The sequence below is a fragment of the Athene noctua genome, chromosome 2, assembly GCF_965140245.1.
Source record: "Athene noctua chromosome 2, bAthNoc1.hap1.1, whole genome shotgun sequence".
Taxonomy (NCBI): Eukaryota; Metazoa; Chordata; class Aves; order Strigiformes; family Strigidae; genus Athene; species Athene noctua.
The window spans coordinates 135,172,827-135,428,699 of record NC_134038.1 but is presented as its reverse complement, the minus strand read 5'-3'; the positions used below and the strand labels follow the sequence as shown (position 1 = coordinate 135,428,699).

At 38.8% G+C, this 255,873-nt stretch overlaps 1 protein-coding gene across 6 annotated transcripts; it reads left to right on the top strand.

The window, feature by feature from the left end:
* Positions 1-14,000: 14,000 nt before the first annotated feature.
* Positions 14,001-150,421, top strand: CRPPA (CDP-L-ribitol pyrophosphorylase A). 6 transcript variants are annotated; one of them, XR_012633219.1, is made up of 11 exons: positions 14,001-14,496; positions 21,956-22,235; positions 38,299-38,448; positions 58,071-58,175; positions 67,977-68,022; positions 80,379-80,470; positions 85,768-85,860; positions 86,566-86,658; positions 91,059-91,187; positions 113,469-113,618; positions 147,811-147,898. XR_012633219.1 is itself a non-coding variant. In XM_074900356.1 (11 exons), the coding sequence occupies exons 1-11, from the start codon at positions 14,330-14,332 to the stop codon at positions 147,913-147,915; spliced, it is 1,263 nt and encodes a 420-aa protein (XP_074756457.1). In that variant the 5' UTR covers positions 14,001-14,329; the 3' UTR covers positions 147,916-150,421. The 6 variants fall into 6 exon arrangements, 5 of the variants coding, with proteins under 5 accessions (XP_074756457.1, XP_074756456.1, XP_074756455.1 ...); XM_074900356.1 differs by lacking the exon at positions 113,469-113,618 and adding an exon at positions 84,989-84,990 and having other exon boundaries at positions 80,379-80,474; positions 85,771-85,860; positions 147,811-150,421; XM_074900355.1 differs by lacking the exon at positions 113,469-113,618 and adding an exon at positions 95,076-95,176 and having other exon boundaries at positions 147,811-147,918.
* Positions 150,422-255,873: the final 105,452 nt, after the last annotated feature.

The following is a 255,873-nucleotide window of genomic DNA, read 5'->3' as shown; positions in this document are numbered from 1 at the left end:
CTCAGCTCTTTGACCTCCTTATCTCATTCCATTTTGCATTTAATTCCAAAAGATTCATCATTAAGTTCTTGGTACAGATCTTGCCTGGACATCAATGTAGAACTGTTTGAAAATCACTGCTACTGCTTGACTTAACAAATCCTAAATTTTATTGACAAAATTTAATGATTTTTCCTTGAAGCTACTTTCAAGATTTCTCTTTAAAATCTGCTATATGTAAGAAAGAAATATACTTTTTTTTTTTTAAGTGATCTACATGGTGGTACCATTAAAACCATTGCATTAACGACCTAGTTGTTTCAAGTTTAGTTCTGTGATCATGAAAATATCAGAATGATGAAAGCAGAGATCAGTTATACTTAAATTGTCTGATCTTAAAGGTGCTTCTTTTAAGCCTAAGAGGATAGATGAGGAAAAAAGGAGTTAGCAGGGAGACAGGTGACATGACATTGCTCCTAGGCATATCAGTCCAGCAGACCTACAGATATCATAGTTTTATATTTTAACAGACATTATATTCTCATTCAATCCATTTTATGAGGGAAAGATTATTCCCGAATGCCAAATATCTATCCATTTTTAAATTGTTCTCCAGCTACTTCTTCAAGATGATAATGCACAGAAGACGGAGGTAATGGACTAAAAACTAACCAAAATTATTTTCAAAGCCAATAGTCACTACACATCAGTAAAGTTGCCCTGCCTGTTCTGTGTTTGACTCCCAGAAAGAAGAATAGTGAAAAACCCAGCACATCTTGCTCATGACTCTTCTGCAGACAGTGAACTTTGGCTGTAGGAACAATATGCACATTTAATGAGTTTGCATTTAGCAATAGACAGAATAACTCCTAGTCTGTCTTTTCACACAGAACTACCTGAAGGGCAATACTTTGACACACTTTAAGATGACTTCATGAAATTTTGCTGGACATGCAATAGAAGGTCCACGGTGCCCATCTCTAAGGCTGGCGTATTTGAGGGAACATGAAGGAAGCCAGCAGGAGCTTTGTCCACCAGCAGTGACTTCATTTTGAAGTACCACCTGAGTTAGCTATGAGCTTTTCTTTGGCCATGACTTTGGTCTTTTACAAGGGGAGATCTGCAGGAAAGGAGTGCTAGAAATATGTTAATCCTGAATTTTCTTAAGGAATAATGTTACTCTTTGTGACTCATCTCCTAACTCTGCATGCTTCAGTCTGGCCTATACAATCTGCCTTCTGATTCATCCTGTTAGGTGACCCCCTCACAGGGGTCTATCCAAGGATCCAGACAAAAAGCATTATATGAGTACATTCATGGTGGGTTGACCTTGGCTGGATGCCGGGTGCCCACCAAAGCCACTCCATTACTCCCCTACTCAGCTGGACAGGAGAGAGAAAATAATGAAGGGATTGTGGGTGGAGATAAGGACAGGGAGAGATCATTCACTGATTACCGTCACAGGCAAAACAGGCTCAACCCAGGGAAAAGTAGTAATTTATTGCCAGTCAAATCAGAGTAGGGTAATGAGAAATAAAGCAAATCTTAAAACACCTTCCTCCCCACCCCTCCTTTCTTCCTGGGCTTAACAACACTCGTGATTTCTTTACCTCCTTCCTCCCAGCAACACAGGGGGACAGGGAATGAGGGTTGAGGTTAGTTCATCACAAGGTGTTTCTGTCTCTCCTTCCTCCTCAGGGGGAGGACTCTTCACACTCTTCCCCTGCTCCAACATGAGGTCCCTCCCACGGGAGACAGTCCTCCACAAACATCTTCAACATGAGTCCTTCTCACAGGGTGCAGTCCCTCAGGAACAGGCTGCTCCAGCGTGGGTCCCCCGCAGGTCCCAAGTCCTGCCAGCAAACCTGCCCCAGCGTGGGCTCCTCTCTCCACGGGGCCACAGGTGCTGCCAGGAGCCTGCTCCAGCATGGGCTCCCCACGGGGTCCCAGCCCCCTTTGGGCTCACCCCCCTGCTCCAGCGTGGGGCCCTCCCCGGGCTGCAGGTGGAGATCTGCTCCACCGTTACCCTCCATGGGTGCAGGGCACAGCTGCCTCGCCAGGGTCTTCATCATGGGCTGCAGGGGAGTCTCTGCTCCAGCACCCAGAGCACCTCCTCCCCCTCCTTCTTCACTGACCTTGGTGTCTGCAGGGCTGCTGCTCTCACATATTCTCACTCCCCTCTTCAGCTGCTTTTGCACAGCAGGTTTTTTTCCCTTTCTTACATATGTTACCCCAGAGGCACTACCACTGTCACTGATGGGCTCAGCCTTGGCCAGCAGTGGGTCTGTTTTGGAGGTGGCTGCCATTGGCTCTGTCAGGCACAGGGGAAGCTTCTAGCAGCTTCTCACAGAAGCCACCCCTGTAGCTCCCCTGATACCAAAACCTAGACACTTAAACTCAGTACAACATCCAATCAGTTATTTCTATATGGAGAGCCTCCAACATGTAAAGCTACAGTGGGTAGGATATGGGCCATTGCTCTTATATCTACAGTGGAGAATCTAGTTAGAAGTTTCTCAAAGATTCAATGAAGAAAATAGTACTGCTTAAACTGAAATAATTTAAAATATGATACATCTTCTTATGTTTGTTTCAGTTAAAAAGGAAAGGCAGACATGCTAGAATTTTCTTAGTTTTCACCTGAAATATTAAGCCAAATAGATACCAGAATCATGCAAATGTTTTGCAAAAGTACAATGTAGAAGCAGATAAGGTAAGTTTTTACACAAGTCAGACCACCAAATAGCCTAGATTTATTACACTAAGAATACACAGAAGATGACTTTCTTAATAATATCCTATCATATGGGCAGTTCACTACATCCAGGGGCTTCTATAAAAGCATTTCAAACATCTTAAAAAGAACTTCAAAATTTTGTAAGAAGTTCTCATACTATCTAGCTTCTTTAGAATATTAAAAGTGAAAAAATTAGAAATAATCTGTTATCTGCCATCATTATTTCAATACTTTTTAGTTGCTGAAAACTGCCCCCAGCTAAGGGGTAAATTGTTTTATAATGAATGGAAATCAATTTTCCTTAGACATCACTAGAAACAAACTTAATCAGATGCTGATAGTTTTGATAGCATGGTAGCATGCAGAGGCACACTCTGTAAAGACAGTGGTAGATAGTGTGTGTCATTAAGACATTACCAGCTCTGGAAGTCAGAAGGACCTGACACTTGCAGTCTAGCCAAGAAAGGCCCTTGAGAAGTTTATTTATTGTTTTTTAGTAATAGTAACAAATCTGTTGCGCTTTTCTTTCCAGCAGCCTTGGCATCCTAATCACCCAATCCAAGTTCAGTCATTTGTTTGGAAATAGACATTTGATTAACACCCTTCAAAATACCTAACAGATTTCTGCTAATAAATCAGTGTAGTCCTCCTAACCTTGACCTTTATATCCTTCCTGAAGAAGTACAGCATTAATCAAGAAAGGAGTGTTCAATACATTCCACTGTAAGAGTCTTGTTGCTACAGTATTAACCTGGAGGTGTTCACTGGAAAATTATAAGGAATCCTTAGTCTTGGAAGGTATCCTGTTCTCATGATGCATTTCCTTTCCCGTAGGCCAGGCAAGAGGCTTTGATTTTAAGTTCATTGACATATATATAAACATCGCTTCAGGCTAGAACTGAAAATTCTCTAGAGATTTATGAGTTAAGCAGACATTCTGTCACTAGATTTGTTCATTTTGCCTGAACGTCGCCCCCACAACAAAAAGCCTGCCCATGCATCTTTCTGAAAGACACCCAGCCTTTCAGCTCACTCATTGTATGAGCTATGTGGACTGACACCCTAGAAAAGTGTGATTTGCAAGTGATACTGCCTACCACTGATTAATATTCAAACATCTACCTTCCTCAGTACTTCCATGACACGAAAATACTCTTCATTCTTAATTAATGCTCATCAAACTACATGCCATGAAAATAACTAATCTCTACCAATTGCTGAGAAAAACCCTACAAACACTGGACTGTAACTCCATTTTGGGAATTTGTTTTTTCTTAACTCACTTCGGTTTGACAATATATTATAGTGAATGAGGTAGTGTTACATTACCTGGCTGGAGTTCAGGCTGCCTTAATGCCCCTATACAACCACAAAGAAATACAGAGGACATCTTAATATAAACAAAAATCAGGACCACTGACTTTAATAGGGCTGTTTGTGGGATACTTCATGAATGTAAAGGAAAAGAAAAATCAGCTCCCTGGAAAAGAGGCCTAAGTCAGAATACACTGTAACAATAATACAGTTCTGTTTACTAAACCTCAAAGACAACTGCTGTCAAAAAGTGACCTTTGTTACCATCTACTTCAGTAAAAAATATTAAATCATCTAAAAATGTTTTGCTGAACACTTTGTCCCCTGCCCTATTTTAGAAGTTGTACAATATATTACTGTCTCATTGTTTAAACCCTTAGCTCTTCTAACTGCACTTACTACAGCACACTTGCTTTTTGATACAGAAATATTTAAAATCTATTTTTAGAATGACTAGATGCATAATTTTTAAATTTTGTCTCCTGAGATGAAAAGTCATGCTCTGACTTGACCTAGGAGTTCTACATTTGATTTGTTTTGTTAGCCCCAGTGAGAAGTGACTTTGTGAGGAAATTGCAAAGAAACTTAGTAAAAGCATAAAGCAGTCTGTGAAGTCCGATGCTTTGGTGGGCTAAAGAAGAGCTAACCAGGCACATTCATTGAAGTTCTTTATATGAAACAGTGAAGAGTTGAGGGAGAGGGCCTATAAAGAAAAGTACTCATCTAGCCCTACCACAAGAACAGCCACTGAGAAATGGAGGGACTATGCAGAGCTTCAGAACAGACTCTGTGGCACAAAGACTTTGTTTTAATTGCAGCTGAAGCAAGTTTAAACATCTGTTGCTTGTTAGATTATTATTTTATTTATTTACTTATTTATTTATTCATTTGTTTTTGGGACGGGTTGAAGAAAGCTCTTTTAGATTCCCTATGGCCATTAAGCTGGGATGGAGAACAGAGGTCTGAGAGTTTCTAAAATGTAAAGCTGCAAAAGTTTTGGTTTTAGCAAGGATCACTTGGCGGTTTTTTGCCACTGAAAAAGCCTGCTGAAACTTTTGCTTTTGTACATCTTTATTGCAATTTTTAGGATGGTAGCCAGAACAGCTTATAGCAGCAGGTTGTATCACTGCACTGAATCTTTTGTTTTCAGATATGGAAATGTCTGAATGTGAGGGTGTCTAGAGGAGGAGAAAGGAGAAAACAGATCAAAAAAATTCAACAAAATGACACGTGGAGGACAGCATGTGCTGTATGTCCTTCATTTTCTCCTGGTCATCACAACTTTTCATGAGACTTCAAAAGACTTGTTCAGTCTGCAGATTGCCAAGCCAAACATGAGCCAATGCACATGCTACCCTTGGGATTTAATAGACTGTCAAGTCTAAACTCGCATGGTAGATGATAACCATGTCTGACTGTCTCTGTGTCTTCTCTTCCCATGCAAAGGGCAGAACACACAGCACAGTACAGTTCTGTACCATCCACAAGAACCAGGGCAAGTCAGAGAGACTTCAGAATCTGCGACCTTCACAGGAACTCGGGTTTCACAGCATTGCTAATATCTTCTGGTGGGTGACCACAGCCTTCTCTTTCTGAGGAGAAAGAATACTACCTAAGCTGAAGAGGTTCACATACAGGTTTCTTAAAAAGCTATCAGTTTACCACACAACTGGACTTCCTTGTTGAAGAATTTGGCTTAAAATCCTGCTTACAACCTACATAAAATCTATCAGCTGATTCCCTCTCAGTGTTACCCTTATAAAATTACAGTAATCTGATTTTGTGAACAAGACCATTAAGAATACAGGTGGTGAGTTATCCATAAAACCTCTTTTAGGTGTTCTGCAACTATTGACCCTGTATTTTCTTTAGAATTTTTTGTAATCACTTATGAATCTTGACACTTCTGCCAGAAGAAAATGTTTGCAACATCCTTTGCCAAGAATACAATAAATATTAAGATGGATTTCCATTTTTATTTGCTTAATTGAATACTATTTGCATAATTCTTCCATAAAAGCCCTCATTAGACAGACCAATCAAGCCATGCTCTGAGTCTTAAGAATGCAGTACTTTCTGGTACTCTTTATCTACTCAAATACCACAGCCCCTTGTAAATCTGCCTGCTTCTGCCCTCCACTTTGAAACTTCCAGCTCTGGCAAAATCTAAATCCTCTTTCCCATGGTGTCTCAACGACCAAACTTTTCTTTCTGGTAGTTAGGTTACTTGTCCCACAATTCTGTTCCAACACAAAAAAATAAAAGGATGCACTACAAAATCCATTTTCTGAAGTGTTCAGTACTGAAGAAAACAATGAATGTGGAAACACAAGTGTACTGGCAGAGGTGTCAGGAAGAATTTTTAAAGTCAGGTGAATTGCACCACATTACTCAAAAAAACAGTAACAGGATACAGAGCACTTTTCATTAAGTAGTTGGTTTGCATCCAGCCAGATTAGTATGTTGGAAAATGGTTAACCTTTGATGGTTGCTCAGTGGTATATGTTAAACAGGCTGAGTTTCTACATAATTGCTGCATGACAGGTAGCCACATTGCTGCAGTTGGGAAAAATCTGTAACCTTGATCTTTCTGAAAACTGAACAGGATCAAAGGATTGACCCTTTCCAATCTGACATTTTCATGCTAGAACTGGACAAGCCAACAAAGGATGAGGTGAAGGATTAGGACAGGACTACTGCTTTTAGGGACTACCATCCTGCAGGTTTTGCTCACTGTAAAGCAACCTTCAGAAAGAGAAAACATCCACAAACCTTTCCATGAGGCAGGCTGCATTTTAAGGCATTTCCCTTACAAACTGCCAAAAAGGTTAGAACGTAACACTAAAAATTCAAAAGGAGAAAAAGAACTACCTCCACATGATTGTTTTGTCTAATGCATACCATACAAATCCACAATGAAGGCAAAGTCCAATTTTTTGTTGGATAGTACCTTCTCTTACCTGCTGCAATTTCAGCCCCTGATGGTATAGCTAGGACCAGTCTTTATTTGTTAAGTTAAAAATTAACACAGATGGAAGCCCTCCCATACGAACTCTGTGAGTTCATCTGTTTTTCAGACATGGGACTAACAAATAAACATTCTTGGCATTCTAAGGGTAAGGACCATTATTAACATGACAAGAGACACAGAAGCAAACTTCCAGTGTAGTAATAAATAGTAAAGCTTGTACTCTCATTAATACCAAATCTGCAGACTTTCATTTGTGTTATTTGACTTTCTCTATCACTTTGGTAAATTGTTTCACATTCATTCACAAACATTTCATGGAGGTAACATAGAACATGGTAAAGCAATAAAACAGGGCATGATATATTATGCATGCACCAAAATTAAAACAAAGATTCAGAGCAGTGAAAATCGCCACCCTATTCCAGATCTAACTTCAGCTCTTAAGTATTCTCTAATGTTTCACTACATCATTCTGTATCACTGGCATCTGTGGCTTAATACCACATATTTAATCAGTTCATAGACTATCTCTGCTTTGAATCATTTTGGGAAAAGGAAACCACCATTAGTCTTTCCTCAGAGCTAACTGTTTCTCCAGATACCTGTCAAAAAAGAATAAATTGAACACTTATTTTTTACTGAGATTATAGGGCACTCTCCCAATGGCTGGTGCCTGCTGTTAAATCACAGTGACAGTAGAAGACAGTCTCTGGGATTTCTGTCCCTCAACTTCCATGTCTTAATCTTTGTTAGGGACACCATACAATGCACTCTGACAGTTGAACACCCCAAAACACAATTCCTAGAAACCAGCATAATAAATAGTTATGTTAAAGCTTAGCAGAGAGGCCTACCCAACCCTGGCATTACTTAACATCTGACCAACATACCTAGAACCTACGAAAACCCTCCCAGAGCCAAATATTTAAGACTAGTCAACCATTTCTAATGAAAAATTACATAAGGCCTCCACCTTATTCCCTACTTGCCAAAGCACTTCCCAAAGCTGTAGAAGATTTTAACCTTTCTGAGTTTCACAAAAACTCCTGCAGTCAGGGACTCCCACTCTCATGAATTATTGGATTGCATACTATGGGTTAATTCTCTTATCTTGAAATTCTTCTATTTTGTGTACACACAATGCTCATTAGCTCTTGAACTAACCTTCCACACCTCAAGAAATAGCCTAAAGGATTACTGAGCAGAGAACAGATAAATACTCCTGGGTGAATATAACATTTTTGGGTGAAGCTTTAAAATGGGTGCCAAACATCAAATGAAATCTCTGTCAATTTTTTCTCTAGCACTTGCACAGAATATAAGCAAGATGGTTCCTCTATTTATTAAGTATTCGTAGACTCTGGAAGAAATGTATCTATCAGAACTATGTGAAAACGCCAAAGGTGTGACATAGAACACACATGATACAACACGTGAAACTCAACATAAGGTTTTCAGCACTCACCTACAATGACGTGCAAGTATGAAAACACACCACTGTGTTCAGAGACCACATTTCCTTTACACTTGTAACATTCATATTCTCTATTTACACTTCAACTACTAAATGAAAAATCCTGTAACGCTTCTACCTTAGTAACTAAAATTTACAGCCTGTTACATCATTTTGTCAAAAATCAAAACCACACATCAAAAATATTTTGCAGAACTGCATATGAAGGCAATATCACTTAGGGTCTGATCTATAGGCGATTCTATGCACACTGTATATTAGGCATGTAAGCACTCTTTGATATTAGATAGTCAGCTATTTACATCATTTAAGTTATGCATGCATATAACTCCCTTGCTGAATACACACTGTTTTGATCTCAGTTCCACATAGCAATGGGAGCAAATCAATAGCACAACACTTTATGTAAGTATTCCACACATCTATAGCATCTTTCATCAAAGGATATCAGAGCAAGAAATAACTTTGCAATCATATTTGTAAAAATACAAACAAAAATATGCTAATATGAAATAAGATAAAATTTCCCTGAAGGTGTTGATTTGGAGGGAAAATACTTTTGCCTTTTTCAACATTCCATCCTGTATACTGCCTCAAGCTATACTTTCTCTATGACATGATACTGACTTGGGAACCACTGTGACCACAGAGCAAATACTCTGAAGCAGCTGCTGTGCAACAGACACTGACACAACGAAGACGTAGGTCAGCCCAAAAGGACTACGTGGAGGGTTGATTAGGTCTCAGTTGCAGGCAACAAGTAAAAGATTGTGAAGTATGCTCTTCACACAAAGAAAACTGTCACATGATTATTTTTTCTAGTGATCAATCAGGACTAAAAATCTATGCACTATCTGGAAACAAAATGCCTACCCAGACTATGCTTTGTCAGGGTTTTTTTCATATATAGATGTAGAAATGATGATGATGATGAAGACATTGGGATCTTGTGTAAACTGCCACAAATAGCAACAGATAAAACCTGAAATACTATCCTCTTGGGGATGTTCTAATCTCTTTAGATATGCAAAGAACCTGTGTCTGTCTCTGTAAACCGTGACTTTAACAGAGACAGTCACTGATGACTTAAAGAAAGCCAAGACTGCTATCATACTTGAACAGAAAAACTCTCTAAAGGGAACTGATATTCCACGTGCTTACTGGACTTACATCTCTGGATGTTCATTTTATGGCTTGCCACCACCGAGGTAATAACTTACATATCTGGATAAAAGTAGTGAAATACAATCCTGCAAACAAGGTTCTGGCTAAAAGCCTGCATCACTGCTCAGTATGCTGCAGACACTGTGTTAGCTGCAAGAATGGCTCTCAGATTTTGAATATTTTTAGGTTTATGTAGTCTTTTATAGATCTTGCAGTACCATAGTAGGAAGGTTGGTTTGGTTTTGTAATTTTGCTTTTACAGTTCACTTTCATTTACAAAATATTCCTTGATTGCATGCATTTGCCTTTAAAGCACAACATAATGAACCTTGTTGCTGGTCAAGGAAAGGTAAATTAATCTTATTTTGCCTGCATTAAAAAAAATACTTCAAGACCTTAGAAATTATTTTGAAAAAGGGACAGACAACTTCTCAGTTAATTTATATCACATCTGCATAAGACTCAACTGCAACTTTAAATTAAGAATTTTCTCTCTTTTTACTAATTTTTTACAAAAACCTTTCAGTATGATTTTTACCGCTCCAATAACTTAATGTTCTCTGGAAACAGTAATATGAGTTTCAGTCATAGAAACACATGATTTCTTTTTTCTCAGCAGTTGAATTTTCAGATGAATTTCACTTCTGTAATTTGATTCCAATTTGTACATATCTTCTTTCTTCAATAAAAAAGAAAAGAACCCCACTTTTCAAACATATGATTGGCATATTTACTGCATAATTGCAAACTACTACTGTGGTTTCAGATGTTACACCCCTGCACAGAAATGATGGATTAGCCTGCTCTTTACTTGCTTTGAGGCAAAAATGTTGCCTCGGTCCCTCTTTATCCAATTAAAAACTGTATAAAATTGCTCTTCCATTATGTGTGAATTTACTTTTTACCCCACTTCAGAAGTTTACATATGAGCATGCACACATATGAACAATAACCAAATTATTAGATTAATTCAATAAAAAATGCAAAATGGAATGGAACTGAAGCAAATTATTTATTCACAAAATGCTGCTGTGTTTCATAGCATGTTACTATCAAATGAATATTAAAAAGATGTAGAACCGAAAATCCCAATGTTCTTAACTCATGCTAAGACACAGCATAAATTGCTAATGATGTTAAATACGCTCTTCCTTCTGTGTCATTGTCTAAGAAAACAGGAGAAATAGCGGTAACAAGCTCAGTCTAACCAAGACCCCAAGAATCTCTACTGAGGGGCTTCTTGAAGAACTAACAGGTGCTGCCAACGCAAGACAAAAATCTTTTGACTCCATAGGGACTATGGAAAGCATGAAAACTTCTGAAGCATCTGATGTTTGAGTGTAGCCAAAAGCAGCTTCAAAGTGCTGTTTGGCTGGATCACCATAAATACACTGAAGTCTGCATCCATCAAAGTTATTACCAAATACAATTTCTTCTGGACAGGTCAAACTTTGTTCACCTAGCATAATACGGATTATGGGCTTCAGAACAAGAACGGAACCAATTTTGGCATGTGATCCTCTTTCCTCAATCTTTCCTGCCTTTTTATCCTTCACAGAAAAAAAAATAATATGCACAAAACAAATGAAGTGGGGAAATACTGGCTGGGCAAGAGAGAAGGTACTAGGCACAACAGACTGTCGGAGTAGAAGTGCAAAACCATAATGTCAAGACGGAAGGGGAAAATATTTCTGAAGGTTGTGTTTGTGTTTAGGAATGTCCTACTTGCCTGTGTCTCAGAACTAATGTACAGTGGAAGGAACTGTGGGAACTAAAGAGAGCTTATTTTGTTCATAATAATGCAAACCAAAAAAAAGTCTGGAAAATCAGCTACAGTTGACTAATGTCTGTGCTCTTTATGAATGGAAGTATGCAGATCTGAGTTGGGAATTCAGAATGTTTATTACACTGAAAAACATTGAAAAAGTGGGAATATTGCAGAAAAATCTGCCATGAATGTGTTTGTATAGAACTGTTGCCAGAAGAAGTCAGAATAATGTAACCTATACATTCCAAGATGACTGTGGATGCTGGAGGTGCCTACCTTAAGAAGAAAAATTAATTTTGGGCATCTGATAACAAAGAAGTGATGCTGAATGGATGGTAATCTGCACAGAGGGTAAGAGTCAGGGCAAACCTGAAAGTCCTGAAAAGAGGTAACAGACAAATGTATGTCATCAGTCAGGAATTAGGCGTAGAGAAATACTTTCCAAGAAAATGAAAATGTAAGACCCACTGAAAAGGAAAAGAAACAGTTTCTGAGCCAATGGATTTTCTAAAAAAAATCCCATGTGGTAAACAATCCTGAAGACAATAAGACCAACACTTGTCAGAAGGAAGGCAGTTCAACTGCTAGCTAATGCTTTTGGTGGTGAAAAGGGTCTCCATTCCAGAAGTTTTTCAGCAATCTGTATAACTCATATTCTTTCCTCTTTTTTACATGCCTGTTTCCTTTAATGCCCATGATAATACATTTGTTCCTTATGGAAGCTTTTGGAGACATCACTATCTAGAAGACATATCTGCATGTGTTCATTTAAAATGTTTTCCTTTGTTTGCCATCAGCCCCTCTCACACTTCACTGCGTGGTATGAGCTGATGTGATTTCTATTCATTGTCTTAACTGCCAAGACACCTCTGCAAGTGAAGTGCCTATGTTCTCCACTGTACTGTGCAATTTTCCAGGACTTTCCTGTTATCACAGGTATCAAGGACATCTGCGAGCTGTGAATTTGCTAGCAGGGATCACCTCACTTCTATGGCATGACTCCTACTTATGATGCCTCTGTGATCCTCTATGATCATTTTACCTCAGTCCACAGCTGTCACTGGCAAAGCAGCCCAGGTGGGACATAACAAATTTCCTTCCATGCTGCTTTTTTGATCCGACCTACTCCCCAGAAAAGTCTCTGTATGTGTTCCTCTTAACACACCTTAGAAAAACATGAAAATCTGTAAATAAATTAGTTTCTCAAAGACATAAAGATAAAAAAATCCTGCAGGTTCTAAAAGTCTGTGGTCATTTTAGGACAGCCTGCATGTAAGACACTGATTTTTTCTTAAAAATGCTGTCAAAGAGGACAGTGTTAGGGCCCTGAGTACACCTACCTTCAGGAAGTTTAGGTGGCTGAGTTAAGCAGTTTGGCTTGCCAAGTCCAAAGGCAGCTCTTCCACTATTAAGAGCTGTTATGAAGAAAGCTAGAAGCAAGGGTCTGACCCTTCTTTCCTCCTTCTCCCCTGGGAGCTACTTTTAAGCAGTCTTTATTGTTGGCCCCCTATGCCTGCCCCTTGTCTGGAACCTCCCTGACCTTGACCTGCACCCACTGGCTCGGCTTCCTGATTTGCCCTGGGATCTGCTGCCTCACTGAGAGTCCCTGGTGATCCTTGGACTACGCCTGACCCTGAGGGCCCGATCCTGACCTTGGCTCACGCTTAGCATCCTGGCTCCTTGTCGCTGAGGCTATCGTTTACTCCTGCCTTGATAGCGTGCTCCGCTCCAGGCTCCCCATCCCTTTTGGAGTGGCTGGCCCTCGCTGCTCCCTAATAAGCAGCAACAAGCTCACAACAGTTCTTTCAGATTTGCTGGGCTATCTTTACAGAGAGATGTCCACAACTTTCAGATAAGAACAGTGTAGCAATAGTATTTAAATACACCCACGTTACAGCCTAAGATGTACAGTGAAGACAGACATATCAGCCTGAGACCTATTTTGGTTATAAATATGTGACATGATGTCATGCTTAGCATGTCTCCTCCGCCACCCAATGGGTGTCAGCCCTGGGAATTTTCTATCAACCCGTCTCAGCTACCGTCTACAGTAACACCATAAAAAGAACCGGAAAATCCGTTTCTCCCAGTGAATGAACTGCTGCTATTTCAGCCTCTCCCTCCTCGGACTAAGGACAACACGCAGCAGATTTCGGCAGGCGACCTCAGCCAGCCTGTGGAGGAGCAGAGCCCTCATGGCCGGGACTCGCAGGAAGACGCAGGGCCGCCGTTCGGCCCGCCTTCCCCGCGGCTCCGAAAGCGATGGATGTAGTTCCTCACTGAGGCCACCCCGCCCGATCAACGGAGCCCAACACGGGCCACGCAGAGGCAGCGGCTCGCCGCCTTCTCCCAGCGCGGGGGGCACACCGGCCGGGCCGGGCACAGCGGGCCGGGCACAGCCGGCCGGACCCGCCCCGCCCCGCGCCGCGCCGCGCCCAACGGCCCCAGAGCCGCGCGCGCTTCCCGCGGCCGGCACCACCCACCCGAGCCCCGGCCTGGCCGCAGGTGGGAGCAGCCCGGCCTGGCCGCGCATGCGCTGTGGGCAGTCACCCGCGCGCCGGGCATTTAAAGGGCCAAAGGCTGCTCGAGTACCTCCCGCGTGGGCTATTGCATTGCGCGGCGCCTCCCTACCGGGGTGCCCCGGGCGGCTGGGTGCCGACCCCCCCGCCCCGTCCCGCCCCGGGGTCTAGACGCATGCCGCGGGCCTGCCCGGCCGCGCCTGGGCCCGCGGGGCCTCGCGGAGTGGGCGAGGAGTAGGGCCCTGTCCCCGCTGGGGGCAGGCGAGCGGGCGGGCGCTGGATTCTTTGGATTGCGGACGTCGCGGGCAAATAAAACACGCGGGCGGTTGCGCCGTCGCGCCGGCGTTCCTGCTGCTGCGGGGGGCTGGGGCGGGGAGCGGAGCAGGCGCGGCGCCCCGCGCAGATGGAGCCTAGCAGCGGGAGCCGCGACGCCGGGCCCGCCGTTACCCCGGTGGCGGCTGTGCTGCCGGCGGGCGGGAGCGGGGAGCGCCTGGGTGGCGCCACCCCCAAGCAGTTCTGCGCCGTGCAAGGGAGGCCGCTCGTCAGCTACACGGTGCGGGCGATGGAGAGGTAACGAGGCCGGCGCCGCTCGGCTCCCCGTCCGCGCCCTGCGGGCCTTCCCCTCCGCTCCCGGCCCCCCGTCGCTTAGGGCCCGGCCGCCCCGCTCTTGCCGGGCCTCGCCGTGCCCCCCGTCCCCGGAAAGCCGCCGGAAGCCACCCTCGCCTTGGGCCCTGGGCTCCCCCGGCGCGGCCGCCCCCCGGGGGGTTTGGTTTTGCGTTTCGGCGGGGTCTGTCTCGCTCCCCGCCCAGTCAGAAGATGCAAGAAGCGACAGGGTGGCAGGGGACACGTAGGCCGGGGCTGCCCCGAGCAGTGGCCGGGCAGGCTCCCCCGGGGAGAGGTGCCAGGCGGGAGCCGGGCGCTCCCCGCCGTCTCTCCGCAGCGACGCCGCTGCTGTGAGGTGGTGTCGCTTTCCACTGCTGCTGGAGATCTGTTCGAGGCCTTCGGCCTTGAAGCCCGAGGGTTCCTGTAGCTGTAGTGGCTGGTTTGGTGAGCGACAAGCTAGCCGTGGCCGTTGGAGACGGCCACAATGTTACCCAGAGGCCCTGGAAAAAGGTCTGTGCTGCCATCGCCATTCGGGACCTCAAATGTGTCCAGAGACCTCGAAAAGATCTGCTCTTCATAGTAGGATGAACTCGGTGGTCTGCAGCGCTGCATTATGCTCCACGTTTACAGCCCATGGTGGAATGCCCTGCCTGAGCAGGAAGCTTAAATGCCCCCTTAGCTTTGTTTAAGGTACAGTTACTGGGCTAAAAGCTGATAGCTCACCTAGCGTGAGGCCGCATGTGCAATGCATTTGTTTATGTTGGAGCAAATTTAAGTAATGGGATATCTTAGCACTCAGGTTTTGCCTTCTCATAGGACTGTTGAGTTCTAGGCATGTGACTGACAGTTAATATATTATTGTCAAATGTTAACATAATGTAAGTCTTGTATCTAGTGTCACTTGAAACACTGCAGGTAGGAGTGGAGTGTCAGATGTATTCTGGATGTTTTGCAGTAACTTGTAGAAAAACAAATCTTTAGATTTTAGCGAGAATAAATGGGAAGGAGTGGAGGGTGGTGAAAAGAAATGGAATTGCCAACATCTCCCAAAGTCTTAACTCATGGAAACTTGTACAACATCAGAATTGGGACTCTTTTTCCATTCCCACCCAGAGAGGCTTCCCTCAGGTCACTTGTTACTTTATGAAAGAAATATTGCTTGTTTTCTTTATTTAGTTTTCAACAGCAGCCTGTCACAATGCTAAACACATCAGTAAGCAAAACCTCCAATCCAAAGCTTGTCACAGCTGTAATTTCTGCCAAAATGTCATGGGAATCTACAGAAAAGAATAATATCCTTATTCAGTGTATTGGAGACCTGGAAAAGAGAACAGAGTGAGGTTTGGGAAGGAAATGATATTCTTAAGAAAATAAAACATTATTCATTAAATTTTTTTTTGCTGCCAGTAAACTCTGGGAAAAAAAAAGTTCTTTGAGCAACAGTATTATATTTATGTCCTGAAGCTGCAAAAAATTAGAAGGTTGAATTCTAATTGTACAGTCCAACCAGGCGAGTGATCCCAAGTTGATTGTGAGAGTAGCAACCTAGTGCTTTCAGTGCTTTTGCTTAGGTACCAGTGCTCTCACAGATAGAGCTTTCTGCCATCTCTGTACTGAATTGGAGTGTTGGCTGGTATGTATGTGTATGAGGAGTTGGGAACAGATATACTCTAAAGCTTGGAATGGCTTTCATTTTAATCTCAACACTTCTGACTCTGAGACTGCAGAAGAGATACCTTGTTCTTATTCTATGCGAATGCATGTGCAAAAATGTAATATTGAGGAACTACAGTTTGTCATGTAATCTTATCACCCAGAAGTGGCAGATTTTCTGTGTTTATGTCACATCCTGCTCAGACGAGGGGGACAAGTGACTCAGATTCGCAAATCCCCAGTTGGAGTGGACAAGTCTCCAAGTCCAAGCATTTATTAACTACCTACAATGTACTAATTGAACACATGATAATTGGCTAAGTATATAGCAAGTTGTGGCAAGCAATACAATATGCCTTGTATTTCTTAATGGAAAAAGAAAAAGAGGGAGATAGAGGGGATGGGGAAATACAGATCACCAGTCTGGGTTCCTGTGCTGATCCCGCTGGTGAGTGTTCCAGGAGGCGGCCGTCTTTTTTGCTGGCATCAGTCGTCTTCGCTTCACTGCTCTCTCCAGACGGCCGGGGGGCAGAGAGACCAAGTGAAGCTCTTTCTTTCCCCCCTTTGATTTATACCCACTTCCCTTGAGTCCGTCCCCTAGGTCAACCCACATACCTGTGTATCCCATGAATGGGGAGAGGTAAGGTGTTTCATGGGATGATGTAATTAGCATGATCATGTTAGCCCTCGTTAGCATATTGAGAGGTGTTAACTTTAACATACATTTCATGGATAATGAAGCAAAGTTCATTCACCAGACACATGGCCCTTGAAATTTGCTCAGGTGCCCCAGAAGAGACCCATCCTGTCTCCACAGGGCTCTCTCTGCCAGCTACATCGGGCAGTGTTATCAGCTTCAACCTCCACAGAATGCACCCTGTGGCTCATAGTTTTGTCTTGCGAGTGTTTGAGGCATTTCTTCAATCAGCCTCAACTTTTGTTTTGTTTTCCCAGGTTGTTTGTCTTAGTTTCTCACAGGCCTGGTTTCTCGTCTCTCACAGTTTAGCTTGATACTATCTTCTCATGTCTATTGTTTACCTGCTGTAATTGAATGAATCCTTGACTCTTGAATATTGGACTGGTTATCACAGCTATTGTTGAGCTTTTTTTGAGACTGGAAAAAACCGTAACAACATACATTCAGAAATATGTGAGCAAATCGAGAATCTGAAGCTGCTGTCTGTGTGCTTTTTAAAAATCAGGAGAGAAAGATTTTTACTCTGCTCATCTGAAAGTAGTGAGAATCTTAAATGTTGAGGTGGAAAAACTGTCAGACAGGACAAGAGCATACATGAATGAATAGGCAGTGTGTCCTGTTGCATAGGATGACAGCATGTAGAAGGTTGACCTGCCAATAATAATCAAAGATGATGCCCTTAGGAAGAGAGGGTGAGGAGAAATGAGTGGTTTTCATTGTCAGTACAGTGGTGCTAATAGGAAGGTCAGGTCCTACCTTGGGGGTAAAATTAAAGTGTGTTGGAGAACTTAAATGTCCCTCACATTGGGTTTGTTTCTGCTTCTGTTGAACTGAACTGTGTAAGGCTTCTGCATCAAGTTCAACAGGGCTAGAATGGCATTACTCCTTTTTGCTTCTGTACAAACTAGTAGGATTCTTCCTTCTCTTTAATTTATTTGGGTGTATGTTTATTTAGAATCTTTCCAGTATCTTTTCTGAGACAGAATCTTGTCTCTCTGCATGTGTGCACACATACTTTAATAAAGCTATAGACCAGAAAACAGACTAAGGTAAAGGTTGATTTTAGAATCACTGAGGGACAAATAAGCTGCTGATATTCTTGCTGTGCTCTTACTTCACCAGTTATTGAAAGTACTGTGAGAAGTTATGAAAGAGGAAAGCAGTGACTGTGTTTACTGGCAGAATAAAATTTTTCCATAAAGGTTTCAGACAGCTTTATTTACTGTAATATAGTCTCTTAAAACAGGTGCCTTGGTATCAAAAAACATCACCTGGGGAAGCTTCCAAACAATCACCTCTTCGCAAGGGTCTTGGGTGCTTTATTTGCCGACTATTTTCCTCATTGGCTGATGCATGTTCACTGGCCCTACAGGTCACATAATTACAATTCTGTTAAATGTATCTATTGTGATAGTTCTTTTTGTCCAGTTATCATTAGCTTATTCTTAAAATTATGAGCTAAAAATAATCACAGCAAACAATCCAATTATTTTAACTTTATGAAGATATCTTGTCTGACTACTAAGGAATGCTTTCTTTTAGGAAAAAATGGATGGCTTCTGTACCTGAGATACTCAAAACTTCCTTAATGTACCTGTGAAACTTTACAGCCTTAAAAGCTCCCTGCTTCCATTTTTGTACCGTAAAGGATCCATATGTATTCATGTATTTTTTTCATATATCAGTAAAGTCATAACAAAGTTGTTATGGAACAAAAGGGAGTTACACCTGCATTCTGCAAATGCATTTTGTTCTTGACAGTTCATTTTCTCATTTGATTCTTGAATAGTTTTGATGGTCATCAAAACTAATACTATGATTTACCTTGTACCTCTGAAGAGTTTCTGTGGCAGTGAAAGATAATATCTTAAACTGCTAAAGCCATCTCAGCAGTGACTGCTTGGTTCTGGCCTTGTTTTGCAGACACAGCTGCTGATTTCAATAGGTTGTTTGGTAAATAGGTTGTTGATGATTGTGTAAGAGTTGCAAGAAACTGAGAGTGAGTATTTAAGCCTTATGTCAGATTTCCGGATCAGCACTGGTTTGTATGTGAGTGAACTGATAGAGGGTTAAACGTCAGTCAGGTTTGTACTTGAGCGTGCACCTAAATGGTGATACAGTCTCAGCGCATAATTTAGGGGTTGTTCAGTTTCCTCTGCAGTCTGTGTTGTGAAGTCATGTAATAGCTTAATCTGTTGCTGAGTTAATGCGCTCCTTTACTTTGAGTTCTAGCTTAGGTAATATGAATATATGTACTTTTTGAAATTTAATGAAACAATGCTATTTTCTACTAGGCAGCTAGTTGGTCTGTTGATAGGAGATGATGTTGAGGACAGTCACAGGAAACATACAGCCCTTTTCTGCCTCATTGTTTTCCTTCTACTAACATTGAGGTCCTTCCAAGGCAGCTGTAAAGTGATTATAACTGTAGTTGTTAATTTTGTTTCATTTGATCAGACCTGATTTTCCACTTTAGAACTGTGGTTTATGTTGTATAGAAGCACTAGAGTTCTGTACCTAGTGCCCATTAAAGCACACTGGGGTACGGTATTCTGATCTTTTTCGTGCCTTGTGCTGTTTTATTCGGAAGCTTGTATTATCTTGATCTAATATTACAGTTATAAAATTGAAAGGGTGCTTACTGTTTTTAAACTGGTTTTGAGCAGGTCCTGAGCTTTCTATTATTTTAGTATGAAATCTTTCTGAAGAAAAGGGTGTGACAAGTTTGAGGGAGGGAAAAAAACCCAAATCCATTTCCTGCCAGTTTGAGTGTATACTGATTGAGTGTATACTTTCTATTTCATTAAAACATTTTGCAACATTTCCACAAGCAGATCTTTAAGCACCTGTGTGTTGCACAGTTCTTATGAGAATTTGTAGCATACATAACTGATTTTACCTTTCATGAGTTTTGGTGGGACATGTTAGGCTTTGAAGTCTAAGCTGTTCTTGTACCTAACCAGTCTAGAGGATACCTTTATACTCCTACACAAATAGGTTGCATCTCTAAATCCCAGCTCTAATTATAGAACATTAGTCCAGAGTGAGTTGAAGGACATACTCAAGTTTATAAATGTGTTTATCCAGACACAGGGTGGAGCTCTGACCGCATCCTGTCACTTGCTGGTGTATTCTACCACTGGAGGCCTTGAGCCATTCCACCCACCCTGTGCAGAGATTTATCATAGGCTGACCACTGCTTGTGTTCCCTTCTCAGAAGATGCTGTGTGCTACCCAGTTGCCTCATAATCTTTTTCGTTTGACTTCAGAATGGGAAATGTCAGTGCTCTTCTGACACATTCACCAGTGAATGTGCAGACTGTCCACTGTTTCTAGGAACTGTGTAAGGCTATAGTCTTTCTGCAAATAGAAGTGCAGAGTTCTTATTCTTGTTTAGAGTGAAATAGCTCTTCTTGAATTTTGCTTTATTTAATCGACTGACTTTCAATATTCAAAAAAAGAGCTGAGATTAATCCAATTAGTTTGCCCTAGTTCTGAGGTGAAGTCATGCAGAGATGCTGAGTTTTCTGGCTAAATGTAAGACTATGCCAGGACTCATTTGAGAGATTTGAAAACCTTTTGATGAACCTGTGGTGAGTGACAAGTTGAAATGAAACTTGAAACCATATGACTTCAGATTTTACATTTGAACAACTTCAGTACTCATAAAATGTTGAGAGTATGTTGGTTTGACTGTATTTTCTGCCTTTGTTATTAATAAAATGAACAAAAGGACAAATATTTTTCTTTTGAAAAATACTAATAGCACTTCTATTGATTTTATTTTTAATAGTTATTTTAAAATTCATTAAAGTAATTTTCGTGAAATTCCATTAATTGCAAAAAAAATGTACAGAAGGTGGAAGATGCTCTTTTGTTTGACATAGTTCTAGGGGTGTGGTTTGTATCACGATGACTTTGCTTTTGGAGTAAGGATAGTTTGTAAGCAATGCCTTCTCATGTGTTATTGCAGAAACCAGTCCCTTGAGGCTGTATATTTCTGTACTGTAAATTTCTGCCTCTTATTTTTGTAACTGGAAGTACTTAATACCTTAGCCTGTCTTGTGTCTGCAAAATTAGTTTCAATAGCTTTGCTAGTTTCAGTTGAGAGAATATACCATAGTTGTCTCTCTTTTTTCCTAGTTGGATGTGTAGGCTACACATGAGTAATTTTACTATACTAAGTAGTAAATTGTTTTTGTAATCATTGCTTATCTGATGAGTTTCTTGTCAGTCATGCTAAAAAGCCTCCTATCTGTGGAGACACAGAAAGGAAATAAACCAATCCTTTTTTATGTTCTCTATATAGCATTTAGGAAATAAACCACCCAAATAGCTGGATTTGAATTACGATATGTCTGTTATTTTGAAGTACAGTGTGCCACATGTGACTATAATTTGTATTCCTAGGCCCTTTGACAGAAGTATGACTTCAGCCTAACTTCAGTTATGACTGATTTTAATCTTGTGGGATGTGGGCCATTCTCTCCCTATACCACCTCTCAGTTGTAGAGTTAGCCTGGTACCAACAGTAGAAGCTTGAAGTTCTCTAAAAATATGGTTTTCATATTATGGTAATTTTATCTAGCATAGCTATTTTTTTACATTGTGATTTGTGTTTCAGAGGTTTTCTTGATCCTCTTACTTGTAGAGAGTGTACTGCACAGTAGAACAGGTCCAAGGATTTACCGATTTATTGAAGACTGAATTTAGAGAAAGCTAAAATAACAGACTGTAGCTGATAAATTTAGGAGTTACATTTGAAGCTAGGAATGAGGCTAAAGTAAGAAATGTTTTGAAGGCTTTTCAAAGGGTTAGCAGAAGGTGCTTTTTTCTTTTGATTCCAGTTACATTAGTTGACATCCATGTATTGGTAGAGATCCTCTCATGTAGCTCTCCCTTTAGGGGTAGAGTGCTAATACACGCACAAAAACATGGACTTGAATATATTGAGAGATGTTTTATTTAGCCTGCTTGAATTTCTTTCCATATGAATTTCTTTGTATCATGGAGATATTTGTGCTTTAATTTAGTCATTCATGTCTACTTTCTCTGTTTTTGTACTGTTTTTTCTAGGATAAGTTGGATATCCAACATTATTGTGGTGGTCTCTCCTGAAAATATTGAAACAATGAAGTCTATCATTGAAAAATATGGCCACAAAAGAGTTGTGATAGTAAAAGGTGGAATAACTCGTCACCGGTCAATTTTCAATGGACTGAAAGTATTTGTGGAGAATGAATTTTCCAACCATCTACTCCAGAAACCAGAAGTAGTGATTATCCATGATGCTGTGAGGCCATTTGTTGAAGAAGATATTCTTTCAAAAGTGGTTATGGCTGCTAAAGAATATGGGGTATGTACTATACAGAAATGCAACTCTGCTGTGTTCTTTATACTGTACAGTATAAAATGATTGACAAGTAAGGATTTTTCTAGCAATTACTGTATTATGTTGATTTTTAAGTAGAACAGATTCAGAATCCCCATTGTGCAGGTAGGTCAGATGGGGGAGTGAGACATTTTTAAATACCACAGGTGTTACATGCTATGGGGAATAATTATTGTCAGAGAGACTGTCAGCAAGAGATTGAATTAATCAGCAATTTGTTAATTGAAAGGTAGATTACATAATGATAGTTTACCTTTTTTTCCATGCAGAATTTTCACCTAATGCTAGAGTAGTTCAGTTAGTGATTACTAATAATAGCTGAAGAGAGTATTGCACTGGATGACTCCACAGACTTTGTGTTTTTATCTCAAACTTCTATGCAAATCCTGAATAAGTGGCAAGAGAGCTGTCTCTGTATTAATGCTAAATTCTTCTAGAATCTGTAAGAATTGCAAACTACTGGGAAAAAGGGAAGCAGGAAGCCTCCAGCTGTAGGTTGGAGATCCTCCTGGTCATCACTGCATCTGAGGACTGGGAATATTCACAGGAACCGGAAAGATTTCTGAGAAAGTGAGTGATATGTGAAGGTGGTAGAGTTATTAAAGGAGTGCACTAGCAACTAGAGGAAACAGTGCATAAACTGGCTAAGATAGAGGTGTTAGAAATCACAACTTTGCCACAGGCTTGTTTGTAGAATTTGCTACCTTTACCTTGTACTTCAGTTCTCCATTAATAGGACTGTAGAATGCTTCCCTACTTCAAGGAGATGATTTGAGGTAGAAGTCATTAGTGACAGCAGATTGATTGGGTATTAGACAGCTAGGAAAATCTGCCACGACTTGTCTTTTTCAGTAAAAGAGGTAAAAGGTGAGCCAATGGACAGATAATTCACAACTTTGTCAGTGGAATAAAGAGTTCAAAGAATGACTTGTGGTATTTCTTTAGCATTCCTCCACCTTTTTTTGAAAGATCATAGTGTAAAAGGGAAATCTACCACTAATTAAAATATTTACTATGAAAATTAAATTATGTAAGGTCTCTCAAAACTTTGCTAGAAATCTAAATATATTGAGCTTCTTAATAATAGGCCTGTACTTGTGTAGTTTGGCTTAATCAGAAATATAAATAAATACAAACATTGGTCTGTAGTTTTCAGTGATGCAGAACGTAAGTTTTCAGTCATTAAATCTTAAATTCCGTTAGAATTTTAACAAGGCTTTTGACCTTTCTCATACAGCACAGAATAGCTTTCCAGAATTGATTCTCTGCCAAAGACTCTAAAATAAATCTGCTTTGTAAATCTGTTTTAAATGAGATTCTTTGAGAGTAATAGAAGAATGAAGTTAATTGTACTGATGTTGAGTTGAAATGAGAATACCTGTTTTCTGAATGTGTGTGTGTTTAGGTGTGTTTGCATGTTACAATACATCATATCACATCTTTGTGTTTAAGCTTTTTAACTTGTTCACTTTTTCATAAAACTTGTGTGATTTTAATATTTTTTTTCTGGTTTTCTTTTTAATTGGGTGTAAGACATTTTCAAGAAAACGGTAGGAAGCTAAGACAATCTCTATTGACCTTCTCAAGACAGTGTACTTTAGTTCATCTGAACTTCTGACTGGTAAACATTACCTTACCTAGATCACTGAAGTATCATTTGATCTCAAAAAGGTGATCTTATACCTTTGTCATAGTCTTTTCCATTGTATAATGTCTGTCTGAAATGTGCATGGTATTTATTGGCTTTGTGGTGGCTTCCTGTGTTGGCTTAGATCCAGTGAATTCAGTGAGGCTAGGCCATCAGAGAACTGGAATCCAAAAGCTGTTAACTATTGATATTACCTGAGAAAGCAACTGAATTAAGGAACATGAGAAGAACTTAACTTTGTGTAACAAATTGGAAAAGCTTCCTGCCAGAGAGAGGTGGCTATCTTCACTTGACAACTACAGAATGCTGAAGAGCTAAATGAAATTTGATCTGAAGAAGCTATCGTCTTTATTTCTTCCTATAGTCAGAATTCTTTGCATATCTAAAAAGGAGGCAATTTTTCAATCTTTCAGTACAAAAAGTAATTACTTCCTTTTGCATTATGTAGAAAGGTACAAAACCTGGCAGAAACATCATATTAAATCACTAGTGTCATAGGGGTAATGCTGTATTGTTGTTTATCTGCATACCATATAGATAGTGTAATTATGAGGAGCTTTAATGCTCTTTAAAATGGCAATTGATCAAGTAAGTTATTGCATTTCTAGCTGCCAATTGTCAGACAAATAAACTCCTTTATTACACTTACTAATCAGTTTGTTATTTGCCTGTAGGAATCAAAATGTGCACCTTATCCAGAGCTAATAAATTATGCCTTAAACCCCCCAAACAATCGCTTGATTATGTGAAAATATTACTTTGTAACCAATTAAATTCCATTTATATTTTTGGGGTAATTTTGTAATTAAAATTACATGTTTCTAGAAACAAATTCTTTATTGCTAGTAAAAGTTGAGAAAAGTGGAAGCTTCAGAAGGCATCAGTCCAAAGCCTCTAGCAATATTTCATTGCCAACATTGCATTTTAAACAACATAACTAAAAAGAAAAATGCTTACAAGAAAAAAAAATCAGGAAGGCGGGGGAACTTGTCAGTTCTGCTATTGAGAGTTAAAAAAAAAAGAGGCACATACAGTCAAAGACTCTTTCTGTAGTTAACGTAAACTAGATTTGAAAGTATAGTTTATTTCTTTGAAAGGACCAAATCAAAACGGCATTCTTAAAAAGCTGGTTTCTGGAAGCTGTCTAACATCGTTATTTTATTCTCAGCTTTAGCAAGGATCTGAACAAAACGTACATGCCAATCCAGATGTACAGTGCTGCTCAGTCTCATGGACTCTTATTCATGTACAGAATCAGTCAAAATAATACCCCCAGACAGAAAATACCACATTTTGTACTCAGTCTGCTCCCGAGTTTACTCAGATTCAGTGGTGTGGTTATCAGTCTTAGTATTGGAAGGCTGGAGCAGAAAGCATGCACCCATACACATGCTGTTTTTTCACCCAGTTAGATAGCAAAATAAAATGCTTTATGTATGATTGTTTAGTTGCATTAGCAAAATATGCTGGGTGGCAAACCAAAAAACACCTCTCTTTTTCCATTGAAGGTGAAGGAGGACTTGGGTGGATAAATAGGTAGATCTGGTATGGTACACTTGAATGGGGATGGCAATGCTGGAGCAGTTCTATTCCCTCTGTCCTTTCTTTGTTCTTTTTCTCTTGGAAGCCCTTATCTTTTTATATTTTCTTATCTCCTCTGTTTTGCCATATATGGAACATTTTACACATGAATTTTGTCCACTTCGTTATGCTCAAAGACTGATTTTATCCAGCTGTAAAGGCTGCATCAGTAATAGACCATATTTGATTGCTATTTATGCATTGGGTCATCCAAAGTCATCCTGTGCCTGTGTTCTCAGAGGTTCTGCTTTCATTGTATGCTCCATACTTTGCGTGGCTCCTGCTGTTCTGTCAGACACTAGTGCAAAAGCAGACGACAACTGATGCCATATGACCATCTTGACATGATTTTTATTCCGCTGATGGAATGAGTTCTGTAGTTTAAGAGACTCTGACTTATGTAAAGTATGTAAAAATACATATTGATGAATTGTAGGGGTGTTGTTATATGGCAATTTTAGAAGAAAACAACCTTTGAAGAGCTACATTATTGTGAGGATGAGAATCTGTTCAATAGCCCTGCAACTTTTATGAATGTGTGAAGAAATCAAGTGTGGTTTTGTGCTGTACAGAAAATAGTTGCACAGCACATTATTCTTTTTCCAGCTCTGCAGTGATGGATAACTATCGGAAACATGCTGATGTTTCCATAGCTTATGGCATTATTGGTTCCATAGAAAGTTATAACCTTCTCACCCAAGTTGTTAATTATTTTCTGTGTTGAACTGAGAACTAATATATTGTTAGCAAATACTTGAAGTCTTTGTCCTCACAAGATGTAGTTTGGTGGTGGGAAAGTACTGGTAAGGGGAGAAACAAGTCGGTCATTTCCCAGTCTCAATTTAAGTGATTTAGATGATTCACTGCATTCATTAAAAAGGATGCAACTCAACCAACTGAAATAGATAAATCATAGACAGAAATTTAAATCATAATTTCCCTTTCTTCTTTGCAGTATTTCTGTGTTGTACTAACAGAGCCAGCCATGCCTAATACAACTAGTATTTAATCCTTTTAAAAAGGTGACTTAATCCCACATTTTTTGGCTTTTGGAAGTCTACACATACAGTAATTTTTACCTTACATTTTTTAGGTAGGATTAGGTTATCCCGGAAGTAAATTTTGAGCATAACTTCCTGTACTTAAGTGATTGCTGAGGTAATTTTTATGTATTGTCTATGAAATGTATCTCCTTTAAATTTAAAGGAACTATGAATATGATGATGCTGTTGATTTGAGGGTAGTTAAAGTCTGTATGCTTCATCTGAGTAAACAACATGACTTTGGAAAATGAAGCAGCCTTTAGTAAAGATGTGTCTATTTAGTCCCTCGGATTTCTCCTTCCTGCAGCACATCAAAGGAGTAAAGAATAGTTTCTTAAAATAAGAGATATCTCAGCTTGTCCAGCATGTGTGAGGAGCTGAATAGAGGCCTTGGATCATTCTAGCTACTTATACACAGCAAGATCTGGAAGAGATTCTTACCCATATCTCTCTGCACACCTCTCCAAGTTTTTCCCCTTTTCACCAAATACTGCACTGAAAAGAAATCTGAGTTTTCATTCAGAAATGACCCCAGCTGCATTTTGGCTGAGTGTGATGTGGGTGGTTTGTGACAAGGACAATACCAGCCCTGCAGGTTAGGTGAAGCTTCTGAAAGCCAACTTGGCCTGTTTCATATGTTGTAATAGTTTGCTGGACTGGTTCTGTGCTTATCCTTCTGTTTCCGAGAAGGTAAGTGGGTTGTGGTACAGATATCTAGAACTAAAACTGCCTTAGGGAGCCTTGGGGCCTGTAGGAGAGAATTCATGAGGTATCAAATTCATACATATGTGTATTAGAGTCACTATTTGAGCCAAGCTCACGTGGTAAGGTATAACGATCCATTTTACAAGGCCCTTGATAACAGAGAAGTCTTAGATGAAACTCTTATGAAGTGACGTGAAATTTTTGAATCCAGTGGTCTGTAAGAGAAAGCAGCAGTGCCAGGTTTTCTGAGAGGAAGAAGACACAAGCAGTTCTGAGAGAAGCAGCTGTGCAAATTCAGAAGGCAAGACATTTGATAAGCAGGTGCAGAGTTGCTTAGGGAACTGCATGACCACAAGCTATAGTGCCTGTGGCTTTGGTTGCTCAGGACTGTGTGTGGGAAGGAGTTATTAATTAAACATCGCAGTTTTGCATTTGGTTGATTAAATTGTGCAAGAGACCTCCTACAACACCAAGATTATTTTTTATTTTCCTTCTTTCTTCATAATATGTTGCAAATCGTGTTTAATGACATGCGGTGGATCAGTAGCCTTTACATCATGGTATTGTTGATTTTTTTAAATAATGTAGACTTTCTAGAGATAAAATACAACTTCTTAACTGTAATTCTAACTCCTGTGGCAGTACCTTCAAGATTTCTACTCCACTGAATACAAATCTTACCTCCTCTTTATACTGACTTTACTATGCAGAATTCTTTGTGACACAGTGCACTCTCACTGATAGCTTTTTGCAATGTAAATCAGTAATTAGGGTATGAAAGATGGCTTGCTGACTGTAAGATGTGTTTCGTTCCTTGTTGATGCGAGGTAATACTATGCAGTCAAAGTAAAATATATAGTCTTGTTAATTTTAGAGGCAAAAATGTTTGTGATTCATTAATTTCTATAGCAAATATTCTGTTTAATTTTTACCACCTAGATTTGCAGTATAGCACTAGTTACAACAAGAAAGTGCTGGTAGCTCATCATATTATCATCTTAAGTTGAACGAATGCCAGAATTTAAAGCTTTAAGTATACTTCAGAATCTTTCAAAAATTTTGAAAAACTTGGTAGCATACTGGCAATATGATTTGCTTTGGAATTGCTTAGACTGAATTTTTCATGTTACAGAATACATCATAATTGTGTATAATATACAATTATTGCTGACAACTGAAAAGATTAAATACGTCATAAGAAAGTCTTGAAGCACTACACCAGCATGCGCTGCTCTTTAGGCAGGGGATGATGCTATGTGTGGTCTGGATCACATATACTTAGTGTGGACCTTTGGTAGCATTATGCAGACTTTATACAAACTTTGAAGTACTTAAAAACACATCTGCCAAGAAGAAAACAAAACCTTAATAAATGAGAACATGTTGTTTAACATTGCCAATTATTGCACTGTATGTTGACTAAGTTAATAAGACGTTATTTGGCTAAGAATATGATAAAATATATTTTATTGAATATACAGTACTATTGTATTTATGGAAAACATGAACTTCCTTGACCATTCCTTTATTTCTCACAAGGAATGCACAGATAAAGAATGCATTAAGAGAAGTGCTATATAATTTGTATGACACCCATTAAAAAATTATATATTGGTTTAATCCTGATAATTTTTATAATTTTATTCTTTAATGTATTAAAAATACTTAATCTGATTTATGACAGTAATTCGTGATACAAGAGTAGCCTAAATTACATTCTTAAGAGTTATTTTCAGTCTGCATTTTAAAATCCAGTTTTAATATGAAATCAAATGGTCACATAAATTAATTGTATTGTTTGCAGAACCACTCTTTGCTTTTTCTTAGTGCATGCATACATTCTTGGTTTTGCTTCTTTTCCACTTCATTATGTTCTTGAGCTTTTCAGTGCTGTCTGTTGAAAAATTGTAGCCTGTGATGTTTAGTTCTGCTTTCTTCCTCCACCTCATATATATATATTCAGTTGCATATGCCTATTGTCCTGTGTTTTTGAGGGGAATCTTTTTGATTTTTCTTTGGGAATTCTTACTTTTTCCGTAGAATAACATTTAGAATTGAGCATGTTGTCAATTAGGTCAAAATGATATTTACTGATGCTTAGAGGTAAATACTTTAAATATAAAAGAACAGAAATTTATGTAAAGTAAAAACATGTGCAGTCTTAATTTTTGAGCAACAGTTTCTGTTATCGGTAATCTTTAGTTTGCTATAGCTAATTGGGAGTGACATGTCTTGCAGTACATGTACTATCCCCAGTTACTCAGATAGTATGTTCTGATAAAGGTGACCTCATTAGAAGAAATGTTTTATTTTTCTTAAACAGTGTCATAAATATACATTACATTTGTTTAAGGCATCCTGTGTCTTTGAAGTCAATTCAATGTACAACATAGTGTCAGCTCATTAACATTGGATCAAAGTGTATATTAAATTTCTGATTAAACATCCCCTCTTTTGCAGCTAGGAATAAACACAATTATAACTTCTTCCTTCCTGGTATTGGTTTAAGATTAACATGTGCCCAACTTTAGTGAGTTTGACTGTTGCTCCTAGCCAGCTGGGTAAACAGACTCTAAGGAAATTAGGTGAAGTTTAGCATACAAGCCTTTTTTCATGGCATTCATAACTCCTTACATCTGTTCTAATTAACCATCTTTTTGTCTGTCTGATGATTGCATTTAATATCTGTGTTACACTGGACTTGTTTAACTTTTCAACCAGTGCTGTCCTTGGGCAATTAAAAGCTGCCAGTACAAATGTGTCAAGATAGCTGGAATTGGAGTGGTGGGTGATGCCGCCTACACAGAAGAAATTTTAGTGGGTATCTCACTAATGAGAATCAAAAATGGTATGCCCATAATGACTATGAATTTTGATTTTTTTTTTCCAAAATTAAAAATAAGGTAATTTAAGAATTGTTCTTGTTGTTTAAAAAAAGGCAGATACCTGGCAGATAGAAGATAACCTTTTTTATTCAGTCTTAATCTCTAATGGATACATAGCCCAGGTTGTGGATTGTACAAGTTTGCTGCTAGAAGGAATCCGGTCCCCACCACAGCACTGCCACAGAAAGAATATCTGTGCTACATGATAGAGCCTGGGTGTGAGTGTGGGTGAAAGTATGATATGCCCTGGACTCAGATTTCTGTTTCTGCATGATAATGAGAGTACCTCTGCCTTTATTGTGGTCTGCTATTCTTTACTGAGTCATCCTGGTTGTCCTGTAGTCCTGACTGCATGCTGTATCTGGTCCTTCAAGAGAAGTGTGCAGCTGAGGTACTGGTTTGGGGGGTGTCTTTTGGATGTGACGTTAACAGAAGAAGTTATGGGAACAGATGGTGGCAGGTTTGAGTTGAACCTGTGCAGCCAGACTGCTGTTTGGCCTTGCTGTACAGCAAGTAGGTTATGAACTCTGTGGACTATGTTCAGGCTTGAATCAGTTCAGTTTGGCGGTTGGGCTAGTTTGGGCTTGAACATGTGTTCCATCTAAGTTTAGAAAACTTTGCACATATAGCCAAATTGGAGTTATTGACTGTACTTCTTTATAGGACTGGTATCAGTTGGTGTCATTACTTCATCTGTGTCCTAGTCTTTTCCATCCAAACAGAATTGTTTTGCTGGGTTGGAGGAGGAAATACTCTCGTCTTCTATCTATGCAGTGGAATCATAAAACTTCTCATAGATTAAAACTTCTGGTTATAGAGAAGATAAAATGTAGCCCTAGACAACAGCTGGATACAAAATGCAGAAAAGGAAAAGAAAAAAAGAAACATAAGGAAAAAAGATGCAATATTTCAATGCAATTCTTTGAATGTGCCTTGGAAGATATTCTTTATTTTACAAAGATAGTTATATGACTTTGTTTTATTAGATATTCTCCCCTTCAGATTTACAATATAAAAGATTTGAAAAGAACATCCTCTTAAATATGTGAAATATTTTAATCTTATAATTGAGTTATTGAATTTTGCTTTGAAGATACTGTTTGATAAATCTGAAATAAGAAATCTTTCAGTAGAGACAATTCTTCTGACTTAAATGGTAATTACTGAGTGTGGCTGAAGCATGTTGATTACTATAGATACAATTAGTTTGAGTGCAGATGTCGAATAGAAATGCATGTTTCTACCTGTTTCATGCATCATGGATACTGTGTTTATTTCTGTATTTTTTCATACTGTAGTTGGCTGTGAATGTCCTTCATGGCAAGCAGTTTGATCTGTGTAAAAGAATACTTTCCCTGTAGTAACATGTGGAAACAGTTCGATGGAATAAAATGAGAAGAAATTAATCATAGTTGTTCTGAGTTGCTTTTGCTGGTTCGTAGCCAGACCCAATTTAGATTGAAATCCTTAGGAGATGGTAGTGTTTGGTAACATAAATAATCTTTCACCTAATAAAAAACATTCCAGGACATATTTGTAAACTGTTAGATACCTAGCTTGTCTAAATTAACGACTGTTGTTGTGATGTAGTTGAACAGTGTCCTAATGCAATCCTTGTCTTCATGGAAAAGCAAGATGAAATTGTGTATTTACCAAATTCACTTCTACAAAATTGACTTTAATGGAGTTCCAAGATGGATGTGTTTGTCCTGCTAAGTGTGAGTAGCCCCACAAACTTCAGCATACAGTTTCTAAGAAGACAACTGCTTTGAAGTGATGAAAAAATACTTCTAATACACTTCTATTTCCAGTGTATATATGCAAGACAAGTTTATTTTTTCTAGGACAGGGTGACTACATTATTTGTGAGTCTTTGTTCAGTACTATTTTGCTTGTCAGAGCTGAAAACAACTCTGATTAAAGAATTAAAATTAATAAATATGAATAGTGAGAAGACATGTAAAAACATGAAAATAGGGACATTCTTTTAAAGATAGCACTCATAAGCTATGCTTATGTGTATTTGACATCAGGCCTACGCCTAAGTCATTTTAAAACATTGAATCTAATATAGAGTGACTGAAATATAAAATGTACATTTACTTAATGCTACTAAACAGCTGAGAAGATAGAAAGCATAGGGAAAATTAATTTCAGGTGAGATAGAAGCTGTGAAATGAGAAGAAAAGTATTGTTGGTATAATTAAGAAGTAGAAGGGAGTCATGCTAGAGGCATGTAAGAGTCTGCTCATTTAGGACTAGACTGTACAGTTTTACGCTGTGATTCCCACTGACGTGAAGTTTAGGGTTGCAAATTGGCTGTGTAAGTGACCTTTGTGGGTCTGTATTAGTACTGAGGACAGGGGTGTGCCAAAGACATAGGAGACTTTTTTTTTTTTTTTTTTTAGTATGCCAGCCTGCAGGATCTGTGATTGTCTGAACTTGTTACCACGCTGTTGTAAAACAAAAGGAATTGTAGCTGTGGTAATTTTTTTAAGGATTTTGTGCCACTGCAATTTTTTTTCCCTTCCTACTCCATATCATTCAACTTGTTAAACTTTGCAGCTATTTAACGTTGTCCCATTTCAACTCTGGCTACCAAAAATGACCAGATCAATGATGTGGGTGTGTTGGTTTTCATGCTCTTTTGGAGCTCTGGCTCTTGGATAATTTATTCTTGCTAGGTGGTATTCTAGATGTGGAGTGTTGGTCTCAGCTGAATAATGCACTCTGTGTGTGGGATGTTTGTAACCTGAATAATTTCTTGGTTGTGATATAAGCTCCGTCACTGCCCCTAATTATTTTGGAAATGTTAATGGATTCTGGCTCTTTTTTTTTTTTTTTCTAAATAAAAAATATATGAATATTCAGTAAAAATAAGCTGTAATGCATTGTGTTAGCCAGGTTGCTATGTAGTATGTAGGCTTCTGTGTCCTCAACATTCATATTTCATTTTGTAGTAACAGGTGTCATCAATACTGCTTGGACTTGACTCTTCTTGAACTGTGTTGTCTGACTGTGAAACACGCCCTGGTTATGTATTCACTGAATACATACATCTAAAAATTTCTAGTCAGAATAAAAGTATGATAAAATGAGAATGATACAGTGTCACTGTTTAGTGGAAAGGTGGATTAGTATGCCTTGAATCTATTGAAAATACTTGGGATACCTTATTATACTCACCTGCATGGTGTAGTTCATTCTCTACCTTTTTTTTTCAGTCACCATCAAATCTTTAAATCTTGAATGTATGTTGTGCTCTAGGTAGTTATGAAAAAGTCTGAATACAAAAATGAGAACCTGCTTGTAAATGTTTTTGATTTGTGCTGTTTAAAATAGGTTATAAAAGACACTTGTGGTTTCTAAAAGCATCTAAGAGGCTGGTTCAGTTTTCAGCAGATGGATGGATGAGTTTGCTTCTGAGATACCAATCTGTCGCTTCCCCTGAAGTTGATGGAATTCTGTGTTCTCAGGACATTTTAGGATTGTTTTAAGGAAATTACAGATTAAAATTATGGTTTTGTTCTAGTAGTTTGTCTGCAATAGAAAACTAACCAGTTAGCAGTACTTGTTTCAATGTCTGTTATGCTATGAAGGAATATTTTGAGAGCTTGCCCACAAATACTTTGATACTTTCACTGATATATTTATCAAAATGTACAAAAACGGGGGAAATAAATCTATGCATTTCCTGGACATGCCAGGTTCACCAAACCTAGTGCTGGACTGTCTCTAAGGTAGAATAGCTTGAAGGCTGTAAAGTGGACATTTAAAGAAATTCAGTTTAACTATCCATCATCTATCTACTTCACATTCAGGAAAAGTGTGTTATGCTTTTTGTGTGTAATTTTGAAAGCAAATCTACTTGAGATCTGGGTCAAAATGATTAGAAGATGAGTACTCTGGGTAGGGAAATGTTAGTATAAGATCCAGGCACTTGCTTTAGACTCACAGGATTTGTATTTTGTGGTAGGCTAATTCAAAGTGTAAAAAAGATCTGTAAAACTATAGTGACATTAACAAGTACTTATAATTTTAAATGAGGACAGATTTTCTTTGTTTTATTCATTATTTTAAAAAATTCATGTCTGAACCACTTGCCTGGGAGCTGCACCAAATACCTATACATTCCTGACGTAAATAGCAAGGCAAAGCTTCTCAGATTAGAACAAATAAAATTCATATACCTGAGACTCAGTATATCCTCTCTTTACTAATATAGAACTAGATCTTTGTTACTGATTTATAATCTGAAAAACAACATGGAAATTCCTTGCAAAAAATAAAATATTTGATGTAACAATATATGTAGACTAGCTGGAAGATGGTGTTCTTTGCTTTACAGCCTGCAGTCATCAGGGGCTTTAGATACAGTAGTACCTTTATTGTTTTATTGGCCCAACTGTGCCCTAATGTTTTAAGTTTCTGAACTAAAAAAATGTAATCTAAAGCCGTGTCTCAAGTACCTAAATTCCCCATTCAGTTAATTGCGAGACTGATTGGAGTGGAATTTAGAAAAAGGCTTTGTGCTGAATAGGGAGGATGCTTGCACTGACCAAAGGAAATGCCACAAAATGAGCCGTACATCTTAAACTGTGCCCCACTTTGGCCTGTATATGAGAACAAAAATCACAGCTCAATTCTTCTGCTTTTACATGCCAAATGTTATGTTTACACCATGAATGAAGATACCCATGAGCCAGCTTTTGAACCAGAAGCAAGTGTGGTGAGGTCTGTGTAAGCCAGCTTGTGTTTGGCAGCTGTGTTGCCATATGCCAGCTAGAGAATGTTGCCAGAAATACTGCAGATGCAAGGTTTCCTGTGTTAGGGACTCAGCTCCCTTGTCCCATATGAAGGGCATACACAGGCCAATGTTCTCCTTTGCTTGATCCCAGTTTCACCCAGTGTGAAAGTGACCTTAGAAACTAATATAGGTCTTGTGTCACTGGGGTGGTAAACTCAGCCCTGTGTTGGGTCACATCATCTGGTTGAGAGAGCCGGTATGTGTGTGTGCTGAGACAGAGAAAGGTCTTGCAGAAAGGTGAGCCGGTACTGAGGAAAACAACCAACGAGTTGTCTCAGGATTTTAAGTTTTCAACTCAGTGCTGCACTTCAGCAAGTATGCTCTAGTTTATGGATTCACAGCTTTTGTACCCCAGCTGCTCATCATATGAAAGTTTTCTATGCAGTAGAAACTTCCTGGCTTTAGTAAGTACTAGAGCTCTGCATTCTGTTTTTAACGCATAGAGTAGTCAGGGTCAGAGTTGTCCTTTTTTGGAATAAAAGCTGTTATTTTTTTTTAATCAAGTGACTGCTAGTTATCCTGTTACTGCATACGTAGAGTTTCTCTCCCCTGTATGATCAGAAGTCAGCCATAAATCATATTCTTTGTATTAAACTTCATGTTTTCAGTCAGTGTCAGGTATAGTTTGAGTGGGCTTGCTGCGGAAGACATCTTATTGTGCCCAACTGGCGATTTCTCATTGAAATGGAGGGAAGACAGGTGAGAAACTCTCAGCCTGCCACTCTGGACTCAGTTCTGGGGCAATGTAAAGCAAAACTGTCATTTGGAAAATGCCATTTGTTAAATTTTAGGTGCCATGAAGTTTTCAATTATTTAAGAAGTTAATTGGGGGTTTTAAAAATGCCGTGTTTGAATTTATTAGAAATCAGATCTTCCTGAATCTTCTGGAAGACCAAAGCCTCAGCAGAGCACGAGATGTGGTTCAGTATTGTCACAAAGATACAGACATTAATGAATTTTTATTGTGCAATAAACCAGATGTCAAGAAAACAATGTGTTTCAGAGCTCTTTTGAGAATATAATTTTGAATATTTCAATTTTATTTAGAATTGCAGTTTGGTTTTTGGTTCCTCGGTGCGTGTTTCACTTGTGAGATTTGGTTACGCAAGTCACATTGTACTCTCTTGGCCTGTTTTATGCTCAAAATGTAACATGACATGATTGTTAAAAACTAATAAAATATTGGATCAGCCTAAGAAATCCTCTTTTGCTAACTGGCTTTCTGGAATGGTAACTGTTTCAGAAAAAAGCAGTTCAAATAGACTTAACTAATTACAGAAAAGCTGTGGCTAGCATGCTGCTCTGTCTCTTCCCATGACCTTCTAATTTTATAGTTTTTTTGTGTGTGTATGTGACCAATTAAAATATGACGGCAGAACAAAACAGCATAGTCCAAATGCCCAGCAGCCGGGATATAGAAGTAATAATCATGGAATCATAGGAAATAGAGAGGGGACAAGTTGCAGATAATTTAGTCTCTCTACTCCTTATGCGCAGCTTTCCCTCAAAGTATATCTGTTAAATTTACTCCTCGTTTAATACATTGATGTATTACTAAGATTATAGTGTTTTGTTTTGTCAATTTGTCTTTTCTGTTACAGAAGTAAAATTGTTCCTGCCTTGGACAAAAAGATGGACTAGATAGATCATCTCTCAAGATCCTTTACACACTTCTGTAATTTCATAGTTCTCGGTTATCTTTCTGTACCAGGTTTTGCCTTTGGATTATAGAGTTTTGCTCCATGTAGTGTTTTATATAGATATCTCTTCCCATGTATTAGAAAGAAAAAGTGCTTTTCAGATTTTGAAAAAGTAGCTCAGATATTTGTCTTGTCACATGAATCTTTTCTTTCTCCCTGCCCCACTAGCTCATGCATATCAGAACTCTTTGGGCATGAGAAATTGGTTCACATCTCTGTCCTTATTCTGTAAAAGAATGAACTAAGAAGCTGTATTTTAGAGCTCATAAAGTGCTCAACACGCTGACTGCATTCTTTGTTTTATTGTTCAGTAGTGTAAAAGGGGGAGGGAAGACAACTAGTTCTTTCTCTTCTAAGAGGAAAAGAAACCTTGGGCTCACTTTTGGCATCTCATTCTGCCACTGTATGCTTATCTGAGATCAGAAATCTTTTAAGAATGGACAGGACTCGTATGTATGAGGGTGGGATTTGCCAACAGAAGATAAATAAAATAAACAATAACAGTGCTCTCATTTTATGCGATGAGACACCCATTTTTTTTCTGTGTTAAAGCTCACGAGACCTCAGGAGATCTTCTGTGGCTGCAGTGAAAAGGGTCAGAATTCACCACTGGGAGTGGTTTTCTAGGTATACTGATTTAAGATGCTGGATAATTCAAAATGTTTTTAAACAACATCAGTTATTCTTTTTCATTATTCTTTAAAAATAGTTAAACAGTATAGGGTAAGGATGACATTCATAGTTAGCATTGTTGTAGAACATGCTTTTTGCCCTTGACTTGGTAAGCAATGTTCTGCCATTGCAACTTTCACTTCATTTTTGTATGAACAACTCTTGTTCCAGTTGCCTTTGGCTTCATATAAATTTCATGTGAACATTTGATAAGTGACTGATGAAGTGGGGGTAACTTTCTTGTATCAAAATGACTAAAACCAGCTAGGAGAGTTCTGTTTGAGATGCCATATATTATAATACCATATATTGATGGAAAGATAAAAGATACACGTCTAATTGGTTTCAAATCCAAGCAAAACCAAAACTGAAATATAAGCATTTAAGTATCTGTCCTGGGGCACAGTGCTGCTGGATATTAAATACTTTCCGATGTATATACTGTGTTTCTGGTGATTCCACCGGTAAGTGTGGTTGCTCAGTATTTCACAACGTGAATTCAACATGGAGGAACAATCTCACTTTTCTGGAACTTTTCTTGTTGCTTATTTCTGAGCAGTTTAGCCAAATTGAAATCTGTGAAAGCAATAGGTGTTGTGGATTATCAAGACTTCTCAGTTGTGTCTCCTGCTGTTTGATATATGAACAGGCCTAGAACTGTCCTCACAGAACCCACTTACTATGTATGTAGAAGAAAGTCTAAAAAGCAAACATCTTGGATCTGTACGTGTATTTGCAGTAGATGTTTGTAAAGGATTTAAGATTTTTTGGTAAATTGGCCCTCAGTGTGTACTCCTACAAATCTTCTGTTGCTATATTAATGATAAAAGTCTCATACAGATTAAGTAATATGACTTATGCATTATGAGATATATAAAAGATAAGTAGAAAATGCATTTTAACACACTTTTTTTTTTTTTGACTGCAACTATATGATATACATTAATTAGTAACATTTAGGCCTCTCTTTGTGTTTTGTTCCACAGGCTGCAGGAGCAATTCGTCCTCTAGTTTCTACTGTTATTGCCTCTGCTGCAGATGGCTGTTTAGACCACTCATTGGAACGTGCCAGGTACAGAGCGAGTGAAATGCCTCAGGCTTTCTTATTTGATATAATCTATGAAGCATACCAACAGGTAAGACTTTGAGACTTTCCAAGACCTTTTTTCCATTTACTTTAGTTAAAAAAACCCCCAACACCTTTATCTTTTCTTTCAAAAATAGAGATTCAGCATTTATTTCAGATCACGTCAAACTGCGTGTATTACTTCTCTGTGGTCTTTCGATGAAACTGCTTTATCATTCTAATCCATTTAAGTTTTACAATTATCAAACTGCATAATACAAGATGGGGTGAGGGGTCTAAACTATTGGAAAGATAGATGTGCTTTAATTTTATTGCGCATTAAATAGATTACTTAAATGAGTGGGTTAATGTGTTTAAAGTTAGGTATGTATTATGTATTGTTGACTGAGAGTATCAGAGTATTGGGTGTCCAGTGTAATAATGACATATAATAACAGGATGGGACACAGGCTGTTCTGAAACATTCTGATAATACTAACTTGATACATCTAGGTAAAAAGTGTTCAATTTGTTTCCTGTTGCAGGTGTATTATAATGTACTTCGATTACTGGCTGAAAATAATATTAGTCTCTGTTGTAATTTTCCTTTTTTTTCCTAATATATTTCTTAAACATTTTTATTTAAGAAAATAAAAATTGTGGATAGGTATTAAACCTTGACTCTTTTGCCTTTATCCCTCTTGAAGACTGCTTTTCTTTGCCCCACCCTGCATTCACAGTTTACTGGAAACATTCCAAGCTTTCGTCTCAGCATTCTACTTCCTTTTCATTCATCACCTTGTGGAAATTGCCTGTCCTCTAGGTACCTTCCAGACTGACTGGAAGCAGAGCATTTCTTTTGTCATTTGGAAGGAATTATTTTTTCTCTCCAGTAATGCTGACAGTCATGCTTCCCATCAGCCTTTCATTTCTAGAGTAAACAAGCCCAAATTACTGATACTCACCTTCAGAGAGTGCATAGCTTAGAAGTCTCCAACAACAGAACAAATGCATGGACAGGCAATGAAGAAGAAACAGTTGCTTAATTGTTCACTAATCATTTTACTTAAAAATGTTGGCACAAATTCCATGTTATACCCTTTATACATGATACTTGAAGCCATTCTTAGATGCTGAAGATGAAGGTCTGTCCAAGATGAAGAGCTACTCAAGTGATTGGACTAACTCCAACATTTTACTTTTGATGGGAAGCAGGGGGATGTTCTTGGTGAATATAACACACAGCTGATACTTCTAAGTGAGACTCTAACTTGAATGTAGTGGGCATACACATGATAAAGGCAGCATATATGTGCATAGAACACATCTCAAGAGACAACAGCTACTGTTGGTTATACAACTGTTTCTTTCTTGATGTGTATCTCTTTTGGCCAATTGCATGTTTATGTGTTGTTTCTTAAAAAAACCACCCCAAACCACCAAAAAAACCCCAACAAAACCAAACCCTATTTTTTCCTACTGTGTTTGCTCTTAGTTTGCCGATACAGTAGAGCTGGCAAATACATAAAAAGCTTTTGCCCTAAATGTCTTGCTCAGAAGGCAACTATATTTGCAGTCCCTGTGCTCCTCTGAATAGTGTTCTCTTCTCACATATGCATTCCATCAGTCTTTTTTGTATGCCTGCTCTTTCAAGAACAAGCCACCAAAGTTGTTAGCAAGCAACCAAGTCTATGGTTCCTTGTCCCCAGTTCCCTTTGCATTGGCTAAATTCTGGTCATTTAAATGTTCTATGCCTTGGAGCTCTGGGAAGGATAACACTCTGCTAAACCTCTCAACTCATATTGTTTGCTGATTATTTATGTTTCAATGGTGCCTAGCTGTCCAAGTCAAGGATTAAGACCCTATTGTTCTGGGAACTGTACAAACAAATAAAAAAGGATAGATAATCGTTGTCCTGAGAAACTTAGTCAAGCTACTGTAGAACAGATTTTTGTAGGAATGGATGAAGCTTATGATGCCTCCTAAATAGTAACATGCCCATCATTAGTTCCTACAACAACCTGGTGAAGTAGGTAAGTATTGTAGAGATGAACAAGAGAAAAATAATAATTTTGTTACTCACGTTGGAAGTCATTCACAAAGCTGTTAATGGAATTGATTTTGGCTGACTTGGCATGGGATCACGATCCCACTCCTGTGTATTTTATAGTTGTGACCTTTATGCAACAACAGTGTGGGGAAGAACAACAGTCAAACATGCATTCCTTAGAAACTGTCGGTTGTTGCTGCAAATAAGACTTTTCAGTTACATTGTGGGTAATGTGGAATATTGCTCCTAAACTCTGCTTCTATTTAAATACATCATCTGATGTGAGTAGGTAGATTGAGAGAATTTACTTCCAGATGTATTCTTTTTCATGAACGTAAGATCTCTGAATATCTTGACCACCAAGTTTGCTACATTCAATTAGTCAGTTCTCTGATCCTTACAGGTTTGCCATCTAGAGTCTTTCTTGCTCTTCTTGTCTGGTGTCAATCTGGGCAGAGCAGACTAGTGCTACTTCTCCTCTTATTGCTGTTTTGGATTTATTTAGAAAGGAATAAGCTATTAACACTACTAAATATGCAAGAGTACTTTTCTGTGATATTTATCAAATTAAAAGTAATTTCCTTAGAGAACTTTTTCCATTACTTATCATTTACTATCATTTCTTAAGCAATGATTTGGTGAAAAATATGTGCCTTGTACAAAAAATTAATTGAAGTAGATACAACAAATGCTAAAAATCGGTTTACAATATTATCTTAAAATATATGTATACTACAGTGAATTCCCTTTACATTTGGTGGCAAAAATCCAGCACAGATTTTGAGGACATTCAGCCAGGTTGTGTGCATGCAGTTCATTGTGATGCATGTCATTTTTATGTGCTGGATCTCGATTTAGTTTTCACTATTACCTCTTCTCTGTTGCCTGGAACATGCATATTCCAAACTGATCTTCTTTGTTCAGATATATGTTGCTTTCTGATTTAACTGTGACGATGTCAACATTTCTGACATAATAACTATTAACTTCTCAGCTTTGAAACTTTTGAAACTTTTTACGTTTTGTTTCTCAAACATTGCATGCACTCGTCTTTGTAATGACTTTGAGAGCTCATTAAAACAAATATTCTTCATCAATTTCATATATGATATCTAAGCTGCTTTTAAATAGAGCTTTTCAAAGTTTGAAACCTAGTACTTCTTTAAGTGTGATTTTTCTAGCTTTGGTTTTCCTTATTACAACCACTCTGTCAAAAAAAGAAAAAATGTTGGACTGGAAGTGACTTCAAATTAAAGTCTGTTTGGTCAGTTACCCAGAAACAGGGTTAAGTATTCCGTCCATTACCTCTGAAGTATGCTATGCAATAATTTCCAATTTTTGTTTCTAATTTTTGCTCATGTTGTGTGAGAGAATTAGGTTCTGCGAGAAGGTATGCATTATATTGTTTTCAGAAGGGTTTCTTGTAACCACCAGTCATATCTCCTTTTGCTAGGTGTATTAACTTGAAATCTTCTGTTCTTCGGGATGGCCCTCCTCTCACAATTCCCTGTGTTTCTTGATCCTGGTGGAAAAATTATTTCATCTTTCTATTCTGTTATTATAAGGTAGCCAAGGACTTCTACTTGCAAAGTAGGGTGGATTGGTTGGTTTGTTTTGGTTTTAATCCCCAGAGAAGTAAATAAATCTGAAATGGGAAAAGCAGTCCAAAAAATATTGGTGAGGTATTCAATACTGCTAGGTCTTCTGATGGTTAATTTTGTACAGTTTTTTTAACTATACTGAAATAGTGGTATAGATTTATAAAAATATTTCCTTAAAAATAATCTCAGATTTTTCCTTTTAGTGTCAATTTTAGTATCAATTGATGGTGGAAGCAGCTTTTTTTGTATGTCTGTACATCATAGAATTATAGAATGATTTGTGTTGGAAAGGACCTTAAAGACCACCTAGTTCCAACCCCCCTGCCGTGGGCAGGGACACCTTCCACTAGCCCAGGTTGCTCAAAGCCCCGTCCAACCTTGCCTTGAACACTGCCAGGGAGGGGGCAGCCACAGCTTCTCTGGGCAACCTGTGCCAGTGTCTCACCACCCTCACAGTGAAGAATTTCTTCCTTATATCTAATCTAAATCTGCCCTCTCTCAGTTTAAAACTGTTACTCCTCATCCTATTCCTACACTCCCTGATGCAGAGTCCCTCCCCATCTTTCCTGTATCCCCCTTGAAGTACTGGAAGGCCGCTATCAGGTCTCCTTGGAGCCTTCTCTTCTCCAGGCTGAACACCCCCAACTCTCTCAGCCTGTCCTCACAGGGGAGGTGCTCCAGCCCCCTTATCATCTCTGTGGCCTCTGGACTTGCTTGGACAGGTTGTAAGAAACTGAAGGAAGTAATGCCTCAAACATTCATCAACACAGAAAACCTCAAGGACAAGCTGTGGCCTTTGTGATTAGTCTAAGGAATGTCACCTAAGGAAGCACAGAGTGTATCAAAGGATGCATGCCCCCGTTCCTTATGGTGGTATTGACAAACTCCTTAGATAAACGTCAAAGTGGGGAAATGTGGACTGAGAAACCAAATGTCTCTCATCAAGCACAAGGACTGCTAATCACAGGCTCCCTTGTGTAAGCCTGACACCATGCAGGTCTTACTACTGAAGAGGTGATAAGGCCTGATAAGAGGTGAGCATTTCTGCCCCAGAAGCTGGATGCTCAAGAAGTGTGAAGTTAGCAAAAAGTCTGTGGGAACTGAGGAAAGACATAAAGGTGGGCTTGGCGAGCATGACCACTGACTCATTGGACGAGGGGGTTGGTGCGCCCCATTCTTCCTCGGTGCATACTTATGGAAGTGAGTTCGTGGAATACCTGCGTCTTCTCGTCTTGTATGCTAATCAGCTGATAAGATGAACTCAAAAGACGACAGAAAACTTTGTGTGTCCACCTGCCGCCCAAGATAGCAGATCTGAGACAATGCTGGATTCTTGGGTGGTGACCTGTATTTCTTCAACTCTCTTTTTCTCCTTTCTTTTTCTTTTCTTTCCTTCCTTATATGCTTATAAGAGACCACATTGTTTATTATCCTTTTCCAAGTTTAGTTTGTTTCTACCACAAGTGAAACATTTTAACTGGTCATTTTGTGTTGCTTCACCTTAATTTAATCTGAGGGGATCACAGAACATTTACGACTCCCTGTGCTCCCAGTCCAGGCTGTAACACAGGTATCCGTGCCCTTCTAGTGCCCCAGGTGAGGTCTCATGAGAATGGAGTAGAGGGTGAGAGTCACCTCCCTTGACCTGCTGGCCACACTTCTCTTCATGCAGCCCAGGATACAGTTGGGCTTTCTGGGCTGTGAGTGCACATTGCTGGCTCATAGTCAGTTTTCCATCCACTAATACCCCCAAGTCCTTTCTGCAGGGCTGCTCCCAATCCACTCATTGCCCAGCCTGCATTTGTGCTTGGGATTGCCCCGACCCATGTGCAGGACCTTGCACTTGGCCTTGTTGAACTTCATGAGGTTCACACGGTCCCACCTCTCCAGCCTGTCCAGGTCCCTCTGGATGGCACATCCCTTCCCTCCAGCGTGTCGACCGCACCACACAGCTTGGTGTTGTCAGCAAACTTGCTGAGGGTGCACTCAATCCCACTGCCCACGGCACCAACAAAGATGTTAAACAGAGTTTAACATATGTTATAGTCCTTCAGATATCCCATATCTTTACTTTTTATTGGGGGACTGCAAACAGTTTGAGAACTATTGTTTCTTGGTGAAAAAAGAATCAGAAGTCCTTTGTTTCTGCCTTTTTGTGATGCAGCAGGTAAGTGGAGATGCAACAGAGAAGGGAAAACTTTTCAGTATTCTTCTATCTGAAATGATAATTGCTCCAATGTAGCAGGATCAGAAGATGACTTCAGAAAGTAGCTGCTCCTTCCACTCCAGAATAGTGGTACTGATTTTAACATTTTTATGAAGTTTCTGTTACATTCTTACACATTTTACTTTTAACTCAGGATACGTTTTGGCCACTGTATTGGATGTCACATAAGCAGACTAAAAAGATTTAAGGTCAATATTGAAATTAAGCAACTGTTCAGAGTAAGCAACAACCAGTAGAGCTAAAATGATGTCTTGTTCTTAAAAAGCCTTACTACTATGAGTTATGTGTCATTAGGTAGAGCACATAACTGTAATAAATGAATAGGCATAATGGGGTTTTGGACTCTGTTGCAACTCTCTGTGTGCAGTTGGTTATAGGAAAACAGCTGTTTACTCCTATTTCAGTGAAGTATTCTGATGCCTCCACTTTGTAGTAGGATTTTGGAATTTGGTGTTGGGATGGTCCTGAGATGAGAAAAGAAGGAATTGTACAGGCCTCCTTACATATGCCTGTGTTATTGTGTCACTCATCATATATATGCCTCCTCACCTCATACTCTTATGAAGTACAGCACTGCTTTCATGCCCTTCAATTTGTTAAATTTATAAAAGTTATAAATTTATAAAATTTATAATAGTTGTAGCTTTTATTTGTATGATGCATATTTGACACAAAGGTGGACAAGTGACAGATGGAAACAGCTGCAAGGAGAGAAAGAACTGGATTTATGTGTGTGGTATCTAGCAGGCAGGAGGCTTTACCTTAGCCAGGGGTTTTCCTTGGGATGCTGGGTAAAAGGACATATTAAGGGGATAAATGTAATGTTGAATCAGTGCTTTTAGTTCTGGTATGTCCTACTTTGTGAGTAGTTCTTTCCTGCACCGTGTAATGAACTGTGCCCCTAACCTTCAGTAAATATTAGTAAATGGACAAAAACTTTTTAAAATAAAAAATGCAATTGTCTAATAACTAGTAAAACCTGTGGAAAAGTTGTAAAATTGCAGAACCCATGATTTCTTTCAATTCTAACCTACCTGAGACAGAAACAGCTAGTTGGATTTTTTTTTTGAGGTTAAAAGAATTAAATTCCTGATCTTTGGAAATGCATGTTTCTTTTCTATTCTTATCAGGCCTAAGGGAAATCAGAAAAAATTAAATATTAATTGAAAATCCACCCTTTCCGAACATAGCAAGTAAAGGATGACTTCCTTAGACCAGACTTGTTCATTTTTGATTAAGGTAGTTTCATGTTTCTGTTCAGCTTTTTAAATTAAAAAGGAGAAAATGTGAAGTATGATCCTGTAAGCCTGGGAGGAGGGGGGGGGGGGGGGGGGAAGACTTCACTTACTAGAAGTCAAGTGTTCCCCTGGAGCAGTATCTTTTAAGGAATTAGAGTATCAGGAAGACAGGTAGACTACCTTTTTCCTTTAATCAGAGTAAGCTGAGACTGATTTCTGTAATAATTCTGTTTCTGACATATTGAGAAATGCACAGAGATCTCAGATCTTGTGTCTTTAACACAAAGCATCTTGTTGTGTCATGTCATGTTACAGTGTACAAAGTAACACAGACACAATATACAAAGGCTGAAATACCCAAATTTAGCAAAGCATTGTGTATTTGAAAAGTATCTGCAAAGTAAGGAAGGTAGCAGGAACAATTAAAAAGCTTTGTGTTTTCTCATCTGGCAGAGGAACAATCGAAAATAGAAGCAGAAGCGTGGTGTGTAGAAGATCCTGACTAGTTTCTGTGTCAAGAGATGTAAACAAAAAGCCTAGAGAAGGCAATGTCATGCTTAGAGAGTTGCCAGCAGAAATACAATAGAATTGCTCACTAATGTGACCAGTCTGGTGAAGCCCAGGACCTTGTAAGAGGGAAGAGCTACACACAGCTGAAGAAAGGGTGGGACACGTTAAAAGGCTATTCTGCAGGAATCCTTCACATGTGAATGGCATGGGAAAGTCTAATCACTTTTTAAAGATATAGTTAAGGTTTATAACAATTCTAAAAAATAATTTTCATATACAGTGTTTTTTTCTGGTAGTCTTTTATATGTTGTTTTGCACTTTACATTTTTACACTTACCTCAAGTTCTTCTGTGCCTTGGAAAATTTACCACGAAAGCTACGCCATTTGGGGGATTTCTTGTATTGCATATGTAGTTAGTTTAATCATCTGTTGATAGTAGACCTTTTGTAGATTGCGGAAGTTTATATTTAGCTAATCAGAACAATGATGCTGAAATAAAAAAAAAAAAAGGAACAGGAAGCAGGAATATTCATTGAAGGAGGATGAGCTTCAGCATGTTTAGAGATGTGTTTCTGATGCATGTCTATAATCTCCTTACAGATATCCACATGGAACAGACTGTTTTTTATGGATTCTCTCTAATCTGTGTAGAAACTATGTAGAGATTAGTACTTTTGGGGACTACACTGAATTAATGCTTCTGTTCATAGCCAACATTACCCACTCTTTGGATAATTAAGCAATCACATTTACTTATAGGACATTACAGCATCTCCCTGCATAGGAGAACACTGCTATTTCTAAGCGTAGTAATGACAAGATACAAAATAATAGTGTGTCAGGGCGAATCATGCAAATACTTTGATGCTAAATTCTGGGAGGCAGATGTTCTTCCACTCTTCCAAAAAATCACGACAAGATGTCCCCAGATGGTGTTGAGATGGAAAGAAGAGATATTTTGCAAACTGTCCAACCTGGTCCTCTGTAGAAGAAAAGGAAATCCCAAAACTGTTCCTGTCCGACAAATGCCTGAGAATGTTCAGGGAAGATTTTGCCAGAGTAAGAAAGGAAGTTGGCTATTGTTAGGCCCATTGTAGATGTATTTGCTCAAAGTATTGTCTTTTCTGCATGTAAATAATAGGGAGTGTATTCCATGTGGATTTGGTAAACTTCTAAAGTGCTTTTTGAAAGGGCACAACATAACTGGGATTCTTCTTCAAACATGTGTGAAGCATTTTAGTATCTTCTGTAGCGGGAAGTGGAGTCAGCTGTAGCAGCTTAGTAATATTTTGGCATAGGTCAGGCAAGTCCTTCGAGGCAAAATGTCTAGACTGATTTGGGGATTTTCCTGTGGGTTCGTTCTTTGTTAAAGAAATCAATGTCTGTCAAATTAACATTGCCAGGAGCAACAGGCGATTAAATGAACAGTAGCAGACAAATTGTTGAGTAAAACCTTGGTGACTTTGGGAGCAGGGGTCAGATTCAGAAAAAGCACTGAGGGGTCAAGATGTAAATGAGGCAGAATTTGAGCATTTAAGTCTAACGCTAGAATCCTGAAAAAAACCCCAAACAGTTCTTGCATCCCTCCTAAGATTAAAGATACCTAAGTCTTCAAGGTACCTCAACCTTTTTTTTTTTATTTAACATTCACCAGATATGAAACTTTGTGTATGCCAAAGCATCTAAGTTGTGGCAAGGCTGAACAGCTTAATATTTGCCTCCTGTGAACATTCACTTGGAGAAAAAAAAAAATTGCCTGATGCTATTCAGTCATGAATTGGTGATATGGTTTGGAGCTGTTTGTTTTTGTAGTATAAAAACATGGAAAAAGAGATCACCATTGTTTTTAACATATGACAAAAAGTAGGTAAGAGATACAGATTTTATCATAAGCTGTAATGAGTTGTTTTTTGGCCTTCACCTTTTTAAAAAGCAGTCAGACATCTTTTATGAAGTGTATGATGTGTAAGAATGATCAGTTTACCTCATTCTTCTAAAGATGTATTTTGTGGTTTCTATGTACTCTGTGCATGTATAGAGAACTACTTCATTTTCCACCATCTGCAGCTTTGGTCACCCACTATGCTTTTGCATTTTGTAGTTATACATTCAGGTCGTCTAAATGTGTGCCATGTAACATCATTGTTGTGTTTTTTCTAGTTCTATATTACAGTTTGTGTCTATAGGTTTTCTTTCTTTTCTTTCTCATTAACTATATTCTGAAATACTGAATCAAGAAGTGTTTTGAGAATTAGACAAGAGCTAGCTAAAATAATAGTAATCTACTACTTGTGTGATTTGTATGAGGACAGTACTGCAAGCCAATGTTCTTCTTTGTATGGAGTCCCAAAGACAGCATACTTCAATCTGCCTATGAAATATAATAGGTAATTACAGTTTTAGTGTAACTGCCTACTTGGTTGGTCCAAGTCAGCCTTCTTGGCTGAATAGTAAAGTAACACAAATTATTTCAGCTTGTTGAAATTCCTACTCTAGTTCTTTTGATGGTATAATAATACATATTTTAATTAGCTGTATACTAGCATCAAAATGGGGAATATCTGTGAGTTTTTCCATGTGCAGTCTAAGCATGTGAAATAACCTAAAAAATGAAGACTTTCTGCTGAGTTATCCATGGGTCATTAGGATTTTAGATCTGAATGACAATGAAGTCTGTGTAGCTTCTAAATGTTGAAAGAAAACCTGGTATCTCCTTACATGAGAAATTTATACGTTATGAACAGCACCCTTTCATTGTTGTGGTCCGTTTTGGCTTGGATTTTATCTCTGGTTTTAGTTCTATTTAAAAAATTACTTCTTTGGAACTTCAGTAGAATCATTTCATTCCTGCTGAAAACTTGTAATTTATTGGTTTTGATGCAAAATTGCAATTTTCAAATAATGCCGTTTTGCAGAGGATTTTGATCTGCCTTTCTCCATTCATCTTGAGGCTGATGCACACAGACTGTTGCTTAAATACAGGGTTGTCAACCTCACCTAATTTGTATAGTCTTCAGGATGTAATTCTGAGATGTTTTCAAAGAGATTTTACATCTGACATCTTTTTACCCTAGCAGCTTTGTTCTGAGATTAAGAGGAATAAATATTTTTTTTCCCTTTTCCTATCCTTAAAACCTACCCAGTTCTTTTCAGGATAAATATACTAAATAGATTTTGTCAATAATGGTTTAATTTATTCAAAACCTGAAGCTAGATTGGTGGTCTATTGAGAAAACTATGCTAGTTTAGATAGCTCTGTGCTTGATTAGTTCTTTGGCGCAATGGTAGAGCCAGGATATTGTGTGAATCCCCACCTTGCCCTAATTAATTTCTGCCACAAGAATGTTTGGAGAAATTCTAATGCCTTGCATAACAAAAAAATAAAAAGTTTTTTTTTGCTAATGGGATAATTACTTCCATTTTATGGTCCTCCTCATCCTGTAGGATGTCAAAGCACTTAGCAAATTCACATATTAGCTCTTGGAACTGTTTGGTGCAGTGGTGCAAAGCTGCCACCCTGGGTGAAATCGGGCATCTTTGCAGCAGTGGAAAAGCGTTTTGTCTTCAGATACGATTTTGAGGGTGTATGTTAGGGAGACACGCTGCAGTTATTCAAATGGAAAATTAGACTGGATTATGAGTGTATTGTTGTGTTACTGGATTTACCCTGATAAATGTATTGTATCCACAAGAATCACCCATTTGGCACAGACTCAAAAAATGCTGAATACTGAGCAAGAACCACTGTATCCAGCATATGGGAGACCACCCATCTAAACTGTCATCTGCTGCTTGTTTTGAGAGAGCAAAGAAAACAAGGTAGTGATTCTAGAGCTTTTAATCTCTTAGCTATTGACAGTTCAGTGTGTCTAAAGGCAAGGAAAAGGACTATTTATGATCTTGCATATTTTAAAAAATGATTCTTAGGTAAATTGTTCCAAGAGTGAATAATCTTATCTGTTGAAAAAAAATTTAAAATAAACCAGGGATTTTTAACTTGGCCTGAATATTCTTTACCTCTGTTTTGAAGCCTGATTAAATTGTCTGTTGGTTGCTTTATTTTAGAACTTGATATATTTAGGAATCTCTTTATTGGGAGAATGTGGACTTCTTCACATTTTCTTAGAATAACCTAAATAATCTGCAGTTTTCTACATTGGGACAAGATTTTTTTTTGTTTTGTCCATATAACTCTTTTCGAAGTATTTTTCCAGTTTATAAGATTAATTTTCTAAAGTGTGAACAATGAGTCCTAACACAGTATTTTGGCTACTACTGTTGTAAGATAGAATATTAAAAATTTCTTCTTGATGTTGTAATTAAAATATGACTTTTTAAAAAGCTGAAATTGTATACAAGGTCTGAAATTCCATGGTCAGCTGCATGCTCGAAATGACCCTTGTGTCCTTTTCTGATAATCCGAAAAATCAATACTGTCTCATAGTTACTCAGCACCTGTTTTATGAAGTCAGTTTGATTAATAACCAGCTCTTAGTTGCATTGGGTATTTCATTTTCATATCAGTACCATTGTTTGTTGTCACCTAGTTTGTATTCTCACTATGCTAGTTTGAGTGGACTTTGTTGGAGTAACGTTAGGAATATATCTGCTTGTGTGGCACAAGAGAGGAAGACTGAAGGCAGGACTGAGGTTTGATTTTGGTGATCTGTTATTGTTTCAGGATTGTATGTGTAAACTGGGACTTTACCAGCAATGATATTCATCCTAGTTGCCAGTCATAGGCACGCAATGTATTCCGAGTCCTGTCTGCTAGGACACCTTGTGTCCACACTGCAAATGATGTGCTTTAGCCGGTGCCCTTGCATATGACTTCCACCTTGATTCCACCAAAAGGGTAGTGACTTTGAGCTCTTCAGCATGCATTTTGTATGATTCTGAGTAGGGATGCAGGAAGGACTTGCACCAAAAAGAACCCGTTCTGCACACTACATTAGTAATGGAGACCCAACCTTTGACATTTCTTGTTTGTACCTACCAATACCCTTCTTTCCTTGGCAAAGCACTTCCAGTTATTCTTGATTACATTTTTATTCCTTAATATCAAAGCTGCACTTTTTCCCCTCTCTCTACAGGTTGATCATGATTTGTCTAGGAGAACATAGCAGACCTCCTTCTCTGGAAGGACTGAATTATGAATTACTCTGGGTATGTAGGGATTAGGGCTCTCCATGTAATTTTCAAGCAGAACTAGGGTTTTTAAAATGATAATGTTTTTATGATTTTGATGTGAAGTTGAGTATGTGTACTTTTACAGGATGATTGGTTTGAATGGACCTCTCCTTTTGCCGAGAGAGAAGCAGTAGCAGCCAGAATAAGATTAAGACTTGAAGAGTAGTCTTTAATCATAGAATCATTTAGGTTGGAAAAGACCTTAAAGATCACAGAGTCCAACCATTAACCTACCACTGCCAAGTCCACCTCTAAATCATGTTCCTAAGCACCACCTCTACATGTCTTTTAAATACCTTCAGGGATGGTGACTCAACCACTTCTGTGGGCAGCCTGTTTTGGTGCTTGATAACCCTTTCAGTGAAGAAATTTTTCCAAATATCCAATCTAAACCTCCTCTGGTGCAACTTGAGGCAATGATACAAACACTGTCATAATAATCCTGTAGGATATCTGCAGGTATCTTAAGGCATGGATTTAAGAACAGAAAAGATAGCTCTTACACTTTTTCAGAAGAATTTTAAAGCTTGATGTATCTGTTTCTTTTATCCAGTCACACTTAAGGATTCTGGGGCTAGGACCTAGTCCTGTGATTATACATCAGCTTCTTTTTCATTTTGAGGTCAGAGCTAGAAAATGACAGCCAATAAAATAGATATCTTTTCTAATTGTCTCATTACCTTATTTCAGTGCTTTTGTTGTAGTGATTCCTTGATGAATCTAAATCAAAGTAAATGACATATTTTCTTAGAAGTTTTGATACAGTAAAACGCTGAAGACAAAGGATTTCCAATCTAGCTCATTAGTCCTAAATCCTGTCTTTTGGTTAGAGAATCACATGTGACTTGTTGCTTAGAAGAAAATTGAAGGAACCTGTCCAAAATAGACAGAAATTTCCGTGTAAAAATTTTGTTCCTAGATCTTACACAATGATTTGGTTTAATTTATGCTCAGAAGTGCAAACTTTTGATATAAATGTGTGTTCTCTGCATCCATATGCATTTCTGAATTCCACTGAGTTTCTGCTTTTACATTTTGTGACGGTGAGCTTTTCAAGTAAATTTGTGTTTAAAGAAGAAAAAAAAAAAAGCAGAGTTATCCCCAATCCTGGCTACTAGCTAAAACTTTAAACAGTGATAGGGAAAGCAAATTTCATGTTGCCCACACTGTGTGTTTGTGCTCTGCATTCTTGCCTGTAGGACTCCTACTGCCTAGCAGCAAGGTGTGTACAGTGAACTCTGTCAGCCTCAACATATAGAGAGATCATAAACTGCTTTCAGAGAAGTCGTAACAGGAAGAAGTGCATAGCTGACCTGATTTGGGAGCTCATATGCCTGCCTACGACAGGAGTATAGAACATCTTTGCTGGTGATGGCAGTGTGAACTGCAGTCATTAACCCAGGACATTTATTCCAGAAAGGGAAGAAGCGAAATTATTCTTTTGTTTGTAACTTTTAAAAAGATACTTGAAATTCTTACCATTTTTAACACTTGTCTCAATATTTTAAACCTTTAATTGCACATTGTGTTCAATTTCATGGAATCATAGAATCATTTAGGTTGAAAAAGACCTTTAAGATAATTACTTCAATCAAAATTAATGGAGACATAGAGATTTCAATGATGTTAAGTACCTGTATAGTTTTTGAAAAATTAGCAAGTGTAAGAAGTAGGGAAACCCAAATGAATGCCTTCAGGTTGTTAGGCTTTCAGCTCTGTGGTTGAAATGTGAATTCAGCTGTTATCTTCTGTTTTACTTGGTCATACATCTTTTAGTACCTGAGATCTTGGAACCATCCAATACATAAGCTCTTTAATGGGTATTTAGTGAACTTATAAGCAACTTGAGTACCTGGGCAGCCAGGAAATATTCAGAGGATCTGATGGTAGAGTGCAGGGAAAGCATGGCATATATGGAGAGGACATTTGCGGTTACTGCATTGAAAGGCATTGGGATATAGACACAGATCTGTAGAAAAACAGGCTTGCTTAATTCTGTTAAATTGCTGTATCTTTATTTTCACTGTGAAGCACTGCTCTATCTGAATGTATGTCACAGCAATTTTACTAATTAACTGCAGTAGAAATTGTTTCAGAGATGAGCTTATTTGAACTCACATTAATCACACTGTTTTCTTTGTTCATGTGTTTCCTCCTGTTTGCTGCCTCTGTTATTTCTCATTTAACTGTGGCGTATTGCTGTAGGGTGAGTGCTTGCTGCAAATCCACCGTTGGATTCAGCATTTTTTGGTTTCTATGGTAATGAACGTGACAAAAAAAATCTTTATTAAATAACGATAAAAATAGGCCAATTCAGGTTCAGCAAGAGGTTGTGTCTGCTTCTTTTTTAACTTAGTAAAATGTTCCTGATGATGAATGTTCATGATGTACTCTGGCACTTCAGCAGTGGAAACTTGATTTGCAAGGATCTGGAAAAATCGTAAAGCGCTCTATTGTTAATGAGTTATTCATTTTCATTGCAAATGTTCTGATACTGTTATAGAATGGATTTACATGGGAGAGTAAAATGGAGATAGTTGCTGCCAACAATGGAAAAAGTACTAAAGATCACACAGCCAGTGGTTACAAAAGTGTAAGTCTGCCTCTATTCAGGCTTTAAAGGTACCTTTGGTAAAGGAGCAAATCTGAAGATTTTCTTTCAGTTAATTCAGAATACTGATTTTGTTTACTTATTATAAAACTAAGGAATGATGAATAAGAAAATGACAGTGCCGTAATGAAAAATTTTTTGCATCTGTGTATGTTCTGCTGTATGGTTACCAGTTCCCATATATCCATTCAAAATCTTTTATCAGTATAAAGATACAGTAAAATAGTGCATGTTAACAGTAAAAGCAGTTATTAATGTTAAATACTACTTCTTTATAATTTTACTTGTTCAATGTAATTTATTTGAAACAAGTTAGCTTATAGACTATTAATAAATACCAGGGAGATACAGGCTGTGTAGCTGTTCTTTTCTCTAACCCCTTATTCCATGTTTACAGCTAAGCAACAACAGTATAAGTTTCATTTTAGGAAGTAATATTATTTATCAAAATATTTTCAAACTAATCTAGGGGATGGGGGAAGAAGAATTTGTGTAATGTTAAAATCTGGATCTCACTCCACTCATAGCTCTTTACTTAAACACCCACTCTTGGAAAACAAACAAGCCACCCACAAAAAAAGAAAAATCAGTCCCCAATGCTACCTATTAGAATGCCTTTGAATATTCAACAGTTTAAAAGCATTTTTTGATAACGTATTTCCTTCGGTGTCACTTGAAGAGCTAAACTCACCAGATTTCTTTCTTCTGTGGATATTTCCAGCGGTTTTCACCGTTTCACATCTGTGGTCTGAAACTTAAACCGTGTCTGTTGTTTCACGAAGCTATGTGTGCATGTCAAGTTTAGTTAACTCTGTCAAATTTTATGTTAAAAAGCCTTTCAGTCAAAAAGAGACTCTAGAAATAGAGTTTTAAACAGGTGGTTGTAATGTAGATTGCATCTAGGTGTACAATGAAATACATACAGAAGACTTAGGATGAGAATATTTGCATGCCTGGGTCACTAAGAATTTTCATTATAGATATTCTACAATTTTTGTTACAGGTAGTCTCCATAATACTTGATTTGTTAATTGAATTTCTTAGGGCAATATAGAAGCTTTCAAATTCTACGCCTTAAATATGGATTTAAAATTTCACTCATGGAACTGTTTAGCACATGGGTAATATATAAACTAAGCTGATCTTGAGCTGATACTTCCACTTCATTGTTCTCCTCTGACATCATTGTATCAGACTTGCAGAAGAGTACACTGTGACAATATGTCTAGGTTTAAACAATTACAGATAATTAGAGTGGTAAATGTCATGATGTACAAGTGTTAGTGAAATATGTTTTTAATTATTACTTTGCTTTGTGTCATATTTCATCCCTTGAAGCCAACAATACCGTCAAGAAGCTTTAGCCCATTTATGGAATTTCTCCACTCCCTACTAATTATCTGTAATTAATACCTTGCTAAAAAGTTGGAATTGCTTGGTCTTGTCCTAGTATTGTTCATTACCTATATATTTAAAAATGTAACTTAATTTTAATTCAAAGTAAATTCTTCCACAGGTAAATTTTTCTGAAATTTTCTCTTCTGAGGCAAAATAGAAATATTTATTTGTTTTTTAATCTGTATGTTATTCATGCTGGTAGAAAATAGTTTGCATTCTACTAGAAAATTTTCCTTAAAAACAAAACAAAGAAAGGAAATGTTTTGGTAATAAATATTTGAAATTGAAAGTTACTAGGCCATTTCTGGTTTCATTGACAGTTTATCTCTGGCTGTCTTTACTCAAGAGATCACTCCATTTTACATATTTTAGAGCTAGAGTTCCCTATTCCTTTCTATTTTCTGCTGACCTTTTTTGTATCTTGACTATTTAAAGACTATAAATAATTTTTGCTTAGTTTAAAAATATTCAGAAGTATCTTTTTGAAACCTCTGTTTTCTTTAATATTCTGAAGTCTTTCTAAGTTACTCTATCTTCTTGTGTCTTTTGTTACTCAAAGCACTTAAAAACTTCTGTAGAAGAGTATAACACTTTTTAAGTGGACTGTGTAAAAGGATCTTTTTGTTTGCAGTCACGATAAAATATATGAAAAAATTACAAATTTAAGTAATATAAAAGTGATACCTGTAATTTTTCTAAGATGTCTTTGTGTATTAGTAATATAATTCATATGTATAATGCCGATGAATTCCTTGAATTTCCCTGATGCATTATAAAATAAGAATAGAAACTAAAATTTTTCTTCATCTTTTTTATTAAACTTCTTGAGGAAATTATATTAAAAAAGGCAAGTTGTATTGCAGCACTCTCACTGGGATCTTCTTTAACCCACTTAGTTTTTTGCATTCTTGACACTTTTGAATTCTTGAATCCTGGAGAATACTGTAAATTAGTGAGCGCAGTATCTGGACTGTCACGTTTTATTCAAAACATGAATTCATAAACATGATTAAGTCTGATGCAGTGAAAGGGTTATTTCAGCTTTTGTAAAGAAAAGCTTATGCATTGCAGAGCTCATTACCGTTCTTTAAGGAGTTAACCAGCATGTTGTTTGGTAACAGCCTACTTGCATAATAAGATGTTTCACTGAGGCTTTTACTGCAGTCTCTTTAAGGCAACCAAAGAGATCTAGGCTAAGAGTAAGGATTTAACAGAGTACATTGTTTGTTAGAAGATAAGAAACAAGGTAAAGTGTATGGCCAGTTTTCATAGCAGTAAATGACCAGTGGAGTTTTGTGAAGATCTGTGCTGGGACCTGTGCAGTTCTTTCGTTCATAAATAATTTGGAACAGGAAGTAGGGATACCTTTTTTTTTTTTTTTCTAGGTAGTAGAGATGAGGGCTAACTAAGAAGGTTTGTGGAAGGATGTTATGGTAAAATTGATAGGTAAGTGTAGAGAAATGTAAAGGAAAGCAAAAGGGTTGATCAAAGTATTGAAGTAGGTTCCACACATGATATGACTGCATAGATGTTGATCTCTTTATCTGTGGAAAAATGTGAGAAGAGATGTGGTAGAGCATTTTGAAGGGCTGAGAAGGTGGTTTTGCACTCCCTTTTATGTCAGAACATATGTGGTCAAAAGAGTGATGAATCAGATGCTCTGTGATGCTGCTATTCAAAAATTAATTGGGTGAATTCAGGATTCCTATAATGCACTGAGAACTGTTAAGGTAGTTGCTTCTGGTTCAGTGTGTCCCTCAGGGACATCTTAATTTAGGGGTTTTCTAAGCCAGGATAGTAGTTTTATATGAGGTCAAGGGAGTATTCTGGGAAAATAAGAAGATATGATTGCCTTGTTCTTACTTACTTGTCCTTGACTATCCACTGTCAACCTCTACTGGAGACTGGATACTGGGCTAGCCAGCCTGTGGTCTTATCAAATACATCCCTTTTTAATGAAAGATTCTATTTTAAATTATCCTTCCTTGTTACATGTAATTCATGTTTCTGGATTGACTAGTAATTTAGCAATATGAAAATAGACTAGAATGCTATGTTAATCACCTCAATTAATCTTGAGGTAGTCCTGTCTGATAAGCTCCCAATTCCTGCTTTTGTACCTCCCTATGTTTTGGTTTGAGAAACTCAGTTTTCCATTGATAGGATTCTTATAATCACTAACTATAGGAAGGCAAACTGCTTGGGAAGGATGTGTTGAGAGAAGAATGCCTCTTACAGATGACTAAAAAAGTGGACAAACTTGTTTTATTGTTTTATTTTTAGTTTTTATATCTGGAAAGTTTATAAAGCAGCATGAAACTTTGCTATTTTGTGTGCAGATAGCTGGAGAATATTTTAGAGGGAAACATAAGGAATACAGAGGTTCTCAGTTACTACCATCCTTTTTTTGATGCTGCAAAACCAAAACAGACAAGACATTCGAAGAGTTATGCTTTAACAATTTATTAACCCATTCCCATATTCTAAAAGTTTGTCACTAGGTTGGTGATTTCTTTTGGTGAGGCCTCAACTCCATCAAAAATTGTTTTTAGACATGTAACTTCTCATTGGTTTTAGTTAACAACATAAAGGTGTAGCAAGATACTTGCAGCACCTAACTGTGTTTGTGCTTATAAAGTGTTTATTTACTTCTGCAACACTTTGCTGGATAGGTATAATTTGTCATAAGATTCTTGGAAGGGTTTTATTTCTGATTCTGAACCTATCTACCTAATACAGCATGTATTAATCTGGACAGAACTATTAAGATATAAGGTTTAATTAATGAAAGAAAATCTGTTAATATTTGAAAGTATGTTTTCTTTAATACTAATTAAGAATATATATTCTTTTAAAATTTCTACAGTGTACAGACTATGATCTGGATTACGGAACTGAATGTTTGCATCTGGCTCTGAAATACTGTAAAACAAATGCCAAACTTGTTGAAGGAACAGCTGACCTCTGGAAGGTAAAGGCAATAATAGTCTCTGTTTTTTTTTTTTTTTTTAATAAATAAAATTTGCACATTACCATAAACATTCAGTTATGTTTTAAATTGTAAAAGTTAGGCTTTTCTCTTCCAAACTTCAGAATTGTTTTTGGATTATCGTGAACTTTTTTTTGGAGCTCATTGTATACAGACTTTGGCAGACGTTACCAGAGATAATCAGTAAAGACAGTATTTATCTTGAAGTAGGAAAACCAACTAGGTATTTGAATAACCTGAGAATCTATAAAACTATAAATCCCTAATCTCTAAAGATAAGAACATTGTTTTATAAAATGAGCTTTCTCCTGACTTTTCTTTGTCTTTTGTGTATTTTCCTCCACTTTTCCCATGATGACAGTGCTTTTTCTCTGTTGCCAAATAACCTGGCTGACAACAGTTTGATTTTTAGAGCAGTTCTTTACATTCAGTAACACTGTAATGTTTAAGACCTCTTCAAACAATCTTTTAAATATTTTAATCATCATTCACCTCGTCTAATAATCTAGGTTTCTGATGACTGATAAAGCAGGTGTGTATACAGGTGCCAAAGGATACATCTCTGCTGCTTATAAGAATCCATTTTCATTGATTTGGGTGGTGGGACATTATTCTTTTTCAGTAGCTGTTGTGTCATGCAATTTTTAAGTGTTTCCTTTTTTTAAAAAAATTTATTCATTACCACATTGAAGGATCTGGAAGCAGCTCAAATCACTCCATCTGTCTTTGACAGTAAATTTCCTCCAATGGGGCATGATTTCTAATAAGATGACAGTAAATCTTACACAGAAAGGTAATTTCCTGAGTCTGCAGTGCAAATTTCCTGTGCAATTTAGCAGCAAAATTTACTTATGTATTGGTTGCATACAGCAACTTGTTTCAATATCTTTCTGGGGACAAAGACTTTCTGAAATAGTATATTGTCTGTTTTCCTAAACAGTCTTCTAAGGGATAGATTATGTCATGAATATTTGCATTATTTCACTTTTTGGATGGTTTCATTGTTCTCATTGCAAAGTATGGTACTTACATGAAGGGTAAAAAATACATAATGTTAGTTTAGATCTTCATAATGTTTATTTAGTTCTTTACTATTTGTAGATACTACTGATACCCAGCAGATGCAGTGTAGTCTTTTGACCAAGAGTGATAGAATAATTAAGAGCGAAGGAGATATCTAGATGTCATCTGGTCCAACACCTTGTGGAGAGTGGGGCCAGGTTAGTTAGATTACACTGTGCAGAGCCTTGTCCAGTTGAGTTTTGAATATCTCCAAGAATGGAGATTTCACAGACTCTCTGGGGAAAACAATTCCAATGCATATCCCCACATATGGAGGAGACTTTTTTCATAGTATTTAGTCAGCATTTCCATTGCTGCCTTTTATGCTGGGAAAAGATGAAAGGCCAACAGAAAGATCGTCAAGAAAAGTCCAGTTTATTCTTTTCTATGGCCATTAATTATGACATTTCCCCACCCTTCATCTTCTGTTTTTTGGGCTGAACAAGCCAAGTTCTCTTACACCATCTTTGCAGCCCTCTGCTTGGACTTCCTCCTGTTCTTCACTGCATTATATTGGGGAACCCAAAAGTAGAAACAGTACTCTGGTGTGTTCTCAAAAGTGCTGAATACAGGGGAATAATCCCTGTATGGTCTGTCATGAAGTCTACTTCCTTATTAATACAGCCCAGTCAGTTGGACTCCTTTTCTGCACTGCTACACACTGCTGACTCATGCTCAGAAGCTCCTCTTCTGCAAAGCTGTTTTCTATATTTTGGCATCAGTATGGACTGATACACAGGGTTATTCTGTCCCAGTTGCAGAACAAGGTTATATTTCACAAGGTTTCTGTCAGTCTCTTTCTCCAGCCTTTCAGGTTCCTTCTAAATGAGTGTTGTACCCTTGAGCATATTGCATACTTCCCCATTTGTTGTCATTTACTAGTTTGCTAAGGGTATTTCCCCTTTGCCAGGTTATTAACATGTTAGACAACATTGTCCCCAGTATCAGCCCCTGAGAAACAGCACTAGTAACCAGCTCCCAGTTACACTTCAGACTTGAGCTTGTGCAAATCTCTGTTTTAGAAGAGAATTGTTAGTGAACTTAAAGGAGAAGTGTTAGTGCCACTCCAACATTGTCAGTGAAATGAAATCCGGATGCTGTTAATTTTCTAGCATGAGGGACCCATTGCAGTAGCACTGGACTTTATCAATGTATAAACACATGGAAAATGATAACATGTGAAAAGTGAATTCCTTGTAGCTGCTCAGATACTGGACAGAGAACTTTTTTAGCTGGTGGCATACTGGAGAATATAATGGAGAAGGAGATTCAGATAGAAAAGCTGAAAATATTGTGGACTAGGTGAAAGAGTCTGTATTGGATTTAAGGGTCAAGGTTTTGGCAGCCAGGGGGCTACAGGGGTGGCTTCTGTGAGAAGCTGCTAGAAGCTTCCCCTGTGTCTGATAGAGCTGATGCTAGCCGGCTCCAGGATGGACCCACTGCTGGCCAAGGCCGAGCCCATCAGCGATGGTAGTAATGCCTCTGGGATAACATATTTAAAAAGGGGGAAAAAAAAAATCCTTGGACAACAGTAGCCGAGAGAGGAGTGAGAATATGTGAGAGCAGCAGCCCTGCAAACACCAAGGTCGGTGAAGAAGGAGGGGGAGGAGGTGCTCTGGGTGCTGGAGCAGAGACTCCCCTGCAGCCCATGATGAAGACCCTGGCGAGGCAGCTGTGCCCTGCACCCAGGGAGGGTAACGGTGGAGCAGATCTCCACCTGCAGCCCGGGGAGGGCCCCACGCTGGAGCAGGGGGGTGAGCCCAAAGGGGGCTGGGACCCCGTGGGGAGCCCACGCTGGAGCAGGCTCCTGGCAGGACCTGTGGCCCCGTGGAGAGAGGAGCCCACGCTGGGGCAGGTTTGCTGGCAGGACTTGGGACCTGCGGGGGACCCACGCTGGAACAGCCTGTTCCTGAAGGATTGCACCCCGTGGGAGAGACCAACACTGAATCAGTTCATGAAGAACTACAACCTGTGAGAAGGACTCATGTTGGAGAAGTTTGTGGATGACTGCCTCCCATGGGAAAGACCTCATGCTGGAGCAGGGGAAGAGTGTGAGGAGTCCTCCCCCTGAGGTGGAAGGAGCAGCAGAGATGTGTGATGAACTGACTGCAACCACCATTCCCCATCACCCTGAGCCATTTGTGGGGAGGAGGTAGAGAAATTGGGAGCAAACTGAAGCCTGGGAGGAAGGTGTTTTAAGATTTGGTTTTATTTCTCATTATTCTACTCTCGTTCTGATTGGCAATAAATTAAATTAATTTCCCTGTGTTGAGTCTGTTTTGCCCATGACAGTAACTGGTGAGTGATCTCTCCCTGTCCTTATCTCGACCCATGAGCCTTTTATTTCATTTTCTGTCCCCTGTCCAGCTGAGGAGAATAGAGTGGCTTTGGGCACCCAGCATCCACCCAAGGTCAACCCACCACTTGGTCTCAGTGTTGACAGCACTGTGCAGTTTGTGACAGTAGCAACAGCACTCATTTATGTGGAGAGTGCTGCAGGTGGTGCAGAGCAGCAAATATGCTGTATTGTATACACAAAGGTGCTGGTGCCATGTCATTTAAGTACCTATACCTTTTCACATCCTATTCCCTGTCTTACTTTGTAGCTAAAAGTTGTTGGTGTCTTCCGTGGCTTGTGAAGATATTCAAAGGCAAAGGCTTAAAAATGACAAGGTCTGTGAAATAGTAAATTGTTTCTGCAGCAAACACTCCTATCAGATCAGAGGCTACAGAGAAAGATAGCTCCCTCTTGCTTGAATAGCACTGTGGTATTGGTCACTCTGTACCAGGGTGTTTGGCAGGTGACTTGGAGCAGTATCATTAAAGAAGAGAACACTCATGGCCAGCCTGTGCAGTTTGAAGTGCAGAAGACCGACATTTTCTCAAGTAATGCTTGCCTACAAAATGGCTAAGAGCTATTGCTGTTTGTTACTGATCACCTTTCAGAAGCAGAATTGTCTGTCCTTAGATGTCACAATAATGTAATTTATAATATGTTTTTTTTTTTCTGTAGGGCTTTTCAATGCCTTAATAAATTGTATTTCATATGCCAAGAATTGATGTGTTCCCAATGGCCCCACTGTTATTTTTTCAACGAGAGGCAAAAAGATCACCACCTGAAGAGAAGCACAAAGGAATTCCAGCCAGTAAGTCAGCTTCATCAGGGGCCCAACTTAAATGTCTCTATGCAAATACACATAGCATAGAGAATAAACAAGAGGAACTTGAGATGTGCACATGCCTGCAGGGCTGTGATGTTATTAGCATCACAGACACATGGTGGGATGACTTCTATGACTGGGGTGTTGTAATGAAATGTACCAGGCTCTTTGGGAAGGACATGCAGCGGAGATGAGGAGGAGGTGTCACTCTCTATGTCAGTGACCAGCTGGAGTGCATGGAGCTCTTGCCTGGGGATGGATGAGGGTCTGACAGAGTTTATGTGTCAGGATTAAAGGGAAGGCAGGGATAGGAGACATTATAGTGGGGGCCACTGGACCAGGAAGACCAAGTGGATGAGGCCTTCTGTAGACAGATAGGAGCAGCCTCACATTTACAAGCCCTGGCCTTCATGCGGGCCCTTAGGATGGAAGCAAGGACAGAGAGCCTGGGCAAAAAACAAAGAAACTGTCTGAGCATCCAGGGATCAGGTTAGGAAAGCCAAAGCCCTGATAGAATTAAATTTGGCCAGAAACATCGAGGACAACAAGAAAAGCTTCTATAGGTATGTCGGTGATAAAAGGAAGATTAGGGAAGATATGGGCCTCTCCAGAAGGAAATGGGACACTTGGCTACCCAGGATATGGAGAAGGATGAGGTCTTCGGTGACTTTTTTGTCTCAGTCTTCACTGGCCAGGGCTCCAGCCACACTGCCCAAGTCACAGAAGGCAAAGACAGGGACTGGAAGAATGAAGAACCACCCACTTCAGGAGAAGATCAGCTTTGAGACCATCTAAGGAACCTGAAGGTACACAAGTCCATGGGACCTGATGAGATGCATTCACATGTCCTAAGGGAGCTGTTGAGTGAGGTGGCTAAGCCACTGTCCATCATATTTGAGAAGTAATGGCAGTCCAGTGACGTTCTCGCTGACTGGAAAAAGGGAAACATAACCCCTATTCTTAAAATGAGAAAAAAGGAAGACCCAGGGAACTACAGGCCAGTAGGTCTCACCTCTGCCTGGCAAGATCATGGATGAGATCTTCCTGGAAATTATGCTAGGGCACATGGAAAATAAGGATGTTATTGGTGACAGCCCACATGGCTTCACTAAGGGCAAATCATGCCTGACAAATTTGGTGGCCTTCTGCAACAAGGTTACAGTGTTGGTTGATAAGGAAAGGGCAATTGAAATAATCTACTTGGACTTGTGCAAAACTTCTGACACTGTTCCCTACAACATCCTTATCTCTAAATTAGAGAGACACGGATTTGATGGATTGACCACTTGGCAAATAAGGAATTGGCTGGATGGTCACACTCAGAGAGTTGTGGTCAATGGCTCGGTGTCCAGGTGGAGAGCAGTGACGAGTGGCGTTCCTCAGGGGTCAGTACTGGGACCAGCGCTGTTTAACGTCTTTGTTGGTGCCGTGGGCAGTGGGATTGAGTGCACCCTCAGCAAGTTTGCTGACAACACCAAGCTGTGTGGAGTGGTTGACACAGTGGAGGGAAGGGATGTGCCATCCAGAGGGACCTGGACAGGCTGGAGAGGTGGGACCATGTGAACCTCACGAAGTTCAACAAGGCCAAGTCCAAGGTCCTGCACATGGGTCAGGGCAATCCCAAGCACAAATACAGGCTGGGCGGTGAGTGGATTGGGAGCAGCCCTGCGGAGAAGGGCTTGGGGGTATTAGTGGATGGAAAACTGACTATGAGCCAGCAATGTGCGCTTGTAGCCCAGAAAGCCAACTGTATCCTGGGCTGCATCAAGAGAAGTGTGGCCAGCAGGTCAAGGGAAGTGATTCTGCCCCTCTGCTCCCCTCTTGTGAGACCTCACCTGGAGTCCTGTGTCCAGCTCTGGGACTCCCAACAGAAGGAGGACGTGGACATGCTCGAGCAAGTCCACAGTAGGCCATGAAGATGACTGGGGAGCTGGAGCACCTCCTCTGTGAGGACAGGCTGAGAGAGTTGGGGCTCTTCAGCCTGGAGAAGAGAAGGCTCTGGGGAGACCTTATAGCGGCCTTCCAGTACTTCAAGGGGGATACAGGAAAGATGGGGAGGGACTCTGCATCAGGGAGTGTAGGGATAGGACTAGGGGTAACAGTTTTAAACTAAAAGAGGGTAGATTTAGATTAGAGGAAGTAATTCTTCACCGTGAAGGCAGTTAGACACTGAAACAAGTTGCCCAGAGAAGCTGTGGCTGCCCCCTCCCTGGCAGTGTTCAAGGCCAGGTTGGATGGGGATTTGAGCAACCTGGTCTAGTGGAAGGTGTCCCTGCCCATGACAGGGGGGGCTGGAACTAGGTGGTCTTTAAGGTCCCTTCCAACCCAAGCCATTCTGTGATTCTATGAAGATACTCCATTCAGATAAATGAGAACTGAAATAAATAATCATTGTTCAGTTGAGGTTTCAGAGGATGTGTAACAGAAAAACTGTAATGAATTAACAGGTGGAGAACAGTTTCTAAAGTCCAGGTATTACAAATCAGTTTCATCATATATGGACCTTGAATCTTTAAAGGGCAAATCTAATATTTGTAAATGTTCAGTTTATTTATTAGGTGCAGAACCTATATAATATTACATGACTCAAAGCTATGGGAAAAAGTTACTTATGTGTGTGGATATAGTGTTTTCTTGAATTAACTCTAATTATTCTACCTGACTGCTGTCTGCTTATAGTGAATTAGAAAAAAGAACCTTTTAAAGTCACTTACCTTTGGAGATAAAGCAAGAGACAGTTTGTTTACTTTCTGGTAACAAATTACAGAATTAAAATATTCTTTGTAGTGACAACAACCAGGCAGGAACATTTAAATTATTTCAGTGTTATAAATATTTATATGTTCTATTATAAATGTAGTTATATAATTATTTATGAGATATTTAGGATCAAGATGGCAAAAAAGGAAACAGAGTGACACTATTAACAGCACATTTTCAGTTTGTGCTTAACACTTTTGAAACAAATGACCTTTTTTGCCAATATCCTCTTAAATAAAGTATAAAATCATGTAACAGAATATATCAGCAGATATCAAGTTTCCACTCTGGGCAAAATACCTTATGTCAGCCATGGATATAGAAACAAGAATATGAAATTAGGAAAGAGATGTTTTAGTGTTACAAGTGCATCTAGAATTCTATGATCAAATCTGGATTCAGGCTCTGTGCAACTGTTGATAAATAGACAATGTTCAGAGAAGAGCATGAAAAAAGATTAAATGCTAATTTGATAAATCCATAGAGATTTAGCTTAGTAATGTGATATAAAAATCTCAGAAATGGATGAAGTAGATCTCTCTTCTGCAAAGTGAGAGAGAACTTCTGGATGTCATTTTTCTTGCTTATTCTTTTTCCACTGTGATTTTTGCACCTCACCTGGGCTACAGTAGTGGAGAATGCCATCTTACTTTCTGGTATAGAAAGTATCAGTTAAAAGTATTCTTCCTGATTGATTCGGCTAGGTCTGAATTGCTTCCGGCATGGGTGAGCTTAGAATGCAAATCCGCTTTAGTGAAACTGAAGATAAAGCAGTATAGCTGCTGAGAACAATAAACTGTTGTGTTGACTAGCCTTAAAAGTTGTTTAAAACTAATGTTAAAACAATAGTTAGAATTAAACCAAAGGATGTGTCTGTCATGGTTGCCTGCCTTTTGAATAAGTCTCATCTAAATTGCAAAACCAGCTCCTAACCAACACAAGAAATCCGGAGACATTATGAGTATCTGTACTTTAAGAGAAACTTTGGTTGGATTTAGCATCTTATTCAGTATTGAAGGAGGTGTAGAGAATCCGTACCTTTCTGACTGGTAAGTGGTGGTTGTGTGTGGTAGCTGGCAGGTTTGTTTTTTTTTTTTCTGTCAACTTTGCTATTTTTATAGAGCTTGTATCTGAAATTAGCTTATAGGGTCAAAGATTATGAAAGAAATATATATGGATAGTGTGATATGGTCTCAGATGATTTATTTCTCTAAGAAACCACCCTAAAAAGTATTTGCTGATGTCTGGCTCAGAAGTGATTTTAAAGGTTCATTCTTAATTTTTTATTCTTCTGTGCTGTTTTCTTGAAGACTGGACCTACTTTATGAAATAACTTCTTTTAAAAATCAGACTATTTAAAAATACTTTTTCATATCAAAGAGATTGTGAGCCTTAGACTTAGTATGAGACCACTTTTGGCAGAGTTTAGACAGTCTTGTTTCTTGAAAGGTTTTTGGATGGTAATCTGTTACAGGTTTACTAAAAGTTCAGCATAAAAGCCCTCTAGAAACAGAAAGAAACCTTGCAACAAAATTGGTGACTCAATAATTCTTTATTCTTTAATTTAAATTCAAGATATTAATTCTTCCCAACAGTATGTAAACTCAAGGCACCTAACATTTCTCAGGCTAGATTCATCCTCTGGCTGCTTCTCCTGCAGGCAAGATGTAGTGAAGGAAGTTAATTTTTAATTTTAAAATAATATAATTCCTTGGAGAAATTCTGAGTAATGAGAAAAGTAATATTATTCATCTGTTTCTGTCTACAATACACAGCTTAATTTATGAGATGGAAAGGAAAATGTTTACAAGAATCCTTATGTTAAAATCAATAATCATTACTTGGAGACTAAATGCTAATACCTACAATGGTATGTTTCTGCTGTAAGATATACTTATCAGCACTAAAGCTTTTGGAATCCTATTCAGTCCATTTCAAAATGAAAGAAGAAAGTTACTCAGACTCCAGAGCAACAAATGCAGAAAATCCAGTAATATTTTATTTAACATAGAAGGAAGTTACAGTAAAAACAAAGACAAATATTTAGGAGTTACTGTATTGCTTGTCACTGCATGTCATTGTGAAGACATTGCTAGCAGACTGTTAATGTCCTGAGTAGATGCTGTCTTTAGTTTTCTGGTTTTTATTTGCAAAGCCTAATACTTGGACCATCAACCACCATTGGGGTACGAAGGTGGGTATGAAAGGTGTTTGTTGCAAGTATGAAGTAAATATTTAGCATTTTACTGTCCATCTAACTTATCTGATTAATGTCTTCAAGAAGATCTTGATGGTTTTTTAATCCGCTGAAAGCTTGTATGAAACATACTGTATTCTCACTGACTCCCACTGATTAGTTGGACTCTCATTAGCAGTAATAGTCTTGCACTACTGAAAAATTACAACTGTATTAGTAAAAGAAATAAGGATGCTTCTCCCTGGCTGTCATTTTTATGATCACAAGTCCTATAAAAACTGAATCTATTCACAGTAAAATTATAGAGTAGAATGGATGTGTGAAAATATCATGTTTTCACGATTCTTCAAAGGGTTAAAAATACTATTAGGTTTTAAATGAGTAGCTCTAAGTATTTAAAAAAAGGTTTATCTTGAGTCTCCGGTAATTTCTGCAACTTCTGTTCTCATGACTTGCCAGCAATATTTTACCAGAATTAAGAAATTGACAATATCATTTGTTTATGGTATTTCAAATGTAAAGCATTGCCTTCAGGGCATTGTTTTATTGGTTTTACATTCCTTCCTGCTGTGTTAAATCTAATGAGGCTTGTCTGTCCTTTAGGTGACCTACAAGCGGGATCTGTATGCAGCTGAATCGATTATTAAGGGTATGTGTTCGTCCTTGTGGCTTTCAGTTTGCATATTCCTGAGTCTAATTAAGAATCTTGTGTTCTATACTTTTAAATGTCGTTAAGAAAAGTTTTATGATGAAAAAAATGTGCTTAGGCAAGTTGTTTTAGCTTGTTCACTGGAATACTTACATTATGCATTATTTACCTTTATTTACTTCTCTTAGAATAGAGAACCTTATACAAAGCTGTGTATATTAGATTAATTTTGAATGGCTTTATAAACATTTTTTTTTCTTTCATTTGCAGTTCAATTCTGAATGTGTTCCATCTTTCTAATCTAAGCAGTTGACTGAAAATTAAAGATGAATTCTTTAGGGCTTGTCACTTTTACATACAGCAGTTGTCACCTAAATTGATATAGCGATTATATGATATTGAGGTATTCCATTATTTTATAAATACTTTGCTGAACTGGTTTTTAACCTTTTCCTATACTGGTAACAGTGCTTTCTTAGGAGTTTAACGTAAAGACTAGATTTAGTTGTTATCTAGATCGACTCAATCTAAAAAGAAAGTAGAAAAGAAGAACTCCTAAGTGTGGTATGATGAGCATACTGATGGTTATTGTAAACTTATAGGCACTGATACACGGGACTCTTGCTTGACTCCTTGTTGAGAACTGAGGGATAAAAGCCCAGAAACTGATGAAGAGAAAGGGACTTCCCTTTGGATTAAAAATATCTTTCCAGAGAAAAGAGTGTGGTTCCTATTTAAGAAGAACAGAGCAAACTCCATGTCCTGTTCGGGCATGGTGAGTGATTGGCTTGGTTGTTCACTTCAGTGGCTCATGTGTTGTTACAAAATCCAGTATTGACTTAGCTTCTGGTTTGGGTAAGTTACGCCATGCCAAGATCAGCTCTGTCACTGTAGACAAGCTAGAAAACTTAAACAGACCTCAGATATCACTGTGGTATTCTGCATGCTGTTTCTCTAGACCTCCAGGAATGCAACGTTTGAAATTTCTGGTTATTACAGTAGGAAAATATTGCTTATTATATGCATTGCTAGAACTAATTGAATATTTCAAGCGCGTATCAAGCAGGTAGGGCTGAGAAACATTGTAAGTTCTGGTTTTGACAGGGAATGGGCTCTCATCTCCAGAGCTGAGGCCTGAAATTTTTGGAAAACTTTTTTGAGTAGGATTCTTAGAGGTTCCACACTCCTTTAGCTTTCTATGATTTCCAAACATTAAAGAACTTCTTCCAACAAGAAGTTGGCTGGGAATAGTTGGCATGAATTTACAGAGGTGAAATTATGCCTGACCAAACTTACAGTCTTCTATAATGAAATGACTAGCTTGGTGGATGTGAGGAGAGCAGTGGATATGGTTTGTCTGGATTTCAGCAAGGCTTTTAATACTATCTCCCATGACATTCTCATTGACAAACTGGTGAAGTACAGACTAGAAAACTGGCCAGTGAGGTGGATTGAAAATTGACTGAACTGGCAGGCTCAAACAGTAAAGTCCAGCTGGAGCCCAGTCACTAGTGGTCTACCCTAGGGGGTCAGTGCTAGTTAAAGTCTTCGCTAATGATCTGAATGATAGGGCAGAGCAGACCCTCAGCAAATCTGCAGGTGATGTAAAATTGGGAGGAGTAGTTGATAGATCAGGTGGTTGTGCTGCCATTCAGAAGGACCTTGACAGGCTGAAGTAATGGGTGATCAGGAGCCTTGTGAAATTCAGCAAGGGGAAATGCAAACTCTTGCACTTGGGAAGCACCATTACAGGCTGGGGGCCGATCAGCTGGAAAGCAACTCTGCAGAAGAGGCTCTGGGCAGGTCCTGGTGGACAACAAATTGAACTGGAGCTGGCAATGCACCCTTATGGTAAAGAAGGCCAACAGCCTCCTGGGCTATAGTGGGCAGAGCATTGCCAGCAGGTCTTGGGAGGTGATCCTTCCCCTCTGCTCAGCACTGGTGAGGTCACATCTGGAGTGTAGGATCCAGTTCTGGGCTCTCCTGTGCAGGAGAGACATGGGTCATGATGGTGATTAAGGTAATGGAGCATCTGTGGTATGAGGAAATGCTGTGAGAGCTTGGACTGTTATGCCTGGGGAAGAGAAGGCTCATGGAGATCTTAGCAATAAGTGCCAGATGGAGTGGAGTGAAGAAATTGGAGCAGACTTTGGACGCAAACTGAAATACAGAAAATTCCATTTACACATCTGGAAATTCTTAGGATTCTCAGGGATTTTTTTTAATTACAAAGCTGGGAGGTTGGAAGGGAGATTGTCTGTCTTTGATTTCCTAGGAATCATTCATTCAGCTGAGATTGCCAATATGAGCATCTTTTGGCTTATAAATGCCATTTTTCACCAGCTTTTATTGAGTTACTGAAAAGGATATTTCATCTCAGAAATTACTTGGATTAATATTTTCAGAACAGTATTTTTAATTTACTCAAGCTTATGGGAAGCTTTGAAAATAGGATTGTGATCTGATTTAAACTGGAAATATATCTTGAAAATATGCAGTTTCTCAATCTTGGCCACTTATTTTTTGATAGTTGTTGGAAATTTAAAAACTTTATGCAAACAGAACTAATTCTGCCATTAAGAGTTTTTCCCAAATAAAATCTAGATAGGAAGTTCTTTAGCTGTCCCAATGATTATCAAAGTATTTTTTTTTTTTTAGTTTTCTGAAATTCTTGTGCTCTTGAAAAGTATGTAATCGTTATAATTTAATTTTAAGTGATCTTTCCTTGGATAAAAGAATTCCAGTTGAATATAAATTTGAAAAGCTCAAATATTGTTACTGTGGTTGTCATATGAGCAAAATTACTCATAAGACAAAACAGTAGTTCATAGAGTGAATCAGTATGCAAAAGAGGAATTTCATGGTATGGTATGATATAAAATTAAGCAATGATTTTATCTCCTTGGTGAATAGGAGTTGAAACTAATACTTTACCTTGAAAGATCAATGAAAAGAGGGAAGCTTCCAATCTTTGAGAAGTGCAAAAATAATTATATAAAAAAAATTAGGTTCTTTTTTCCAGTCTAAATATAGATCCCATTAAATGGTTCTCACTGCATTCCTAATTCTAATAGAGTGTATGCATGCTTTTCCAGTACAGACTCTTTTAATTTTAAATATTATCTCCAGTTATAAGTATTACCTATACAGCAGAGACTGTCAAAGAAGTATTCCCTTTGATAGTAACGTTAATAAGGAAATGGAGAAAGCTGATTCAGCCACTTGGATGTGCTGTTTTGTTACAATATTTGTAAATATTTGCTGTAATAAGAATTGTTGTATTTCTGTCAGTCAGGCTTGCTGAAACCAGTAATGCCAGCATAAAATGATATAAATGCCATGAGCTCAATGAATGTACTGTGTTGACTGTATCTTGACAAAAGGTTCAATATTCAACTTGGAAAAAATCTCAGCAAACTCGTATTTCTAATATGTTGACTTTGATCTTATTTTCCTTTTTCCTGTGTATTTTTCATATTTATTTACCATATATGTTCTCAATAGTTAATGGTAATTTATCAGTCACTACTGCATCAAGTAGATGAATGTTCATTTCCCTTTTCCTTGAACTTAACTGTAGACTGTACTACTTTCCTAATACAAAAGCCAATTTATTGAACTGCATTACTCAAATATTTAATAGTTAGTTGAGAGGACCTTCAGGAGCTGACAGGATGTGTAAAGGAAAAGAAAAATCAAAACCAGCGCTGATTATATTTTTGAAATGTTCTTTGTTCATTACCTTGTAGTTTATTTGATCCTTTACTAGCTACGTTTTTCTACAGTGGGCAAAGAGAAAGCCAGGGGGACACCTTGTGTAAAATATGTTGCTTTGTGTAGCTAGAGGATAAGACAGCACCCTGCTCCTGTCATGCAGCTGCTTATGCCTCCATCCCAACACATCCGCATTATTACATAGCAGCTTTTGTGAAGGTGGGAACCGAGTCATCACGTTTCTTGTGGGGAAACTAGAAATTAATACAATGGGAAAAAATGGTTTCTGTGCTTTCATTCTGCTGCCCTCTTTCATCCTGATAAGGATGACTCCTTGTATTCTTTTAATCAGTGCTATCCTTTCTTCTTTATAGATTATTTAAAAGAAAAACAATTAGATTGGTAATATTTTTAAATTTTTTGCTTAAAAAATGTTTTTATAGTATTTTGTGCTAATTTTATGTAACACATTCACAGTGTTATTTCATACAAAAAAATTACAAACCTGAAACAATACTGCAACCTTCATGCAAATGAATTTCCATGTTCCTGAGTATATAAGGGCTTCAATCATCTCATAAATCATTAAAGAAGATTAGTTATAATTTATTTTAAAAATAAGATGTGTTCCAAGCAGCTTTCTCTAAAATTGCTTGAGTAGAAAATGAGGATGCAGATTATTCAAATGAAAGGAGCATTCAGTAAGTGTAACTATTTCTATTTACAACTGGAGCAAAAATGCTGAAAATGACCAGTCATTCTCTTCACAGATACATATTTTACATGTGTATTTCATCATGTTATCACATTTTTTGTTTTCACTAAAGCCAATACAATCTTTCCCAGCTGTTGGTAATGATAAAAAGTTTGTGTAGCTTGAAGTAAAAATGAAGACCTTCATGGTGGTAAATCAGGCTAATCCCTTACTTGATCTTTGCTTATCTAATGTTCTGTTACTGTGGCAGCATGCAATATATCTGTTTCAGTAACCAGAGTAGTCTTTATTGTGCCTGGTCTGTATGAAAAACAGTACTTTAAGTTCATTGAAGTTTAGATTTGCTTTTAGCTGCATTGCATGAGTTCAGGGAGGGGAAACCGAACATGCACTTTTACTCCTCATGCAAGCAGTGTAATGAGTCCTCCATAGCTAATTAGGACACTCCGTAGCAGATTTATTTTACATAATTAATGATCTTTAATGGGGCTTTGGATAAACGCTATTAGCACTCAGAGTCTGCAGCTGGAGAGTTGTGCTCTATATATTCTGTGCCCTTCAAAAGGCTTCCAATATCAGGTCTTCACGTTGATATAACGTGACTTATTTTTGTAGCAGACAGTTGAGATATGTAAATTAATATTAGGCAAGCATTTTATTCACAGTTCATGCCACACTTAAAGGAAAGCATGTTTAAGGGGGAGAATATATTTTTGTCCTACTGAGCATCATCCTGTTGTACCCCCATGTTGTTGCATCATTCAGTCTTACAGTTGTTAGTTTTACAGAAGAAATCTTAATAGCTATGTTCTGCTATGTTGTGCTGCAACTATGGGAAGCCTTCAAGGATAGGTCACTTCCCAGAATGGTGACCATCTTACAAGCCAAGGCATGCTCAGTTAGGCCTTTCCTACTAGCTGAGTAATTGACTCTATCACAGCATCTGCTTTTCTCAAGACTTCAGAACCCCTTAAGTGATCCTATATGAAGTGCTTCTTCTTGTCATTACCCTTTTGTGCTTTCTCCCACAATATTGATAGCTGTCTGCTCTGTGGTAGCTACTCACTACTATTTGTGAGCTTTGGTGTTACAGACCTGCTAGTGTCATGGAAGTGTGTCATGGAGACTGACAGAGAAACAACCACAGTGAGACAGTGGCGTGCAGTGTTTCTTCTGATGGTTTCAGTAACAGTCTCTGGAGAGAGGAAGGATCTTCTGCTGATTCTGATCAGTTTAGAGGCACAGACGTGGCTAGCAGAAGTTCCCAGTGTTATTTATGGCTCACACAAGATCCCCAGGGTTGTGGATTTTCAGATACTGTTCCCCCTTAGAGTCATGCTCAGGAACAGGTTTTCTGGTTATCTACCTCCTCTTTTTCCTTTCCTTCCCTTTTCCTTCTTTGCAATGATGATGAGGTGCCAGGAACTCCAAAAAGGCATATTCATGGCAGGAATACCTGCCTTCCCATGTGGAATTCACTATCTTTTGCCTTGTTAAAACCCTTTTCTTTTACTTTTGCATGGCACTGGTGCTAGTGTCTGTAACCTTGCTGAGCCTAGCTGGCAGCAATCTTTCCTACCTATATGGAGAACAGGGTGCCTTTTCCTGATGCTATATTTCACTTTGGGTACATGATGGTTCTTCTTTGTGTTGTTCCTCTGTTGTTGAAGAGGACACAGGACTGAAATGCAGCATTGTGCACTGGATATTAGAGTCCTGTATCACACACTTGGGTGGATTGAGACTCCATGTCCAGGCCACGTAGAGTGTCTGAAGTGGAAGTCCTGTGTGACACTGTAAGGCTGGGTTGCAAGGTACCAGCTCTCAGAATGCCACCTTGCATGCTGGCAAGGTCCCCTGGAGATATCCCAGAAGCTAAATGTATGGTCTGGGAGGGTGTAGGGTACTAAGGGCACTGGCCTCACACCAGCTCTCCACTGCTGTTCCAGTCTTCACAGCTGATTTCTTTATTATCAAGTGATTCAATTTACTTTGCTGGATGCACATTTTATCACTGGATGAATTCAGCAGTGCTGAAGAACTTTTGAGTGTACATATTTAATTTTGTGACTACAGTTCCAAATTTCATGTCATCTAGTTAGATTTATTAGTGACCAAAACTTGGTTTCCTTCAGCTTGAATATGACAGTTATCTTTTCTGTTAATCTGTTAGTTTTATGTAGGAAATCCATTTAAGCTATATTAAAAATACTTGTTTTGATAAGTATTCATCCAACTCTTCCCTTTCTGATTTCAAATAGTATTTTTTTTTGCTTTCAGTTATGAAATTCAACAGATCATTAAATACTTGATTTTTTAATGCTAGAATGTTAAGGTTACACTTGTGTCTCTAGACAATTTTGTTAAGGAACAGGTTCCTTGTGGTTCAGTTTGACATGTTATTTTGCTATCCTGTGTATTTTTGAGGTACTCTTGCATTTCTGTCTATTGGCAATATATTAAATCATAATTCTGTAATTAATCAAATCAAATACAAGAAAAATTGTGATGGTAATATGTGTTTGGCCATTAACTGAAAAAACCACAGTTAATCATGTGATTGTAATTGAGACTGTTCTTTAGTCAGCTATATTACAAATGTATTTCTACCTAAGTAACAAGTCCCAAATGTTTCATAGAAGCATGGCTAGATTTTTAACTGCTGGCCTAATGAGACATAATAACTGACAAATTTCAGCTTGCTAAACTTGGCTCAGGTGGAAGTAAGAAAAACATGCATACATACATTTATTTTTGTAGTTTAGATATCTATATTCATATATATAATTTATGTTCAAGGCAATACAGAGAAACATTTCAATAATGTGAATAGACTAATGAGTTAGTTATCTTTTTGGGACTATTTTCTTAAAACATGTCTTAATAATTTGCTTACTTCCTCAAGTCTCTTTTACAACTGTATTATGGAAGTCTGAGTTCTAACATAATTTGTTTTATAAACAGTAAATTGAATGCTTTTCTTTAGTTAAGCAGGTATGAACTTGTACAGTATGTAGACAAGGTGGCACATGCCTATTTTTAATAATCTTGAAGTAAGAAGACATTATCTTACAGTAAGGGTGACTCAACTAGAAATGTAGTTAAGATCAGGCTAATACAAAACATCCTAAAAAAATTCCATTAGGACTACTGCCCTCGGGGTAGGTGTCTTTGAACTCTTGTTCCAACATGTAAACTTCAAATGGTGTTTCTCAGTAGATGTTTGACTCTCTCTCCTCCTTGTTTTTCTTTTCTTAAGGGCCCTTCTTCTGCAACAACTTTTTCACAAGAATGTTCACTTGCAGATTGGATACTTTGTCCTCACATTTGGCTCAATAAGTATCAGCTGATGTAGATACAAATATGTTTTGCAAGTGCCAAGAAACATCATAGTGCCTTCAAACTGTTTATGACTGTTATATACTGTGTTTTGTGTTATATGAAGAACCTGTGTGACAATTAAAAAAATTAAAAATTGACATAAGCCTTGCTTATCAAAGAACAGATATCTTATTCGAGGTAGTCTGCATTTTCATGGGCACAGTCATTATCCAGTGGCTGTTCTCTGATGTGGGGCAAAGGAAAAGACTGGCAGATGGAGAGGTACTCCTCAGAATGGTTATTCTCAGGTGAGAACAACCCTCTTGTGTATCTTCCACCACAAAATCATCCTCTCTTCCTTGTATACTAATATTGGTATGGGCAGTGTCAAGTTTGCATTTTGCTTTTTGTGGCTATGGAGAAATGTGGAATGGGTAAACAAAAAATTTAGATATTTTTGGTTACCTATGTTATACCAATAACAATTTCAAATCATTCTGTTGAGCATGAATGAACTAAATGCTTGGCAGTACTTACTTCATTTTTCTTGTGTTTACAGTGGTAGAAACATCTCTGTTATGAGATACTAGAAGTGGCAGAGAGAACTGTGCAGAATTTCCAGACCAGTCAAACCATTGCTGTGTAGTGAAAATGGAATTCTGATAAATTAATTTACTCTTTTGAATTCACTGCAAACTTCAAAAGTATTTTGATGAATAAGATGTGCTTCCAAAATAGTAGGAATTGTAATGACAAACCAAGAATGGCATGGTATGAACATATGTTTACAGAAACAAGTGTATGTATACACACAAATATGCAATTAAGAGAAAAAAATCTGTCTGTAGGCTAAAACCTAGTTGCATTTCATATGCATTTTTATTCTTATGTTATTAATTCCGTAGGATATGATATTTATCATCTTTATTCAAACAAAGTATTATTTTAATTGCTGCTTGTTTGTGGCATGCTTTTCAGGGTAAACTTCTAAGTCATTCATTAGAGTACACTTAGTATGTTATCTAAGGTAGTTCCATAAACATGCAGACATTTTAATTTATAATTTTGGGTGAGATCCTAGGATAAAGACTGTAACAGGTGTTACTGAATAATAATGTGATCTAAAGCTTTCAGGATATCGAAGAAGAGCACAGAAAAATTGAAAATTAAGTTTTCTGCTGGAGAGGGAGGGAGGTTTAATGGAACAAATTCTGAAATCCTGTATCAAATTTATCTTTAATGAAGAAAATTCCTACTCCTTTCCCAATGGAGGAATTTAATGTTTAAACCTAACAGAATTTGGCACATAAAGTTTTAACTATTTTTAATTTTATGCAAAAAATATGCTGCGAATGGATGTTAAATGTGGTGCGGTATGGGGAGGGTTACTCCATAGTCAGGTACAGCTGGAAAGAAGCTGAGAAGAAATGGGAGACGTGCATTAGAAGAGGAGGTTTCCAGTGAAATAAGTTTAAAGTAACTAGAGGAGGGCAAAGGAAGAGAGAGGTTTTGATAGGTAATGCAATAGCAAGAGAAAAAAAATGTTGGGCAGATGAAAAAGAAGCTATGACATGGAAGTACAGAAGTAAAGTAGAACAGTGGTGTGCGGTGGGAGGACAAGAGGCAGCAAGGCAAAAAACTGAACCAAGGGAAGTTCCAACTCAATAAAAAGAAAAACTCTTTCACCATAAGGACAGTCAAGCAGTGAACAGGTTGCCTGAAGAGACTGTGCAGTGTTCATCCTCAAAGGCTTTCAAGTGCCAGGGGGTAAAGGGCTGAGCGACCAGGCCTGACCTCATGGGTGATCCTGCTTTGAGCAGGAGTTTGGACTACAGACCTCCTGAGGTCCCTTCCAGCCTGAATTACCCAGCAGTCCGATGAAAAACAAAATTTTGTGAGCTGAGTCTTGAAAGTCTTTGTGATACGGCCATGACATGGCTTTCCAGAATGACCAGAATTCTGAAAATCAGGAATAAAATGCTGCATGTGGTGAGCGGAACTCATGAAATCTGTGGAGTTACAAGCCAGTGCTCCAGCTGCACACACTGGGTTCAAGTGTGATTACACCGAGTGACAGAGAGCTTCATCAGCTTACCAGAGGTGGGACACAGGCAGTCTTGGGGAGGAAGGCTCCACTCAGCCTTCCTTCCCACAGTACAGCAAAGGTGCAGACCATCTAAACTAATGTATAGATCTTTTTGGCCACTTGAAACAGTTGGGATTTAAATGGAAATTGAGTTTTAAACCTAAACTAGACAAGAACTGTTGCTTTGCTATGTTGATTTTGTAAACGATGATTTCCAGACTTTCTATTCATTTTTCTCAATCATTTAAAAGCATGCAGCATCTTTTCAGTGTGTGTATTATCATTACTTTAATTTTTTTCATTTATTTTTAGACTTTCCCCATATAACATTACATTCCTCTTCCAGATTAAAAATACATTTTTTCACATTTCATTCAGCTTTACTTTCTTCTTTATTAAATTCAACCTGCAAATCTCAGTTGCTTTTTTTTGGCAGTTGTCTCTCCTTTCTCCTTTACATTACAGGAAGTTAGAGTTTTCAGGGGGCTGGGGAGAGGAGCAAGATGGGCTTTTATAGTTGCAGTGTTTGAGCAGCCTCTTGTGAGGTTACTTTTGACACTTGCTGTTGATAACTGACTTCTTTTTGAAAAGAACTGTCTGAACGTAAGTTATGGTGCCTTTTCTACAGCCTTGTCCCACATGTGGTTTATTGTAATAGCTCCAATCTGACCTTCTTCATTAAATTACTTAGTTCAATAGAATCTGAGTTCTTGAAATTTGATATGCCAGTCTGCTTTATTATGTACATCTATCTTGTATCTGCATTCTGTGTACAGTACTAAATTCAAGTGGCTCTTGCTCTGATTTCAATCTACCCATGGGTTTCTTTCTGCTGATAAGAAATTAATTCAATATGGTTTCCCACTGACCCATTTTTTTAGACTGTAAAGTTATCTAGTATTAGTAGAAGCCAACTTTGATGCATGTTCAGTATATTTTTTTGCCCAGTGAATCTATGGGAAGATAATTTCTCCCACAGTTGTAGTATCCTGTGATTTCCAGCCCTGTGAGAACTGGCCATGCATTTTTTTAATTCTCGCTTTCATCTGGTTGTGATGGTTAATAAGCATATGTTTATTGTTCTCTCTCTTTATTCCCCCCCTCCCCATTCTTGCTAACTTAATACAAAGCCAGTTGCTACCACTATTTTTGTTGCCACATTATAAATATTGGACATAATAAATGCCTGTGATTCATAAAATCATTGTACTTATCCTTTGGGATCCCCAGTTGTAAGTTCACTTTTCCTGCTTACAAAAATTTGTTTAAAAATCGTAAGCAACTTTCTGATAATGTTAACTCTGCAGAGGCTTTAAAATTAATTTTCAGGTCTGTATGTCTATTTTTGTAAAGAAGTCTTTGAGTTTACAAAAGAAAGTGAGATGTTTACTTAAGTAATGCATCTGATTGAACTTATTGTGTGGTATATAGTTATAAAAATAACTTTCCACATGCAGCAAATATGTATCTTTATATTCAGACTTGTTTGAAGAGCAGTTAGGCCATATTTTTATAGTTCCTTTTATGTCTTTCACTACTAATTTATTTTGTGGTGGTGTTCGGTATATTTCTGTTCCTAAAGTTTCAATGCTTTAAACATAATTAGACTTTACGTTGATGAAATTTCTAGCTGCTTATGGAATGGCTACCCCAAAGACATTGGAAATCTTATGTTTTGTTTTGAATATTAATTCATATCTAAAGGACAAAACTCTAAATTATAAGTGAGAGTTCCAGTCTTGAATTATTTTGAATTGTTTGTTTAAAGAAAGGCAAACGCCCACTGAATCTTGAAATTGTAGTCACTAACAAGAGAAAACACTAATTTTCTTAAATATTTGCTTTGTGGAGAAGATCAGGCAATAATTTGACAAAATATTACATCCCACCACCACCAGTTAAAAGATCTAGGAAGTTCTCCATGCCAAGATCTTGGTCACTGATTCTGCAACTTTTTTGATATTGAGGTGAACAGTTATATCTGCTGTCTCCCTGAATAATATCTTCAATAAATTTATTTGGGGGGAGGGTGTGGTGTGTATTATGTAGTACACATTGTTGAGAAGAGGATTTATGCTATCTTCTGCTTTTTTTTGCTTGTCTCAGTATTGCTGACACTGCATTTAGTGATCTGTTGACGTGGTAGGTAGTATGCAGTTTTCAGAAAGTTATGTTCTTGGTTGCCATCCGATGTCAGTGGTGTGGGCCTGAGAAATACCTTTTCATGGAAGTGCCTTATTTGAATGGCCTTTGGGAACAGATCTTATGTGATTTTTTCACATCGTACAAAATCATATAAAATATAATATGAAATTTATATTTGAAATGTATGTTATATAAATGATGTAGTTATATTAACTGTGCCTTGAAATAAGTAATCTTAAAGTTAAATTTACAACTGTTGAAAAGGTTCTGTCATGAGACAACAGTATGTGGTTTGAAGGTAATGTTTAGCAGATTAGTAATTCCAATTGTGATTTATCTTTGCATGAAATACTAAGGTTTTTTTCTTCATCGCAGACAACCTATCGCAACAAGTTTGTGTCATCGCTGATGTGAAGGAGGCTGTTGCACAAATAGGTTTTCTCCTTCATGAAACTCTGAAAAGCCAAGTAAGTACTGTGGCTGTAAACTATACGATTAATGTAATGTTTCTGGATGTCACAACTCATAAGAAATGGTCTAAATAATATGAATACAGAAACTGAGACATCCTGTGTCACTGTAGTGCTTATTAAAAGGGATTAATACCAGGTGTGGAAGTTACCAAGAAACAAGCATCTTCTGCCCAATTATGCTGTGGAGGGGGATCTTACAGATCCTCTTAAAATGTATATATTAGATTAGAGGAGAAATTGGATCCAGACAACAGAGAGGCCATTTTCTTTAGATTTTATGAATTTAGTAAGCCCAAATAATTACAAATATGTTAAAGGGGAAATACTTTTGTTACTTTGAAGTCTGAATTAAAGTCTGAACCAATTAAACAGTAAGTTGTATTCCTATGGAGCTGCAAATGCAAAGTCCAGTTAGCCTTTTTGCAGAGAGATAGAGGTACATTTCAGTCTTAGTGAATGCTCATTGAAGCTGTTGCTGTAGGATATTGATGGAATTTTCTACTGGCATTTAGCTATCTTTTCCTTTTTCATTATTCCTACTAATAGAATTATCACATATTTTCATTTTCCCAAAGGTGATTAACATTTGGTAATCGCTTAAATCTTGACCGATCTTGGGGTGATTCTTAATTATATCTTATGTGATGATATTGCATCTTTCTGTTACCCAGAGAAACAGATGGGGAATAGCTGTTCAAAAATACAGGTTTCCCGATTTGCATAATGCTACTTCTGTAATGATTTTATTCATGTCTGTTGATCTTCTGCATTTTGTGCTTAGATAATAGTAGGATGTTCTTCTGTACCAAATGGTATTGCTATTTTATATCTAAAAATGTAATTTGACATTGTACATATAGTTTTTGTTTGGAAAAAAAAAATAGTATGGAAAATCATGCTTTATATCTATTAAATGTCCACATATAAAAGTGCAAAACATTAGCAGAGCTGAATAAGATCTTTTCTTGTGTGAGTAGCTGTATAATGGAGAAGTCTGTTTCCATTTCACTGATACCAGATACATTGCTATTTTTCCTTTTTTCTCTCCATTTAGATTATTCTACAATTACTAGGAAGACATCACTTACCCATATTAGAAAAAAAGTACTTCTTTAGTGTTGACATATCTATATATTATGTTTGCTTATAACCACTTTATTCATACCATGAGAAACACTTCCAAGCCAGTAAGAAAAGTCAAAGAATGTGTGATGTTTCACCAACCAACACTGTGACTCCAGACTCAGCAACCTCAAATAAGACTGGCACCAAAACTAGCTAAAATGTACATGTTTCCAAATTTCCATTGCAAAACCAGTTAATCGTTGGGTTGGTCAGGCATCTGAAGCTATGGTGCATTTGAATAAAACACACATAAAATGACCACAAGTAAGGTAATGAGAGCATAAAATGAGGGATTCCTGCTGATATGGGACTGAATTTTTTTGATGGCTCTTTTAAATCAGTTTATTTAGTTGATGATTTATAACACTGTTCTCTCTTTTGATCCATGTTTATATGATATATAATGATTGTTAAATTTCTGTTCAGTGCTTTCAAAACATTACTGCAGAATGACACCTGCCAAAGAACTCCCGTCAAGATCCCTGTCTTCTACTGGTCCTTGAAACATCCTTAGTCATTCATTTTATGAGCCCTCAGATTGAAAATCTATAAAAACTAATATCTATGTACTGAGTGTCTTGTTTTTTAAACAGAAAAATCCCTAAGAATTAATTTTTAAGCTTACCAATATACAGAACTTAAAAATTTGAAGCACCTTAGAAAGAACATGTACACTGGGTTATGATTTCGCAAGGGAAGCACAGTAACCTTGTTCAGTGAGAGAGGTGACTGTACAACATGGTAATTATTTTAAGCAAGTTGAATGTACTATGCTGAAATCTGGGCCTTTTGAAAAGGTTAATTGGAGGATAACTGATCTAAATAAGACACTAATTGGGAAACATCCAGTAGAGTACATATTATCTGAAATTTAAGCTAACTGTGGCCAATATTTTAATGTTTTAGGCAGTCTTGACACTAGTTCTTAGTATCAGGCATATTTGCTTTTAAGATAATTGTTAACTTCTAGATGCAACCTTAAAGAATCTTTAAAGAAGAATTCAAAAGAAATTTTGTTACATTTGTTATTCAGCCCTTTCTTTTGAAGCAAGCAAACCTAAATGGGGGCTAAAGGTGTTTTCTTCTGTGTCTGGAAATTATGTACTCCTGCTTATTCAGTGACAAGGTGCTCCTGTCACATGAAATGTAAGTAGCTGGGTGAAGGTGTGTGTTATTTTTGTGACTGGATAGTTATCCACAAGCAGTGTATCAAAATATTTGGTTGTTTTCAATTAGGAAATGAACTAGTGTTTCATTAGTAGAAATTCACTGATTTCTTAATCATTGTATTGTCTGGCTGCCAGATTAGTATCAACTGTGATTTTAAATTCTGATATAATTTAACTAACTTTTACAGATTCCCGTTGTCCTGGTATTATTTTTTGATTTTATGAAAGCAGATGTTAGGTAAAGTGGAGACTTCAGCACAGGGCATCCAATAAGTAGAAAAAAATGTTAAAGAAAACATATTTATTATTCCTGTCTTCCTGTTTGTAAAAACTTACTATCTCTGATTCATTACAGTAACTGAATATCAATTGCTACAATGACCAGAAGTGATTAAGCAAATCCATATAGTTTTTTTGTATTTAAACACTGAAGCATTATGTGTCAAACACTTTTAATTGAGATGGTATTTAAGGTAATTTTTGCTCTCTAAAGTAGGTGATAACTTTGATTAATATTGTTTAATTTTAAAAGTACTTTTCCATAAGATACTAACATATCAAATAGAATAAGAATTAATTTTAGTTAATTGATGATGTATTAAAACTTCTAGTTAGGCAACTGTGCTTAATTTTCCAAGAGAGAAGACAGATTCAATCTTTGCTGGATAATATGCCTGCAAAACAAAGGCTCAGTGTACTGCTGTATCAAATTCATAGAATCATGGGAGCATAGAATGGTTTGGGTTGGAGGGGACCTCAAAGATCGACTAGTTCCAACCCCTCTGCTATGTCAGGGACACCTTCCACTAGATCAGGTTGCTCAAGGCTCCATCCAACCTGGCTCTTAATGCTTCCAGGGATGGAGCATCCACAACCTCCATGGGCAACCTGTTCCAGTGCCTCATCACCCTCACAGTAAAAAACTTCTTCCTTATATTTAATCTAAACCTCTCCTCCCTCAGCTTCCACCCATTACCCCTTGTCTTATCATTACAGTCCCTTGTAAAAAGTCCCTCCCCAGCCTTCTTGTAGGCACCTGTCAGGTACTGGAAGGCCACTATGAGGTCTCCCCAGAGCCTTCTCTTTTCCAGGCTGAACAAGCCCAACTCTCTCAGCCTGTCCTCATAGGAGAGATGTTCCAGCCCTTTGATCATCTTGGTAGCCCTCCTCTGGACTTGTTCTAACAGTTCTGTATCCTTATTGTGTTGTGGGCTCCAGAGCTGGACACAGGACTCCACATGGGTTCTCATGAGGGTAGAGGGGCAGAATCACCTCCCTTGACCTACTGACCACACTGCTTTTGATGCAGCCCAGAATATGGTTGGCTTTTTGGGCTGCAAATGCACACTGTTGGCTCATGTTGATCTTATCCACCAACACACCCAAGTCCTTCTCCCCAGGACTGTTTTCATCAGTCCACTCATTACACAGCCTGTATCTGTGCTTGGGATTGCCCCGGCCGAAGTGCGGGACCTTACACTTGACATTGTTCAAGGTAAATCAAAATACTGATACACTATATTAATTTTAAATGTTCGGGAATACTTAAGCATCATGTATTGTAATATCTCAAGGAAAAAAAAAGTAGGCCTTCTCCCTTGAGTCATGTTCCATTCTACCTTCTGAAAAGACTGGCATGCAGTATGCTCCTATTCATCTAAGTATGTATAAGATTGTAAAGGTACTGGGGATTTCTGATTTTACTTCTGCGGAAGTTCAAGCCAGGAGAGCACTGGAGTTTAAAATCACATTTTTAAAGTATTTTAAGGAATTCTTGCTTTCTCTGTTTTGTTTTTTTTTTTTTTTCTTTTTTTAAATTTTTTTTTTTGTGTGTGTGTGGTGTGTGTCTCTTTAAAATATTAAATGTCAACACTTTGGGGCTGTGTATCAGATTTTCAGCCCCAAATGTTTCTAAAATATTTAGTGCATAAGTATCAACTTTTGGGTTTCAAACCACCTTCTTTTGCAAACAAGTTAGGTCCCCAAGTGTTATAAAAATAAATATTTAGATACAGCTTTAGATAACAGTGCAAAGCCTTATTAAATGTTGTATTTGGTACTTCTGTTGGATTGTGGATTGAGTGACAATTCGAGGGAACACGGCAGTGTATTGTTTCTGTTGTTTGCAACTATATGTAATATGGGTTCTGGACAGAAATAAAACTCATTTGAACAGTGAAACAGTGAGGTTTGGTAGTTTAATAGAAGCAAAATGAAGGGGTTTTTTGCCTTATTTTCAGCATTTTTTTTTTAATTGGCTTCAAAGTGTTATCTTCTCTTAGGAAACAAATTCCCCTTCTATTACCTGGTTTGCCATTTTACTTAAGACAATACTGAAGCTGATAATGTAGTAGAATCTACTTTTAATTTTAATTAAGGTAAGATAATTTCATAGCTGGTGTTACAGTTAAAGGTTGCAAAATAAGTATATCTGTGATTAAGACAGTATTTTAAAGTATTCACTGAGGAAATTATTTTCAGGAGAAATTCTAAATGAGTCTTGTCATATGCGGAATCCTAGAATGCCTGTGCACCTGATCTTTCATACGTACTTCTTCATTTATAGTATTCTTAGTTGCATGAAGACAAAATATATAACTGTATTTGAATATTATAGAAATTTTCTCGGAATTAGAGGTCTAAAATCATTGGATCATCTTAATACTATGAACAGTATTTTCATCTCTGGGAACAACTGAACATCCATCCTAACCCAGGCAGCAGCGTTAGTGTCAGATTCTTCTAGGGATGTTTCTGGAATGGCTCCCCCTAGCATATGCTTCAACAAAAACTTGCAGAAAACTGCAGGATGTTGGACTCCATGCTTCACTGTTGAGTCACCTAAAAGTTTGAGCTGTTTTTTATTCTTACAGTGGAAATAATAATTGCCAGTTTTGAATCACTTGAATGAACAAACTCTGCCATAATGGTGGAAGCTTTTGAAGATAGTTAAGGCTGAAGTCAAATTTGTGACGTAGTAATATTTTTTTTTCTAAGCAGATTGAAGCTGTATCGATATCTCTGAGCAAAAATGATAGCCGTCTACAAAACATCTTTTCAGGACAGTGCTACAATTTTGTTTGCATAAATGTAAGTAGTAAGGATGCATGCTTTTAGTTTTGAACTTAAACTTATTGATAATGTTAAATAATATATTTCAGCAATAAGTTGTTCGCTTTTTCAGTCGTCTTGGTGTATCCATTCCAATATTTGGTGTTTCTGATGTGCACCAAACTAGATACTGATCTGTTCTTTCTCTCCTGGTTCTGTACTTCCATCAGTTTATTGTTAAACCAGCCATGAATTCTTGAACAAGAAGGATGCAACAGAAAGTAGTTTAAACTTTCCTTTCACAGATATTGTACTGAAGTGACTTGTCTCAAGATGAGTATGTCATATGTGTAGTCACCTACCTGTGTATTGCTCCCATGGTCTAAATTATGTGCTTCCCATTTTGGACACATGCATGCCATGCAGTCTGTATTTGGGTTCCTGTATGGGAACAGGAGGGTTTTAGATGAACTGTATCTGAGACCAGACAAGACCCTTATGCTCATTATATATATATATATATTTCTTAAAAGTAATTTTTTTTTTTTTTTTCCAACAGATATAACTTTAGCAGACAAAAGTGTTACAAATATATTAGAACCGAACAACCAACCAAATAAAACTCCCAAAACCAAAAAAGTGATGTACTTTTTTTTTTGGTAAAAAACAGATCTTTGAATTCAGTTTTTTTATGTAATCACTGTTTGATGTTTTCAGTAACTCTAAACATATATTTTCATACAGGATAAAAAGTATGCCATTCAAGAAACCCAGCAGCTAGTGGATATGTTGGAAAAATCAGATCTTCCTCTCTTATATCCAGTTGTCCTTATTTCGGTAGGTAACTCCTGTAAGTTACTGTAGAAAGCATCTAATGAAATATTTTTAAATGTTAGACTAGGTTTAAACTGCCACTAGCTCTGAATAAAATTGTAAATTTGAACTGTAAATTGGACTGTAAAGAGCATTTGCAGTTCAGCAAATATACTATATGCTGTCAGGAAATCAACACAAGCAAATCACAATTTATTGTATTCCTGTGAAAGACTCATCGTGGCTAGTTATATTGAACCTTTAACTCCTGCTTTGCTGTTGTGCTCCATGTCTGCTGAGAATGCTGTAAATGATGTACTCTGCTTGAATGCTCAGTTGAAACAGAATTAAGTGGCTTTATTTTTTTTCTATGATGTGTGGCTTATTCAAAGTTTTAAAATTAATATTTCTTTTCTGGTCCAAGCATTAAAAATTCATTTTGAATTACTTTGCAATATATCTTCAATACATACTTTATGTACTGAAATGTTGTAAGACTGAAAAATCTGTTCTGGTATGTGGCAAAAGTTTAGAGTGTATTTTTGGCTGAAATTCTCATTATTTGAATATTGCTGGCAGAATAATTTAACAGTTCATGTAGATGAACAGCTGAAGGTGTACATGACTTTTATTTTACTCAGACTATTAAAAAGGAAAAGAATATGAGTAGTTTGAAAGTCTCTGTGCAGTGTAACCAGATCCAATTAAATCCATTGTGTATTCTGACTTAATAGGTAGGGATGAGAAGTATTGGGTGGAATGAGTGTCATTAATGCCATCTGTCACAAGGAGTGTGCCTCTGGACTGCAGTTGTTATACTCTCCAGCAATAGCACAAGATAATGTGTTGTGATTTTAAAATATAATTCCATATATGAAGCCCCTGAAAAAAGAATAAATATTTATTTTACATGGAGTCTGAATAATTTCTGAAGTGCATGGTCTAGTGATCTGGAGGTAAAACTGAGCATTTAATTCTCAATTTTATGCTTAGTCTGAAAGGTAAGTTACGAAATTTCATTACGGACCTAACAAATAAATGAGATCATGAAGATCAATTACTCTTACAAATGAAAAAAATTACAGTCTTACCTGTTATATGCTGTTCTCTTGGAGTGAGCTGCTGTGATTCTGTGAACATCAATATTTAGCACTTTTTCTAGACTGTCTTTTTTTTTCTTGACCTTGTTTCTGAGGAAGTTCAGAGTAGAGCTTTAATTTTACTGAATTTTCGAAGATAAATTGTTTCCACCTTTGATAATCAGACAAATGACATGTCTCCAATTCTGTTGTCCATTTACAAGGCTACTGGATGTGTAGAATGCTCTTTTCTGGACTGAGAATGTTTTCATTAGTCTTTTATAAAGAATATAAAGACCCATTTCTGTCTGTGTTAAATTTTGGGGGTGTGCAGATAAAGTTGGAATTGTTAATCAACTAGGTAATACTATGGTGTTGAAAGCATGCTTATTTTGTACCTGATTCATAGCTAATCTCTACTTTAGACTTTGAATTAAGTGCCTTTTTAGTGTGACATATGGAATGTGAGAGCTTTGTTTTAATAATTGTAGCTATAAATATCTTGGACTTAATATTTCCTGAGATAGAGGTATGAATGTAAATAATGCTTACAGAAGATCATGATGAAGCTCAGGTTTTGCCCCTAAGATCCTAGATCTTGAAGTGATTGTGGAATCCAGCACCATTTTTAATGAGAGTGTATTTGTTTGAGCAGCCTGCAGCATGCACAAATTATTTAGGTGGACAGCTTTTAAAATAGCTTCAAGAGAAAATAATACAGTTAATCTCTTTATTGTACTCCAGATCCATCAGTTTTTCCTGACAGCTCCTTGCAATTTCCCAAAACTAGACAGTGGGAGAAGTCTCATAACTAGGTGGAAACAGTTGCTAACATTTAAAACACAGATACACATACATTTGTTAAAAGTGTCTTTAAAAAATCAAGTACACTAATTATAAAAAGGCATGTTATGCTACAGTCTCAAATTTTATGGAGTTACCACAGTATTTTTTAGAAATACAAGGAGAAAGCAGGACTGGAAAGTAGGTTATAAATGACTAAAGAATTAACTAAACAAATCATTGTCTCATATTAATCACTGGGAACTATTTAAATCCTTTAAACTTCTGATCCCTAAAACTCATTACAGATGGTATGGCTGGGGGATAGAAACTTCCTTCAGCAGTCTTTAATTAAATTCAGTGTTGAGTGTCCTCTTCACTAAGGCTTGTGAGTGGGATTCTCCTCATCTTTATTCTTTGCCGTATGCTTTGTCTAACATAAAACCTGAACACATTGTTAGTGAAAAGTCCTGTAAGACACTTTCTTTTGATGTAAAAGGGCACATTAATATGTCTCAGGGAAATGTGACTCAGAATTTTAAGCACTATGACGACATTTAAATACATAGGTTTTAGGTACTAGATGTACAGGAAACATTATTCTTTCTTACTCTTAGAAGTAAAACTGTTCCTGGTAATGAAGAACTGAAAGGATAAATGAGGAGAGCAGCTAACTGCTTCCATTCTAACCTCATAATCAGGAAAAGCCTAAGGTAGACTTTTGTGTAATTGGAAAGTTCTTGTCTATTCTTTGATTTCAGGACACGTGTAACTTTTTTGTAACAATCTGATAATTAAGAGAATCAGTTCTATTTTTCCTTCCGATACTCAGCTTCTTTGGTTGTAAAAATGACAGGTGCTATTATTGAGCCAAATTGTTTCACCAGCCTGGGAAGAATTATCCTAGTAAAAGGATGAGCTTGCGCTGGACTTGATGACTTCTGTCCACATTCCTGCCAATAAATTGCCACAGATTTCAAAGTCTATCCTTTATCCTGGTGCCTGACTGGAGTTTTTTGTGGCATCTGTAAGCTGAAACAGTAATTGGACCATTGTATCTGGACATAGCAGAAAAGTTGCAGGAGAATTAGGAAGCACAGTTAAACTTCATGCAGTTACTTGTCTGCATCAAACCAGTATCCTTTCCAATTCTGCTATAACCAGAAGAATCATATTCTTAAACGGACATTATTTTTCTTAAGTAATACCTGTTCACATTTGTAGGTGTTACAAATGGATATGATTTTTATTTTGTTGTTATTACTTAGGGTTAGAAAGAAAACTAGTACTTCAGCTCTGTAGTTGCTATTGTTTGCCTTTCAGTACAAAAGTTTGAGGAAAAAATCTCTTTTTAAAGCTGTGGAACAGGTTAGTGGTAAATAGGTGTTAGGTTGTGTTCCCTCAAAATAGTAGGTTTTAAAATTTCTGTAAATGAGTGGTACTTTAGCCTTGTTTGGGATAAAAAATAGCAAAATAAAGAGTGTTTGAAAATTAATCTCTGCCTGTGTAGTACAAGACAGCAACTTTGTTCCTGGTGAATATGCACTTAGCCAGTAAATAGCTTTTAAAGAAATGTTGCAAGGGAAGATGAGTAAAAACCTGTTATCTGTCAGGATAAATTCAACATAAGGTACAAAGGAAAATTGAAATATTTTTTACAAGCACAGATCTCTGGGGCTATGACTATACTACTCTATGTAGTACTTAGATAAGTTTTACATCAATGGAATAATTCAGCCTGAAAAATATTTTCTTTCTCTTAAGGCGAAAGTTATTTCTGCTATTAATAGATGCTGAAAGTTTGTATGTACAAATCATCATCCTAAATTTTGATTTCTACAGTTAATAGAAACTTTGTAAAGTAAACGGATAGAACTGGAACACAAAAGCCTTGGGAAAGGGTTGAGCTGCTTGATACCTCCCTGGAGATACCAGTTCAGGTCCTGTAAGACCCACCATGTTTGTGCAGAATCCCTGATGGATATGAGAGTTGCCTTTCCCTGCCCAAGACTTCAGGATAGTCATATCACCACCTTCTTTTGAAGTAATTTCTGCTTTTTAAAATTGAAGTGTGTCTTGAAATTAATCCAATTTAGGCAACTAATATGCTATACTGAAAAGGTAGTAAATACAAAGTGAGTCTTTAAATAATGCAGTTCCATTTGGAAAACCTCTTAAGATGCTTTAAGAAGAAACCTGTGTTTCTTTAATAACCTGATAGTAAAAAGAAAAATCTGTGAAAGTTAAATTAGAATTTAGAAAAGTATGTTTCTTATTTTCTGACTTAATTAAATATTTTAAATATGCAATTAGAGTATTCTGATGTGTTCTGGCGTATTGGTTTCAGTATGCTTTGAGAAGAAAAAATTTTCATGTCACTGAATATATAAGTAATGCAATTCAATAGTAATAGAAGCTAACTAAGAGAAACCTTTGTTAGCCTGTATTTTTGTGTGCTTAACACATAAAAATGAGATACTAAAAACTGGCAGTCTAAAATAACACACTATGGAAAAAGTGGAATTTTTGTTTTTTCTTTCTTTCTTATTTGTTCCTTTGCAGATGCACTTGGATATTTCAGAAAATATTTCTTTTAGCATCGGGATAGAAGAACTAACTAGGATCAAGAAATTTGCAGGGGAAATGAAAAAGAAAAACATTTTGGTTTATGGTCTCCTTATCCAATATAAGGTATGTAATTATTTTTCTATGTGCAGATTATCTTCTTTTGTGATTTATATGATTAATGATAGAATCTTAATTTTTAAAAAATCAAAGAGAAACAAATAGGACATGATAAAAGATTGGTTTTTTGCAAGATTCTTGCCTGTTCTTGTTCAAAATTCAAGAGTCTGTAGTTACGGGCAAAACTAAGCATTTTGATTAGAGGGGGAGTAAATGATAAAGACGTTTGGAAGCACACAAAACTGTCAGGGCCCTGTTTCTTTTTGCTTTTCTGCTTTGAAACTTGCTTTTTGCAGCATTAAAAAAAATAGTAGAAGTATATTTGATCGGTGGTTTTGCAGAATTTTGCATTCCTTATGAAAACTGGTATTCAGGTGATGGAAAGGTCATGGCATAGAGATGTTGAAACAAACAGTGTCCATGTCTGCAGTAGCAGCAAATTGCCTCAGCTGGAGGCAAAAATGATTAGCACTCCAGCATCCTTTGGACTGACTAAAGTTATTTAAAATAAACCATTTTCCTGGGAAACATTCTACCAACAAAAAAAGTGGGCTGCCTTGTCTCCAGTGCAGATACAGTCTTTGCAGCTTCTTAACTTAGTGGTGAAGGAAGAAATAAGATACTCAATGGAAATTTAAAAAAAAAGAAAAATAAATGTAGTCTTAGCTGATATCTTTAAAGTCGAGTTAGGTGTTCATGTTTATATATAATTGATTAAGCATGGCTATAGTTATCTATCTATCTTTTTCTGCTATACCAAAGACTCAATTTTTCCTCCAAATTATATGGCTTTTATTAAGAGCTATGAGTATCAATACCTATTAGTTTACGCTTTTACAGACTTCGGATGTCAACAGAATATGAAAAATACTATTACATGACCTTAGCTTGTCTCTTGTTTGTACAACATACAAGGGCATACAACTGTTTTCAGTCTTTCTGGTATTGTCAAACCCCATCTTTTCCAGGGTGAGTTCTGACTTCCTTTGGAAAAAATAATTTGAGTAACTGTTGAAATGTAGCTCTGAGAGGAACCTTATCATGGTAAAAAGTAACACTGTGAATATTGCTTGAGTGTAAATACATTTTTTTTCCTTTTAAAGTTCATTGGGTGCATATATAATTTTATATACAAGTGAATCAAATATAGATAGTGGATAATAACAGTTAGTAAAGCTGACTGGAAAAAAAGAAAAACTTTTATAATCTTCAGTGAATTTTTATGACCATGGTACCAAAACATTTTATCAATAACAGGCATGTATAATAACAATATGAGATCTGAATGGAAATTCTTGACCATAGGTGGACAGAGAACTTCAGCAGAATGTTGCCTTCATTTTTTGAAAATAAAAAGATAGAATGATTATGTAAGATCACTGCAGATGGAGTCATCACTTATTAATGTGTAAAAAAGTATTATATAGAGTAAAACACTTTGCAAAGTAAACAAACTACTTCTATCTATCTTGGTTTAAAAAGGCTTTAAAACACGTCCTGCTCACAAAGATGGGGATATAGTCCTGACCTCCTGCTTGTCAGCGTTTTGATAGGTAACTAAAAATTAGGTTTTATAGATCATGTGTGTATATATATACGATATATGTATCAAGTTTTCTTTTGGCTGCAGACCTACAAAGAACATAATTGTTTCTAGGTGAAGACATATGGAAACACTTGACATATGAATCCAGAAATTACATAACCCAAACCTCATTGCTCATCTGGGGACAAGTGAGAATAAAAGCAGTTTAAGTGAAAAGACATCTTTAAAATAGTTTTTGTTTTTGTTTTTTTTGAATTCCAAAGCATGATTTGAGAGTCACCAGGGTATTTTACTTTTAGTACAATCCATTAGCTAATAGGTGAATCCACAGGTGAATTCCATGGAAAGGTGAATTTCATACTGTCATGACGGGAAGTCCAGAGGTACTGGAGGCACAAAAAGCCCTGCTGTTGTAATGCAGGATATTCAGCCTGTTGTCAAATAGCTTCCGTCAGTATCTGCTTTCTAGAAGTCCCTGAAAGTTGTAGTTTATTTTGGGAAAACAGTGATGACAGATTACTTCATGGAGCTTCTCTCTAGCTGACAGGTTTATAACTTCAGTACCAGATGTGCACGGTTGATATACACACATTTACTAATTCAAAACCAGGGATAAAATGTAGGGATGAGGAATTTATTGAGATGCATGACCCTGGTAATACTGAGGTGAAATTATTTTATGTTTAGAAGGGTGATATGATCAAATGGGCGTGATGATGTGTTGAGATGAAAGAATATGGGTGCAGTCTTTAAGATTCTGTATTAGAAAAGTAAATTCGTTGAAATAAATATTTTTTGAGATTTATAATTGTTTTTAATGTTTTGGAAATGGAAATGAAATTCTTTTGGAACCTAGGAGTACATTTTTGACAGTATTGGAGGAGATGCGAAGCCCTAAGAAAAAAAAATGTTTTAACTTCTTAAATGCAGTGTTCATTTGGTATTTAGAAAAAGATATCAAGTAATTCTATGAATATTTGATACTTTGAGAAGCTAATCAGGAAAATTAAAGGAAAAGGCTTTAATGTGCTGTATAAATAACCCGCTTTGTACGTTCCATTTGCTCAAAGTGAGTGCATGTTCATGGCTTGTACACAAATAGTTATTTCTCTCATAAACATTATGCATGGAATACAAAATTACTGATATTGATACAAAGATTGGATCTAGGTAATGTCAAGACATTGCATCCATGCAGGGCTGTAAATACATTAATCTTAAAAGCATTGGTTTATGTCATTCAAACTACAGAATTTGGGAGGGAACCTCAGCTCCATGTGGTACTTATTTGCTGATCTGTGTTCTGAGCTTGGGCCTTGATCTCACAAACACATGCATTATTATCTTTAAACATATCCTAGATAGTAAATGGTTTTATACTTAAATATGACAGTGATGTTTTAGAAAACCCAACTATTTTCTGTTTACTGCTAGCCTCCCTATTAAAATAATAACGTCTTATGACTGAATTGCGAAAAGTAGTCAAGACACATAAAAAGAAAATACCAGCAGCATTTCCTAATATGGAAGCACAAATTCAGAAGCTTTTAAAGGTTGCAGTAATAAAATCTCGGTCTAGAAGTTTCAGTAATAACTCTGTTACTTTTCACACAGAGAATAAAGAGGAATGATTATAATCCAAAATAAAGCATGTATGGATGGACATAGGAAGACAAGAAAGCTTTAAAATATGAGAGTAAAGCTAATATATCTTGGTTATGTGACTATATTAATTTTAAATAATCCTACTTCAGACACTGAGAGAATGCTGGATCAGAAGAGCAAATACGTGCTAAGGCTTTCCTAGGGTAATGTGGCCCCAAATACTTTTGTCTCTGAAACCGCTATTTGGTTAAGATAAAGGAACTGTTCACTGACAGCCAGAATAATCACTGTCCATCACTAAAAAGAGACAAATGAAGCAACAGAGTAATTGTTATGAACATGCTTGAAACTGAATCCAGTGCACACAGCATGGGTAACAAACAGGAGGAGCTTGAAGCCATGATGCAACAGCAAAATCATGATGTAGTGGCTATTACAGAAACATGGTGGGATGTCTCCCATGACTGGAGTGCACCAGTTGATGGCTACAAGCTCTTTAGAAGGGATAGACAAGGAAGGAGAGGCAGTGGAGAGGCCTGTTAGGGACTGTTATGATTGCTTTGAGCACAAGAATAGTGAAGACAGGGTGGAGTGTCTCTGCGTTAGAATCGGGGAAGGCCAACAGGGCAGATGTTGTAGTAGGAGTCTACTATTGGCCACCCAGCCAGGACAGAGAGGTGGATGAAATATTCTATAGGTACTTAGGAGAAATCTTATGATCGCTTCCCTTGTTCTTGTGGGAGACTTTAACTTCACAGACATCTGCTGGAAATACAACACGGCAGAATGGGACCAGTCCCAGAGATTCCTGGAATGTGTGGGAGAGAACTTCCTGACACGGCTGGTGAGTGAACCGACCAGAAAAGTTGCCCTGCTGGATCTCCTCTTTGTGAACAGAGAAGGACTGGTGGATGAGGTGGTGGTTGGAGGCTGACTAGGGCACAGCGATCATGAAATAATAATAGAGTTCTCTATTCTTAGAGGGGCCAGAAGAGGGGGCAGCAGAACTTCCAAAGAGCTCACTTTGTCTTGTTTAGGCACCTGCTTGACAGAATCCCTTGGGAGACAGTCCTGAAGGGTACAGGGGTCCAGGAAGGCTGGACACTCTTTAAGAAGAAAGTCTTAATGGCACAGGAACAGGCAGTCCCCAGGTGCTGTAAGAGAAGCCAGCGACAGAGAAGACCACCCTGGTTGAACAGGGAGCTTTGGCTGCAGCTCAGGGAGAAAAGGAGAGTTTACAGCCTTTGGAAGAAGGGGCTAGTGACTCACAGTGATTGCAAGGAGGCTGTGAGGCTATGCAGGGTGGCAATCAGGAGGTCTAAAGCCCAGTTAGAATTTAATCTGGCTTCAGCAATCAAGGATAACAAGAAATGTTTCTATAAGTATGTCAACAGCAAAAGAAAGACCAGAGAGAGCCTCCATCCCCTGCTAGATGCGGGAGGAAACATGGTAACAAGAGATGAGGAAGAAGCTGAGGTGCTTAATGCCTTCTTTGCCTCAGTCTTTAATAGCAAGACTAGTTGTACTGAGGGAATCCAGCCTTCTCAGTCAGAAGACAGAGACTGGGAGAACGACTCCCCCTGCATTCCAGGAGGAGACAGTCAGTGACCTGCTGCATCACACAGACACACACAAGTCTATGGGAGTGGATGGGATACACCCGAGGGTGCTGAAGGTGCTGGCTGGGGTGCTCGCCAAGCCGCTTTCCATCATTTACCAGCAGTCCTGGCTGACTGGAGAGGTCCCGACAGATTGGAAATTGGCCAGTGTGACGTCCTTATATGAGAAGGGTCAGAAGGATGATCTGGGAAATTACAGGCCTGTCAGCTTGACTTCAGTGCCCAGGAAGCTGATGGAGCAGCTCATCCTGAGTGCCATCACACAACACAGATGCTCAGGCCCAGTCAGCATGGGTTTATGAAAGGCAGGTCCTGATTCACTAACCTGATCTCCTTCTACGACAGGATGACCTGCTTATTGGATGAGGGAAAGGCTGTGGATGTTGTTTACCTTGACTTTAGTAAGGCCTTTGACACCATTTCCCACAGCATTCTCCTGGTGAAACTGGCTGCTCACAGCTTGGATGGGCACATGCTTTGCTGGGTAAAAAACTGTCTGGATGGCCGGGCCCGGAGAGTTGTGGTGAACGGAGTTAAATCCAGTTGGCGGCCGGTCACGAGTGGTGTCCCCCAGGGCTGGGTTTTGGGGCCACTCCTGTTTAACATCTTTATTGATGATCTAGACGAGGGGATCGAGTGCACCCTCAGTCAGTTTGCAGATGACACCCAGTTGGGTGGGAGTGTTGATGTCCTCGAGGGTAGGGAGGCTCTGCAGAGAGACCTGGACAGGCTGGAGCCATGGGCTGAGGCCAACTGGAGGAGTTTCCATAAGGCCAAATGCTGGGGGCTGCCCTTGGGCCACAACAACCCCCAGCAGCGCTACAGGCTTGGGGAGGAGTGGCTGGAGAGCTGCCAGTCAGAGAGGGACCTGGGGGTGTTGATTGACAGCCGGCTGAACAGGAGCCAGCAGTGTGCCCAGGTGGCCAAGAAGGCCAATGACATCCTGGCTTGTGTCAGCAATAGCGTGACCAGCAGGGACAGGGAAGGGATCTGACCCCTGTACTGGGCACTGGTGAGGCCGCACCTCGATTCCTGTGTTCAGTTTTGGGCCCCTCACTACAAAAAGGACATCGAATGACTCGAGCGTGTCCAGAGAAGGGCAACGGAGCTGGTGCAGGGTCTGGAGCACAGGTCGTACGGGGAGCGGCTGAGGGAACTGGGGGTGTTTAGTCTGGAGAAGAGGAGGCTGAGGGGAGACCTCATCGCCCTCTACAGCTCCCTGAAAGGAGGGTGCAGAGAGCTGGGGATGAGTCTCTTTAACCAAGTAACAAGCGATAGGACAAGAGGGAATGGCCTCAAATTGCACCAGGGAAGGTTTAGACTAGATATTGGGAAGCATTTCTTTCCAGAACGTGTTGTTAGGCGTTGGAATGGGCTGCCCAGGGCAGTGGTGGAGTCCTCATCCCTGGAGGTGTTTAAGAGTTGGGTTGACATAGCGCTGAGGGATATGGTGTAGTTGGGAACTGTCAGTGTTATGTTAATGGTTGGACTGGGTGACTTCAAGGTCTTTTCCAACTTAAGACAGTTCTGTGATTATGTGAAAGCAAGCTGAATTGTGGGTAATTTCTTATGCAAACATACTGGTCACTTATTGTAGTCTTTAAGACTTTTTGAAGATGAGAGGCCTATCAGAAGTGTGCTTGATGGCTCAGGAAATACTTAAGAGCGCTAAATGTTCTGTCAGTGTTAGGTTAATGGTTGAACTAGATGGTCTTCAAGGTCTTTTCCGACCTAGATGATTCTGTGTTTTCTGCCTGACTTGGTAGACCAACAGGGTAAATATTTACGGTTTCTTTTTCATCAAAGATCCCTTAAAATAAAACAGCATTATATGCTGTTCACCAATAAAACTAGGGATTGATATGTATGGAGGCTGGATACTATTTCATCCTTAATTACTTACTACTACTGTCTGAGATAGTCATTACTCAATATTTTGCAATAGGTAGAACTGATATGATGAAAAAGATTTACAGACACTGACTTTTAAAATAAAACTACAGGTGACCCAATGGAATTTTCAGTGAATAAAAGATACAGAACTGGAGCTCTATTATCTTGATACTTAAGAAATCAAACATAAAGCTATCCTATTACCCTGGGAATAGTTCACACAAAAATAGTGAGATTGATTATAAAGGAAAATATTCTGAATGGGCCATATCAGCTTTTAATGCCCCCAAAAGATGATAATAGAATTTATGGAATAAAAATTTTATGAATTATATTTTGCATATATCAAATTTCATATCTTCAGTAATTTCAATAATATTTAGCTTATCTTCATATTTGAATTTTGCAGTTGTTTGGAGATTTTTTGAAGCAGATTCATTTGCTTTGCTGAATAAAATTATACTTTCATAGATAAGAATCATTGTGCTCCATCACTATTTTTACACACACAAACATTCACAGACAACTTTCTGACCCACCTTGATAGTTTTGTCTTTGATTTTGCTTTGAAATTTCCAACAGCTCATCATTCATTCATATATTTTTCTGCGTGAATGTGTGGAAATCTTAACAGGCTTTGTTCAAAAAGTGTATGATCAAAAACATTGGTCCATCTGGTTGATTTAATCATCAGACTTGCTCACATGAAAGCACATTTACAGGAACTTCTGAAAATAGCACAGTTTTTAAATATAGATTTAGTCATACTGTTTGTTAACAGCTGTCTGTTTGTTAACAGCTTATGCAAAACATATTTCTATAATTTTCATGTTAGTATCAAAATTGATGGAGAGTTCTCTTAAGATTTCTTGAAATATATGAATATTCAGTGAAATGTAAATAATATTTAACTACAGAAAATCAGTTCTAAATTTAATGTTTGAAAGACAGAAAGCTAAGTAGTTCCAAAGAAACACTTCTGTGTGGGATATTTATTTTCTCTTATGTAATATATGCAGAAGTAATAAACCATGTTAAGTGGTTTTTTTGAAGTGAAACCTGTTTAACAAAACTAACCACCTCCATCTTTTTTTTTGTACCACTTGCAGCAAAGAATTTAAAAAGGTCACATCTCTGGAACATTAGTCAGTTAAGAAATATATTAATTCCAAGATTACCAAAATATTGTTTAAACTTTAGGCTTTGAGTCAGGAAAGTACATAAAAATTTGAGTGTTAAATTATTTAACACAAAGCCTGGAAATCTTTCTTGCTTGAAATGTGTAGTAGCGTTGTGAGAAGTGCAACCACTTGCCTGTACTGCTGCTGATTTTAGTAGATATCCTGAAGCCTGTAACTGGATTACATTGATCAACAAATTGTGATTGTTATTCTTTTTTCAGGATGTTAGTGTGTCTACCTTGAATGCATGCAGAAGTACTCTTACATTTGCTTACTCTCTGTGTCTTTCTCTCTCTGCTGTTCTTTCTCCCTTGCCTTTTCTTGTTTCCTTTCAAGTCTTCCTGCTCCTCGTAGCCAAAACAAGGTGATAAATTAGTGGACTTATTACAACTGTGCAACTTTACTAGACAGACTCAAATGAAGCATTTCTACAAGCTAAATTCACAGTGCAGTACCAAATTCCCAATCTGAGGAAAATGAGCTTTTTAGAAAAATAATTGGTAACCTTTTGCATTTTCATGAAATAACCATATAGGTTTTTATCAGAGAAAGGTCAGAATGTTGCTCAATTTGTCTCTGCTATCACAGCTTCTAGGAGTTTAACAAACGGCACAGAAAACGATGAGATTAATGTTTTGTGCCTTTTACACGACCTTTTTAAACTTTTGAACTTATAATTGGAGAAATCAGAGTTCTTCCATCACTTTGTCAGCGAAAATGATTAAGGGATGTAGACTTATCTTAAAAGTCATGTCTTCATAAAATGGTCTTTAAACTTCCTTGCATTTATAGCCCAGTGCAGCCATTCTGGCGATGTTAGTCAGTAAAGGTTGCCAGTTGTTTCTTTTGTGGATATTTTAATTGTGTAAAATATATTACTCTAAAATAGCTTAATATTATTGAGTTGGATTTTGGGGAACAAGTGGATTCAAAAGGTGAAATGCTAAGCTCTCTAGAGGAAAGGAAAAAATGTAATATACAATATAGCAACTTAGAAAAGCATGCATGTATTCATTATGCTAGATACTTTAATGTGATAGGAAGTAAACTTTGACTTGGAACCATTTGCAAAAACAAATACTGTGAGCATCAAATCTGAGTTTCATCTTCAAATCTGTTAGTATGAGTTATTCTGGCTTTTTTTTTTTTTTTCCATCTTACAAAAGCTGTGATTTTGACCTGCTATCTTTTAGCGGAAACATATAAACATTTAAGATGAAAGGATTTCGACACAAAATTTTGTTTGCAAACAAATTGCTTTTAACTTCTTTTTTCCATTGCCAGCTTGTCTAACAGAAACCTGTGAAACCCATTGTGTCAGTTTATGGGCAGTTGCACTTCCGAATTGTGTTGCAATTCTCAACTTAAAGCAGTGCTTGTACTCTTTTGCTGTCTAAGCTGGGCATCAAAAATTAGTCTTCTCACCTTGCTTCCATGCTATCCCCTAGTAGCATCATTTAGCGTGTAACCAAAATACTCTCCTACAGAGATGAGTACATCTGTTTTTTCTGGCGTAGCTCTGAATACATAAAACAACAAAAAAAGAACCTTATTAAAATTGTTACGTGTGCTTAAGAGGCATTTTTAAAATGTTACCAGGTTGCTGTTGTGTTAATTTCCTAACGATCTTTTGTATTTTGGATGCGTTTTTTTAGCAAAAAATACGGCTGAAATTTTTCAGAAAACTTTTTCCAATTTCAATGTAGTTTAGTTTTGTAGCTGAAGTATTAAACAACTTTATCTTCAAAAATAATAGGATTTTAAAGTCAGTGCTAGTTTCACTAGTAATGTAGATGTTGATTAATATTTTACTGTAGAGTTGTCTTCTCTGACAGAAGTTGTATTCCCTGTTGCCTTATAGGTTTTGTATTTAATCATATGGTAAAATTATGTAACACTTCTGTGGAATTTAGGGTGTCTACAGGCAAAGATCAGTAATTTCTGCTCCATTAATTTACTTATATCCAATGATAAAGATATCAGTTGTGCTTTAATTGTTTTTTACTGTGCCATGTAACTTCCCCCTTCAGCCATATAGCTTCCTCAGTTTGTAGCACATTTTTATCACTGTATTTGACCAGGGATGCATATGAAACTCTACCGCCATTTAAACACAAGAAGAAGTCTCCATCAAGCTGTACATTGCTACTAACAAACAATTCTGTGACTTTTGCTGCAGTCCTCAAGGTATGGTAGGTACTTAAATTTGTGCGGCAGTGGTCAACAAATCTGTATTGAGAGTGTTAATTTTCACTTTCACCTTGTCCTACTATTAAGAAGCATGAATCAAGTAATCCAGACCCAGGCTGACTTTCAAGGGATTTCTTTACAATGGTTGGAAGCAGTGTTTGAGGTTTCTTTATGGATTTGAGATACTAAGCCCCAAATCTTATTTGTTGCTTATATAAGATTGTTCATATGCAAGTCATCCATTATGGAACATACCCAGTGCTGAAGTACATAAAAATAATATGTGATATTACACGTTATGGCGAAAGCCCTATAATGTCAAGAATGAAAAATGTGCTTTACTCCCCAACCTCTGTACAGCCTTCAGATCCCAATAAACTTTTAAAAATTATTTGGGAAGGTAGAAATAAAACTTAACATACATCTTGGGTTTGAAAATATCAGGAAATCAATAACTTTTGTAGATTATTTAAAATATTTTTTTTTTCAGAATAATGGAGAGAACAATGGGAAATCATAGACCTGCTTTTGCTACTCTAGGTCTTTCCCACTGTGTATTTTCTATTGTCTTCAAATGATACTGCTTCTTTTTTTGATTCTGGACTTTAATAAATGTGAAATCATCTATCCCCCACTTACTTTCTTCTGAGAGCTATGTTTCTTGACTGCAGCAGGATTTTTCTTTGAGTGAAAGGTGATGCATCCTTGCATAGAAGGATGAGTGAGAACTTTCCTCTTCATGCATGATTATTTCTGCAGCTAGTTAAGAATGCTTCTTTTAATACATCTAACAACACTAATACAACCTGTTACATTAAAAAATGCAGTTAAAAATTGCTAAAACTGTAGCATTAAGAAAACAAAACTGGAAGAGAGTGTCTTGACAGTCTTGCTTCCTAGTCTTGCATTCATTTCATTAATCAGTCAAGTGCTCTTCCAAAATGAGTTTGTTTTTTCTGCATCCACATTCTTACTGGAAGATCAGTTGTGGTTTATCCCTCTGTGTTCACAGTGCAGACATATCCTTCTTAGACTTATTACTATAGAATAAAGAATTTGAGCTCTTCCATCCTCCCTTTGTGTAATAGCCTGTCTGTCCTTTGTGCGCTTGAACCTGCTTGAAATTTGTACAAGTATGTCACTTACCCGTCTTATCTGGAAGTACCTGTTGTGATACATCCCAAGTTTGGGTTTCTTTCTTGGGTGGGCTTTTATTATGCTACAGTATATTACCATCAAAGATGGCCATCATGGATCCAATCAGAAGTTTGTTTAGGCCATTATCCTGTGTCCAACAGTAGCTGTAAGGAAATGCCTAGGAGATAATCAGATCAGGGCAAGCATATATGACATCCCTAATTCTCTTCCTATACTCAGTAATTGTTAACTTATTTTCTGAGCCAGAGCTGTTTTCTACGGAAGTATTAGCCTTTAATAGATTTCTGTTGCATGCTCTTATCTAGTCTCCTGAGGTCCCTGTTGACTTTTAGTATCCACTGTGACCCCTAACAACAAATGCTAGGCTGGAAAACAAAAAAAGAGAGATGCTTCTTCACTGAATAGTGTCCTAATCACAAGCTCCTGCTTCTAAGTAATAATATTCTGCTGAGATCCCATAATTTAGAATGTGAAATACACATGCATTTTATATTAATCTATATTAAATTTAGCATTTTATTGCCTACTCAATTTATAATAGTCTTTCTGCATTTCATTTCAGTGAGCCCTACCCTAATGAACTTTGTATCATAAGCAAACTCATATTATTGCTTACTTATTTTTCCAGTTCGTTTATGAATGTGTTGAACAATGTAGATCCTATACCAGATCCCACCAGAACTATGCAGGTTCTATTCTGAGACCTGACCATTTACTCCTACCCTCTCCACTCTGTTTTTTGAGCAAGTATGTATCCATGTCAGGACTTCCATCTTACATCATGGCACCTTAGTTTTTTTAAAAAAACTTTGGCAAAGGATTTTGTTGAAAGTCTTGGAAATCCCAGTAAATTCAATCAAATGTCACACACTCCTTTGAAGAAATCCAGGAAGACTGCAAAGTAAAATTTCAAAACAAAGATATGTTGACTCTACTGTCATCTTTAACTTGCTCTCCACTATTACTATCCAGTAGTTAATTTTTTGTTAAATTGCCTGAAACAGGCTTACATCTTTCTATTTTGTAGTTCTTTGTATCTTCCCAGACTTTTCTTGTTTTAAATTGGCAATTACTACCACCAGTCATGCCTACTAAGGCAGTTTCTAAACTAGAGATTATGCACCACTGTTAGGAACTGAGCTTTAGAACTGTTGGGTAAATGCCCTATAGTCCTGAGGATTTGTTACATTTCTTTCTTGAATTTCTTCCATACCTCTTCTACAGTAACTGCAATTTTACAGGTTATTTGGCCGTTAACAAAGAGGGCATCCAGCATGTGAATTTCCCCACACCAACTCAAAGAATTAATTTAGTTTCCCTATTGCAATAGCGGTGTGTTTTCCTGAGTGCTCACTGTACACACTGATCATTAATGGGCCCTACAGACTCTCTGGCACACTTCCTGCTTCTGATGTCTATGAGGAAAGATTTATTATTGGTGTTGAATCTTTTTGCTAGTTGTTCCTCAAAACCTTTTTTTGTTGTTTGTTTTGTTTGCCTTACTGTGTTTTTAGATTTACTATGCCAAAATTTATGATTCTCTCTATTTTTTTTCTATCTGGGCGTGTCTCCATATTTTTGAAGGATGCCTTTTTGTTCTTACAACCTCCCTTATCCTGCTGTTTATCCATACCACCCTCTTTCTGCCCTTCCTTGAGCCTTCCCCCCAGGCAGCATCCATTGGCTTGGTGCTTTCAATATGGTCACCCTTAGGAGCTTCCATATTTTCTGTGAGCATTTAATTCTCTTAGCTGCTCATTTGCTTTCTTTTTAACTACTTTCCTCAATTTTTTATTATGTAGTTTTCATTTCTGTCCCTTTGTCATTTTATATTCAGTATATGTAATCCAGGCTCTTTTCCTTAGCTTTGATCCATTCTGTGACAGATCTGTATCCTAAATTCAAAATATAATACAAACCATTGTTTCTTTTTGTGTTGGTTTGATTTCCTTACTCTCTCTTTCCCACCCCCTCATCTGCAGTTTGTTGTGTCTTCTGTTTTCTGTCTTTCTGTTTTTTCTGTCTGCGATGTTGCACTCTTCTTTCTTGGCTTTTGATCCTGGCTTTTTCAGAAGCCAGGATCTTGACTTTTCCTGTGGGTCTAGCTGCACAACCTGGTTCTTGTTGCAGGATTTCTTATATTTTGACCTGTTTCTTTTCTGTTTACTGGAACAGGAAATCAATCCTTCAGTTCTGTTTCTCTTCTATCACCTTTTTTTCTTTTTCTCCGTTGTCTTTATTGTCCTATGCTTCTGTGGATCTTTCTGCTCCTGTTGTGGCCTGTCACCGTGGATTTGTTATTCATCAGATGTTTGCAAATTTTCTCTCGCCAGGACAGTTTTTTTCTTATTTCTTCAGCCACAACCTCATGCTGTAGCTGAGTCTTCCCTTCTGAGATTTCTAGCACAATGTATTTCATGCATACTGTACTATCTTTCAGCTTCAATGTGTTTTTCTTTTTGCTACATATTGTTTCCATTTCCTGCATATCTCTGTCTTAATAAAGAAATGATGAGAGAACATTCTCATGCAAGCTCCCCTGATGTCTTATCAACAACTCCTAGCATGCTCTCATGCCCTTGTCAGCCATGGTTTCTCATCTAGCCATTTGCGTCATGTTACCTCTTCAGTTACTGCATTCTGATGTGCAAATGCACCCTTGCTTCTTCAGCATTGTTTACTCATAATTGCACAAAGCAGCTCACAGACCTTGCTGCCAGCAGTATCTAATCAGTCAACCACCAAACAAATTCACTTACAGCCAGTAAATATGTTGTTTCTCTTCACCAAGGATAAGGCCAGAACAATCTCTGAGTATGTTCTGCTGCTTGCTTCTGGTTGCTGAGAGCTATTTACTTTTTAACGTTTAAAGAGAACAGAAGCAAATCTTGTGGCAACTTCATCTCACTAATGTTAAGTCTCTAAGCATTTCTTCTGGCATTCACCTAAATATGTTTTGGAACATCTGGGTATGAAGTTATGTTCATATCAAGACTGTGAGATGCGTCGCGTTTGAAGTTAGATTAAACTACTGTGGAAATTCTCTCGATGTGGAAATGCATGAATTTAGGATTAACAGAGGTAGAATGAGGTATGTTTATATTTTATTTAAAAAATACTGTCATTCAGAGAAGGACTTATAGATCATAGGAAACCTCCAGGGTTTGTGAAGAATTTTCTGAAAGGTATTTTCCTATCGTATGCTTGGATTTAAAAAAAGGTAGAAAATGTCACCATTATAAAATTTCCAGCATTCACAGTCTGAACTAATTATATCTGATTTCAAAACATTCTTTGAGCTGTTGCTTTCCTAAGCCATTTTTTATTCATCCTCCTAAATAATATTTTAACTGTATTTCAAGCCTTACAGTGTAACTTCCCACCAGCTCAGAAAAGTAATACTTTCTATTGAAGGCAGAGCCCATTACTTCACAATGTGCTTAAATAAATCTGCTTGATTTAGAACTATTTTGATCTCTGAAATTTCCACCAAGCAGAATCTTTTAAAAAATGGGATTGTTTACATTTGAGTTTGATTCAACCTGTGTGGTACTGGCAGCAGCATGAATGCTCATTTTTGTCAGAGCCTCTGCCTTCAACTTTTTCCCTGACTCAGTTTTTCCATTCTTACACAGATAGGTGTTCAAGTATCTCTCACTTGTGTATTTAATTCCAGGGTTCTGTGCTTAAATTCATCAGACAAATGTTGAATTTTGTAGGCAAAATTTTTAGCAAAACATCTGAGAGACGGAGATAATGTATGATCTCTACTTAAGCGATAGGTTTGAAGTACGGTTTGTAAGGCTAACCACACATAAACTTTTATGTCCACTCACTCCCTGAACTGTTCAATCTTTGAAGCTTTTCACTGTCTTGTGAGATCTTTCATTCAAAATGCTGTAAAATGGCTGCAAAGCTTTCCTTTGACTAGCTCAGATACCAGTTCCATAGTTCAGCTTTTGGTTTTTGTCCTCAAAGCGTGTTCTGTGCTTGCAGTGTTCAAGGAACAATGACTAGTCAGTGGAATTATGACGTAACTATCATTACGAGCTCATGGAGTTTATGAACCAAAATTGTTGGTGTTATCAAAAGGGACAGTATTTGCCTTTTCCTCTGAAGTTGAGAGTAACCTTCCTCCCTCTTGATTCTGCTGTTGGAGGAAGAAGGGGTGTTAGTTTCTTCTGTAAAAGTAAATTACTTCTTTCAAGGACCACCCTGTCTGGGTCAGGGTGAAGCTCCATTTCTTTTGCTGGCTCCTGGTTATGTGCCCTTTTCCTTGTTCTGTAGATAAGAAATTTTAATTAAAACATTTTCTCTCCTTCTTTATTAGATGTATATGTTACATAGTGACAGAGCTTTTGGAGATTTAAATCCTTGTTATGTAAAGTACGGGATAACTGGAAACAATATAATGCAGTTACCCAGAGTAGAGATGGAACATCCTGAATTCTATTTCTAAAAGTAGTGGCAGTGGCTGAGGAGGAGTCTGCCCTGGGTACTTTGTGTTTGGGCAGAAGAAAAACTGAAGCAAATGTGTTGATGTTTCAGAGTTTGCATTTTCTTCCTGGATTTTTAAAACCATCCATAAAATACTCCAGATGCTTGTGTTAGACAGGAATTTAATTGTTATTTTGTTGCCTGACAAATAATTAACACGCTGAAATGATTATGGCCTAAAATAATTACATTCCTGCAAAGAGATTGAAATATTGAGGTTCAAATAAATGCATTCTAGTGCAGATGAAGCTTGCTGATTATGATTTTTTTAGAACCTGTTCAGCAGTGGTTGGTATGAAGGGTCTAGTTACCTGAAATTTTGACTGGAAACGGTTTCCAGTAAAAAGCTTGAATTTAGAGTATTTTCAAATTATGTAAGTGGAGCATACTATGTTTTATGCTGAAAACATTCTTTAAGCATTATGTTATCCATCAGAGAAAAAATAAATATTATTAGTATCTCATTATGGAATGGGGATCTGGGATGGGAGATATTTTAGGATAGGAAATAATTTTTGATGTATATTCTCCCAAACTGCTTGTTCATTTTGTTATGGTGTCCTGCAAATGTATCTTTAGGAGAATTTTAGGGTACCAGTGAATACTTTTATCACATGTACATTTTCAGGAACACAAAGGTAGTTAAGACAGATTATTAATGCTATATGTACAATCTAGTAAATTTGTATATGGTTTGATCCCACAGGAGAGGGTGAAGTAAATGAAACTCTTAACAGAGCATGGTTTTAGGTTGATCATCATGGGAGATCCACGTAAAGCTGTGGGTTATTTCTGAGATTCCACACTTCTTCAGCTCTGGCCAGGCAGGTTTGATGTCTTCTGCATTTCCTGTTTCTGAATCTTTTGGAGAGGAGATGAGTCTGCTTTGTTTATAAAGCTTCAAAATGTTTTGGGGTGATTTACTGCAGTGTTTAGGAGCTTCTGAATTAAACAGGTTTGTATGTCAAAATTCCACTTATTAAAGTTTACTCCAAACCAAATTTTAAGTAGTTACCTGTGTGTACCTAAATAACAGCTAACCATGCATTTATTACATCCAGTTGATAGAAGATTTTGCTGATTAACTTACGGGTAGGTGCACCCTCTTAGCTTTTTAACATTATACTGAAAGTTTAGGTGACGATGTTTAGGTTGTGGGGGTTTTTTCCTCCAATGATTGAGAAGTGCATTTCACTACCTAGAATCATCCAGCAAATTTTAAATATGTTTTTTCTGGAGCTTTTTGAACGTTCAGCCTAGTGAACTCAGATGATTTCCTCATTTTCCTTAATTCCACCTTTCTGTGATTGGTCAAAGTTTTTCTGCAAGATACCTTGCCACCCCACTTTTGCAGGCATGAATTGGAAAAAGATGACTTTCTATCATTTGGAGAAATTAATTTTCCTAAACAATATAATTTGTTTACTGAAATAGTTCATCCCAAGAATGGCAGTGGGGATAAAATTCGGTGGTGTAAGAAAGTAGCTGCTAAAAGTTTCTAAGTATTCTAATGGAGCTTTTCATAGTCAGGTTGTGTGTCAGACAGAGGAACAGCGAAGACATGCAAGTTTGTAGATCTGTCAGCTGTAGTGATGCTTTTTGTTAACAGAGCTTGTATGTCTAGTGAAAGAGCAGGTATGATTTCGTATGCCAACAGCTCTTTGTAACTCTGTAAGAGCTTGAAACTGGTTTATTTCTGAAAAAAATGGATTTGAATGTTCAGTGCTGAACATTTCTTCTTCTTCATACGTAGAAAGTTAGAAATTAGAGACAGAAAAATGGTCATCTAGCCTCCTCTACTCTACATGCAAGATTACTCCTTTAAGCAAATATTGTCTTTGCATTCCTTCTGTGTTGGTTTTAGTACCTTTATCCATCTTGCATAGGTAACTTGATATAGCCCATCTGAAACGCGTATTTGTTTTGTATACCTATTTCAGCTTTTCACTGCTTGGCAAAAATGTTATGTAGTTAGCTCTGGATATTTTTCCTCTTCTAATTAATTCTGGTATGAATTAGGCTGCTGTTCTTTTCTGTTTAGCAAGGACATATTTTATACTAATTAATATTACAGCATTAAGAGAAACTCCTTGGAGGCTCACTGGCTCAGTGCCTAATTACAGCCTACATATTCTTGATTAAGTGGGACATGAGCAATATCTCTTCAGACACACAGACATACAGAAATGTTCAGGGTTATTATTGAAAAGCAACCTTTTTCCCCCTCCAGTTGTCTGCCCAGATGACAGTTCGGGCACATACTAATGTTCAGGTACATCTTATTTCCTAAATCAAGATCTTTCTTTATGTTGCCTTTTGAAAATGATGTTCACTCTTACCTCAGATCAAAGGCCATCACAGACTAAAGTGCTGCAACAGGGCAAACTTAAGACAGATTTGTCTTCACAGAAAAAAACGGAGCAAGAAATTTATTTTAAAATAAGAGTTTTTCCTAAAAAAGTAGTAGTGCTGGTGAAACCATCAAAGTGTTTTTTCAGAGTTTCTCTCTCAATATTCCATATTTGATATAGATACTGGAAGATGTGCAAGGAATTATCCAGAATGTTATATGAGTGTTACTCAAACTGGGAGTTTGGGGTGGTTACCCACATGCTGTAAATATGTAAGAGCTGCAAGTAAGAAGTGTTTTCTAGAAGCAGTATAGCTGTGTTTAAGATAGTACTTGCCAGGAAAATTAGACATGTGAAAGATCAGATTCACTTGGGATGGGAACATTGGGCAAAATAGCTCAGAGAGTGCTTTGGTGTTAATTAGTCTTGGCTAGTACACTCCTATGGTACCGGTCCAATGGGCTGGTTTTGTTACTATGATTTTATCATTGGTAGGAGTATGATTATTATTTCCACAGGCTTTAGTGAGCACCATAAGCAAATTTATAGCCTTACACATAGTGTTTAGTCTAAATTTGTTATCTATAGGATTTGATTTTATTTGGTAAACTAAGGTTAAGTACAAGATTAATGTAAAACTGACCAAAAGCTTTCTCACTTCAACATAGGATGCTTTTGTTGAGTAAGATTAGGAAAAACTCTTAGCTATGCATAAAGATGACTCTCCAGTTAAGAAAGGAATGTTATTTGTGTAGTTCTCTTAGCAGATGAAAGCACATTAACTGTATGCAGTGTGGTTTGAACTGTGTGGTTTGTTCACTTACTTAGCAAATACTTGTAGCCTGTCCTAACATTGTGTTTTGCAAAGAGTGAGCAAAATCCTGGTTTTATGTTCATTAGGCATGCTTTCTTATGTATCAGATTATCACAACCTCCTGTGCATCCACTATGAAGTGTCCTAGCTTCTGTCCCCTCATAGGGACCCTTGATAAGAGTCTGTGCTGGTTGAGATGCGTTCCAGTATGAGCCATGAGCTACACTGGGACTGGAAGATACAGTAAATATACTAGATTTTATTTTAAATTCTTCTTTTCTGCTTTTCTTTAATGAGGAAGATAAGATGCATCCTGGTAGGGAGGATCAACATAATATCAGGAATATCTTTTCCTTTTTTCCTGTAAGCATTAATCCAGATTTAGCCAAGTGATGCAACTATATGAATATTCTCTCTTGTACATACACTGTTGATGCTAGTGAAAGCTACAGCTCTAAAATTTGCAGACATTCACAGAATCACAGAATCAACTGGATTGGAAAGGACATTGAAGATCATCTAGTCCCACTGTTAGCCTAGCACTGACAGTTGCCAACTACACCATATACCTCGGCGCTAAGTTGATCCTGCTCTTAAACCCCTCCAGGGATGGGGACTCCACCACCTCCCTGGGCAGCCCATTCCAACACCTAACAACCCGTTTTGGAAAGAAATGCTTCCTAATATCTAGTCTAAACGTTCCCTAGTGCAACTTGAGGCCGTTCCCTCTTGTCCTATCGCTTGTTACTTGGTTAAAGAGACTCATCCCCAGCTCTCTGCACCCTCCTTTCAGGGAGCTGTAGAGGGCGATGAGGTCTCCCCTGAGCCTCCTCTTCTCCAGACTAAACACCCCCAGTTCCCTCATTCCTCTGTTCTCATCATGATTTATTGTTTCTGGGTTCCAGATTTCTCTATGGCTATCACTTCCACAAAGCCTTTGAATAGACCCCACACTTTGTTTTGGTTTGGTTTGAGTTTTTTTTTTTCCCCATTTTTATCCCAGGGAACACATTGCAGCTCGTTGTACCTATTTGATGCTGTTATACAATATGTAATAGTTGATATGGGGTAGAATGATTTTCACGTGCTCACAATCCCCCTCAACTAGTGTCAAGAAGAGAGGATAAGGGGTAAACAGACATTTTAATTGGAGGGGTAGATAAAAGTCAAGATGGGAGTGAACACTGCAGAGATGGAATGAAAAGAAGGCCGGGGGCAGGGCAGCAGCAATGAGCTTAGCTTTTTATGGCACAGGTGGAGTAGATCATGGGGTCCACGATCATTTTACCAGTCCTGGTAATCTGCATCACTTGTCAGTGCTGTTCCCAGTGGGTCTTGTGGGACGAAAAAGTGAATAATCATATGGTATAAAAATGCTTTATGAAAAAGTATCCTGAAATAGACTGCACAGAGAAACCTTAATTATTGGACTTCTGACATTTGAGTGAATCTTTGTATTTTAAAATAGAAAATGGATACAGTGAACAGTACATTTCCTCTCTATTTTCTCAGAAAGTGATCTAATGTGAAACTGATTATGAGCTGGCTCGATCAAATGTAGACCACTGCCCACAACTCTTCCACTGAGAACAGGAAAGGCATTGCAATATCCACATCATCTCTGAATGAGAGAAGGCTCTTCTACCCCTACTGACAGAATTTGGAAACTCTATCAATAAGTACTTCATAAATATAGATGAAAACACTACTCACGTTTTTAATCTTTCTAGAAGATCTAAAGCATTTAAATTGAAATTTGCAGTTCAGATGATGTATCCCCACTTGGCAACTGTAAAATAGGCCTTCTTTTTAATATTCACTCCAGGGGTATAGTGAGCAAAATAAGATTAAAGATATGATTTTAAAATAAGATAGGAGGTTTCTGAGGGTTGTGCTTTGTAGACATGTTTGGAAATATTTGCTCTAATCTACTGAGACAATGTTTTACTACATATGAAAAATATCTTAAAGATGTGATTTAGGACATGAACGTGCATTTTATGTAAACATGTTTTATCCAGTAAAGACCAAGTGTTATCTTGAATTTGTGAATTTATTATCATGACAATAATATAAATCATAGGAAAGAGATAACACAGGAGGATACAAGACAGAAGGATTAAGCACTGCAGTCCAGGGGTGAATTATTTTATATGCCAGTGAAGTTTTATAATGCAGACTGGATTTTTTTAACTGGCTGAGTATAAAAAAGTGATGATTTGCAATCCCTGCAGCATAAATAGTACACTTCTTCATCAGTCAGCAGTACTTTTATTACTATAATTATACTCAGAGGCAATAGAATTTTAGGCATCTGATTTTATCCAGATGATAATTATATATTTATTACCCAAGATTCTAATGTTTATTTTGAAACAAGACATTCCTACGCATGCACATGCGTGCAGGAACACTCAAGGCCTACCAGGAGTTACAAGTGCACACTATATTGAAGGAACATGGTGTGTTTGTATTATTTTTTGCATCTATTGAACATCTCACTTTCTTAATCTATGCTTATTTATTAGATGGATAAAATATTTTATTATTTTTTACTGCATCTGTTCATCATGACACATTGAAGGGTAAAGTGAGAGCAACTGCAAAACTATTCTTTTTTGCTCCAATTGTAAGATATAAATAATAGTGCCAGCCATGCAGATTATGTTCTAGTTGTTCCATCTTTCTCACTTGCTAGAGATTATCAGCATCTTTCAACAGTGAAAAATCTAGGATGCAATGGTTTTAATATAAGCAAAAAGGAAGAAAAATGTCTAGTAAAAATTCAAGTAGCAGAATGGAGTTTTAAAATTCAGACAGAAAATAGTGTTCTCTTCAAAATTCTTGTGAAATTGGCCTACCATGATCCTTAATTTCTGGTCTTTTCTCCACCCTGGAATCAACATCAGTATCAAGTTAGCAAATACTTAGTGGCTTCAGCTGAAGCATTTTAGCTTCTTTGACTGCCATCATTGAAAATATGATGCAATGACGAATAGCAGTTTTGGAAAATAAGTGAAGTTAATTTGTAAATCTCTACACAGACACTCTCTTTCAGAACTATAGTAGCCCAGGGCGAGTATCCTTGGAGCAGTGGAATGCATCTGGATTCACAGCTTTAGCTCACAAGATTTTAGTGTGATTCTTCATTTTTCTCTAACAGTGTTTTATAGCTTTTAAGTTTCTTGGGCCTCTCAGAGTTTCTGAACTGTTCATTCTTAGTTTTTCCTTCCCATACACTGGGATAGGAAAATAGTCTTCTGCCATATCTCTTCATATATATACTATTGGAATTATTAAAGCTTTCATTGTAAGTGAAGAGTATTTATGAGATACTCGTAGAGTGATTTATCTCTTTTCAAGTATCAACAAGCTATCAGGTTTAGAACAAGCATATTTATATTCCTTTCTCTCCATCTGTGATTGATAACAGGATCGCTGATGCTGTGCTCTGTGTGGGGGAACGCATTCTAGGGAATGCTCTGTCTGGCCAGATCTGGAGATACAAATCTTAGTCTCTGTCGTGTAAGAAGATCTGGAAGGAGTGAACACACAGGATCAGATTTGAAAGAGAGAAAAAGTGGTGAGGAATTCTTCATCTTAAGCTTGAAATAGAGGAAAGGTTCTACCTCATGCTGAGCTTTTAGGCTGAATATGTTTCTTTGCTTTTTTGTTGGTTTTTTTTTGTTTTTTACCTTGTATTATTTTGATATATTCCACAATCATGGTCTTTATAAAATACAGTTATTTTAAAATATATTCTCTGCAAATTAATTCTGCAGTATTTCAGAACTTATTTTGGTACCTTATTCTGGTATGCATGAGTGTATGTAAACAGTGTGGGTTTTGGTTAATTATATTCAAGAAAGCTGAGCTTAAAGTAAGCTGGGTGGGAGCCTGGAACATAGGAGTCCTTCTAGGAGAATGGTGGATTTGTCTACGTGTCTAGCTGTGACAAGCAGGCTTTAGTTAGTGTTATGGTCTGTGTTGCCATAGTAATGGTACTTCGGTTTTTCAGTAATCTTGTTTGTGGGCAGCTCAGGAGCAGGAGTTTGGATTAGAGGACTGTGGAGATTTCCTCCAGTTTTATGCTTCTATTTAAGAAAATGGAATTCCTAACAGCTACTCAATTATGAAAATGACTGTGCCAGACTACTCATCATATTTCACTGCGTATGCATGTTAAAAAGCATTTCTCAGTGGCTGATGAGGCTGTTCAGTGGAGACCCAATTATCTGAGATACTGAGAGAAAAATAATTCCAGTGTCAATTAACCGAGTTCGGCAATGACACTGGTATATCCTGTTCGAAAGAAAAAGCTTGCTGTGCTAGCATACTGGTTGATAATACTGTAAAATATTGAGATGAGCAAAGTAAAATTCTTAATTTGGAAGACAATAGAGAATTCATTATTAATGATAACAACATTTAAATGCAAGATTATAAAGGTGAAATCAAGTAATGGCAAGGCTTTTTATTTCTTCAAAATTGCGAAGTAAAATTTAAAACCCAAGTCCATTAAAATAAATATGCAGGTCTGCTAAAACTTGCAAAAATAAGAAGCTTCTCCCTTAAGAATCACAGCAGAGTATCCTGGGAGTCTGCTTTTGAGGGCTTAGGTGTGCTGGTCAGTTTTTAAGAACCACCTTTTAGAAGCACAGGAGCAGGCAATTCCACTGTGTCATAAGTCAAGCAAGCGGGGCAGAAGACCAGCTTCGCTGAATAGGGAACTCCTTGTGGAGCTCAGGAGGAAAAAGAAATTGTGTGAGCTCTGGAAGCGAGGTCAGGCTTCACAGGAAGAGCACAGAGCTGTGGTTCATATATGCAGGGAGAAGACATGAAAGGCCAAAGCTCAATTAGAGTTGAAACTGGCCAGTGTTATTCCAGATGGTCCCCTGATTTGGAGGACCCATGAATGTGGGAATGGTGATTTTCCATTTGTGGACACTGAAATTGTAAGGGACCAGGTGTATCAGCTGAATGTTCACAAGTCCATAGGGCCTGATCATCTACCAAAAGTCTTGGGAGTCTGGGGAGGTCCCTGATGACTGGAAGCTAGCCAGCGTTATTCCAATCTAGAAAAAGGACATGAGAGAAGACCCAGAGACCCGGAGAACTTACAGACCTGTTAGTGTAACTTGTTTCTGGAAAAATGATGGAGAATGTTATACTGAGTTCTATTGAAAGGCATTTGAAGAATAATGTAATCATCAGGCGGTCAACATGGGTTCAGAAAGGGAAAGTCCTGTTTAACTAATTTGATATCCTTCTGTGATAAGGTCACTCACCTAGTGGATGAAGGGAGGGTGATGTTTGTAGTTTTTGTGGATTTTAGTAAGGCTTTTGATACTTTGTCTCACAGCATCCTTCTGGACAAGTTCTCCAGCTGTGGGATGAACAGGTTCATGGTGTGCTGCGTGAAGAACTGGCTGAACAGCAGAGCTCAAAGGTTGTACTCAAGGTTGTAGCCTAAGGGGCTACATCTGGCTGGCCTGAGATTACCACTGGTGTTCCTCAGGGCTCCATTTTAGGGCCATTCTGTTCAATATATTTATCAACAGTCTGGGTTCAGGAGTTGAATGCACCATTAACAAGTTTGCTGATGATCCCAAACTGGGAGGTGCAGTTGACTTTTGGGGGATGGGATGCCTTGAAGAGGGATCTAGATAGATTGGACCATTGGGCTATGATTAATGGGATGAAATTTAACGAGTCAAAAAAACAGATTCTGCACCTAGGATGGAGTAATGCCAGCCACAAATATAAACTGGGAGAGGAGTGGCTGGAGAGCAGCCCTGCAGAAGGGATCTGGAGTGCTGGCTGACAGCAGGCTCAACATGAGGCAGCAGTGTGCCCTGGCAGCCAGGAGGGCAAATCACATCTTGGGATACATCAAACACAGCATAACCAGGTGGTCAGAATAGGGGATTATCTCACTGTATGCAGCGTTGGTGCGGCCTCACCTTGAGTACTGTGTGCAGTTCTGGGCCTCACAGTTTAAGAAGGATATGAATGTCCTTGAATGCATCCAGAGGAGGGCAACAAAGCTGGTGAAAGGGCTGGAAGGCATGTCATATGAGGAGTGGGCTAGGATTTTGGCCTTGTCTGGTTTGGAGAAGAGGCTCAGGGGAGACCTCATTGCTCTCTACAGCTCCCTGAGGAGGGGAAGTGGAGAGGGAGGTGCTGAGCTCTTCTCCCTGGGATTCAGTGACAGAATGCATGGGTACAGTTCAAAGCAGCATCAGGGGAGGTTTAGACTGGACATTAGGAAGCATTTCTTTACCAAGAGGGTGGTCAAACACTGGAACGGGTTTCCTAGAGAGGTGGTCAAGGCCCCAGGGCTGTCAGTGTTTGAGGCATTTGGACAATGCCCTTAATAACATGCTGTAGCTTGGTCAGCCCTGAATTGGTCAGGCAGTTGGACTAGATGATCTTTGTAGGTCCCTTCAAACTGAAATAGTTCTATTCTATTCCATTCCTACACCAGAAGCTTTTTAATTATTCATTGCTGGTTTAAGCTGGCAAAATGTAAATGGCTTTCAGGCTACTTTGACACTTGAGCATAATAGAGAATGGAGTCCAAGGTGGGTCTAAACAAAATAGTCTACTGGTATTAGCATAGTTGACAAATGTTAAGTATATTAATGGTGTTTTGTCTCCTTTTTTTTTCTTTTGTTAAGTTTTAACATTAGTATAACAAAGGGAACCTCTGTTGCATATAGAATATACTGCCAAGATGTTCTGTTCATACCATCACAGACCAGTAAAACCTCATAGTCTTTGCCATTGACTTCAATGCCAGCGATCACTTCCCTCAAGTACAAATTTCCCTGGAATTTCTATGTGTAGTGTGAACGTCTCTAGTTTCAAGACTTGATCATATCATACTGCTCATATAAGAAAAGGATATTCTCCTTGTAGAGTTATGGTCAAAGAATATGGTTTGCAGAATGCCCCCAGCAATATCAATTATGACTTTGCCCACACTAGGCTAGCCTACTGTAACTGAACACAATTATAGACGTCTGAAATTCATCGTGAATGTGGTGAAATCATGATGTCAGCTCATGGCAGAAAGCTTTGACTGTCTCTGCATGCAAAAGTTCTGCTCATGCTGTATGCTTCATCCTATGTCCCAGGATGATGCAGTCCCATCCAGAGGTTCTGTCAACTCCAGGTGGTGTCAGACTAAAGGCAAAGCAGCAGTGGTGTTAGAGACCCCTAGAAGACATTCCCTCCACAGTCTGAAGTGCCTCCATGAGATGTGAAGTCAGTGCATCTGGGGTATCCTCATAGAGTAATTACCACGGATGGAGGAGCAGGGCCAACATCTCCTTCTATATTGGTTACTGACAAAGTAGTGGTGCAAGGTAAGAATGGATAAGAAACTCCTGATGGCTTTATGGTAGCGTTTTTGTGTAAGCAAGGACAGAAGACACAGAGCATAAACAGGAAGAGAAACAGAAATAAGGCTTGACTCCATATATGAGACTTATAAGGGAGATGCATGTCACTGCCCCTGTCACCTAGCATTATCATGTGATATGCCTCGGCTCCAACTATCTGTTCCTCCTGCACTGGAAAGCAGCAGGCAACTCTCTCCTCGCCCTACAACAGCTCCCCGCCTTTCTTCCCTGTCAGGCAACCTTCCCCTCTCCTTTGTCTTTTCAGTACATGTAATTATCTTTTCCTTACTTTCATCTGCAACAGCAACATCCCTTTTGTAAGCAAATAGTCCCTTTCTCTTACTTCATTCAGCAGTGGAATTACCTGTTAGCTTTATTATTTACTCTAAACTTTCTTCATTTCCCTTATTTTCTTACCCCTGCCCAGAAGTTTCCAGTTATGCCTTTGGCTACTGGTATGGAGCAGAGGCAGTCTGGAATTAGTAGCTTGATCAAGCAAAACCTAAATCACCTGGATGCTGCTAGTCTAGAGGCTGGAGAAGATGTCTTCCTGCCCGGTGAGCCCCCCATCTGGCTCTCTTTTACCCTCCATGCCCCACACAGAAGTAGTCTGTCTCCCTCAACAGCATCTGGTGCTTAAACAGTTGTTCTGTGACTCTTCCAAGAGATCCTGTGCCAAATGGCAGGATCAGCAAAATGGATCCCTGTCACTCTCACTACTTGTTATTGGACTTGAACACAAATATAATCTAAATGAAAACAGCATTAAACACTTTGCATGTACCTTTTAGCTAATTTATTCTTTTGCTAATTGGATGAAGTCTATGGATCAAGATTTTATACTGCGAGTAATAGCTGCCAACTTATTTTTATTGCTTTCTATTGCTTCAGGCGAATATATTATTTTGATATTTAAATAATTGGCAACACAAAGTTGCCAGTTACTAGAAAAATTGCAACAGTGAATCATTAAGTCAGACAATCTTTTTTTTTTTTTTTTTTTTTTTAAAAAAAGGGGGTGGGGGCTGTAAAAGACCTCCAGATGTTATTTTGTTCATGTCCCTCATCAAAAGAAAATATCCTGAGCAGGCTGGCCCAAACAGGTATTATTACTCAAATATTGATAATTAGAAATACTTCCTGACATATCCCAAAGTTCAGTAAGCACTCTCCACTGAATACTTGTGGTAATTTGAACTATTCTGCAGCGTACCCAAGAGCAGCATGATCCAAAGTGGAGCTGGTGGCTCTGTTTCAATGTTGTTCACATACTTTTACAGTGAGACAAGCAGCCTACACAGACTCAAGTTTCCTAGCGGATATCTGGGGTTGTGCTTGCTAGTGTAGCTACAAGGAGGACAGCACTGCAGGTGGTAAAGGTATTGTGTGCCTAAAATTGAGTGCAAAGCAAACTGTGATGGGAAAGGTTTCATGGAGTTCATCATTAAAAAATTTTATGTAGATAAGGATCTTCTCTTGGTAGGAACAAACTTCAATCTGGCTTTTTTTCATGACAATTCATTTTGGTAGAGTGAAGATGAAAAGAATGTGGAAACAATAAGCATTGTTACTACTAAGTAGTATTTTGGTTATTAAACAGATAATGTTTTAAAATTGGAAGTGATCGGAAGGCACTTAGCAAAAAAGGAGTTTATTGCAGTATGCACTGAAAGTTAAAGCCAAACGGTATTAACATAGCAGCTTCGTACAGTTTTATACAGTCCGTTTGCTAATTCTGATGCTCAGACTTCATAATGTGCTTTTCTTTTAAGTTTAAATACCTGTCTCACAGGCAAATGATTGGTGTCTTTCTGATTTGATGAACGATTATAATCCTCATCTGGGAATAATGTGTTATACCAGGCGTTTGTTAAACAAGGGCTCCAAAAATGCCTTTTAAATTTTGTTTCTGTCTATCATGTTGAAGGTTTTGCTGAAGCCTCATGGTGGTGGGGACTGCACTCCACAGGTGAGGCTATAACAGAAGTGTGACAATATGTACATTAACTTTACCATCGAAGTTGAACATGACAGATACTGTTATTTTGAGGGCACTGCTCAGAGTTTTAAAACACATCAAGTTGTAGCACTAAACTTGAGGCTTTGGGCTTGATTCCATTCTTGCAGCAGTATATGATCAACTGAAAACTGTTATAATGATATAATACTGGTTTTAAAGCCAGACCAAGATTTGCTTTTGGAATGTTAAGTTAGTACTGCAATATGCATGTACCTTACAAAATAGTACTGTGCCCATGTTAAGCACACTACCCAACTATTTCAGGAAAGGTCAAACTTCTAACATCTTTTTATGGTAATATAGGATGAAATTACTGAAGACTGATTGTTAAGCAACATACTCCACCAATACTCTTATTTGCACTGCAAATACCACATTTTTGAAACTTCAATTTAAGCAGGAGTGTGTTTGATATGAAATGTCAGAGTTTGCATACAACACCTGTATGCAAAATAGCATACTAAAAATTAGAAAAGAGGTAGGTAATTGCAAGTAACCAGTTAAGAGAACAGTGAGGATATGTGTGGTGATACCCTAGTGCACTGAGGTCTAATTACACAGCTGAAAGTGATGCTGCTTAAAAAGTGTGATAACAAGATATTACATTGTGCTTTTTACTGGCTTTTTGTCCCCTGTTCTGCTTCATATTCTGGTAAATGTTGACAGTCATACCTGCAGGTTGATGCCTGTTATGGCACTGTCAGGAATGATTCTCCTCTAGTTCCAAGTCACAGAATCATAGAATTGGTCACGTTGGAAGGGACCTTGTTGTGGTTTAACCCCAGCTGGCAACTAAGCCCTAAACAGCTGCTTGCTCACACCCCCCTCAGTGTGATGGGGGAGAGGATCAGAAGAGCAAAAGTGAGAAAACTGATGAGTTGAGACAAAGACAGTTTCATAAGTAAAGCAAAAGCTGCACGCACAAGCAAAGTAAAACAAGGAATTGGTTCACCACTCCCCATGGGTAGGCAGGAGCTCAGCCGTCTCCAGGAGAGCAGGGCTCCATCATGGGTAACGGTGACATGGGAAGACAAACACCATCACTCCAAATGTTCCCCCCTGCTTCCTCCTTCTTCCCTCAGCTCTATATGCTGAGCATGATGTCCTATGGTATGGGATGTCCCTTTGCTCAGTTGGGGGCAGCTGTCCTGGCTGTGTCCCCTCCCAACTTCTTGTGCCCCCCCAGCCTACTCATTCGTAGGATGTTGTGAGGAGCAGAAAAGGCCTTGGATGTGTGTAAACACTGCCCAGCAATAACAAAATCAACCCTGAATTGTCAATGCTGTTCCCAGCACAAATCCAAAACATAGCCCCATACTGCCTACTATTAAGAAAATGAACTCTAACCCAGCCAAAACCACCACAGACCTCTTGAGATCTTTTAGTCTAACTGCCCTGCACAAGTGGAGTCAGCTACAGTGGGCTTGTACAGGACCCTGTCCAGTCAGGTTTTGAATATCTCCAAGGATGGAGAGTTCAGACTCCCTGCCCAGACTGTTTCAGTGTTTGACCACCTTCACAGTAAAAAAAAAAAAAAAAGTATTGTGTTCATACTGAGTGTCCTGTTTTTTCTTAAATTTGTGTCCATTGCCTCTTGTTCTTTCAGTGGTCACTGCTGAGAAGAGTTCTTCTTCATTCTCATCCATCAGTTATTTCTATGCTAAGGCCCCCCTGAGCTTTCTTGAGGCTGAAGAGTCCTATCTCTCTCAGCCTCTCCTTATATGAAAGACACTCCACTTCCTTAATTGTCTTTGTATCCCTGAATACTAATATTAGTAAGCCCATATCTCTGTTGTACTGGGGAGCCCAGAACTGAATGCAGCACTCCAGATGTGGCCTCATCAGTGCTGAGTAGCAGGGAAGGATCACCTTCCTTAATCTGCTGGTGAATCTGCTCTGCATAATTCAACTGAGGGGCCTGTTCATCCTGCTTTGCTGTGAGGGCATGTTGCTGACTCCTGTTTAACTTCTTGTCCACAAGGACCTCAAAATCCTCTGCAAAGCTCCTTGCCAGCCAGTTGGTCCCCAACCTGTACTGATCCATGGGGTTGTTCTTCCTATGCTGTAGGACTTATGTTGTGCACTTTGTGAGATTCTTCTTGGGTCAATCCTTCACCCTGTCCGGGTTCTTCTGAATGGCAGCACAAGCAAACCCCACTGTGTTCTATACAAATCATAGGAACAAAGTAGAAATCGGGATAGAGAGTTATTTTTGAAAAGTGCTTTTTCAATAAATTCCACAATCAAAATTAGAGAGTGAAAACCCACGAGAAATTCTTGAGTATGGTAAAATGTGTCAGTTCTCATCCCACCATCTGAACGTGTTACAGCATGCGGGTTTATAATTTGAAAAAGCTTATGAATTCACAGAAAAATCAATAGATGGGTTCTTTCCATAAAGCAAGAGATGGTGAGAAAGCCTGTTCTCTGATGGGTGATGAGCTTTCTCACAAAGTTACTTGTGTCTAAAAATTAATTTGTTGCTATGGTAAATATACTATCATGTTTGAACTGTTCAAAAGCAGAGATGCTATAAAACAAAGAGGAGATTTCTATACAGATTTTAGTCTTACACTAAACAGGCTTTTCAGTGAAAGAGAAAAAAGTGTATTAGTTCAAGAAATTTGCTTAAAGCATCACTTTTTATAAATACGTGTGCATTTACAAAACTATAATCAATATATTTATTAACATCATATGTGGTTTTATATCTAAGAAAACAAAAAGTTGGTACTTGGATTTTACTTCACAATATAGCCAGTACAGATGTGTTTTGTCTTAAATATCTGTACGGTGTATTTTATATACTGGTATTGATCAGTAGTCTCAATAATCTGTGGGTGCGTGAAATCATATGTATACATGTATAAAAATTTAAGCAAGAAGGTATTTATTCAGTAATACTATACTGTAAGGACTGGTAGACTTTGTTGTGCTTGCCTGCGTACAAATTTTTCTAGACCTTTGGGGAAAACAGTCCTTCTAGAAAAAAAAAAACAAAAACAAAACAAAAACCAACAAAACCAGCAGCTACCTCGTATGATTGGTCAAAAAAAAGCACTTTTTAAAACAAAGCAATTTAAGAGCAGAGTATAGAGAGGCGGCAGTACGCAAAAAACCTTCACTGAGAAATGATTCAAACGTCGAAGTGTGGGAAACCAAGGTATAGGACAGGAAGAGTGGAGTTTCTTTCCTCCAGTGTGTATGCATGCAATTTGAAAACTCGACTTTAGGCAACTTGAAAGTGCTCTGTTGAATAAAGATTTGTAGCAGGGGTTGAGTAGATTGAACTAGAAAATATTTCTTCTTTAACAATTGTATTTGCCTGAGTGAGTGAGTGTGATAGATATGACTGGGGAATAGACTCAAACTCACGCAGTTACAGATAATGCAGCTGACATTTTTAGAGCTCTTTTGTTCATTTGTTAAAATGAACTTCTAAGTGAACTAACAGTATCTGTGAAGCACATACAGCATGTGTCATTCATCTGTAGCTTCGCTGTATACCTTCCAATGAATTAAGCAACGGTATCTGGCAGGCACGTTGCATTTTTGGGGTATTCTCTGTCCTCCGCTTATTGAATCTGGGCATTTAACAAATGCAAATGAGATTAATATTATGTTGACTATCACTGAAGTTTATGGAACTTCTCTTTTCATCACAATTTTTTTCATCACAATACTAATTAGTTGTTTGGACTCTTAAATGTTCATGTTTAATTGGTTTACTTTATCTTGGGGAATTGGTGTAGTAAGTACTGCAAACGGAGACTTATAATGTGCAGTGCCACCCCTATTACTGACCACAAGGAAGAATGGAAAGGAAACTTTTTCCAGTTTCAAGATTCTTAATCCTATTATTGGGGTATTTCAAATTCTGGTGAGTTCTTACTAGATATAAATAGTCAGTTCTGTGTTTTCAATTAACAGATTTTCTATGTATTTGTAGTTATGGAAGTTGTAAAAATAATGCAATAGAATATAATTATAAAAATACAAAATTTCCTCTAAGAATTCTCATTTTTTAATAAACTAAACCACCATATATTTGAATTTTTCACTTTGTGTTGCAGAACTTTCTTTGCTACACTGAAGTGTCTTTTCGTGCAATATCTAACCAAGTAACCTGGCATTCTAATTTCCTTATGTTTGCATAGTATACAAAGCTTCTAAACAAAATATAAATTGAATACAAATACTTCATCACAGAACTTTAAGAAAAAATATTTCCTAACCTGTAGCCCTTTTACCCAGACACTAAGTAAATGGGAAATTGATAACAAACATGCAAGACAAAAGTGGATAGAAAACACAAACTTATTTCAGTGAGGAGCTATTACAACTCAGAAGTAAAAATTTAAAAAAATCCCTCTTGTTAGGTATCATTTATAGCAATTTAAATCTATCGAGTTCTATTGTAATTTTCTGTGCATGAGAGACAACTAATGTAGGCACGGAATTACATATAGTTTTCTAATGGAACAATACTGCTTGGAAAATATTATTTTTATTTTCAGTTACTATTCAAGTAATAATTTAATGAGTTTTCTTTTATTACTACAGACAGGTTAAATGCAATTTTTATGAAAAAGAAGAATCTGTGGGACTTGGTTTAGTGTTTTGCTGCTTATATATATTTATATATATATATATATCTCTATATCAGGTTACATCTGCCTTTAGAATAGATGTTTTTAAATGCCCCTCTCCCACACAAGAATTTTTCTCAGCTAAATGAGATTTTGTAACAAATGCAAAGTTCTGTGTGGAATCTGAAAAAATAAATCATTCCTTTCCATATTAGAATCACTTGATTAAGACATCCAGCTACGATATCTAAACTAGCTGTAGGCATTAGGCTCCTGATCTGAATCACTTTATAGGGAAGAAGTTCATTTATATCTGTAAAGGGGGTCTAGAGGAAACAGGCTTCCTGATTCATTTGTCCATTTTTTTGCATTTAATGTTGGAGTAGAGTAAATCAGACAACTTAAAGTATGTAGAGACTTAGCAGATTTTAGGTTTAGTGATTCTGCTTTTTAGCAGTTTGATGCTTTGAAATCTCAGGTGCGTGCTGTCAAAAACATGTGAACTACTTGACTTGTGGGTGTCCTTCTGGACTTGAGCACCCTTTTCCTGTCCAAGATCTACTGAAAGCCATAAAGCCCTTCTGTGAATCTGTGTCTAAATATGATACATTTTTGGATCCTGTCATCTGATGTAGGAGTGAATTTTAGTTAACTATGTTAAGAGCTGTTCTCTCATTGTCTAGTTTTGTAATTCTGACTTTCTTGTGGATTGTGCCAATCTGGTTGTCTGATTTTAAATAAAGCTTTTGTAGCCACATACTTCTTTCACCACGGGAGACACTGAGAGCTCCTTATGTTATACAGAAAGATATTTAAAACCCCTTTATTTTAAAGCATTTTTCTGTATGTGTCAGATCAAATTATTATATAGGGTTTGTTACAGGTTAGCTGTGAGGTTGCATCAACTCAGTGTTAATGCTTTATCTGTAACTGTCAGTTGTTTGCCTTCTCTCCTAAATACTATCACAAACAATTCTGATCTTCAACATGGAATAAAAATTAACAAAAGAATCCTTATGAAATAGTGGTGGTCTTGTATTCAAAAATTGACTTTATTCTTACTATAATTCATCTATTAACCTGTTTTATGCACATACACATGATATCCTTATCAGTAAATTCTGCTGTCATTCAATCATTGTTTATACATGTACCCCAGGAGTCTGTAGTTCACTGTTACTTTCATCTCCTTTCACATTAAATAAAATATGAAAGAGTACCTCTGACTGGTATACAAGCCAGTTTTCTCACTTTTTTATATTGCCTTTAGAATCCAATTCCTCCTTTTATCTAATTGGATTACACCGTAGCTTCACAGTAGTGTTCTACCTCCTGTTTCTATTCTTTACTATTCATGTTATATCTCAAGCCACAGTTGCAAAGCAGGATCTGCAAGAGAGAGAACAGAGTAGACAAGTAGCAGAAATGGTGAACAAAAGGTACTTTGGGTGAACGCATCATTCATGCTGATTTCTCCTTTTGATGACTAGTGTTTGAAGATGCAGTAGAAATTGTTTATAGTAGAAACAAAGGTATGCATTTTATACATTTTATGAAGACAATTTAAAATATTTTTGAGGTACAGATACCTATGAATAATATTTTGTGTCTTAAGGTCAATAAGAGATTTAGAAACCTAGTTTAAGTACAATATGGACATGTTTGTGACAAATGATCAATTCATATCAGAAATATTTACACTTTTCCAAGAAAGCTGATGTTCATGGGATGCTGTCAGAGTCTTGCAACGCACTTATAAAAAGCCATCTTCAGTTATTGCACCTGAAGTACGTGACTGCAGCCTTTGTCATGTCTGACTTCAGAGAGTAGTTATCTACCTACTGTAAGGCTGACTGACTTTGTTACTGCTAACAGTCTTTGCTGGTACTTTGTTTCATCCAGAAGCCTTGATGTGCTCTTGAGGTTGAATCTTGGATGTGTGTCTTTACCTAAAGTGGGACTGACAACCGGGCAGTAACTAAATAATCTGTTTTAGTGACTTGTGATGCTTTTTATGTTTTTACAGTTCTTGCAGAGGAAGGAACCGATTCCAAAATAAACTTTAGAAGATTTCACAAATAACAATTGCAAATTACATAGCAGTTTCAATTACCTTATTTAGATACAAGGATTCATAGACTGTTTTTTTTGATGAAGACGTGTGAATATGCTTCTTGAGTTTTGACCCTTTGGTCATGAATTAGCACTGTTCTATAAATTCTCACTTTTCAAAATGTTATTTTTGGATTCTAAGTTAACAAATCAGACCATATTAAAGCATGATCTGTAAACAGTGGGTGCTGGCAGAATCTCACAATCATGCAGTACTGCTTTGTAATACTGTTTATGAGAATCTTTTCTAGTTCTTTTCACCTGACCTGTGCTTTTCTTTGTCTAACAGGTTAAGAAATTGGTAATTAACTGATAGCAATTGTCATTATAAATAGCTTCAGGGTTCCCGATAAAATGGATGTTCTGGAGCTGATGTGCAATGATATCATTCACAAATCAATATGTAGCCCATTTTCCTTATTTTGAAGTTTATTTTCTATTTTATATCAGTAATATAATCCAGGCATTTCAGTCCAAAACAGTACTTCTTGGGTGGTAAAACTCAATAGGTATTTAGTCTCATGCCTTGTAAAGCTACTGGAGGCAAATTATAATTGTCTTGAAATACAATGCCTGTCATAACTTATTACAGTTTATGTATTATCTATTGTGAAAATACAATATTGGTTCCTTTAAACACATACTAAAGTCACAGCAGAAAGTAACATCACAGTGGCCAACCATTGGACATAGAAAATTGTAGGCTCCATGGCAGCTTTCTCAGGATGTTACCTGTTAAGCGTGTTAAAGGATTGCTTCTACTGACTGGTTTGGCTTTAGAGATCCTGATACGTACTGACTGCAGAATATGAATTTGGTTGCCATGGATATTTACTCAATATGATGATAGCTGCAGAAACAAGGATTCCTATACAAAGCTCTTTAAATTCATTACTTCCCTAAATGCAACCTAATGACATGGAGTGAAACTAAAAATGTTTTGGGGAACAGGACTTTGGCTTAATTACATTTTATTTTATAAATAGTTCTGCATTTTAAAGTACATTATTTTTGATATTTGGTTGAATTTTAGAGAGAAAAAACTTCTTGATTAGTCATTTTAAATGTAATTGAAAAATTATTAATAATGCCCCTATCTGATATGTATTGCCATCTTATACAACAACATTTTTTCTTTTGAGTTTGAACAAATTAATTCTATATATTCATAAGGCTTTGAGATTGGTCATAAACAAATAGACAAAAATTAAAATGGACACTTCAAATTTCCATCCTACTAATAGAATCCTATAAATTATATTAAAACATTTTTTTAAATGAAAAAATAAGTCAAATATTCTTATATCAGTCAGAATATACTCTTGGTCAATACTCTTGGTATGTTATATATTCATTACCACCGTGAAAGATTTCACTAGTGGCTTTGGACCTAATGACTCTCTATATAAAAGCAAGGTCTGTGTCTTGAAAGTGTAGGTTTTGGATTCTTGGGAAAAACTGAACTTGTTGCTTATATTGTCCAGGATATTGGTAAAGAGAGCAAAGATTTGAAAAATACTTCAAAAATGTCAGGGGAGTGGAAGACATGAAGTTTTTTCCTAATACATGTTTCTATTATGCTGTACAGTTTATGTAAAAATATGTGATGCAACATCGATGTTACAAGAAGGGTAAAATAACTGAAGCATGAAGACAAGAATATTTTTTCAGATGAAGGTTAGGCTAAACAGTTCAGGAAATCCTTTCTGCTAGTGTCAGGTCTGGTTAAAGGCAAGGATATGTAGAAACCAGTGGAAAGTAATCAGAAAGCAGTTCCTGAGTAAGGATTTTTAAGTCCCATCTTTAGACTGGAGCAAGTCCACAGACAGTCTGTGCACAAGAGAGCCTGTGTTTTGTTAATGGACCTTGAAGGGAATGTGTAGCTCTGCTTGTTAGATCTGTTTGACTGCGAGAATGGAATCTCACTTTGAGCGTATAAAAGAGTATTCGGCAACAAAAGTTAATGCAAAAGTTCCTAACAGGTAAACTTCAAGTAAATAATAGAAAGTTAATCTCAGTAGTTAATGTGGAGGAGACATTGTGACTGGGGACATCTAGGAGTGTTAAGAGATGAGGCTGTGGCACGTACATAGTGCTGCAGACATAGTTCTGCTTACTGAGTAGACATCAGATTTATGGAAGTAGAGCATGCAGGGTAAAAGCTGAGGCCAAGAGCCAGGCACAAGGGAATACAGTTTGTTGAAGACAAAAGAGATACTAAGTCAAGAGAGGGATTAGTGGAAAAGGAGTTTGAGATTACTTCTTTTGTCCAGAGGAACTTTTAAAACATGTCCATGAAAAGCCAAACCACACATTCATCTAATCAATACAGGCTGAGGAGATGAACAATGTGAAATCATTGCCCATGTGAAGAGATGCATGCAGTTCTAAATGCAGCTATGAACTTGGAAGCAAAAACTGAAGCTGGAGGGGAGAAAAAAGTGAGTCAAAGACAGAGAAAGTAGAAGTTGTGCTTTCTAGTTGAGGCACCAGTAGATTCATTCTTAACTAACACCTAGCTTATTTGAGCATCTGAACTAGTATTTAATTCTGGATAAGGCTTAAACATTCCTCTTCTTTTTAATCAAACAAATCTCAGACATAACAGCTCTGCAGGCTGTAATAGCTTGGCTCACACAGTGGGTGCTCAGATTCACATCTGTGCCATCCCGTGTTCTCACTTGAGCAACTGTACCAATTCATGGGATTTATTTCCTTGGTAGCTGTGGCTATCAAGACCAGAACCCAACAAAATTAAGCTACTATATTTCCTTTAAATATAAATGTTGTTATTAGAATACAGTTTTTACAAAAAATTAATGACTTTAAAAAATCAATTTTACATTCCTCTGTAGTCTTATGTCCAGGTTCTAATGGTTAACTGTTGTCAAAATTACTATCAGGTTGAAAGCTGGTGTTCTGCTTGCTTTTATTTTTGACAGTTATATTCAGAAAATAATCCAACAATTTTATTAAGCCCCCTCAATTCTTCTTGAGTTTATTTTAAATATTATTACTAATTAACATATTTTAAAATACTGTAGAGATCCTGCAGGTCAATTATACAGGTATTTACTTAATATCCAATATCATGATTCTTGCATCACTTCTAAATATTGGCGACAGTAATATTTAACTTAATATTCAGCTTTTATAGGGAAAGATGAAAATCAAAACCACTCCATATGTAGGCAGCCTACAAGACACTAATATCACCTCTTTTACCTTATTGTCGTGGAAGAATGGCAATGCCCTTTCTAATGAAAACGACTAGTGCCCATCACTGTGGAAATAGCACTGGTCACTTGTTCTCAGCCCACTGATTTGAATTAGCTTTGGATGACACAAATTTTAAAGTAATGTGGTAAACTCTTACACATCGTGTTTAGTCATGCTGTTGGAAGCTGTCATAAATAGTTTCTTAATCAACTGCCTATTACGTGAAGATACTACGGAGAACTGAACTTAGTCTTTTCAGACAGTCTCAGACATATTTGTAGTTGCAAGTAGGCACAAGATGGGTATAGGATGTTTTGAAAGGAAACTTTGGTAACAATTTAATTGAAAGTGTTAAAGGCTGTAAAACAGACTCTTCTGTTATGCATAATTCAAGAGACAACATACATGAAGAATAAGCTTAGCATTGAATGCTAATCTCATAAAAAGAGATGTGTTCGTAGCTAACCAAATATTTACTCTGTTTTATTTTTAATAAAACATCTTAATTATGGAGTACAATTAATCCATCTGCTAAAGCAAGACTCCTTTATTTCTTTATTCTTTTTATGCTGTTTCTTTCTTTTTAAAGTTTTAAAATAGCCATTTTTCTAAAAGCACAAAACAATTTTGTTATTTTACAAGAGTTTTATCACTTGGATATATTTTCATTTTGAGTGCCTTTGTTTGTATACAGACAGGCTATTGTGTTACATGGTTTGGGCTGATATTAGCTGGCAGAAAGAAAGAGAAGCCTGTCTTGGCAAACCCTGGTTTTTATGTAAGAGAACATCTGTGAGCTCTATCTTTGTGGTGTAGCTGGACTCTAATAGCCTAAAAGAAAACTAGAATCTAAAAGCAAGCACATCTGTCCCCTTACAATTGTAAGGATTATACATTTTGAGTTCAAGGATAAGGATTTACTGGTGAACCCTGAAGAATGGTACTAACTATTTTATCTGTTTGCTGTGTTTTATCTACAAGACAAGTTATGAGTCCTCTTCAGCCTTCCTATCAGTGGCCTTATACTGGAAGGGGGTTTTCTGGGAAATTGGCTATTTGCTCTCCAGCTATGGGATGGTTTAATCAGTAGCTAGTGGCAAGAGAGATTCCTCCATGTGATTCAAGCTATGGAGGGATGGTCAGATGGGGGCCCAGACTCAGAACAGCCATCACAGCTTCATCTTACCCAGGGGCTGCAAAACCCAGCTGAGAAAGTGAGTAAGTGCATGTGTGATTAGTGCATGCTGAAGGTTTGTACTGTTCCAGTCATACTGTTGGCAAGTTAGCTGGCTTGATGATATCTCAACTGTATCTTTAAATATTGCACTATACCTCTCAGCCCTGTCCATCCATTGCTCCCATCCATGCTTCTATAGAAAGGTACAGTGTGTCCCGTGCTTGCTGTTCCTCTCAGCCACTTGGTAAAAACAGGACTTTGCCACAGTGGTTTCCTAGTGTGTTTTTATGATTCTTCTCTGCTCCATCTGTTGGTTTGGACACGAGATGTTTGCTGCTGCTTTCTGAACCCAGCACCTCTGCTCACACCAGACTTCAAGAACCATCTTTCCTCTAGGAATAAACTTTCACAATTTATATGCTCATTGCATTGCTTAGCTGAAAAATTTAACAAGGGTAAATGCTCTGTTTGCACTGGCTTTAGGCTTGTGAACTAAGACAGAGAAATTGAAAGTTTGGATCATTTCCAGAAATTGCTATTATTTCCTTGTGCATACTGGATAGAGATTCATTGAGTTCATGTCCTAGGGTGCTGCTCAGATAAATTGTTGAGTCTTAAGCGTGTTAAGTAAACATTGTGCAGGCAACCTACTGAAAGAAAATGATAGAGGCACATATACTTTCTCCATTCACAGCAGTTGTGAGTGTATTTGAATATATTTGAGTGTACTGGTGTTCAGAGCTCCTTTGCTTGTAGAAATATTCATGCTTGCAAGAAATGCAAGTTCCTTTCCTGCTTATTACATTCACTGTGTGAAGACTCCTTTGTAGCAGGGAACAAGTCCGTGTTGTGTGCAAAGGGATGTCGAGAAGAATCAGAATTACCACAAAATTAATGTATTAAAATGTCATATTGGTGTGAGAGACAATGGGAATGAATCGTTATTAATAACTTGTGTTGTAACTTGTTTTTCCCCTGCTGACTCCTCTCCTCTTACTCTCCAAAGAGAGATGTCACCTCATGTCCTTGTAACTCTTTGTCTCATTTCTGGACACTTCATCAGTCTGGTATTTTTATTTTTGGGGGAAAGTAGACTATGTTGGCCTACTTAAAAGTATTGAATTGTAAGGAATTTCCATTTTTTGCATTCCAGTAGGCTGTAGACCCTCATCTGTAGACAGAAAAGGAAGTCAGAGATGGGACATAAACTATGCCTAAGCATCACACAGATGCAGTCAAAGAAGTAGAATGTTCATGATGAAATGAGAGATGTAGGATGAACATTCAATTTTAAATGTTAAGATGTGTTTCAAGGATGTTTTCAAATTTCAATGTGTAACTTGAACATGAAGTTTTTACGATTTATTCTGCAATCAGTCCCTTCTTGCAGAATGATAAGATGGTCCAATTTGAGAGCCATTTGCAAGCAAATAGCTAGATTCAATTAAGAGTATCAAATTAGGGAAATCTGTGATACCAAATCTTAACAATGAGCTTCTGGACAGCCCCTTCCTCTCACTGTGTCTCACTGCCCAAAACACTGACATCTGAGTTACTTTAAAGATGCTTTTGAAATTTTGAGAAAGCGGTTTATAAACAGTTACATATTAGCTCTTCTGTAGCAAAATGCAGTTTAAAGTTGAATGTCAGTCTCTGCAACTGCAAAGTAACTGGGCTTGTAACACTGTAGTTACTTTGGTTTGTATTTCTGTAACGAAGATTGGAATGTGACCTTTACCCCACTGAACTGATATTATCATCCTAAGAGTTTGGAAGCCACAAGACTGGGATGTGAACAATAGCTCAGCACATGTGTACGCATACTTTGCCCCTCAGAGTCTCTTCGTTTTTGTTTATTTCTTTCCCCAAAGGAGAAGTTTTAATTTTGTTTTTTAGCAGGCTATACAGTTTTTCCTCTGAACCATCTCAAATAAATTATCTGTAATCAAGAAGAATGTTTCAAATCAATTAGTTACTGCAGCTGTGTGTTTATATTTTAGATTATTCACAGTCTGTAGGAGTAGTTATAACAAAGATTTTAATGACTGAACAGAACACTTATATTGAAATGGATGAAAGCATGCCTCTTCTTATTTTGGAGAGCTAGATGTCTATTATGCATAATATTCCATGTGAAGTTAGAACCTATAGGAAGGGAGAAAAGTGTGCTTTAGACTGAGAGAATGGAAAAATTGCTCACGTTTCCTCTGCACTGATTTTCAGCATCCCCCAGGAGATTCAAATGTATTGCTCATTCTTTCCAAGGACCTTCCCATTTTGTTACAGTCACTAATTCAAAGTTGCTCAGTTTTTCCATATAACACCAATAATCACAAATCATGTTACAAATGATATGAAAATGCTTCTGCACATTTGTATGCAAAATTCTGTAACCTGTGTGTGATAGCTAAAGCATTTTGCATCTTGTATTGCATATTAGCAACTTAGATGTTTGCAAACTGTGTTCATTTTTTTCTTGAAAAATGGAACGACCAATCTATGTTGTCAGTATAATATGGGAAAGAAAAAACCTGTAATATTGAGAAATACACTGTGCTGAATTTACCATAAAGTGTGTACTTTTTTGCTCTTCCTAAAAGTTTATATGAAGAAGTGCTGTATTGATTTCTCTGTCCCCATTAGGTAGGTTTTGTCAGATACCAAGTAACGATGTGATAGTGCTTTAAAAGTAAAGAGAAACATTCGGATATGTGATACTTCTACTTACAATTTTGTGTTTACACTGATGACCTCAGATCTCACTGGGTAGAAAAGTCCTACTCTGTTCTTTGAAGATTTTTTTTTTCCCTGCAGTACATGACACTGTTTGCCTATCAGATAGACCCTCTGGCATTGATAGTAATCTGTCCTGATCTTTAGCAATGGCATGTCTTTTTATAATTTGAGGGTTGAGACAGTTGTGTACTTAATCTTTTCCTTACTCTTTTCCTTCTTCTGCCTTCTTTTTTTCCTTCTTTTACCCTCTTTTCCCCTTTCTCCTAGCATGTTCCCTCACCACTTCTCTCCATCTTCCCTCCATACACATTTTTGCCTTCCTACTTAGTGCTGACTGGTGCTAAAACACTAGTCACCGAGTGAAACTGAGCTTGAAGGTGCTGTATTTCTCAGCTTATAATAGGAAAAAAACCAGCTAAACTGAGCTGAAACACTTTTGCTCTGCTATTAGCCCCATGTGTCAAATGCATTCATACATGATCCGTAGCTGCTCCGTCATCGCTTTGGTGCCCTGGTGCACTGCACCGGTCTGTGAATGATTTGCATGATTGGGGTGTTATATTTTGCAGGAGGCCAGCACTACTTAACCTGGTTTTTTTTCTGTATGTGTGTGTGGTGGGTCTGCTGTGTATTCTTGGCTGCCTGCAAAATTTAACACTGCAGCCCATGAAAGTATTTATAGACTCTCACAGTGGAACAGGCAGCAGAGGATCCACCACACATATACACTGAGGGAAATGCTATTACATGCTGCTGCTGCATGGAAGGCTTAAATCCCACTCCCATGTGAATTTGTTAGTGTGATCAGATTGAGCCAAAGCCTTCTGAAACACTTGCCACAGCTTCACCTGACCTCAGCCCAAGCTTAGATTTTCAGCGGCTTGCTCTGCTGGTTGTCAGAGGAGAAAGCAATTCTCCTGTGCGTCAGGAGCGTTTCACTTTTCTTAAATTGATAGGATAAAAAATGATAGAAACATGTTTTCATTCCCCCTAAAAACCCTTATGGTGTGCTTTACAAGGTTACCAGAGTGATACCTCATAGGGCCTCTAGGTAGTACAGTATATTAACAGGAATACATTTCATATTATAGTCTTATTTGGTAACATACTGTATTAAGAGACCACCTCTAAGAAACCTCAAACACATAATATACTTTTGCAGGCAACCACATCTGTTAAATGTGGCTTATTTCTGCCAATATTTTTGTACGAGTTCCATACAGGTGGCAGAATTGGCTGCTTCCTCAAGCATTAGGTAGCTTTTTGAACAACTTGGAGGGAAAGATGGTTGACAGACAGTTGTGCTATCAGTACTGCCATACTCACTCTTGCCAAGAGCTTAGATCAGATAGTGGTAAGTGCTGAATGAAAACCCTTGCTTAAACAGCAGTGATTGAGTGTGCTGAAAATGTTCTTTATAATAAACTCTTCAGAGAATTTTTTGGTCCAAGAATTTTTATTGATTATTCAGTATGATCACGCTAACAATTTTTCTTATGGGGGAAAAAAAAAAAAGTCTTGGACAGGACAAGAACAAGGAAATATAAAGCCTATGACAGAGACATTGGCACCAAGCTCATGTCTGTTCCAAACACCATTTTTATGTTTTACATCAAATTAAAAAGCTTCTGAAGCAAAAGTCAGAACAGAGCTTTCACTTGCTTCCCAGGCATGTGAATTAACATCTAGGTTGGAGTCTTGTCACCTTCTGTTGTGATACAGTGACTGTACATAGAATGGGTATCCTCCACAGGAATTTTAACCACAATCCCAAAAAATTGTGAGCTGGGGTGTGGATTAACCACCTCGCTCAAAGAAGGGAACTGAACTCGGTCACCTACATGCTGCAGAATGGGTGGATAATGGAGCTGGTTTAAAACTGCTAATTTAGGGGAATTCTGTCTATTCCGTTCATACCAGAGAAAGGAATTAATCCCATTTGGGTTTTGGTTTGTTTGCGCTGGTTTTTTTAACAGAAGAGTGATTTTTCCTTTCAGTTTTAAATCTGTGAATCTTAGGTGAAAAGATACACGCAATAGCATAGGGACATAATCCCTACAGACTCCAGATTTAAAATACTTGCCTGTCCTCAGTGTATCCACAGAGTCATTTTAAATGTTGATGGCTCTCCATTTTCTTATGACAAACTTTAAGAGGCATGGTTGATCAGTGGTACAGGAGAGAGAGATAAAATACAGTATCACATAATTATGGACAGTTTATCCAGGTTTAGGTTGATTGTAGCATGGATGTACAACCATTTAACTGCAGGAATTAACTCAGATCTATCAGAGTTCATTAACTAAGAGGTCTGCTAGGCTTTATTAGCATGGTCACAGTTTGGTTCTTCCAGTGCTACTCATCTCTTTTCTCAATCCTCATTGCATCCCAAGTATCTAGATTTCTAAATGATTTCTGTTTTGAGGAGTGTCCACTACTGAAGAACTGATTGTATTTTTTTTTAGTTCAGAAAGGAAGCAGGGCAGTGTATACAGAGGTTCAATGATGAAGCTGCTGGAGTAATTTTGAACCCAGCTACCTATCTGAACTCAAATGCTACCTTAATTATTTACATATTACTTGAAAGGAAACCTAAAAATATTCAGAGAAATAGTTTTCTTATCTTTTGGAACGATCTGCATAGCTATCTTCTTATTGAGGTAAATTGCTACGTTGATGTTATGTATGAGATGTCACTTATCAATAGATTCTTTGGCACATGGATTAAAAAATGTGATGTGGAAACATTTTAAGAAGAAAGGAGACTTCAGATTAATTTCTACTGTTACAGAAATAGAGGTTGTTTTAATATGTAGGTGCATGCCACTACATATCTTGAGTAGGAAAAAATGCTTCTTCATGAATCTACCAGAGAATTCCTCAGGGTGAGATTAAACACCAACCCATGTTATACGATTGATTTCTGGTAGAGGAAGGACCTCACTCCCTCTTCAGATCACTTTTTTAAATGAAAAATATTAATTGAAGAAGAAAATTTCAAATACTGAGGTTTTTTGAGGCTAGATTCTCTACTCATCTCCTCTGACTGCAAATAAAACACTCTCAATATGTGACATCAGGTGAGTTTTGGAGGCACCTAGTATAGCTTTAGTATAAATTGCAGCATCCCGTGGAGTTTTAAATTAACAGCAGCTTTTCTTGTACTGCCAGCATAGTCTTTTACAAGATGTTTCAGCCCTTTTCTCTTCCACTCATGCCTTGTGGTTTACCTGGTGTGAACTCAGGCCCACCCTGCGAAAGGCAGTGATGGGCATGTGGTCCTTCTGCTGGCTCCAGCCTTTTTCTGTAAAATGGCAGGAATGTGCAGTACAGCACTGTCCTGGTTTCAGCTGGGGTAGAGTTAATTTTCTTTCTTAGTAGCTAGAATAGTGCCGTGGTTTGGATTCAATATGGGATTTGGTATGAGAAGGATGTTGATAATACACTGATGTTTTCAGGTGTTGCTAAGAAATCAAGGACTCCAACTTCCTATGTCCTGCCCATGTGCAGGTGCACAAGAAGCTGGGAGGGAGCACAGCCAAAGCAATGGACCTAAACTGGCCAATGAAATATTCCATATCATGTAACATCATGCTCAGTATATAGATGAGGGTTGGCCAGGAACCTGGGGCTCCCACTTCCAGGATTGTGGTATCAGGATCTTCTTTTCTCTGGGATCACTAGATGGGAATAGGCTGGGCATTGGCTGGTGCGTAGTGAGCAACTGCATTGTGCATTACCTGCTTGTATTTTGTATTATTATTATTATTATTTTATTTCAATTACGAAACAGGCTTTATCTCAACCTATGAGTCTCCTTACCTTTACCCCTCCAATTCTCTTACCCATTCCCTGGGTGGGGGAGGGTAAGCAAGTGACTGTGTGATGTTTGGCTGCTGGCCGGGTTTAAAGCACAACAGTCCTTTTTTGGTGCCTGGCTGGCTCAGTCAGTAGAGCATGAGACTTTTAGGGTTTTTTAGGGCTTTTTAGGTTTGAGCCCCATAGGGTAAAATTGCTGGAGTTGGGTAGCCACTTCATTCACGGTTGGTGCCTCATCATCTCCTCCTGCCCAATGCCCCCTAATGGCATCATATTTTAACAGGGCAGAACCCATTTGTATTTGAAGAGTGACAGGGGGTTCTCAACAGCTAAGTGTATTGAAGGCTGAAGTGGGCTTAACTGGGAATGAGTGGCAAAAGCATGCCATTGTGACTGGCCCAGAATCTATGTGCATTGTTGGTATAGATTATCTCAGGAGAGGGTATTTTGAGGACCCAAAAGGGTACTGATAGGTTTTTGGTATAGCTGCCTTAGAGATGGAAGAAATTAAACAGCTGACTGCTTTGCCTGGTCTCTCAGAAGACCCTTCTGCTGTGAGATTGCTGAGGGTCAAAGAACAACAGGTGTCAGTCGCTGCTGCTACAGTGCACTGACAGCAATATCACACCAACCGAGACTGCATAATTGCTATCCATGAACTGATTCGTCAGCTGGAGAGCCAAGGACTGATCAGCAAGACTCACTCACTTTTTAACAGCCCCATATGGCCAGTGTGAAAGTCTAATGGAGAGTGAAGATTAAGAGTAGACTATCGTGGCCTGAATGAAGTCACGCCACCGCTGAGCGCTGCCGTGCCAGACATGCTAGAACTTCAGTATGAGCGGGAGTCGAAGGCAGCCAAGTGGTACGCCACGATTGATATTGCCAGTGCATTTTTCTCCATCCCTCTGGCAGCAGAATGCAGGCCACAGTTTGCCTTTGCCTGGAGGGGTGTCCAGTACACCTGGAACTGACTACTGCAGGGGTGGAAACACAGCCCCACCACTTGCCATGGACTAATCCAGACTGCACTGGAGCAGGGAAACCCCGGAACACCTGCAGTACATTGGTGACATCATTGTATGGGCTAATAAAGCAGAAGAAGTTTTTGAGAAAGGAGAGAAAATAATCCAAATCCTTCTGAGAGCTAGTTTCACCATGAAGTGAAGTAAGGTCAAGGAATCTTCACAGGAGATTCAATTTTTAGGAATAAAATGGCAAGATGGATGTTCTCAGATTCTAATGGATGTGATTAATAAAATAATAACTACATCCCCACTGACTAGCAAAAAAAGAAACACAAGCTTTCTTAGGTGCTGTGGGTTTCTGAGGAAAGCATATTCCAAATTACAGTGAGATTGTAAACCCTCTCTACCAAGTGACCTGAAAAAAGAATGATTTTACATGGGGCCCTGAGCAACAACAAGCCTTTGAACAAATTAAATAGGAAATAGTTCATGAAGTAGCCCTTGGGCTGGTTTGGGCAGGACAAGATGTTAAAAATGTGCTCTACACCACAGACGGGAAGAATGGCCATACCTGGAGTCTCCGGCAGAGAGCACCAGGGGAGACCCAAGGGATATAGAGGATCTGAAGCCCACTATATTCCAACCGAAAAAGAGATACTGGCAGCATATGAAGGAGTTTGAGCTGCCTCAGAAGTGGTTTGTACTGAAGCACAGCTCCTCCTGGCACCCCGACTGCCAGTGCTGGGATGGATGTTCAAAGGGAGCGTCCCCTCTACACACTGTGCAACTGATGCCATATGGAGTAAGTGGGTCACACTGATCACACAGTGGGATCAAATAGGGAGCCCTAGAGCAGTCTAGAAATACTGGAAATGATCATAAGTTGGCCAGAAGATAAAGATTTTGGAATGTCACCAGAGGAAGAGGTACTGCATGCTGAAGAGTCCCCACCATATAATAAACTACCAAATAATGAGAAGTGATATGCCCTGTTTACCAACAGGTCCTGTCACATTGTAGGAAAACATCAAAGGTGGAAGGCTGTTGTGTGGAGCTCCACACAATGGATCACAGAAGTTGATGAAGGAGAAGGTGAATTGAGTCAGTCTGCAGAAGTGAAAGCTGTCCAGCTGGCCATAAATATTGTTGGGTGAGAAAGGTGGCCAGTGCTCTGTCTCTACACCATGACATGGATGGTGGCAAATGCCCTGTGGGGTGGTTACAGCAGTGGAAATGGAGCAACTGGCAGCACAGAGGCAACCCGTCTGGGCTGCCGAATTGTGGCAAGATATTGCTGCTCGGGTAGAGAACCTGGTTGTGAAAGTACGTCGGTAGATGCTCATGTACCCAAGAGCTGGGCCACTGAAGAACATTAAAACAACGAGCAGGTGGATCAGGCTGCTAAGATTAAGGTGGATCAAGTGGATCTGGACTGGCAACATAAGCGTAAGAAATTTACGGCTCACTGGGCCCATGACTCCTGAAGCCATTAGGGAAGGGATGCAACATACAGATGGGCTTGTGATCAAGGGGTGGACTTAGCCGTGGACACTGTTGCACAGGTTACCCATGAATGTGAACCACATGCTACAATCAAGCAAGCCAAACTCTTTCGTATGGAGTATGGTGGTGAAAATATAGATATGGGGAGGTCTGGCAGATTGATTATATATATCATGCTCCCACAAACCTGGCATGGCAAATGCTGTGTGCTCACAAGGGTTGAAGCAACCACCAGATGGTTGGAAACATAGGCCGTGTCCCATGCCACTGCCCAGAACACTAATCTGGGCCTTGAAAAGCAAGTCTTGTGGTGGCATGGCACCCCAGAAGGCACTGAGTCAGATAATGGGACTCATTCCCAAAATAATGTCATGGACACTTGGCCAAAGACCATGGCATTGAGCGGGTGTATCACATCCCCTATCATGTACAAGCCTTTGGGAAAATTGAGTGGTACAAGGGGTTGCTGTAAACTACACTGAGAGCAATGGGTGGTGGAACTTTCAGGCATTGGGATACACATTTAGCAAAAGCCACCTGGTTAGTCAATACCAGAGGATCTGCCAGTCAAGCTGGCCCTGTCCAATCAAACCTCCTACATACTTTAGATGGGGATAAAGTCCCTGTAGTGTGCATTAAAAATATGCTAGGGGAGACAGTCTAGGTTGTTCCTGCCTTGGGTAAAGGTAAACCCCTTCAAGAATCACATATTTAAGAATTATCATTAAAATCCACATTCATCACACAGTCTTCACAAACTTCACTCACATCAACAAAAAATAATTCCCCACACCAAAATCAAACCAACATCATCACAACACGAAATGGAAGTGCACAATTTACACACAGTCCACCCCTCATCCCTTCACCAGACTTGAACAAAATTTCCCACAATTAATCTCTCTCTTAACATTGTTTAGTCCATGTTTTGCCTTTTACCTCTCCAATTACTATCCTTATCTCGAATTCCTTGAGCCCCACATTGGATACCAAAAAGGACTGTGTTGTGTTGACCTTGGCTGGACACCACGTGCCCACCAGAGCTGCTCTATCACTCCCCCTCCTCAGCTGGACAGGGGAGAGAGAATAAATGAAGGGATTGTGGGTGGAGAGAAGGACCGGGAGAGATCATTCACTGATTACCGTCACAGGATAAACAGACTCAACTTGAGAAAAGTAGCTTAACTTATTGTCAAATCAGAGTAGGGTAATGAGAAATCAATCTTAAAATACCTTTCCCCCACCCCTCCCTTCTTCCCGGGCTTAACTGTACACCCAGTTTCTCTACCTCCTCCCTCCCAGCTGCACAGGAGAATGGAGAATGGGGGTTGTGGTTAGTTCATCACATGTTTCTTCTGCTCTCCTCCTCGGGGAAGACTTCTCACGCTCTTCCCCTGCTTCAGTGTGGGGTCCCTCCCACAGGAGACAGTCCTCTATGAATGCCAACATGAGTCCTTCCCATGGGCTGCAGTTCTTCATGAACTGCTCCAGCGTGGGTCCCTCCCACGGGGTGCAGTCCCTCAGGAACAGGCTGCTCCAGCATGGGTCCCCCACATTGTCCAAGTCCTGCCAGCAAACCTGCCCCAGCGTGGGCTCCTCTCTCCACGGGGCCACAGGTCCTGCCAGGAGCCTGCTCCAGCGTGGGCTCCCCACGGGGTCCCAGCCCCCTTTGGGCTCACCCCCCTGCTCCAGCGTGGGGCCCTCCCCGGGCTGCAGGTGGAGATCTGCTCCACCGTTACCCTCCATGGGTGCAGGGCACAGCTGCCTCGCCAGGGTCTTCATCATGGGCTGCAGGGGAGTCTCTGCTCCAGCACCCAGAGCACCTCCTCCCCTCCTTCTTCACCGACCTTGGTGTCTGCAGGGCTGCTGCTCACATATTCTCACGCCTCTCTCAGCTGCTGTTGTCAGAGGGTTTTTTTTTTCTCCTTTCTTAAATATGTTACCCTAGAGGCGCTACCACTGTGGCTGATGGGCTCAGCCTTGGCCAGCAGCGGCTCTGTCAGGCACAGGGGAAGCTTCTAGCAGCTTCTCACAGAAGCCACCCCTGTAGGCCCCCTGCTACCAAAACTTTGCCATGCAAACCCCATACAAGCACGAGTGCTGTCTTGTGGTGTGGGCCAGCCCTCTCTCCTCTGTTTTCGTGGGGAAAGTGTGCATAGAGCAGTTAATCTCTTTTTAAATGACTGTTTATGTGGTAGCTATATGGGATTTGTGCCTCATTTTGGGGGGGATTATTTGATTGTTGTTCTATGTATTCCTGATGCGTTTGGGTAAGGAAAGAAAGGCACAACTGTCACTTCCCAGAAATACTTAGGCTGCATCTATACTGGTGAGTAAAACAGGCCAGGGATGGTTCTCTTGTCCTCTGGCTAAAAAGCGCAGCATGCCTCGTGTCCATATGGCTAAACTCTCATTTTCCCAAAAGAGGGTGGCCTCATTCACACTGTCCCTTAGGAGCAGTCCCTGGCCTGCACTGTCCCGTGAACCATGCCCAGCCATTGTCTGGGAACATGTTAGCTGGCGGGAGCCAAAATTGTGCCAGGGAGCGGGCTTACAATGGAACAGCAAGGGCAGGGGCATGCCAGCTCATGCCCTGGCACCCTTTCTGTTCCTGGTACAAATGTATTAATACATGTTCCCTAAGTTTAGCAGCATCTTTAAATCATGTTTTCAGATTTCCCATCAGCCATATAATCAGGACTAACATTGCAATTCGTTTTTTAAAACTGTATTAAATGGAGAGTCAAATAATATTACAGCAAAACAGAGTGCAAATAATGGATCACAGCTGTTCTATTCTTCTGGAGGGATGCAATACAAGGCAGAGGTAAAACCTGCAGAGGCATTTTTTTTGAGTTGTAATGGGCAGTGTGTGTGTTTTTCAAGCTATACTTAAACTGAACTAGTACATATATAAATTGAAATGCATGTATGTGAAGTTCCAGCCGGGGGAAAAAAAAAAAAATCCTAAACAGATTGAAGCAAGGAAATGAATTGTTAGGGGAACGTCAGTAAATATTCAGATATCCTCACAGTTTCTTAAATAAATGCACATTTGTAAAATATCAGATTGCATATTACAAATACAATTTTAACTCTGTCCCTGTATCCATTCCCAGTCTTATTCTGCAGACCAGAAAACCCCTACAGTCAGTAACTCTACATCAAATAAATTCTGAGTTACAACCATCACACAATATGGTTATGTTTGAATATTTTTACTACTTAATAACAGACAAAGTGGATCTTTTTTTTTTTTTTTGGAATCAAAGTGCTGTTATGTGGATTTATGGTTTATAAGGTTGGCAGTGTTTCTGAGTACTTTCTTTTCCAAAGTACATAAATATAAAGTGGTAAAAGTTTTGTTTTTAGCTTATAAATGTAGTTAATCATCTGTTCAAACAATAAAAAATTCTATTTATTAACGGCCAAGAAATGTTAGGGGGTTTTGTTTTTTCTTTTTTACAAGAGACTCATTTAAGTCAACTGGATGAAATGAATAGACAGTGAATATCACAATGGTTTAAGGGGGGGATCATGGCACACCAGTTGATCATGTGGAACTTCAGTCATTAATCCATTAAAGTCAACTGCCTCCGAGTCTTATTTAAAGGTCATGGTCTTTTTTAAGGATTTCGTTGATGAGGAAAAGAACTATTCATGTTTAATCCATCCAGCACATGAATGGATGTGCACTCACTGACTAGCATGCTGAAGTATGTTCTCTGCTTGGAATTTGTAACACTGAGCAGTGGGTGGGCAATAACGTGCGAGAGCTCTTGTGGGCTACATGAGAATTTGTATTGATCATCCTGTTCTTATATCCTGTTTTTTATCGTGGTTACAATATATGCAAACACGTCAGGCAATTAGACATGTGAAGACCTGGTTCTGCTTGATTATTTGACTTCCTGCAACTAATAATGAGATTTTTGAAAGATTTAGTGCTATGCCATTGAATGTGAAAGAGGATCGGAGGCCTGTATGTGCAATGGAGTTAGGTGTGGTAGCTTAAATTTGTCCTGGCATCCTTACTGAAGCCTCCCTGTAGGCACTATCAGCTGTAATCAGCACTGTTGCCAGAAACAACATTGCAGCATCAGAAACATGGGTGTTTTAAAGGTATAGCCAGGGGACTTGAAGTGTTCACTTATTTGTTTAACTTTAAATTAATAAAGACCCACAAGATTCTTTTCTGAGTTGTTGTTGAATTCTGTTATTTTAACTCTTCTTAATATTCTTCATAAACACTGCTGGTATCCAAATTACATATAACTACTTAGGAAAAAGCTATGTGTCATCATGGCACATTGAAAATACCCACTTACATGCACAATAGTGGCCTAAAATGAAATAAATTCCCAGGAGGGTTCAGAGGAGAGGAAAGAATACTTAAGATATAACTTAACCATTAACCAGCGTTAGGCCTACACTTTGAACAATGTGTTCTCTTCAAGTTGATAGACTTTCTTTTTCTGTTCTCTTTTTCGTGATAATAAAGAACTGGAAATGATCAACAAAAGTTATAAATTATGCACAGGCTATGACCTTCAGATACTACAATAATGGTTCCTAGCATAAGAGTGAGTTTTGATTCTCAGAAAGATACAGGATATACAATGATTTTGAAATTCCTGGAAGAGTCCAGTTCTTCATGTTATTTACTACCTCTTTCCAGTAAGACCGTGGCTGTGAGAATAAAGCAAGTTAAAACTGGCGCATACTTGACCTCTGTGGCACTGATGTCTCCTGTACTCAGAGGCTGGCTCGTAGGCCCAGGTGCTGGGCACTGTTCAATGAATAGGTGACCCTGAGATCAAACTGAGACGGGGTTACTGGGAAGGAACAACAGCATAGATCTAAAAATTAGTAACCGCTATGATAAATACTTTAAAGGATTGCCCTGTTGAAAGCTTCAGTACATGCCTCACAATGTCATTTAACCATCAACTGTAACTGTATAAAATTAAGAATATCTTTTCTATTACATTTGTTATCTTAAATAAGAAAATGTGTATTCACTTAAAACAATACACTTCTAGTTATTTCCAAAAAACAGACTTACAGGAACCAGGCCTGCACAGGGGCTAATTCTGTCTGACATTGTTCCTGCCATTGTATTGATTAATTCTAAGAAAGGCAGGAACCAGTAGGCTTCCTGAATAGTTATAATAATAGTATTAATAATAAGATTATTAGAAGTGAAGCAATTGTAAAACTTTCAAATGCATTTGAATTTGTGCTGCTTACTTTTTTGTGTTTCTCTTTTTGAACAAATTGCAATCCCCCAACCATTTTCAGTGTGATTTATAGACCGCTTTTGCATGCAGGTTTCCGTACACGTTACTGTGCCGCATTGCCTGCGTTACAAATACTACTCATAATTTTTGCATGTCTTTCCTTCAGAACATGGAAATTAGCACTAAAGCCTTAGGTTTAGCTTTAGAAAAAGCTTTTTTTCAGTCTAAAGGAATCTTAGAGTGTCACTTTCAATCTCTCCTGTGAAAGTTAAATTTCTTCCTCTTTCTTCCTTTTATGTTCAAAAACTTAAATAATTTATTACTGCAAAGGAATGTGTACTGAATCCAGTAACCAACAGAGGATGTGGAAAGATTTATTGGGAGAAACATTAAGAGCATTCCTGGCCAGGTGTATTTTATTTCTTTTTTGTGCAATGAGAAAAAAAAATATACATCTCCAGCCAACTTCAGATATGGATGGAAGCCCATTTGGAAAACAGTGTCTGTAATTGTGAAGTGCTTCTTGAGACAAACTGAACAAAAAGTCATGAGGGCTGCAAAGAGATTGGCATTGCTGCACAGCAAGCGATGTGTTGCTAGATCTTGAAAGTGACTGCAGTGTTTGCGGTCTGAGTGGGTGTATGCACATGACATCTGCTCTCCTTGTACATTATACAGCAATTTAATCCCATGGGAAGTGAGGGAGTGAAACCCCTACCAAATTGGAGTAGTGGATTCTGAGTTCCTCTTTGCACCCTCGGTCCATGACAAAAGGTACTGGAGGAGCAGGGCCTGAGTACAGTTCGGCACTCCTTGCTTAACTGAATGGGAGGTGTCACTCAGTAAACAGCAAGACACAGCTGTAGTGAACATTTTTGCTCTATGACAATTTTTTAGAACACTAATAAATAATTTTACTGCCTATTAGAATATAGAACATAAATTTCTGAGGAATGTAATCTTTTGGGGGGATTACAAATTGTAACACCTTACTTATTTGGTGATTTTTTAGGACAAAACTCTAGTCAAATAGAAATATCATTCTTCCATGAATGATAAGAGAATCAGGTATAATCTAGCTATTTCTAATTCTATCCAGTTACCTCTCTGGTTTGTTTCCTGTCATTTACTTAAAGCACAAAGTTAATAAGAGCATTATCATAGAATAATAGGTTGGAAGTGACCTTTAAAGGTCATCTGGTCCAACCCTCCCTGCAATGAGCAGGGACATCTTCAACTAGATCAGGCTGCTCAGAGACCCGTCCAACCTGACCTTGAATGTTTCCAGGGATGGGAATCTGCCACCTCTCTGGGCAACCTGTTCCAGTGCTTCACCACCCTCATCGTAAAATATTTCTTCCTTATATGTAGTCTAAATCTACCCTCTTTTTGTTTAAAGCCATTACCCCTTGTCCTATTGCTACAGGCTCTACTAAAAGGTCTGTCACCATCCTTATTAAAAGCCCCCTTTAAGTACTGGAAGGCACTGTAATTTCTCCCTGGAGCCTTCTCTTCTCCAGGCTGAACAACCCCAACTCTCAGCCTGTCCTCATGGGGGAGGTGCTCCAGCCCTCTAATAATTTTCTGTGGCCCTTCTCTGGAACCACTCCAACATGGAGAGTGTTCCACGGCCACCTTTCCCCTTTCAGTTTTTCCTCAACCCCAACTTTTCAGTCTCCAGCTCCCTTCTGTGCTATCTCCGTAGGTAGGTCCCTTCAGCAGTAGCCTTATTCCTTAAAAAGAAGGTTTTAATGTTATGTTTTTGTATAAGTTGTTGAAACCAGTTCATCCTTCTCGATTAATCCAAGTTTCTTAAACATCTTCCTTGATGCAGCATCTTAGGAAAATAGTGGTGAAAAGATACAGAATCAAACTGCTCCATCCTCCTGCCTCAGGCAGGGAGCTGTTCCTGCATCCTGTTTTACATGTATGTGGGTCTCATGTTACAGGACCCTAATGTTGAGTTTCCTTAATCTGTCCAATAAACTGTTCCACTGTATATCAGTCCTTAAGGTTAAAACAACTTTCCTGACTTCTTACATCCCAGTTTAAGTTCCCTTAAGCCTGTTGCTTCCAATTTTATCCATCATGTCTGTGGACAAGAGCTCTTGCTTTCTCTTTGTATCTCCCCTTCTGTACTTGAAACTCTTCTAGTTTCTCCCTAGAGTTTTGCAGACCTTTTTCTCCATTGCTTCACAGAAATTGTTCCTTCCTATTTCTCTCTCTAGGGATGTGCCTCTGCCTGGCTACACCTATTGATATTTTCCCAGTGTGCAAATGAAAATGTTACTGGTAGCGAGAGGCCAACCTTTTATAGTCAATACAATTGAGAAAACTTGGCAATTAGACAAAGGACTCTTTCAAATGTGAGCTGGAGTGCTCAGTTAGAAGCACAGAATCAAAGTCTCATTTTATTACTTCTTCCTGTGTTGGTCTCTATACTTGCCTATCAAAACCAGACTAAGTTATTTGATACAAAGATCAGCCTAACCTACTGAAGTCCCAGTGTTTAAATGTCTTTTGTGAGTTTAAGGAGTTTGTAGACTACAGATGGGATTCAGTAGGTGCTTAAAGTTACAGGTCCTTAACAGTGCTACTCAATTAAATCCTCCATTTTGTTCCAATGTTTTCAAACCCAAAATTCTGACTACCTTTTAGATTTTAAAAATCAGTTAGGAAGCAAGTGACAGAATCAAGCTTCTATTTTTCTGATCTCTGGATAGATGACATTAGCAGTTACAATATATTCCTTTAAAAAAAAAAAAAATTTAAGTCATCATGGAGATTGAAAAATGGATATTACTATGAAATTGTGTTACCTTAAAATACAAATTTTAGAAGTTCTTCTAATAAGTACTAATAAATGTTGGGGTTTTTTTTTCAATGATCATATGATAATTTTGCATACTAGAAAATTGATTTTAAATATTTACCTTTTTCACTTTTGTTAACATGTTGTTTTCCCTGCTTCCTTTTTTTGACCCAGGACCATTTGGTGCTTCAGAAGATAGTAAATTCTGCTGCTGCTCTTATCATGGCATTAATAAAGGACAGAAATCCGGAGCTGATTGGCCAGCTGTTGGTAGCATAAGACCATAAATCATATGTAACTTTTGGAAATGTTTCTTTTTCATCATCCATTCACCAAAGGTCTTGAATCATTTTACCCTTTGATGAAAACTATGAATTTCTGACATTTATTATTAAGATCTTTTAACAACATATTTTTGATACTTAAAATGCAAGTCTGATGTTATGTATAAAGTGTAAAACGAAATACAAATCATTCTGAGATACACTGGGTGCATACTGTGAGGATGATACTGACATATTTTTGTGAGGTACCGATCACTTAAAAAGGTGCACAAGACACCGAAACATTCATGCAGAATTGTCTTTAAGCCATGTATGTTGTTGTACTCTAGGACTGCATGAATTATATTTTATTTAAGATAAAATAATCCTAAAGCACAGCTCAACTTCTTTATATGGTATTATTTTAAAATTGCTGCTATACTTATTAGTGAATGTATAGTTCATTATACAGTGTAGCCTTCCTGACATCAACAGATATGCACATTGCAAGCAATGTTTGAAATGTCCTCCCCGTCCTCCATGGAGTGAAAGTAATGTTGAATCTAAGAAGAGATGTGCACGGGGAAAATGAGGTGCTAAACCCCAGTTTTCCAGATGCAGTATGCTCTGGCTGTAACACTCCTTAGTGCTACACTTCTTCCAGTGCCCATGTACCATCATTCAGAACTAGTTCCAGTAGCTCCACTGAGTACTGTATTACACATACTCTGTGTTTGCACATGCATGTACATATGTGCATGCTATGTGCATATGCATGCTTAAAGGAAGACAAAAGGGTTAAGACCAAAAAAAATGTTTTGCAACCCAATCTGTAGGTTATGGAGAAATAGGAAGATTCTGTTAGTTCATCTACAAGAATACAATTTTCATCTCTTACTGGCTAGCATACATATGTATTAATTAGTAGTGAAGAGGACTGAGTGTTATGAGTTCAAATATATGTTACATTGATATTCAAGTGTGGAAAGTTGTGACAGGAAGGTGAAATGGTGAATGGTTATTATGTGGAGTATCTTAAGGTATCACAACCACTAAGAGCAATAGAAGAGGACAGTACCTGAAAACACCTGTCCCTCCCTATGCATCAGACTCAGGAATTCCAGCTCCCCTTCAATTTGTGAAGGGGCTAGGTTAATGTCTTACATACCTGCCACGATTGGAATAAGGTCTTAGAGAAGTATCCCCACCAGAAGTGTCCAGTGAGTCCCCCATTCAGTCTATTCTGACAGCATTGTCGGTTCAGCAAGTTTCCCTCTGATACCAGCATTCATCCCCTTATTCCCACCATGTTCCACTCCCTCTGGTGCTCAGACAAAATTTAGGATAGCATGATGCATGCTTGGTCCCCTTCCACTTCCTATTTTCCTTCACCTGATGGTCTATATCTCTGTTTTAAATCCCCTTTAGAAGCTGATGTTGTTCCCAAACTTCCTTCATCGCACGATAAAAGAGAGTTGTTAGCTAACACGTCTATATCCAAAGCACACGTTTTCTTCCACACAGAAGTCACCGTAAGACAACTAACAAAGTTCTTGTGCATCATCTGCTTTCTTTTTGCTTCTCTCTCCTCTCTAGTTTGATTAATAATTTGTCCTTTTCTGACATAGTACAACATAAGCATTCATATTAGCTCTGTGTTTGGCTATACAATAGGTATATTTTATTTATATATATATATTCATGCCTGTTCATATGCAGAGTACTCAAATAAATGAGGAACTAAAGAATTTATTATTGGTATTCATAATTTAACAGGACAGCTTTCACAAACAGGTTTTCTGAATTCACTTTTACATTGATAAATTTAATGGAGAAATGCACCCTACAGGCTTATAAAAAACACGATGAAAGATGTCTCTTGACTGTATTTTGTGATTCTTCTTTTCTTGAAGACTAAAATATAATCTGTGACGTGTTTTCCCCAAATAATAAGCAAGTGAATTTAGAAAATCCTTCGTGTTTTCCATCCACTCTTATTTATACATTGTGATACTGCCTTACGATTGATTTCTGTGTAATTTACCATATGCTTAAACAGAACTTTTACTTTGTAGGGTTGTTTTACTTATCTCATTCTATTAAAAGGATTTCAATCCAATTAAAAATGTTACTGCTATGAACTCTTGTAATGAAAGATTATATTATGGTTGTTTATGAACTTATTTAAATAAATGAACAGACAACACACAACAAAAAGTAAGTTTCAGGTCATCAAACATACTTTGTACTAATCTTAAATGGAAGATAATAAGCTTTATTAATGTACTGTTAATCACTGCATTATGGATTTTTTTAAAGATTATTTTAAAATAATCTACAAACACTGAAAAATCTATTTTGCTGGAAGCAAATATACCAACAACAGAACTACTAGAACAGATCATGAAATACTAGAACTGCAGTAAAAAAAAAAAAGGGAAAAAGAAACTGGACTGTGATTAATGCTATTGTGTATCCAAACCAAATTTAAATGGTCTTTTGGATGATTGTTCATACTTACAATGGGAATAAAGATATAAAATGAAATTAAGAAACTAGCTGATTGTTTTTTGTCTGTGCATAACTTCTCACAAATAGCAATATACATGAGAAACTTGGCAGCCTTTTGTACACACATGCTGTTTTGAATTTAAGTAGTGAATCAGTCACCACCCATATTGCTTTGAACATTTGGACAGAGATAACACAGAGTAAATAAAAGCTCAGACTCTGCCAGTCTTGATTACCTTACTCCTCAAGCACTCTAATTAGTATTCCTTGGGTATTGTTCATCAGAAAAGAGAATATAGAATATTGCCCTTGAAAAGCTTTTCATAATGCTTGTCTCTAAATTGGAGAGATGTGGATTTGATGGATGGAGCACTTGATGGATAAGGAATTGGCTGGATGGTCACACTCAGAGAGTTGTGGTCAATGGCTCGATGTCCAGGTGGAGAGCAGTGACGAGTGGCATTCCTCAGGGGTCAGTACTGGGACCAGCGCTGTTTAACGTCTTTGTTGGTGCCGTGGGCAGTGGGATTGAGTGCACCCTCAGCAAGTTTGCTGACAACACCAAGCTGTGTGGTGCGGTCGACACGGTGGAGGGAAGGGATGTGCCATCCAGAGGGACCTGGACAGGATGGAGAGGTGGGACCGTGTGAATCTCATGAAGTTCAGCAAGGCCAAGTGCAAGGTCCTGCACATGGGTCGGGGCAATCCCAAGCACAAATACAGGCTGGGCTATGAGTGGATTGGGAGCAGCCCTGCGGAGAAGGGCTTGGGGGTATTAGTGGATGGAAAACTGACTATGAGCCAGCAATGTGCACCCACAGCCCAGAAAGCCAACTGTATCCGGGCTGCATCAAGAGAAGTGTGGCCAGCAGGTCAAGGGATGTGACTCTCCTCCTCTACTTCACTCTCATGAGATCCCACCTGGAGCGCTGTGTCCAGCTCTGGGGCCCCCAACATAAGAAGGACATGGACCTGCTTGAGCAGGTCCAGAGGAGGTCACGAAGATGATCAGTGACCTGGAACATCTCCCTTAGGAGGAAAGGCCAAGAGAGTTGGGGTTGTTCAGCCTGGAGAAGGCTCCAGGGAGACTTTGTAGTGGCCTTACAGTACTTAAAGGGGGCTTCAGGAAAGATGAGAAGGGATCTGTATCAGGGAAGGTAGGGATAGGATGAGGAGTAACAGTTTTAAACTGAAAGAGGGCAGATTTAGATTAGATATGAGGAAGAATTCCTTTCCTGTGAGGGCAGTGAGACACTGGCACAGGTTGCCCAGAGCAACTGTGGCTGCCCCCTCCCTGGCAGTGTTCAAGGCCAGGTTGGACGGGGCTTTGAGCAACCTGGGCTAGTGGAAGGTGTCCCTGCCCATGGCAGGGGGGTTGGAACTAGGTGCTCTTTAAGGTCTCTTCCAACCCAAACCATTCTGTGATTCTATGATGACTGCAAAGTTGAGTGAATTAGATTTGTATATTGAAACCAACCCACTTCATGCAAAATCTGAAAACTAAATTATGTCATTTGTCTTAGATCAGTTGGCAGAAGAATTTCTAGTTGCGATCTCTTTTTCTTCAGTTTTCTTGGCTACCTAGCTTGAAACAGATGGTTTGATGGTTCTCTAAAAAAAGGGTGAAATAATAAAAAGGATAGAAGATGATGGAATTAAAAAGAAACAAAAAAAAACCAACCCCAAAACCAAACCAGACAGCAAAGAGAAACAAATTGAGATGTGACCCTATTGTAATCAGTGGCGTAACCCTAGTTGACTTTAAAACATCACAATGAAGCTTTTAGATCATCTTGATAACTAAGATAGGCTGCAGAACAAAAAGTGTGTCTGGATGCCTTGAAGCTTTTGGTACATTCAGATTTGTATTTCTGTGTGACGCCAGAGCTTCATCATCTCCACAATGCTGTTCAGGTGCCATGCAAACATCAGCTTCCAAAGACACTTAAGTTTCCCAATTACTGCTTAGTACTTTCTGATCATACAGCAACTTTTCCTGTCTATAGATCACTTTACCAGAGAAGGGTCATTGTTTGTTTGTGCTGTTCTCCCTGTCTCAGACACTTGCTACTGGTCACTGCTCTTTGTTGAGGTTTTATTTCTGCAGAAAAGCACATTTACTTCCGGACATATAAAAGTTTTTTTAAGTCTTATCTCCTTCATCCATAAATTCTGATCTGAAAAATGATAGTTCTTCTTATCAAGCAGCCACCAAGATGTACAGACATGTTTCCCTTTGTTCCCGTTAAGGAAGGTTTTGGGGTTCAGGAATAGTCTCATGTTAACAGTGTTCCTGTAGGAGCCAGACTTCTGGGCAAGAGCTACCTTTAACCTGGCCCAGTGTGACTATTCTGATGACTGGGACATATAAATGGTTGGTAGTTGAGAAAACTGTGTGTTATAGGATGAATTGACCCATCACAGTATTAGTAGTGCCTTGACCTTATGGTTTTTAAGCTTTCTGATTATTCTCTCTGGTCCATATGACAGATGCACTAGCCTTATTCCTGTCTGACTGGAAAAAAAAAAAAATATGTATTTAGTTATTAGATTGATTAATTCAGATGCATAGTTTATTAGACAGTCGATTTTTCTCTTTGTGGAGGTAGTGAAAGAATGGTATTCAGAGGAATTTCCTCTTGTTTGTTTCAAAGATCACTTATTAAAACCACAACTAATTCTCACTGAAACAGAGAGCTGCTGAGACTTGTAAAAACAATAACATCTTTAAGGGCTCCCACTGGTAAAATCTGTTATGAAATACTAAGATATAAATATATATCTTATCTTTATCTTATAGAAATACATAATTATGATATAAAAAGAACTTTAACTACATTATTTAAAGCCAATCTCGAAGGGCTGAATTCTCAGAAACTAACAAACTCCTTTCATTATTCCTGCCCAACTCAATCAATCCAATCTTTTGCACCTGGTTTTGAATAATTTGTAATGGCACCCAGTTTGATGACTGATGGCCCACTCTGGCTGCCTACAGTAAGATACCAAGGCAAAGTATCAAAACAGGCTCAAACCATTGTGTCCCCAATGCCTGTATTTTCAGCTTCAGACTGGTAAGTTTTTATGATGTCTATCTCCCTTGGCCCATCCCTCAGCTGGGTTGTTTGCCACAATTCAGTTTGTACTGTGCTTCTGGCAAGCACCAAGGGAAAGAAGCAGTCACTGACACTGCATTTTTCCCAGTGTAAGTTGATTTTGATTGACAGGGCTGTAAAGCACTTGTTGAATATACATTTTCCTTGGTTATTTCTTCCAGGAATACTCAATCAGTTTTGAGATCTGAAAAACACAATTTTGTCGCCTGTGCTGAGGAAACAGTCCCAACTGTGAAAATACATTTATGATAGAACATACTTAGCTTGCATACACCAACCTGTGTAGCAAAGTGGCATTTCTTAATACATTTATTCCCAGGTTAATTTAAGTTTTCTTTTCAATCTTTATATTGAAACAGATCTTGTCCTTCATCTTGCACATATTCCTGTCTCAGAAGCTGAAATTATAATTCAGTTAAAATGCCACAACAGTGAATTATAACACAAAGATAAATGAGAGAGTGAGAGACTTGGACAAGGAAAAAGTGCTGTGAATTTAAATAAGATGGAGAAGCAAGGAGGCAAGAGAGAACACCAGAGCTCCTCCAGATGGCAAAATCTGCAGCAGAGACACCTTGAATGGCATGATACGCTAAGGGCTGTGGGCATGAAAGCCTTCCAGGCTCAGTAGTGCCTGAGATGGCAGCTCAATGAGGTGTTTCCGTATTCATCAGCCATTTTAGATAATCACCTTCCTTGGATAGTTATTTGTTGCTACTTTCATTACTCTGTATCCTTCCTTTTGTCTCCTTGCCTCAGACTGGTCCTGTCACTTCAAGTTTCATGCTTCCTTTCCATTTCAGCCATTTTTGTCTTTTTCCGTGCTCTTCTCCCATCCTTTCCCTTATTTCTGTTACTTGTTCTTTCTCTCCCTATTTGTCACTCTCTTTCCATTCCTCCCAGCCCACCATCGTCGAAGAAGACAATCCCCCCCCCCCCCCTTGCTTCCCCTGCAAGCCAGGCCGTGGTCTGGCATCAGAAACCCTTCTTCGCTCCTGGATTGAGAACTGAGGCGTTTAGGCTTTGGCACCTCCATGCTGCTCACAGCTGGGACCGAGAACAGATGTCACTTCCGCTGCCAGCTGCAGGCAGATGAGCAGCAGCTGCCCGAAGGGACAGACCTCCTGCATGGCAGCTGCTGGGCTGACACTGAATGCCGCTTATTAGCTGGAGTCGAGCTGCAAGCAGAGCCACCCCACTGAAGGCGTAGTCCTCCACTCCAAGGTCAGGCCCCCCCACTTCCCCTGCTTCAGCAGCTGAACTTGGGTTTGTAAAGTCAGCACCTAGTCAAGGAGCCAGATTTGCAAATCTATCAGAATCATAGCAACAATGAAAAGTGAAAGAAAAGAGAAGCCAAATCCAGGTATAGCTTGCAGTTCTGGTGACTGGAAAAAGTGTGTTTTCACTTACTAACCAGTGGCTTTGCCAGGAGTTGCTCAGAGACAAAAAACGAGGAACCCCACGATGCTGTGTTAAGCAGTTCCTTTCCACAGCAGAGACACAGCCTGATTGAAGCCCCATTGAAGTCAATGGAACTGAAAGTTCCTTGCAGTGCGCTCAAGAATGCGTGGCATCTCCTCCCTCCGGCCATCTTCAGCGAATTCACACATAACCATGCTGGTTATGCTGGGGTTTTATTATTATTATTTTTATTGTGCTGCAGTTTTAAGTGTGTATTTATGCTGTGCTCAACTCCCTTGCCGTTGGAGAGGGAACATTACGGTCTTGATTAATGCCAAGTATGTTTTGGAGTTTAGTTGTGACTCCAGCTTCAGCACCCACAGGCCTATGGTACATGGGGGTTATAGAGGCACTTCTAAAGGGCAATTCAGAGTTTAAAAAAGCTCTTTGAAGACTCACTCTGAATCCAGTGACAGCACAGTAAGCCTAAAAGGATGATTTTGTTCTTGGTTTAAGTTAGTCTGCAGGACTAGAAAAAGTCTTGGCCTCTTCTGGACACTGTGTTTTGTCCCTCTCATGAGGGATGTCATGATTCCTGTTGCAGAGGGATGTGCTGGGAACATGTAAAGCTGCAGCAATACAGGTATAGATCAGCCTAAACTGCTGCTCAGCTGCACTGTGGGGCACTAGTTTTTTAACTTTGCAGTCTCCGGTCCTGCCTATGTTAAGGGAGGGATGAATATTTGTTATTCTAACACTGTTATGCCCCTTCTGCAGACAAAAGTGTATATATGTAGGTGAAGCACAGGAGGGTCAGGCACAGTATGTGGCTTCTCTGTTTGGCTGTCATGTGCAGGCTTTGTAAGCAGTGAAGTAAGCCCCGGTTTATGTGTTGTGACATGCAAGACTCTCTGAAAATGATACCTCTGAAAATGCTCAGAGGTGAACTGCATTCCAGACCGGTAGGTCAGGATAAGAAAAGGAAGGAAACAAGGTGTCTCTCACACCTTCTGGGAGTGGCTGCTTGCAGCAGATCAAAGAAGTACTCTTATGATGGATATTTCAAGAAAAGCTGCAAAATGCCTTGAGTGCTCAGCACAAAAGGCATATTACTTCTCCTTGTTTCTTTTTTCTTCCTCTTAAAGCAATTGGCTTCACTGATTTTGGTAGTTAATCCGGCTTTTCATTGTGCACCTTTGTGTAGGCAGCTCCACAGAAATGGAAGATGCAGGATTTGTCCAAAGCCTTGCTACACCACACCATGGTTACTTATGATTACTTAGTGTAAGAACGGGCATTACGGTGGCAGCAATGCACCCTCTGGTGGTGTCCATCAATATTTTATCAAAAATCTTCCCCGAGTTAACTAAAAACAAGCACTGCTGTTGGTAGAGGAACTGCCAATATTTCACTCTCCATCTTCGCTGACTCCCAGCAGTGACAACCTGAGGTACCAAGATGGGCTGAAAAAACACTGAGCATGGGGGACTCTACAGCCATCATCCCCGCATCAGCCCAAATGACTACAATGTGAATAATAAAGATGCAACTAGCTTAAAGAGGAGGCTGGAAAACATGCTTAGAATGTGGGTTAATGGAAGAATGGGGATTCATGCTAATTGGGTGTGTGGGTGGAGGACGGCAAAGTGTTTGTTATCTGCTGGGACTGGTCCTGCCAACACGTACCTGCCTCAGGCTGGATTCTTGGTAGCGGTTTTTGCAGACCTTTTTCATTCCTCTGAAAACACACCCTGAGTAAGATTTGTTTCAGATTTCCAGAAAACCCTAAAATACAGCCCAAATGGGCATGTTGTGGACAATTCTGTGTTCAAATTATGAATCTTCAACGGCTTTTCTGAATTATGATTTATACTTTAGTGAAAATCTCCACTTTAAAAATAAGTATTTTCCCAATTTGATGAAAGCCTTACAAGCATCAGAAAAGCTTTAGAAAATAGCTGCACTGCACTATGATGGATATGGTCCGTGACTCTACTCATGGCTGGGGGTTTTCAAAGTGGCATTAAGTGGGAAACTGGTAAACGTCAGCTCATCCTACATTAGCAGTCTTGTATGCAAATAAAAAAAAAAAAAAGTTATTTTGAGTGTGAAGTAAAATGGGAACTACAATCTCAGTAAGAAGTGACATCCATTAGATTCAGTGAGGGTAACAATGATTTCCAGTCCAGGACTATCATAAAGAAATATCCTCTAGAATGAATCTGATAATTTATGTTTTTTAGATTTGTATTTTTCCCCAGGAAAGCAATCAGATATCAGAGGATATTTTCAGTACTAAAATGCGATATTGTAAATACTGAGTGTGGAAGAGATCGAACTTATAGAAAATTAAGTTCAAGTAATAATGCCTTCTAAGTAAAACACTGTGTTATTCAGTAGCTCTTTCATGCCCTCTGCAGTCAAAATATTGGTTTATGTCTGTGCAGTCAAACTGTGTTTTTCCCGGTGATGGAATGTAGTCCCTAGAGTTAATGAAAAACTGTAGAGCAGTAAATGCTGTTGGAAATTTTTGGGGATTGCCTGTAGGCTAGGCTGTGGCTTTTATTACTCACTCACATCTATCAACTATTACATTAAGCAGATGATTCTGTGTTTTCAGAGGAGTACCACTTATAGCAAGAGTTGAGAGCACAGAAGTAAACAGAGGTGCACTCCTATATGGGATCTTTGCTGGTGCACACTAGGTTTCACTATATGCACACAACCATCTCTACACAGGTTTGGATTTTCATGCATATTTGCTGTCAGGTAGAAGTTATGTACAGATGACCATACGAACTACTTCAAAACAATAGTTAGTATCATAATTACATGTAACTTTTTTTTGCATCACTTTCTGAATGTGCTTATCACATTTATGCATAGAAACATAGGAAGTGATTCACCCTACTCAAAACAGTTATAAAAACAGGTGAGAAAAAGTGTCTTATTTCAACTGATTGTACCTAGATTACATTCAACTAATTTCAAATAGATGTCTAACTTTTGGCTGTATAAAATTGTATATAGTGAATCACACCCCTTCTGTTCACATTTGAAGACAAATGTGCAAGAGTGCATAAAAAATTTCATTGGATGAAAGAAGAAATGGTCACTCAGATGAAAATAAGGGCTGTAAATATCTTTTTTGTAGGTCCTACTCTGGCAAAGGATTTTAGCATATATGTAAAAAAGCATGCAATATTCATTAACTGTGGAGATGCCTCATGTGCATGAAAATGAAAGTTATTTCAGAAGGTAGGCTTAGAAATTTGTTCTTCCTTATTTCTACAGTGCCAAAGAAGGTCAGTCCTGAAGTAGCAAAGAAAAAGACTCTTGGTAAGGAAAGAACAAGTATAATCTAATTAAGCCAAAGAATTAATAACAACAATAACAACAGCAGTAATAATGATAATCATAAAAATAATTAGAGGAAGCAAAAAAGTCGTCTGTGTTGAGAGGATGATCTGCTGTTTCAGACATCTAAGATGTCTTATTTTTCCAACCAGTGACATTATTGAAGAGCGAGTGCTGGTTGCTTGTTCTGGCATGGACTTCCAGCATGGACTAGAACAGGTAATTTCTTTCCTGTGCCCTCAGGCTGTCTGTGTATACATATATAATTGAAACAATTACACCTCCTGTAAGTTCTCTGGACCATGGCTGTCACTGTCATGTATGTTCATTGGTAGGTACGACGCTTGGACTCAGATGCTGGTCTAATGAAAGTATTTCTGAAGAAACTAATATATCTATAAATTGAATGCATTACTTTGGGTTTCTGATTTTGACTGAGACGTTAATGTGCCAGCCACTTTTGAAACAGTACCTCTTCTCCAAGGGTCTTCATAGCTTAAATAAACAACACAAAGAGCGAGGCTGGACACAGGTGCTGGAAAAAGACTGGAGAAGGCCAAGAACCCAGTGACTGCTTGAGGAAAGACAAGGTCCCAGAATGGCAAGGCCAATGCGAGATCGCAGAGACCCCTCAGGGCCCCAGTATATCTCACTGCTCTGTTTTCTCCCCATAAAGAGCAAAGTGCGTATGGTGCATATGGTCCCAGGTTTAAAGTACAGACTGGAGAGTCAGAAGAGCTGGGCACTAGTCCCGCGCAGTGAAAGATGAGTGCTGACGGGTTAGTAAATATCACTGTGCTTTAGCATCTCCCTCTGTGCAACATGAATAATGGCTACTTCACAGCAGTATTTGTTACAGTGATTGTATTCGTATTTATGAAATCCTTTGTAAATTGAAAACTGTAAAAGCTTAAAAGTGCTGTCTTGTAAAATTTATTACTGCTGAGATGGTACCTGAGTGCTGAAAACAACTCTGTGTATCACGGAACCCTTGATTAACCAGTTGAACCATGGAAATCTCTCTTTGCCTGCATTAGTTTTTCAGTGGCTCTAGAGATAATAGGCGGTATTACTCATGTATCTGAAATATAGGCAAGGACCTTGGATGACAGAATTTATCAGTGTATTAAAATTACCCAGCCATGTTTCTCATTTGACTTATTTGATTTTGTGCAATAGATTTACAAATGCTCACCCCTGTTTATGTTCTGCATCAACAAAGTGAATTGAGCTGAACTCCCTCTTGGACAGACTTGGGATTGTCACTCATACTGATGGCTACACTGTTAAGAACTGTGGTTTTCTGAAAGCATTTAATAGAGGAAACTGGACTTCCAGTTGTATGTTCAGTGTTAGGGAAACAAGGCTGGTCAGGGTGTGCGTAAACCTGCCAGGCCTGGACTGTGCCCCCACAGCCAGCGGCTTGGGCCTGCTGTAGGCCAGCTGGCTCCCCGCCTGAGGCTCTCCCCGCTCTCTGCCTGGCAGCCATTTCCAGGCCGAGCCTCCTTCTTGATCCGCAGAGGGGCCACGCTGCACGTTCATCATACTCACAGCCTGATCCTGACCCCGGCTTGGCCCGTCCCCAGGGAGGTGCCGCAGCCTGGCCTAGCAGAGTGCCGGCTGGGATGGTAGCTGGGCTCAGGACCATGCTCTCCCGAGGGACCCCCAGTGGGAACAGTCCCCACATCCCCCTTCACCGCTGCCTGCTCTCTGCTCAGGGCTGAGGCTTGACATTTGGTAGGATGAGGAAGAGAGAACCTTCCACCTGAATGTTTTTTTGGGAAGAAAACACAGTGTCTACAAAGTCGAAATGATCCGTGGAACCAAACTGGAATATTTTGTGGTTTTTAGCCTACTTAAAACATGTGGGATTAAATCAAATCGCCAGAGCCACTGCCTTACATTTCTTTATCGCTATGCTGACTTCATCCTCAGGCCCTCATCCCCATTCCTGCAGCTGTCCTCTGGCCAGGTGCCTGATGGATGCCATCTTCCACAATGCAGGGCAGACTTTTCTCTAAGCAAGCTGCAAGCAAAGGGTGGAAGTTTGTCTGAGAAGACTACCCCATAGGCAAGTCGTATTACATGGCCCAAGATTCCTCCTATAAGGCAATATGCTGTTGTAGGGAAAGGCAGTTTAATACCAGTTTAAGACAAAGCATTTGAAACCAGCTGCATTTAGATGCTGAACTAGGTTTTACTTTGATTGAAAATACTTAAACTGATGTTTCAGAATTTCCTTTTTCTCTCACTGTTCATACCACGAAAAAAATGCAAGTGCCACTTTTTGTCTTTGATTTAGGTTGAAGATACTCAGAAGTCAGAATTCATGGATGGATTAAAAAAATAAAATAATCTGTGTCCCTCATCTTTTAGCACAGAGCAGTAGTGAGAGGGCATGATGGAGAGGTGTGCACTGGGGCACGAGCAGGAGGAGCGGGCTCTACCCCAAGTTCTACAGAAATGGGAGAGAAGGAGAAAACAGGATCCCTGGAGGCACCTGAGCGCCAGAAAGAAATGGGGCGAAACTCTAAAATACTGAGCAAGAGGACAGAGCATATGTGACGACGGGATTAAGGTTGTTCCTGTGATAAACGTACGACTTTTCAGCGGGATACTTCTCTGGCTAACGTGCGGGCGAAGAGGGGACAACTGCAGGGGACGGAAGGTAAAGACGCCTGAAAGGAGGCGAGAAGGGGTGGGGGCGGCGGGCGGCGGGTGCCGGGCGGGCCCGCCCTGCAGAGGGAGTATAACACCAGAAATGGCGGCCGGCGGGCGGCTCGGCGGCGGGGGCGCCGCACCACGCAACCGCTCGGTCGGGGCTTCTTCCATTTGTAAAGCACGCGTTTTCATCTGTTGAACTACTTAGCAACTTAACCCTATTAGGTATTATATATATGCTGTATATGATAAAGGTTAGTTAATGGGTTTAGCTAATGTAAAGTAGTTTATGGCATTATGAAGTGTAGGAGGGGGGAAAAAAAGGCGGCCTCCTGGCATGTGCCAAGGGTCAGGATGCAGACTTCCAGCCTGAGGAACGTGAGCCTAAAATCTCTGCTCGCTGATGTAGTCGGTCAGTCCCAGGCTCACAGGTATCGGCATGAAGCTTAAAGTGTGGCAAAACAGGTGAGTATATTGTTCAGCCCATCCTACACAGAAATTTTTAAAAGTGACATTTATGATAATAAATGATCGTAAAAATGAAGTCACACAATCATATCTTAATGGCTAGGGATAGAACCAGCAAGGGCCGTTGATACATATTTGTTCAGTACTAAAGTATTTATTCCCTGGTTCTCACTCGTCGTCTTTTTTGAGGATGGTGTGTGCAGAAGGTGTGGGTTCTTCCCGAGTGGGTGCAGTATGGTGTTGTGAATGACAGTCTAGAGCCAAAGGAGCTGCACCTTGTGCATAGTTTAGGGAAACAACCAACTCCTCAACTGCTGCCAGGGCCAAGCAGAGATTGAGGGAGCTGCAATAGCTCGCTATGATCTCTGTCTGGCAGACACTGAACATGTGCACACATGCACATGAGCACGTTCAGAATTGCACCTGCACACATGTTAATGTATAGGTCCTGTGTTTAAGCCAGGGCCAGTCTGTGATATTCTCAGTTGTCATCAACCTCTTCATCCTGTTGCATCCACTTGTTTTATGCACTAATACTAGAGGTATGGATTACAAGAGCCTCACCCCACTTCAAAGATTCATAGCTCTTAATAAGGTGATTGGTCTCCTTTGCTGAATGTTAAAGTTGTCTAATGACCACTTACATGTTATAAGTTTGAATACCATGCAGATACCAAATCTTTCTAGAAAGTAATCCTGTAGTCCAGCCATACTATACAAGGTGTTGTCTTGGGAGATTGTAGACAATATCCTCCAAACAAATCCTGCATATTGTACTGGGTTTGCACTTACAATCATTACCTTCTGCAAATCTTATTAGCTCACGTGCAATGCAGGTCTGACAGGACTGTGTTAATTTGATTCTTCTATTACCCTGGCTTCTGCTACTTGTGATCTCTCTGAAACATGTTCCTTTGTGTGGTACATAAGGAAAAGAAGCAGCAACCAACACACAGCTGGTTTCATAAGCCTGAAAAGCCTGGAGAGAGTCCTCATGGGGAGGTAACTTAGAAGGACATTGATGATGTGAATAACCATTGTTTTTCTCCTCAAGAAAAGAGGGTCAGTCCATTTCTTGCAAATGTACAAAATTGTTTGAGAGAGGTATTGATTCCTGAAACAGTTTCTCCTCTTTGGAACAGTCCAAAACCTTTGAATTTTGGTCACTTTATCTGGTCCAAAAGGATAACAAGAGCAGAAGCTTTGACAAATAGCCCAAGATACTTTATCAGATTTCTCCTGAGGGATGGAGACCAAGAAACTATATAGCTCAGTAGTGGCTAGTAAAAACATTACACTCTTGTCTTCTGAAGTGGAACGGGATTGAAGTCTCATGTGCAAGCTACAGTAATCTCCAAGCGGGTTACTATAAGAAGAGCAAATCTCTTAGGATAAAGGCTTATGAATTGTTTTGGTTGACTTAGCACACTGTAGAGATTTCCATACTTTAGAGTCCTGTGCACAGTCCAGGGGTAAAATCTAACAGTAGCTTTGGGGATGTGCATCAGGGAGGGAGAGAACGGGGATCCCACTGCCAGCACTTACCACTGCACATGCTTCTCAGAATGGTGAAAGCCTTCTGGCAAGTCCTGGTCAGCTGCTCTCATTTCCAGATTGTGTCTCAGCCTCAGCTGCATGTCCTGCTGGCCAAACAAACTCCCTTCTGCTACACCAGCTGCAAAGTTCCACTTCCCTCTATAGGCAGCTATTGTCAGACTCAAATCCATCCTCTCCTACCCTGTACTTTCATGAGCTTCAGGTATGCTTTTCCCATGTGAGGACTCTTTCCCACCCCTGATTATCTTTTTCAGATCTTCTTTGAATTGAAAAATCTCACTGACCCCAGTTTCCACAGAAGACCAGAAACCTCCTCTGGAAATTCCCTCTTCTATTTTGTAGAACAATACTGTCTTGACTCTTTATTTCCACACCCACCCCCCACCCCACCCCTGCTCTATAATATCAGAGAGAAACATTTTCTTCTCATTTTTATATAGTCCTCTTCCACCTGGTACAGCATACTTACCAACTGCAAGTGGAAAGGGCCCTCAATTACATGGTGCCCTGAGCTTCTAGACTACTTTACTGTCGACACAAGTCCATTCTGATGTTAAGTAAACTTACAGATACATCAATAAGAGCTGTTATAATTGAAAATATATTCAAATTTAGAGACAAATCCTAGTAAAAAAAATATATGCACAAAGTTTGCATATATTATATATCTATGTACATATAAAATGTATGTAGTGTGGATGCAAATATATGCACATATATATTTGTTTGCATTTTTAGTATATATATTATATACCTAGGGGAAACACGTGTAAACAATATGCAGTTTGGGGAATGAGAATAAAACCTATCAACATTTAAGATGTTAACGTTTAAAACCAGACTGCAGGTGAGTAATAAAAGAGGCACCTTCATCAGACATGTTCACAAATATAATGATAACCTAAGTCTGATTAAGCCAGATGTTTAACATGAAAGAGCAGGCAGGAAGGTTCAGGAGGCTGAGAACAAACATGAAGAGACCAGGATCTGAAAGGCCATGAAGAGTGAACTATGTTGAAAATGAGATAGTTAAACCTGAGTTACGCTGAATACGCTCCAGTTTCTTATTTAAATGCTTTGTGGGTGGACCAACACAAAATGTTTACTCTCTAGCCTTGGCTGTTATCTTTCACCTACCGACAACTTGCAAATAAAAACTGTATTGACAACACTGAACAGAAAAAGTCAGCAAACATTTTTTCACCAGTAGTAGGTTTTTTTTTCTCTCACCAGTCCATAATACTGTCATATTTGTGAAAAGAGGAGGCGTGTGGTGTGGTGTGGTATAGTACTATATTACTGAGTCCTTTTCTTAAGCTCTGTGAAATCTAGAAAGCCATATGTCAGGTAGAGTAGAAGATAGCTGCCATGGCTTACTGCATGGCTCTGCCTTTGTACCACCATGTGTGCTAAAGTACCTATTTATCATGCAGGACTCTATGCCCTGCACTGTGTCTTCCTCTGTATCCTTTTCCATTTCTTTATGTGACCCTATAAAATGGCTAAGATTTGATTTATTATTAAATGCATTATATCAGAACTATGAAGTCTAGAATAGTTTGATTTCATGAAGCTTTAATTTCTTGGTTACGGGCTTTCTGCTGTACCTATATGGGGGACCCAATCCAAAAACCCACCTGAGCCAGCAGGAAGACTTTTCAGGTCTTCAAAGGGCGGCAGATCAGTTCCCAAGGTGGGTGAGGTGATTCGCTTCCAATTCAGTGTTTTTGCACAGGCTATCACTGGTTTTCAGTTCTCCTGACTTACAATGAGGAAAAGTACTGTCAGGTAGGACGAAGTACCTTGCTCGGCTGATAAGGACAATTTCAAAGAAGGAATTCTTTCTGTTCAAACCCTTTCTGTTCATCTCCCCACAAGAAGGTACTGCACACCCCCGCTAGTGCAGTCAGTGGGAGTGGATCTGCCCAGCCTGGCTGCAGCAGGAGCCATGTCACTGCCACATGATGCTGTGGTCATTGACAAGGGAACTGCACTCCTGGGAGATCTGAGCTTGTGGGGAACAGAGGTCATTCAGGAAGGCAGGAAGAAAACCAGAAAATACCGAAAACCTCTAACAGAACTTAACAAAACTTCAAATGGATTCATTTCAACTGGGCTCTGGGTCACCTAGTTCATCACCTAAATGGCTTCACCTCATTGTTCGTTATTACTTACCCTGTCACTGTGACTTAGATAATGAATGAAAACTTTTTCTTTCAGCATTTGTCTTAATGATCCTGTCCCATTTCAACTCCTGTCCCATTTACTAAATCATCTTTTCGTACACAGTAATTGATCAAGATAGGATCTGCGTTTGAAACAATATCCCAGAGCCCTCTGAGTCCTGGCCCTTAGTCCTGCTCTATGCACCCAGCACCTCTGGAGCTCATACTTGGCCTGGAAGTGCTGGGATCAGACAAAGCCCTCCATGGGACTGGAAGCTGGTCAGAATAGGAATTCCTGCCAGGTTGAAGCTTCATGCAGGGAAGCCCAGAAACCAGTTAAACAGGAGACTTTCCCTGGAATACCTGATCTGAGACCAATGAGGTAGCACAGCTGTTAGTGAAAGTGATATTTTTCTGAGTTTCATAGTTGCTAAAATAACAGCTTGAGCCAAAGGAGTAATTTCTTTAAATAACACCCTCTGTCATTGCTTCTAATGCATTTTTTTAATCTCTGACTCAATAAAAATTTGAAATAATAATAATAATTCATTTGTTTTTGAGCTGAATCCAAGTTCTTGAAAAGCACTGCAAAGGCAGAATCCTGTTTTTTGCCCATTTCTTTGTTGGGTGGTAAGCAATAATCAAATTAATGATTTCAAATTAGTTAAAAATCATCTTGAACAAAATCTGGCACAATTACAAGCAGATGGATAAACAAGAACAATAGGAACTTACAATGTAACCAGCAACTAGCTATTTTAAAACACCTCTGGAAAAAGAAAACCAAACTAAAACCTTTTTATGGTGGTTTCAGTGAGGCAGCATGGCTGCATTAGCTAGAGGCTGAGAGATCCACCCTATCAGTGACACGCTACTGCTTCCAGGGCAATCACAGAAACAAAACTCTGTCAAGTGGAAGCTGCAGAGGGAAGCCCTGAGAATAACTCCAGAGTTTTATAATTTGGACTTGTTTACAGAGAAAATCATCTCCCCAGGCAGAAAAAAAACCTCTGCCTCAGAAAATGGTAGACTCTGCCCCTGCTTAAAATAAAGTCTCACTGGTGAGAGTTGTCCAGGGCTATGCATGGGCGGCTGAGACGTTCCCAGAGTGTTCCCAGGAACCAAGGCCAACAAGCACAGAGCAGCCAGCTCAGCTCTAGTAAACACTCTTAACCTTCAAAACTGGGTGGCTGCTTGCAAACTCACTATTGGGAATGGTTCTGGAAATCCCCTGCTTCTGATTCGTGCCTGGGAGTGGTTTGAAGGGTAGCTGGCAGCAGCCTTGAGGGTGCTAGGGACATGCCTAGCTGTTTAACACCATAGATGATTGTAATCCAGTGCCCAGGAATGTTTCCAGGCCCTGTTTAATTCACCAGGATAGATGTAGACTGAGAAGAAAATGAAAATGACATGTTGAGTTTGTTGAGAATGGAACTGTCACGTTTCCTACTTTACAGGACATCCATTACAGAGATGGATTAAACCAGTGTGATACTACTTGTTTGTTTGGTTGCGGAACTAACTGCTAAACTCAGAGGGATCCTTTTAGCAACACTGATAGTACTTCAGAAAAATCAACATATATTCAGGATAGATCCAGGACCATGCAGTCACAATCTTCATTTTGCCAGCATCAGGAAAGAACCAAACTCATCTGCAGCAGACTCTTTAATGTGACCTATGGACCATATGAGTTGAGTTTCATTGGTGATAACGGCCCAAACTGGGAAGCATCTGTTAATTTCTCCTCTTACTTTGTACATCTGTTATCAGTCCCTGGTGTGATTTGATTTTTGGAAGCTGTATTTCCTTGCACAAATACCACAAGGCTCACTTCAATCTCCTTTATACTGTTTCTATAAAGCCCTTGGTTAATGCACTAAGGGCCAAATCTGAAGAGAGACCATCAGACCAGACTGCTGCTGGTTTACACCAGCTGAAAACAAAGCTTTTAGACAATACATAGAAAGTCAAAGCCTAAGACACCTATTTTAAGATTAGCTGTCAGCTTCAACAACAGAAGGTACAATCACCTCCACAACCCCCATGTGTAATTTTGTCTGGGTGGGTGAAAGGGAATGAGAGTACAATTGTTTCACCTCTTCCAATACTTAATGATCCTGCCTTCCCCCAGTCGACCTACGCATAGACATTTACAGCCATCAAACATACAGACTGCCAGACCTAGGTGTGTTGGACTGTGCCTCCAGGGATCCTAACCAGATGGTATTTTAGGAGAGGACACAGTTCATTTCAGAGCAATCCGAATGAGCAGCTTTCTTTTCTTTATTACACCATTGCATTTGGCGGCAATCCACCAGAGGCAGATTCTCCGCTCTCTAAGGAATGATCTGCCCACTCTGTCCATTTAACAGGACGTTCAGCTCAGAAAATCCAGTTGCTGATCACACATGTGGAGCAGATGTGCGAGCATGCGTAGCAAAATAAAAAATAAAAAATCCCAGCAGTGTACTGAGAGAAATGTAGCGTAACTACTGAAAAACAGTGACACAAAAGCTCTGATTCTGAAACAGTGGTTATTGTTGTTGTAAGGAGGATTTTTCTTATTACTCTTTCTTAGGGAGAAAAAAAAAAAAAAGCGTGTAATAAATCCTTTATTATTTTTCTCTTTGGAGGTCAGGGAGGATTATTCATGTCATACTAATGTGGCTTCTTTGTTCATTTTCACAGACTTCTTCTTACAAAGATATGATTCTAACTATTTTGACCAGACTGTCTTGGGGCCCTACCTCTCAGGAACTGAGTGCTGGAAAACTTCCACTGGAAAAAAAAACACACCCTTTTAAAAGAGAGGATATCAGAAGTATACATCTTTTATCCATGCCCCACACACTTGCATGTAAAGGGAGAGCACCAGCTGTTTTTCTCATGGTGAATAAGGGTTACTTGGGGAAATCTGACTTCCTGTTTTTACATGGACAGCTACATTGTTGCATAGCCAGTTAATTTTGGTTAGGTCAATAGAGCAAGTTTAATTATTGGAACTTTCCTTACTCACTCAAGCTTCATACTGTACAGAAGAAAGAGGGATTACTAGGAAGTCCAAACTATGTACAGAAGCTGAAAAGCTCATCTTAATTGTATGGCCCCTACTCAAACATCCAAAACATGGAGGGGGGGATGGGGTTTGCTGAATGGTGAAATTTGGATTGCACACTAAATTTCCTTCTTAGCTCAAAATATACAGAATAAAAATATTACAGAGATTTTTCTTGAAGAATGTTAAAGAAAACCCCAAACCCCCAAATTACATATTTAAGACACTGGGAGCAGCATAACTTCTCCTACAGATGTAGTGGGAAAAAGCCCTGTATTTCCACGACAGCCCAGCTCGAAACAACAAAAGCCTGAGCAGTGTCAAATACAGAGAGCTGTACTGTACTCTCTGTATTTGAGCGGTACTATGAAAAACAGACCTCTCAAGTTGAAGCTGTGGCTCTCATAACCAGCACAACTGGTGATGGTGAAGCAAAATAGCAACTAATCCCAGGTAAAACCCCTAAGAAACCAGAAGCATTTCTTGCACTCTGTGATACTAATTTCTAATTTACTTTAACTGGAACACTTAGATTTTATTTTGTTATTTAGTTCAGTGACTGGCAAAGCCCCTTCCTCCATTTCATATGGTGTTACAAGTTATGGTGGATTTCTAAATCTTGGTCTTGGTTAATGCATCAAAGGACATATGGGCTGATTTCCTTCAGTTTCTCATAATATACATGTAGCCAGCTGTATGTTATTACATGACTTTAGACTTAAAGCAACGAGATCATTTAAGATATCATGATCTATTTCTGTGTTTTTGATACAGTAATATTACAGTGGGAGAAACTCACTAGTGCTGTTATAAAGACAGTTTGGTTTTTTTTAATTCATATCCTTGTTCTTAATAAACATCCCAAAGAAAAATATTCAACAGCAGCAGGCAGTAATAAAGAGGCAGAAAATGGCAAAACCACAGTACTGAGGAAACCTATGTGAAAACACTGGTTGTGTCTTCCTGGTTACAGAAAACAAATAGAACTGTTCAAAGCGCTTGCCAATAAAGCCCTGCCAAATAAAATATTGTTTTATGAAGTCAGGAAAAAACTAATTTTAAAGGTTATTGTAGGTTATTTGTGGTCACGTCTTGTGTTCATAAAACATGATGTCATCTTGAACCCTTCACTATTTTTATTTCAGCCCTATAGGTCTTTGTCTGAGACACTATCTCAGCAGTTGTAGAAATTTAAAAGTTATTGGGAAATACTTGCAAGAGTCTGTTCTACAAATTGAATGGGAATAAAATAAATTAGATACAAGCCAACAGAATGCAAGAACCCACCAAAGCAACTGTATTTTAGGGGAATTTATTTACCTGATCCAGCAATTTTGAATGACGAGATCACACCAACAGCATTGAATTTGAAATCAGAAGGTTGCAGTTTTGTTCTCCCTACTTACTTTTGTTTCAAATGGTATTAATGCCACAAAACTCCCCATCATGGCATCTGATTCTCTGCCCTGTCGCTGCAACACTGGGGAAATGATTATCATGGCCACTAAGGTAAACATTTTACTTGTCACCTTCCGCTTTTTTAGTAGAAAGAGTTTATTCACCTCAATGAGTGAGTCATCCCACCAGCCAATCTAATGTATCTAGATAAGCTGCAAACTGATGGAGAAGACAGATGTTAACAAGAAGGTGATAAGGAGTTAAAGTCCTTTCCTGTCCACCATTAAAGAAAGCTTTTGCCTCATTTCTTTCCCTCTCTTCTATCTAACATTCACTGACCTGTCATAATGACAGAGGGAGTACATGGGATTTTTTTTCAGAATCAGGGCTTCCTATAAATGGTTTATCCCATTTGAAGCTACCTAATTAGCAGCTGACTCAGGCCTGAACACTTCCTTGAATGCTGTGGCAACTCTGGGGATTTTTCCTATTTAGCCACTGACAGCCTCTTCTCTCATGCTCTCACTGCTAAAACAGTTCCTCAGAGCAAAGAAATGCTTATGACATCTTCCCATGTGCCCCTTTAGGCTTATGTGCCTACTAATTTTTTCATTAGAATAAGAATATCCCTCTATTTCCCCTTCTCTTGTTCTATTTAGGCTTTGTTTTATGGTCATGGGAAGTGACCTGACATGAACTAAATCTTAAAAGATGAGATTTTAAGGTAGCAGATAAATTGTTCCTTTTCTTTCTGTGGCCAAAGCCTCTGAAGCCCATGAGGCTATGCTATCCCAGTGATGACTGAGGCATCCCACACATGGAAGAAGCTGTGCCCTGGGGCCTGGCCCATGAGGAGCAGTTCCTTATGGCTTGGCTTCTTATGGGGACGCGAGGAGATGCACGACGGGTGCTATGATGCTCCTGTGGGATACCAGAGCATGTATACACATGCATCTCCCCCAGTGCAACTTCTGGCTTTATTAGTCTCACTTCTTTTCTTAAAATATGCCTACCTTTAAATTTAAAGGCACACTCTAAGTAGATCTCAGTGTCACTGCGAAAAGATAAGGGGTGATAGCCTGGGTCACCTGCCAAAGAGCACAGGACTCCTACCCCCATAGGAAGGAGAAGTAAAGGCAGTTTTAGCCCACTTCTACTCCCTCCCTAGCCCAGCCTGCTGCAAGCATCGAGGCAGTCTTCAGATTTTTGCAGAATTTATGTAGCCCAGAGGCCTTGTGTGCTCTGCTGGTGACAGTGTTGCTCAATGTGCCTCAAACACATGTGGTTTGGCTCTGTGGCCCCCACCTCCACTGGGGGCCTATTTGATGCCTGGGGCTGCCAGTGGCTTTTAGAGGGACAGCCAAAAGCCTTCCTCGTGGTTGCCGGAGGAAATCCTCCTTCAGTTGCATCTGGAGCTTTCAGAGGCTCTTTTCACTACTTGGGCCTTTTCCCCGCATAAAAGAGCTGCAGTCACAGGACAAATCTCACCTAATATATCTTACCTGAAAATGGCATTTTTTCTCCCAGATGAGTTTCTAATACCCTGCTGATGTTTGTTTTTCTGGTTTGCTGCCAGTTGGCATTGCTGATGCTATTTCCTTGGTGTACTATCATACCTGTGGAATGAATCTCAAGAGCACAGTTTCTATTAATGGCTTATCATTTGTATTTTCTGGGTAAGCTTTTCACTCTAACTACAGTTGAGTCAGACTTCTATTCCCACTATCAATTTCCCTCCACCCAGGTGTCTCTTACCACCCAGATTGTAAATATTTTTCTTTATAGTAAATGCTGGGGAATTCATGCTCGGGAAACCAAGAAAGGACTTCAGATAATTCAGGCTGGTGCTCAAAGATTCTTCTGTTCCTGTGGTTAATCAATAATATTCAGGTGCAGAAGAGGAAAACGAACTTATACAGTGGTTAACATTTGTCATGGAACAAATACTGTTTTCTAGTGGTAAAAAAGCTTAATTTGCCAATTTTCCTCAATAGCTATATACAAAGTAGGGCAAAAATGTGGCCTGCTGAGCCACCATACCATTTGGCTTCATCAGATGAACTTTTTGATCTCTATATAGTAATATTCCAGCCAGCTAGTCTATCATATTTAAAGTACAATTACTAAAGCACTGGACAACAATGTAACTCAATACTGGATTCAGCTAACTTCTATCTTCCTCCTTATCCTGTCCCCTTCATTTACAGAAGGACTTGTGGGGTTTATTTGTGGGGGGGATTTTCTCTTTTCTTTTCTTTTCTTTTCTTTTCTTTTCTTTTCTTTTCTTTTCTTTTCTTTTCTTTTCTTTTCTTTTCTTTTCTTTTCTTTTCTTTTCTTTTCTTTTCTTTTCTTTTCTTTTCTTTTCTTTTCTTTTCTTTTCTTTTCTTTTCTTTTCTTTTCTTTTCTTTTCTTTTCTTTTCTCTTCTCTTCTCTTCTCTTCTCTTCTCTTCTCTTCTCTTCTCTTCTCTTCTCTTCTCTTCTCTTCTCTTTTCTTTCCTCCTTTCCTTTCCTTTCCTTTCCTTTCCTTTCCTTTCCTTTCCTTTCCTTTCCTTTCCTTTCCTTTCCTTTCCTTTCCTTTCCTTTCCTTTCCTTTCCTTTCCTTTCCTTTCCTTTCCTTTCCTTTCCTTTCCTTTCCTTTCCTTTCCTTTCCTTTCCTTTCCTTTCCTTTCCTTTCCTTTCCTTTCCTTTCCTTTCCTTTCCTTTCCTTTCCTTTCCTTTCCTTTCCTTTCCTTTCCTTTCCTTTCCTTTCCTTTCCTTTCCTTTCCTTTCCTTTCCTTTTGTTTCTGTCTGCTTATAAGCTAAAAGAGATGCTTTGTTCTGTTTTTAAATAAAGGGGGAAAAAATGAGCAGTAGGAGGTCTCAGGGTTAGAGGGAGTTCTGCTGCATAGGTAAGGTAGGGGTACTATGGGAAGGAAAATGGTCCATCTGTCTAATCATGTCTTTGTAATGTGACTGGAAACACGTAACATGCTAGAGCAAAAGGGGGCAATAGCCCTTGCATTTTAATTTTAAACTCATGCCATAGCTAATAGAAACAAATCGTATGGTGTTTATTGTAGAAAATTTTCAAACACTGTCCCAGTATGCCTCTGAAGGTTTGCTCTTGGTGATCTATTCCTGCAACGGGTACTAGTAAGAAGCTAACACTGCAGAGCTCAAACAAAGAGCCTAGCATTGATGAGAAAACTAGTTCAGCTACTTCTGAGATGAATTATAAGAACCCATCTTCTGTGTTTCTAACTCTTTATTTTTTTGAGACAGTTCCCTGCAGGGGCTCCTCAAGGTGCAGGAAGTGTGTAGCAGATATTAGTTGACAGGAAAGCTACCAGTACTCACTGCCTTTCTTTAGAGAAAGTAGAGATCCCTTGGAAAAAATGTCCCCGTTTGATCCTGCCAGGAACTGGCCTCCCTGACCCCAGCCCCTGGGACTTTTTCAGGATGGATACTATTATCAAATCCACCTTTGTTTAAGTCTATTGGTCTCTGTCTCATAAACTATATAACGGACTTTAATCCCTACCTCACAGTATTCTGTGGGGAAAGCAACTATTCTTCTTACTTTTCACATAGGGATATGAAGGAGCAAGAAACAAAGTACCTTGTCCCAAAGCACCGCTTTGACAAACATAGATCTTCCAGTCCTGGTTTACTGTCCAGGGCAAACACTCTCTCTTCCTCTTGTGGTCTACTGACCTTGGAGGTCAGCTAAGGATACAGGTTCCAACTGCTAAAGCTGAAATTTTACTGCAGGAGGCACCTGTTGCATGGTTTAACAAAAGTTATATGGAGTAGCTGCCTGAACCTTGGATGGATGCTTAGAGGGTTAGGAAGGAGAATTCCCCCAGAGCTCTCAAATTTCACGTCTATTCCCATACCTGCTTGTCAAGATTGACAGGAACTCAAACTGGAGAAACTACACACTATGAGCTTTTTCTTCCACAATGGCACAAGAAACTGTGGTGGTCTAAGCATTCTGAATACTCAGGGAGTAATTTGAATCAAAACCAAAGAGCTGTAATGCTGAAGGATATGACTGAATATTCTTGGAGAAAGCTGGATATTTCTGGAAGAAAATTGTAGCAAGGGAAGCCCCGAAAGCACAGCACTCCATTCTGAAGGGCAGCATTGAAGGTAGAAGATGATAGCAGTGCACTGACGGCAGCTTCCTCCGCCTGAGTTGAGCTAATTTTCCATAGACCCTGAAGGGCAGTCTGGAGGAGCTGTTTTCCCAGAAAAGCAGAAAGCCTTGTCAGGTTGGTGGCAGGAGGCTGGGAGATGAAGACACAACAGAAAGCTCTGCTGCCAGCTCGAGTCAGTGGGACAGAGCCAGTGAGGAGCATAAAACTGGGATATCCTCACAAAATACATGGAACTTGCTATGCATCAAACCTTAGCAGAGTCTCTTAAGACAGACTACCTTGCAGTTTACAAACACACAGCCCCTCACAGGCCACAGTCACAAAAATGTCTGTCTGTGCATTGCCATTATGTAGCACCCTCACTGTCATACTATCCTGTGTGAAAAATATGTAAGAACAGTCCTCTTTTAGTACATATTAGGGAAGCGAAATAACATATACAGTCGGAATTAGGGAACCAATGTGTTTCTTCCAGGGAGCACCAGCTAGTCCTGTGAATTTGGGCTTTTGGACTGCTTAACCCCCCTTCTGACTTTGGTCTGGGATAGCTTATTGCATATGAAAATGGACAAGCACACAGGACATCCTGTGTAATCTTTTGCTTCACCCCTGTTTTTCCGAATGATTTGAAGGTAGGTCACTATTTGTCTTGATCTTCAGTTCCCATCTTTGATATAAAGTTAGCTTTTCTGGACACTTTAGTGTCCAGAAGATTAAACACCATATTTAACACAATAATACATTGGTAATAGATTATATTCATAAAGTGAGCACATCTGATGCCTTTTATAGTCATCTAGCAGATACATAATTTCATCAGGAATGCTGAGGATACTTTAGCCACTCTGTATTTGGTGTGTAGGAGTCTGAAGAACAGAAGTTCTCTAGCTGTGGCCCTGCTGCCATCACAGGAGAGAAATGAAGAGGCACCTTTACATTATGGGACTGGTCACATGGTGAGAGAAGGATGCATCTTCACTGTATGAAGCGACTCTTTCTACACATCACACAGACCCATGCATCTCTATCTTCAAGGAGGGGGTTTTGTCCAAGTCTGCTGTAAACAACCATTTCACAATGATGTCGTGAGGGCTGATGTGTACAGATTGCTCTGAAGACAGAAATCTTACTGACATGTGCTGTTATTACTAATGAGTAATAGCTTAAAAATTACACATTACTTATTATGAAATCCTTCTTAAGAATATTTCGTAAGAAATCAAAATGGGACAAAGGCACCCAAATGTCATTCAATTAATTTAATTTCAGGAGCAGAAAGAGGAATTTAACTCAAGTAAATATATTTATATGTGTGTATGTTTATGTCTATATATATGTCAGATCAAAGATGGCCTTAAAATATTCAGAAAAAAATTATATTGCTGGTATTTGACTAAATCACTGATTTTTATACAGATGCACACATTACTGCATTTCTGTGTGCTTATTGTATGTTTAAAATTTTGTTGGTAGCAACAATGTATATCAAAGAATAAGAATACTTGATTTAGGGATTGATAATGGGATATTCAACCATTTTGTCTCTTCATTATCAGTTCTGATGAACATCTGCCAAAAGGCCTTATTTGTAAATACTATTCAGGGTCTGTGTGACGGAATCAGCCTAGTTTCTAGTATTAATCTCAAATAGAGGTCACACAGTAATAGGGTCACAAAGTGTGGCAGGAGCAGAATATTTGTGCATCATAAATACAGTCATGCCATAGTGGAATTTATCAAAATATGCTACTGATTTTATAGGTAATTTATCTTGGCATATGACACTATCTGAGAATTGTTTCACTACCCTAATGTCAACAAACTCTTGGCACAATTTAAGGTTGCCATAAACTTTAGGATAGTCTCAGTAACATGTCTTAGGAAGCAAGCAGTCCATTTAATTTACTTTCTGTTTATTGCGTATTTGTAGCCCAGCGTAGGCCACTCAGATTTAAGAGGACTTATTTGAAGATATATGTATATATTCATATATATATGTCTCTGTGTGTGTGATTGCCACTATTGCTCTGAAAATAAATGGTGTTAATCCCTAGCAAGTAGCATCCTGTACAAGTGGCTTTGAAGAATTTCTGCATCTCCTTTGTTTCTCTTTGAGCTGACAGAGAATCATGACACAAAGTAGGCAAATGAGGGTTGCCATATTTGTAATGTAAGAAATACTTAAGGTTTTCTAAGATTTAGGAGAATATCTACTAGTAAGAATCACATTTTTAAGTTATCCAAAGTGTATCTATTGTGTTCCATTTATTATATAGCTGAATACTTAGCCTGTGGACAGATGTTCGATTTGCAGACTGCTGTTTAGTTTAGTTTAGTTTTAGTTAGTTTGAGATGTTACTATCCCCAGCTGTTTGCTGCCAGCATGTGACTGAAGATCCTTGTCCATCTAGCTCTGCAAGACTTGTGTTTCTGAGTCTAGCTAGGCCAAGGACATTTGGGCTAGTTGAAACCATCAGCATTGGCCATTGCTGTTAAGATGTGCCGAAGTGTGTGAAGTATCGCTCCTATGCTGTCTTCTGATGGGGGCCCAGGAATGGCAGCTTCACACTGGTGAATCCTAAGCCTTCTGGGAGCATCTTTGGTTGGCAGATCGAATCTCCCCCAGAAAGTCATCCATCCACAATCTCCTACACACTATCAATTATAAATAGATTGTGGATAACCATGTCCTTCATGGATCTTCTGTAGAAATGAGATCTTGGATATATAGGGAGAAATTCAGGTACCTAAACAAAAGTATCTAAGGTCATTTCAGCTACCTAGGCTGTTGCAGCATGGGTGTCTTTGCTATCTTAGGGTTAAGCTTGCAGTAGACACTTATTTTTAGCAATCAGACTTTCCCCCTCAGTGTTGAATATCTCTTACTGACAGAAGGTAATTTTTTTTCCTGAAGAGCTACTAGAAAATTTTATACAGCACAGCCTGAACCCAGTGAGCTACAAATTCAAGGATTACTTTAATGATGTTTAAATTATTTGAAATCCTGAATTCTTTGTAAGGAAGATTCTTAAAAGAGAGCATTATAAAAATAATGTCTCTATAGACATAATAAAATATTTCATTATTCAAATCTTTTCCTAGAGGAAGTAAAACTCCCTCAGTCTTCCTTGGTGAGAGTCCTGGAGATCTGTTTCTTATAATGTAATATTTAGGAGCAGCTATCAAATGTCAATAGTAATGTTTGCATCATTATGATTTTACGGGCAAAAAGAAAAAAAAAAAAAACACTACAAAAGCTGATTTTTTTTCTCAGTGTCTCCTACATGATTGGGAAAGTTATGTATCTGATAACAGCTTGAAACAGAAGGGTATAGTCACAACAGAAGATTCTTGAGTTTGTCATATAAAAGCAAACGGCCCTAAATTACTGGTTTACACTTCTCGCATGAGAGATGGGTCAGGGTTTTTTGGCAAAACTCTTTGCTTCTGGACAGAGTGCTTGTTACCTTTACTCTCTGGTTTGGATGTGTAACGGTGGAATTCTTTTGTTGCACCAGAGTGTTCATCTAAAAGTTGATGAAAGAAGAGGTGTAGACATTATATATTTATTGTCCATTGCTTTCTCCATACATGTTTTTGCTGTTTGAATATAATTCAGAAATCTGAGGGATAGTCCTTACTGATTCAAGCAAACAAAAGAGTCTCAAACAAATGATTCTACATGCTGGTTGAGAAAGAGTCTTTATATTAGCCCTTCACTGTGCTAAACCTACAAATCATGCTTGTAAGACCTTTTTTTTCCTGTTTTTGACCTATCACTTTAAATTCAATGTATCTATTTTAGCTGTAATTTAAAACAAATTGTCCCCCAGTCTGATAAAGACTACTTACTTTCAGTGCCAGAAAAGGGCATATGTCACAAGAAACAGTTTGCACACGTACTTCACTGTTGCTTATTTGACAGATGACCTTGATGTGAATCTCCACTGGGGGTTGAGGCTGGTTATGGCCATGTTTGGTTCAGGTTGTCTTGTTACTATTTTATTCAACTAGGGCAAAGGTACAAAGTTCTTCTAATTTTTGTCTCAGTGCTTCTCAGCATCATCCAAAAGGAACAATTTTGTTTTTCAAGGAAGGAATCTGAGGCTAGAACTCTCACTTACTGTACACTCATTTAAAATGTTTTACAAATACCCAACATGCAGATACCTCAGACCGTACTAAAATAGAATAAGACTCATAAGGTACAATGAGACTGGGAAAGCTACTGTATATACCCATATCTGGTTATCTTGGTAAAAAAGTTGAATTAATATGAACACAATCTTTGGATCCCACATGTTTCTAACTTCAAAGCATAACCATGAAATAATATTCTAATAAATGCAGTCCACTACAGAGAAGTGGGCCAAGTCTTTAAGACACATGCCCCAGCATCCCTTCTGCTTTAGGCACCACAGAACATTGAAAGATTGAATAATTAAATTCAACTGAACCATGGAGGAGTAAGACTGTGCTATTATGAGATCACAGATTATGGCTGTGGACCAAGAAGAATATAACTGAGTTTTCAACATAAAGCAACTGCAAATACTTCCTATAAAATGTTCTGTGTATTCTCCTTCCTTCTTCCTGTCCCTGTCTGCTCCCTACCTACAGACTATCAACACCTGAGTAAGTACAAAATGATTTTTGAGTATTTATATGCAAATTGATAACTATATGACTTAAAGTTAAATTTAAAGTGACTCACCTAATAACTAAGACATTTTTATTTTGGAGGCATGAGCAATGCAAATGATAGAGAAATGCAGCTTTTATTTCATTGTTTCATGTCATGAATGTTTTATCATTTGTATACCTATGGCACCTATAAACTGAAGCATAAGGGCAACCAGATTAACGATGGTATTTTATTCCAAACATAGTAAGTTTAAGTCCTTTGGAGGAAAAATATTATTTTCAGTGTGCTAAGATGGCTTTTAAAAGAATCTCCCAGTGAGTGCCTAAATGTTAAGAAAGCTTGAGTAACAATATTTTTCTTAATTTTAAGTAAATCCATATTCTCCACAATTATTTAGGGAGCTTTTTGATGATACTGTGTGTATGGTGCTTTATACTGTGATGACAACATTAGAGACACATTCAGAGGCTGCTTAAAACTTTACCCAGACACCAGCTGAAAATTATACATTTCACACTATTGTAAAAGGAGTTACAGAATCAGAGTGGGCTTTTGAGAGGGCCACTGACTAGACTAAAATACCTCTTTAAAAATTGCATTCAGAGCAAGAATCTGTGGCACATTTTGAAGGCTTTGTATGTTGCTGTTAAGGTTTTATTATAGAGGTAGAAATTCATCCAGTTTTCTTTGTTTCTTAGTGTTTACTCTGTTTCCATTTTGTTGCATATTTGTGTCATAATCCGAACTCTAGAAATAGCCATATTCTTCTGGGCTTCTAATGCTCTAACATCTTGGCTCTCACAGCAAACAAACTTATTTAGCACCAAGTTGCCCTGCCTACAAAAACCATTTCTGAAGGCTTTGTGTGTTGGAGTTGCATTAATCTGAATGATAGACTCTCCTCAGCCTGTTTAGCATTATACCTCATTCAATAGACAGTTTAATGGATGATCCACAGCAGTACATTACATTTTTGAGCTCTGGGAATTACTCTGCACAGCCCAAGATTGGGGACTGGATTTGGTGGCTGAAATCCAAAAGCTTTTTCCTTTTTTTAAGTACCAAACATTGCCTCTTGCCAAGTGGGATCATTTTCCCATCTGTTGAAGAGTTTTCTGCCTTTGGTAACAATATTCAGTTTCTCTGGCTCCTTTAGGCTCACACTAGTATAAAATAAAAGTAGCAGAAGTTAGCAGTAATGGCAGTAACCAACTGGAGTCAAAGGCATCAGGGAATCAGACCTCTAGGTGTGAAGGACCAGGAGAAGGCCTGTCTGCATGCAGAGTGGCTTAATATAATCTCCATTGTCTCCATCTCCTCTTAATAAGTGGTCTCTCGTTTAAAAATGATTGGGAGATCTTTTGCTTCGAAGCTTTCTTGACTAACATGCCAGCTGTCTTTGAAAAGTTGGGAGAGGAGTATGCCATGATGGGAGCCTTTGAGAGCAGTGTTTATTTCATATTCCTAAGGACCCTTGAGTGTAAACCCCTAGTTTTCAGTGTGGAGTGCGCCAGGGATACAGAACGATTTGTCCATTAATACTGCCCAAAGGCATTGCCACAGCTTGATAAACCCTGACCTTCACGGAGCAACAGTGTGAGCAGAAGGAGAACCGGCTGTAGATGGGACAGGGTGGTGACAGCTGAGCTTGGCCAGGCACAGCTGGCTGCCCCAGAGGTGGATTGGGCTGGGACACCAAGCACACCAAGCTGACATGCTGGGTGGGATTTGTTGAGCTGCTGAACTGAGTACTGAACTTATCACAGCTCAGTACTGAGAAGACCATTTTGTCTTGAGTCCATAAAGTTTAAATCTCCACAGTGGTACAATATGCATAGAAAAGGGCTAATGTGTTTAAACATGGCTATATCGAAATGTAATAGACGTATATTAGTACGTGAAATTTACAGGCTCCAAAGGAATTATTCCAGTAGTTATTCCCCAATAACTGGAAAATGTATTGAAAAATCATTTTGTGTGGATATTTTTGTCGCAACACATTTCAGAACAGCTGTGATAGCACTAGGAATTTACTTCCAAAAATATATTCAAAAAAATCCCCTTCATCTGGCAGTAAATGGCTTAAAAACAGACTACAGTGCAAAGAGGCATATTCCAAAAGCATATGATATAAAAAGCTTTTGGTTATTACCGGGTTAATCAGCACTGTTCTGGAAAGTACCAAAAATTGCATGTAAATGTTTCAAAAATCATGGGGATATTTTGAATGTTTCCACTGGGTCAGAACAAAAATAACTATACAACCTTTTTAGGTGATTATATTCAGAAGACTGTTCTTGCTAGAGTGACTTAACACATCCATTATTGCAATTATAATTTAGTGATAATTACTCTGTAGAATTCCAGTGTTCTATTACCGCAAGTGAGAGCCCATGGAGAAAGACAGCGTCCGGCATCTCTAGGGCCTTGGAATGAGTGCTTGTGATTTTATAATTTCCAGACTTGTTACATTTAGTTTGGGAGAGGCTATACCTGCGTTGTGTAGGTTGAAGAGACCCCTATTTGTGGATTAAAATGAAGCACTGTCATTGACATATCAGATCCAATACATCTAATTAACATGGAAAATACATTTGACCTACTCTGGTTAAGATAGATTACTTCCTTACACAAGTTATAAACGCTTGTAGGCATTATGCCAAAACTTAAAAGCAATTTGTGTTTTATGAAAATCTATTTCACGTTCCCTTTCAAATAAAAAAACCCCAACACCAACAGAAAACAAACAAACCCTTCACACAACGCATGTCTTCAGAATCCAAGTATCAGCCCTCTGTAATCAGTATGTGACCAAATCCATTTCTGCAAACAGGATTCCTTCATAAAGCATGATGAATGAATTGAAAGATAAGGGCTAAATTTCTGTTTAGAAAATTGCACAACAGTGTAAAAGGCCAATGCTCTCTAATTTCCCAATATTACTTTAGTTTCTGTTTTCTAGTTCTCAAGTGTGGCCCCAGCTAGGCAGAAGGGAGACAAATATTAGCCACCTAGAAAATGAAGGAAATAAAGACTGGTGGAAAAAGGAAGTGGAGAAGAGCTGAGGTTCTTAGGGGTTGATGTGAGGGCCAAAGCTGCTTCAGGTTAGTGGAAAACTCTCAGTAAAATTCAAAGCACTGTCAGTTCAGGATGTCTTCTACATTCCTTCACAGTACTGTACTTTGATTCAGTTCAGTTTAGTGAAGGAAGATAAATAAATTACCAGCACTCTGTTTACAATCCAATCCCAGCCAAATGGTGGGCCAAGACCTTGATACTGCTCTATGGTTGGCATGGCGGGATCTTTAAAATAGTTTATCAAAGCTGGTGATGGTTTGAACAGCCAGGAGATATGTCTGAATGATATCAATGGATCGAGGGGCACACCTGAGAGCAGCTCAGCTGCTGACATACTGCTTTGAGCCTGTAGCCGTCAGAGAGAGACCATGACCAGTGTGAGTTCAGACAGACCTTTAGCCTCTTTTAGGACTGAAAAGACACAAACATGGGGTAACAAAACCTTCTTTCTTTCCATGTTTCTGTCTCTGAATATCATCATCGAGTCAGGAGAAACCTTGCATTTGTGCATTAAAAGGACTCAAGATACGCATACTGTAGGGATAGGGTACTTATTAAAGATACTTTTCTGGCTCTGACATTAATCATCTTTTGAACCATGGAAAGAGACAAAATAAACCACATAAATGTCTGTAATTGCCTTCACAAGAACTCAGCTAAATACTTGATTTTCCACTTTCTTTGTATTTCCATGATAAGCTAGGACCTAGATGCACAGCTTCACTTTCCATCCTGTGGAAGGTCTGGGGAGGAGGACAGGCTTGCCAGCCTATGTCTCTTATCTGTGGCCTGGTTTTGCCCCTACTTGAAATGACAAATAATGGCTGTTTCAGCTAACTTCCAGCTCTTGCACACACAGCTGCTTGTTGTTACCAAGGTAAGGGTGGGATATGAGGACACCAAGCTCTGTGGTATAAGCATTATATCCAGGCTTTTCCCCTTAGTCTACTCTGATCCTAACCCCTATCCCTTCCCTGAGACTGAGAGGGAATGAACAACTGCAGGAGGAAGAGGAAGAGGAAGGACTCTCCCTATCGTGGTAGGTGGGGTAGATGAATACCATACCCTAAATAAAGGAGGAGAGCTGAAAGAGAAAATAAAGAGCTGCTGCTTTTAGTGATAGTCACCCAAAACCTGACTTTGCATCATGCCCTCCCCTTCACCTCATGGGAGGATCTGTTTTGCTGTCTTTATAAACTTTAGCCACCCCAAGTGTGATGTTGGTGTTCTCGTGGCAAAAGTCAGCCTGTCTGCACTGATAGGGAGATCTAAGACAGCTTTGCAATAGACATTGATTTCCAAAAAATATTGAGCTACAACACTTAGAGGGCCTTCAGGTTATCCAAAAATAACTAATCATTTTTTTTCAAATGTTGATGTGCCTTTGTTCAATGACAGATTTCTGGAGGCAAGTGCTACAGAATAAACTAATGAGCCATTTCTTGCAACACATTCAGTTTGGGTTCAAACCAGAAAGCACAGATCCAAGTTCTACTGCCCTGAGGTTTTATTTCAATGTGAGGTTTGGATCCAGCCCACTATAAAGAGCCACTATACATGCAAAATTTTGAGATTGCTGGAGGTTTGGACTCTATCCACTGTCAGAGTTCAGAAAGTTTTGTCTGGGTATTTTGACATGGGCCTATCTCCATTTTAGTTTTTGGGGAAAAAAAAAAAAACACATACGAAAGAAAATCCTCTTGTAAATATGCAACTTGCCTATCATGTGCAGAAACAATTTCAGGACTCTCAGACCTTCAGGTAGTTACTCATGCACTGACACCCATTGTTTTCAGTGGGCTCCATGTGTGAATAATTATGCACCTGGGAACAACCATTTGCAGAATCAGGCTGTTGCAAAATAATATGCTGATGAAAACTTAAAAGGTAGCTGTAACACTTGATTGGATCGGTGTAGGCTGTTAGCAAAGGGGCTGTCTGGAGGCAAGCTATTGTCACTCTCATTTTAAGAAGCATTTTTTAAACAGTTACATTTCTCTGGCCTTGGTTTCCAGGGCATCTCCTGCTCCCCCTTCTAGGGGGAGACAGCTTGCAAATGCATGTTAACAAATTCAAATGCTACAAATGAATTTTGCAGTCCTCAGTGCTGGTTATTCTCACCTCATGAATCCAGAAGTGTCTATGAATTTGAAGGATTGTTTTGGGGGGATGATCTCATCTCCCAGCTTTACATATTCTCTAGTTTCGTTTTCCCCTGCAACTCATTCCATGCACTTAGCTACCAAGCCAGGCTTTCCAGAAAAAGACAAACTACTATTGCTTTTCTTCTTCCTTTCTTTATGTTTTCTCCTTGTGTTCATCATCTCGCTGTGGCGCAACAGTGTTTGTCCAGTGATGGTAGTAATTTCTTACGTTTTTAATATTTAATGTACTTTTTTATGTTCTCAAAAGCAGAATTTTACTATTCCACAGATCAAATAAATCCCAGGCTTTCAAAAGTGATACAATGGAAGCTTCAGCTTCACAAGCACAGCTGCAAATAAGGCTTTAATTGCCAGCTTAGAAGGGCTGAAAGTGTCTAGCCAGTGAAAATGCAGTAAATTTGAGAGGTCAGACCAATAGAGAGCATGCCTGTCTTCCACAGGGTATAGCATATAAGGCTAGGAAACATTCCTATGACATATATTGTATGTGATGTGCGACCAAACACATTTTCATTTTTATTGTAGAGATAATCAAAAATGAAAAAATACTTCTTCCTTTTTTTTTTTTTTTTTATATAAAATCCTTTGCTCGTGAGTGTTTTACCATCTTTGGGCTCCTTTTTTTTTATTTTTTTCTCAAAAAAGAAAGGAGATTTTTAAAAAATGGTTTGTTTTTTTAATTTTTTTTTTTTTTTTTTTTTTTTTGTCTGTGTGAAGCTCAAAAAAACTTTGCAGGTGTCAGGAACTAGTTCTGGAAGTTCAAAACAGTTGAAGGATCAGTTATAAAAGACCTTAATGAGAGTTGAAAAGAAACTCCTCAAAACTTCTTTAGAGCCCTAATTTCATATTCATATTTCAAAGCATGCATGTCAGAGAGATTCTCAACAAGAGTTCATCAGGTCTTATTTCACAGGAACAAAACAACATTTTTCGTCTCAAGAGCTCTTCTTGGAAAGAAACACAGTATTTTGTTAGTTTGAAAAAACCTCAAAAAACAGGTCACGGGAAAACAGAAAAAAGGGAAAATTACAGCCCCAAATGGTTAAAGATTTACAAGCCTATAAGCAGCTGGCAGGAGGGTCAGATACTGGGGTATGTTATTGCAGTTTCAGTAATAGGTGGTATTATTAGCTCAGCCTGTAACTGGTATTCTTATGGGATGTCAAACATGGGATGTTACGGAAATATTTCATTATATAATAAATGGCCTTCTCTGAACTAAATCTCTCAACCTTTTGCAGCTGACTCATCAGTTGTTTCTGAAACATTGTGTCTTTGACGTTGCTACAGAGACTGCCAAAAGCCAGATCAACCAGTGCCAGCTGTTACGGTATTTGTGATATGAATGTATTCCCAAATGGCATTTGCTTTATTTTAATTTTCACTATACCCCAGTTATGTATTCATTCAGGTTGTCTGTTTTGTACAATTAAGGGCAATGCAGTTCAGGAAGGTTTTGAAAAGAAGTGTCTCAAAAGTCAAGATAAATAATTACATTAGGAAAACATTACCTGGAATTTTTGCTGTGGCTTGTTACCTACATTTAATAATCATCAAAAAAAAAAAAAAAAAAAGAAAAGAGCAAGAAAAAAAACCCCACCAACCAACACCAGAAACAAAACAGCCCACCACTGTAACAGTTTGGTTTAGTTATAACACAAAAGATGCAAAAACTATTTTAATGCTGATTTTGCAAACAATAGAGAATATGATAGCATTCTGTGTTTTATGATGTTATGAACAGCCTGTGTGATAGTTTTCTCACTCACTTTAGAATTGTTTGGAAAGGGATGGAAGAAATAGAAATCACAAGGCATGTAGTACTTCTGAGTGCGCTATTAAATCTCATCAACTTATAACTGGAACTATCTTAGAGGCCAACAAGCAGGCATGCACTTTTAACGACTGTCAGCCAAAGAAGGCAGAATAAATGATGACACAACATTTTGACTGTGTTGGATCAGTGGAAAAAGTAGCACTTCATTTTACCATCAATGTGTGGTATTCTTTGTCATAGAATACCAAAACTTTGCACAGGTTAAAAAAGAGAGCAGTTAATTCAGGGAAGAAGAGTCCAGCAAAGGCTATGAAACATGAAGGTAAAAGCTCTACCTCAAGACCTCCTTAAAGACATCATCTAAGAAGAATGTTGTGTCAGAAATATCCCCAAATGCTCCTCTTACACAGGAACAGGAGAGGGAAAGGGTGCTCTTCCTCCCAGTGCACCCCAGTGAGAGGTGGTGTATAACAGTTCCTAAGTGCCAAATAAGCTCAATAGCACATGGCTGTGTTAGAGCGAAGAGAAGAGAGAAGAAAATAATTGCCCATTGCCACTCTTAATTAGTAGCTCAGTAATAAGGTTCTTGATGTGTTTGCTGCTTGTTCTTCCATCCCGTTTTCCTGGATAAGATATAACAAGGTCTCTTGACCTTCTAGGCAGTTATTCTTTCTGTGGCGCCAGTCCAAACAGTCTAGTGATGGATAAGATTTCATTTACCACCTTTCAGTTTGTACCTTTACTGTCTTATTACAGTTCCTGGACGTAATTCTGTTGGTATTTTATTGCTACTGCAGCAGAGAATATACACAGACCACATGAAGGAGGAACAAAATGTTACAAGTGGGAACTACTACTCTACCAGTAGTAACTACATCTCTAACATCTGTTCTTGAAAGCATGCTCTTCAGTTTTTATACTACCTATCTATGAGCACAGGTTGATTTTTCCTGAAAATTCTTGCATCTCAGCAAAGCCAGCAAAGTGTAAGCTAAATCCTACAAATGGAAAATGAGAGGAGTCTCATAGGTGGGTCTGCACGACCAGAGATTGAAATGTGCTGTGCAGCTCATCACTGGTGCTCTTTGCTTCATTTCTTCCCATACCTTCCACATGCTGTTTGCCTGGCTCCCATGCCCTCATGGGCCCAATGCACACTCTCAAATACAGATCAGGGGCACAACACTGATGAACAACTGCTATTTTGTTTTCCTGTCTGATCACAGTTTAGCTTTTACTGTATACTGTTTTCTGCCAGTCCTTAACAAAGAAATCCAATCAACAAGATTCATTCTGCATATTGCCTAATTGGCCACATCTTTAGTGAAAATAACTGATCCTGTAGTTCTGAGAGAAGTTATTTTCAGTTTTAATTATCCCAATTGTGTGGTAGCTGGGGAATGGGAATTGAAATGATTTATTTCTCTGGAAACAAGTAATGGTTGATAAGCAAAGATCTGAGGATATTATTAAAATTTCAAAACCACTTTTGTCTCAGTCTTTTCCAAATCTTGCTGGCCATGACAATCTTGGTGTTTAAATGTGTTTTATATAGCCTCCTCCCACTCCCAATAAGTTCTGTGGCATTTTTGTGACTGACTGTTGCCGTTCATTGCTTGAAGTAGGTAACAAGATTGTGCATTCTTTCAAAAAGAAGAACATCCCCAAAGGCTTACTTCAAGTTCTGGTTTGAATTTAAAGTTTAAGTTTAAAATCTGATTACTGCATCTTCTTTTTAAACGTGCTTTTAAGTCTGTTCACATATGGAAAATGTTTTCAGTTAGAAAAACATAGTTAATATATTTATTCCTACAAACTGAATATGTGACACGTGGTACAAGAAACCTTTGTATGTATGAAAGCTAGCCATACGAATTTTATTGCTCCTGCTGTTCCTTATGTGAGTCTGTTGCTGATGTGGCTAAATACAATTTGGCCCATTGCTTGCAACAGAACAGGATCTATGAATGCATATCCCTTCCTATGGGCTCATAGAAGACCCTTCCTTTAACTAGTGATGTTCACTTAAGGACCATGCTTTACTTATTTTTGTTTTTTCTTCTCCAGGTCCTCTTAATGGCAGTTTGTTAAAGAGTCTGTTACTGTATATGGTATGGGCCAAATTCTTACCTCATTTTAGAAATAATAAACTTTGTTTAATTCCTTGAAGGTATACAGAGCTGCTTCAAATTTATGGCTGTAAAAGGAAGATGAGAATACTGCCTTTGATGCTCACCTGTTCTGCACAAGCTCCCTTAACTTACAGAAAAGTCTTAAATGAACATTCAGGTAGCTGAATGCTATTGAGCCTTGTTAAGAAAGACTGATAATGATGATGATGATGATGATTATTATTATTATTGTTATCCCTTTTTATTATTCCTTAGTGTTATTTGAGTAAATAGAGTTAATCTGAGGAAGCCATGGTCACGTGCCCTTTTGGGCCACTGACTTCAGAAAACCTGGTAAGTGGATTAACAGTGTAAACGAGGGGAGTGTTAGGACAGGGGGAAGTCAAGGTCAAGTCTGTTTTGATGAGTTCATCTTGGTTCCCTCAGTCCTCTTCACTGTGGGTGGTAACTGTCTTGAGTTCCCCAAAGTGTTTACAGTTGAAGTAATCTTTAGACAGGTGGACTTATTTTGAGTTCTGCCAATTTCGTATTTATTTTCATTTAATTCCACCATAGTCCACATTTTCCTGTTGTTGCTTCACGTAGATAGATGCTTACCAGAAACCTCTCTTTCCAGTATCTTTTCTTTTTTACATTTCCTACATTTAAGAGGCATTGCATATTGATTCACGGATGGTTTATTTAAAAAAACAAGCAAACCCCTAAACCCCAAAGATTTTGGGTTACCTGTATATGGGGAGATCAAATCTCTCAAACAAGATGATCAGTCACTATCTAGATGGTGATTGTGGTCTGCATTGCAAGGTGCCTTGCAATGGCATCTTTAGCTGGATCAGGTGAGACTTCCCAGACTGTGAGAGATGTGGTCCTACATGACCATTCCAGCATGTCCACGATCCACTGGTATTGATTATCTTAAACTAATGGCAAAACATCTCCTAAATGCTTTAACTATGTACAAAAGACTGTCCTACATGACCGTTTCTGCAGCTGCAGTTTCTACTATTCTACATACACTTTGGTCACTTCTGCTGCAGGAATTGCCTGAGGGAGTCTCCTTAATGTCCAGGTTCTCCACCCAGCGTGTTAATGAACTATTAAAGCATACTAGTCGTGTCTACCTGTTGGTCTAGGCATAGTGGGAGCTGCCTGTGGGGATGTCAAAAATCTGCTCCCAGAAGTACTACAAAGTAGTGGGAAGGTGTTTAGTCAACCACCATCTCTCCAGCCTGTCCATGGTCTCCCATCAGCCCATTGTTCTTACCTCTGCTGGGGAGGCCCTGGGCCATCCAGGCGATTACTAAGTGTACTGGGGGACTGCACAGGCACAGACTTCATACCCAGCTATACCACATCTATAACTGTAGGAGAAACTTGAATTCAATCTTTCTGTCCCATTTATAACTTAAATTTCAAAGCCCTTGCCACATTAGAAAGAAAGTGCTTATTACAGGATTACTGGTAGCTTCTTAGGGCTCCATTCTGGCTAATCTGAGAGGGTTTGTGTAGACAAAGGAAATGCTGAGCAGCTCTGCAAGGGACTGTTTTGATACAGACTGGAATTTTAGCTGTCTTTGTATTAAAATTTGGAGATGGCTCCTACAAATTATTCTCACTGCCCAGGGTTAGGCAAAGAAGAGAAAGGCAGTCAAGCTTTAGAGCAGAATAAAGGCAATAAAAAAGGCAGAGGTTAGAAAATAACTGAAACACCATTAGAGAGAAAATGAAAACAGTTGCCACATAACTTGAAGGCATTTCAGCTTCTCAACTAGTTGCATGCGTAGACAGCTTTGACACAAATATTTGCATGCTTAGATTTATAACAAAACGTTACCCACAAGGGTGACATGCATTACTATAGTCTCAGGCACTGAGGTAACCAAGCCAAAAGAGCAGAAATACAGGGCATTCTGGGGGCACGTGAGGAGCACATGTGCACGGCTCTGCTTACCCACTTTCCCATATATACACAAACTCATTCAAGTGTATGTGCCCTGGGATCTCTCCCAAGCTCCTCACACCTTACATGATATATACACATACATGTATGTATGAATATATATATATATAGGTACTGATGCATTAATTGTACATGTATATTCATGTGTTCTATGGCTGGCACTGATATACTTCCCAAAATGTATCCCTCTTGGATCTGTAACCTCTTTTATTGTGTGGCAGGGACAGCAGTACCCATCAGTATTCAGCCACAGCTACCTGCATGTGGTGTTCCCCTCTTTCACCAAACAGTACCCAAAGGAGAAAAATGCTGCTACATTTTTCTGTCTTTATATATTAAAAAACCACGCTATTTTGTGTTAGAGGTGGGGCTAGCTGAGAGGTGTCAGCTGGGAAATTTGGAATAGCCTGTATCATTTCATGAAATTTAAAATAATTTAAACTCCCAAAACGTGTAGGATGGAAAGTGACTTTACATGTTGCATGTCATATGTTGTACATGATATATGGCTTCCAGCGTATAAGTGACTGTGCCTCTGCAGGATAAGGTGCGCTTGGAAAAGCTGGTGCTGGGTTAGAGGTGGACCAGGCACCCGGTGCCCCTGCCGCGGCATGGGGGAGTGTTCTTGTCTGGGGGCTTGGCACAGCCCCGCAGCGAGGGCTGTGCCAGATGCAAAGCACAGCACCAGGTTCAACTTTCCCAACTGCTGAGCTTTCTAAATCTGGAGATTTGTTTCAGGGCTGTCTCCTGTAATGATGGGAAGATTATCTGCTGTGGTTTATACATGTTTTTCTATGACACGAAAAAAGATTGGTAATTCTGTAGATGGTTTTTGTTTCTCTTTTTATTCTGGTCTTTTGGCTTCTTCTCTTTTTCTTGTTTTGTTTTGTTTTGTTTTGTTTTGTTTTGTTTTGGGTTTTCCTTTGGTATGTCCATATCTCCCTTTTCCTTCACGCTTTTTCATTTTCTCTTTTTCCTTTGCCTTGCTACCATAAGGGTTGACATGAGTGAGACTCCTAATACTTAAACCCTAATTTTGAGGTCACTTAGTAAAATATTTACTGAGACTCAGAGTCTGTTCTGTTTAAAAATTCCTCTATCATGACAAGATCTTAAAGCACAGATGTCACTATGCTATTTATTAAAACTTTCTCTTGCAAAATTCAAAATCAATATGAATACTAGTCATATACAACCTAAGTTTGAACAGTAATTTATTCTATGAGAAGTTACCTTAAAAGAAAGTTGGGTTGGTTTCATCTCCCCTAACTTAAATCATCTACAGTGTAGATGTTTACCCCAAGCTTGTAACCGTAACTTCCTTTTATGGTTAACAGGGTGAAATAGGCACATTCTTCCTGAGATTTATTTGTCCAATTTTAGACTAAGAGAAATTGCACCCTGGAAGATCTGGTCTATTGCATGACCTGCTGTAAGATAACTTTTGCTCCTAAATATTACAGCTGCACAGAACTGAAAATTGAAGGACATCAGTAGTTTGAAATCCAATCTTTTAAAATGAGTTGTAAAATAGTATTTAAAGAGCTGGTTTGATCTGATTGCCATAATGTAGTTTGATTGTATAACACTTGCTCAAAATAATTTCTGCATTGTCTTTTTGAGTTCCAACATCAGCTACAGCTATCTCTTATCTATTTCTTGCAATAAAGAAACATATTTGGGTCCACTAAGCTCACTGCAAAAAAAAAAAAAAAAAAGAAAAAAAATCAAGCATCAGTTTCCTGTCATCCAGATTCACTTCTTTAAACTCTTGGTTGAATAATTATTTATTGTCACATATATCTGTAGACCTTCGTTTAGCTAACTTTTAACTCAACAGAACAAGGTCCCAAAATCTCTCACCGAAAATAAGGTAGGTTACATAAAGACATGGGATCATCAATAGAGGTTTCTAACCAGTAGTTTGACAGCTGTCAGGAATCATTAATCTTCTGTAATGTCCTGGACATTCCTGTTGCTCCTTTCCTAAAATTTTTCTTGAACAGAATCTTCATTACAAATACAATCCATACCTTTTTGTCAAGTTTATGAATCTACCTCCTAAAGAAGACATGGAAATCAACCAAGTAACTCACCAAAGGAAAAAAGAGATTTAAACTCAAATGCTCCAATATGTATACATGCATAAGAAAAGCTCTGGTCATGACTGGAGCTGAGAACGGTTCCTTGTGGTTCCTATGATAGTTTAGAACTGTTAAACTTTCTTCCAAATGTAAAAAATACTGACTTTTCCCAAGAGTGTCACAAGTGGCCTTTCCTATGGCCCTTTATTTGGCCACATCAAATTCATGGTCCCTGCTGTTTGACTGTTTTGGTCAAGCTGTAACAATGGAGTAAGAATATGCTGTCATATGGTGGCACTCATCGAAGAACCACCAGCCTGCTGTTGCAGACAGTTCAGGTGAAGACCATGACTGCGGTATAGGACGCAGGCAAGGAGAGCATTTGGCTTACAGTCTCTCAGATGGAAATTTAATGTCCTTCAGCTCCACCTCTGTGTGAGATGTTAAAGATGCCTTGATTATTAGAGCTGGTTGAAAATTTTCCAGTGGAACACTTCTCTGTTGGAAAATGCTGATTTTACAGAATTGAAACATTTCACAGGAACATGTTGATTCCATTGAAAGTTTCAATGGAAAGCAGGCGGGCAGTCTGTCCAGGAAGCCTACGCTCCTGGTTGCATGCCAGCCTGGGCTCCCCTGGCTCCCTGCTCCCCAGGCAGCTGCTCCTCCAGCTTCCTGACACCCCAACCAGGCCTCTACCTTGGGAGCAGGGTGGCTGGGGGAAGGGAAACTTGAAGTGGGGGGGGCTGGCCCTCAGGTAGGCTCTCTTACCAGAGCATTTCTTTGAAACTTCTCTTTCCTTTACAAAAATATGAATTCTTCAGGAAAAATTACAATAGCTTCTTTCCATAGGAGAGAAATTCTATTTTCTAGACTGATCTACCAGTGAGGTGATACTACTGCTAATCTTTGCTTTCTCTTTGCTTGCGCATCACATATTTACAAATATGATCTCAGGTGGAAAGTATCCAGGATATTCACACCGAAACAGTGATGCAGCTGTCAGTGCCTGAAGTGTTTCTTCTCTATGATAGGCACAAAAAAGCACATATTCACTGTTCAGACTGTCATCATGATGAAATGAATTCAGAATTTCATCTCTGGGCAAACTCTGAGTTGTCCCAGCAGGCACATACCAAACAAAAGAGATATCTGTCGAAATGTGTACATATATATATATAAAAATTATTTTCTTTCTCCTTCCTTCCTTCCTTCCTTCCTTCCTTCCTTCCTTCCTTCCTTCCTTCCTTCCTTCCTTCCTTCCTTCCTTCCTTCCTTCCTTCCTTCCTTCCTTCCTCCCTCCCTCCTTCCTCCTTCCTTCCTTCCTTCCTTCCTTCCTTCCTTCCTTCCTTCCTTCCTTCCTTCCTTCCTTCCTTCCTTCCTTCCTTCCTTCCTTCCTTCCTTCCCCTAGCTAAAAGAACTATTTATATGTTTTGGTTAATATGTCTACTGACTTGTGCTTCATTATTATGGTCATAACTGGAGCTTACAATTCTGTTTTGGGGCATGTATGACAGGCACCTGTAGAAAACAATTGTCTCATCATTGCTCATATATACCTTAGACTGTGTCTTCATGTTGGTGCTATTGGCATGTGCAAGTTAATTGTCTCATTCAATTTGTATGGTCAGTAAAACTGCTAACATGCAACTAATTGTTTGTAAAGAATTTTGGGTGATCTGGATTCAAAAAGAAAAAAGGGAGGTCATATAAACCCAATGTTTGCTCTGCATTTTACCACCTGTGGAGAAATGCACAAGCTATGAGTGTTTATGTGCACATGCTTACAAGTTTTGACTTGCACTGAGGTGTCACACTGCTGATCATTTCTGTGCTATTTCCTCAAATTTGGTAGGTGGCACACTTACAGTACATCCAATGAGTGAATCAATAAATAATGAAGCCTGCATATTAAGAAAAGTTTAACAAATAAGTGCTCATAATGAAAGTCAGTGTTGTGGGCTTTTTTTTCATGGTTTCGCTGGCAGCCTGGCTTTTGATCTGGGAGCTGTTAGGAACCATTGCACCACAGATGAAAGGAGTTAGAAAATTCCATATCATAATGCAGTTAGATCAGTAATTCATGGAGCAGGTAATTCACAATGACTTGCCAGTCCTTTGATTGCACACGGTTTATGACTATTAGCAGTTTCCCCTTTCAAATTTGTATGCTTCCATACTTCCTTTCTGACCTCTTTTTCATCATTTATAGTCCAATTTGGTAGTGAAAAAACATAACTGGTGCTCAAGTGCATGGCTGTCATTCAAACCCCAATGCGTTACTGAGCAGTTTGACATTTGTGACTATGAAAAAAAAAAACATTAAGCAGGTGTACAGAACACTAACCAGGTCCCTTGAACAATGCTTTATGGGATTCACAACTTGCCTCTAGGCTATAAACCTGATTCAGCCTGAGTTTTCAAGGTAGATTTAATCTTGATATTTACACTCCCAAATGTATCTTGCATTAGAATATAATTGCAATGTAAATGACACAAACACATTTCAAATGGAAAATCATGGGAAGTGTTACTGTAAGAGCTTTGCAATGACATTGTATGACATCTTTGAAGTTTTAACAATTATCTGTCCTCAGTTTGTAAAATCAAGGACAGCATCCTCAGCTTCAGTAAATTGGTTTGCACAGAGCAGTCCTGGCTCTAACAATTTCTTAGTTGAAGTATAAAGGAGTAAGGTTCAAATTAAAAGAAACTAAAAGAAATGCTGTTTAATCACTTTTAACGTAGTCATCTGCTATACAGGTGTGCACATATCACATTTTATTTCAGTTATACTTACCAGGTTTCTGGGAACTGATGTTGCAGTTTTACAAAGGTAGAGAGATTTCTACAAGTTGGATGAATAACATCAGGTAAATCTGTTAAAAGAAGTTACTGCTTTGTCTCTAAAGGGCTAATATAATGTTCAAGCTGCTGAAAAAGGGCCCCTAAAAAGGGCATTGCAAACATTTAAGTGGTCAAGTAGGAATAACAACTCTGAGTCTGACAACTAAACAATTCTCTAAAGTGCTCAATTAAAATACTATTTTTTAATATATATGAACATAAAAACTATGCAAAAAATCCTTCCATGGTATCCCTCCCAGCTTCCAGTAGTCAGTGGGTTAGGGACTTCCTTCACTAGAGGTGCATCCGGATCACCCTGCTTAATAGCCACTGATAGACATATCCTTCATGAATTAGTCTAATCTCCTTCTGAACCCTGTTACACTTTTCACTTTTGCAGCATCCTGTGGTAATGATTTAATTGTGCATTGTAATGAAAAGTGCTTCCTTTTGTTTGCTTGAAAATTGCTGCTTAAAGATGTTGGCAGGGGCACTTGCCTACTGTATCTGCTCCCTTTGTTTAATAGACAGAACTGGTTAGATCTGTCTAAGACTATGCTGGTTCACAGTCTTAAGTGGGTTTTTGTTTCTTATCACGGCAAAATTCATAGCCACTAAGAGGTAGAGAATGACATTTTGAGATTGCTTCAGTACTGAATTACTTACTTAATGTAAGAATAGCAGAATACACAGGTCATTCAATTGTGAATACTTGATTTTGATATTATACCTGAGGTTGGTATGGCACTTGTGATTAAGAAAGCAGTAGTACCATAGGAAGACTCTGATAAATGGTTTCAACACATGTGCACACAAAGTTGTGTAGACACATTATCAGACTTGGTTTCGAAAGTGTGCTCATGTCCTTTGTGTAGCACTTTTTGCAGAGATGTAGAGAGAAAATTTTGTGGGCAAAATGTGGCAACTGCTTGGAAAGTGTGGAAAAGCCCACACGGAAAAACTGTTTGGAATGTAAGCACTGGCAAGAGCTTTTGAGCAAAAGCAGAGAGAAGAAAGTGGACATTTGCCTCCTCCTCCTCTTTTTTGCTTTGGGCAGAGCTGCTAGGTGGACACCACCATGTGTCAGGGCACGGATGGTCCCACATCAGCAACAGAAAATGTGAGATAACACGCATTTTGCTGCTTGTGTGATGATATGAATTCATCTTTGCCTTTTTTGTTTCTTGGAAAAGATGAAAAATTTTTGTTCAACTTTATGGAGGAAAAAGGTGTATTGCTTTAGGATTACAGGATAGTCATTATCTTAATTCCAGATGAAGGCTCCCTGAGTTTGCCATTTTCTTCCTCTATTAATATGAAGAATTAAGAAGAAGGAAGAAGAAATATACAACCAAAAATCTTTAATTTAAAATTCAAAGACAAAGAATGTGCAAAATATTTATATAGTTTCCTAGAATCTGTTTAAAATGAAACATGAGACCTTACTGAAACATGGAATCTTGATAATTTTTGGATAGGTTATAGACAGAACGGATGTTTTTTATCCTAATATGCCTTTTTCCAAATGTAAATGATTCTATCAGAATAATTTTTACTAAATCTTTTTTTCCTTCTCTATCCAGCTAATTACACACAGACAGACAGACACACACACACACCCTTTGTTATACTCCCTGCTGTATTTTGTTCTTTCTTTTTTCTCTAAGTACCACTAATGTTTGCTTCACAGGCCTACCAAAAATTCAACCATGACTCTTGGTGTGGCCATCTCAAAGCCTTGTTGAACAAGCTGGATGGAGCTCATTAGGTACAGATCAAAACAAACTCAAGGATGTTCCTAACTTGAGAGGAAAATAAACCCCAGAATTGTTTTACTCTTTTTTTTTTTTTTTTTCATTTTCTTACCTGATTTCCTGTTTAGGAGGACGTAAGCTCAGTGACTGCTACTGTTAGAAGACCTTAAACTTATCTGCTCCTTAAAGAAGTAATATTTGTTTTCTTAATGTTTATACATCTCCTGGCATAGCAAGACCCTAGTCCTTACTAGTGTTTGAGGCAGTTCTGCAGAAGAGTAGTAGGAGGGACAATTTTAGGGAGACCTTGGTGCTTTAGACATTGCTCTACTCCACTACACCTAGTTTTGGAGGCTGAGGGTGGTAGGTCACAACTGGAACAGCTGAGTAATGAGATGCACAGAGAGCTCATTAGCCCTCTACCCTGGGCTCTTTTTCTGTCCAAATTAACTCTTTCAGGCAGTGAAATACCTGATATATCCCAACGGCCCAAAGGCCCTCAGGTTATTGGCACAACACAGTTAAAATTTGGCTCTGGATAAGAAAGAGATCATCTTCAGGGTGTAAACAAGTGACATTCTATTAAATCTACTTACTATTTATATTATTTTAGTGGATATTTTTAGGATTGTCTTCTAACAGAAAGTTGGAATTTTCAGTATTAAATTAAAAACAAATTATTATAGCCTCATTCAGTGAAAAAAAAAAAAGTAAATATAACACATTTTCTGTAATATTCTTCTTTTTTCCTTCTAGCTTGTTCTCCAACTTTGAATGGTCTTGCAGATTTGATGACAAGCATATTGACGAATGCCTTTGAATGTGAATCTATAGTTTTAGATGTAAGACACAGCAGACGGTTCTCAAAATGAAACAAAACTTGAGAGCTGATGCTGTTAGGGATTTAACTTAAAATACTGGTACTGTTCAGACTTCAACTTAAAACAACATCAGTGTTTCAGCAAAACAGCTGATTTGAAGTTTCAGTATGAAGAATAGCAAGACTGACTCTGCTATAAAATGAGAATTGAAACAAAAGGTAAGCAGTGTCTTTTTTCCTAGGTACAGGAAACTTTTACTTGGTTTAATAGAGCAACAGTATACTCCTAGGGAAAAAAAAAAAAAAAAAAAAAAAAAAAAGCCTTTGTTCATGCCCTGTAGCTTAGCAAGCTTAAAGAAAAACATTTCCTAAGCCTAAAATTGAATAATATTTTTTTTAAGGTAAAAAAACCCAGAAGAACTAGTCTTCTGTTCAGAGTATTTGGCTGCTCCTTGCAGGTGTTTGGATTTTAAAATGTTTGGGCAGAACACCAATAATTTGGTTTACAGATTACACTGTTGTCTAGTTTCCTGTACATTATTGCGATGTGAAACAATGACATTACAACAACCCACGTCTGCTATTAATTTTTTTTTTTTTTTTGGTCTTTTTAGACTGTGTGTCTCTTCACAAAACATCGAAATGTGTCTTGGCCAGTTACCTCAGCTGTTTACCTAAGTAGCTACAGGACATCTGTTTCAAGATAGGTTACAGGCACATCACATTTCACCTTCCTGAAGGGGAAGAGGACCAGAAACTCAATTTTGAGGTTCAGCATTGCCAAAGCTTTCTGATTTCCATAAAGATGCCACACAGTGACATCATATCTACCATGTGTCCCTTTGCTTTATGGCTGGAACTTCATTGCATGGTGGAAATGTTGCAGGAGAATGACTGATCTTGACCTTCACCAGTACTGTACTAAGCAAAAGTAACAAATGGTGTCATTGCTGAAGCCTGTGAAAAAATATTTGTAGTCATGGTTGTAGTTGAAGCCAAAGTCAGAGGCACTGAACCAGAACCTACATAGAACCTAAACTTTTCCAAGGTCACATGTTATTTTATTTATTTGTTTTAACTTGACTAAGTAGGGGTTTGATCATTTAAGCATGGTCCCTGTTCATAACAGTCCTGTGGGTTTGTGAGAAAACAACTCCTTGGTGTTTTTAAATACGAATTCAATTAAATACAATTATTCAGAACAAACGTTTTCACCTACCACATCATGTAACTGCAATCTGTACTTCTGCTTTCAAGTCTGTTATAGTGAACACAGGTTAAATGACCACATAAAATAATTAACAGTGGCCTTGTGTAAAAACAAATACATTCAGAAATAAGACTGAAAAATCTCTAGTGTACTTAACCATACCAGCATTCTGCTGGACAAATCCTAAACTACTCGCTTTTGGGCCAGGACTGTGATAAGCTTCTCTAAAATTGAATGCAGGCCACTTGCTGAAGGGATGCATTCTCAACAGAATGGTGCGTGTTGGAAGTGATTATTAGTGATTTTAGTTATATCATGGCAAGTATTGTAGCGACTAGATACATTTTATCTTTTTTTTTTTTTTTTTTTCTTAGTTCCACTTCTCAGCCACTCTGTATAAAGATGTGGCTGTGTTCTGCTCAACACCTGACACATGCTTCTCAGAAATGGCTCCATTTCAAATGTAAGTGAAGTGATCCCTGCACAGAAGGCCTAATTTACAAAATTACTGAGCCCTCATGTTTCTGATGGAAGTCAAGGTGAATTGTTGCTTAAAACCCCCTTCTGGACATTTTCGTCTTGTAGTGGTGACCCTTCGGGCAGAAAAGGGCTACATGGTACATATATGTTATCACATTTTTATTCTTTATGCTAAATCACAGTGAAACTCCTAATGAAAAGAAGAACAAGGAATAGTGCAACTTGTAAAATAAAGCTTTTGCTAAGCACTGTAAGTCTTCCCAGCTTTACAAGAAAAGCTGCCATGAGCCATCTTTTTAATAACTTTAGGAAATATTATGTTACAAATGTTACAAACATATATAAAGGCACACTAAATGTTACGTCAAAGTTAAGGGTCTGATTTTTTTAACCTCAAAACTAAAGATGCTTTAACCAACCTGCATTCATAAAAGAAGTGTTGATAGACCCTTAACTCTTGTGAAGCCAGTGATTACTGGCATAAAGAAAAGAAATAACACATTCTGAAAACTGTTACAATAAAGCTATGTGCCACCTAGATTATAGATTTGTAAATTTTAGATTAAACCAGGATCTTTTTCTGTGTTTATCAACAGCATTAAAAAAAACCCGACAACCAGTAAGCGAACCTGGAATACCACAAACCAATCAATAAAGTTTAAAAGCTCCAGTGAATCTAACCTATAACAGGTCCTTGTTTGGAGAACATGCTCAAGAAACACATGTGCCTTTAAGAGGTCTTGAAAGAATTTACACCCATGGACCATTACCATTTCCAAACACCCTGCAGCTTTACCAGCCCAACATGTGCTGACTGTATATCACCATGACCCTTTCACTAAAGCTCTTTTGACTGGAGTGCTTTTAATACCCACTTTCTCAGCTGAGCTCAGGAGTGATTTGTTTTACATGCCACATTAATCCTTTCCACATTTTCTGGATGAGGCAACCACAATTCCACTTGTGAGGTGTTTCTAAAACATAGTTATAGGAATAAAGCAGCAGGGTCCCAGACTTGACAACTTCCCTTCGGGCGGTTGACAAAGTGGGCTATCGTGGCTGGCGTTGGAGCTAGCAGTTGTGCCCGGCAGCGAGGGTGGGCTGCTCTCCGTGGTTAGTCAGAGGCCCAATTATTGTTGGCAATTCAGTCACAATTAAAACCCGGTAGGGATCTTCGTAGATTTAATGTCCAATGAACACTGATGCAGATTAATAAAATCCAGCTCGTCTTTTATAAGCTTAAGATGAAATGCAACAGAGAGAAACAGAACTGAAAGTATAAATCGCAGCTCCGTAAAACCCAAGAAGTTTATGCCTCACACCTACATGATTGGGGGAAAAGAGCTTTTTATAAATGGGCAATTAGTGTTCAGTGTACTGGCTTTTATTATGTGGTAATTTTACAGTTTTCACTTTAAAGACACCCCAAAAAAAAAAAATCAAAGGCCAAATGAATTTCTGTTGTATGCATTTATGAGCTTTCTGCATTTATAATGTTAGCTCAATGTTACTAATGTACGGTTTTGAAAATTTAGTGTTGTCAACAAGGCTAACAGAGTAGACCAACCAATTATAAAACTGTTTTTACATGTCAGCGCTGTGCACATTTTATTAACAAGTTAGTATTATACTCCATTTTTTATGTGTTAAATCGAACTGTACAAGTAACTGGAGGACAAAAATTATGTTTCTACCCAATTTAATTTATTGCTCTTCCCCCATAAATTTTACTTGCAAGTTCAATGGTCTGAGCTGAACTATAAATTAGAATGAGGTGAGTCTTATATATAACTTGATTTACTCTGGTAATTTCTGAATGAAGTATCTGAATGTCTGTCTACAATTGTCTTACAGCAAGCTATAGCAACAGAATGGAAGAAGAAGTGCCTAATTAAGAGTTTTCTATTAAAGGCTTTTATGGTCATACACCAGGCTATTCAACAAAACTTCAAACAACGTAAGTAGCTTCATGAGTATTAATGTGCAGCCATTCATGCCATGTGGCAGGTGTCACCAGGTGGTGCCATTTCTATCTTCCACTCTTTTTTGTTTTTTTTCTTTTATTTAAGCATGCAAGGAAATATTAGTTCATGGGAAGATACACTCTTTTTTTTTTTTTAATTTGTGTTATATACAGTTGTGTGTGAAGGGAGCTCTGTTATCGGAAGGCAAGTTAGCTATTTGCCTTGGTTTATTATTAAAATCTGTTCTTCAGGTGGAATTGTTGCTTGTAATCCCAATTTTAGTGATGAGCTAAGATTCCTAATAAGGGAATTGCTTGCCACTCAGTTTGATTATCGCTGTTCCAGGACTCATTTATATGTGTAAGTAAAACAAGTTATACTTAGAATATAACCAAAGGCCACGTAGCTGATTTCTCTGGTATGCCAAGACATCTGCAACTGCTCTGCAGGGGGACAACAGTGATGTCTACACAAATTCTCTTTCTTTAATTTGCAATGAGATATTTATTGATCTGACTTTTCAGTTACGCTAATTATCTGCAGATGGGGGCTGTGGGCACCCAGCATTTTTACAGGTCTCGGGTTTGTGGCCTGACAGCTCTCCTGGGCATCAAGCAGGACTTCTCTTCCAGCTTCACCCAATGTACATTAAGACCTTGTTGACTGTACTTTTTCAGTGTTTTTTTCTTCTCTGACTGTATGCTGGTTGGAGAGCTTGGTAGCACAGAAACATCAGCATGTCTTCTTCACATTTTCTCCTGGAGAGAGAGAGGAATGTAGTTCTGTTAAGGAAGAGGAAAAGCGTTTTGAAGAAATGTCAGGAGTCCTTCCTTTTGCACTTAATATAGATTCAGTATTACAGGTATAGAAGCTTTGTCCCTGAACTTGCTGTTCCCACTTTGACTGGCTATTTCGAATACTTCTTGAAGCACGTGGGTGAGGAGAGTTATGGCTGAGCCACTGTTTGTTGCCAGTAGGATAATACAGAGGGCAGTGTGAAGTATCCAAGAAATAAATCTTGCTGTCATTGAGGAGGTATTACATCTAGTGAAGAAGAGCGAGAATACACCACTTAGGGCACTTCCCACTGCTACTCCCCCAAAACATGCACAACGTTACAGTATCACCTGTGACCCAAACATGAACATTTAGTCCATCAAGGCAAAGCTGACGCTGACATGTATCAAAAGCCCAGGAGCTCTCTGAGTCATTTTAGCTGAGCTCAGGTTGTGTCTGAAGGTGCTCCTAATACTCTGCATTTGAGAAAGACTGCGAATGTAGCAGCAGTCTGCACCCTGGAAGGGTGCACCAGAACTACCTTTCATGGAATAACCAGCCGGATGGCTATTGCCAGCCATGCAGTGGCTACATTTCCTGAAGGTACCCTCTATGGTACCCTCTAAAGACTTGATTCTTCTCAAACAGAAAACCAGACAAGTGCTGGCAATGATTCCTGTGGGAACAGGATAGACTGCATGGCCCTTGGATCACCATGCTCCTTATGGCTGTACATGTGTTGCACTGGACTTCCTCAGGCAGGCTCCAGGCAGGCTGGCACAATTCTGCCGGGCAGCAGCACTATGCAGAGATTCTCATGCCAAGCCAGTGGAGCTCTGGCCATATGGCACATGTCCACACTACTAAGCCTTGTGCACTCACTCAGCTTACATAGAGCACTGCACTGATACAGCAATAGTCTGCCTGATCTTGGAGCTGGCTGGTTCAACGTGAGCTTGGCTCCTCCTCCCAGAGTACAGGCATTTTCTTCAGCCCTATAGGGTTGATGTGCACTGGTTTGACCACTATCCCTGTTCCCACATCTGTACCTTTGGCTCTTGAGGAATAATTTTGGTCCCTGAATTTCCACTGTCTTTTCCTTTCCTTCTTTTTATGAAAGAATCTCCCTCCATAAGGAAGATTTGTGTACACATAGAGGGACACCCCCCCCACCCCCCCCACCCCCCCCCGATAAATCCAACTTGTTAAAGTTATTTGTAGCCACCTACATCATGATAACATCACTTGCTGTATGTGACAGAAAATGAGTCACAGAAAATACTGGGCTCTAAGTATTTAGACCCATATCTATATGTTATATATCATATATATGCATATATATATACACACACACCCATATATATGTCTGTATCTATATCTATATATCTCTCTCTATATCTCTATATATAGATATATATACATATATATCCCGACAAATAACTTTTCAAGATGATGGTCTAGATTGTAGATACAAATTAAAACTGTGGTTCCTTTAGCAAAACAACTTCCTGAAGCTTGAGTGTACGTGTTGGTTTTTTATAATATCTACCCAAAATGGGAACATTTTAGTAAACAACTTGTTTTGTAGAGCAAACAGAAACATACTTTCATCTGCTCCTCTTTGGAAATTATTACTTGTGCACTTGGATTGCTTTTATTTTTATTGTCTTCAGTAGCCATTTAGTAAGAGCTTTCTAACTGTACCTCAGGATACAGATTTTGATTGTGAAGAAGACAACAACAAAAAAACAACCCTTGAGCTTCAGATAGCCTTTGATCATTTTTAAGTCCATACTTGCAAAATTCTTTTATATGCCAGTGCAAAAATCAACTCAGCCGTATTTTGTGTTTGTATATTGTCTGAGCCACAAAAATTGCCTACTTCTCTTTTGCCTTTGGGCAATTTTTCAATCTTAACTAAACCAAGTCCATAATGTACGCCTGCTGGCCAACATTCCAGGTAAATGAATAGCTTTTAAGGAAAAACGATGCTGTTTTTCAAAAGCTTGACATTTAAAAAATACAAGTCCAGAATTGAAACCTTCAATAATTTTTCCATGCCTATATGTTGCAAGCAGAAAAATGTTACACAAATGAATACATCTGGGATTATTTTCAAGCTGTTATTTCCCACTAGGGAAAATATTTAGAAATAAGGCTCAATTTTTTTGTGCTGAAACTACAAAGAGGCCAGCCATCTTGATGCTTTTCCAGATTTTTTTAATGGTTTTCCTGATATTGTATAGTGACTTTACTACCCTGTTTTGTATGCCCTTATATTCACCAATAGTAAGCATTTATGTTGGGCTTATTCCAGTTTTTAAATCTGTTTTGTGGCATTTATGGCCTAAAGCTAATAAGGACATTCAGTTTTCTCTTGTAAAATATTGAAAATACCTTTTACCATGAAAATAGAGGGGAAATGTTTTTAAAATTAAAAAAAAAAAAAAAAAGAAAAAAAGAAAAAAATATTGTCCTAACCAAAGGCAGGAATCACCCTTATTTTAAACTTGGGCAGGCTTTGCCATAGCAGTAAAGAGCTGTTTCCTAGGCATCAGGGAACTGGCAGAAACTCATCAAGGCCCGAAAGAGCCTCCTAGCTGACCTCAGCTCACTGGGCATCAAAGTAGAGCCCAGCAGAGGTTTGGCAGCACCTGGGAACAAAGTAGTACTACTGGACCAGGCTAGGTGGAACACTTTCAATTAAATGGATCTTTATAAAAATGCCAGTTGGTTGAAAATGAAACTTACCCACAGAAAAAGGTTTGGATGCATTTTTTGACATGAAAAATCTAGCAGAATTTTTCATTGCTCAAACTTTCCATTTTTATTCTCCTTAAAAAAAAATATCCCACTCCTCTGGCTTAAAACTACTTGGCATTTTGGAAAACAAACCAATAGAAGCATAAAAAAATGTCAATAGTCTCTCACATGAAATCTTTTAGGATCAGATAAGTACAGCGCTGCTTAGGAGAAGATTTTTAGTTAAAGAAATATCTCAGGATTTCAAGTTAGTTTTTTTTAAGCAGTCTTTTTTTCTCAGAAAGGTGAGTATTGTCCTGGTTCTTGCCCAGCCTGTGTCCAGTGTTTTCATAACACACAAGTGTCTTTTCTGGGCCTCGTGTAAGGGCACAATCATTACAGCCATTTTACAGACTGGAAGCTGAGGTATAGAGCTGCCTTGCTAACCAGGTCAGTGGCAGAATTATTGTCCTTGAGCCCCATTTTTAAATGCAAATATTGGCCAGTGCTGGCCAGGTGATGCACAGGACCCGTCCTGCTCCCTGCTGTATAATGCGTTGCAATCAACTACTCAAGCAGCAATGCTTCTTCTCAGCTTATGCTTTCTCTGTATAATAGAGGGTTAATTTGAATAAATGCCTTATTTACATTCACAACTGTAAAAAATTGCCTAGCAAGACCCTAGGTGCCCCAGCATGCCGCTTGGTGAAATCACGGTAACATTGAAATCATTATTCTGACAGGAACCCAGCCAGCCAGACGCCTACAGAAGCGCTTTTCCTCTCCTTTGCTCTGGGAAGCACGGCCTGCAGCCCTCTCCAGAAAACTCTCCAGCTCCATTCATTTATTTATTTGCTGCATCGCCAGGTCACTAAATTCTGGTTTCTGCGGCCCGGGGCGGGGGGAGAGAGCTGCCGGGGCGGCGCGGCGGCGGGGAGCCCCTGCCAGCTGCCCCCTCCTGCGGAGCCAGCGGCGGGGGGGAAGCAGCTGCAGCTGGAGCTGAGCCGTCTCCCCGGGGAAGGGGGGCCATCGCCACACATCCGACACCACCAGGGCTTCCTGGCCAGGCACCTCGTCCCAGTGTTTACAAGGAATTGCATGTATTTTTAAGGAAAATGGGACAGCACTGGCCTGGCTTTGCACGGGTCTGCTCCTGCTGCTTCACACGGGATGTGTAGGATTTGGTTAGAATTTGGCCTTTCTGTAATTTTTAACTTAAAGTGTCAGTGCATTGCAAAATAGGACAAGGAAGAAGAAAAATACATCTTCGATGAACATCACTTTGAGAACCACAGAATCTACAAAGCATTGCTTGCCAGTAGCTAATTATTACCCAGCTCTCCTCCCACCCCTGCTTATTAGGAAAGTTTAGATATTAGTTCCCGTTTGCTGTTCAGAATAGCACAGATGGAAGGAAATGAATATGCCATTTGCTTTTTGTGACCTCAGGGGAGTGGAGCAAAAAATGGATGTGAAAACATTGCCAGAACCCTGAAAGTTATATTCTCTCATTCATTAGTTTTCCTGCTTCTCTATTCCATATGCCCTCCTCTCCTTCAGCTCCATGGAAAAGTATTGACGAGCCAAACGAATAATACAATTAGAGCTTATGTATGATCTGAATGGTGTATGTGGCTTGACTGGCCTGTTAGCCAGGGTGGCTACCGTACTTCCAGAACTGTTGAGAATAGCACAGACTATGGGCATGAAAGTCCCCAACACTCTTACTCTCCAAAATGCCTTTTGACGTATTATTTGTGGATTAGTGCGTGTGAACGGTTCAATATAGCAAGAAGTCACAATGAATAAACAGAAGGGATGAGATTCTTCATAAGGATGTACACATGGTTCTCATTTTAGGGCCTGAACCAATCCACTTAAGTTAATATAAATCCTTCTCTTGACTTCAACGGGAATCTAGCCGTTCTGGCTCACTCTAGTAAAGGATTTAGGCACCTAAGGCAGGATGTAGGTGGAACAGTGTCCAAAAGTGCTCTCCAGAAACCCGTGCTTGGCTGCTGCCTAATCCTGGAGGCGCCTAGTCTTGCAAGGCACCTCCCTTTTTGATTTTAAAGTTCTGTAGGTGACAATAGTTGTCCAGATCATGTCCAGATCAGCCTGGTCTGAGCAGCTCATCAGCTAGTTCTTTTCTCAGACTGGTCTAAAGCCAGGAACTAAGCAGAAGACGCCTAAGACTTTTGAGGGCCACATCTGGTAGGCGTTTTCAGAGCATCCTAGCATACACTGATGGATCAAACGCTCTTCATATCACTCTGCTTTAATACTAAAATGCCAAAAGGCATTTCTACCAAACCAAATCTGAGAAGAACAGAAGAAAGGCTTATTTTTTGAGAAGGCAAAAAGAGTAATTTGGTGTAGATTGGAAATATGTTTAATTATTCAAGGTATCTTCACATCCCTTTTTTCCTGTCCTGTGTGTTCAAAGGGCATTTTAACTCAGCTTTGACTGAGGTAGAAAATAGTCACCTTATCCCTAGATAGTCTTATGCCTAGGAGTGTCCACATTCCCTAACTCAAATGGAATGGAATCTACACCAAACAATTAAATCTGGACATTTTTTTCCCACATCTAAGTTTGGAAAGAAATCCTTCTGTCTATATTAAAATTGCAACTTAGTAACAAAAAGGAACACTATTTGCAGAAGCAGGCTGCTTTTTGCACAGGTAAAGCTTGTGGTGCATTTGAGGCACGGAGGAATGCTGTGTTATATGAACACTGCAAGGTGGAAGTGTTAACTCTGTGTCAGACATTTGGCAAAACAGAAATACAGCAACAGAAATAGAACATTTTCAACACATCCTGCTTTGAAAATAAAATAACTTGGCTTCTTAGTGGTATTTTTTCATTAAAATAGGGGCTTTGCTTCAGCATTTATGTGTCAGGAGGAGCCCATTAGTCTATGATGATATTCTTTTTCCATTGACATTATCTTTTAATTATATCATTCTGAGCCACATCGCTAGAGGAGGATCGATTTTTACAGCCCAGTTTACATATCGCTTCAGCATCTAATCCTGAGGAGGTGTTACACACTTTGAGGTTTCTGCTTCCCTTTTTTAAAATAATTTGGAACTCATGACTGCTTAAAAAGGCATCAACAAAGGTGCCTGTCTTTTCTTTGAAGTCATTTTTTGCGGAAATCACAGTCACTGACCAAAAGGTTTCAAAAGATTAAATTGTGCTTATTTTACGACATTTTAAAACAGCAGGGTTAAATGCTGGGCCAGCTGCCAGGCAGTCAGCAGCACCCATACTTTCATGTTCAGCAGCCAGACACATCTACAGCAGTTATTTCTGAGTAGTTATTCCTGAAATATGTCACTCAGAACAGCAGAGGGGTTTTCAGATTTGCGTGCTTTGATGACGGGCTAATGAAAATGTATTTTATATATATGCCATGAGTGTAATGAATTTCAGAGATTTAAAAAAAAGAATGTAGTGGGTAAATTAGATATTTGTAATTCTCTTTGTCAACACTGGCTTCTCTCTATGGTTAGAAACAACTTGGAGAGCCATGAAATCATGGATATTGGACACTCACGTCCCATAGTGCATTATCCACATGCGGCAAAACACTTCTCTTTACTGCTCTCTATACAGGGGCTGTAATGGACTGAGGCCCAGTTTAAACTCCCAGAACTATTCAGAAAAAGAGACATAAATCTTGACATCATCTCTGATGAGGAACCAGAGGAGAGGAAGGACACTCATACACTGTCTGTCATGGGCAGAAGCACTGTGGACTTAGTGGATCTTTTTTGAAGTTCAGCTCTGTTGCAGTCAGGAAGTGATCTGCTCCATTTTATAAATTTTTATTCTGGTCTTTTCTTTCTAATCCTCCTGTGCTGCCTGGTTTCCCTTGCCTTGGTGTGTTTTTCTTTTTTCATCTGCCTTTTTCCATTTTGAGGACTCATGGGCCAGACTCTCTGTGCTGGTTTCCGTCACTTTGTATTGTGCAGGTGTTACAGAGCACTGGCTTAACTGGCCCCTGGGGGATGCTCCCTGCTTAGGGAGACATGCAGCCAGCGCAAGGCAGGGTAGTCAGCTATTGTGCCAATTCTTCTCCCCATGCTGGCACAAGGAGTGACTGAGAGACCCAGAGAAGCAAAATAGAGTGCTCTTGGTTCTTAACGGGTACGTCTCGGGGACTGAAAGAAGCTGAGATTAGTTAGGGTGTACTTCCACTACAGAAGCTTATCTAAGTTCTGTCGTGGCTCAGGCTGATGCAGTAGCAGCCGCCGAGTTGTGTGACCATAACCAGCTCCCCATCTCCTGCTCTGAGTGGATCTTGGCACAAGGCAGAATATGGGCCTTTTATTCTTGTCCTGCCGGCTGGATGAAACCCCACTGTCTACAGATCAAAGGGGTTTGATGGACTGCCAAAAATAGTAACCTATACGTAAAACATGTGCTCCATTTATAGCGATCATTTGGAAAGTTTCCTGCTACTGCAGAAATGCAGATTACATTGATTTACTGTCCAGTACTGCAAAACACTGAGAGGCTTTTCAATGACTTCTATTGTATGCATTTGCAGAAAGGCAGGGGAGATTTCTTCTTCCTTCCTTCCTTTCCCCTTTGGTATATAATACATAATCATGTGAAGTACATCTTTCTGAGTTTTTGCATAGCTTTAGAGAAGTGGGTTAATATCTACTCTGCACTTTGAAAGACGTTGTCACCTGTGCTGATGAATCTTAGCCTTTGAAAAATGAGGCGCTTGTTCTTTTGATGTAAAGAACATCTCTCCAGTATTTATGGAATCATTTTATTTTACCTCAGTCTACAGGCTTTCTGTTAGCTACAGAATATGTCCTGCATGCTGTTTTCAGCCACTTCATTATTTTGTGTAAACAGATCAACGCTTAACATAGCAATTAAACATGAAGATACACGAGTACAGCCACCCTGTGTTTTGAGCACAGGTCTGAAGCCACACCTGAGCCTATCTGTGCTGTAGCCAACACACCCTTTCCAAGTCCCATCTATGTTCTGTTGGACAAAAAAAAAAAAAAAAAGCTACTTTCAGAGTCCTTCCTGAAAAGGTCTTAATGCCACTGAACAGGCACAAAGGTCCTGCACTGATAGACAGCCTGAGCTCAGGTTGTTATTACAAGGAAAACATGCTACATTGGGCAGTATGAACTGATGTGGACACTTAGAAGCGAATCAGGGAGCATAACAGTGCTGAGTCCTCTGCTGGGCCAACCTACAGATCTAGCCTCTATGTTATCCAAATAGGATTTGATATCTAGTTTGCAAACAAGGCTGGAAAGAAAGGAGAGTGTCTGTAGCTCTTATGACTCATAAGAAGGCTTGTTATTGCATGTACTCGTACATGTATTGTAAAAAGAGTAAATTTACTGAAGTTCTGTTATTCCATATACTCATACATGTATTGTAAAAAGAGTAAATTTACTGAAAAGTTCACAAATATGAGAAGAGAATACAAGCTCAAGAAATGAGCAGTGATGGTAACCGGTGGCCTACAACCTTTCAGCCTGTTTTCAGTTATCCTCTTTGGTGGATAATAAAGAAGACAAACTTGGCTTTCATTTCATGACTCATATTAAGGAAGGATGTCATAATTTTCTCTCCAATAACTTAATATACCTAACAATATTTAGAAATGCCTCTTTTCCCTTCCTGGTTTTATTTTTCTAAATCCTTTTCCTTCAGACCCTAGCTGCTAATAGGCACCATAAGAGTTAATTATTCTATCTCTGGATACTATTAAATTCACCCCAATTCACTCCTCTGCTTCCCGTCTGTTAACGTCCTAAGGATCAAAGCTCAATATAACTATTTTAGGCCAAGAGTTCAAAATGCTACCATTCATATTATAGCTTAACAGGAAAGCATGAGTTACTTTTCCTCCTAATAAATCATATCTTTTTGAGCTATTTTTTTTTAAACTGGAGAATTAATTCATTTTTTTCCATTTTATAGCCCTGCGATCCTATTCTCAAAGATTACATCAATCTGTTTTCATGCATGCATTATGTGTCAATTATTTGAAGCCGGAAAGATAATAAACCCAATCTAAAAATACAGATTAAGAAAAGGGCAGATACACTTCAGAAAGAAACACGGGGTTAGAATGACAGAAAAAAAAAAGAGAAAGCCTTTGCTCAGCTATTTCTCCTTTACTTGCGAATTATAAAGACTTTTGTCTTTCAGACCGCTGCTGAATTCCCAGCAAGTGTTCGTAATAGCTATTTCATTTGCAGCCTGAAGATTGTGCACGGAAGGGGTTGTTTTAATTAGCTTTTAAATGTGGTATCCTCAGCGACGGCTTTCATCAGTTGCTGCACGCTCCTCCAAGACGCGTCGGCTGCGCGCCGGGCGAAGTCCCGCCGGCCGAGCGGCAAGCAGCCCGCCCGCCACACCGCCACGGCCCCGCACGGGAGCGCGCCCAGGCCCCGCGCTGCCCACGCGGCCGCCGCCGCCCGCCCTCGCCGCTCCCTCGCGCCGGCCACGCGGCCCCGCGGCGGTGACCGCGGCGCCCCCTGGCGGCCGCGCGGCGCTGGCGGGTACCGGCCGCTGCCGTCGCGGGGCGCCGAGCCCCGCAGTTCTCGGCTTTCGGCTGGACTTGCCCCGGCCAGGGTTCCTGCTCGAGCGCCGTCACACGTCTGCTTTTGGGCGCGGTGATAGCCTGTTCCTTCCCTCAGCTGCGCTGAAGAAACGCGGCGGCCTTGCAGGGGGCGAGGGCTTCGGGCCGTGAAAGATGGGGGGAAAGGGAAGAGGAGCTCTACGCAGGTGAGGGCGGCAGGCCCTGTGGCGAGCAGGGCATCAAGCTAAACCCCCACCGAGCGCGGGGGGGGAGGGACTTGAAGGTTTAGTTCAAGTGACAGCCCCGAAGCACTGATTTTAATCTTTCCATTCTAGAAAGCCTATTAAAACCCTGGTCTCTGTGATTTGGCGTCTGTATACTCCAAACTTTGTATCAGGGTGCTCAATACTTCCTCAGGAATAGGGCGTTGGAGTATGTGTCAACCGAGAGATTGCAAATTCCTAATTAATAATTCTATGCTGCTTGCAAAGTATTTATCCATGTCAAATACTTACCTAAGTTATGTTGTTTATAAAAAGACTTCAAATAGCTTTCGTCTCAGCTCATACAAAATGCCCTCAGATGGAAGTCAAACGCTTTGCAGAAATACGCGTGCACTTCTGAGGTAGTGCTGTTCAAACCGTGTAGCGTGACTGGCATTGGCTCCAGCTGAAGGACTGACACGTCTCCCTCCACAGCCCACCGTGCCAGCCTCCCTCCCCTCCCAGTTCCACCCACAGCATCAGCCCTTTCCTGTCCCCCTTTTAAGCTGATGCCCAAGACTTTTTATTAGCCCCGCTCAGCTGTACAGCATGAAAAATGCGTATTTTTGCTTCTGCATAGCGTTGTCTTTATCAGTAAAATTTAGCTGGAGCTTGATGTTCATGAGGGGTGAAAAGATGATGGGAGAAGGGAATAACCCAGGCCAGCTGTGTGTATTCTGACTGCTCATTTAAGCAAAGGCAAGGAAAGCAGTCTGGCTGCAAAAGGTAAAATATTACAGGCTATATTATAAGGTTTGGATGTGAACATACGTACACAATGCTTCTTTCACAGGATTCCTGCTGTAAACTTTGTCCTTTACTGGGTGATTCAATCCTCTGTAATGAAAAAGTTGCCCCACTCTGAACTTTCCTGTTTTTTTTTTTGTTTTTTTTTTTTTTCAGAAGAATTGTAATAACAGAGTCTAAAACAAAAGACAGAAGAAAATATACTCCAGCTTGTGTTAAAAGAATCTTTCTTGGAAAATGAAAAGCCATGGTACCACTGGGATCAGCCATTCAAAGGCTCTGAAAGTTTGCCACGGTCTCCACAGCTGCTACAGAAATTCATTTGATACAGCACTGCATTCCCTGTACGGTTAATTCACACTTATCTGGTAGGTGACCTATGCAGCTTGTGGACAGGCAGGGCAGTAAGTATGGAGGCAGCCGAATCCAGAAGCAGTCCAGCTATATTTGTATCAGCTATATTCCCTAGTTCGGAGAAGTGCCATGTTAAAGCATCAGCTTTTTTTTCCTCTTTCTCTGGTCTGATCTGATCTGTGGGTTGCTGTAAAATAAGTGTTGCACAGTCTATGTTTTTGTCTGGCCAGGGTACCCCAATCACGTGTTGTATAGCCCTGGATAACAGAAACCTAGCTAAACCGCTGACACCATGCACTCATGGAAACACCAAGTGATAATCCTTATCTCATTGCTGTTATGCTTCCAAATTTGCTATTTCTCTTAGAGAGATTATTTATTTGCTCTGTGCAAGTCTCCTTCAATAAGCATGTCTGATTTTTTGTATACCTGTTTTTGCAAGGGATGCATGTATTAATGCTTGTGTGCATGCAAATTGCTCCCTAAATTCTTAACTAGCTTAGGACACTTTGATGGAATCCTGACTATGTTAGACAGGCACACCAACTCCTAGAAATTTGCTGGTCCATGTTTTAATGTTGAGTATCACCATGTGGCTTGACAAACACTTACTTTCTGAATATAGTTATTATATCTTATGTACACAAATGCAGGAGACTATAGCAAGTCACTGTGCTGCTAGTAATATAACTGCAGGAATACTACCTGAAACCCAGAGAATTGGAAAGTGTTCAATCACCATATCAGTTTATTGATAAAGCAAGATCATATTCCAAATGAGAGAATATGAAAATCAATTTATCGATAGACCATAGTCTTTTATTAACTACTGAGTGTTTTAAAATACCACATTGTGCAAAATCTTTGTGCAAGTTGGGTGCCATGTTTTGCTTTTGGAAGTTGAATGCTACTAGTGTGTGATGGATATTAAAAGATTCAGTCCAGTAAACACAAAACTGAAAGATGTGCACCAGTACAGCAAATTATAAAAACACAGGTGATGCACAAAGAGCCCAGAATATTTATTCCTTAAGTATATTGTGTTTGGTATGTTGTATGATAGCTGTTAGGTATACTTAAAGAATTACTTTGTAATTGCATTCTCACAGGATGTCCTTTTGTTTTTCCAAGGAATATTCCCTAGTGTTTCTCTTTTTCATCAGATGCCTCCAGCACGACCACAGGAAGACATTATTTCCCCCTTACTATACAGGAATGTGTATCAACGTAGGACCCATACCATGCTGTTAAACTAACAATCGTTCAGTAATTTATTTCTCTCTTGGTTTTCTCTTTCCAACAGAAGTACCTGATTCAAACCTGTCTGAACTGACTACAGACATTTTTGTTGACTTTATAGGCTTTGGTTCAGACTTTGTCTGTGATACAAGAGAATCAGCCTTGCTGGACAGGGGTGTAATTCCATCAAGGATTTCTTGTGACCTCATAAACCATAGGAGCTGGCATTGACTTTAATGGGCATCACGTGGTTAAATTCCCATGCATCATTTTGAAAATGTAGGGCTTCATTTGATATTGCAGAAGGATACCAGACCTACCATGTCAAATTGTTTCTCTTTCTTCTAAAGGAGCCACTAGCTTTATGTTACAGTCAGTCCTCTTTGGTAGCAAATGAAATATGCCATTCTGGAAAATGAGTATTTTCTCTGGCAAAATGAACTTGAAAAGTACATTTCATAGAAAAGCACATATTTGGGTTATATTCTTTTAAATAAACTTTCTGAAAAGATGGCAATAAATTCAAGGAAAGGTGTGGTTTGTGCAGCATTGGCTTTGCTTGCACATTTTTAAATATGAGACATTTTGAAAAAATTCATACAGCAGAAAATATAAGAATGGAATTGTTTTGGGTCAGTTGAAAAATTAGACCATGTTAAACTTGGTTTTTAAGTTAAACTGGGTAAGTAGACTCAAACTGCTAATGTTGATGACCTCAGTTAAAAGTTCCTTTAACTAAAGCAGTTTAGCCGTATTGAGTATACCAGTTTTAGGACTTTGTTAGGAATTTCCAGGGGTTCCATAAGGTTGACTTGAAGTTTCGGTTTGTGAGATTTGTTCCATCAGCTCTGTAAGGTTCTTGCAGATTTTCCCTTGCCTTCCCTCAACCTAGATTTTGTCTGTAGGAACCAGTGTACAGCCATTGTACATATCTATAAAATGCTGCTGGTTAACAGTTTAAAAATAAGATCTGACGGCGTGGCGATGATTCAGGTAAATGTGATAATAAAGACATAACCTAAGTTTGTCAGTTTAGCTTTTTTATCACTTAGGACATCAGTATATAGCAAGAAGATGCTCTAAAAATTGCTCATTGTGATGAGTGCATACCAGGAAAGGATCTGTCTGTCCTGCTTAATTCTGAGAGTATGGATCAGTGAACTGCTTAATCTCTGTTTTGCCCTCAACATTGTAAGTAATTGTATTGCGAGCTTGGTTCATAAATAAAATCTTTGTGGCATGGTTAGATAATGTTTCTGTATTAGATACATATTAGGATATGTTATTTTTCATTCAGCTTCAGGTAACAAATCATGTGAGATTGAAAAGGGAAGGAGGATACCCTCTAGACAGATTATTCAAAAACCTACTTACTGTGGCCTTTCTATTGCCTTAATGTGAAGTCCCTGGTATTTGTCATTCTCTAGGGTAAATCTTGAACTATATCCATCACTGCTCCTTATGCCATATTGCACTGAAAAGTACATGTTTTTTACCATGTGCATGGCTTAGCAATAGGGTATAGCATGTACACTCTTTCCTGTAGTTATATCCCATGTCCTATAGCCAGGTGGCATAATTGCATATCTTAAATTTAGTTTAAGTTTTCTGAAAGAATAGCATGTGTGAATGTACGGGAGAAGGTTGGTTCTCCAGTGTTAGTATCATAATATAGTGTATGTAGATTTCATACAAGAAGCTCCTTCTTAACAGCGCTCAGAATTCTTCCAGTTGTAATCTCATAGCTGAGATAGTTAATAAATTACAGGCATATGGAAGGCTGTAATAGCCTTGGGATGCAAGTTGTATTGTAGTAGGTTAGATAGTTTGTACAGGAGGAGGATCCCTAAGGCTTGTTGAATAAATAGATGGATCTTCTCTGTGCTCCATGGAAAATGATGTATGTTTTTGGTTTGTTTGTACTACTTTCTCCACATGAAACGTGTGTTTGGTCCAACAATTCTGTGGTTTCCTCACTTTGTGATAATAATTAACACCCTCACTGAAGTCTAAGTAGTGATGACATTTGTTTAGGGGTCTGACTCTGATTTTTGTTGCTGTTTTGCCTTATGTTACTTTCAATATGCAATTGAAACCGTTTTGGAAAATGTAAAGGTTCCAAGACTGTTGGTTTTTTTGGTCTTACTGACCATTTAGAAACTCTTTCATGCAACATATCCTTCAGCCTCAGAGGATGCACAACCCCTCCAGCCCTGTGGGTCTGGGTTGACAGTAGCAAGCTGAAACTAAAGCCAGCTATGCAGGGCTCTCAATGCAGCACGCTGGGAAAGATTTCCTTTTTTGCTGAAGAAATAGATATAATTAATACAATAAATCCGTCATAGGGTAACTATTTTTTAGCAGGTAAATGTGTTAGAAGAGAAAAAGGAAAAAAAATCTTAAACCTTACTTTAAAGATTCCTGAAGCTTCAGGGAAAATTTATTTTAAGAAAGATGACAATGGTTCTCTACTCCCCTCAATAATCTTGTAAAAAAGATTAATAGCTTTGGAGTAGATGTACATATTTTGAACTTCCTTTCTGGACAGAGCACAAAGAAAACCTGGCTTGTTTGTGGTTGTAGAAGAATCATAGGTGGCTTTGTATAAGAAAGGCAGGTAGCTGCCAGGGACATACAAGCCTCCTTCCCTTTCCCTGTTCTTTTTTTCCGTAATAACTTTTTTCAATATGTTGTCATTTTTTCCCCCATTTTTCCTAAATAAAGTGAAATGTCAAATCAGCAGAGAATTAAAATGTATTTATAAAAAAACAACCAAAAGGGCATCTGATGTTTTACAGACATTCCAACACCTTCAGGAAATTTGAACTCACACCAAAGGGTCTGATATTCATTTGAATCTCCATCTGTGCTGAAGCACATGTGTGCGCACAACACACATTGAACCACTACAGTGGAAAAAAAATCCCTGCTCTTAAATTATAGCAGCTCTCTACAATTCTTCTGTAACCACAAAGGCTTTGGTAGTTTTGAGACATTGCAGTGGCTTTGGGTGATCTGATCACAGAGCTCAGTTTTGTTAAAGAAATCCCTTTGCTGAAAGGTATGGAAAAGCTGCAGGAGAAACACGGGGAGCTGCAAGCTCACAGCGTGAGGGTAGTTTGGAATAAAGGGGAAGGATTCAAGGAGCTGATGTGACAGCAGACACCCTACAGCCAGAGTTAGTGCTGGAAACATTGCAGTTTTAGTTCCCTCCTCAGAAATCCCCATGCTTGCAGGAACGGATATAGTCATTAGTCCTCAATGGGAATATGACCTTTCCCTTTAAGTATCTGTGTGATGCTTTTGATCCTTTTGACTCTCTCTAAGGGATAGATTAAATATGTGGCACAATGTCTACTCCTGAGTGAGGATTAAGCCTGGCTTTTGGAAGCAGAAGTATATTGCCTGACCCATCATCATTCATCACGTTCTCCAGGGACCTGTTCTCCATTTTTCTTCCCCTCCCCCCATACTTTTAGAAAATCCCCTTCTCTGGGGTTTAATATTGATCTCAGCTGCATCGGCCTTGGCTTCACTGTAGTTACTTCTGATGTTACACTTAAACAGGTCTTATGTCTCAGATATCTTGTTAAACAAAGTGCTATTCTGAGGCTCAACTCTCATGCAACCCATACTCCTCTTAGCATATTTTTGTGCATGCATTTTAATAACAAATACCTTAAAATGATTTATAGGTTTCTATCACCCTGTATTTCGGTGGAATTCCCTGAGGATAGACCTTGCCCTATAATACTTGAATTCTGATTTAATGAAGCAGTGAAGCATGTGATTACCTTCAGGACCTGTGTAAATCTCATTAACTTCAATTAAGCCCAAGAACATGCTTTAGTGCTTCACTAAACAGGGATGCTTAAGGCTATCATACACATAGATGTTTTTGCTGAATCAAGTCTTAGCATTTTATCCATTTTTGTTGCTGTTTCTCTTCTATTTTGTCTGATGATGTAATAATTCTGGTCTTGTAGTATCCTTGCACGCTGCTTCCAAGTTAGAAGCTACAGTGGGACTGAAGGTCTCATTCAGGGGAGGATAAAATTAATCCGTTCTGCAGCTGTGAACCAGAGAAGTCCCAGCAAGCTTCCCAGTAAAATGAAAAAGTGATGGTATGCCACGCTGGCTCATAAAAATGTAATTTAAGCACTGCCCTCTCAATAAAAATATCACATTTAGGACACAGTAATCCCCTTCTGAACCTTATCTTACTTTTCAACAGCTCTTTGGACTCTTACAATTGATGCACTTTGAATTTCCTGTTGGTCAGGTAGCATGACTTTCCATACCTCCCTCCCACAACCACAGCATTGCACTTTGGTCTAAGCAGGGAATATCCAGGCACAGGCATAAAACTGAATCCATGGTCTAAAATTTGGTAAATTCAGGAGCTTTCAGGTACTTAGTTGGCAGACTTCAGAATGACTAGTGCTCAGAGCTGTGGCCTTTGCACACATTGTAGCAAAGTGAATGAAACGTCAAAAATGCTTTTCAATCGTTTTCTCAAGACTCCTGCCAGAATCCTTGCCTTCTTTTAATACTTTTTTCTTTTTAATGAGCTCCTGATTTATGACAAGAAATCACCAGACACCTAGGTTCTCTGGGCTTATTAAAATAGACAAATTCTTTGGTGTTAGAAAATCATCGTAAGAACATATATTTTTTCCATACTAGATTGAATCATTGTAGGCAAGTGCCCCAGTCCTCCTCCCAGCTATGGTCTGGAGGTTATATTTCAACACAAGCTAAAAATAACACTTTCCAGTTCCTGGCTCAGTAAAGCCAATGTTTTCACTGGGGGCAGAAGGATGATTCCTTTCTTGTCCCTGCAGTATTCTGCATTTTATCTATATCAAAAGATGTGCTTGCTCTGCCTTAGCGTGTACAGTGTAGTTAATCTTCCAAATAGGAGTCATCTTCCTAGCTTCCATGTCTGAATTGCACTGATGATTTATATGCTCACAGTCTGTTTTCACGATGTCTTTCCTGGCTGTCTTGTATCTCTCCCCTGTGGAGAACTGGGCCTTAAAATCATTGCAGTAAGGACAGGCAATCAGTCTTCTTTAGATACGTATTGGATTTTACTGGTGCCTGAGCCTATAGAATGTGCCAATGTCTTTTGTGGTTCTGGCAGGGAAACCTCAGGGAAGTGTGGAGCTTTGGTTTGGATAACAGAGGAGCTGGTTGGGACTTTGTAAGCAAAGTGTTCTTTTTTATTGTTCTTTTCATCAGATAATGCTGGGAATATATGAACAAGTTTCAGAAGGAGTTTTGGAACTGCAGGGTGGTGTTTCTGCTCAGAATCACAGAGCCATATGTTAGCTTCAGATTCTGTCTTTGGAAGCAACCTCGTTGCAAAGTGCAGCCCTGTTTTATTCAGGTAAGGGATTTAAGAATGTAAGAATGGCTACATCAGACAGACCAAAGGCCTCTCCAGCCCGGCAGCCTGTCTGACAGTAGTCAGTAGTACCTGCTCAAGGAATGCATCTGCTTAAGGCCAAACATATACTGAGTTTTTCTGTCCCAATGCAAACTGGAGTCAGTCACGTGCCATTTAACTCTGTAATTAATAGTTCTTGATATTTTTTTCCGTTAATATTTCTAATCGCTTTTCACACAATATAAAATTGTGACACCTGCAACATTCTGTAAAAAGGATTCACAGACTTTGCATGTACCTTGCATGAAGTGTCTTGCATGAAGAATCTCTACTTTGGGCTTGCCAACCAATACTTTTATTTGATAATCTGTAATTCTTGTAAGGAAGAATACATGAACTGTTATTTCTATCCACCTTCTTGCCATTCAGTGTTTTTTTAGACCTTTATTACCTCTTCTGTGGTCTGTTCTCCAAGCAGAACAGTCCCCATCTGCTCAACCTTCTTCATATAGAAACTATTCCACACCTTTCTCCTTCACTGAAACTTATTTGAAACAATTCCAGTACAGTCTTTTGTCTGTACCATATCAAATGTGCATGGCCTAACCTCAGGCAACTGTGGTTTTTTTTTGGTGAATAAAGACCTAAATATTAACTGAAGCAAGGTTTTCCCTCTGGTTTCAGAAAACTCGAATGCTCCAGTCAGAGAACACATGGGTAGTCTTTTCCTTCAAGTGCTTTAATGGGTATTATTTAAAACAAAGAAGAGTGTTATTTAATACCCAAAGAGAAAGATGGAATTGTCTGAGATCATCTCTGTAACCAAAAGCATTTGGCTTGAAAGTAGAATTCTTAGGACTGTCTGGGCTGCCTGAATTGCCAGGTTATTTCCTTCTGGTTGGGATGAGTGATAAGGCCTCCCTTAATTTATTTTTCTCTTTGAAAGGCCCTTACTTCATCCCACCATAGCATAAGGGGTGAGAATAGTAAGAAGAGAAATACAACACTGGGCTGCAAAACCAGCCACCTCTAGCCTCCACAGTGGCAAGTGGGACAAGATTACACAAATTTTATGTTCAGTCTGAACAATTTGGGTTCAATTCACTTGCCTAAACATAAATGGTGGGTGCCATTTGAGACAAAGTAGGATACCTGGGACACTTGTATGGGACTGGCAGATAAGGAAAAAATGTGTCTTTCTGGAGTGACAGCTGGTGAGCTGACTAGGTATCTTCAGGGTTTTCAAATACTACAAATACATGTGTTTGGCAATTACATTGCATATCCCATTTCTTCCATTCTTGTTTTCATTGAGCCCTGCAGATTTGCTTCAATTTGCAGAAGTGTACTACAAGTCAGATACAACACCCATTTTGGTACAATTCTGCTTATTTGTAAAGGATGTGCACAAAATCCTGTTTCCTAAGAAAACTGTAGAAACAGCCAATAACATTTTTAGCTTACTTGCACTATCTAAGTTGCTTTCAGCACTCAGGTCATTGTTCCACATTTCTTCTCAAGTTTACACTCTTGTGACTGATTTCTCTAAAGACTTCTAGATTATTTGTCTTGATGACCTTAAAGCAGTCATTCAACCTTGCATTAGATTCAGAGAATCTCTAGGTTCATTTGATTTTGCCTAGGGTTAGACTTTCATGTGTCTGTGGATATTGTTTTCTGCTGTTTTCAGAACAGCAGTTTTGTATTTCTCCCTATATAAATGTACCGCTGAATCCAGAGCCTTTACACAGATCAGTGATAGGCTATTGGTCACAGCCTAGAAGGCCTCCCATCTTTTAAGATTTATCCAGAAATTCAGTTTACTAAGATAGAGATTACAGGGGAGTCAAATGACTGCAACTCAACAGAGGCAAGAGTATCTGAACAAGCCAGTAAGATATACAGTTAATACATGTTAGTTACCAATGAAAGATGAATCCATTTCAAGAATCACTTATTTTTTGAGTTAATTGGACCAGATTGAAGTTCTCTCACCAACTCTTCCTTTTCTGCTCATAGAGTCCACGTAAGTAGTCATAAAATTGTGTGGGCTGGAAAGAGCTTCAGGATCTTGTGTAGCCTAAGCTGTTCCTCAAAATAGGTCCAGTTAAAGCAGGTTGCTCAGGGCCTGGTCCAGTCACTTTTTGTGTATCACCAAGAATGGAGACTTCACAGACATTCTGGGCAACCACTCCAATGTTTGTTTTGTTTTTTTTTTCCTATATCTAGTCAAAATTTCCTGTGTTCCACCTTGTGCCTATTGCTTCTTGTCCTCACATCATGCAACTCTGAGAGTTACAGTGTCTTGTATGAGACAAAACAGGTCACCAGTCTGGATACCTGTGATTTTTACAGGGTGCTTTTACTATAGCCTTGAATGCAGATACAATGTTTGAATGATCTCTTGTATAATTATAATTCCTATATCAACTTCTAGCATTATCCTTTGAAATGAAGCTTTTGACAGAGAATCACATCTTATGTAATGACTTGACTTTAAGGAATACCGATTGTTATGAATATTAATAAACTCTAGGTCCTTGGGTTTGTATTATATGTTCACTTACTTTCTTGAAAATTTTTGAGGAGAACTGACAGGCAGGTTGAACAGACAGATGGATAGGCAAACAGCACTATTACAGATGTTTTATTTTTGGAAAATCAAACGGAAAATACTAATTTTCCATTTAAAAATACACGTCTTTAAGACCATTTCCTAATTAAAAAAATTAATTAATTTAGGTGTTTAGTTTTAAAATTTATTTTCTTCTTTTTAAGTGTAAAATCAGTATTAGATTTAGAAGTTACTAAGGTCATGTCTATACTGGAAAATTAGAGAGTTCCAGTGAATGTTGTGAGTGCCTGAACAGGGAGTCTCTACTGATAAACGCTGGAATTGTCCCCTGCAAGTTTTTGTCCTGAGACAATTACTGATCTCCCAGAGAGCAGCTGGGCATGATTTAGAAGATAGCAGAGACCATGGTTCATTTTCAGTAGGCAGTTTTGGAAAGTAAAGAGGGTTTAAATGTATATACACAGTCCATTCCATATTGCTGGCCTTAATGGAAAGAATGGTCATTTGCCTGTTAAATTTAATTGTACAGACTTTGACATCTTTTAGCAGATAGAACTAACCCAACTCAATTTATATGTTTTATTGTAGATAATACAATATTATATAATTTACTTCTGGTGGATCTATTTTTGAGGGTCTCACAATTCCTAATATAGAAGGAATGACTCAATTTCTGATCTTGACGCTGCTATTAGGTTATCTTTACTCCTTGTTGACCACAGGTTATTATATGATGGTGATGTTCAATTCACATTTCTCACTTTGCCATAATTAAAAGTAGAATTTGCTTCTCAGAGGTCTTAAATCCTTCTCTGCAGCTAAAAGTTACTGATTTGTCATCTTTGCTAGCACAGAAATGAGAGACATACAAAATTACATTCGTGGAGAGTGCTGAACAATTATGAATCCAACACCAGGAGCTAGCTTCCTAACTCTTACTCATTTGGCATCACAATGAGCTCGACATTCATTCGTGCATTGAACAGATGTGTTGAGCATCTGAATGTCTAGTCCTTGGAGATTTAAGGACCTGGAACTCATAGCATCAGTAGTATTTAGGGACATCACTCTTCTTTTTGGATCTAAATTCCAGAAATTTCAATAGATTACACTTATAATTTTAAGTATTTTTATTCTGAGTTGTATGAGACTATCTAGTCCCCTAAATTAGGTATCTAAACTCCCAGTACATAGGTGCTTCAAACCAGGATCTAGTTAACTAGCTGACCAAGGAAACACCTAAGGTCAAAAGGAAAACGGTGAACTGCCCAGCGCAAGTGAATAGGTAGTACCCTTTTCCTGAAGGTCAAAGGATACCTCTAAAGTATTTTCAATTATATGATCAGAGCTTACTTGAGTCTTTTCAACCACTCCAGAGTAAAAATAGAGGATAGCAATGTCCGCTTTTTAAACATGGTTAGAACTGCACCAATAGACAGCAAATAATGTCAAACCCCAGGGAGAAAAATTACTTCTCCAGTGTTTCTGTTGGCATTGTTGAAGACAGCATCTGTTACTGTATTTTTTTTAGGGAGACATATCTTCCTGGTCTTGTACTAAGAGAACCAGGTGGGATATGTTTCTCAGGACATTTAGGCATACCTGTGTGACACATGTGTGACAAACTGCAGCTAATAGAAGCAACCAGGAGATTCATCAGTCTGTGCCAATTTGGGCAGAAGGGTGCACAGATGGGGGCCAGAAACTCTGTTGAGGACGGTGTACATATGCTCAGCAATGGTGGTGACCTGTCACATGGCAGCAACTAGACCAAATTCCTCTGGCCTGAACTCAACCTGAGCTCCCAAGGGAGGATGCAGCTCTGCAGGTCTGTGGGTGCAGGGATGCCCCACTGAGGCTGGGGCTGCAGGAGATGGTGTCTGTGTCACTAAGTAAAAGAGATGCAAGAGGAGATCTACAGACTATGTAGCATCAGAGACAAGAAAAGGAGTTTGATGAGATCTTCTCCAAGACCTTGTAGCTGCAAGAACCTGAACTCCAACTGTATGAAGGGATAGGCAGGCAGAGCCACTGGTTTCAGAGACTCCCATGATGGTGAAGGCTGCAAGCTTCTGACTTCTAGCATCAGTCAAATGTCCCCTGCTGTGCCTGCAGATCTGCAACTACAGAAAATGCTCAGTGTCCTGGTTGCAGACAAGGGGCTAGGATCTGTGCCTAGAGCAGAATCCAAGCTTACTGAGCCTGAGCCCCCGCAACACAAGAGGCAATAAATACACTCAAAGAGAAGAAATTCCATTTAAATGTAAGAAAAAACTCTTTCACTGTGGTCAGGGTAGTCAAACACTAGAACAGGATGCCCAGAAAGTTTGTGGAGTCTCTATACTTGGAGATATTTCAAAATGCAGATGAACATGATCCTAGCAACCTGCTCTAGCTGATCTTGCTTTGAAGCAGGGGTTCATAGTAGATGATCTTCAGAGGCCCCTTCCAACCTCAGCAATTCTGTTTTTCTTTGACGTAGTGAAAGGTCATGAAGACATATCAAAAAAGGATAAATTAGTCAGGGGGGAGCGATAAATTATGAGCTTCTGGTACCCAGACTAGTTCATTAGGAGTTAGTTGAGGTACATATGACCTGTGTATTGCTGAGCAGGCATATTCATATGCAGAAAATGTCTAGTTTCTGGATCCAGATGGGGCTTAAGGAAAGTCTAGCCATGGCAGTTCTAGCCATGAACAGATGTGTGATTCAAGCAACATATTTGAATACTGAAAAAAAAAAAAAACACTTATGGCATTTAGGCACCACCTTATTTAGGTCATCATCAGGTGTTTTTGGATGATTTGGTTTTTTACTTAGGTTCCTGAATTTTCTGTGAATCTGTACTATAAGTGCCCAGGTTGTTCATAGTTTTCCACCTTCAGGCCTAACCATGCACAACCAAGACAGGAGTGAAAAAGTTCATATCCATCTCCAACAGAGAAAACAAAAAGATTTTTCACTGTTGTTCTGTACATACCTACTTTTGAGTCCATATCATTGCTGTTGCTCTGTGCCAGCAGCCCTGCATTCTTAATTTGAATATGTATGTAAAATGGATGACCCTCACCTTCCCACAGCTGTGCAACTATTATAACCTTATAACTTCAAATAATGTTTTACAGCTGGGGCACAGGGCTGAAATAATACATGTGGTTACTCACTTCTTTATATATGGTATCCTTCACTTCCAGTATGTGTCTGCTGTTCCTCAGTAGGGCAAATATTGACATACAGTATTTTGCTCCCCTTCAGCTCTTACCCTTCCTTTTTAGCCAGATATAACCAACTCTTTCCTAAGCTATTCGGTCTCTTCTGCTCTGTATGTTGACACCAATGGACTTGTGAGTGAGTAGGCCTGTCAGCAATGGATATTTTTCTCCTCCGTTGTCATTGGAATAATGACATCTCTTGCTTTATATGGTTTCGTGTCCTACAGCTCAAGAATTCAGTGCAGACCTCAGTGTCTGAGTGCAAGACACTAGTCTCTAATTCACCTAATAAGCCTAAACAAAGGAAATCCCTTGACTTTAGGACATGAATGTGTCCTGTGTTCTTAGTATTCTGCAGACTAGAGAGCAAAATTGCTGTCCTCCTTCATTTCTCTTTAAAGTCAGTCATTCCCCATACCTGCATGACCAGATTCCTTTAAACTGCAGCAAACAACATAATACATAATTATTTTACAACAGTAAGATTTTGTTTGCAATTTTAAATGTTTTCCTTGGTTTTTGTTTTAAGAGAAGAAGAATATAAACCTTCTAGAACAAAATGTGCTGAGGATGGCTTTCAGCTGCTGCGTTCTTAGCTAAAGCCAAGTGCCTTGGAAGTGCAGGTATGTTTACATCTGGGTTTTATTTCTGGCCCACCTTTAATAAAGATGCAACAACGATAAAGCAAAACACAACACAACATGATAATACATGGCACATAATAAAGAACTGCCATAAGTACACAGGGGGCTCAATTTTGCTTTCACTCTATCTCTGCAAAACTCCATTGTTCAAGACTAGACCTTTACAATTGTCAGAGTTCCTTGTGGTTCAAAAGGAGACATTTTCCAGAATAATGAGGTCACTGGTTCCCGTTTGCCATTCCACAATATTCTGTTTATTCCTAGAATCCCCGTTCTTTCAGCAATAGCTGATGCTCTCTATTGCTGCTACTCCTGGGGGAATTGAGACTTTAAACATTCATTAAAAAGTGAATTGCTATTGTTGACAAAATACAGATGGCCAGGCATGAACTACTGACACCTAAGAGTACACTTCCAGTGCAGTACATGGCAATGTGGCCACGTGAATGCTCTGGCTGCTTTCACCAAACCGGTGTGTCCTTTGTTACCAGATTGGCCCTGCTGTATGCTCAGATTCCTTTGCCTAAATATGGCACAGGCTGTTAAAGTAATTTCTGTAAAAAACGAACTGAACTTATTTCTGCTTTTGAGAGTGAGAAAAGATATGCTTTTTCAGAGAAAAACTGTTAATGGACAATATTCGTACAAGGCTCAGCTCACAAAATAATTACCCGGAGTCAAAGCTCTGCTTCAGGCTGCTGCAAACATAGCACTCGATGACTCCCAGAGGCTCTGTCTAAACTGTGGGGTGTGCTCCATAGCCATGTCCCCGATCATCCGGGGGGGACCTGGCTGGGCCGGAAACCGGGGTGTGGGGGTGGAGGGTGGAAGAGAGCTAGTGTGGAGCCAGGGTGCAGCTGGGGTGCACACACACACAGAAACACACACGGCTGTAGGAGCTGGGAAGCACGCCTGGATTCCACAGGTTAGACATAGCCATAGCTTTAAATCAGCCATGTATTTAAATAGTTTGTTAAGCTGCAGCCGACAGACTTAGTCTCTGTAGACTACAGTTGGATGCTACACCAGGGTGTAGCATGCAGCATTACACTTGCATAATGATAGTACGGCACTCCAGGTTAACATGTTGTGGTAAAACCTGAGGGAAGGCTCCTGCATTTAACATTTTCAACTTCACTGTCTGATTTTCACTGTCTGAATACTGATAAGCTAACACTGAGACAATAAGATGAAACTGGTTGGGTTTCTTTGCATCTTCTTAAACACTTCTAGAGATAGATATTTTAGTTAGATAGGTAGAAATTGCAGCTTTGAGTTATTTGGGGCTTAAGGTTTTTTCTGGTTTTACATTTTCTGTTCATCTTAATTATGTCTTACATTTTTTATTCTTATCTTTATATGTTCAATTAACATTTTTTTTCACCTTTTTTATTGCTGTATTAAAACTCTTCTGGTTTTCCTTCCATTTCCTTTATTTAAAGTTTTGTGCTCCTTCTCTCTCCCTCATACTCACTTTTTTTTTTTTTTCTTGGTCATCCTTTGGTTCATTCTCTTATTTTCTAGGCATGGAAAATTGCAGTTTGCCATTGTTTCCCTCCAAATGTTTGTGGTATTTCCCATGCTAATGTGTGCATGTGCATGTGTGTGTTTGTCTGTGTAAAAGAGAGAGAAGAGGAGATACTGTGAGGCTGCCAGCAAAAATCAAAATTGGAGGAGACAGGAGAGCAGAGGGAGTAAGAGGCTGTCTTATTGAACTTGGAGAGGAATGAGGCCCACCTGGGGCTGAACCAGCCATTGGGAAGATTAAGGAAATAAAATAATTATGGAAAGTTAGTGCTGGAATTGTGAATGGGCCTGAGAGACCTGGCTGAATCTCAGGAACTGGGAGTGGTGGCTGCCTGAACTGAATCAAATACTCAGTCACTCAAAAATGGAACAAATAAGGATAGAGCAGACATGCCGAGAAATTGTACTTTTGTACTTTGACTTGACTTTTTTAGCTTAATGAATTGAAAGAAGATAACTGTTTCTTTTTTAAAGAATGAAATTTGAAAAAGGTAAACCTAGGTCTATTTGGTGAACATTTAAAAAGTACCATGGTCAAATAGCCAGAAACAAGAACACAGTCCTTAAGGAATATCTCCTCAAATCTCTGACCTTTCAAATCAGAGCAAGGCTCAGCATCAATGCAGTGAAACACAAATGTGGTCAGCACAGTTAAAACAGACATAGCTGTGAGCTTAAGGTTCCTACTTCTCCCTGGTTTTTCATAAAGAAGACTTAAGGTAATCTCTTTCTAACTGAGTGAGTATTGTCTGCTTCTGAAATGCATAATCCTGAAGCTAATATTAAAATGTAAAGAACAGGAACAGTAGCTTGAAAATTCATTTTTCGCATAATCATTCAAATGACTTTAATGTACACCACAATGAGATTTTAATGTCCTTTTACTCTGGTTTTTGTGTTGCTCTTTCTTTGAACTTTAAAAAGTTCATAGAAGAAAAATGCACTTTAATAAATAAAAGTATGCACCTTTCTGTAAAAAAAGAACCCAAACACCTTAGAAATTATTTAATTTAGTTTCCTAATACATTTTTCATAATATCAAATATATTTATTTGGTAGGATGTCTATTAATGTCTAAAAATGAGATGTGGCTGGAAGTTTAGAATAAGATTATCAGATAGCCTAAATTGTCACATCATTAACTCACTTCAAGTTCTAGCTATATGAGTCATAGAAATAGGCCAGCTTGAAAGGTGCAGCAAGTTGCTGGATAATATGAAAATGAGATGATCAGTGCAGATTTCATTATCATCTGTGTGGATGGTGATGTCAATTTGAATATATAAACATGCCACATATGCCCTGGTTTTCATATTTCTTTGTAGATATTCCTTATTAGCTACTATTAACAGAATGACTGGTCTGATGCTCTACAAACAGCTCTTTTAGTCTTATAGCATATAGAAAGTTTGTAAATACAGGGATATTTTAAGTCTGGTCTTGTATAATAAATAATATGATAAATAGATAGGATGAAACTTTCTCATGAAAGGGAAGCAAGTTTAATGCAGTGATAAGTGGAATGGAAAACCCCATTCTTGTATTCTAAATCTTGGTGAATACCATCAACACTTTATGACTGAGGGATTTGAGGAAGGATGGAGTAGGAATAGGATAGCAGGGATCTGAGTAGGACTTTTTTTAGAAAAAGACATAAAAACATCCCTTGATCACTGTATGCTGTTTTTTTTTCTAATCACAACTTGCATCACTGATGCAGTAAACCAAACTGCCATGAAACATGTTGTTATGTGATAGCGTAAGTCATACTACCAATTTTTGTAGGACATACAGTCCTTACCAGACCACTGCAGAAAGCATGCTGTTTTGAAATGCTTGGAGGGGCCCACCAGATATTAACTTAAGAATTATTGGTTGTGGGTAGAAATAGGCTGAAGGCATTTCCTGCTGTGAACGACACTTGGAAGTTTTCCTTTTGCAGTACTGTAGAAAACAACGGCAGAATTTATGCAGCATTCATAGACAGCAGATTTCCCCAGACACTTCAGAAATGCTGTCAAGTTAAAACTGCTCTTCAGTAGGGCTTCATATGTTCTTTTTATTGGCCGTATAACAATGGTTCAAGTGTGAATGTAAAATGGATCTTATTTTCTTGCTGATGGAAGTGTGGATATTGTGGGATGCTGGAGTGGTTTTTTTTATATTTACCTTCTATTCTGGTGGAGGTGATATAGACTTCCTAAATGATAGCTGCTGGAAACATAATCAGGAACTATGGACTCTATCTACCCTGAGATCACAAGCAAGCCTCCATGTCTCTCTGACCTAACTGATGAACAGATGCTATTAAACCTATACATTCTCCTTCTTTGATGTATTCAGTTTTATAAATCCTGTCAAACACTTCTATGCATGGGAGGTGCAATAAGAAAAATCCCAGGTTATATATTTGGAAAGAGCTTTCTCTCTGGCCCTGTATGTTTGCTGATGACTCCATACCACTGAATGTGAGTCCAGATCATATTTTTACTTACTGTGACAACCTTGTTGTATATTGGCCCATAGCCTCTGAAGTGAGTTTGATGCTATGCTATCCTAACAGTCTTTACACAGGGATAGACTTAGAGATGGAAAAATATTGAGGATTTCCCCATTTCTGTGCAAGCCCAGGCAATAGCAGCTGAGCATGCTCTGGGTGCCTACTTTCCTATTTTCTCTGTTAGTAGGGGTGGGAGTTGGCTTACAGCAATGGGAGGTAAGCAAAGGTTTCAGTGGACAACCATAGCTACCAGCTGCTATAAATGAGATAGCATGAAGATTAGTGTGCATGAAGATTAATTGCTTGTGGAAGGAGGCAGGAAGATGTTTTGAACCCTGCTCCTTTCTCTCTGTTCTCCTGGGGAAAAGGCTGCTGTGAGGTGCCTCTCACATAGGACCATGCTTGTGAGACAGGCTTAGCCCTCTGAGTTATTATTCACATTTTCCTTTAAGAGCAATGGAAGTGGTTGCTTGAAAGCTTTTGAATGTTTGGATCTGAATGTATTTAAGACTAAATATTGTGCTCCATTCTTGTAAAAGGGTGCTGAAAAGTGCCGCTATATGTTTCATTAATTATGCTAGCCCTGTATTTAAAATAAGTGGTATAGACTTTCAAATGATTTTTCATTATCATCATAAGACATGGGATCGACTAGGCTCATGAGCAAATGGGTACTGTATGGCTGGCTGTCTGCAGAAAAGGGATCGGAAAAAATCTTAAAGGTTGATTTAACGATGTAGCAATTGCTTGAGGAGCCAGCAATAAGTCAGTCCTCAAGCTCGTTTTCCTTCTGTTTGAAGACAAAGGAAAGGAGGGATTGTCCTCCTTCCATATGTCCAAACATATTCATGTACATGAGAAAAGAAATTCTACCTCATAATTTTTATTTAACTATAGCTACCAGTGAAACTTTGCCTGGCTTATGTTAATGAAAGTTGTGTACTGGATTTGACGGAATCCCCACCTATCCCCATTAGAGCACAAAGCTCCACGAAAGACAGACACGCTTTTTCACTAAGCCTAAGAAATATATGAATACTTTATTAATCTTAAAATATTCTGTGTATACAAGGAATAAATGCTTAGCACATCATTCAAGTTGGGTATATTACTGATTTTTGGTGTAGCATCTAATTCATTTGCACAGGGAAATCAAACCCACTTTCATTGGTCTGTATCAATTTGCATCACGCTAAGGAGAGGAAGAAAGTAATTGGTAACATTAGTACTACTTCTGAGGAGTTGCTAGAATTTACTTGACTTTAGGGATTAGCATGGATTTAAATTTGGTTGCTCCTAAAGCTGGAAATAAGAGAACCTTTCTTTTTCAAAGTACAGGGAAAAAAAAATACTTCCTAAACTCTATCATAACACTAAAAAGAAAAATTCATGATTAAGAAATGCAAATCAACACCTTGTGTAGAAGCTGTATTAATTTTAACTAAGTGGGGAAAAAAGCTTCTTTTATTAGACAGGTAAGAATGGAGTATTACATTTGCAGGAGACAGGGAGAAGACGGGATGACTGACAGACAATAGGCAAATTTAACTTCTGTCCCTAGTTGTAAGTAGGACGTAATAACTCTTTTAAATTATGGAGCAGCTGGAGAATATTTCACTGGAAGCTATTCCAACCAGTGGCTGGAATAGGTTGCATGGGGCCCTTATCTGTCCCAAATCTCAAGATGTGATCAAGCCCACTCAATAAAATGTTTGGATGTATTGGATTTTCCCTAAGTAAAAACCCCACTAGGAAAGCAAAAGATTTCCACTGTTTTTGGGAGTCTTTGTATCAGGACCTTACAAAGCCTCAAGCAGGACCTAGTGTATTATTGGAAAATGTAGGAGGGAATGAAGTATGATGGGCTGGATATCTTTAAAGAGTTAATGAGCTGACATATGTTTATACTTACTACTGATAATCTTTCTTTGGAAAACCTATCTCACTTCTTAACTGTACAAAATTGGCATCCTATATGACCTAAATTGGGTTTGAAAATGGCATTTGGAAAAAAATCAAAAAAATACATCCTATTGGTTATATATGATCCCTTTATTAAGTTTGATAAGAATGAAAAGCCAAAGGATTTGACAGTCCCAGAGCCTGGTATGTAAAATGAAATTCCTGAATGTAAATTAGACAGATTAAACTATCCTTTAAAAGACCCTTGATGGAGAAAAGGATGTATTTAAAATCCAATAAACTTCAGACCTCCTTCAAATGGCTTAAAATAAGGTCCAGAACGCTTGCTAAGTAGGAACTGTACTGGTTTTGATTTAATAAAAAAATTGTATAGTCTAATTTGAAAAAATTCTGTCACTGTATTCACCTTGCAGAAATAAATATGAAACCATATGGAGAAGCATATTTCCACAAATGTATTCCAATTCAAGACAAATTAACTGTATGCTCTGTTTAGTAATCAGACAACAGCAAATTTCTTGAATTTCTCTTTAATTATTAAAGAAAATAATTTCAACTTCTGTATGACTTCTCCTAAGCAATGCACAGAAAATAAAGTGCTTTTGATAGACATTCTAAATGGATGTCTTATTAATTTTTTATAAGGTAAAGGTGTCATAAGTAGGGATGAGGTATTTTTATGTTACTAAGTTGCATATATGATTGGCTGTGCTGGTAAAAAAGCACAAAAGAGCCTTTGTTATACTCTCAGTAGAGCTATTTATACATTGTGACTTACTGTGTCCAAGGACTGCTTCCTGCTTCCGTTAAAAAGTAGTCCCTCCAAATAAAATAAAAGCCATAAACCCTGACATTACTCAAGCCCTGTCTATTGAAACAACGACAGAAAAATCACACATGATTTTGTATTGCCTATATAGAGTGTGCTCTCTTGAGTTTACTTAAATACAGTTCCAGATGAAGCATACTGTGAAAGTGATGCCTTCCATACCCAAAGAAGCAGAAAGACATTTTACTTGCTTTAAAAATAATGATGGTCCAAGCAATCAGGTGCATCTGCAGGGTATAGCTGAAGCTGGGGCGGACTGCAGCATTTCTGGTCATCGTATAGACCATAAGCTCTCTAGGCAGCAATTACTCTTCCCGTCTTGAGCTTGAACAGCTTCAGGGGAGACCTGATACATGCTTCAGTCTTTGTGAAGTACTAATGCAATAATACAATGTTAACAATATCTATCTCTGCATATCTGCTGTGCTTGTTCTCCATTGCCTATGGTCAGCCACAGGTGCTTAGGTAGGTGGTGTAAATTAAAGCAGCTCTTGCACTCCTCTAAAATCGTGCAATCAATATTAGCTGCCTAAGGCTTGTTCTGTCAGAGCAGCAGCATCAGACCACTTCTATTTTCTTCTCAGCCTCTTCAATACCATTTTGTCTCTGGCATGTGACAGTTTTTCAATGAGTCCAGCAAAGTACCTGGCAAAATGAGCTAGTGCCAGTGAAAGGGAGAAGCTGTGTCCCACGCAGGTGAATTTGTCTTAGCTGAGGCTAAGTTGCTGCTAGTGATTGTCTTCTACTGAGCTTGGGACATGGCAGCAGGCATTGCACCCTTTCTCTTGCAGCTATAATGCTGCGCCCTTGCCAGGTGAACATGTAGAACCATGGAGGAAGAAATATTGCACTGTCCTCACTTGCAGGGGCATGCAAGGGAGGAGCCAGTGCCTGCATCCTCCTGACTGCTCAGACTTGACAGATCTGGTTTTATTTAGCCTTGGAAACCTCTTTGACCTGTGTGGCTAGGAGCCACACATCTGGCTGTGCCAGCTAAGCCTTACCTTCTAGAAAAGGGGACCTCCTGCTTATGTCTTCATCTGGACAGGGTCTGGGTGAGGATCAGGCTACACATCGCTCTGTCTGCACACCCAAGGGCTGACTATGAATCCCTCCAAGGTTAATTCATCGCCATTATCTCTTCTCCAGCTGCTGCAAGACAGCAGCTCTTTCCCCCATATCTGTGTGTGCTCACTAATGAATTTCACTTTGATTTAGTGATATTTTTTAAGATATGCCAGGTTTTCTATAGCCTCTATGTATACCTAGAAATAGAAAGAAAAAAAAAAAAAGAGACATGATTTCCATTTTCCCAGTTTGGAAACATACATAACTTTTTGTAGCCTTATAGTGTTGGGCAATAACCTTACTCCAGAAAGCTATGCAGACTAGTGCAGACTAGTCCTCAGTATGCCCTCATGCAGACTAATGCTTAGTATAAGCACAATCAAGAATTCCTAAAAAGATGAATTTCAGAAAGTTTTTCTGAAAATTTTCAGAATAGTGTAAAAATCTTTAATAAGATCACAACTAACTTTTAACATGGCTTTTTTATTAGGAGGTAAAAAATTCCACTGTCCTGCAGTTCCCAATCCTCTTCCCCACACTAGGAAGTTTTACCTTTAGTATAACTAATGTATATCTCTGTATAACACAAAATAAAGAGTTTGCTACCTAAGCTATCTTTCTGAGTTGTTGTTTTGGTTTTTTGTTTGGGTTGTTTTTGCTTGTTTGTTTGTTTGTTTTCCGATACACTTAATATGGCCTTTGATTTTTCTTCTATGAACATTCTATATTGTGCCAGAGGGAACTGATTCACTATTTCCTTGTCAGGAATAATCTTAGTGGGTGACAGGTATTGGTGTGAGTGGGGATGAAGTAAAAATTGGAACTATTTAACTGCATCTAAAGCAGCCCTTGTGTACATACGAGGATATATGCATCTCTGTCCCCAGAGCACCCTCAAATTGCTCATATATAATATGTTAATAGCATTTCTGGACTAATTTTGGTTTAATTAGTACTATTTTGTTTTAAAACTAAACCAAATCAGAATTTAGCACAATGTCTGAAGAGCCTTAATTCCTTTAAACATATTTCTACACCAAGGAAAACAGACTCCATTTAGCCTAAACCTCTATTCTTTACATTGAAATGCCCCACTGATATTTAATGAAGAAAAGGGAAAAATTCTGTTGCTCATATTTACATTATGTGTTTTTTAATGACGACTAATACTGTTCCCATGCTTAAATGGAAAAGCGTACTTAAACTTTAATTTTCATTGCAATATTTTATTCACAGGATATTTTCACGCATTTCAGGAACAGCATAACATACACACAGAGACTTCTTTCAAGTGAGCAATAGGGTTTTCACTGGTTCTGGCAGGTCTTAACTAATTAAACCAGATAAACTCTGTGTAACGTTTCTGGGCAGGCTGTTAGAATAATTCAAGGAGTGCTCTATATAGATCTATTATTTTTGCACTCAAACTTTATAATTATTATGTAGCAAGTTAAGTTTTTAAATGATACGGAAGTAGTTTTTATTCATGTTTTTGCACATAAATCGTGAACCTCTTGGTTAATTTTTCCTTGTGTCAGGGTGAGCTCCCAATAACGTGAATGGAAGTTCAACTTTAGTAACGATAGAGTAATAAAAACTGGATCCGGATCTCAGGATTTGGCACATGGACACTAGATCTATTAAGTCATCTTGTCCATACTCCTGCCAATGCAGAATTGTTCCCTTCAGCATAATCTCCAGTGCTTTATTCAGTCCAATTTTAAATTACTTGGGTGAAGCGGTTTCCATTACTTCACTTGGTTGAAGTATTACTTATTCCACAGACTAATATAATGCTTTTCAAGCTGCTTCATTCTCATGGATCACTTCCCAATCCCAACATTTCCCCCAGACGAACGAGTATGAGTAAGGGTAAGGAAAATGTGTGTAGAGTATAAAGGCCAAAAGGAAAAAGTGGCACGAAGTCCTTCCCCTCACTCATTTTTTTTTTTTTATGTCTTTCTCCTTGCTTCATATTTCTGAAGTCTGCCTCTGCACTCTTGCCAGTGAGACTTGGACCAAACTCCCTGAGAAACAGATCCACTGTGAATTTTTTTCCATTTTTTTGCATGTGAATCATTCCAAAACAGTCTGTGAGGTTCCCCCCTCCTTCTCTGTTATATCCCATTATTTTTACTTTCCTCTGTATTTTATTTATTTTTAGTAAGGCACTGACTTTTACCACTCATTGCTGACTCTTCATTATTCATTATATGTCACTTAACTCTTAAGGTATTATCCTGATTAGAAGGAATTTTTTATAGAGGATCCATGGAATATATTTTTTGCAGGTGAATATGGGTGTGTGTAATAAAAATAACATTTTACAAATTATCAGGAATGCTACAACCAATCGTAATAGTAGACAAGATTGATGAAAAAATCATTGAGAAAGTGAACAAAGGTTTGTAAGCCCTGTTTTGTAGTATATCACATGTATACAGATAGCCAAGGCTTTAAATCATTGTGCATGCAAAATGAAGTTGAAATATTTGGTGTTGTAACTGAAATTCCATGCTAAGGTCTTTGTTTCAGTTTTCAGCTATATGCACAGTAGATGTTGCAAGAACAAAGACTGAATTTGGCACTTTATTGAGATGTAGAAATTCAACAGCAGGAAATAATCTTCCCTGAAAGAAACCCATATTTCCGTCTTCTTTTTTTTTATATATATATATCCTTTAGTAGCTGATCACTTAAAACAGGTGCTGTAATTCATGATTGGACATTAAACATTTACGATGGATGGTGTCTGTGTTTAGAGACAACTTTATGTACCAGTGCTTGTAAGGCACTTCCTCTCAGGAATCAAGTGGAAATAAGATCATATAACACTCTGGCAGATTATAGATTCAAATATTACAGCTGCTTGAATTATTCATTGGAATTCAATTATTCAGTTCATTTTCATATATGTAATTATTCAGAAATGAAACTTGATTCCTACAGAGATGTTCTTTATATAGAAGTGTTCAATAAAAGCAATAAAAAAAGGATGCCACATGGGTACAAACATGCCTGAGTCTTATGTGCTACCAGTGCTTCCCAGGTTTCTGGTCTGTGACAGCTGTATTGGAAACATCTGGAAGAAGTTGCCAGTCGTTCAAAAGGGAGAGCATGCCAGGGCAAGTCTGGCCATGTTGGGAAGAAAGTCAGGGCAAGTCCTCGAGGCAGTGGTAAGAAGTGGTATCTGAGCACCAAAGAACCCTACTGCAACTTCATTTGACTAATTCAGGTTCTCAAACAGAAATGAACAGCTGAAAACTCCCATCCATGTGAGTCTGCTCCATGCAGAATGATTAGTGTCAAAAGTATTGGTTTACAAACCATTCTCTTTACTGAGAAATCCATATTTGCCTCCAAAAGTAGTAACATCCATGATTTCAGCCATGTAGAGATGAGGATCCCCACTCGGTCCAGACCACACTGTATTGCGTGCAAAGGGACACAGATTAAGTGATATGGGTAAAGATGTTTTAGAATGATCCATCCCTAAGCACTGGCTGGCTAGCATACACAACTGTCCCATGGTGCAGTTGCATCCATGTGGCTGTGCAGCCCTTCCCTTTTCTCTGCTCAGATAAAGGCAGTATCTGCTCTGATACTTGCGCAGTGGTAGAAGGTTACATGTTTCAAGGAGCTTGTAATGTAGGGAAAAAACCAAGCTCTTTTCCAAGGAAAAGACACATATGAACTTTGAAAGGCCTCCTGCAGTGTGTGATTTCCATTGCCTGTGAAGTGTCTGTGTACCTGGAATGTACCCTGCAGAGACAGAACTGCAGTGAGATGCTTCGATAGCTAGACACGTTTTGGCTGCTGGGCACAATTTCTGCTCTTTGTCATGCCACCCTTAGTAACTAACTCCTTCCAGATGGTAATGATTGTTCAGCAGCCACAGCGGACCTGCAACACCTCCTCTGGGCACCGCATATGTAGTTTCAGCTGGCAGGAGTTGGGCATATTTGACTTTCCCCCTCCAGAATATGTAGGTGAGCACCCCTCTTTCCTGTCCTTACTCTGAGTAGATATAGCTTATATGAATATGAAATACCTAGGATGGAGAACAAAGGAAAACCTAGATTCAAGTGCCCTCTCTGGCATACAAAAGGATATTAATGATGAACTATGCAGAGAGCTAGATATACTGAGCAAGGAAAACCCTAGTGCCAAACATCTGAGGTTTCTTTAATAGATTTTTTTAAACTTGTTGGATATTAAGATATTTAGTTTGGTAAATTCATTCATGTGCTACTTAGCACAGGAGACAGAACATCCATAAACCCAACATTTTTCCAACACATAATATAAATGATCTGCTATTCTAAGGACAAAAGGCAATGAAATAAAAATGGGATATCACCCAAGAAAAGATTTGAGAGGCAAATAGAACCTGGAAAAGAGACAACACAGGAAAACAAGACACAATACAGAAGGTATGTCATATAGGAAACATTACATCCTCCTTCTGAAGACAGATATCGTCAAACCTGCTATTATCAAAACAAAAGCTTCTTTGACCATAATTGGTCATAACGACATTGGGTCCTTTTCAGGCTAGCCCTGTGTTAAGCTGATGTCTGGATTATTCTTACTTTTTCATCAAAACAGGTCTTATCCGTGTAAGTTTGATCAGAAAACTTTTATATACTGCCATTTCCTCCAAGCTGCAATTCACTAGGAGAATGGGAGGAAAGATCTGTCCCCATACTGGTGTACTGACATCAGAATATGGATTGATTCAGCATGTTCTCAGAACAAAACTCATACTGAAGTCTTTCATAAGAAGTCCCAAGTCATTTAACTGTCAGAAGACAGGCCCTGAAAGCAGGGTATAGAACACATTCACTACCAAATTACCTAGGGTATTTCAATGACTTGGGCTCATCCTAGACATTAGTTTTGCATTTACCTGCTCTAGAACAAGAGTGAATCAAGTCAAGGTTTCAAGCATTATTACCTAGGCTGTAGTTAAATGCTGAAGTAACACAATACGTAGGGCCTTAGCTTCCCATGATCTAGCTTGCTAACAGCTGTTGACTGACAGCTTGTAGCACAAGCAGAGACACTGGCAGGTTTTCTTTGGTAACTCAAAGAAAAAAAAGTACAATATGGTTTTCATCTGGTTAGGTATATGGTGGTTACTGCTTTATTTTGTTAATTTTTGGTGCTTTTTTCTATATACTTCCTGTGAGTACAGAAAACATAAGCCAGACCCTCTTTCAAGAATATACTTTAGAAGCCTTTAAGAAAAAACAAACAAACAAACAAACAAAAAACCAAAACCAACAACAACCATCCCCAAAATGTTTTTGTACTAGGATCTGGAGTGCTGTAAGATCACTATGCATAGCTCTGGCTGAAAGCCTACTGCTGGGCCATATACTGCAAAAGAGCTGTAGAATATCTTTGCTTTGTAGGTGGTAGAGTGCCTTCACAGAGTCCTGGAGTACTTTGCAACAGTCTTTGTCATGATGCACAAACTTAGGATCCAGAGTATAGAAAAGATGGCAGAATGCTGTAGCAGACAAAAAAAGCATTTTTGAGCTCTGTGCAAGTCTCTTGGAGCTGAATGGTCTTAGAGTTCTCCTTCACACTACAGGAAAATTAGTCCTCTTTGGATCAAAAATATGCAAGTCATCCTCACCTCGATGCATTCTCCAGAATCTGTAGATGTGGACTTTGAGAAGGCTTTTTAAACATCCTACATGAGATGATAAAGAATGTGAGTGACTCTTAAAAGTTATGGAGGTGATATAATGCATTTGTTTTACTTGCCTGAAAGGAGAAATGTACTTCAGTGAAGCATTAGCTTTCACCAAAGCCCAGCTATGTTGCTGATGACTGCTGTGCTTTTGGCTTGCAATGGAGGATACTGTGCTATGGGCAGGAGGTTTAGAGAACAAACAGGAACCTTTGTTTCCTTTCACTTCATTTTCAGGGAAAAGAAAACAAGGCAGAAGAAGGAATGCTGAGCAGCTGCCTGAAAGCTGCTTTGTTTCAGCTTCATTATGACATGATCCCTGAATTGGTTTTTGATAAAGTATTTAATATATTGGAAGAAATCACAGAGCTATAGCTGTAGTAAGCAGTTTTATTTAGAAATTACACTGTCTGTTGACTAGAGATAGTAGTGTAAATTCTAATAAGCAGATGCTGTGCTCTCTGAAACAGGTCACTGAAATCTGATATAACACCTACTAGTGGAATTAACAGTGAATATGATAAGGCAAATGCACGGTTGTCAAACTCCGCTTACCACCTATTTCATCATATGGAGAGCAAAGAAATCATGACAGTACAACATACTGGCAGCATGAGAATCTGTCTCATTCAACATCATGCTGTTGTTGTCAGTTGGGAGAGCAGTTGCTCAGTTTGGTGCTCTCCACAGAATATCCAGGATCATTTGAAGTTGGTGGAAATGTGAGTGCTTTGTAGTATCTGCTTTTTACATTGTAGTGTTCTGCAACCTTAAAAACAGATGTCTGAAATATTTTATTGTGCTTTTCCTCTAATATTATACAGCACCGGTATGTGCAGACCACAAAGGATTACCTCAACAGCATTGTGTAGGTCTTTGTCTTTAGTTTATGGTCTCTGTGATCTATTGTATGTAAACCTTTTTACGGGACTGGGAAGAGATGGTAGCCTAAGTAAAATTAAACACTGTACTATGCAGAACTTTTACAGCTCTCCTGTTCTGTAAATGGACACGCTGAATTCCCAAAATAGGAAGCCTTTGGAAATAAACATTTTCATCAAGTAATTTTGACCCAGAGAAGTATTTTACGCTAGACCACAGAAGAAGATCTTGGTTTTGGTGCTGGCAATAACAGGACTAATTTTCCCAAAGGACGGAGGGAGCGTTCTCTCCATTCTCTCACATTTTGAAATTTCCATGGGGAAAGCTCAGCTATTTTTATCTTGTCGTCTCCCAGTTCCTGCATCCTTTTCTTCTGTGAAAAACAGTGGAAGTTAGAATTAAGTACCAGTGTGGCTATAATCCAAAGAGCATGGTATGCTTCCAAGAGAAATGAGTGACATAATATAATGTTTTGCTCAGGCATCTGTACCATTGTTGAGCATAATACATTCTTGTCTTCATGCCTAAAGAATCATGCCAGCAGTAAGCCCTTATACTGAATAAAGCAGCATGCTGTTTCCCTATAGGAAAATGCTAATCCAATCTATCTAATTTACAGCTTGGTTTAATGGTCAGATCATCATTGGAGATTTTGAAAGTATTCTAACAGCATGGAACCAATCAGTGTATAAGCCAGGATGTAAATGCTTACATTTAAACATGCTGAAGGCCAGGATGCAATGGGAATTGGGTGCTAAGGACAAGATTCTCAAAGATCTAAAGACCATATCTGAAAATCCCAGTAAAAGAGCCACACAGGGTTATTTGAAAGGCATTGGAGAGCAGGAGTCCATGGACTCATTCCCTTGGTTTACTCTTTCCCAGGAGTTTATCTTTATTGGTAGCTGGGGAGTAGCTGTTTGGTTGTCTGCTCTCATCTGATGAACTTCACATTGATACATCTTTAAGTGAAGAGATAGGAATGTGCAGAATTTTCATATCTTGCCACTTAGATAAAAGATGGAAGACATAAATTCAAGGTTTTACATATTAGGAAAGGATTTCCCTCAGGCATCCTGTACTTTGGGAGTGATATAAACATTGAACTGTATACAAAATAGAGCATTTCCTCTTACAATAAGGATTTTTAAGAAGATGGTCTTGGCTCTGTGCCTTATGAGAAGTTCAGTCTTGTGCCAGATTATGTCTTTTAGAAAGCAGTGCTGAGTTGAAGTAGCTTTCTGAGGTGCAGGTACAAACAGATCCTGCATGGCTCAGCCACGTTAAGATGGTGACATTTTGGGAAAGGCACAGTAACAAAATTTCAGGAATGTAAGGAACTTGCCTGTTGAAGTTGTTGGTACTTTAGCTCTTCTTAAATCCTCTTCAATGTATCATAGGCTACATTCAGCAAAAGATTAGGGAATTTCTTGCATGGAACTGAGCCCCATGAAACCTGAAGATTGTCTCTTTAGTGCCATCTAACACTAGAATTGCCTAAGTTTAGATGGCCTCTCACCATAGACTTTAATTTTTCCATGTGGCTAGAATTTTGGTTGTCTGTATTGCTGCACCTGCCTAACTCTGAGCAGGTGTACACTCATCTTCCTCCAAAGCTTCATCAGAAGTATCAGAGAATACATTCCTCTCTCATCTCTTCTGACAGGTTCAGCATGGCAGACCTGCATGCAGAAGCCTATAGTTTAGAGAGCTCTCCCATGGGAAAGCACCCACTTACTATACTAACTTCACCTGAAGGGATTATTGCTGCCCACCACATTGTGGAGTCATCTGGCTGGGAATACTTGCTCTTGTTTTGTCTTTGTCCTTTCCTTTTGTGCAGTGAAAGAGGGTGCAAGCAATGTTACAAGCTTTGCTAGTGTAAGACTGCCATTTGTCACAGTTTCCTTCGATATATCTTCTCTTTCTACCTGAAAACTTTGTCTGGAGCAATTCAGGAATCCCAGACGTGCATTTTGCTTGTGCGTATCAAATCTACCCCACATGCACAAATCAGCTATCCAGGGTAAATACAGTGAGTTCAAAGCTTCTTGGAGGCATCTGGCCTACTGTGCATGTGGCATACACATTTCTTCCATGGAAAAGGCAAGGCAGCAGACTCATGTACATGCAATAAATGTGTGAGTGTATGCAAATACTTTTGTCTAGGTTAAGAAACCTTCTGTTTCACGCTTGTGATCCTTTGTGCCCAGAGCTGTGACTGCTGCCAAAGCTCCAGAAGGAGTGAAAGGGTTCCTGTCAGTGTGTTACTTCTTAGCTGGTACTGGGTGAGGTCTACATACAGGCCCTTTCCTCTTCCTTTCTAAAGATCCCAGTGCCTATACTGGATCTAGCCCTAAATGGCCACCTGCAGTTTCAGGTACTTTTTTACATAAATACCTCTGAAAAACTAGTCTCAATCCCTTTACAAGCTCTGATGAAATCCCACACTATGTAAAGACATAAGGAAAAGTGGTTTGGCTTGCAGCTCTATTGATAATGAGAGCTGCAGTCCCTTGCACAGAATCTCTAGAAGATCACATCAGAATTATTTAGGTGCTTTAACAGGGAATTAGGTTTCAAATCAGGAGTTTAATGTTGTAGTCACAGTTTGTGTGCATATTGCAGAACTCATGGGTAAAACACTGAATAGAAACTTTTTTACCCCCAAATTGTCTTAGAAATCATGTTTCATTAGAGCAGTGCAAAATGTTCACGATGAAACACCAGACCACACAAAAGTCACCTGGTGTGGAGTTTTGTTACAAACTAGTAACGCAAACCATATTTATCAAAAGATTTGCTTGCGTTGTGGAACTCCTGAATGACCTGAACTCAATTTTAAGCATATATGGTGTGTGGCTTTGGATCAGAATCATGCAAAATTCATAGCTTTGCATGGTTTTGATGTGAGGTGTGAATAAACACCAGGTGAAGCACAGCAATTTCAATTGAGTTTCAATTTGATCAGGATCCGATCCTCACCCAGTGTTAATCGGTGTAGCTCCATTGAAGTCAATATTTTGCTCTGTTGTGGAGCTACACCAATTTACTCTAGCTGAGGAGCTGATTGAAATTTTCAGTTTGCTCGAACCTGAGAGTCAAAGTCTAACTCAGTGGGTGTGAAACTATTTGGATCAGAATGAAAGAAAATGTTTGGACAAATGCTTGTGAAGTAAAACTAGTTCTATATTTTGCAGCTGTAAGGTCACAGCCCTGAAATATATATCCCTAATGATATAACCATAAGTTTAAACCCGTCATTACTTTTTTTGCTAACCAGTAAAACGACTTTTACTAAATCTAACTTGTGATATAAGTTTTAAAGGAAGAAAGGTATTTCTACTCAAGTCCTATACTAATCCCAAATCAAACAAGTTTTGGAGATAGCTAAGAAAACTCATGACCTTGAGTGCAAAGGAATGCCTAGGAAACCTGTGTTTTGGTTTTGTACTTATACATTTAATATATAACTGTAAAGGCAGAAAAGGTATGCAAGTACTACATAGGACTACAAAGATAATCCTAAAAACAACCTTTTCCAGGGCAGCCTTGGAAAAAAATGAAAAGCGATACCTTCAACTCAAATTTCAATTCTGCTTCCTTTGTTTATTGTTTCCTTTCCAATGATTCCATCAATTCAGACAACTTTCTACTGACTTGCCTTTTTCCCTGAATGTAATAAATAAAGAGAAAATAGAGAGCCAGTAATGCATTGGGCTGTATCTCTGAAACACTGCTGGTGCTTTCCACAGGAAAAGAAGGGTGACGTTGTGCATCTATTATTAATGATCAGTGTGGCTTCACTGGCTGCATCCATGTTCATAAGTCAAGGCAATGTTCCTGGGTGATGATATTTGATCAACTGTACTAGTAAATTGCTACAGCTGCCCCAGCATGGTTTTAGGCCTGGGCCACTTTGCACTGCCAGACAATTTCTGGGCACGGTGCAGGAGTTGGCATGCACCAGCGACCATTTCCAAATTGCATCTTGCATGCAGGCCTGTCCTTGTAGGGTGAGAGAATTTAATAGTATGCTCATGGTCCATGACATGCCAGTTGTTTGCAGCAGCCAGGATTGTTCTGACATACTTAAATTACTAGTGTAGATACAGCTATTGTGTCTCATTGTTGGCCTGCCAGCCATCTTATGCATTTCCTTTTTTTGCTCTTCTTTCAGATTCTTATCTTCGTTTGAGGCTTGTTTTATTTATATAATAATTTCTGGTCACCACATGGCATAAGCGGCGTCAGTTCAGATGTGTTGTCATGTAGGGTTGTTGACTTGTTAGTAAGACAAATTTTAGGATATACTTGTATATTTTGGAATCTGCCAAAAAAAACCCAAAAGCAAACCTTCTCAAGAGACTTGTATTTCTTGCCTTTCATACAGACTAATTCAGGATACTAAATATAGGTGGTTTTACAGTACACTATAAGAGAAAAATGAAGGTGGATTTCTAGTACAAAAAGAATCTTCTTGGCAAATTTGTTAAAACTAAGAAATGATGATGAGGAAATCTATTTTTCTCAGTGGAACAAGTAAAAACTCTGTTAGGATTGGCACTGGTCAAACACGCCATAGCTGCTTTCTCACTTTGTCAATGTTTATATTCCTTTTCTCTTTCTTTAGATATAGAAGTGTTCAAGGTCTTATGTGCTGAATTTTTACCAATGTCTTATGTCATTGCTTCTTCTTATTAGTAAGAAATAAGAGGAAGAGCATATACAAGTATCAAAGCTTTTATGCGAAATGTGGAAATAAATACCAAAAACTTCCCACAAATTTTGAAATCTGAACCATGTCTTGGCTTTATAAATGACTTGTGGAGAACTATTTTTTTTTTTTTTCCTAAAATAATCAGCTGACAGCATTTACCAAAACTGTACTGTTTTATGACAAATGAAGTTGGAGGGGTGTGGGGGTGTGTGTGTGCATTTCACTAGAGCAACTTTTCATGAGCATATTCCATTTGGTCACTTTTCATTGGAAAAATAATAGTCAACTCTTTGGAGAGAATGGTTCCATTGCAAAATTGAGAAGATCAAGTCACAGACACTGCAGTGAGAAATATTCTTTAAACTGAGTGCAGAGTTGAGATGATGATGAGCTGGAGAGTGGCTTGGTGTGGGATCATTTCCAGGTGTAGAACTGCTTCGATTTTGCCCCTATCTGAGAACACATTAGTAAAAAGTAACAAGCTACCTTTCCTCCCTATTTACTAATCCTGTTCATCCCTGGCAACACTTATGCTACATGTCATGATTGTTCAGCTGTAGTAGGTTAGATAAATAGGTCTGAGTATTGTGAGTTTGAGAAAGAAATCTGTTGTAAGGCTGGGAAGTCTCAAACTCATCTCTTTTCCCTAGAGTGAGTGAATAAAGGAGCTTGTAGAGAGGAGTGGAATTAAAGAGTGAGTTTTAAAGAATGAGAAGAGTGTCAGGAGGGATCCCCTAAGACATGCCATTAGAACAGAAACCATTGGAGAGGAGGGATGATCCAGTGGTTGACGAAAGGTCCAGGCTGAGAGCTGGGAATCTACGGCAGCCCAAGGTAGTCCTTGAAAGGTTGGCTGCTTGCCGGTATGCCTGTTGGGGTGAGGTTTAGGCCCCAGACCTGTCAAATTCTGCATGCAGATCTGTGCTGTTTTGTGAGCAGGGACTCAGAGTTCTGACTCAATGCCAAGAGCCTGTATGCTCTGCACCTACTGAAGTATTTGGGGTATTGTCAGGCACTGTAAACTTATTCTCAGGGTGTGTTCATACAGAGCTATTCTTGCAAGCATTCCATGCAAAAATACCATTTTAAGAGGTGTTGTGAAAAAGATCACTGGCTGAAAAGTTAATTTCCTGCCCAAATGGATGACGCCTGCAAGGTAAAATAAATGTATTTAAAGAAATCAGCTATCTAAATTAGTCTATTTCAAAAAGAGTTTACTTTTGTCAATAAGGCAGAATCTTGTGAATCTACACACTTCATAATTTGCACATAAGGTTGGCAGTTTTTCTCCACTTTTTGCCAATGATTTAATAGCAGAGAGCTCTAGCAAGGGCTCAGATTACTAGGACTATATTATATTACACAATATACTCCAGCATATTTACAGAAGAACCTTATTAATTTGTATTAATATGAACCCACCCACCATAAATTACTGCACTTTTTTTTTTTTTTTTTTTTTTTAAATGCCACAGCAAGGAACACATTTCAACCCAGCATTCTGAAAAAGTAGTGAAGTGGTATAATGGTGGAAGCGGGGAAGGGAACAGATGTGAGAAATCTTCCTCTTAGATCCAGATGAGGACAACATTTTCCTCCATGCTATTGGGTTAGTAGTCAGGAGACCCGTGTTCTGCTCCTGAATCAGGAACTGATTTGCTGTGTGACCAAGTAACACTTAATCTTTCCTATTCAGTTCTGCAACAGTCTGTGAAATGATGATAAGACTTCAATGCCTTTGATATCCTTTGCTTTAAGGTCTTATGTACAGTTTGTATGAGGTAGCATTATTTGCTCTTAAAATCTTAAAATGCATCCAGTGGTTGCCCCCAAAGCAGTTTGGTTGGATCACTGAAAACTGGAGTGGCTTAAAATACCTTTGCATAGGGCACAAGAGGAATAAGAATTTCGTTCTTGTGTCTGAAGGACTGTTTACATGGAATTTGAGACCAAATACATGTTAAGTTGTATAGAAAGAAGTTATCCTTAGTTAAAACAAAGTGGTTGTTGAATCCAGAGTCAGTTTGGAAACCTTTTTGTTCATCTGGACAATGATTAAGAATAGGAAAGAACAGAACCTGGCCACATATTATACTCCCTAATTTTAATGAGGAGATGATATTTATTCCATCTAAAAAGGTGTTTCTGGCTAATTAGATGATTAAAAATTTGGCTTGGCATTATCTGAGCTTGTACAGCAAACCTGACCTTGCATTTTATAGGATTTTAAATAGGATTACTATGAAGTAGAGAGCAACTAATTAAAAGATGGCAGGTTTCCAGTTTCCAGTTGATGACCTGCTGCTGCTGCTGCTGCTGCTAGTTGCTGTCCCCAGAGTGAGTGGAGCAACACGATCCTCCGCTACGGGATGTACAGAATGTTCTGTGGTGTTCAAGTCAGGCACTCTATGGAAACTTAGCAGGATCTTGCATCCTCAGTGCTTTTCATGTGCTCTAGCTGGGGAAAACTGCCAGAAAGCCAAACCAAACATTTTTATGGGTTTCCTCAGGCCCTACCTCCACATCTTGTTGAAAAATTAAAGCACACAATCATGGGTGGGTCTGTTGAAGCAAGCAGGCACTATTATTCCAGGTTTTCAAGGTTGTTTTTCAGTCTATGGATCCAGTCAATTAAGGAAGAGCACGTATAAACTCTTCTCTGAAATTTCTCATGAAAAAAAAAAATCCAGGAACACTTTCCAAATACCACTCAGCAACTGCAACAAAAAGCAGAGAAGGTAGAGATTTTGCTAGAAGCATGAGTATCATGGAAATGTTTATTTTTGTTAATGAAACAGAGTTTCAGATTAAAAGGTCCAGTAACACCCTCATTCCCCATTTCAGTCTGTCTGTCTGAATTCATAATATGCTTAGAACAAAGTCTTGTCAGAAATTTTTTAGTCATTATGGCTAGATAGGAATTTAATTCCTACAACTAAAGTGTCAGCTGTGGCAGCTTGGAGTTCAGTGCAGGTTAGCCACCTAAATATTTGCCCAAATTTTCAGATTAAGTTTTCTGTCCACACTTTGCTCTGCTAAGGTTCTATGTTTATCATCATTTGACCAGCTAGTTGCGACTTGTGCACACATCCTCAAACAAGCTTTAAATCATACTTCTTGGCTGCCATGTAGACAGGTCTTTAACCCCTGCATTGCCAAGGCCAGACAGTAAGCTTCTTTTCTGATGAAGTTTTGTTGCATTCTTTCTGCATGCTCATCTTTGATCTAGCAAGATCATTCTGGCTGGATAGGAAGTTAGTTCAGGCTATATATTTAGTTCATGTTATAAAAACTAGTCTTAAACCTTTCAAGACATGTGCATACCTAAGAGCAATTAAAGGGATTTTATTTCCATACTCTTTTAAGAGATTAAACAGTGGATGCCAATTGTGCCAAAATGTTTTTCTAGTACAAACTCTGTAGGAGCCAAAAAATACAAGACATCTTCAGCCAGAGGCATTGCCAAGTGCAACCATTCAAAATAAAGCTGCAATGTGATTGGGTTGCATGGCACCATTTAATCTGAGGACAAATTTGCAGGACTTCCTGGCTAAAAGCCCTGAACTACATAGTTCTGCATGACACGAATCTCTGAAATTGCTCCATTCTGGTGTTTGAAACCTTATTATTTTTGGGGGTGAATGAGAAGGAGGAGGGGTAGCTTTGAGTCTTTATGTACTTAAATAGCTTTTGTACCTGAATATTACATAAATCCACAAAGTTTATGATGAAACTTACTCCTTGCACTCTTACTGTCTTATACTGTGTTTTCCAAACATCTTCTTTGACGTGTTGTTGAGTCATGGACATCCTTAAATGATATGACTCTCACAACTGCAATTCACTTGCATATATTACTTCAAGAAGGGTCTCATAATTCTTAAAATATGTATAGAAGACACCAAGAGAGGATATTAAAGTGGTTTGGTTTTATTTTTGCAGTGGTAGGAGGGGAGATGGTCCAATCTTGTCCTAAAAGTCAGTATCCCTAAAATAGCTTTGTACTGTGGGCTGAGCTGTGCCCACACCAATGCTTTAGAGCTCTCAGTTCACAGCTACCTAGAGGCTCCTGGAACTGTTAAAGTCTCATTTTCTTCCTTCAAAGTGGAAAAAGGAGCCTGGCCTAAATTAAGCTAGGAGTGCTGTTCCCAAGGCATACCAAGCTTTATGGGACTTGAAGCACAGTATTTCAAACTCTTAATTCAGAAGTATAGGGGAAAGCAATCGCCACTATATTATGCCTTTTTTTTCTAAACAATCCAGTATGTTTTCTTTTTGTGTAAATGTGATGCAGCTGGTTCTAGTACCATATTTACAGTAAATATCCTTTTTGGGAAACTAAGGGCTTATTGAGGCAGTGCAGTAATAATGTGTTAAAGCATTTAATCCACTTTTTGAACAGTTACTAAGCATGTATTTTTTTGAATGAATGAATGATCTGAGCATGTAGGACAAAATCTTAGCAATGCAAAAGATCAGAAATAAGCCAATGTTTATATTTTTAATCCACTGCCTATGAAAGAGTTGTGGGTTTTGAAGGAATCCTGACTTTGCTTGAATTTAGCAAAGTAAGATCTAAGGGCTCTTCTGTGATGAATTTCTTCAGGAGTTCAAATGAAAATGTGGAACTTTGAGCCAGAATCTATTGCTTAAATTAAATGAATTAATTGGACACAGAAAAATGTTAAAATGTATGGAATGAGAATGACTTTCTTCCCTTCTTTAACAATGTTAGGAAAATGGGCTTGTGTTATGGTTTCTATCATTGGTGCAATCTGTTTAAAACATCATTTTATCCTGTCTGATTTTTTTCTGAATCTTTTTGGATGAAACAATATTCATCAGTAGATGTGATGGCTGTTACAGTCTGTTTTCTTCAAAAGAGATTTCCTGCATATTTCCCACCATTCAGAATCAAGTAAACTTGGAAGAAAATGCTTCTAGAGCACTTTTCTGTGAACCTGCTTAACTATGGTCAAATTAATTTATATGACATTAAATTACCTGAGAAAACTGTCAGAGGATCTCAAGTAGAAAACTAATGTTAGCTCACAAGGAGCCTTAGGAGCCTTTCAAGGAGCCCAAAAATATATAAAACAAGAAGTTGAACCCTTAATTCAATACTTTTTCAGTTATACCTGTACGACTCTTTAATGTTGAGTTCACTTTCATTTCAGACTAGCCAAGCACTATTTTAGGCAGCCTGAGTACAGTTTTGATCCTTGGATTTGAACACCTTACATGAGTGTTCCTTTTGCTGGCTTAAAATTACTGACAGGTAATGGAATTTTAGCTGGGTTAGATAGCGAAGTGTCATCCTTTACTGTGCAAGGCTGCATATTTACCCCACAGAAGATGATCAGCCAATTTATTCTTTTCTCCTGCCTCTAATTTACAGAAGATTCACTGTTACAATGAAAAAGCTGCTTGTGTAATATGGGTTTTCCCCCCAGAGAGCTTGATGGGCCTCTAGAGCAAGAACTGTGTCCAGATGGGCATTTATCCTTCCAGGTGCATTTATCAGACAGAAACATAGAAATGGAAGTGAAGTCTTGAGTTAACTGTTCAAGTTCTTTAATATACATAACATATATTTTCATAGTTCAAGTTTTGCTGAAGAGCAGTTATGTTTTTTGCCTCTTTACTCTGGAAGAGATCTTCCATCAGAAGGTTATTGCTGTAGTGGCTAGACACCATCTTTCAGCTTCTAGCCTCAGGTAATTTATGACCAGTGCTGGCTGATTTATTATGGTGCCAACCCTATCTGTTGCCTTATATAAGTATTCTGCTTTCTTGATGTTTACTTGCCCACCCCAAATTAATTTTATAAGGCTACACCAGCAGAACTTTATTAGTTTCCTCTCTATGATAGATCATTAACCCCTCTGGCTATCCTAGTATGCCATCTCTACACCTGTTTTGGTGACAAACTCGTTTTCCCTGAACACAGGTTGTATGCAGTATTGCAGATGAGGTCTCCCAAAGGTTGCACAATTCGATACTAAGAATTTGCTACTCTTCCCCTAGTGTTACCTTAAGAAAGCATTGCTTCTGTAGCCTCCTATAGTCATCTGACAGTTCCAGAGCAGACTCTGCTGAGTCTTTTCCAAATGAGAGTTTTAGTTCTTAGCCTTCAATACTTACTTTGTTATTTTTACTACTGAGTGCAATCTCATTTCAGTTCACAGATGCCCAGTTCTTCAGTTGGTTTCCCTTGTCCTCTTGTATGTTGATGTACACCTCTTTGTGTCACCTGCAGACTCCATCACTATACTCCCATGTTCTAGAGCCAGGGCATTAATTAAAATACTAAACAAAATCAATCCCTTTGAAACTGTTTGGAACCCTACCTCCATCCTGACCCTTTTGTTTAATTTTACACACTACTGTCTCCATTTTTATGCTCTCTCCATTTTTATGTCTTGGGCTTCATGCTAACATATGCTTTATTTAGAGACTGCACTCTGTTACTGGGCCTCAGAACAGAATGTGGATCATCATCTTTCTCCCTGGTCTAGAAAATAATTGAAAAATCCATTAGCAGCCTTTTTATCTGCTTAGTTATGCCCAGCCTAAGTGGTGCATCAGTTTTCCTATTAGTTGCAGTAGCAGAGATGAAGTCAGCATTCATGCTGGGCTGGTTTTGGTTTTGGAATGGGGATTTCACTGGTTTACCCATAAATAATTTGGGTTTTGTGTTTTTAAAATTCTTGGTTTATTTAGCACACTAAGTGAGAAAACATTCAAAACACATCTTCTAATTAAAAATTATGCTGAGGCTCTCAACAATATACAGATGTTCCACATTTTGGTCATGTATCATCCCAGATTTTGATGGATAGCATAAACTGCAAGACTGAGACTATCTTGTCCCATACTGTCAGAGGAGCCAAGTCCAGGGTAAATTGTGTTCCTTAGTCTGAATACAATTTTGTTGTTGTTGTGTTTTGGCTGTTAACAATGTGAATTCACAAGTTTCCATTTCTTTTAAGACAGGAGTGCATCAAGAGCCTCACTGAATGGCAGTTTAATGGAAAACCCCCCGAATTTGGGATATTGGCTCTGTCACACCCATAGTGAGTCTGCCTTCTTTTACGGTAGTGTGTGTCAGAATATAAACAGCTAGCTGGCTACAGCTGTGGGTCTCTTACCCAGAACCACACTGGGAAAAGCATCAAAATGAGGTCCAGCATCTGAAACCAAAAAATTCTTATTAGATCATTTCACCTCTGGAATCCAGCACAGTGTCTATTGCTCTCTTTATGAGTACCTCAGGCAGCTCAAGCAATACAAACAATGCTATTCTTGGCCTTGCCTAAAAACAATCATAATATTAGGGGGAGTTTCATAGTGGAATCCCGTCTACAACCAAGTTACACCTCATGTGGGCCAACCCTTCAATCACATAAACCAGTCAGTGGCTCCTCTCAACTGGCACAAATAATATTTCCCACCAGGGCAATGAGTCTTTCAGACTCTGACTTTTTCTGCTAACAGTTCTGAATGCACATTAGCATTTGGACTGAGGCAGCTGGATCTGAGCAGGCTCCAAGGCCCATTAAACTTCGTCGTCTTGAAGTTCACTGGCATCATTGTTATTTAAAAAAACTCCAACATTTAAAAAATGATGCACACATTCCACATGTACTAAGTATAACTTTCATCACTATGAGTATTTCCATATTCAAAAAATGTGATTTTATATTTGATTTGTGCTTTATGAAAGAAACTATTATACAAAGTTTCCACTTTGGTTGAGTAAGTGCTGCTTAATTTGTAGCTTCTCAGAGGATTAATTACAAAAATAGAAACAATAATGACAAATTGAAGGATTTGTTTATCTAGTTTGATTTAAAAATAAACAGGATCATAGCACTGGCTGTTAGTCTGAACTGGTACTAGAGGACTCAGAAACCTTTTCCTGGGAGGGTGGATGGGCCTGGTTAAACTTGGTAGTTCTAAGAAACTGTAGCTAAAATCACTAGACAAAGCTGAAGAATTAAATAACTGATTCACTTTTTAGAATAGCTGTGTCTTGTATACATGGGATCTGGAGCTCTTCAAAGATACTCTGCCCTTAGCACAACCACTTTGGTATTTAAAAATAAGATAAGGGCATGTTTCTATCCACAAAAGTTGCAGTTTTGAATAAAATTCAGGTTTATGTTGGAAGTTACTGGCTGAATACTTGAAGATTTTTTTGGGTGTGATTTCCATGGATTTAGTTGCAAAACACTTAGGTATGATTTATTTATATAGTTAGTAATAATTAAACACAATAATGTTTTTATTCACATCTTTACATTCTATTCCCACCTGGCAAACTGGGTTCAGTTCTGGTCACCTTCCTGTTAACCTTTTCCCTTGAAAACTGATTATTAATTCTGACTTTTTGTTTTTGGTTTCTTAGCCTGTTTCTAATTCATGGTTGTATTTTACCTCTCACCCCAATTTAGTTGCCGTAAGGATTTTTATGCAACAAAGAAAATGCCACTTTAGAAAAAAGAAATTGTGAAAGACTCTTAAAGGGACCTTATCAAGCACTTTAATACTTTTGGGGTTTTTTTTTTAAATCTTTTAAAGGAAAGGAACTATTATAAAAACATATTTACAATATAAATTTAGAAAATAATGGGATAATGAAAATATTAATACTACTCTGCTGTTTTGGAAACATAACTATAATAGCTCTGAAGTAGTACATGAAAGCCTGAAGGTGAAACAGAAAATGAGTGACTAACTCTGGGAGCCCAGCCAACGACTGATTGCAAGGAGTTTAGATCTAAGGGGGAGTTAGGTGCTGAGTGGACATACTAAACACAGTGATTAAAAAAGGAAAGAATTAATAAATACAGAACATTCATAAAATGAACCTTCAAGGTGATGGATAGTGTAAAAAGGAAAGTTTTTGGGCCAGCAGAATTCCTAATCATTTACACATTCCAAAAAGTGAAAAGATATCACATGGAAAAGTCAACATGACTTCTAAAGCATTCTATGTATTTTCAATATTCACAATATTCCTATTTATAAATGAGGAGGATGAAAGACACATATTAAATGTAGTTTGACATCTAACCAAAGATATAGCACTTTTGCATGTCAACTGATATTCTTGGATGCAAAAAAGAAATCTGAATTGGATTTCCTATGTCACAGGAACTTGGAACGACATGAAAGTCAAAGTTTTGAAACAGCAGACAATCTAGAGATAGAAAGTGACATCAGTCAACATGAAGTGGCATAAAGAAAGCAAAAGTAGGAGGGAGCCATTTTGTCTTCCTACTCTCAACAGGTACAACTACATTGACAAGATGAAGGAGAATGAGACAAACCAGAGACTAGCTGAGGCTGTCAGCCCATGCATTGACAATGAGCCAAATCCTGAAGGTGACTCATTATGAAGACGTAAACAATCCTGGTTGGTGACTCAGTGGTGAGGAAGCTTGGCTAAGACATCTGTAGTCCATATAAAGAAAACAGGATGATGAGATTTCTCTGGGGTATGGTAAGATAAACTATGGGACAATAATATTGCACGTGCCTATGATAGCCTGTAGAAAGTTGGGACATTCTTACCCTTTATAGCTCATAGAGGAATGTACATATCACCAACAAAGGAAGCTTTGATTGGCATTTGCCTGGGGAATCTTAGAGGAGCGCTGGAAATGGATATAGTGTGAATCTTCTGAGAGTCTGTGGAGGAAGGAAGAGGGTGGGTAATGAATATCATCATGTAGGGAGTGAATACTGCAATGCAAAGAATATTACACAGTTTGGTCAGTTAATTTGTTATGGCTTAGAAACTACCATCTGTGTAGAGGGTCTATCTCCTTTCCAATTTTAAAATTTGGCAGTGTGTATCCAGGAGCATCTCAGCAAAGCAAAATATGGAAGGAACAAAGATTTTCTAGGAGTTATGCTCTGTAGGTGATGGGGATGATTTTAAATAAAAGGTGAAGGTTATGCATCTGTATACTGCTTGAAGAAACATGCTGAACAAGAATAGAACACTATCACCAAGAAAAATTAGTTTGGGGTCTAAAGTAAACACTGTATAGAGTGATTGGGCCACAACCCCCAGCAGTGCTACAGGCTTGGGGAGAAGTGGCTGGAGAGCTGCCAGTCAGAGAGGGACCTGGGGGTGTGGATTGACAGCCGGCTGAACAGGAGCCAGCAGTGTGCCCAGGTGGCCAAGAAGGCCAATGGCATCCTGGCTTGTGTCAGCAATAGCGTGACCAGCAGGGACAGGGAAGGGATCTGACCCCTGTACTGGGCACTGGTGAGGCCGCACCTCGATTCCTGTGTTCAGTTTTGGGCCCCTCACTACAAAAAGGACATTGAATGACTCGAGCGTGTCCAGAGAAGGGCAACGAAGCTGGTGCAGGGTCTGGAGCACAGGTCGTACGGGGAGCGGCTGAGGGAACTGGGGGTGTTTAGTCTGGAGAAGAGGAGGCTGAGGGGAGACCTCATCGCCCTCTACAGCTCCCTGAAAGGAGGGTGCAGAGAGCTGGGGATGAGCCTCTTTAGCCTAGTAGAAAGTGACAGGACAAGAGGGAATGGCCTCAAGTTGCGCCAGGGAAAGTTTAGACTGGATATTAGGAAGCATTTCTTTACAGAATGGGTAGTTAGGGGTTGGAATAGGCTGCCCAGGGAGGTGGTGGAGTCCCCATCCCCGGAGGTGTTCAAGAGTAGGGTCGATTTGGAGCTTAAGGATATGCTGTAGGTGGGAACTGTGCTAGGTGAACGGTTGGACTAGATGGTGTCCAGGGTCCTTTCTAGGATGATGATTCTGTGTGATTCTGAGTGATTCTTTGTGATTAGAATAACTAGAAAGCAAACATCTTGTACACTGTTTCAGTCTGCAACAAAAGAGGAAGCTGGTAGGTGGATATTTCTGAAAAACCGCTTACAACCTTTATGAAATGTATGGAAGTGAAACACTTCAGTTTGTAGTATGGCAATGCAAAACTAGGGATCAGTGACAGCACGCAAAGCTGTAGATTGGCTCATCACTATTTGTGGACCCAGGCTTGAAGCAAGACTCCATTTTGATAGATGCCGTGAAAATACACAACAGATCAAAGATCCTAAAAGCATTGCATAATTTACAGGTGAACACAACCAAGAGTTTAGCACCTCTGTGAAGACTAACAATCATATAATATCAAAGATGTTCTGCATTAGACAAAGAAGTACTTTGCACTCAGCAATAAGATTCCCATTTTTGAGTAGTTTGAGGCTTAATCAGGTAGTATTTCTTGGTTCTGCAGGCTTTTACTTGTGTTCTCTCTCTAGCCATCTGTCTTCTAGAGACGTACTGCTTCACCTTCCACTACTCTTATTTTTCAAAGGGTTCCTCACACTATTGCTGTTCTACCACAAACAGTGCTTGGTGTTATGTCACAGACATTGCTTCAGCAGGAGTGGGGTTTGGCTGTTGTGTCTGAATTTTGTGGCCACTGTTGAGGGAAGTGTGTGCCTGGCTCCTTCCCACACCTGTTTCCTCCCTGTGTTTCACTGCCAGGGAGGTCCTCCGGGGTCTGTGTCATGGAG

What these genes read in the sequence shown, in the direction of transcription:
- CRPPA (XM_074900356.1), top strand. Translation starts at nt 14,330, where the DNA reads ATGGAGCCTAGCAGCGGGAGCCGCGACGCCGGGCCCGCCGTTACCCCG. An exon ending in GAACAGCTGACCTCTGGAAG is followed by an intron (nt 58,176 to 67,976) that starts GTAAAGGCAATA and finishes TCTGTCCTTTAG; the next exon opens with GTGACCTACAAGCGGGATCT. An exon ending in ACAATTTTGTTTGCATAAAT is followed by an intron (nt 85,861 to 86,565) that starts GTAAGTAGTAAG and finishes ATTTTCATACAG; the next exon opens with GATAAAAAGTATGCCATTCA.